The sequence below is a fragment of the Eutrigla gurnardus genome (genome assembly GCF_963514095.1).
Source record: "Eutrigla gurnardus genome assembly, chromosome: 2".
NCBI classification, from domain to species: Eukaryota; Metazoa; Chordata; class Actinopteri; order Perciformes; family Triglidae; genus Eutrigla; species Eutrigla gurnardus.
Window position 1 is genome coordinate 12,609,863 of NC_139916.1, and position 277,834 is coordinate 12,887,696.

Sequence of the window (277,834 nt, forward strand, 5' to 3'; positions counted from 1 at the left end):
CAAATGCACACAGAAATTCACAAATGCACACAGAAATTCACAAATGCACAAAAAAGATTTACAAATGTATTTGGGGATTTGTATATACATGTGACTCAAAACACAAATACATTTTCAATGCACACACAAATATGTTTCATTTCATATGTAAGTAAAAAATATTCACATATAAAAAACAAGATTCATAAACATATTTCCAATGCACACACAGATCTAAAAAAAAATCACAAATACATGAATGTTAAAGTATTTGCAATCTTCATCAAATACGCATTTGGGGCTTGTTACATTCATATATGAACTGTTGGACCTGTATTTACAAAGTGCTTTTAATTTGTAAACCTCCCTGCATTTGTGTGTGAAACTTTTGAGACTCCCCTGACGTGACTCTGATCCACAAATGCGTTTTTTATAAGAGGAGGTTGTCTGTAGCCAATCAGATGTCTCCCTACTTTACAGCCAATCACGTGAGTGCGTTGCGTTGGAGGGATATGGGTGCTAGAGCCAGAATCGACCTTATTTCTGGAGATAATTTCCCTTCTTCCTGTGCTCCCTGTCTTTATGCTGTATAGATTAGGTGTACAGTCATATAAATATCTATTTTTCTTTTATAAAGAAGCATTTTATGGAAGTAATTTATTCCCTCATTCTGGGGAAGATGAACCGGTGCGGGCGGAGTTGTGTTTTAGACTTTTGGGGGAGACACTCACGTGATTGGCTGTAAAGGAGGGAGACATCTGATTGGCTACAGACAACCTCCTCTTATAAAAAACGCATTTGTGGATCAGAGTCACGTCAGGGGAGTCTCAAAAGTTTCACACACAAATGCAGGGAGGTTTACAAATTAAAAGCACTTTGTAAATACAGGTCCAACAGTTCATATATGAATGTAACAAGCCCCAAATGCGTATTTGATGAAGATTGCAAATACTTTAACATTCATGTATTTGTGATTTTTTTTTAGATTTGTGTGTGCATTGGAAATATGTTTATGAATCTTGTTTTTTATATGTGAATATTTTTTACTTACATATGAAATGAAACATATTTGTGTGTGCATTGAAAATGTATTTGTGTTTTGAGTCACATGTATATACAAATCCCCAAATACATTTGTAAATCTTTTTTGTGCATTTGTGAATTTCTGTGTGCATTTGTGAATTTCTGTGTGCATTTGTGAATTATGAGACTGTTCTAGCTCCATATACACATGTATGTATATATATTTGAATATATATACAAAATGTATATATAAATATATATCTATATATAAATATGTATATATATATATATATATATATATATAAATAAATATAAACTTTATTTACAAAGGATTTGATTATTTAGGGTTCTTTATTTAAATGTAAAAATTAATTTATTAATATATATTTATATATATATACAGTATATATATTGTCTTGTTTTATTTAAAACACTGTAGGTGTCAGCTGGGGAAAGAAATCAGGCCTTTGCCAGTTTATGATAAAACGTATTACTTGACATTTATTTCATTTGCAAAAAATGAAGCCCAAAAAAAGTTCACAACATAGAGGGAGGAACACACACGGAGCTCCTCCGCCAGCAGGAAGCTGAAGAATCATCTTTCATTAATGATTTAGTGCTGTGAAATAAGAAAAGGTGAAACTCGACTCCTGTCTGGTACAGTCATTCTTAAAACAGAATATTAAAATACATCCTTCACATTCAATTTTACTATAACTCCCACATAAACTCAAGTCCAATTCAGAAAACGTGTTTATCTGATGGTCTTGATGCAAGAACTGATGGAGCGGATTTAAGTACTTTGCATTTCGCAACATTTCTCGTTCTCAACAGTGAAAATACCAAAAGAGTGAGAGTGTGGAGTGAGAGTGTGTGAGTGTGTGTGTGTGTGTGTGTGTGTGTGTGTGTGTGTGTGTGTGTGTGTGTGTGTGTGTGTGTGTGTGTGTGTGTGTGTGTGTGTGTGTGTGTGTGTGTGTGTGTGTGTGTGTGTGTGTGTGCGTGTGCGTGCGAGAACGAGAGAGAACGAGAGAGAGAGAGAGAGAGAGAGAGAGAGAGAACTCATAAGTCTTTTTAGAGACATTTTTCAAAAGGACAAATGAATGAGCGCCTGTTTCTGTCAAACGTTCTCCATGCTGGCTGGTTTAAACACTGCAGTGTCACTTTCTTCATGCCGACTCAGGAACACGGGTTGCACACACGGATCAGGGGTCAGAGGTCACTTGCGGTGCGTTGCCGAGGGCAGCCGGCGCTCGTTGTCATTGTGGCGCTTCAGTAGAGGATTCAGCTCCGTCTCCAACTCCCTCTGCTTTTGTAGTAAACCCTGGAAACGCACACAGTCTGGTTTGCACACCTACGCTTGTGTTTTCATGCACGTTAGAATCCCTGGTTGTGATCAGGAGGAGCTTAGTCATAAAATAACCTCAATGAAGTCACAGTGATCTTATCGGGGTCATCTCCTCTTTAGTTTGGAGACTACAAATTTGCAACAGAAGGCCTTGTAATGAACTGGACATGTGGAGTTTGAAAGTGCGTTCATGTGCAATTTCTGAGTCAGCAACTCTTATTTACCATAATTCCGATACGATGTGAAGGCAGCATAACACCAAATAAAAAGCAGCCACTTTTACTATATTTTCCAGTAACAAGCTCATAATCAGTTTCTAGTCCTCTCTGCTGACATCCGGCTACATGCTGCAGGTTAAAAGGAATATACAGTACAACCTGACAAATACATCGGTAACAATAGCGATATTTCTTTTCATTGACACCAATTTAACTAATCAGTGATGTGGGGATCAATGCGCTACCTGCCGTAGCTGGGCCAGGCCTCTGAGGATCTCCTGCTGTCGGTGTGTCTGTGTGTTACGAGGCGGTTCAGGGTAGAGGTGTCGATGTGAGGGAGCAGGAGGAGACGCTGAGGAGCTCTGAGGAGCCTCTGACAAGGAGAAAGCATAGTTTAGTTATGGTGATGTAGTGTTCGTCCTAAAGCCTCCCTGTTTGTCTAACCATTATTTTTTAAATGGCTGGAGAGCCCACTCTAAATGTTCACAGCTTTTTTTACAGTATTGTAATATATTATTACATGTGTGTTGGTCTCGAACCTGTGTGTGTGTGTGGTGGGGGGGTGTCAGCAGGCTCCAGTGGATCCAGACGGAAGACTTCGTCGGTCCGGACGTAAGGTACGAACTCCAGGACCGGAAGGGCTGGTGTGGGGACAGAGGAGGGCAGCGTCTGCTGACTCTCACCTCTGTGTCTGACAGCAGGGATGGGAGGAGAGCGCCCCCTGGAGGAGACATCAAAAGGAGAAGTCGTGCTCACAAAATGAGTGCTGCTGACTGGATTCAGTTAAGTTACTTCCTTGTGACTCTCCACAGATCACTGCTGGAGGGGGATCTGGGGTTCAGCACACCTTTCAGTGTTTATGGCTGGTACGATGCCTTGGCCTCTGGAAACGCTCTCCACCTTTAACAACAACAGTCAGTTGTTAGTTTGCATCATGAAATTTAATTAAGACAGAAGCATCTTTTCAGAATCCAGTATGAAAGTCTACAGTGTGAACAGAGTCTGCTGTCGAGAAGCCCCCTACCCTCCTGGTGGGACTGGTACTGGTCCGTGTGGAGCGGAGATGATGCTTCTGGTGCTGAGTAGTTGTAGTAGTAGTAGTAGTAGGAGGAGGGTCAGTCCTGGACAGATGGTTTCTCTCCTGCAGAGCCAGGAGCTCAGCCTGCCTCCTCTGTCGACTCTCCTGTCTGTTTCTCTGCAGAGAGGCCGGGTAACGCTCAGAGGCTGGAACAAACTGATGGCCAGTCCTGGAGGAGACAGGGTACAAGTACATGTACAGGAGGGTCAGAGTAAATACTACTGGAGGAACATGGTACAAGTACAGGTACAGGAGGTTCAGATTAAATACTGCTGGAGGAAAATGGTACAAGTACAGGTACAGGAGGGTCAGAGTAAATACTACTGGAGGAGACTGGGTACAAGTTCAGGTACAGGAGGGTCAGTAAATACTGCTGGAGGAAGATGGTACAAGTACACTGTTTGATCTTCATTCTTCAAGGAAATATAGTGATCAGTATTTTAACATTGGAGAAGAGAAGGATACTGTCTGTCTGTCTGTTGTATTCAGGTGTAGCAACAATCGGGAAACTTCACAGTGACTTGTGTGTTTCTACCTCTGTGTGTTCCACTCCGGCCTCCTCTTTTCCCTCCTGCTCCTATCTGTCTTGGGCAGTGCCTCATGTGGTTCTCCAGCTATTCCAGCTCCTCTTCCTCCTCCTCTTCCTCCTGGCAGACAGACGTTCTCCTTGCCTGTTCTCACCTCTGGGTTCCTGCTCTTTGGAGGAGCAGCAGACAGAGAAGGAGGTGGCTGGTACTGTGCAGAGACCTCGGGAGTCTGAACTCTGATCAGGAGAGAGGAAGGTGCTGCTTCTACACACACACACACACACACACCCACACACACATTCACATTAAGCCATCATTTATTAAACCACATCTCTTTCTGTGACATGAGGCCGAAGTTTGTCTCATCCAAGATTTACGTGAGTCTATCTTAAAACACAGACCCGGCGTTTCCGTATGTTCGGGGAAAAGCTTCTTGCTAAGTGAGGTAAACCTCTCCCGGTCGCAGTCCGAGATTGTGTGACAGTGAAGTAAAGACAACATTCTGTTGCTGTGATCGAATTAGAATAGTAGTAGTGGTAGCTGTAGTAGTAGTAGTACTAATAGTGGCGTTACCTGTCTGTACAGCGATGTCTCTGTATGGGGAGGGTGACTCGCTGACCTCCTGTTCCTCCAAACACTCGCCTTGCTTGGTAACTGCACACACACATGCACACATACAGTATTTAAAAACCGTACAGTACATGGAATTGTGTTTTACACTGTTTCACTGGCATTTCTACCTCAGTAAAGGATGTGTGTTTCATCACCAGCTTTCACACCCTGAGAATGTTTCTGGTGTGAATTTATTCATAGTGCAGTTGTTTGGATGTGTACAGCAGTACTACTGCAGAAGCTGTGCTCACCGATGGGCTCCTGCGCCTCCTGTTCTCCTCCATCGTCGTCATCGTGGCTTTTCTTCGGCGGCTCCGCCTGTTGGCTCAACTGCATACAGAATTCAAACGCTGATACAACTGTGGCTCAAACGATCAGAAAACGCTTTATGCGTGGAGAAAATGACTCCTTTGCGTCCTGACCTTCTGCCTCTCCCTCATCATGTCCAGCTTGTACCGTCTCTCCAGCATCTCCTGCTCCAGCACCACCCTCCTCTCTTCCTCCTCCTCCTCCTCTCTCCTCCTCGCCTCCTCTCGCTCCCTCTGCCACCGACGCTCCTCCACCTGGGCCTCGATCGCTCGCTGGGGGGGGAGGAGATGGGAGAATCGGTTAAAATATTTAGGAAGGTCAGTAATAAAAGCTTTGCCTGTTCTCCTCCTCCCACCTGCTGCTCCAGCTGTTTGAGCCTCCTCCTCTCTCTCTCTTCTATCTGGGTGGGATCCAGCAGGGCAGTCATAGTCCTCAGATAGCTGGACAAAACACAGGACAACAAAGGACACTAAAGAAAGAAATCTGGTTTCCACCCCTCTGAATACATCCTCGATTTGTCGGCTGATGTCTCATTTCTGAATATATTGAATATCATTATTTTGGCCAGGATAATTGTGACATTAAATTGTCTTATCGCCCTGTGTCTACACGTATCCATAAACTGGCAAACGTGTCTTTTCCAGAGCTGTTCATTGACCTGCTACACCTCCCCCTCCCTCCTACCTGGCTCTGGCCGGGTATCCGCTGGTTTTATCTATGCTGGCTCCCCCTACACTCTCTGCTCCACAGCTGCTGGTGGCCTCCCAAACCAGGGACAGGCTGGACGAGGGCTCCCACTCCCCTGGCTCAGAGCTGCTCGACGGGGCTGGAGGTGGAGCTGATGGAGTTGGTGGAGCTACAGTCTGGACGGGAGGCCGTCTCTGTAGAGAGTCAAAGTGTGTGGCCCAGAGCTCGTGGTCCTCCGTCTGCAGAAGAAAGTATGTAAGAAACATCACACGGCTCTACTCTACCCGTCTCTGGTGTCTGCTGGGTCTCTACCCGTCTCTGGTGTCTGCTGGGTCTCTACCCGTCTCTGGTGTCTGCTGGGTCTCTAACCGTCTCTGGTGTCTCCTGTATCTCTACTCTACCTGTCTCTACTCTACTTGGCTCTGGTGTCTCTACTCTACCCGTCTCTGGTGTCTTCTGGGTCTCTACCCGTCTCTGGTGTCTCCTGTATCTCTACTCTACCTGTCTCTACTCTACCTGGCTCTGGTGTCTCTACTCTACCCGTCTCTGGTGTCTGCTGGGTCTCTACCTGTCGCTGGTGTCTCCTGTATCTCTACTCTACCTGTCTCTACTCTACCTGGCTCTGCAGCACTTTCTCTTGTCTCCTGCGTTCACTCGTCTCCTCTCTCTGTCGGTCCAGCTCCTCCAGCCAGCGCCTCCTCTGCTCCTCCCTCCTCTCGACATTCAGCACCTCCTCTATCGGCGTGACTTCCTACACAGACAACACAGTTGTTTCGATGTAACACGTCACCCAGTGTTGCTCATTGATGTGCTTTAATAGTTGCCTTACGATAGCAACCAAAGGCAGAACATTGGCTGCCAATTTCTCAGAGACAAAGACTTTCAGTTCACAGTCCATATTTACCCCGAGTCTGAGGCTGGATCTGATGGCTGAAGGCTGATCTTTGTGGCTGACGGAGCTCAGAGCTGAGAACACACTCTCTGTGTCCTCCTCGGCCTGAAACGCACAACACACACACAGATCTTCAGATAACATTGATTTAGACCAAATCCATCAGAAAAGTGCATTTCTTTTGCTAACATTACCAAGATCTAGATAAGAAATTTGCACAAAATTGACTTATACTATCAATTTCTTGCAAGTTGTTACTAAAAACATTTCAAGGAAATCCAGGGGATTTTTTTTCTTTAATTGTTTCTGACATTTTGGTGGGGTTGAGATCAAACTTATCAGTGCCACATTTCAGTGTGATGAACAGTTTGCTGTTAGGTGTAAACAAAGCTGCATTCTTCTTTTTTTTCCACAGTGACAAAAACAAAGTGACACTATAGATTGAAGGTAAAATATATCTGCCATACCTGGAGTCTGCCAGGAGACGATCGCTGCTGCTGCTTCAGGGCCACTTGCTCATCTAACACACACAAACCTTTAGTTTAATAAAGTTCTGCACCCAACCATTTAAAAAAAAGAATCAATGGTATTTAGTTGTGGAACCCTGGCTTCAAATCAAAGTACTTATCTTTAGCATTCAATGATCATGACTAAGTAAGTAAAGTAAAGTTTGAAAAGCATCTTTGAGAGTTTGATGCTCAAAAGTACAATCAATCAGGACCGTATGGCTGTGGTTTGATTAGACTTGATTGACAGTGAACAACTCATCAACTGTCATCAGATTCTTACTCAAATGCGGCTACATCTTGATTGGTGCACCACCCACTTTAAACGAGTGGGAGGAATGCAGATAAAAATGAATATTTAATGCAAAATTACAAGGTTTTTAACTTTTGTGATTGATGTTTGTGCACTAAATCCAAAACTAGGTGCTTAAATTCTCTGTGCTTCGCCACCGAGAACTTGTGCGCGCATACCAAGTTCTCTCCTCCACTGAGCCTTCTTGGCGTTGATGGCCGCCCTGCTGTCTGACTGCCGCTCCTCCAGCCAGCTGAACGGAAATCCGGACGACCTGAACAACAGCACCAACATTCTGCTTTGAACCATAACCATAATTTGAAAAACAAGCTTGACCTCGCTGATAGGAAAGTTTCCGGGGGTCGTCTAAATGCCTGTTCAAGGGGGCTCCTCACCTGTTGTCTTTATCGTTTGATCTTCCAGTTGTATCTGCTCCTCCTCCTCTGTCTTCCTCCTTCATCTCTTTTCCTTCCTCTCCTCCTCCTCCATCATTCATTGAGGAACCAGAAATTTTGTCAGTTTGATTTCCTAAAAGGGAAAACAACATTGAAAATGACTCTGTGCTGTAGAGGCTATCACTGTTAATACCACCACCACCACTATCAGTACCCTGGGTGCTGGGGTCCTCTGGTGGGTGTTGGCCATTGCTGGAGGTCTGGACTGCCTGGAGGATCCACTGTAACTGCTGGTTGGTCAGACACGCCACGCTGTCCTTCAATGCTGTGTCCCCAGTGGCCAGCGTGCCTTTTGGTCCCTCCTTTTCACTGGCTTGTGTCCCGCTGTTCTGAGGCTGTCCTGTGTTCCCATTGGCTCTCAGGGAGCCAACGGTAGTGTGACGTTTGGGTCTGTCAGACTTCACCTTCAGTACACAAAGAGTTGATAATCACACTGTCAAGTGGGAAGCAAAGTTACTGCACGCAGCCCAATGCTTACCTTGGCTGCAGCTTTGCCGCTGCCGACTTTGAGACGCTCATGTGCTCTGGATGATGTTAGAGCGGCGCTCCTCCTCCCTGTAGTGGTGGTGTTGGGGTTAAAGGAGGCGGCTGCTGCTCCTGCCTTGCTCTTGGTTTCTCCATGCCTCCCCGTCTGCTGCCGGGCTGGACGCTCCTCTCCCTGTGCCTCCTCCACACAGGATGGCTGCCTGGAGCTCAGGATGTTAGCTGCTCTGTGCTTGAAGGACGGCTGCTGGGGTTGAGTTGAATTAAATCAGATCAGACAAAACCAGAGAAGATTTTCTCCTTCCTGCATTATTGTTGATCTTAAACATAAATCTGTGCTGTATACTGTAATATGTGGACAAAAGTGTGCTGAAGCCCAGGGGCTTTGATGAGTGAACCCATAAGAATGAGTCCTACCTTTGCTGGATTCTTCTCAACACCTACAATGGAAGAGAGGTGTGATGGTCAGGAGCCATGAATATCACACACATTCACTCTGTGGGTCTGAAATAAGGCAATGCAAACGTCTTCTGATCCCTCTGGACGTGAATACAAACCATTAAAAAAATTAACAATTTTATAATACTTTACCTGCATTAATATTTTATTATTATGAAATGAAGAAAGGCAAATAAGTGAGTGAATCTGCCTGTAAAACTACAGATTATAAAAGCAAAAAGGTCTCACCATGTCTGAGTAAGATCAACTTGGGTTTTCCATTTTCAAGTTCAAACAGCAGGCCGTCTCTGTTCACAAACGAGGCAAATAAAATAGCTGAATATTAGTAATAGTAATGATGTTTTCGGCTGTCTTGTGTTTTTATCAAAATATGATGATAGTGCTGGACCCAGCAGTAACTGGAAGCTCACATCATACAGTCTTTCAATGGCCGCAATATGTATTCATTTACAACATTTCAGCCAGTTCAACCTTCATCAGATATAAAAATGGCATAACTTATTAAATATGACAGCAAATAAGTATGACGGTGTGTCGGAGATTTGTCATTTTTATTCAAATGGTCCTTTCCGTCGAAGCACCCATCACATTCGAGTATGCAGCAAGTGTTTTTTTTATTTTTTTTTAGGGTTTAGACGATTATTTGAACAACCAAACTATCTCATTGCAGAAAATCCAGAGATGTCAAAAGTGCATACATTCTCTACTCAAGTAGAAGTACAGAAACTCATGTTCAAAAAGACTTCTAAATGGTAGAAGTACTGATTGAACTTCTTCACCCAAGTAAAAAGTATCCCTATGAAGGACATTTATACTGGCTGTTTTGTTTTGCAAGGCTAACTGAAACTCGCGTCATATTAATAAGAAAATCCATAATTCCCCTCAAATGCTTTAAAACTGAAGTAACGAGGCTGTTTTGAAAATGTGAGGAGTATAAAGTACAGATATTTGTTTTGAAATGTAAGGAGTAAAAGTGTCTCACATACTCAAGTAAAGTACAGATACCTGAACATTCTACTTGAGTACAGTAATTAAATATTTATACTTCGTTACTTCCCACCTATAAGCCTTCTATAGACACTCAGGGTGCCTTTGTCATGTATTTGGTTGTTATTGTTGGACTGATTTTGAATCGATCTCTTGTCAATTACAACCACAACGAAGGGGGGGAAGCTCTGCGGATTTAAGTCTGGACCACAGCAACGACTCCTGTTATACAAGTTTGACAGCGCGTCTGTTTGAACCCAAACTATTTAAAAAAAATCCGCTGCATTTCACTGCGACACAATCGTCAACACTTCAGGCTAGCTAGCTAGCTTGGCTAGATGCTAGCTAGCGGCTGATTTTGAGAAACTAACTCACCCGAGGTTCATGTTGACAGAAACCGGCTACCGAGACGGCGGCACGTTTACCGGCAACCCTATTTTTTATGACGACAGAAACGGACTTGTTTCAAACGGGAATGACCGCTATGCCAGTTACCGCTGCTAGTTCCTGGTCTATGAATTGTGTACGCTGGTTGCTGACAACGACAAATAATGACTCGCCCAATTGGCCAATTCTTTTTTCGATGCAAAATGAAAGGCCAATCAAACGTCTCCATTTTAAAGTTTCCGTTGGACGGTGTTGCATTCACGTTGGCTGGGAACACACTGTGATGGAGCCATTTTTCCAAATACTTATATTTTTTTTACATCACATTACATTATTACTACATTATTTATATTGTATTTAATGTATTATATCACTATATTTATATATATATATATGTATTGTAGTATATATGTATTAGATACATGTACAAACACACACACAGTCACAAATAATTTCACAATGTATATTGCAAGTTAATGGTAAAGTAATATACAATGCAAATCATATAGATTGTAATATAATAAAGTAACACCTTTAAAAACAACAGTTTGCAAATTGCTTTTGACAGCAGATATAAATATGGCCAGATACACATTAGCAGAGATAAGATAAGTAAACAATACAAATATAAATAAATAAAATAAAAAAAAGTCAAACGACATCACATAAAAGCAAGTCTATAATTTAAAAAAAAAATGTTGGTTCTTAATTTATTGCTACACAAAATTCAGAAAGCCTCAAATGTGGATAACAAAGTCCCTGAACCGGCTGAAAAAGAGGAGAAATAGGAGGAAGAGGTCGATGAGGACGTCAGAACCAGTAGTAGCCTGTAGGTGGCGTCGAAGCGCCGCAGTCATGTAAATGAACCGAGCCAAACAGGCTGCGTTAGCTTTCCTGTAATGACGTTAGCCTCCTGGATGTTTTTCTTCAGACGTTAAAGAGTTTGGATAGAGAGGAGCGACATCCATGAAGCTTTCCGGTCCTTTTGAAGCGCAACCATCGTGACCTCCGCCGCTCCGTGTCCATCGGCCGATCCTGAAGGTATGTCGTTGTTGTGACAGCTCGGTGCCTTTAACCGGAGAGACTGCGTAACGTCAAAACCGTGATGTTAGCTATTTAGCTCGCGTTAGCATGCAAAGCTACTTAAACGAGAGTCGGACTAACGTCAGCGTTTTCTATCAGTGTCGGGACAACCGAGCGGCGTTTTGACAACAAAAAAGTTATGTTATTGGGGATTATAAAGCGAGATGACACGAAGCCGTGTAAGGTTTTATTTTAAGTTTAAGCTGATTTTGAAGATGAGTCTAGCTGACTTGGCTAGCTAGCTAGCTTAGCGCGCTGTCAGGCTAAGGTCAAGAAGCTGGCCAGTCTTGACAGCTAACGCTAACTAATATGGTCCCCCAAGAGTCTATAAACGTGTAATATGGCAGCTAGCCCCACTGCTACGGTACAAATTCAAAGATATGTATTCTCGTCAATATGCAACACGGGGAACGAAACGTGCCCCCCCCCCCCAATTGAAAATACGATGAAGAAAACAACCAAAACAACAGTGCATTTTCGAAATGTGCATCACCGCAGCGACAAAAACAGTTCTCCGGGCATATAACATGGCATAGCGTTAAAAGTCGACATCGGGCGGAGGGCGTTTGTCAATCGACTTTGCCCGTGTTTGAGCACCGAGCATCATCGCTCTCTGGTCCCACCGCGCTCCGTCCTCTGCGGTCCGCCCGTGAGGTGCAGCCCGATCCGGGGGCAGCCACGGTCGTGGAGCCGGATCTCGGTAAAAGATATGGACACCATGGTCAACAGCGATATGATCCAGGCTGGCACGAGAGTCTGATGGTAACCTGGTTATCGTTTTCCATGATTGAGAGGTGGGTCCATTAAAAAAAAAAAAAAAAAGTTGTATTATTGAAGTTAGCTCTGTGTAAAACGTAGTGAGGGACGGAATGGAGGAGGTTGCACATTGGATTCATTGCCTTGGGTTTGTAGATTGGTATGACTGCATAACATTGTGAGACAGTGGAGGTGTGATGGCTTTTTATTGGGTTTGATTAAGCAGCTTTTGTGTTGTCATACAAATGACCACGATGTTGATAAATAAACTAGACTGCGTTCATCCCTGTCTGGGTTTTACCTACTGTCACAGTAGGAGTGAGTAGCCGCCTTATGGAGGACGTGATGGGCTTTTTTAAAAATTTGATATATATATAGTTTTGGCCTATGTGCCGTGCTAAATATACTGGTGAAATCAACCAGTATTTCCTCTTAGAATCAGAATTGGAAACACATTTATTGCCAAGCAGGATTTTACGCCAATGAGGAATTTGTCTTGGTGACTAATGTGCACTTGAGGACAATAACAATAAACAAACAGTGACTTTATATATACACACACACACACACACACACACAATATAAACAAACAGACATGAAGCAAGGCCATCCCAGTCACCTATGTTCACATGTGATTGATGATGACTGTTTGACAACATTGTCAAGGTTTGAGGGAAGAGTGTCTGAGGGGTATTCCACCAAACTCGCTAATCAAGGCGGCGCTTACCTGGTTAAGCCTGGTTAGAACTAACGCCAACTTCCACTTGCGGCTAAACCCATTCCATTAACGCATTTCAGCCGTGCCTTGTTGAGGCTAATTCAAGCCAGGGTAACGTGTGTTACGCGCGTTCACGGGATATGAAGCCAGACCAGAACCGTGAATGTCGAATCATCGAGAAAATGGCAGAAAAGACCAGAGCAAAAATTATTGATGGAACTGTACGAGGAGTACAAACCCATCATAACCAAAAAAGGGAATACTGTAGTGCTAAATAAAAATCGCGAGGCTGCTTTGGCAAGAATTGCCAAGCGATTAAATACGGAAGTACCGTTAAGAGTAACATGTTCTAATATAACACTGACAACGATTTCTCGAACGTGAGTGTGTTAGAGGAGACTGTGAGATCCCCCACAGGCGCACTGCATTTGGGAAGAATGTGTTGTCTGTTGTAGGGGGGGAAATCTGGAATAGTCTTTCCTCTACAATAAGGGAACGCCCCACATATTCCTCTTTTAAAGGACAACTGAAACAGTGGCTTAAATCAAATCAAAAGTGCGACCACTGACTCGACTTGAATCAAATTACACATTACTTTTTATTTCATTGTTATATCCTGTCTGGGTCTGGTGTCCTTCTGAGTATGTAATGTATTGCGCTGTGTCTTATCTCTTCTATTTGTATTTTATCTATTTTTATTTAGTAGGACTACGGATGCAAATGAGCATCTTTGCTATAATCCAGCATATTTACAGAGATATGTAATTATCGATGCCACGGTTCGATTCCCGACAATGGAAGTTTGTGAAACGTCTTTCTTTGGCCGGAACTCTCTCTCTCTCTCTCTCTCTCTCTCTCTCTCTCTCTCTCTCTCTCTCTCTCTCTCTCTCTCTCTCTCTCTCTCTCTCTCTCTTTATTTCTCTCTCTTTTAGATAGGACTAGTTCAATGAACACATTCAATGAACCTACCTATTAATGAACTCACCTGAAAGGAATTTATGTGGCTGACAATTGCATGCAGCAATGCCTTTGTCATTGGGATCTATAACATGCTATTAATAATAACATATTTATGCCTATCATGTTTTTGCAAGTTATATTTGGGTTCTGGGGAAATTGTATGACATATTTATCATAGTTAAGGTAAAATGTTGGTCTAATTCTCTGATCTAAAGACAATTATACAAGCAAAAAAAAACCACACATGAGATGTCCTCGCCGGGATGCAAACCTGTGATGCCCACATCCGGGGGCAGGAGCATCACCACTCCCCCAACTGGGGGCTTTAGATAAAGATATGGCCAGTCGGTCTTCAACAAAATAAACGATTTATTCATATTTTTTTAATTGCAAGCATGTATTCTTAGACGCTTGATGAAAATATAGTCTGTTTGTACTTCATATACAGTATGTAATTTTGGTAATTTTTGGTCTTTCACGTGACGAAATCACGAAGACTAGGCTTGGCAGAACCTTCTGCTGGTACAGTTGTTTCCGACAGACGGACTTCTCTGAAACCCCCGCTAAAGTAAGCCTGATGGTTAGCCTGCCCCGGAGCAGCCCCAGGGCAGGCTAGTTTGGTCGGATAAATTCCCATGGTTACTTAGCGGAGAGTGCCTCAAGTCACGTTGATGGAACGCAACTCTCGCTAAAGGTAGCGAGGCTTATCGAAATTAGCCCGGCTTTGCGCATAGCGAGTTTGATGGAATACCCCTCAGGTTTCTCTCCATCCTCAAAAGTTTGGTTTGTAAATCACTACAGTTCTGTAGAATTATTGTTGTCTTGATTACAGCAGTCTATATGATAACTACAGAATTAATTACATGATAAATTAGACCCCAGTTTCCTTTCTCCTTTTCAAATCCTCATCTGTCACGCGTTGCCAAAATGCAGCACTTGAAGATTTGTAAATATGCTGAATTTCAATTGTATATTGATTATGATTTAAAAAAAATGTATTGATCCATAGTGAAACCAATATTTGTGCTGATTCAGTGTATTAGATTTTGTACAAAACTGTAAAAAGATATTTTGAGGTAAATTTTCATTTCCCTTAAATCTTTATTCAAGGGACATACTACTTTTATAGCTTCATTATCTCACCTTTTCCAACATTTGAGTTTTTTCAGAACGTAAACAAACCTCAGCCATGCAGGGACGTCTGTTGCCAACCTATAAATAAAGGTCTACGTGTGACAAAGTTCTGTCAGCTTGCTGAAGTATAAATTATGCTTTAGCCTATTACATACCAGTGGTCCATGCTGGTTAGAAAGTAGAGCTTCTAACATGGTTAATTGCATTCGCAGTAATCAATATGACTTCCTGTTGCTTATCAGTGCAGCCCTGAGGAACATGAGGTGACCTGATGAAGAGAGAGTATAATTAAAAAAAGAATGTATCTACGCACATTAGTCACACAGACCTTTCTGCAGTTTATCTACACCGTCAGACGAAATTCTGAGGCTGTTCTATTATAGTCTATTAAAAACTTGATGTCTGTGCCAACATCAAATCTCATTAAATCCAATACAACGGCTCGGTATTTAATATTTCTAATCAATTGCTATATTAAAGCCAAGATCAAATGAAAAATGCATTTGTAACCCCTTAAATCACATCGCCTCACATCCCGTCACTTTGGAATACACACAATGTAGTTGCTGTAACTTTAAAACAGACAACTCTATAGCATCATAACATCATCCCATTTTATTTATATATAATACTTGTTTCTGTTTCCATCTATATGAAGTAGATTTGCTGACTTGCTGCTATTGTCACTTTACCTCGTACCCTTGTTTTTATTGCTCATCTGTACTTCTATTCTTATGATAGTTGCCCTTTTACAGTTTGCAAACAGTGATCAGATGTATGCAAGGATGCACGTGCAGTTTGGCAATTGAAGCTGCTTGTTTTGTTAGGTCATTAACCACCAAAGATTGCAAATGCAACCCGAACAAATGTACTTTCCAGGTCTGTGTGCTGTTCTCAAGTGTGTGTGGAATACATTAGCATGTGGCTCAATATTTAGTGGCCATATACCAACATGTATTTGGTGAAGGAACCTGGCGTGTAACATTACACCAGTGAGATAATAACGTCTGTGGTCATGTGCAGAATGTCAGATACCATGACTCAGAGTTTTGGATTTGATTTTGGATCCCCGTGGTTGCTTGAAGGCACCTGTTGAAAACATGAACAGAACACGTAGGCGTCCTTGTGAAAGGTTTCAATGATTTTTAAATACATTTCATGTGTTTGTTTTCTACGCCAACCATTTACGCAAGTTACTACTAGCATCCCCTAGGGATGTTGTTAATTAACTGTTTTGCTGTTCACAACAATACGAATTTTCAATAATGGAAAAAAAAGATAAAAAAGAAGCATAATAGAGAGTAGCTGTTCCACTTTAAAGCTCAATCCACCTTTAGTGCGCCTAAACCAGAGTTGTTGCTACCTTCAGGGTTGTCCCAGTCGGCAAGTCCGGCGGATCGAGGGCACTCTGTCAGATTAGAATGTTTACAACTCTCACGCTCCTCCCCCACGACCACCGAGCTCCTTCCCCTCGACGTCGTGCCCTTTGAAATCCCTTAGATCATGCCAGCCGCTGTCGATTTTTGCAAAACAAACAACAGGCTCTACCTGCACGTAGAGGCGCTTTTTTTCCTAAAACCGGATGATTTATGTTGTTCTATCAGAGCATAGTGTCGGCTTCAGTGAATATGATAAAAAAAAAATGTTGCCGACTGGGACTTTAACTAGAGCCCGACCAATAAAGGATTTTGAAGGCCGATACAAATGTTTGTTGATTTAAAAATCTGATATTCCGATATATCGGCCGATATTTTTTCTTTAATTTCAGAAACGTGTAACAAAACATTAACAGATTTCCCTAACATTAGTTATTTGTAGTTATTTGAGTCTTCACTAAAATATGATAATGCAGTTTAAAAATATACTTGTTTATTTTATTATCACAATGGAACAGAGGAACATCAAAATGTATTAAAGTTCTGATAAATAAAATGTATAAAAATACAAACTTAAGATATAAAACTTAAAATCCTTTGAACAAAAACACAATAACAACAACAACCAAACACAAAGTTACCAGTATTAAAAGACTTGGTAAGCTTCATAAATATAACTTCGAACAAGACTGGAGACAAATTCTGATAAGTTCTATAAGGGTGTTTCGTCCGTTTTTATTTTATTTTTAAAATATTCATTTATCGGCCATTATAAATGCTGATACCCATAGTTTGGAAAATGCCTAATAATCGGCTGATAATATCTCTAACTTTAACTATACGCATATTATTGAGTTTGCAGTGGCGGTGGACTGGGCTGCAATTTATTGAGGTGTTTCTGCAAAAAAACAAACAAAAAAACAAACAATTATACCAACACAACAATTTTTAGCTTGATTAAATGTGTCTCTCATTGACATGATAGTCTCATCAGCTGTATGACGTGTGGTGAGTTTGGGTTGCTGCGGTAACGACACAGTCTTAGGTTAGTGGTGAGAAAGGCGCCCAGATGGCAGACAAGTGTGGTCTTGATGGTTGTTTTGACTGATCGGAGCCCTTTTTCTCACTCGGACGTTTGTTGATAAGACGGATTGTTCTTGTTCTGCTCTCTGTGTGTGTCTGTGTGTTCGCATGTGTGTGTGCGTGTCGCCCAGCAGCTGTTGAGTTGTGTCAGGGGACATGGGAGGCAGCTGCATGTCTGTTTGTGTGTTTTTTCCCAGTTGTAGTTTGTGATTTTTGGGAGCCGACAGATGTGATTGGGGTTTCTCTCCCACAGGGCTGCATGATACAGCGAAAGAGCTTGTATCTTGTACCTTCACTACTTTCTCCGTTCCTTCCCTGCATCCTTGTGTATCTCATAATTAGTTTTAACTGCTGTTTTCTTTCTTTTCTTTCTTTCCTTCACTTCCTTTGTTCCTTAATAATCTCCTTCTTTCCTTCATTACATCCTCTTTTCCTTCTCCATCTTTTTTAACCTTCAGTTTTCCACCACCTAACTGATTGTCTGTCACACTTGAACCGCGGTCTCTCTTATCTTCTCTTCTTCTTGTCTTGGTGTTTGTGAATTTCAAGTTTGTGTTGTTTGTGTGTGTCAGCAGTAGCTACCTCCATCCCTTATTTAGCATCATTAAGTCTGGTTATGCTACACTTCACGAATGCAACCACTCAGAAATAACACACACACACACACACAAGCTGCTGAGTTAAAGGAAAACACCACCGCATTTCCATACTGAACTATGTTCTGCTCTGATCTTAGACGAGGTGATACATACCTCCCTCTCCTCTGTGCGTGCACTCAATGGCTCTTGCGCGCACTCCGCGCAGCGCTAATTTGCTAGCATGTAGCTTGTCCCAGTATATTCCTTAGGATCCAAAGGGGGGTGAAGTTAGAAGCGACCAAGCACTTCCACGTTGTCCCTATTTAAATACGGTTACGTGAGTAGTTACATGACCCAAGTTTGGTTACACAAAATGAAACATGCCAATTTTTCTAAGCGGATAACAAGGATAACTATATAGTATGGCGGAATAACAACTGGAAGCACTTCGACGTCGGCGCAGTAATATCATCACTCCGCTCCCCCTCTTACTTCCGTCAATAGAACCTACGTGACCTGCACGCCGTCGCCTGCACCAGCTGTAGTAGTTTGTGCACAGTTGAGGAAGCATCAGGTTGTAGTAAGATAGTTTGTGAACAATCAAACATCATGGTTATAACGTGCATCGTACAGGGTTGTGAAAACAAGCAGAAGGTATATAGTCCCGTCATGTTTTGAGTGATGATATTACTGCGCCGACGTGGAAGTACTTCCAGTTGTTATTCCGCCATACTATATAGTTATCCTTGTTATCCGCTTAGAAAAATTACCATGTTTCATTTTGTGTAACCAAACTTGGGTCGTGTAACTACTCACGTAACCGTATTTAAATAGGGACAACGTGGAAGTGCTTGGTCGCTTCTAACTTCACCCCCCTTTGGATCCTAAGGAATATACTGGGACAAGCTACATGCTAGCAAATTAGAGCCATTGAGTGCACGCACAGAGGAGAGGGAGGTATGTATCACCTCGTCTAAGATCAGAGCAGAACATAGTTCAGTATGGAAATGCGGTGGTGTTTTCCTTTAAGATGACGGCGACGATGATGATGATGATGATTTATATTAATATATTATATACTAACAATATAACCTAATGCATATGATGATACATCTTTTAGTTAGATTATTGTAATTCTGTGCTCAGTAAAATGTTGAAATGCACAGACGGGATGACAATGATTTCTTGTTGAATTACTTTATCTGGGAACTAGGGATGGCCAAAACTAAAAATATTTTGACGGACCACCGAGCCCCATTAACCGGTTGAAACGGGTTAACCGATCAGATTAATAAATGTGCACCCCCTTGATTCCGATCCGCGCCTGCTGCTTATGTCTCTCCCGTTCAGTTTCGCCGCCCTTCCACCTGGGTCACTTTTTTAAAAGTCCCAGGGCTCATTTAGGAAAATGACGGTTCCGAGACGCTGCTTGTTTAGTTTGAGGAGAAGTAGTGCTTATAATAATAAAGCAAGATGATTATTATCATTACCTTATCTGTTACCATTGAAAATCCTGAAATGTAGTAATGTCCGAATCCAAGCCCATCCAAGATAAAACAGGCACCTTCGGAATGCGTAAAAGACGCACCGGCCAATGCAGGTCTAACTCACTGTGTGCCTTCTAACAACGGACAGAACAACTCTCTTTTTTGTATAATTATTATTCTTTATTTTTTCACAAAGACAGGTGTCCACTCGAGTGTTTTACTTTCCTTTAACTTTGTTGTGAGATCAGAACCAACCCTCTGTGACCTCGCATGAAATGTACACAAAGAAAGATCTTGTAATGAGATGGCAAACTGTAGTCTTGTAGTCTACTCTAGTCGCGTAGCGTGTAGTCTACTACTGTGTATAATAATTGAGATTGCATTCTCCGCACCTCTGACAGATTATAATCTGAATAGCTCAGGTGATTTCATTGCAGGTGGAAAGGGTCTCTCTGTTGATTGTAAGCACATTTAGTCAACTGTGTGTTTAAAAAAAAAAGATTATATTTTGAAAGGAGATACATCTTTTGCAATCCACTGTGTGAGTCATTGAGCACATCGACAGCTTAATTAGTATGAATTGATTAAATGGATTTAAGTAATTGATGAATCTATCAAGTAAAAAAAAGCATTATACTCGGCATGCTCAGCTCAGCATTTCTCATTAGACTGAATGTGTTATTGACTAAACAAATGGATTAATTGGGGGTAATATTGCCAATACAAGTTAAACTTTTTGGTAACAATTGCTTTTTTTGTTTTGTTTGAGTTTTTTCTGGGGTGGCCATGGGTAACGTGTCTGGCTGCTTGACTGACCAACTCAATATGCTGCAATAAAAATTATTGTGAAGTGAGATGAACTGAGTGAAAACTTAATTTTATTAGATAAAACAGAACATTTTGTTTAGATGCCGTCATAAGATTTGCTTTGGCATATGTCTTCTCTTGCTCTCTCCCTCCAGGCTGGCTTTACAGAAAATACCCAACCATAACTCCAAAAAGAGGTATTTTGTGTATGTTAAACCCCTAGTATTTACCAAAACAAAGTACCGGTAGGCGTGATTAACGATTCATCCAGTACATTGAATGCAACGGACTGCAAAATTCTCTGCTGTGTACTGTTTGAAAAAATGTGTGAAAGAAACTAGTTGGACACATGTTGTCATGCCTTCTTCTTCCTTCAAGATGGCTTTATTTGTAAAATCTCATAGCACAAAGAAAAAAAGAAGAAATTGGTGTTGGAATCTTGCAGCTTCCTCAAAGTCTTCTGACAACCCAGACAGTGATATGCAATCTAAAAGTGACCCTTCCTTCCCTTTTCAAATTAATCTACCAGGGTGACAACGTCTCCCACAAATGATAGATGTGCTGCAAATCCTCGGTAACCCTTTAAATTCGACACAGATGCAACTCACTGCCAAACTACGCACTTCCACCCTTCTCCAGCCATGGAAGTACTTAATTGGCTCCAACTGTGACTTACTGAAGGACGACGAGATTCCCTCGCACATTCAATCAGTCAGAAATAGCAGCTTAATCAGTCTGTTGATGTTGTAGAGCCGTAGTGAGCCCACAGCTTTGTCATAGCGATGGCTGATGATGTAAGAAATGCTCACACAGATCCTCTAAGCTGATTGCCTGGCTGCTCAGGTTATTCACCACACCTGGCAGGACACGGAGGGGGCGATTAGAGATTGGGTTGTTTGTTTGTTTGTACCACGGCCACCTGAAGGGCCTCCTCCAGTTTCATTCAGACAGACATCACATCTACAAAATGTACATCTGTAATGTTGTATATTATGCGTTTGATATTGACATGAAGAAAAAGATGGAAAATCTGGTGATGGAATAAATGGTGTTAGCAATTGGTGATGGAACTATTGATTTCTTATGGCTAATTCTTCATCAGTTTTTCAGCCCACCGCTCACCCCCGTCGCGACTCTAAGATCACAACAGTATATCAATAAAATCAGTAATGAGGATGTGGAATTTTTTTTTCTCCGTATGATCGCCCAGCCCTAGGAGGAAGAAGGATGGTGTGTAGGAGTCAGCAGGGGGAGGCAAGTCGTCCTTGACTTTGCCCTCCACCAGCCTATTCCCAGCCCTCTGCATCACACTGCATACAGGACGCTGCCTGCAACACACCTGTTGTCTGTGTGCCAGGAATTCACCGGAGACACATATAGACCCACTAAGAGAGACAAGACCACTGTACAGAGAGGTTACCCAACACCAGCTGTTGCATTTAATACCCTGATACCTAGCTCTGTGTGACCAGACGCCTTGTGATCCCAGCCAGCAGCCGTGCCGTGTGAGGCTGTACAGTAGGCCTGCAGCGTAAAATGCTGCACCCTGGTGTTCAGCATTAAACGTTCAGCATGAGCGGTGGGAGGGTCAGAAATGTACTTGCTCCTATGCACATTGTTTCATTTATTAGTGGTTGTGAAATGACATCTACCTTGCTCTTTGCAGCAACACATGGTTGGCATTTTTGTCCTCTCCCCCTCCCTTAAGCCACCCAACTGAACTCCTGTTTCCAAGATAATTGAAATGCTCACTTGCACTTCAGCTCATATAAACTTTGCCTTTACCCGGTATCATGCATGTGTAACTCTCAGCAGAGATGAGAAGTTTAGTTTGCGTTATAGAGCAAATTTAAAAACAACTAAATTTGTCCACAGTGGTAAAACAATGGTAAAATATCCCAATATCAGCTCTGAAAAAAAAAGTTTCATTATTTATTTTTTTTGCTGGATTTACTTGCTCGACATTGTCTTTTATTTGCACTGAGTAAGTGGGCAAGCCTTATTGTTGAGCCCTGAACACAATAGATCATAGGCATCGATTTTCAGAACCGGATGCTGCCGCCTGGTTTCAACACAAATCGGTTGGAGGAGAGCGAGTTAACGTGTGCTGTAAACAGCCATGGGCAACACAGTCCTGCTTAGCTAACAGCTAATGCACAGAGGTTTTATTGAGTTACATTGTGATGTCTGATGATTGTCAAGCTCCATTCAGTAAAAATTTGTATTGTCCCGAAGGTAAATTGCAACGTTACCATGATGTGATCAAATGATGTCTTGTAAAATAGCAGCAATATAAAATAGATATTGGCACCAGCACTCGGTATTGGCCAATATGCTAGTTCAGGTATTGGAATCGGTATCAGGAAGGAAATAATGGCATCAAAACATCACTGTATATCATCTTCAGCAACAGAATATTAACCATATCTTGGCACATCCAGACCTCACAGAGACGGTGTGTGTGTGTTCATATTTCTGAGTGTAGGATAGACGGTGTTTGTGTGTATCTGTTGTTGAGTGAAGGGAAATGTGAGAAGTCACGGATCGTCGGGGTGATTTCACTGATCCCTGAACAGATGTGACCTGATGTTTACTGTTTGCTCTTACTTTAGAATTCATAGCTCATGGGAACAGTGTGTGTACTGTGTGTACTGTGTGTGTTGTGTGCGTGCACGCCTGCATCTGGGGCTCAGGCTTGGTCGAGTTTGGATCGTGACCCGAGATCAGAGGGTTAGATGTTGAATTTCCATCGTGGTTGAATGCGTGCCTCGTGCTGTTAGCAGTCGTGATCGTTGCCTGTGATGTGGGCCCAGTGCGAGTTCTGTACGAGGGGGGAACAGTGTATTTTAAGAGCACTTCTTACCTTGATGACAAGTCGGAGGTTTGAGGTCCTCAGTAAGCGTCTAGTCCGTGCCGCTCACTTTTAGCACAGAAAACAATGTCAATAAAAGCCTTGCAGTGGTCTGCAGGAGCAGTCGCTATACGCTTGTTATTGATGCTGGAGACTGAATAGTAGTTTAACTTGTAAGTCTGTTTATGGCCAACATTTCTGTCGTGGTGGTTAAAACAGTGTCTAGTTTTTGCCTCTGCTTTGTGTGGCATTTCATCCCCTTTCTTGTGGATTGTAGCCGCTCAGTCTATTTTGCATGATGTAATTACCTTTCTTCTGAATATAGTTTTCATTGTGACTGCAGTCCATGTTACCCTTGCAAAATGCATTCCATGTCCACACTTGGGCTGCAACTAACAATTATTTTGCAGTAGAGATTTATCTTTTTTAAATGTACATATCACAAAATTGTGAAAAAATGGCCAATGGAGTTCAAAGTAGTATACATTGAAATTGCCATTTTTAGTTGGTCAACAGTATTTAATTCCAAAGATGTTTCATACCTTCAGAAATGGTGAAGAAAGATTGCACATTGTAGAAGCAACTGTTCACTACTCAGCTGATGTGAAATGTGGATTTATTTTCTTTCAATCAGTGCTATAAGAAATGCAATACAAGGCGTATTAACCTTGAAGGGAAAACAAGCCACATATTTAAATGAGGGGTTTGTTTAAAGGCCATGTGGTAACTACATCGATAACAAGATGAAGCGCACCAGGAACTGATTCAGCTCAGCAGGCTTTTGATCAATTGCTGTCACTTCTTGGTAATTAATCGGAGTAGCCAGTCAGAAAAAAATCAAACCTTTTCGGGGTTGTGAAAAGTTGAGACAAACAATCAAATCACTCACAATCAGGTGGAGATGTTCTCAACTGAGCACAATTCAGATGTTGCAGTAAACGGATTTCAAAGATGAGTTTAAAAAGTTGATGTTGATGAAAAAATGTCTTTGTGCATCTGAACTGTTGCGTTCGGAAGCTGTTTGACGTTACTCCGTTATTTTGAGCGCACATCGTGATATCATCAGCTTGTGTCGTGCCTTGCTGCAGCCCTGACGTTGACCAGACGAATCCTTCAGAAACGCACACACACACACAGGCAGGCAGGCCCTGGCGTCATTTACCTTCCAATCCTCTTCTCTTCTTCTCCTTTCGTCTCATATCTTCAGGCAGGAGATGAGTCATTTTGGGGTGTAGCTTTGAGGTGCATGATGGGATAGGAGGATTGGACAAGAGGTGGGGGGGGGGGGGGGTAATAGTACCCACATTGTTATCGTCTCCATCGTCAGTGTTTCAAATGTACATCTTTTATACATTATATTTTACATGTTACTCAGCAAAAGAATAGGCTTTGTTTTCATTCTGCATTGTTAAATATCCTCTCAGATAACGATGATGATTTAAAAGTAAAAATACAGTTGATATTCACGGAGCTGGAGGAGGGATACAAGGGAAACCGTGGACTGCTTCTTAGTTGTTTTGGGGGGGAACGTGTTTTTTTTTTTTTATATATATATATATATTTCTCCAAACTGTATTTGCTTAGTACTCTCTCTTGTTTAGGAGTGGCTGTCCAAACAGAGCTCAAAGAATTAAAGGCAAAAATCCTAACGCAGGCTCTGTTCTAGTTCTATCCACTGTACTGGCCTGCAATTCATCAAATTTGAAGAAAAAATCCTGTACGGGGGGATGTTTTTCTGACCCTAACAGTGCTGCTGCTGCATTGAGCTACATAGACACTCTGCTACATTACATTTTAATGTAAACAACAGTCTGTGGCGACAGGCCCAGAAAACTGAGTGTGTGTTATTTTTCTAAGTGGGTTCAGGACTCCAGACTAACTTCTTACAATGGTTGCACTGGAGAGCGTGCATAGAGAGTGAGTGGTTAAGCCACTATAACTTGTCCAGCAGTTCCAAAATGAATGATGTTACCTCTTCTGATTTTTTAATCCTGGTTCTCAATGAGGCTGTGTTATTGCTTGTGGAGAACTGGGACGTTGTTTCACAACCACATAAACACAGCCCTGCTAAATGTCTGACGTGACCAAAGAATGACAGAATGGTCGCAATGTGGAGCCTTGAAGTGGCTTAAAAACCCTGAATTAACGCAACATGGTGTCATTTCCTTTCTCTACAGGAAGCGGTGACCCTGCCTTCCTGACACCCTGCTTCTCCTGCCATCCCCCCAACTCTGCTCGCCCACCCGCTGCCCTGATTGGGTCTCTGTGCTGCCGGCGGTGGATTGGAGCACTCTGATTGGAGGTTTTGCAAGGTGGTTTTTCGGTCTGGCGCCGCCTCCCCCCGGGGCCGGCGTGCGCTCCCAGCAGCCCGTGGTGCCCTGCGCCCCCCCCTCCCCATCACTGCACACAAGAGCCCATGCCCAAGGTAAGACCAGGAGAAGCCTGATGTGTTGCAGTGGAGATCCCAGTCGTTGGCAATGAAAAGCTTGGATCTCCCAACATTGCTCATAAAATATATATTTAAAAAGAAAGGGCTAAAATATAGGGCTAACATGTTAACCTAATCATTTATAAATCATTCATAAATTAAAGTGATATATATTTGTGATTGACAGAATTGCAGATTAATAAACTAAATGTATATGCATGATGAGATGTAATAAGTGAGGCGTGCACAGAGGTGTAAACATTAAGTAAAGTATATGAAGACTAAGTGATGGGGAAGATGTTGCTCGATGTTGCTCGTTGAATTTATGTGTTGGAGGTTTAATTTTAGCCCCAAACTGCTGTGAACACCTGTCGTTCTTCACCTTTAAAAATAACTGAAATATGTCCACGGCCCTCAGCGTCAAAGGCTTTACTTGATACACCGAGTACCAAAAGCTGACATCAAATGTCTGGTCATATTTGTAATCTTGTTTTCTGAAATCCTTCTCCCCTTCACAGGAGGAGGCGCGGTGCGTCCGCCAGGAGCCATGTGCCTCCCTCACACCAACAACATGGACAACAAGTTACAGGGGGTGGGGCAGGGGGGGGTGGCTGCACTCCGACCACGGGCAGGAGGCGTTCCACTGGAGCCCTTCGTACACCAGGTGGGTAGGAACGGCGTGAGTTTCAGAGGTCAAGGAAGAGACAGCAGAGTCATTGTCAGGACAGCAGAGTCATTTGCCATCTTCCGAAAAAGGCTCAAGACTCACCTGTTCAGACTTCACCTCGACTCTACATAGCATGACCCACTAACACCCTCCCTCGACCCCCCCCCCCCCCCCCCCCCCGCAAAAAAAAAAAAAAAAAAAAACTCGGATCGTAGCACTGTTACTCTTGAAGTACTACTTTACTCAGATGAGGACCTAGCACTTGTTCTATTTTTAGCTCTTACTGCATCGGCAATGATACGTCGTGGTTTCTTTGTTTCCTTCTTTTGACAAATGTACTTATTGTAAGTCGCTTTGGACAAAAGCGTCTGCTAAATGACCTAAATGTAAATGTAAATGTAAGAGAAGATCTTCATATTATAATAGATATTTAAGTTTTTATGTTGCCTGTTTTCGTGTGTGTGCAGGTGGGGGGTCACACCAGTATGATGCGTTATGATGACCACACAGTGTGTAAGCCTCTGATCAGCAGAGAGCAGCGATTCTACGAGTCTCTGCCTCCAGAGATGAAGGAGTTCACTCCAGAGTATAAAGGTCAGTCACAACTCACTGATGTTTATTATAAGTGGAGCCGTGGACTCCTGGGCTGGATTTTGGTGGAGATCTCCATATGCCGACCCTTAATGTCTGACACGGGCCCACAGCCCCGAGATCAGATGGAGCTACAATGTCAGCACAGCCTTCCTCCAATCGATCCGAACCCCATTCAGAAAACAAGCATCTTAAGAGTTGCTCTTACACGCCTTGACTTCAGACATTTTACAAATCTTCATCATTTACAGCTTTAACTGCCCTATGATGCACCTCACATGCAGGTGTGCAGACATCTGCATAATAGATGACAGTAGATGTTACAATTTAATGATTGGTTATTAATCAGCTCTTTGTGACGCCCCCAGACTTGTAGCGTTCAGAGGAGCCCGGGTTTCTGTTGGGGACTCCGGTTACCCCGTAATTCAAACACTGCTCTAAATAATCTTCAATCCTCTGGGCGGATGCAGAGCCAGACAGAGAAAAGAGGAAGACGGAAGTGCGGATGTTTACTGGCAGTGAAGTGGTTTAGCTGCTCTGCTCTTCATCACCGGGCACCTAATGTAGTTGTTTCCACTTGCTTTTGCTGTAGTAGCATAAGCAAACGCACTCTGACAGCCAGCACACACACGCACACGCACACACCATCCTCTCTCCTACATGTATGTGACCTATTTATCATTTTAGCAGACTATGTAAGAGAGGAGACACTGATGAATGGAAGTAGGTTAGGAGTGGAAGAGCAATTTCTGGATGGTGGCGGAAGCAGGTGCAACTAATAACATTGACGGCCCTGTTCCATTTAGGCGTGCCTTTCAGTCACGACGGAGGGCCAACAAACGAAACCACCGGGGCACTGACGCAGACACACTTAATGGAATGCAGCCATTATTATAATACGTTAGCTTCATCTTTCTTTGATGTAAAAACTAGTGCATCGCTCGTTGACTCCAAGAAGTGATTAAAGGTTGGTTGTAATCAGGAGAGACAAGAAAATGAAGACCAGATCAATTATCAATTTATTAATTTATTTGAAAAGGATACTGTGTAACTATATATAACATTATTATTATATATTTATGGCTAGATGGTACTGTTATGTTTTGATGGAAATCCATCCAGAAAACACATTTTTTTTCTCAGAATCTAAGGTTGCGAGAGAAGGAGCAATTTTGGATGGTGGATGGAGCACATCAACTCATAACAGTAATGAGTCGACAGAGGCCCACGGACCCCCAACACTTGCATGCAGCCTTTATTATATACGCTAGTTTCATCTCCTGACTATTAAAATGCTTGTTTTCCGGATGGAGCTTGGATCGATCAGAGCTAGGCGATGCTAATACTGTAGCTACTCCGTCAACCGTCAACGGGTCGCATAGGAAACCAGAATTACTCAATAACGTTGGTATGCAGCCAAGAAGCTGAATTTTTGAGTGTGCTGTGGATGGCCACTGTTGTCCCACAATGCATTGCACAATCAAAATCAAGATGCAACTCATAAAACAGATCTTTACAAAGTGTGGTGAGGAAGTTCTGGGTAAATGTTGGAAGACAGAAATGTAATTAAATCCCCGGAACAGCCTCCTCTTGTGTGTTTTAATGCACATTTTCAATCTGTGTGAAAAAACGAAACACCTTCCTCGAGCACACTTTGTATTCCCAGTACACCGACCTGCAGTTACCAGTATGTCTGTATTCCCAGTTCCCACCAGTTCACCCTGTTGGTGGGTCCCAGTGCCATGACAACAGAGGCCCATAAGGAGTCTATATTTAGCCCTGGATGTCTGCCCACTACCATTGTCCTGCTGATTAAACAGCAGACAGACAGCTGCCAAGGGATGACTTTCTCAATCTGTCAAGGTTGTTTCATCCAGAAAGTGTTTGACATTGTCAGATCGAATATCCGCTTTCCGGGGGGCCAGAGCGCACACTTCAGTTTGGACGTGATCTTGTGGAGCTGATTTTTCCCATTGTTGAGCAAACCGACGGCAAAATTGAATTTGGACAAAATCGGGAGGTTGTTCAGTGCCTCGCCTGGCAGGGTTGAGATGTTCTACTGTGTTTGTGAAGCGGTAACAGTAACAGCTTAATGTTTGAATGAAACTATTCCTATCTGGGTAATTAATCTGTAAACTGTATCTCAATTAAATTTCCAGAACATTTACTAAATATTGATGTACAGATGGACGATGAATGACCGTAAAACCCAACGAGTGTGTCATGCCTCTTTCCCACTGGACAAAAAAACAAACCGCTAACACACACTAACATCTGGCTTTTGTCCTTAGCTGTAAGTCAGCATTTATTCCTGGGATAAATGACTCTGCAGTAGTCATCATCAGTTGTCAGCTCCAGCTCTGATCAGGAAACATGATACCCAATATAACTTATTAACGTACGGTTAATATGCACTTCCCAAAGCCACCAGACTCCAGTTGGACAACAGTAATTTAAAGTAATTTTTTTTAAATTTAAAGTTAAACACACTTTATTGAAACTCAGGGGGGGGGAACCCAACTCATCAAAACCAGTGTTTCCATTGTTGCAACAATCACAACAAATTGGGTCAAATTAAACCCTAAATTCACCAAGTTTGATGTGAAAGAAACAATCATTATAAGCGCTGCTCAAAGCTACCAGACTCCATCAACAGAAACAGGGATTTTTGTCTTGCCGACTCTGGTTTGAGAGTTTGAAAGAGAGACAGAATGAGTAACGTGTATATACAAATATAAATTAAAAAAACACTGTGACATTAACATGTTTTCCGGCACATTTCTGGAAAAAAAATTGGAATGCATTTTTGTATTCTGGAAGTGTCAGAGGTGTCTATTTATCAATTTTTAACTTTTGAAAAGTTGTATTTACAGGTAATAAAGAACTCTTTAGTTTGATCCGTACGGGTCAGGACTTTTGCTGCTACAGCCTGACTTGGTTTGGTATGACCAATAGCTTGTGGTGGCTAGAAATTGAGTTGGACACTGCTGTATAACTGACTTTACACTTTGTTGAGTTGTTGTTTCACTACTCGATTTCACCTTTTTGATTTTACACCTTTCTTTGCCGATTTCCCTCTTTCTCTTTCTTTCTTTTTTTTTTGCTAATAACTATAATTGACACAGCATGCACATATATTTGTATAACTTTTCTTTTCACAGAAAAATGTCATTAAATTTTATATTTATATTAAACATTCAGTTTTAAATACACAATCTGCACCAAGTTACAGGACCTTCTTTCATTCAAATAAATCTCAAAATAAAAGTGCATGCTGTGCGTGTGGCAACGTAAAACCATCATGCATCATGTGTGTGTAAATTTGACTAGTTAAAAATGGATATATGATACTGATCAGCCAGTCAGCAAGTTTAAGGTCACATTTAAATGAAAATGTTTTCTCTGTTTAGGTCCATAAATAGCATGTCTGATGTTTACTGTGGAGCCATTAAGAGGGCTTTTTACAGCAGCAGGTGTAAAAATGATTAGAGGTGATAGGGAGTCTGTTTGGATCCATTCTGCTATTATTAGACTTGTTGACAAACCTGACAACCTGTTGCAACACAATGAGGCACTACACCTCCTGATTAGACTCGAGGTCATTTAGATTTATATATATTTTAACAAATGCATCTGTTATTTTCTAATCATCCTGTCTGTATTTGCACTCCGTCCTGTCAGGTGTGGTGCTGGTTTGTTTCGAAGGCGACTCTGATGGCTACATCAACCTGGTGGCTTACCCCTATGTGGAGAGCAACATGGAGGGAGGCACAGCAGAGCACGAGGAGCGTGATCCCCCAGAGAGGGAGCAGCCGAGGAGGAAGCACTCGCGGCGCAGCCTCCATCGCTCCTCCTCCTCCTCTGATCACAAAGAGGAGCGGCCCGACAGGAGGGAGGGGCACGACACAGACACTTCTGATAAGTAAGATCCTATTAAAGGGAAGAGATTAAAAAAAATAAATGAATAAATAAACCAGTGGTGAAACAGTCAATTATTTTATTCATGAGCTAGATAACTAATTTTCATAGTAATAATTTAGCAGTAAAAACACAGACTTCACAGGACAGTCCAACAGTCAGAGGTGGGAACTTATGAAGTACAAATACTTTGTTACTGTACTTTCAGGTACATTTTCAGCCATCAGTACTTTTTTGACAACATTTTTCTTTTCCTCCCTACATTTTAAGGTGAATAAAGGTACTTTCTATTTCAAAACAGGCTTGTAACTTTAATGATTTGAGGGGAATTATAGTACTCTTTCACTTTTACTTGAGTAAAGAAGTTGAATCAGTGTTTCTATTTTTTGTCTTTTTGTACACAAGTATCTGTCCTCTACTTGAGTGTAGGACGTCTGTACTTTTGACACCTCTGCAGTATAATGCATGTGAATAACACAAACCTTTAAATCAATTGAAGACAATGTTTGAACAGAGTCATCAATGATCCTCTCTCCTCCTCCTCTTCCTCCTCCTCCACCACCACCACCACCTCCTCCCTGCAGCCTTGCAGAGCTGAAGAGTCCCAGGCTCGACCCAAAGATCCACTCGGACGTTCCCTTCCAGATGTTGGACTGGAACAGCGGTTTGAGTTCAGAGAAGATCAGCCACAACCCCTGGAGCCTCCGCTGCCACAAAGAGCAGCTCAGCCGCATGAGGTCTGAATCCAAGGACCGCAAGCTCTTCAGTATCCTTCCTCAACCAATCACATCCGCCGATTCTCAACAGGCTTTTTTCGCTTGACAAAAAAAAAATGGAAATCAAGGTCCACTTACTAGCTGTTTCTACAGCTGTCAAAACTAAAAAAAAAGGAAAGATGCTTCAGGCCCTGTAAAAACACTTTTTCATCAAACATCTGTTTCCAAAGGCCAAAAAACACAGAAATTAAGTTAATATGTATATACAAGCACCGGTGTTTTACAGAGTAAATACCGTAAATCTAGTGATGCTGGCTAAATAATATTATCCGGGAGAAGTCCACAACTGTGATCCGTGGTTTTAGGAGTCGACTGTTTGATTGTTGTGTGTGCAATAACAAGCACTGAATGTAAATGTCAGTGAGACTTTTTGGGAGAGGGTGGGAGATGTTGGATGATATCAGGTCAAAGGCCCTGTTTTGATCTTCAGCTTCAAAGACAGCAGAGTGCAGCTGCCTAGAAATCACAGCGACACACTCTGTCCTCAACAACAGGTCCATCTGTGTCCTGTTGCAGCAGAAGGTCCTCCGGCCTTTTCTATGTCCCAGTTTGTACGTCCTCAATTCCTTTCCTCGTGTCCTAGTCTTGCCTACGGGCAATGTGAGTGGAGGAGTCGAGGAAGGTGTTTTGTTACAATAAAACGTCCTTGCCTCATGAGAAATGCAAATGTGATTCAAGGGTGTCCTTCCACGGCGTATTAGAAATCTCCGGATTCATCAGAGCTCGGAGATGATGTGCTTCACAATCAATGAAATGTGCTCCTTAACAGCATCGTTTGAACCAGAGTTTCTGCTGCTGGAAAACGTGGTTCACCACTTCTCTTACCCCTGCATCCTGGACCTGAAGATGGGCACCAGGCAGCACGGAGACGACGCCTCCGAGGAGAAGGCGGCCAGGCAGATGAAGAAATGTGAACAGAGCACTTCAGCAGCGCTGGGAGTCAGAGTGTGTGGCATGCAGGTACAACAGCCCTGCAGCGTCCGTTCTGAACTAAGGATGGTCGTCTAAGTGTCTGATTGGAAGTAATACAGGCCATTTTATGGAGAAAAGCGCTATATAAATTGGGACCATTTATCATTTGAAAGCACCCTCAAAATATTTGCCACCAAAATGCAGCAAGTATAGTATAAGTATAAAAAAGAAGTATAAAGGAGCATAAAATGGAAGCACTCAAATTAAGAACGGGTATGTCAAAACGGTCATGCTGATATTCAAGCTCCCAAAAAAAGTGAAGTCGGAAATAAATGGTGGCTTCTTGTAACAATGAAAGATGCTGACCAGGTAAAATAGCAGTTGCTCTGATCTGAATCGGTTTCCCTCGTGTCTCTGCAGGTGTACCAGCTGAACACCGGTCACTACCTCTGCAGGAACAAGTACTACGGCCGCGGCCTGTCGATCGAGGGCTTCCGCCAGGCCCTCTACCAGTACATGCACAACGGAAAGGGTCTGAGGCAGGACCTCTTTGAGCCAATCCTGAATAAGCTTCGCAGCCTGAAGGCAGTGCTGGAGAGACAGGCGTCCTATCGCTTCTATTCATCTTCGCTGCTCATCATCTACGAAGGAAAGGTGAGCCTGGACATAAAAATACTAAGCATGATGGATCAGGGCTTCACTCATTCTTTCAGTCTACACCTGTCCAATGACATCACTGTCCTGTTTTGCATCATAGTTCAGGTGGTTTCCAGAAGCAGTTTTGTTTACATTCCACAAAAGTAACCAGCAGCCAGACTGTAAAAAGCCATTCAATCATTTCAATTGGCTGCATTATATGCTTGTACATACCTACCAGTGGCGGCTCCAGAGATTTTCTGTTGCAGGTGCTATGGGGATGCTCAACACTTAAGAGAAGGTGCTTTGAATTTCGGGGCATTTCATTATGGCGGTCGCATCGGACCACCCTGGGTATATACAGCTACACATGCGTACACGCCCGCATTAACTATACTCGTTCCGCGACTATTAGCATAAATGTAAAGGTATTCAACACAAGGGCTATAGATACAACATACATGACATCAAGGACGAAACTTTGATTTCAGAGGTGGGGGGGACACAAGTATTTTTAATAAAACTCTAACTCTTTCAGTTCACTGTGTTTTCTAGTAGTTCTTCTAGTTTTCTATTGCTACTTTTAAGTCTACTGTTCCCTTTTTTGGTTTGACTGGTTGTAAATCATGTAGCAAAACATTATCACCGATTTCTAATCCAATAGTAATAATAACAACAATAATAATAATACATGTTATGTTATTTATCAGATTATTGAGAGCTTTGTAAATGATGAGGAGGATCTTTAAGTGGATATGCTGCTTGATTGGGAGCCAGTGAAGGTGTTGCAGGACGGGTGTAACGCATTTCTTTGAGTAACTTACACTTTGACTTCTAAAGAAGTCTCTTATTTCTTTATTTCTTTTTTTAGACATCCTGGCTGCGTCTAATTACCAAACACACATACGCACGCACGCACATACGCACACGGACACCGATTCAAACGTTAATGTAAATAAAACCTCTGATATTACAATCCTTCTAGCTGACGTCAGGCAGAACAAACTCCCAACGTACAGTAGCGGACTCCTGTAGGACTCCTGACCGCAGACTAGCAGACCGGTCGGTGTGCAAGCAAGATGGAGTGACGGCGGGGACGGCCAATCACACAAGAAACGGCAGAGCCAATCGAGGAGCTTGTGGGCGGTCTAGGGAAACAGGCTTCAGCTTGAGCAGTCGTTTTCCGCTTGGTCCTAGTGCTTGACACGTCTCTGTTTACTATAGCGTAACATTGTTATTGGACGGTAAAAAGTGCAGGGGACCAAAACGGACTTTTGAAAAAGTGCAGGGGACATGTCCCCTGTGCCCCCCCCCCCCCCCCCCCCCAAATTACGTCCGTGCATGACATTAAAATATAAATATAAAAAAATTACAGACATTTCTTGGGGGTGCTATGGCTATTCTAGGGGGAGCTACAGCACCACCTAGCTCCTCCCTGGCGCCGCCACTGCTCCCTACCTGTCTGTGCACATAACTGGACTCTTCCACAAGCTGCCAGCTTGTGTGCGTGTTTGTTAGTAGCTGAGTAGTAACAACTGGCATGTTCATTGTTTCAGTTCATCATGATGATCTTGGAGGAGTTTGGAGTGGATTGGTTGGATCATTTAAAACAAAACAAACGTTTCTCCGTTGTGACCGACCCAAGCTTTAAACCAAACTGAACTGCAGTTCACCACTGTGCCCTGCAGTTCATTACAGGGGTTCCTGATTAAATAATGGTTTTATGATGTTTTCACACTGATCTCAACCGTGTTTAATTCTGTCTGTAGGAACCTGAGGGCCCTTCAGTCTTCAGCTCTGGGCAGCATGCAGCCTTGCACCAGAAGACTCCCGCGCCCCCCACAGAGCTCCACCGTGGCCCAGGCCCCCACGCACCTCCGGGCCCAGGCGCTCCCTGTGAAACGAACCCAGACCCACGTTCGCTGTCCTCTCAGGGACCAGGACTGACGGCTACGCCCTCGTCCTCCCCTTGTCCTCCCCCACAGGCCCCACCCTCCAAGTCAGATCACCACTCCTTCCACCCCCCTATCCCCTCTCCAGACTCCTCCTCCCCTGCTCCGAGCTTGATTTTCTTTTCACCCCCTCCTCCCGCCCCCCAGCCCCAGCAGCCCCCCCTGGTGGACGTACACATGATTGACTTCGCCCACTCCACCTTCAAGGGTTTCCGCGGCGACACAGCCGTCCACGACGGGCCGGACCGGGGCTACGTGTTTGGACTGGAGAGCCTGGTCCAGATCCTGGAGAGTCTGCGGGATGACAACCTGCCATAGCGCCATGCACACAAACACTGTACCACACACACACAAACAAACACACAAACACACACAGCTAGTTGTGAGTCAGTTTGAGTCGTACAATCAGTGGAGGTCGTGCCCTGGCGTTCTCACATACTGAGGCGGTTTGGCTGTAAATATGGAACAAGGTCAGTCAGGATGTCACCATGACAACCAGGGCATTCTACAGACGAATAGTGACTATAGCAACGGCCAGGAGGCGGGACAGTGGAGCCGACATGACTGTAACCTCAAGCTGATGTGGACAACCTATGTCTGTCTGAGGCTCTGCAAAACAAACACATGCACAAATTTTCCACCTCTATATTTGTGAGGACCTGCATTGATGCAGTCTCCAGGCCTGAACCAGAACCATAAAAATCTAACCTTTAAAGTACTCATATGTTACTTTATCTGGATGTTTCACCTTCGTTGTGCAAAGTTTGACAATACATGGATGTTTTCACATTTGTTCTCCTTAAATCTGAGTTTAAATTGTGAACATACCAGAATAATCTTTTGAGAAAAAACAGAAATAACTTCTTTTCAAAGTGGAGTCTTAAAACAAGTCTGGAGGGGATCTTTGAACTCTTAAGGTGAGCACCAGTAAACAAAGTGGAGGAATGTGAAAACAGCCTTGTAGTGTCGAACTCGCATATATAATTCAAACATCCAGGTGACGTGACGACAAAGAGAACACGCTTATGAGTGGACACATTTGAGTGGAGGGGGGTCATTAAACTCAACACCGTGTCAGACTTTGAAGGATGCGAGGACCAGCCAAAAATGTCTTCACTCCCAAATTTCAAAACTCAAATTGGTCCTCACCAAGATAGATGGAAAAAGAACACACACACACACACACACACACGCGCGCACACACACTGAGTCAAACACTCACATCCTGGGAACAGTTGTCCGTGGAACTGTTTGACAGCGAGACAGAGCGTGCTCTCTGAACGACCAATCAGCTGAACCCCAGGGGCTGCCCACTGAAGATGGCCAACACTCACTTTACCCCCAGCCCCCCCACCTCCTCACTCCCTGACTGCCCCCCCTCCCCACCTCCTTCACTCCTGTTCACTCCTCTTCCTCCAACAGAAACCAAACCCGGACAGTTGAACGGACCCTTTTAGCGTTACCTTGAAAACATGCTCAGAAACACATTCAAGCATCTGTTAAAGCAATAGATGGCGATGATAAGACGGCAAATTTTTTCTTCTTTGGCGGTGCAGAGGGCAGCTTCGCCCACGGGAAGAACAGCGATGAAGTGCAACATAGACGTAGGCTTTAAGGAGAGAATATAGGTAATTTCCAAATGATGTGTGTCCGTTTTTGGGGCTTAATTCCAAAACGTTAGTAGTCAGTGTCCTGTGAAATCATCCTCTGGGTTATTGTGTAAAGCGTTAAGTGTCACGTTCCCAAATCTGGTCTGCTCATATTTTTCTTATTGTCAACATATCCCATTTAAAAAAAGAGACTCAAGGTAACAATGAATCGAACTACTAACTAGTGTTGTCTGTGTATCCAGAGCCTGATATGTCTCCTTCCTCGGTGCCGTAGAGCTCCACTGTTGTCCAAAATCTGTTGGGTGACACGCAGTCGAGTTTATTCTGACTCAACCCCACACGCATCGTCCTGCTGCCACAAATACTCACTAGGATTAATCCGCCGCTGAAAAAAGTCCCAAACAAATGCACTATTTCCTCCTGTTTGCTAAAACCTGCAGTGAGCAGCTGTTTTAGGAAATCACTTTTAAATGTGAGATTGTGATTTATTTTATGCATGGAAACTTTGCGGGGGATATTTTCTTTGACAGCTGTCTGTCGAGAGAAGACATAAATCTTTACTTGTTCATGGTTGGCGGCTCGGTGCCTTAACCCCCCTCCGCCGCCTTCGCATCCCTGACTATTTATTCTCGACTTTGGAAACGGCAGTTGACAAAACAATCTTCCCACAACGTCCTTTTAGAAGCTGCTGCAGAACTTTCAATCTTCATTCAAAAGATGCTCAAGACTTTTTTTTTTTTTTTTTTTTTTCTTCCCATGCTGGGTTTTCAAATATCAGAAGCTCCAGAAAAGCTTCTAATTTCTGCTTCCTGTTGCTTTTTTTTTGCTTTTTCCCCCCTAATGTCAAGAGTGAACTTTTAATTCAAGCCAACGTGGGCGAGAAGGCTCGGAAAAATTGAAATAATGGATCACGTGATACAAAATCTTCCACCAAAAAAAAAAACTTCTTAATGGACCTTGTGGTGGGATTTATTTCTGCATCTTTTTAAAGATTTCCATCTTTATTCTGAAAAAAATGGGCTTGATGCTCAGAGCCACAGACAGGAAGTCAGAAAGTGCTGAGAGATACACCAATGTGTTGCTGGTTTTGATCTTTTCATGGGATTTGATGGCAATAACAAAAAATATAGAATTACACCAGCTTTATTCTTTAAGTTTGGGCTGTGTGATACTGTTGAATAACAAGAGTATTTAATAAGAATATTTTTCTTACATATATTATACACAGATATATATATGTGATACAATCACAATACGGCAAACTGTGCAAAATCATACAAGATAATTAAATGAATGTTCATTGCAATTAAATGTGTTCCAGGAAGAAAAAAAACCCCCACTACTTTTCCAGTTTTTTTTTTATTATTATAATTTGCCTTGAACAACAATATATAGTTTTTAAATCATCACAGTCAATTCAAGTCTTTGAATGATTATGTTTAATTATTGTCCAGCCTCAAATGTGGCGCCACACTGGCAGAGAAAATGCAGCTCGTCATCCTGTAGCTGTCAGTGGGACTGGGGCACAATTCATTTGACGATGCCACTGCTCATCTCATCTGATTGGTCCTGATGAGATAGCGTTGGCCAATCGGATTCGTCCATTTTCATGCTTCCTTTACCAAGTGGCCTGGGACGCAACACCGCCCCCTGCTGGACAGACACAGGAACTCACCCCCCCCTGGAGCTGGAATAAGAGAGAGCAAAGATGAATATTTTTTATTTTTGGTTTATCGAGGTGATAATTTATTTTTTTATTGTATCCTTTACCTGTGTGTGTGTGTGTGTGTGTGTATAAATGTTTTGTCTTTTACATGCCCCCACCCCGCCCCACCCTTCACTCACATGTGAAATGCACTGTGTGAATTGTCAGCAGAATTACGCAGTATTATTTGAGCTAAGTCGAGTCTGTTTTATTTGCTGCTGACTCGGCTTCGGTCTCATGCAGATTGGGTGTCAAGAGATGGAAAAAAACAAATTGTGTTTCATGAAGAAAGCTATTGCAGTAAATCCAGACTTCCAGACAGCTCGATGAGCCTGAACGCCTGAAGTGGAGTTGTTGCTCCCGTTGGAAGCTCGTGTGTGTGTGTGTCTCTGTGTGTGTGCGTGTGTTAGAACAGGTAGACGCCATCTTTAGTTTAGTTTGTTTCACATTTTAAGGAGTTGGTAAAGAACTGCATGCACATTGATGTCCTCCTGTTTTGGGTCAGTTTCCACCGCAGCGTCACAAACATTCTTGTTACTGTCATCACAGATTCTAAAAAGCAGCAACGGTCCACGCATCCTCTCAGATTGTGATATCTCATCGTGGATATTAGCCTCAGTGATTGATCAGAGTTATTTAGCAGCATTTTTTTCTGCATCTGACATCACCCTGACTGTCTGTTAGAACAGTGAAAGTAAGTGAGATTAAATCTTTCCAGAAGCTTTTGGACTCGTGTCGTGATTCCCATCTCCAGCTCTTGCTGTGGCGGGTGAATCCTGCTGCAGCAGAAGACTCCTGGGTCGTACGAGACGCTGTCAGCTCTCCTCAGTCGGGTTAATTATCATGTAAACAGGACACAAGTAGCAGCTGGTGCAGAGTCACATGACTTGGTTTGACAGCATTCAGGGAACTGTCACTGAGCTCCAGGGACTAAATGAAAACCTTAAATTTACATGCATGTTTTGGCCACTTGAGGGCAGAGGAAAGCCATTTAGACAACACTGATATGTCATAATCACCTGTTTAGTTGATGTGTTGAACTTGTTGGTTAAAATGCATCTATTAAACTTATTTTAGACATCAAATTGCTCAGTGGGAGAGCAACACGGTCACTCAATGGGAGTGTAATTCCAATATTCACTCCCTTTTTGCTCTGTCTTTGGTCTTTACCATGTCCTGCGAGATTTATCTTGTCTGTTTAGCAGCTAAATTCAAACTACTATTCCATATTTGCAATGGAAATATTTAGTGGAGTAATGGCTAAATAGTATGAAGTAAAATGAAGAAAAACTGAAGCCAGAAGGTTTATGAGCAAAATATACTGTGAAGAAGCAAAAAGTCAACAATCAAAATGCTGTGAACAGACCTTAATTGCTACGGAGGAATCCTCTTTATACAATCCCTATAAATATATTAAATCAATTTATTTAAATGCAGTATAATCAAAGGAATGTTGAATATCCTGTAAACTGACAAAATATTAACTCAAATGCTTTGTAAGACCCCCTGTTTTATTTAAAAACGAAGTGGCTGTCTTTTTAAAATGCTCAGACATGTTTTAAAGTGCTTTTATCAGTGTGCTGCGTGAGTAATGGCTGAGAAGCCCCCCACGCATGCGCACACCTACTTAGAAAAAACGCGCGCACTTTGCGCAGTCTTGAGCTACACGTGCGCAGTGTAACCGGAGCCGCGATGAGGGATTACTGCAGACGGCTTTCGAAAGTAAACGGTGTCGTCTGGATACGCTCGTGCGGCAGTGTTTACTGCGCATGCGCTGTACGGTAACGGTGAAGTCAGTGCATCCTCTCTGCTAGCCATTAGCGGGCGACTCCACCGATTTCAAGTCAATGCTAGCTACACAATTGACTTCAGCAATAAACTGTTAAGTTTACCTGGAATTATGTAAGCTAACTTTGTTAACAGCATAACCAAGTATGGTCACTTCCGTTCACTGGTTGCAAAAAAAAAAAAATCCAAGATGGTGACGGTCAAATTACGAGTCGGGGAACATCTTGATACCCGGGATGACCAGAACCTTTCATGGCGGAAAAGAGGACGGATTCAGATGGATGGTATGTATTCTTTATTTTTAACAGTGTTAGATGTTGTACATGATTTTAATCTGTAATTTATGTCAATATTGTCTCCTGTTGTAATATGTATTTTAATTATAGCACACAATCCTAAATGGAAGTAATTTTAGAATACGTAAGTTAGATATCAACATGACTACACAACTTTACCAAATGTCTTATGTTAGCAGCTGGTACAGTTTAAAGGAATTAAATGGGAAATCCTTAAATTAAAAAAAATATAAAACTATTTTTCATCTTACTTGTGGTGATGTTTACCAATCCGGATTGTTTTCGTGCATGTTGCCTGGTTATGTAGATACAGGCCTTGGTGATGTCTGCCTTCTCTCAGAATGATGACACTATGGCCAAAGACAATACACTTGAAAAACCAACCATTTGTTTTATCCAAAGTCATGACCCGGTTCCTTAAGATCATCCACAGACCTTGTTACGAGCAGAACTCTTTCCTTTTATGAATCTGATATGCAGTATCAGCATTAAAGACAATAAACAGGGTACTTAATAATCATTTATTTCCTTTCAGCAGAAACACATTGTGATGGAGAAAACACGTGGACAAGATGTAGTGCACTTTTGTGTTTTCAAATGTGATAAAAGAATGCTAATACTTATTCATATCTGACATAATCATATGTGAATCAAATGTGAGGCGTTTTTTGTACAAATCTATATTTAATCTGAGATGCTTTTATGTGTTATCAATAAAAAGTAAAACAATAAGAACACAGTCTTTCAGGGAGGTAAAGGACTGAGTTTTCATAGAAAAATATGATAATATCTTTTAAAAAATCAAATCAAAATTAGTCAAAGACAGAAAAAGTGATTTTAATTGTCTGTTATGTTTTACATTTTCATGTGGGTCACCCTGGCGTACTGCTCCGCCGGCCGTGCAGATCGTTCTCCCGGTACAAGATGTAGTCCTTCAGTCGGCCTGGCAACGGCAGGAAGCTCATGAAGACTGGCGATCGCAGGCGGAGGCGGCCGAGACAACCACGAATCCGCAGACGGCAGAGATGCTGCAGGCAGCGTGCGTTTTCTGGTGTAGAGGAGAGATTAATTATAAATGAAACCACCGGTTGTCTTCTCGTTAGCAGGGATTAATGAAGATTATTGAAGGGATTCATTAAATTTAACCTTGCAGCCTGCAGATGTCAGGCCACTGCTGCTGCTCCATCAGAGCCGCCTTCAGCTTGGAGCACAAGGTCACGTGATCCACGTAGTCCAACAGGACGCGGACCAACCGACCCGAGAGCTCCTTCAGCCAGTAGACGGTGATCACCTCGCAGAACTGCACTGACAGAAGTCCAACAGAAGAGTTTACATGTCGGGGTAGGTCAGAGTGAGCTCCACATGCAGGCACGTTACACTTCAATCCACAATACTCCTCACATTTTATTTACCGTAATTACTGGATAAATGACTCATGAATGTGACGGAACAAGGAGGATTTTAACATATGATTTCAGGCAGATTATGGTGGAGAATGTGGTTTAACAGCAAAGTGACAGAAGCTTCAGTTCATGCAGCAATTTAAAAAGAATGAGTTAGGCATTTAGTTTTTTTTTGTCAGACATTCATTGTCTACAGAGGATAAATCTTTAGAGATCATCTGACTTCTCTTTTAGCGCCACCAGCAGGTCAATTTAAACACTTCAGTTCATGACAGGAAACCTCTAAAACTAAATCTACCACAACATCTGACAGTTGGTCATTTTTAGGACATTTAGGGAAGTCAGAACAGTAGGTTTAAGATACTTATAGCTGTAATCTGTATATGTTCATATGAGCTATTATTTATCTCCCAAGTTTTTGTTTTCAGTCCAGTGAACATCAGGTTGGGAGCTCAACCCCTCCGAGCTGTGACCCCTCTGCTAAACTGTTTTCATTACCATGGTGTCTTTGATCACAGTGTCGCTCCATCCCTCGTAGTCATCAGGAATGTGAGGGCCGTTGCCGTAGGGACAGTCAAAGCAGCGCTCCACATCGTAACCATAGTTACACAGCATCCTAAGGACCACCTAGGTACACAACAGGACAGATTCCACAGCTTCCATAAAGAAATAATGCCAGCGAAGTTTGTGAAACTGATTCCAGTAACATCTGTGAATTTAAATAGTTTAATATTAGACTTTTTTTTTTTTTAATAAATATATTTCAGTCATAATAATAAGAGCAGTTTACCTCGTCTTTGAGAGCGTACTGAAGGGCTGACGGGAAGTGTGTTGTGTTTATTCTGCAGTAATAGTTGACGTTGGCTCCAAACCTCAGCAATAGGTTGATCAACTCATAATTGCCAACACGCAGTGAAATCTTAAAAAGTGAAACGCAGTCAGTGTATCAGCAACTGGATTTTCTGCTGTGAACTGAAAACACACTGTGAACGGGTCAAAATTATAAGACAAAAACACGGACAACTCCCAGACCAGATGATGTCATGGTAGCAACCTGTCAATCACAAGGTAGCCTAAAAGCATCAGCTGCTTTATGGTCTATTTCACTCCAAACGGATCACAATTTACTAAATGAACATCATTGAAGAAGGAAGAGTCGCCCCCTGATGGCCAGCAGAGAGAATGAAAATTTAAGGCACTTCACCATTAGGTCTTGAAATGCAGCGTCCAAAGGATAAACACACACACACACACACGGGTACCTGCAGACACTTGATTGGGTCTTGGTTGGTCATGGCTCCGGCCTCCAGCAGCAGTCTGGCTGATGGCACGTCGTTATTTAAGACTGCGAAGAAGAGCGCCGACTTCCTCTCGTCGTCATAGCTACGCTGAGCCCAGGGATGGAGCATGTAGTTAGGGTCATACCCTGCATCCAGCAAGGCCTGATGGGAGTTGAGGAAGGATGCTGTTGAACTGTGTGTGTGTGTGTGTGTGTGTTTAATGGACAAATTCGGAAAAAGTACAAAAAGTATAGATTGAAAGCTAGATTCCACTAAATCCTACAAATTGGACCTTTTTGTCCTATTTTACACACACACACACACACACCTTGATGCAGTGTGGATGTCCTCCTGCAGCAGCAGAGTGTAGAGGACTTAACCCGCTGTCGTTGACATCTCCCTTACAAGTGACTGGAATCAGCAGCTTTAGAGCTCTGAGACACACACACACACAAACACACCTTCATTACATTTATCTGATGCTGTACTTTTTAACTTCTCTGAAAAGAAAACAAAGGACAATCTTGAAATATAATGCAACTTTTAACATTTACTGCAGGTGTCCTCGGTGTGCAACACGGTGGATTGGCATGTGTCCCGTCTGTTTGGCCACGTTGGCATCGGCCCCGTATTCCAGCAACAGACTGATGAGGGCTGGATCTGCAAAAGAAGACGCCTCGTACAAGATGGAGGCCTCATCCTGTGCCTGGGACAGGACATCCGCCCCTGCAGGCCAAATAACAAAAGGAACTTTTTAAAAAAGACGAAATAAGAAGTATGAAGGAGTAATAACTGCAGTTTTTTTTTCTGTTTTCTTTTTGAAAAGTGAAAAATCTCTTTCCCCTCCCTTTTTTTTCAGATTTTTAACTCAAAACAAATAAACAATGCACCGTAATCCTCTTCCATACCTCCCCATCCCATTTATTTTTCATCCAGTTTATATCCTCTTGACACCTCTAACATCAATTAACTGTTCAAACTCAAATCTGCCATTTCTGCTTCAAGTTTAAAAGAGATAACGCTAACATAAATGTGAGTAGTGAGAGTCATGCTACTCATTCACCTCTCTTCAACAGAGTCTCCACCACGTTCAGGTGTCCTGCCTGGGCGGCCAGTGCCAGCGGCGTGAGGCCATAGTGGCTCCGAGGGTCCAGCTGCGCTCCGGCATCCAGCAGCAGAGTCACCAGCGCCGCTTTATCCAGCCTCGCAGCCTCGTGGAGGGGGCGGCGGCCGTGGCAGCCCTCCTGGTTCACCCTGGAGCCCCGCTGGAGAAGCAGCTTCACCAGGTCTGTGTGGCCTGAACGGATGGCTGCGGAGGGAACAAGTCAATATGAGGATACCTGTCACAGAACTGGTGATGAAAAGAAAGTAAAATCCTTTCTAAACAAAACGCAAATTAAAATGTGCCTCGTTCAGAATTTCGGACCAGACTGTGAAAGGAAGGGTATTGTGAAACAGAAGGAGTGAATTGGCTTTGAGGCAGTGAAATGTGGGTCAGCCTACCTACAAGCAGCGGCGAGTCCTGCTCGCAGTCCTGACTGTTCGGCTGGGCTCCGTGTTGAAGGAGGACGGAGACGTTTTCTATCAGACCTCCTTCTGCTGCCAGGAGGAGCGGAGTCTGACCACGGAGAGTACGACTCTCCACAGAGTCTGAGCCTGAAACTGGAGGACGGGAGGATCCAACGTTGGATTCGATAACCTAAATGTATTTCCTGTTACTGTGAAGATGAACAGAGTCGGTGTAAAGTGGACGCAAACCCTTTAATGTGAGCTCCAAGATGGTTTGGTTGCTCTGAGCTGCTGCTTCGTGGAGAGGAGTCCAACCTCGGCTGTCTGTCTGGGTAAAGGTGTCTCTCTGTTGGACGCTAAGATCCTTCAGCAGCTTCTCATTACCTGGGTCAGTGACAGAAATATTTGTACTTATTTCCCTTTTTATATCACCACTATAAATATATCAAAACTATGTTTCCCCCCTCCATACAGAGTACATCCTAAACTCAAGTAGAAGTATAGATACTTGTGTTCAAGACTCTGGTAAAAGTAGAAGTACAGTAGAGTATGTTCTAAAATCTAAACACCTGACGGTTTCATTTGTATTCTTTCAGACAGATCACAACAACCTCACCTTGTCTTATAGCAGTGAAGATCTCGCATTCGTCTTTGGCGCTGTGAGCAAAAGAGATCACTGCATCAAATACAAAGGAAAACTAAATTCTGTGAAACCTCTAGAGAGCTTCACCTGCCGGGAATATCAAAAACGGCAAAGTAACTGCAAAACCAAATTTTAGATCCAGTACAACTTATTTCAACACTGAACGTCCCAGTTTCTAATACTGTCGATTCCAATTATAAAATGTAGTGTAAGTAAATTGATTCACCAGCAGTAAATGGATAAAACGGGATAAATCAGTTTTAGTTGTGTTTGTATTTTAGACCTGTTATTTCCGGAAATCTGGGAGTTCAAAATAAAATAAAAAGAGTGAGAAAGAATAAAATTAATTACTTTACTAACTGATTGGTGTTAAAGGGGGAAAAAAAGCTTTTTTTTAAAGGGATTAGCCTTTAACATGTTGAGCTTTAAATTACTAAATACACTCCATTTTAATTAGTTAACTATCAGTATTGTTAATTGATGAAATCATGTTTTTGACTTGTTTAACAATCTTTTATTGTCTTTTGTCGGGCAAGAAAATACGACTTTAAATCGTAGTTTTTTTTATTTGTGGAAAAAACCGACCTCCTGCCATCTCGCGTCGTTGAGTCTCGATGGGTTTCCCTCCGTTTTCTCTCCAGCAGACTCTGTTGGATCATATACTGAGTCGCCGCGTCTTCATCGTCATCATCCTCCGTTCCAAATCGCTCCATGATGCCCACATAAAGGGCTCTGGTCCTGTTCACAAAGGCATATTTGTCTGAACATGCGTGCTTCTGTAGAACATGCACGGTCAGATTGGGGGAACCCTGAACACTGAAACTTTTCGTTATGGTTGCTTCTATAAAAACCTCCACATGGAACCAGGCTGTGAGGATTTACTCCTGGTAACCACAGAGGGTCAATGAGGTCAATCACTGACGTTCGGCGACGAGGTCTGGCTCACGGTCAGTGATCCCGTTCATGTCAAAGGTGTTTGTGCACCAAACTGGGGAAAATACAGACTTCTCCTAACTTTTTTATACTTTTATTCTGCAAACTGCATCTGTCCTCTCTCATCTATTCAGTTAGAGAAGTGCTGCAGTTTATAACTTCAGTTTGTGAACTGAAACCACCTCCACCTAAAAGTACCCAACTCGCACGCTTGGACACAAATGTTCAGTGCCAAAAAGTAAGAAGCCCTGACAATAACCGTAACAGTTTTACCTAATCTTAAACAAACTGTGGTTTCAACATTTAGATATAATAAACAAAGTTATGATTAAGAGATTGCTTATAATCATAAGTTAATTAACCTATAAATAGATTAATTCAACATGCTATGGTGCTGCTACCATGTAAACTAACATGCTTCAGTTATATAACATCTTTTCTCAATCTTTATAATAATCATTGTGCAGATAATAATTATTTTGAAAAGTCAAAGAAACTACAACTCTAGTCCATATGTCTCTGGCTGAAGGATTTCTGCACCGACGAACCTCACTTGGTTACTTTACCTTGTGGGGTTTTTTTTGGTTTCCCCCTCCTCGAATGTGGAGTCCCAGAAAATTAAAGAGGATCTGATGTTGTTGTTGTTGCTGCTGCTGAAGACGGTCTGAGCAGGAGGGCTCTCTGACCTGTGACTGAAACCAGATCTGTACGTCTGCGTTTGGCTTCCGTCAATGGATCCATGTTTTACAGGGCGTTTAGGCAGTAGAGCACCGCCTGCCTGCAAATACATGCATGATTCATAAACAAGATCAACACATCCGTCTCGGAATACCGTCATTAAAGTGTTTTAATACTGCAGGGAAGAAAAACAACAACTGGAGGTTCATTTGAGCCCCCAACCTCCATGTTTCAGCCGTTTAGCTACAGCAATCGGGCTGAGGAGGGGGGGGGGGGGGGGGGATCAAATACCTGTTACTATATTTACCACATTTATGCAGTGAAGTGATAAGCAGACATTCATGTGTGACACTGCAGGACAGACTGTGGCTGGATTACACTGTGCAATGTATTTATCACTTTTTTTTTTATCTCCCAACTACTTTCATATAAAAATGCGCTACTTTATGACTTGGGCCCCGTTTACACGCAGGGGAAAAACGCAGGTATTTCCACGCGGTTTGGCCTCTCTTTTACACGAAAACCACGTTTTTAATCACAGAAAACAATTATTCCTCAAAACTCCGGCCAAAGTGGAGATTTCTGATAACGGCAGTTATGTGTTGTGTCAACTGGGAGAAACAGGGTTTTAGGTTCTCAAGCGTCACAGGAAGTTGTTTGTTATTCGTTGTTGTTGATTCTGAGGATTCTGATTGGCTTGCATGGCTTTATCCTACCTACACTGCCGTCTATAGGTTTGGCACAGTTATAATGGCGCTCGATGGCGTATTTGTGCGGGTTAATGTAAATTACAGTTTTTGTTATTTTTGAAAAAGGAGGGGGTGAAATATTTGTTTCTCTAAATACCCTGCTACATATAAACATTGCCTTAAGTAGACACCTTTTAACACTTAACTGCAGACAAATATCAGTTGTCGGTCTCCTAGATTGCTATTAATAATAATCTGTATTGGCCCTTGAAAAGCCATATTGGTCGACCCCTAGTAAAATTCATGCTTTAATCTTTACTACAATTTGTATTGGCGTTCAAACGAGGCAATGTGAAAGACACTTTAGATAAAAGTGCTATAATTTCATCACATTTATATTAATGTATTCCATGTAGCGTAACGATAACTTGTGAGCATGGAGCTTTTAGAACTGCGTATCAGGTATCTGATGACCCAAGTAAGCGTTTGGCCACATTTTCATGCTTTTTACATCCTTCAAAACTTAACAATTGTGAGTGACAAATGACATCAAACAACCAGACTGTAATTGAAAATGTGTTTATTTTATTTTCTGCATCGACTGTTTATGACCTTGGTCTCTCCTTCTTGCCTTTGTAGAGAGCCAGCAGGGAGACGTTGGCCACCTTGACCACCTTAAAACGTACTCCGGGAATGTCACCAACGGCGTGACCTTTACGTCCAAATCCAGCCACCAGAACCTCATCGTTCTCCTGCAGGACCAAGATGAGAGGGTCAGTACAGCTGCAAGTCATTTTTAGAATCGGCAGAGACGGTACAGATATATTCTGATTTAAATCTGGTTAATTATACACATTATTGTGTGTGGCCGTTATTTTTAGGATTGGGGGGGGGGGATTCACCTCAATGAAGTTGAGGCAACCGTCGTTGGGGACGAAGGCGGTGATCTTCTTGCCGTTCTTGATGAGCTGAACCCTCACACACTTCCTGATGGCAGAGTTGGGCTGCTTAGCCTCAACGCCACTGCAGACAGGAAACAACACTCTTTAACACACTTAAATGCAACATGATAGTGCAAATTACTGGGAAGGGATTGTTGGGAGTATTAAGATTGAGGCAAAATCTCAATTCAAGGCATAGTACTCACACTTTCTCAAGCACGATGCCCTTGGCGTGGGATGCTCCTCCGAAGGGGTTAGCCTTCAGGGCAGTGCCCAGATGGGCCTTCTTGTACTGTTTATCGTGCCATTTCTGCTCACGGCGGTGGTTACGGAGCTTTCTGGCTGTGCGCAGACCACGACACTTTCCTAGAAGACAAAGTCAGAAAAGAAATAATGTTAGAGCCTCTCAGATTGATGTTGAATTCAACAAAAACATCCTGATTCTTAGTATACGATTTAAATGGTCAGATGTCTTCACACTGCTGCAGCAGAACAAAGACTCTCTTATGATAATTATTAAACAGAAATGTTTCCTCATTTTTTGAACAACTTCTCCACTGATGTTTGATTGTTGAACAATTGACTGCACAAGCAGCCCACAGTAATCCGATTACCTACACATGTTAACGACTTTTAAGACAAGAATGTTATTCAAGTAGCTTTCCCTCCAAGGTTCAGGTAAGTCAGTTTCCACACCTTAACAGTCTGTAAAAACAATATTTTAGCTGTAATTAAAAAAATCCCTCCCCTTAAGATCCTCTGCTCTGTCAGTCATAGGGCTTTGAACCACATTAAACCCAGTTTCCCATGGATCGGGGATACAGATGCTTAGCCCTGCCACTATATCCAAGTATTACTGACTGGAACTGCAGCAATACAAGCAGCATCACCCCCACTTCTGTCACAAACAAACGTTGACTAGAATTTAGACAGAATTACAAACTGACATTAGCAGTCAACAGCCTACGAATGAGTGGACAGAGGTTCAATGTTAGTTAACTTTACAGCAGCCACGGTTGAATATGTATTTGCTGTTCATTAATAATTAATGTGATGTAACAGCCCCTCTGCGCTTTTTCTTAGCGGCATTTTGCACAAAAAACTACCACAATTCTGACAACTGCGCAAATACGGGTTAGCGAAGCTTTACGTTGTTAGCTGCGAGCGGCTAAAAGGTTAATCTTACCGGCAATACGGACACGTACAACCCGAGACTATACACACACGGCAGGATAAGGCGTTAAGTCGTTACGTTATCCTAATTAATTACGTTCTGTAATAGTCAGCAACAGTATAAAGTGTAAAAAAGGGGGTGAGTATGCTAAGCTAACCGTGCTAACACGCAGCTCCAGACATGTTATGGCCGCTCCACGTTGCGGGCAAAGAGAACCGTAAAAACGGTCGGGTTTTCTTAACCAACCGTTGAATTTTCTCTACCGCAAAGAATCCGATACATTTTTTAATGTGTTATTAATCGACATCGATACGAAATAGCAGAGCAGTGAGCGGAATAACCAAGTATTTAGGGTGAAGTTTGAGCCGTACCCATGATTGCAGAAGCGAGCCTGGGAAGGAAAGGAAGGACCCAGCATGCACCGCGGCAAATGTCTAGTCTGAGGACCCCCAGCAAGGAGTGGCGACAGAAAACGCCTGACTGAAATTATTACACTAACGTAAGTAGACGTGTCGAAAGTACAGACAAACTACACTCAAGTAGAAGTACAGACACTTGTCATTCAAAAATACTCTGGTAAAAGTAGGAGTATCGATTCAACTTATATACTCTAGTAAAAGTGAAAAAGTACAGGCTCAAATGTACTCAAAGTAGTAATTAAAAAGTATTGCACCTCTCAAGTGAAGGTATGGCCTCCTTATACACCCATGGGTAAAATTGATGGCTTATATATATTTATTTTTAATACAGAACAACAACAACAAAAAATGAATAATTTGTTACCACATCTTCTCAAGATGTGACTTCTCTCGCAAGTAATCTGCTGTAGCTGCTGCGTGGGACATTTTTTACAGATGATAAATAAACTAGTAGACTCTCCTGCTGTCGTATTCAGATCTTTTACTTAAATATAAAAGTAGCAATACCACAGTGCAGAGTTACAAGTTGTCCATTACATTTGTTTTACTTACTTACTAATTTACAAATGTATTGGCATCAAAATATACAATATCAGTGTTTAATGTTGCAGCTGGTAAAGGTGGAGCTCATTTGAATGTGAAAATATTAATCAATATATATTTGATTCCTATGATAAGACTGATAATAGTAGTGTATTAGTTGATTTGAAATTGGTGGTAATAATCTACTTTAGAATGTAACTAAAGCTGTCGTATGAATGTAGAGCAATAAAAAGTACAATGTGAGGTGAAGTGGAGTTAAGGTATGAAGTAGCATAAAATGGAGTTGTACATGAATACAGTTCTTCCGTAATGCACATTACATTCCAGTGCTATGAGTCTTGTTTCCCTTCATGGTGCAGAACAAAAAGAGTATATATTCTCAATTATCCATCAACACTCTTACTCTAAATCCCAACCTAATGTCTTGTTATTCTTTGCTTTGTGCAGTGTCATACAATAAATGATTAAGTTAATGAGATGTCACCTGTCCATGTCTGACAAATTGTACATTTAAGGCAATTTGAATTATCTTGTATACTATTTGATCATTTTAGCCACGTAAGTACTTTGTTTTGTCGCTGTGATGACCTTTAATCTGCTGAAATGAAAATGTGTTTTGACTGAGCTGATATGAAAATGGGAAAATGTTGGAACAGCAGGGGGCGGGACCTCTCTCAACCCCTCTCTGCATCTGCTCTGTCCTGATTGGCTGATTCATCAGTCTGTCAGGGGGGTGGGCTTAAAGATGGTGGACTGATTAAAGTAGATTACGAGGGGGGAGAGTGTGTGCTGCTGCTAGTGTGTCACACTCTGGTCACCACGGCGATGGCTTCACTATGGAAACGCTGCTGCATCCTCTTCCTCCTCTCTCTCCTTGTGCTCAATCTGCAGACGTCCTCCTGCCTCGACCGACCAGCCGCAGACAGGTGAGCAGAGAGACAGAGATAATGTTTTACCTTGATGCTGGTTGTGTTTGACCTCTCGTGATTCTCTAATCTTTGACTCCTGACACAGTCAGCTCAGAGATTACTGATGCATTTCTACTGCTAGGACCTGAGAGGTAGCTTCATTCATTGTGTTTGTTATTTCAAGTGATTTATTTTTGTATTATTTGGGGGGGAAGAAGGACAATCTGAACACCCAACATCTGACATTTATCTGATATTTATTACCCTACAAAGTAGCTATGGCAAACGGTTTACCGCAGCCGCATTATCATCTCGCCGGAGTCGTGTTTGTGTCCAACAGATGAAGTCATTTTCTATTCAGCTCTGTTTCTGTTTTCTATAGCACACAAAAATGCATCTTTATCAGCTAAATGCTCCACTTTGTTCACATATTGTCTGCTGTGGATTTATCAGAGATGCAAACAGTAAATGTGTCTAAAACGAGGCAAAAAAACTGCAGAGTTGGTGAGAATTTTCATCAACTGGGTTCTGGGTTTGGCTCTTAAATAAATGGATACAAACCAGTATCCCAGTATACAGTTAATGTGTCTGATTTCCATGCAGGTGAATCGGCAGCCATTTATTTTCCACATTCATAAACTTTGTCTTCATATTTGTGCAAAGCAAGAATTGTTCTCAGCATCGTACCTAAGAAATGTGTATGCATGCAGAGTTTTTGTAGAATTCACTATCGGTGTTCTTGTTGATAGCTTTGACACACATGGGATGGTAATGTCTTTCTCTGTCTGCTGGCTGTGCAGGAAGGCAGCCGTTCTGTGGCTGCTTCTCCTGGGAAAGGAGGGAGAAGCTGCAAAATTGCCTTTTGGCTGAGAGCCTGTGTCTGTGTGTGTGTGTGTGTGTGTGTGTATGTGTATGTGTGTGTGTCTGATTGTATGATTATGTAATCGGTACAATCCCACAATCCACAGTCGAAGAGGAGCTAAAAATGTTTTTGTGATTCTCCATGTCTCTTGTTCGAATAAACCCTTAGTCAGTGGCTAGCAGCTAACAACGCTAACAATGGCAGGGGTCATTCCTATGTTCTCCAGGTCCTATGTTCCCCGTTTTTCCCAAAAAGGGTCCTATGTTCCCCGGTGGCAATACATATATTTAGCTTAGTTTATTTAAACTGTCCAAACGTGACAAAAACAAAAGCTAATTTACAGCCTAATCTCTCCTCATCTAGGCCTATTTGGATATGCGCGTCAAACGGCCTCTATGTGCCGTGGAACTCGGCACTGATGGTGGAAAAAATAACAATATAAAGCGGGGAACATGGGTACACTCCCCAATGGCAACAGTGCTGGCCAAGCTAACAGTGTTTACGTGAGTGGGAATAGGAGAGCGGGTGTTAGCTTCCATGATGTCCTATAGATATCGGAATATCGGATTTTTAAATCAACAAACATTTGTATCGGTATCGGCCTTCAAAATCCTTTATTGGTTGGGCTCTATATCAGAGGGTTACTTTCTGGATGACCACTGACTCCTTGTTGATGACCTTTAGTTCACAGTAGACAAGGTCAAGAATGAGCCTTTCAGAGTTCAGCGACGTTTTCATTGAAATGTGTCGACAATTGTGGTGCACTGCGATTAAGGTCCTTAAGTGTAATGCGTCATTATTAGATGCTCAGAGAAAATTCTTCAGGAGTGTGATGACACATGGGAGGATCAAACCAACCTCCAATTCAAGAAAGTACAGCCAAATCTAGGGTGCCTGAAACTGTCATTCTCTCTGCTGGCCATCAGGGGGCGACTCCTCTCTGATTCCATAGAAGTCTTATGAGAAAATGACCCTACTTCTCACTTGACTTATTATCTCAATAAACATTGTAAACATGAGTTTATGGTCTCAATCTCTACTTCCATGTCTTCTTCAATCCAGCATAATGTTCATTTAGTAATTTATGGTCCATTTAGAGTCAAACAGACCAGAAAGCAAGGGATGATTTAGGGCGGGACTACCTTGTGAATGACAGGTCCATGTTTTTGTCCCACAACCTTCACGGTGTGTTTTCTGTTCATGAATATGAGTCATAACATTTTTGGTTGCCTAAAAATTATTATTCAGCATTCAGCTGTAGCCTACTTGTCGCCGCCCTCTCGTCTCACTTCTGGTTTGCACAAACCAAGATGGCGACAGCCAAAGACCGAGTGTCAGTACGTGATGAGCTGGAATGAGAATGTGCTGATTCAGCTGTTTCTAAAATGAAATCCTGGTCCTTTGTTTTTTTCCCACAAGAGTCTTTCTCTGTAATCTGTGTCAGAGTGGGTCCTCTTGGCAACACAACATCTCTGTTCCAGACTGATCACTATATCTGCTTTCTTACCGTAAACACTAATCCACTGGATAGTGTGACTGGGTCACACGGTGCATTCTGGGTAGTCCAAACATCCGCAGGTTCATCTCCTGATCATCCTCCCTCTCTCCTCTATTTCTTTTCTTCTATTCTTTTATGATTTTACTGGTAACTATTAATAGTTCTCGGCTGAATATGCAACGCAGTAGTTATTAATTTGGTTTATGTGAGAAACTTTGTTGTTTTTGTGTCTCAACTGGTTTTTAACTAAGGTTGATTTGTAATTTAACACTTAATCACACAGCCACTATATCTTGTTTTTGTATTTAAAGTTGAATCTTTACCTGAGTACGACCTCTCTTTTGCTGTGATTACAGGTAGCAGTGCTGCATACTAACATGATCATAATTGGATTTAGCCATATTTCTTGTCACATAGGCCTTCAATTAAATTATGATTTATTCGATTTTAAAAACAAGTGATACAAATAAAAATGGAAACCAGAATGGAAACTAATAATGAAACCAATTAATGAGAAATAATGAAAAAAAAAAGTACAAAGACAGCTGACAGACGTTTAGTGCCAACGTTATTTAATGATCCTCCTGTCACTTCTGTTCACAGTGCTGCTGTCACTCCAGTCCATGGTAAGTTCCATCCATTCATACATACATACAGTACATACATACATACATACATCCCTCTCTCTCCAGGATTGACTGCCATGGGGAAAAAACAGTTTAGATAATGTTTCAGTCAAGACATGAGTCAAAGCGAAGGAAAAAAATACAAACACCAGCACCCGCAGAGGGAAAGAACCCACGTTCATGTTTCATAATATTCTTTCAGCAGTATTTTCAACAATCACATGCAAGCATAAAGCTCAGCTGCTAAATGACGTCAGAATAACTACAGTAGTTGGTCAGCTGATGATCGAGTGATAAATGAGACACTCATGGTTGAGTGTGAATAACATTGGCCACTAGGGGGCCTCATAATCAGTTAGTTACTGCCATCATCAGGTGCATCCTTGTGTCTGGAGGGGTCAGCCTTTCAGGAACTGTAAAAAAGGCTTCATTTTTGGCATTCAGTACATTATGAGAGACATTTATTTCCCCTTAAAGTGTAATGTTTCAAATTATTATTTGCTATTTGATGAAATGAGAGTTATTGGCTGTCTGTCCAGATGAAGGGATGGCACAGAGTGATGCAGAGACGAGGACGGAGGAGCTTTTGACGCCTGCAGACCAAACGTTCAGACGACTGCAGGTAAACTCTGAGTGGAGGAGAGAACAACCAGGTTTTAGTCGAGTAGAAGTACTTATTATTTACTACCGGTAAGTAGAGTAAAAAAAAAGAAAAGATTTTCATTCATTGGATCAGTTGAAGGAAGTAGGAATGAAGGGAATATGCTAACTTCCATGTTGCCTTCCACAGCTCTCTATCAGTCAGATGTTTCTCATCAACATTCCTGTGAAGTAATGTGGGAACTGTCGCAAAATGGGATTTATTTATTTAAATATGTTTTCTCTTTTTCTGAACCATCCTCTTCAGTTTCCAGATGTATCACGGAGGAAGTTGCTTCAGATGCCCGGAGCTGCAGTTCCCTTCCCTCCGCTCAAGGTGGCTGTAAACACCAATGTACAGACTAATGGCTGACAAAATTAACAGGGGACTGCTGGCATATAAGCTTAATGCCAATAAATCAAATTTACATAATTCCAGCACCCACCCGTCCATTATCTATACCTGCTTATTATCACATTTGATTGTAAAGAGAAAATCTACAATGTTATTGTTAATTATTTCACAGTCAATTTGGTCTTATTCATTGTTAAGCCTGACTCAAATAAACCATTGAACAGGTGTTGTCCAATAATCAAGTTGTCTCCGTCCGCCAGGTGTTGTCCAATGGGGAGCCGTGCGTCTTGTTCCAGGCCAGGAAGCTGTCTCTCCGCTATGAGAAGCAGAAGCAGCTGGACCTGACGGAGAGAGCATTTTCCCCTCAGAAACCCATCGACACCAGCCAGTCTGTCTGTCACCAGGACAAAGCCACGTACGTAAAAATATATTTATTTATATATATATATATATGTCCAACAGCAAGATTATAGTCAGATTTAGATATAACAAGACCATTAAAGTGTGTCTAAGGAAGGATGTTGATGAAGTTCGTTATGTGATTCCAAGTCCAAAAGATAACAAACGCATAAACTTGGGTCACTTGTGTCTGACCCTCTGTCTGTCTGTCTCTCTGTCTGCCCGTCTGTCGGTCTTCACCAGGCTGATCATGAGGTTTGGAGATGTGGATGATTTGAGAGACCTGTCCATCAGGTCAGTCATACCATCTGTCTGCCAATCTTGTACTAAAATATAACTTTATATATAATGTTCATCAAGACAAATATGTTGTAGCTGCTCCGTCAACACTTAAAATAACGTCATCTAAACATGGTTTCTCCACATAGTCTGGTCTGGTCTCTGAACTAATGTGAGTTTCTATCGTAGACCTCTGGGAGACCACAGACCGCTACCATATGTTTAGTCTCCATTTCTGATTCAGCGATGACAGGAAGAGAATCTCAACATTGATAGGCTTTCATGTCACAGCATCATACGCATTTTTCACTCGAGTTGAAATATTTTGAATTAAAAATTCACCTAATTTTGCGTCGCCCAGTCTGAATCTGCATCAACTTGTGTCTTTGCATTGACTTCGTATGCAATATTGCTACATGAAATATCCACTTGGTGTTTGGTGTGAATGCACTTTAAGTGCATCACCACCTCCTGTAGATCAGTGGAATAACTCAACACCACTGGCACAAGGAAAGAGGGGTCTCTGCTCACAGCGCTTGGCAGGTCAACAACTCCACGTGGAACCTTTGAGACTAAAAGGTTGACCGCCAGCTGAAAAGTTGAACGTTGAGTTGAGACTGAGGGTTTTCTGTCGTTCCTCTGGTGTCAGACTGCAGCTGTCCAACACCTTCTACGAGTCTTCAGGTCGGTGGTGGTTCTCGGTGGACAGCGTGTCTCTGCTCTACAACACCTCTGAAGAGGCTGTGTTCAACACCAGCGACGTGTACGCTCCAGCCTCCTCCTCCTACCACTGCCCCCACGTCAGCAGCTTGCAGCGCTACAGCGCCCTGCTGCTCCCCAGCACTGACTACGCCCGCCGCTGGACCATCACCTTCACCAACTTCCAGGTACCTGGAAGGTGTTTTCAGCTAAACCAAAAACTCTGTTAAACCCCACAACCTGCTCATCACCAACACAGCAGACAGACACATCTCGTGAGCAGCTGGTGAACATAGCGGAGCTTTTAGTAGCCAAAGAGAGAGAGAGATTTCCCTCCTCAGGTTGGATGTAACTGCTCATTATATATTTGATCTCCTTAGTTATCTTCAAGTTGTCTCTGTCCCCTCCTCAGATTCAGGCGTTCAACGTCACCGCCGGTATATTTTCTCCTGCAAGCGTCTGCACCACCTTCATGACGCCGGCCATCCTGATGGGCCTCATCACATCCCTGATCCTGCTATTGGTCCTGGCCTACGCCCTGCATATGGTCATCCACCTGAAACACATTGAGCATGACGACGAACACAAGGCGGATGTCTACTACCCCCAAAGCCCTGAACAGCCTGAACACTGCTGCCTGGAAAACGATGACGATAAAAATGTTCTGTAGAGTAGCCGAGAGGATAATTGGAGACAACTGGCACCAAACCTCTGGTGTGATGGTCTACTTTCAGCTCAGGATTAGATTTTTTTAAATATATATTTCTAATGTTTTTTTTTTATTTGCCTATATGTTGATTTCTGCATGTGTCTTTATAACAAAATTAATTAAAAAAATATAAATAAAATGTGTCTTGTTTTGTTTCCATGTATATTTGTAGTGTATTGTGTTAGAAAATAAAGCATGAATAAATAATAATAATATAATAATATACATATAATAGAAAAGTAGAAAAAATGAAAAAGATTTAAATATATGTCAATGTGTTCAATGTCATGTTGAAGAGCATGGGCCCCATGTAATAACACCGACCGTAGTTCCCATTGTGTCCGGTGGATGGCAGTGCTACACGTCACAAAGAAGCGCTCAAGCAGCCGTATTTTGAGAAGAAGAAGAAGAGCCCGACCACTTCATGGATAGCACTGACTGAAAACGTACCAACTTTTCTGGGGGAAAAAAACGAAAACCTACGCGTTATTTGAATTAGCGGTTTTGTTTCTTACGCTTGTGTGTTGTTTCGCTTTACATCAGACCACCGAGGGGGGTTTATACTTAGTGTTTTGTCGATTTTCTCTTCGGGTTGGCTTTGCTTGTTAGCATTCTGGCTAACTGCTGTGGCTGGCTAGGCAGTTCCACGACCGGGTGACGTCAGGAAGGTGCCATAAATGGGGGACCACGCGCGACTGTCTCTGGCCGTTGACGTTACCGGCGTTGTTACACGTAACGGCTAGTATAGTTTCGCCCCGCTGTCCTCTTCCTGCCACCGGAGACTTCATGCTTAACCGCCTCCCCGCTGCTCTCGCAGTGCTCCCCCGCCGCCTGCTGCTCGCCTCCCGCCCCTCCTCGCTGAGGTCTCTGACCACCAGAGCCTGTCGCCTCCTGGGCAGGATGGAGCCCGCCGTGGTGAGGTGCCTCCCCGGGGAGCCTAAACTCACCATCTCCTTCTGCCTGGACGGCAGCCACAAGCACATGCTGCGCGACCAGGACGAGGCGCTGGGGAAGGTACTGGCCAGGATCTCCAACGGCATAGCCAAAGGCCAGGGGAAGGCGAAGAAGTCGAAGAAGAGCAAAGGGCAGTCGCCGCTGCGCGAACCCCCGGAACCTGCCGTGGTGAAGCTGTACTACGACGGGGAGGAGGTGGCGGACACGGCGCCGAACTCCGAGGCGTGGCGGGACGGAGCCGTGCTGCGGGTCGGTAACGTGGAGTACTCTGTGCAGAGGAACGCTCCCACGTTAACCACCGCCGAGCTCCCGGCGTCCCTGCTGGCCGGCTTCCCCGTCTGTCCCAAGCTGGAGGTCGAGTTCGGGAAACTCCAAGACTGCGAGCTCACGTGGTTTAAAGAGAATGCCCCAAAGTCGAGGTACGTTCAGAATAACATCAGATTTGTTACCAAGAAGGATTTTATACCAACGAGGAATTTGTCTTGGTGAATACGGTGCATACATTGAAGACACAAACAAACAATGACTATAATATATACATTTTAAACAGAGACATAACGTGAGGGATTATTGATAAATAAAAACGGAAGAGCTATAGCTTATTAAAAGTTGTGTTATAAAATATAAAAGTGGTGGGTTTGAGTGCAGGTGGGCAAGAGTCAGTGTTGGTGGGGGACCCGCGACACTGGACAAGTAGGTGTGAGTCAGTGCAGTGTTGCACCATGATTGTAGGGACGGATGGTGTTGCTTTTTACTACAATATAGTTTGCTCATGCATTTAAATGGATACAAAACAATGTTATTTCTACCGTGCTTTCTTTCTTTCTTTGTATTTTGTTTGAATTATTGCACCACATAATGGGTATTAGTAATACATGAGGCACATATATTATAATCAGCTTTAATGTGTAATTATGCACACACACACACACACACAAACACACACACACACACACACACAAGGAAGTTGTACTGTTGCTGTGCAAGTGTCACCAGAGCTGCGTGAACTAAGTTATTTTTCACTCTCTCCCTGTTCTCGTCCCAGCCCTGAAGCTGCCGGTGAACTCCCAGCTCAGGACAGCGGTTGGACAGAGGTAGGAAGTGGGAGAGTCCACGTCCCGTCCAATCAGGACATCGGCTACAGGCTCAAACTGCAGTGCGTACCTAAAGACGGAGGGCGCAGTGGCCCGGCCAAGGAGCTGGTGTCTGTGGGAGCCGTAGAGGCCGGGCCAGGCGTGTGCACCTTCGACAACCGCCACGCGTACACCATCAAGGAGGCGGAGTGGCCGGCTGTGAGGGTGGTGTCCTACAACATCCTCGCTGATGTCTACGCCCAGACTGAACTGTCCAAGACGGTGCTTTACCCGTACTGCGCCCCCTACGCCCTGCAGCTGGACTACAGGCAGAACCTGATCAAGAAGGAGCTGGCTGGATACAACGCTGACATCATCTGCCTGCAGGAGGTCGACAAAGGTAATCGGTGCAGAAACGACTAGCCGCTTAAAAAAAAGTGAGCTTCCATATTTACTGTAAAGAACCGTCCTCTGGTGGAAATGCGAGCCTGCTTCCTGACTTTCTTCATGTTCTCTGGACTCTTCAGGGGTGTTTGCAGACAGCCTGAGTCCGGCTTTGGATGCCTTCGGCCTGGAAGGTGTTTTTAGGATCAAGGAGAAGCAGCATGAAGGTCTTGCCACATTCTTCCGCAGGTCAGTTATGCCAGCAGCCAGACTGTGAAGCCACATATGACGGGGCTGTGTGTCATCGTAACACTGGCTATCAATAAAAATGTTTTGATGCCAAAGCCAAATTTTCTTTATATTTACAAATAACGAATAGCAAAATACTAGATATTAAACACTCAAATGAAATGTTGGACATGAGCAACTGTTAGCTTTTAAATGTCATGCATTTCCTCTTCCAGTCGTCAATGAACTGGACTTGACATGTCTACAGCTGCAGGCCCATAGGGAGCAGGTTGGCTATTAATTATAAAATCGCATCCTTTTTGTCGTTTTAGGTCAAAGTTTCAGCTGCTGAGTCGCCATGACATCGTGCTGAGCGAAGCGTTGACCTCTGACCCCATTCATTCTACGCTGCTGGAGAGGGTTTCTGCTAACAGCGCTTTGAAGGACAAGATACTGCATAGGTCCACTGTCCTGCAGGTGCTGCTGTTCACCTGTTCTACTGACTGGGAATAACACAGGGAAATCGGGTTTAGCTTTTTTTCTGACATAAAATCAGGGTTTATACATAGAGGGAATATGAGAAGTGGAGGTAGTCGTCATTTTCTCATAGACTTCTATACAGTTGACTTCGTTCTAATAGCCACCAGGGGGCGACTCCTCTGCTTGCAAAAATAAGTATAAGACACTTCCGCATTCAGAACCAAAGGTCGCTGTCTGAGTTGACATCAATGGGCACATTACAGTACTGGTCGGCTTTGTGAATCTGACACTTTTTTTCTAGGTTGTTGTGCTTGAGCACCTGAATGAACCCGGCAGGAAGGTCTGTGTGGCCAACACTCACCTGTACTGGCACCCGAAAGGTAGAACGGCTCTCTCCTGTGTGTAAACATGAGTCACTGATACTCCAGAGCAGAATCTCTCATTGATAACATTTTTTTTTTTTTTTAAATAATATACATTAATTTCCATTTTGAAGGAGGGAACACTCGGTTGGTCCAGATGGGCGTGGCTCTGCAACACCTGAGTCATGTGATCAGCGAGGTCGCACCCGGAGCCCCACTGGTCTTCTGTGGTGACTTCAACTCGCCTCCTAACTCGGGTAACTCCACAGCCACAGGGCAAGCCAACAGTAGTGCCAGTCTGTGGCAGGAATGACTTTCACTCACGTTGACTTCAGTTGAAGCTCATATGACTGATTTAAAAAAACAACGCGGAGGAGCGATTGTTTACCTCCTCTTCCTGTGCAGGTGTGTTCCAGCTGGTCAGTGAGGCGCTGGTTCCTCTGCAGCATGCCGACTGGAGCAGCTCGGGGCCGGAGGAGTCCTGCAGTATGGAGCTGCTGTCTGCCTTTCCCCCTCTGCTGAGCGCCTGCAGCCAGCCGGCCTACACCAACTACGTGGGAGGATTTCACGGCTGCCTGGACTACATCTTCATACAGCCAGACAGCATGCAGGTACTCGTACTGATGCTGCTGATACTAATGCTAACACTCCTACTGATGAGACAATTACTGCTACATCTAATATGCTGGTGTGTATGTGTTTGTTTCTGTGCAGGTGGAGCAGGTGATTCCTCTGCCCAGCCACCAGGAGGTCACCACCTACGAGGCTCTGCCCAGCGTCGCTCATCCCTCCGACCACATCGCCCTGATCTGTGACCTGCGCTGGAACCCATGACCTCTGACCTCAAACCACCCAGACAAAAGACACTGGAGAACCAGGCCGTCGGTCGCTCCTTCAAATGCATCGTGACTTTGGATGGTCTCTCTATGCTTGAATGAGGTCTGAGCAGGAAAACCTGCTGCTGCAGTTTTACTAGAGATCAATGAAAGACGAGAGAAACATGGATGAGCAAAGAAATCTCTCAGAACAGATCTGGTCTTAAATAACAATATGACTGATTTAGGATTAAGTCTATATTGTATTATTTACAGTAATATAATAATTTGTATCACTGATATTCAGTGTTGGGGTTGTTAATAGAAAAAATTACTTAAAAATAAGTTTTTTTTCTTAAAACGAATAGTCTGAGTGGTACTCCGGACAGAAAAGAGGTCACAGTCACAGAGCTGCGTGCTTTTAGGTTGATAATTATTGTAAATCAGAGCTCATATAATCCCTGTAAAACACATTTTACTTCACTTTTATTGGTTTCAACATCCAATGACATGGGACATTAAGAAGATATAAGCATGTTAATAAAGGTATTTATCATTACTATGATTTTTGCCAGACAAGTTGCTCAGACTTCTTTTAAGTTTTGAATAAATTGATTTGATTCTTACAGCATAAATGTGATTCTTGGTTCATTCTCAAGAGCTCCTTTTTTTTTAAATATGAGTATTCCAACAACACTCAAAGGCAGCACGAAGAGAGATGAACTGGCAAATGAGGTGCTTCATTCCTGGTGAGTGTTTGAGGGAATTTTAATATGTGGCACATCTCATATGCCATACAGTCAAAATTTAAAAAAAATTAAAGGCAGAAAAAAGTTTACATTATTAAAAAAAATGATTAGCACATTATTTCGACCTCGCAATTAAATAAAAAGAATTTAGCTAAGTACGAAAGTAAGAAAACAATGATGATTGGTCAGAAGTAGGGAAAAGGCGGGACCGAAGTTTTTGGGACATACCATGTGTCGTATATTAGGGGGTAAGGAGAAAAGCTTACGTAAATGATGCGAAATAGGTAGGACAGCAATGATACTTTTTGGTCAAAGAATAACAATAATTAAAAAGAATAAATAACCCCTGTCGTAATTGTGAAAATATTTTGTGAGGTTTGCGTTTTTCAGTTAAGGATCCGGTTGCTATAACACCCCCCGTCAATGACGGTGGAAAAAGGCAGACTGTGAAGTTTGCTAGAGTCGGCCACTCAGACCGGAAACCGAGTGATGTGGTCTTTAAAATAAAAGCATAACACTTCACTTTTCCCTGAAGGTTACAGTTCCAAAGTCACATTGGAATAATATTTAATAAATAATAAAAAATCATATATAAGATATAATATCCTATAAATACCTCAATTTAGGTTGAATCTGTTGATGCTATTATATCAAAACCAGGGACTTTATCTTAAAGTTTATTTTTTTATGATGAATCCTTTCTACTTTCCAGTAAGCATGATAAAGGAGTGTGTCAAAGAGGTTGATTTTAAATCTATAAACTCTATTTATTTTACTTTGGGTGATTTTGTCTTTAATTGAAATGAGATATTGTGGCATTATGTTACATATTACAATATCACTATGCAAGGACATAACCAATTTACAGTATTTGTTCCTAATCCAAAATCCCGTTGCAAAGAATGAACAAATCAAACGAGAAATTAATGTTGAAGTCGATGCACTGGATGGGTGAAATCAAATTTGTTAGAAGAGCCCAGAAGTGATGCTCAGTCACGTCCTGAAGATAAAATAACAGTTTATTTGTTTATGGTCGGGTAAGTTCAATATGTTCATGGATTTCCTTATGGTATGTGTCAAATATATCACTTCCACACCAATAACCTTTAAACAGATTTGATAAATGATGTACATGTTTTATGTATTTCACTGGTAGGTTGTGGATAGAAAGGGAGACTTAATTAATTATTAAAAAAATTACTAAACAGCTGGTGCTTTTATTCTGAAACTGTGGACCGGATGCGTGGTGTATTCCGTTGTCTCGCTTGACGCCGATCGGCTGCAGGGGATGCGAAACTAGGGAATCCGGATTTGAACTGTCTTACGTGTCATTCCCAGGGTTTCAGTCATTCGCAAATCTCCTGGAGACTTTAGCTGAACAAAAATCCCGTAAGTAAGTTTTCATCCTTCTTTCTTTTCACGCGAACTGCAGACAGGAGCAGCATGCTGTCTGTCTGTCGTTAAATGAAGACCTCAGTAAATTAGCTCTCTGAGCTAACACTGGCTAGCTACAATCACTGTATTTACATGTGTGTCAGAAAACATACAACAGTCCGTTTGTTCATCTCTTGGTTCAAAACTCACAGTTTATGATTTAACCATTGTTTTGTATTATTCCCGTGGATAAATAATGTTTTATCACCGTGTGGCTAAAACGGCTAATTTAGCTGTTGGCGATGTAACGAAAATGTACGTTAACTGGTTTAATCTGTGTGCCTTCCCTTTTTATTGTCGCCTCTGTGTTGATGCTATAATGTTGCTATCAACTTTCGAGGAATTAATTAACTCATGTGATCTGATTGCTCAAGTTTCTTTCTGTCATGGGATCACTGTTTGGTTTCGACCATCTGAATGGATTATTACAACTCAACAAACCTGACACCTGTTTTCAAACCGTGAATCCCCCAAAGACTCACCTGTCCCGCCCCCACTGAAACAAAACCCCTTATATATGATGGAGTGCAACTAGAAGATCCAGATTCACTTCTTAAGTGTCCTTTCACTCTGCACTTTTTTGTGTAGAAGTATTTCTATGAAAATGTTTATCACACATTTTATTTTAAGTCTGCCACAGTTCACTGCTACAATAATTCAACAATTAATACATTAGTTGATGAGGGGTCGACCAATATGACTTTTTCAGGGCCGAGACAGATTATCACTGTTCTAGGAGACCTATAACCGGTATTTTAAATCAATATTTGTCTATTTGGCTTTCAACATGACCTTAACAAAAAGGTTCAGGGAGCCATCAGCATAATTATGGAGTTGAAAATGTGGACAAAAAAATGAATTAAATAGTTCCCTGAAGTTTTATAAAGTTAAACTAAATCAAATAATGACACGAGAGTAGTGATTGCAGCCGGATCAGAGCCAACGTAGTGAATTTTAAAATTAGATCATTTTATTCATCTTTAAAAAATGACCAATATCCATAAAAATGATTAATATTGGCGCCGATAATCGGTCGACCCCTAAAAGTAATCCTCAAAAAAAATTATTCAGTAGCAAGTTTGACAATCAAGAAATTCTTCTCTGGTTGCAGCTTCCAATTTGAGGATTTGTTGCTTTATGTAATTTTAAATTGAATTTGTATGGGGTTTCCCCTCTTGAATAATAAGAAATTGTGATAGTTAAAAAGGGGGGAATGCGGCTGAACAAGTTTTACAACATGTAAATCAAACATTTGACACAAACAAGAATGCAAACTTTGCATTATAATATTGATGGGTTACGGATTCAAAGAGAAACCTGAATAAATTACTGGAGAAACTCATTCTCCCCAAAGAATAAACCCTTCCACTTTTAGACTCGCTACAAGCCCGGACTGATGAACCTGTAAGGGGATCCCGGGGCAGAAATCGATCCGTTGAACAACATTGAGTGTAGTGACCTTCCTGACGGTGTGTTGTCACAGTGACTCAGTTTTGGTAACATCTAGTCCCAGTTTGAGCATCTTATTTCTTGAAAAGCAAATACCCAGAGATCAATTAAAACCCGAAGGTTGTTTAACAAATCTGAGCGCTGTTTTGAAGATGTCTCCAAAATCTCTTCAAACCCTCTGGGTGGAAAAACATCCCGTCTTAACATCATATAACTGATAGTAAAATAACAATAAGCTTTGATCACTAGAGTTGAGCAAACAACCAAATAAAATGAGTTCTGTGCAACACTTTTTTTCTTGCAGTTTGTAATTAAGAATTTAGTTTCTGGAGGAAATTAGCACGACTTAAAACGTCGGACGTGATGAATGATCTTTTTACTGTCATATGATGTAACGTTGTCGACGCTCCGTCACTCACCTTGACTCTCTTCCTCCCGTTCAGGCTGGTTGCTGTCTCGCTGGTTGATGAGCCGTGGTCACCCTTGGTAACGGTTGCTAACGGCACAAGCATGAAGGCTTTGATCCTGGTCGGGGGCTACGGGACCCGGTTGCGACCGCTCACCTTGAGCGTCCCCAAACCGCTGGTGGATTTCTGCAACAAACCCATTCTGCTGCACCAGGTGGAGGCTCTGGTCAAGGTGCGGAGCGGGTCGCGTTCAGTGTTTGATGTTTGTGTTCGAGCCCGGCTGCCCTACTGTCCAGTCAGGAGGTTTAAAGTCCGACACACGGGCGGCTTTAACTTTACTGCGGACGCTTCTTTTTGCGTTTATTGAAGGATGTTATTTAATTGCTGTGTGTTTGTGTGTGCGTATGCATGCATGCATGCATGTGTGTGTGTGCAGGCCGGGGTGGACCATGTGATTCTGGCTGTGAGCTACATGTCAGACCTGCTGGAGAGAGAGATGAGAGTCCAGGAGGAGAGAGTACGTACAACAAACCATCTCACACACTGACACACTATGACAGCTCAGTAGATCATATTCTTAGAGAAGTTATTAATATGCCGAGTCTGCAGTATCCTGAATGTTTCACTATTTCCTCTGTAGCTTGGGATTCGTATCTCTCTGTCTCATGAGAAGGAGCCTCTGGGAACCGGTGAGTTTCTCTTCATTACAGACAGGAAACACTGCAAAAAAAACATGTTTGCACCACAAAAAAGTGTGTTTTAAAAGTGTGCAGTGATTGAAATAGTTAAAAAAAAAACTGTAACTGCAATGTAATATTGTTATAACAGGGGAATCCTTAAACACATGTTTATGTATGACCTGAACACAAAAGGTGGTAATAAATAAAATACAGACCAGAGAGTGGTGACTGCGGCTGCATCAGAGCCAAAGCGCATTTTAAAATTAAGAATTTAAAAGTGTAAGATCTATTAGGACAGAAAGCTTGATTTAATTTATAGAAACAACAAATGAACATGTGTGTTTGTGTGCAGCGGGGCCCCTGGCGTTGGCTCGAGACCTGCTCAGCGTCGACAACGAGCCTTTCTTCGTCCTCAACTCGGACGTCATCTGTGATTTTCCGTTCAAAGATCTGCTGCAGTTCCATCACAACCACGGCAAGGAGGGAACCATCGTGGTGAGACGGACGCAGACATTACAAAGTGTCTTTTAAAGTCTGGATTTTGGCAATTGTGAGCTGACTAGAGAATGAGAGTGAGAGAACAGGGTGGAATCTTTGAGAAATGTCCATCAGTGGAGGATTAGAGACCAGTGGCGATGGAGGAGGGTTTTATCTATGTTTAATTACCAGCTAGTGGATTAATTTTGTACTATATGTTAAATTCATTTTAGCCCATTGTGATTAAACATGGACTGATTTTAAAATTTTGTTTTGAATTTTTTCGTTTTGTTTTAACTAATCAATAATAATAATAATTCAGGTTGATTTTCAAATTCTGTTTTGGTGTGTGTCTGAAGGTAACACGGGTGGAGGAGCCCTCTAAATACGGCGTGGTGGTGTTTGAGGCGGACAGCGGAAGGATACATCGCTTTGTGGAGAAACCGCAGGTCTTCGTCTCCAACAAGATCAACGCTGGCATTTACATCTTCAATCCCAGCATGCTCAGCAGGATCCAGGTGACTGACACACACACGCACACACACACACACACACACAGATGTGCAGTGGAGTTTCACCATAAAACTTTGGTATTTATACATTATACTGGCATGTAATTAATTGTGTGTGTGTGTGTGTGTGTGTGTGTGTGTGTGTGTGTGTGTGTGTGTGTGTGTGTGTGTGTGTGTGTGTGTGTGTGTGTGTGTGTGTGTGTGTGTGTGTGTGTGTGTGTGTGTGTGTGTGTGTGTGTAGCTGAGACCAACATCTATAGAGAAAGAGATATTTCCTGTCATGGCAGAGGAGGGGCAGCTGTACACCATGGAGCTCCAAGGTAACATTACTACTACTGCAGTACTACAACACACAGCATTGTCTGAGCGCTCATGTTTTTTGACCAAACTGACTGTTCTAAATCGATTGTGCGCATTAAACAAACAGGATCAAATGTGTTGATGGGTGAGTTTTAGAGGAGCTGGGAGCAGGCTAGCTGTTACGAGAGGGTAATCTCAAAAAGCAGTGTATTTCTATTTCCCCCAAATGTTTTTCTTTCCCTTTTTTTATTTTTTATTTAAGTTTTAGTTAATTTATCATATTAACTTAATACAAAAATACAGATGTGATATAAAATTATTCACTATTAATTAATTATTCTTGGCTTCACACGTGTATGTATATATATATATATATATATATATATATATATATATATATATATATATATATATATATATATATATTATATATAGTTGTACATACACTTCCTGTCCACTAGGACCCCCTCTAAGGTGTAAGCCAGAGAATGTTAACATATTTGGCTAGTTTTGCTCTGGCTGTTACTGCTATTGATGATCTTCATGTACCCAGACATTCATTTTACTTGTACAAGAAAAAACAGTGATAACGTGAAGACTACTTTGTGGGAAGTTGACCCGTGTGCTCGCTCTGGTCTCACAGCTCACAGCTCTACCAGACGTAAGTGTTTGGGCCTTTTTCTTCACACCCCAGCTCGCCTAGTTCTGGAGAGGAAAGCGCTGGTAGAGAAGCACCGATACCGACCAAACATCTGAGACGCCATGTCCGGATGGAGACGGTTTCCAGATTTGTTTATTCAATCTTTATCCACAAAAAAAGGATGGTTCAGATAAATACTATGGTAGACCAGAACCAACCGTGATCCAAGTCTGGAATGGGTGCATCTCTAGATCCTCGTCCCTCTCTGGGAGCGATCAGCTCTGTGAAGCAGTGGAAACTTCTAGCTGAGCAGTTAAACCTCCCTCCCGTCCTGTAGTCCAGCCACGCCGACTGGTCTGAGTCACTGACTCCGGTCCAGGTCCTGCCGGCTTCGTTTCCCTCAGAGAACCTCGTGAATCTGGGGAAACGCTGAGCAGCTCCCAGCTGTTTAAACTTGTGATTTCCTGCAGAGGATTTACTGAAGCAGGTCCAGAGTTTTCAGGTCCTGAAAGCTGCCTTCAAATGTATGTTTATTGGAATCGAAGCTACAAACCTGCAGGCTGGTTCAGATTAAGCAATATTAAGTCAACTTAAGGCAACTTTTCCATTTTCTTTTCAACCAGCAGGTGAAGAGAAATAGTTCCAACTATTAAATTCTCATAATTGTATTTCTGCTTTAATTGTTTTGTTTTGGGTTGTAATTTTAACGTTTGGGCTTGTTATCTTCAGGGTTTTCATATGTATTTCTGGGGTTCCTGTTCTTAGACAGAGGGCAACAGTGAGGTGACAGGAAATGAGAGTGAGAAAGACACTGCAGTTTGTCTTCCACGCCAGAATTATTATAGGTAGCAATTTAAACGCATCATTATTCTGTAGCCGTTACACTCCACAACCAATAATGATGCGTTAAACCGAAGAAATAAATGATCTAATTATTTTATTTACTATGATGGGAAGCAGATGTAAGAAGGAAACGGTATATAAAACTCTGCAGGTTTGGCGTAATGTAAAATATGACCTGATCTTATATAAAAACCCCAGTATGGTTCTTTTAAAGACCGCTCAGTTCCTGCTGATCATGTGACCTTGTGCTTCAGTACCTCATCTGTTACATATCACAAGGCAACCCTTGGTTTTGTGTCTTTGTTTCCATGGTAACTAACTAACTACCATGGCAACACTGTCTGTATCTCTGCATGCTGTTCGTTTTGTCCGTCTGCAGGTTTCTGGATGGACATCGGTCAACCTAAAGACTTCCTGACAGGGATGTGTATGTACCTCCAGTCGCTACGGCAACACACTCCCGAGAGGCTACGCACAGGGCCCGGTTTCCTAGGCAACGTTCTGGTGGTGAGTGCAGCTCGTCGGCGCTACATGTGAAAGAAACCGTGCTCAACGATAATCCTCCGCTATCGCTCTGCAGGACCCGACGGCGCAGATTGGGGAAAACTGCACCATCGGCCCGAATGTCACCATCGGCGCCGGCGTGGTCGTGGAGGACGGCGTGAGGATAAAACGCTGCACGGTACTGAAGGGAGCACGGGTCCGATCGCACTCCTGGCTGGAGAGCTGCATCGTGGGGTGGAGCTCCTCGGTTGGCCAGTGGGTGAGTACAGGACGGAGGTCAACTGTCTGAACGGACCAATCCGGTCGCACCTCTACGTCGATGTTGTTAAAGCAATGAAACCCAGCACTCTTTAATTCCATGATGATCAACGGCCAGTGTTTTAGTTAAACGACGACCAAATGGAGGTGATGTCATTTCAGGGAGCAACATTGTGGCGTTTACTTTCCTTTTGTTTCCAACGTTTACTCTCAGAGCGGCTGATAACAGCAGGGAGGTGCGCCGGCTACACTGTTAGTGACGCGGCATCAGGCTAAAGTCATTTAATGGAAGCTGGTGGCATGAAGCTACAAACTGACGGCAAATGTTTGTCTGGCGTGATGCGCCACGAATCAAAGGTTGAGCTGGTCTCAATTTTTTTCAGAGCAGATTTGATGAGCGTGCCAGGTGTAATAACACTCAATAACCACTGAATAAGTCAAGAAATTATACTTTTATTAGATTGAAATTGAATTGCTTGTCCAAACTGTTAGACCAGGTTTATTATTGTCTTGGTTCAAACAATATTTTGAGCTTCCTGTGATTCTATTGGTCCAGTCCTCTTTCTATTATCAGACACTACCTTGAAATATTACCATTTAATGCTTGTTTTTGTGCATGTCTATCTGTTGCTCTCTCTCTCTCTCTCTCTCTCTGTCTGTCTCTCCCTCTCTCCCTCCCCCCCCTCTCATATTGGATATGTACTGTAGATGCATATTATATCATTTGTGATCATCTCTGGGTGAATCTGTGTCGTCAGGTTCGCATGGAGAACGTGACGGTGTTGGGGGAGGATGTGATCGTGAACGACGAGCTTTACCTGAACGGCGCCAACGTCTTGCCTCACAAATCCATCACCGAGTCGGTCCCGGAGCCAAGGATCATCATGTAGCGGCAAGCGGAGGAGGGAAAGCCCAGCGCCTTATTACATGAACTCGACTAAACACCCAAAACGAACGAACAGACGGGTGGAGGAGAGGGGGGGACGAGAAGTTCTTCTTCTTCTTTTTAATTAATTTGGACTTGTTTTTTTTTTTTTTAGCCCTGCTTGGCTGCAGCATCGATAAACGGCAGATGAATGAATTTTCAAAAAGCGGCCTGGAAGGTTTACACTTCTGTCAGAGCTGCAGGTAAAACGTCCAACGCTAATGTCCTGAATGTGGCTGATGGGGAAATAAGAGAGAGACGGTTGACGTGGGCCGGTTGTCTGTCGGATGGTGGAGGGACTAATGTGAAGTGTATTCAAAGGGAGCGGGTTGGAGAGCACAATGTAAACACTGCTGTTTAGATTCACTATGCATTTACTTTGTCTGGACGGCTACACAGATCAGGCACCGAAGGACCATACTATGCTAAAATCATGAGCTATCTGATCTGACATATTCAAGTCAATGCAGTATTTGTTATATTTAGTTAATGGTTCTAATTAAAGCTGCCTTCATTCGCTTGGGGACAGCAGAACAAGCTGTAAAAACAATGACGAACATCTTATCGCCATACAGTTAATTATTTACACATCCAGCTGACGTGGAGGGAACATTATCGTCATCATTTTGAGTTCCCTTTGTGTCCGGATGAATGCAATTTGATCAATTTTTATACAAAAATGTTGATTAGTGCAGTTTTAATCATTTATAGAGCAGGTGTCAAGTGTGTCTCGTTGCCTTGCCGAACTTGACACGTTTGCCATTGTTTTTAATCGGGAAAACCGTGCGCTTCAATGCCAAACCGGTTACTGGTCTGTGAAAAGTGAACAAAAATGTAGCACTAACTGCAGTGTATTTACAGACATCGGAGTCAGGTTGCATCTGGGACATTCTACCTTGAAATCACATATTTTTTCATTCATGTTTGGTTTGTCATAGAGTACCATACACCCTCTGAAGATCCTGCTGTTAAGTTACTCCTAAGAGACAGTTTATCAGGAAATAAGTAGAATTTGGATCATTTTGATCTCATTGTCCAAAAAAAGATCGTAAGTTTGATCAATCTCGATCGTTAAATGAATTTATAACCGTACATTACACACCAGCAAACAAAATAAAATGTATCCATTGTCCCAAAGGTGGTGCTAGAGTTCTGGTAATGTCCTGGAAATTGTATGCCCTGGTTTGCAGGCCATTTTAGAACATTTCAGCAACGTAGCTCAGCTTTCATCAGTCGTAGCTGAACTTTAAAACCCTGAACTCAGTTAGTTAAAGCTAGCACGTTAACATGCAACTAAGGGATGTTCCTATCCTCTGTTCACTCAAAAATGAACTCTCAATATTGACATTATGGAATCTACGATTCCCCGTCAACGGAGCTTATCCCAACAAACTGCTACTGATAACCCGTGATCTCTGTTGTCTACGTTCATGTCCTTGTTGCTGCAGCAGGTAGAACTGAACCTCGCGCTTCCCTTTTTGTGGACGAAGCTCCTCATTGACAGGTGATGAACGTGCAAACATTAAGCATGTTAGTTTGCCGTTTTAGCATTTATCGGAAGCTGAGACTGTTGGGAATTCAGTCGTTGGTTTTAAAGTCACAAATGGACTTTTTGGAAACTGGAAACTTGATGTCGGTCCAGATACTCAAAACTGATCTCTGAACAGATTGCAGAAGTTCACTGTGTAATGCAGTTGGTGATAACTGACTTTGACTGTGTCTGAATGAATGAAGTCAATCCTTGTAATGAAGTCTTTAAAAAAACAAAAAAAAAAGAGAGAATAATATAATCTACTGACCACATTCACATCTTGTCTCATCTCTTCTTTTTGTGTGTGACTCATTCTACAGATAACGATCCCTTTACTGGTCATGGTTAGATTCACTCTGCCTGAGGAGGAAGGAGTATGCTGTAGAAGCAGATCTTTGACCACAAAATAATTTGTGTTAATTTGTGTCACTCGCCGACAGGGGGAGGGGCTTACCTCCGTGTAGACGCCGACAAGCTTTCATCCATTAAGGCTGAAACAACCACTATTGCTGCTTTGTACGTGTTGTGAATTCCCAGATACGCTGGGAAATCTGATGTTATGAGTTTATGACATCATCCCGAGGTGCTCAGTGAATTTCACTGAGCTGTATTCACTGTGAATAGCGAGACACACATCGGCTGGTTTACTACAGCACTTAAGTTATAATAAAAGATGCCGAAATAACAACGTAATGATGATGATTAGTGAAAAAGTCATGGTTTGTTAGGTCTGTGCAGAACAAGCAAACGACTTTTAAAATGCTTGTTTTCTGAATAGAGTCTGGGTCTATCGGAGGTAGGCTATGTTAAAACTAGCTGCTCCATCAACACTTAAAATAACGTCATGGCAGAAACCTTGTTGTTTGTACTGTAGAAAGTCTCTGGTTTCTCTACATGGAATGATGCAAATTTCACCAGCCCGCTGTTGGCCTCATTTTCTTGAACCAGTGTAACGTTGGCATAGAAGCAATTGGTAAGCTAGCTGGCTAACTAGCCAGCGGCTAAAACAAGTCAAATTTAACAACACAATACTTTGCCAAATAAGTGACAACTTTGCTAGGATCCTTTTCTGTGACAGTGTTGCGTTGAAGCATGGCTAGCTCAGTAGCCTGCCGTCCGCTGGTTGGCTTGCTGGTTCTGCCATGCTTTCATGCTGCACTGGTTACAGAAGCACTGTTAGCTGCTAGTCGCCCCGGCTCAGTCGTCACAATGCTGAGAGCTGTGTGGAGCTCTGAATTCTGTAATGAGCACGTTTAAATTCTCATGCTCAAAAATCACAACACATTTTAACCTGAAACCATTTTTTAAAATTCTTTATTAGATTTATAATCATAATATAATAGTTGAAGACTGAGAAGTGAGAACATAATCAATAATGGACATTTTCATATCACCCCCCCCCCCCCCCAGAAAAAAGACAAAACAAAGGATGTCTATTATATAGATATCTGATATAATTGTATACACACACACACACATTTATATATATATATATATATATATGTGTGTGTGTGTGTGTGTGTGTGTGTGTGTGTGTGTGTGTGTGTATACAATTATATCAGCAAATATTCAGTATTGGATTTATAACAAAAAAACTCATGAAATCGCATAAAGCATTTTTTATTTCACATCAAATGGCAAATATTCAGTGTCAGAGAAGAACCCTAACACTCACAGTACATTTTCTGACATAATTAAGGTTGAGATCGTCCCTGTTCAATCATATTCAGATTTTTGTTTCATATTAAATTCTTGAACATGTTTAATATCACAGGCACTGAGTAGCTTCCTCGACCTTAATATGATACAAAGCATGCTCAGCACATGCATTTAAAAAGTAGGCTGTAAGTCTGTTGATACAGAGAGCTCCATTGGTAATATCTCCAATGGGCTTACATTTGTGGTGCCGAAGAGTGGAAACAATGTTTCAGTGAATTTGTGTGTGAAGGTGTGTATGTGTGTGTTCGTATCAAGATCATAGAATGACAGTTTTCCTTTGTCAAAGTCTAGATGAACTCTGATCCTCTGGAGCTTCTCCGCTGACAGAACTTCATGTGAGGATGGTGGAGAAGTTGCTCCGTACTTTCCATCACGGAGATATATTTGCCAATAAGCAGATAGTATTGGTCCCTTTCGTAAAACAGACTGCTCTACCACACCCAGGCCCCAAATATGATCGTTTCTAACCTTAAAGTCCCAGCTGTGAGTTCCAGAGTTAAATCCCTCAGATCCCAGGACAATAGGAAAGGTATCAAACCTCTCTGGGTTTTCAGGAAGCTTCTGTCTCTCTCCACATCTCACGCTGGTCAGATCTTCAGACAGAATGAGTTCTGGATGAGCAGAGTTAGGATCCAGAATCACAGGAGTGTAGGAGACCACATCCTTCATCTTGGTCCAGATGTTGAAGGTCAGGTTGCCCAGGTGTTTGGCCTGGTCTATCAGAGCTCCTGAGACCAGCTGTGGATCCTCCAGCAGGGGGTGCTGCTGGACTCGTTCCACTGCAGCCTTGGAGTTCTGCAGGAATGAAACATCTTCAGCTCTCAGCTCCTCCTCTGTGGCTCTGATTGTGTCTGAAAGAGCTGCTGTCTCTCTGCTCAGAGCCTCTATCTTCTCCTTCATCATCTGACTCTTCTGCTCCTCTTCCTCCCTCAGAGCAGAGATCCTGGCCTCCTCTTCCTCTTCTAGAAACTGGTGGAGCTTCTTAAACTGCTTCCTAATCAGCCTCTCTGTCTGCTGGGCCTGGACCTTAATGTGTTCTGCTGTTTGATCACAGTTTCCTTCAACTTGTTCAAAGACCTTCAGTTTCTCCTTCAAGGGCTTCAGGGATTTCTGGAGCTCCTCTTTGTGATCCTCTACAGCTTCATCGATGGGTCTGAATCTGTGGTTGTTGTGTGTTTTTGAATCTCTGCAGACGACACAAACAGGCTGCTGATGGTCCAGACAGAAGAGTCTGAGTTTCTCAGAGTGCAGACTGCAGAGAGGCTCTGAAGCTTTCTGGTCTCTCTCCAGTAAGAAGGTCTCACACAGGTTTTTCAAAACCAGGTTACAAGAAGGCGCTTCCTTTGATGATCTTCTCTTACAAATTGGACACTCCTGTATTTGTTTTTCAGTCCACCAGTTCTTCAGACAGACTTTGCAGAAGCTGTGGCTACACGACAGGACGACAGGATCCTTGAAGATGTCGTGGCAGACAGAACAGCAGAGATCCTCCTCTGATCGGGAAGCCATTTGGTGTCAGAGTGAAAGTGAGAGTAGACACAGTTGATCTGTGGTCTGTCTTTCTGTCTGTCTCTCTCTCTGTGTCTCTCTGTCTCTCTCTCTCTCTTTATATGTGGAATCAGCAGCAGATTGAAGTCCCAGTATTCCAGTACTCCAGTAATCCCAGTCTTACTTGTGTTCCCAGTGTGTCGTCCGTTCTCTGACTTCTCTCCGTGGAATTTGATGTGAGGACAAAGTGCAGCAGTGTCATGTGACGTGCATCATGTGATGTCCAAAGGAGTGGGTGTGTCTAGTGCGTGAACACATCTTTAGAGATAGCCTAACTTCTTATTGAGTTGTCGCCATGCAGCAACCACCAGGTCTGAATAGTGAAGCCAGACACAGTTAACATTGTAAACATAAGTTTAAGGTCTCAATCTGTAGTTTAACATCTTCTTCAATCCAGCATGGTGTTTATGTAGTACTTTTTGGTCCAGTTAGAGTCAAACAGACCAGAAAGCAGGGGATGCTTTAGGACGGGGCTACCTTGTGATTGACAGGTTGTTAGCACATTATTATGAATTCCACTGCTTTTCCTGGAAAGACTCTGTGAGACATTCAAGCTCTCGGATGGGGGAGGTTAGAGGAGGTTTAAGCTAAAGTATTAGCAACATTTTCCTCTCTGTCTCTGAAACACGTCGCTGATATTGTAGCTCACTAAGCCTAAAATCACAATCATCATCTCATTTGTATGCAACATCAGTCGTGGCCTCCAACAACACAGCAAGATGAGATTTTTGCTGTGGAGGGTAAACAACGTTAGTTCTGTCAGCACCGTTACTGTTGGTTGGACTGTTCACGCCGTTAGCTGCTAGTCGCCGGCTCAGCCGTCACGATGCTGAGAGCTGTGTGAAGGAAATAGATACACTCTGAGTTCTCTATTAAGCACCTTTAAGTTCTCATGCTCAAAAATAACAACACGTTTTAACCTGAAGCCATTTCACTTTTTTTATTCCTTATTGTAGTAGTAGTAGGACTACTATTCCCAGGATGTTTAGCTCCCACAATGCAATGTGTGTAATGGGCTACGGGGTACACAGTAAACAGAGATACGACTCGAAGCAACACACCGGTGTCCCGTGTTATCATTATTATACATGGTGTCAGAAGTGGTGAACTGTAAGTCTCCGCGGTAGTTTCAGTAAGTGTTAGCTGGCGAATACAAACGTTTCGTGCAGTTTAAACCGGAACTGACCGCTACGAAGACGACGGCAGAGCCCCGAGCGGAGCGGAGCGCTAGCTCGTTAGCACCAGCACACCGAGGAGCGAGTCGAGAGAGACGGCGCACCGAGGTCCCGGACTCCGAAAGTGAAAGGACGAGGGAATCAACGCAGATGGCGACAGCTGTACAAATAACACCCCCAGACCCGTTCGACTTTTCAAGCCCAGCAGAATGGCCGCGGTGGATCCGCAGGTTCGAGAGGTTTCGCATAGCAACGGCTCTCGATGAAAAGGAGGACGAATACCAGGTGAATTCACTCCTGTATGCAATGACTGCGGTCAAGCCAGCCGACACTTAAATCTCCGTTGTCAAGCCAGCCGACACTAAAATGGAAGTGCCCCCATATACTCACATTGACGGTAGACGCATGCAGATTGCCCAGATCGGGAGCGAGCGGCGAACTTTACAAAGTTAGCGGAAGGAACCAACCGCGACAACTTCCGGTTTCAAAATAAAAGCTAAACAAATCGTATATTAAAAGAAGCAAATAACAACTTCCGGTTTCAAAATGAAGCCAAACAAACTGTATAAGAAGCAAATATATTTTTATATATGAATTTGAGTTTTTATTCACATTAACTACAAACATATTGTCTATGTCTCTTCACAGGAAATTGGCACTTCATTGTGAGGAAATTCTTCATTATGTGTGTTGCTGAAAAGATAATTTAACATTTTTCTCAGAAAATGCCTGATAGATTTGTGTTCAGGACATCTCTGACTACATACATACTGGAAATCAAGCATTCTTACTGTACCAATGTGGAGAAATTCAAGTATAAAAGTCCCATATTTATACCTGGAGAATTGCATATTTGCCCATATTTGAGCTTCTGTAAAAACAATTTTCTCAATAATTCCTGGCTATGGGTGGTATATTTGACTTCTACACATAATTGCCTACAAGTATGTTTAATATGAAGCATTTTTACTGAACAAATGTGGAGAAATTCAAGTATAAATGTCCCATATTTATACCTGGAGATTGCATTTTTGCCCATATTTGAGCTACTGTAAAAACACTTTGCTCAATAATTCCTGGCTATGGGTGGTATATTTGACTTCTACACATAGAGGACTACAACTATACTTTAAATCAAGCATTTTTACTGTAGCAATGTGGAGAAATTCAACAACAAAGTCCCATATTTATACCTGGAGATTGCATCTTTGCCCATATTTGAGCTACTGTAAAACGATTTTGCTCAATAATTCCTGGCTATGGGTGGTAAATTTGACTTCTACACATAATTGACTACAAGTATGTTTAATATTAAGCATTTCTACTGTACCAATGTGGAGAAATTCAACAACAAAGTCCCATATTTATACCTGGAGATTGCATTTTTGCCCATATTTGAGCTACTGTAAAAACACTTTGCTCAATAATTCCTGGCTATGGGTGGTATATTTGACTTCTACACATAGAGGACTACAACTATACTTTAAATCAAGCATTTTTACTGTAGCAATGTGGAGAAATTCAAGTATAAAAGTCCCTTAGTTATACCTGGAGAATTGCATATTTGCCCATATTTGAGCTTCTGTAAAAACAATTTTCTCAATAATTCCTGGCTATGGGTGGTATATTTGACTTCTACACATAATTGACTACAAGTATGTTTAATATGAAGCATTTTTACTGAACAAATGTGGAGAAATTCAAGTATAAATGTCCCATATTTATACCTGGAGATTGCATATTTGCCCATATTTGAGCTTCTGTAAAAACAATTTTCTCAATAATTCCTGGCTATGGGTGGTATATTTGACTTCTACACATAGAGGACTACAACTATACTTTAAATCAAGCATTTTTACTGTAGCAATGTGGAGAAATTCAAATATAAAAGTCCCATATTTATACCTGGAGAATTGCATATTTGCCCATATTTGAGCTTCTGTAAAAACAATTTTCTCAATAATTCCTGGCTATGGGTGGTATATTTGACTTCTACACATAGAGGACTACAACTATACTTTAAATCAAGCATTTTTACTGTAGCAATGTGGAGAAATTCAAATATAAATGTCCCATATTTATACCTGAGATTGCATCTTTGCCCATATTTGAGCTACTGTAAAAAGACTTTGCTCAATAATTCCTGGCTATGGGTGGTAAATTTGACTTCTACACATAATTGACTACAAGTATGTTTAATATGAAGCATTTTTACTGTACCAATGTGGAGAAATTCAAGTGTAAATGTCCCATATTTATACCTGAGATAGCATCTTTGACCATATTTGAGCTACTGTAAAAAGATTTTGCTCAATAATTCCTGGCTATGGGTGGTATATTTGACTTCTACACATAGAGGACTACAACTATACTTTAAATCAAGCATTTTTACTGTAGCAATGTGGAGAAATTCAACAACAAAGTCCCATATTTATACCTGGAGATTGCATCTTTGCCCATATTTGAGCTACTGTAAAAACACTTTGCTCAATAATTCCTGGCTATGGGTGGTAAATTGACTTCTACACATAATTGACTACAAGTATGTTTAATATTAAGCATTTCTACTGTACCAATGTGGAGAAATTCAAGTATAAAATTCCCATATTTATACATGCAGATTGCATATTTGACCACATTTGAGCTACTGTAAAAACATTTTGCTCAATAATTCCTGGCTATGGGTGGTATATTTGACTTCTACACATAATTGACTACAAGTATGTTTAATATTAAGCATTTCTACTGTACCAATGTGGAGAAATTCAACAAAGGCCCATATTTATACCTGGAGATTGCATTTTTGCCCATATTTGAGCTACTGTAAAAACATTTTGCTCAATAATTCCTGGCTATGGGTGGTATATTTGACTTCTACACATAGAGGACTACAACTATACTTTAAATCAAGCATTTTTACTGTAGCAATGTGGAGAAATTCAAGTATAAAAGTCCCTTATTTATACCTGGAGAATTGCATATTTGCCCATATTTGAGCTTCTGTAAAAACAATTTTCTCAATAATTCCTGGCTATGGGTGGTATATTTGACTTCTACACATAGAGGACTACAACTATACTTTAAATCAAGCATTTTTACTGTAGCAATGTGGAGAAATTCAACAACAAAGTCCCATATTTATACCTGGAGATTGCATCTTTGCCCATATTTGAGCTACTGTAAAACGATTTTGCTCAATAATTCCTGGCTATGGGTGGTAAATTTGACTTCTACACATAATTGACTACAAGTATGTTTAATATGAAGCATTTTTACTGTACCAATGTGGAGAAATTCAAGTGTAAATGTCCCATATTTATACCTGAGATAGCATCTTTGACCATATTTGAGCTACTGTAAAAAGATTTTGCTCAATAATTCCTGGCTATGGGTGGTATATTTGACTTCTACACATAGAGGACTACAACTATACTTTAAATCAAGCATTTTTACTGTAGCAATGTGGAGAAATTCAAGTATAAAAGTCCCTTATTTATACCTGGAGAATTGCATATTTGCCCATATTTGAGCTACTGTAAAAACACTTTGCTCAATAATTCCTGGCTATGGGTGGTAAATTGACTTCTACACATAATTGACTACAAGTATGTTTAATATTAAGCATTTCTACTGTACCAATGTGGAGAAATTCAAGTATAAAATTCCCATATTTATACATGCAGATTGCATATTTGACCACATTTGAGCTACTGTAAAAACATTTTGCTCAATAATTCCTGGCTATGGGTGGTATATTTGACTTCTACACATAGAGGACTACAACTATACTTTAAATCAAGCATTTTTACTGTAGCAATGTGGAGAAATTCAACAACAAAGTCCCATATTTATACCTGGAGATTGCATCTTTGCCCATATTTGAGCTACTGTAAAACGATTTTGCTCAATAATTCCTGGCTATGGGTGGTAAATTTGACTTCTACACATAATTGACTACAAGTATGTTTAATATGAAGCATTTTTACTGTACCAATGTGGAGAAATTCAAGTGTAAATGTCCCATATTTATACCTGAGATAGCATCTTTGACCATATTTGAGCTACTGTAAAAAGATTTTGCTCAATAATTCCTGGCTATGGGTGGTATATTTGACTTCTACACATAGAGGACTACAACTATACTTTAAATCAAGCATTTTTACTGTAGCAATGTGGAGAAATTCAAGTATAAAAGTCCCTTATTTATACCTGGAGAATTGCATATTTGCCCATATTTGAGCTTCTGTAAAAACAATTTTCTCAATAATTCCTGGCTATGGGTGGTATATTTGACTTCTACACATAGAGGACTACAACTATACTTTAAATCAAGCATTTTTACTGTAGCAATGTGGAGAAATTCAACAACAAAGTCCCATATTTATACCTGGAGAATTGCATATTTGCCCATATTTGAGCTTCTGTAAAAACAATTTTCTCAATAATTCCTGGCTATGGGTGGTATATTTGACTTCTACACATAATTGACTACAAGTATGTTTAATATTAAGCATTTTTACTGTACCAATGTGGAGAAATTCAAGTGTAAATGTCCCATATTTATACCTGAGATAGCATCTTTGCCCATATTTGAGCTACTGTAAAAACAGTTTGCTCAATAATTCCTGGCTATGGGTGGTATATTTGACTTCTACACATAGAGGACTACAACTATACTTTAAATCAAGCATTTTTACTGTAGCAATGTGGAGAAATTCAAGTATAAAAGTCCCTTATTTATACCTGGAGAATTGCATATTTGCCCATATTTGAGCTACTGTAAAAACAATTTTCTCAATAATTCCTGGCTATGGGTGGTATATTTGACTTCTACACATAATTGACTACAAGTATGTTTAATATTAAGCATTTCTACTGTACCAATGTGGAGAAATTCAACAACAAAGGCCCATATTTATACCTGGAGATTGCATCTTTGCCCATATTTGAGCTACTGTAAAAAGACTTTGCTCAATAATTCCTGGCTATGGGTGGTAAATTTGACTTCTACACATAATTGACTACAAGTATGTTTAATATGAAGCATTTTTACCGAACCAATGTGGAGAAATTCAAGTATAAAATTCCCATATTTATACATGCAGATTGCATATTTGACCACATTTGAGCTACTGTAAAAAGATTTTGCTCAATAATTCCAGAATGATACTGATTGATTTGAGTTGAGGACATCTCTGACTACATACATACCAAAAATCAAGCATTTTTACTGTACCAATTAAGAGAAATTACAAAGTAAAAGTCCTACATTTAACGAATAATAGGTAGAGGTATGAATATTTGAGGTGCTATAAAAAATACTTTTCTCAATAATTCCAGAATGACACTGATTGATTTGAGTTGAGGACATCTCTGACTACACACATACTGAAAATCAAGCATTCTTACTGTACCAATTAAGAGAAATTACAAATTAAATGTCCTACATTCACATTGATGAATAGTTTGTATACATTCCAATAATTCCAGAATAAAACTGAATGTGTCAAATTTAATTATCACAAACTGTTCACATAAAATCTTGTTGAAATTCCTTAAAACACGTTTAATTCACAGAATTTCTCAACAAGAATTTGACACAAAAGGTGCAGGGGGCTGTCAGAAGCATTATTATATAGTGAACAAATGAACAAACAAATAAATAAAAACAATAGTTCCCTGCAGTGTTATAAAGTAAAAAATAAGGCCACCACTCCATGTGCATACACAGAAAAAAATCATAGGGGGAAAAAATAGGTTGTACACACTGTTTATTGATTCATTACAGACACAGACAGCAATTCCACTCTGTAGTACTCATATCTGTAACTTGCGCTGGGTCCATCTGCAGGCACTGGACGTGAAACCAACGGGAACAGCTGTCACACTGAATCTGAAAAAGACCAAATTAGAAGTTTCACCACAAAAGCCAGTTTTATACAGTTTTTAGAGTGTTAATACACTTTTAAAACGTTCGATTGCTGTTTTCATAAAGTATCAACTCCTAATATAAACTGCATGTTCTGTAATAATTTAATTGTAAGAAAAGCTCATAATGTAATAATCAGCATACAATTGAAGAAAACAAAGAGAGCATAACATACAAACTGTTGTGCATTATTGAATAAGAATTTTGTCACAAGATGATTCATCAACTTGGGACTGATTGATGAAAATGTACTCAAGACCAAACTGTAACGGTTGTAATTGATATTAACCTGCCAAGGCACTAAGGGCATATGCCAAATGAAGAAGGTACTGAGTGGCATGCTGCTGATAATATCAAGGAGCTACTTTCTGTTGCACGTTATTTCCCATCTCTCTGCCCTCGTTTCATGTTTTCCTTATTGTCTCTCAAAAACAATTTACGAATGCACAAACAAACAATGACAAGAATAAAATTATAACTTACTCAGTTAGTGAAGGCAGGCCCTGGACCCGGTGGTTTTTTTGTTGAACACATGGCACAGTTGTTATCCATGTCAAACACTAACATAAAAATATATATTTTAGATCTTGATTACTACAGTACAATATCACAATATAACTATGAAAAGTTCTTACTCACCTGAGGCTTCAAGTATTTGCAGCGCCAAGCGTTTACGCTGATGTGCCATCTCTTTTTTTGTTGTACCAAATGTCATGTTTGGTATTTTGGGAAAGGCCTCCATCATTGCATTTGCCATCTAAATAATGACATGTGATGTAGTATGGAAAACTATCAAAGTTCAAATTGAAAAAGCTGCAAAATATACTTAAACCCAAAATGCTGAATTGATGCAGATAATTTGAAAAGGTTATTTCAAGAAATAATAATCTTACCATGATTACGAGTACCCCACAGCTATTCCCATCTTGCTGCACTGGGTGTTGCATTACACCTCCTTTCCATTTTTGATCCCAATCAGTCTTGCTGTGGCAGATCCTCCTCATTTTGAAGTACTCACTATTTGAAAGAAATTTATGAAAATATCAATGCTCTACAAGCACATACATACACATATAATGCGTATATGAGAAAAAATAACATTAAGTGTCTTAATAAGTTGTTGACAGAAGACCCTATGATTCTGCAAGCCTCTAACTACTGGACAGTACAACACCATTCTGTCAAAGCATGTCCTGAAATATTGGTCCCAACCAGAAGTGCATGACAGATTTATCTAAAATAATATCCATGGTTTTGAGGGTAGAGTTCGGAATGTGAAGGCCACAGCCATGTCCTTATGTTTTCTCTTGACTTCAATAATTTTTTCCTATTCAGGTGTTGTAGTCTCTTTTTCAGATGAGTCTTCGTTTGGGTATTTCTGGATTGGAGATCACCGAGTTACTTAGTTAGAAATCCTTGCTAGGTCGACTGTATGTTTTTTGCAATGAGAATTAAACTCCTTAAATGCTTCTTTGGCGTCCTGAATCTCACTGCATTTTTAAAACTCAGGGACATGCTGAATTGGAACTTAAGGTCCTGTCCAGGGTGTACCCCAGGTGTACCCCGCCTCCCCCCCGCCCCCCCCCCCCCCCCCCCCGTGACCCTGAATACAGGATATCAAATCAGACTTTATTTATATGGCACTTTTCATACATATAGTAGCACAAAGTGCCTCACAAAAAATAAAAGCAAACAAAACAAAAACAAAACAAGATGTGAGCAACAAAGAACACCACGAAACCAAAACCTCCCACCCCCACAAATATATAGACAGAGATACACAGAGACATACATACCCACACACATAAACATACACACACAAATACACACCCACACACATAAACATACACACACAAATACACACCCACACACAAACACTAACTGTTGCTGAGGAGACATGGCTGGGCATCGAGATCTGATAGACGGTAGACAATGGATGGATGGATGGATGGATGGTCAGGATGCCTGTAGAAATATCTCCTGGTCACTTAGCGTCTGAGCAGTGAGGTTCAGATGCTTCATTTAAAGGGGTAAGATGCAGATAGAAAACATTCTGATTTCTAATGCGGGATGACATGAATTAAAAAAATACTGGCATTGGTAAATGCATGCCTGTTATTATTTTGAATGATAAGTTGATCGAGCTCTCATGCACTCGTCAGAAACAGATGGCGCTTCAAATGACATTCAGGGAATGACATTTCATGTTGAGTAAAAATGTGTTTCCTCAATTGTTTTCTTTGGATCTATTCCTTGCATCTTGAGTTGGAGGGACTAAGAGGAAAGGATATTCCTGTATTTCCACAAGATGATCTCAGACTTTTACGACCTTTCCTGTCATGCAATCTCCACACACACCTGAACTCATACAACCAGTCCTCTGCGATATCACAGATGTTGGGCTCTGTAAATGTGCCTTATACCTGTGTCTATGACCTGCTGCCAATTACAGCAATCCTGTTTCTGACCTTTGCCTCCATAAGAGTTACTTTTACTACCTATAGTACATTTATATCAGAATGACATATATCGCTTGATATGAGGGGATGTATGTATCTAGGCTTAATAGCTGAAGTACCTTAATCTCTTTGCAGCATGGTCTGAGTCGGACAGCTCGGTGGAGATGTGTGCTGGGTCAACCAAATACACAGTGCTTTGTGCTGCACTGATGTACTGGAAATACAGGAAATATCACTCAAAGAATATGCATTAAATCCAGAAAAAAATACAAGCCATTATAATAAATATAAAGAAGTGTATTAATGTAGTCACTACTAACCATGAACTTCCAGTGTGTATTTTGTATGTTTACAAAAGACACAATCGCTTCATAGTTGTCAAAGTTTATCTGCAACACATAAAAGAATGAACAACTTGATGAAAGCATTTTCATATTGATGTTTCTTAATACCTTATTGTTAACAAAATCTATTAAATTCTATCTGTTTTATCAAACTGTACACACAGTCAAACAAACATCAGCTTACATGTTATCAAACAATTATCAAACCTCTGTCTCCCCGACAAAAACACAAGTTACCTTAGACAAACTGTTCCTCCTGACCTCTTCTCTCTTCCCAAACAGGATCACACCAGCCACAAAATGATTGAGGATGTAAATGGTACTCCCAAGATTGAGCTTATTGGCAGTGTGGTGCAAGAGACACTCGATGACCTACAGAGAGTGACAGTCTTTTAAACATCATACATTAATTTACATTTTTGGCAATAACCACTGAATGGGTTACTGTGGCTGTTGACTGGGTCAACATGCTTGACATTTGGAATCACAAAATCAAAATTACATTACTTTTGAAAACATTTCAAATGTAACTGTGGATGCATTTTAACACAGTATGACATGGGTCATCAACGTGCAATGGTGAGATTTATTTCTATTATTAGGACTACATACCTCTCCTGTAAGCCACTCGTGAGGTTTCAGTGTCCGTAGCTCACTGTGGTGGATAATGAAGCTGTTCCCTCTGATTTGAGATGGGACCACAGACACAACCACTTCTGTGTCACTTTTTTTCCACAATTTTTTGAGCTGAAGGCCGTAAAGAAAATAATGTTATTTTTGGGAGTATATAAATAAGTACTATTCGACAGCCGCCAAGAAAAACATCTGCGATTCCATCTTTCTTATGGAATTCTTCCTTACTACCTCAATGTCTGAATTTCTTCCTATTTTACTCTTGGTGTCCTTGTACTTATTTCTCTCCATTTCCTTTCAGTTAAAGTTCTATCAATATTTCATTAATCTTTTTCTTTACCATAATTCTTACTGTACTTTAGGTTCCATTTATAGCATCCTATCTTTTGCAGTACACTTCTTTTGTACTGACATTCTTTGCATTTTAATTATTTGTCATTCTGAGAAACAAATACTTGAACCCAATGAAGAATTAACCAGACAGATACATTTCTTGCATTGAATGTATTGATAACACTTGATGGAGTGATGGACCATCCAGTGTACTTTGAATAATACTTTCCTGTGTATCCTCCTCATGATGGTCTGTCATGTCAGATGTTGATTGGTTTTGTGCTGTGACCTTGTCTGTTGGGTTCTGGATATAGAAATTGTAATATTAATGTTATGCTTTTAAATTATGCTGTTATACCAAGGACATTTAAAATTGGTTTGATAATTTACTTTCATGGCAATTCACAAAATCACACAAGAAAATGCAACAATAAGCTGTTGATTTACAGGAGTTTTACGTTAATGTTTGTTTAGGTTCCTGTCATTGTGTAATCATGCCACAATGGATTACCTGTGATGGAGCATTGTCCTGAGATGGAGCACTTGGTGGATTTTTCTTCTGTGGACTCTGAGAAAAACACAAATGTTCTATATGACCCAACATTTTGATCCATTACATTTTAAGCGATATACACATATGGTATGATAATGATATTCCTAAAAATGTTTACCTTTTTCTTGTGCCGTTTGAAAACAAAAGGTTTGGATATCGCTGACACATAAACTCCTCGCCTCTTCTGCTTTCTCTGTTTCCAGCACTCTACATCCACCCGATGCATCTACAGTTAAGCCAAGAGGGTGGGGGTGGGGGTTATACAACCATACATACATTTTAATTGGATGGATGTTGACACACTGAAAAAAATACAGGATATTTATGGCAGTTACATAATCATATTTAAGTTATAAGTAAAATATTTCTGATCAGATGGATTGACAGACTGTACTAACTGTGCTAGTTTAAGTGACTGAGTAACCTTTTAATGACATTGTAGCATTTTAGAAAAATACTCAACAATCCAAGGAGTTCCACGTGTACCATCAAAGCATTTAAACTTTTTTACCTTCTTCTTCCTTTTGGTAGAGTCATCGTATTCTCTTAAAAGCGCATTCAGGGTGACTCTGTAAGTGTGGACAAAATCGTCCAATCTGGTCAGTCTTCGCCGTTGAAAACGGATCTTCTTCAGGTCCCACTGGCTTTTCTCCATGATTCCCTGTGTTTTATTATCTTGAGTGTAATTCTGGAGTTGAACATATGCAGAACGTTATATAACATACACATTTCTTCATTCATTCACCTGATTAAGATTGAAATATGTAATATCAAGGATGGAGTGATGCAATTTAATTAAATTTCAGCAGCAGGTGTTTGGGTTATTATACCTGTGTGGGTTTACAGGCAGCTTTTTTGAACCTCTGCGCAAGTGTGTCATACACAGGACCTGTTCCGTGGCGTCCAAGGTCACCTGACAAAACATAACACATGTCTTTTCATTTAATTTATTGACATTATTAAAAGAAAAACATAGCAAAGCCCATGTCATAAAAGAGGACTAACCCAAGAGTAAGCCAGTCCACAGAGCAGCCTGAGGTAGAAAGTACTTCAGCATTGTTGCAATGAACGTTGGGCTGAAGTACACGTTGGCATCCCCATGTTTTTCAAGCTCTTGCCGCTGAATCACTTCCTCAAAATGGTGTTGGAATGGTGTTGGTCCAACATCATTCTGGCAAAAAAAAGTTATGTTTTATTCCTTGAATCTTGGAAAAAATGTGTAACTTGTGTCACTACTTAAGGATGGCTGTCCATTGACTTGACTTTTGCAATTAATATGCACGTGAATATAGTCCAACAATTCCTTTATGCTATATGTAAATCCAAGATTTGATTAGATTAGATATTAAATCATAGATAGATACAGACAGACAGACAGACAGACAGACAGGATAGAATAGTTGCAATTTATAGAATGATTAGGCTACATACCTCAAAGTCTTCCTCCAGAATGCTTGTGTCGTCAGTGTCACCAAGTCCAGCGTTTGTCAACAAACTTTGGAGATTGTCGAAATGTTTCTCAACATTATTACCACTGTGGGAACTGGAGAAAACTACAGTGGCACTGATGACAACTTCATTCAACTCGTTGAGTGTTGTGGCCTGTGTCATTAGTCCAAAAACATGCATGGCCAGGTGGTAATGTCTGGAGGCACTGCAACAAAAAGCACGTCAAATTAATATTGCAGAGATTTCACAAGTTATATCAGAAATATGTAGCATAGACAGCGATCACTTACTGTTTTCGGCACAGATCTTTAGCATTTTTCATGACATGACTCAAGCAGCGATGCAAAATTGGTAGCCCCATGGAGTCCTCCTGTCCTTGCCCAGTAACTATGTTGTAATATCTGCAGAGCAGCTCCTGAAGGCTCAATCCACAGAAATTATAGGACAGGGATTGTAGAAGGACAACAGAGCCATCACAAATTAACATCGCTGGCCTTTTCTTGGCTCGTCTTCCGTGGAGTCTTGTCAAAGTAGTGACAAAAGCCCCCAGGAAATACGACACTGATGATGTGGTGTGGTCACTGGTGAGGTATGTGGCTACAGGTACAGGTGAGGATCCTTTTGATGGATGTCTCACCACCATTTCATAAACATAAAATGGTGCAGTTTGTCCCTTCGCTTTATGAACAATGCTTCCAGTTGCATCTAAATAAACAATGTCATCTTTGCATCGCTCATAAAAGAGCTTGACAGTTTTGTCAGACCAAAGCATAACACCTTGAGGGTGCAATATTATTTTTTGGATCATTGCATCCTCAGACCCTTGCTCTTCCTCCAACATCATTTGTAGACTCATCATTTCATTTTTGTGTCGTCTGAGGTTTTTACGCTTATTACACGACAATGTTTTCATGACACCAGTTGTTGGAACCTCATCTCTGCACCCGGATTCTACAACACTGTCTTCCAGCTTATCCAGCTTTTCTAAGTACAGACTTCGGGGCAGTTTGCCGGTGAGGGCATCTGCAATTTCATCCCTCTCAGCAGCACGAACAGGCCGTCTTTTTAATTGTTCACAGTGGTGCCACACTCTGTCTCCACTGAAGGTTACAAATGCCTTGAGTGATGACTCGTCGTCAACTTTTACCTGAACCTGAACAGGGCAATTATCAAAAAGACAATAGCCTGAACAGGTAAATATTGGAGCATCCCGTACGGAACCAATTGTTTGGACATTGTGGTGTTTAAAAGCAAAGCTGCAATATGGATGCACACTGCGTATTCCTTTTGCAATTATAACTGTCCAGTTCAGTGTTTTAAAGCGGCGTTTATGCTGTGTCTTCCTGAGCTTTTTCCATTCTTTTTCAGGAATGAAAAAAAAACAGGGTTGTTTTGGTAGTTCATGTCTGAAGTATTGTTCTTCATTTTCATCTGCTGATGAGGATGTTGAGGAACCATTTTCCGTACTTATAGAAAGAACCTGCAAGACACAAAGAAACAATATCAGAATTAATTAACAAAGTTTAATTGTTGTTGTCACAGGGCATCTTTTTGTGAAATGTACTATGAATGCAAGCATTTTCGTGTTTCATGTTTTACGGTTTCTGATTTATAATTTATTCCAGTGTACATTATATCAATATGTACTCAATGGCATGGCTTACAGGGGATTAATGTTATAATTGGCACCTGTGCCTTTCTTGCTTTAACAAGTGTAATCATCGGCTTGGAGAAAAGGTCTAGTAGTTTAAGCAGAGGTACTCGGTTGTTCAACTTTTGACTGTCTGAAAACACCTGATAAAGCTCTGGGTAGAGAAGGGGCATATGAAAAATGAGCAGGACTATGGTTATCCAGGATTACGACTGGGCAAGTGACCAGAATAACTGACTGTTACTGTTTACTGCTTGGAAACTATAGACGTAGATGTTTTGTACTAATTTAAATTAGTTACATTGTGTGAACAAACAAATACAGTACTCTGCTTCATAACAGTAATGCTATTATTGACCACTGCAATATTTACCTGTGGAATTTCCTCCGGAGATGTTATCATATGGGCATCCGTACCAGTGGACGGTGGTCCTGTTGTCTGGGCATCCGTACCAGTGGACGGTGGTCCTGTTGTATGGGCATCCGTACCAGTGGACGGTGGTCCTGTTGTCTGGGCATCCGTACCAGTGGACGGTGGTCCTGTTGTCTGGACATCCGTACCAGTGGACGGTGGTCCTGTTGTATGGGCATCCGTACCAGTGGACGGTGGTCCTGTTGTATGGGCATCCGTACCAGTGGACGGTGATCCTGTTGTCTGGACATCCGTACCAGTGGACGGTGATCCTGTTGTCTGGGCATCCGTACCAGTGGACGGTGATCCTGTTGTATGGGCATCCGTACCAGTGGACGGTGATCCTGTTGTCTGGACATCCGTACCAGTGGACGGTGATCCTGTTGTCTGGGCATCCGTACCAGTGGACGGTGGTCCTGTTGTCTGGACATCCGTACCAGTGGACGGTGATCCTGTTGTCTGGACATCCGTACCAGTGGACCGTGGTCCTGTTGTCTGGGCATCCGTACCAGTGGACGGTGGTCCTGTTGTATGGGCATCCGTACCAGTGGACGGTGGTCCTGTTGTCTGGGCATCCGTACCAGTGGACGGTGGTCCTGTTGTATGGGCATCCGTACCAGTGGACGGTGATCCTCTTGTCTGGGCATCCGTACCAGTGGACGGTGATCCTGTTGTCTAGGCATCCGTACCAGTGGACGGTGATCCTGTTGTCTGGACATCCGTACCAGTGGACGGTGATCCTCTTGTCTGGGCATCCGTACCAGTGGACGGTGATCCTGTTGTTTCGACATCTAACTGTGGGGGTGTAGGCATTCTCCCTGTCATCTGTGGCGGGCTCACTTTTTTATTGACCATCTGAATTTTCATACACAAGACAGGAAACATTGAAAAGAAAAAATATATCGTTATAGAGGAATTTATGGAGATTATCAGATATAAAATTATATATATATATATAAAAAATATATTAAATGATAAAATTACCTTTTTGTGTCGATCATAGGCATGTTTGAGTCTCTTCCTATTGATTGGGACATTTGGGATCCCAAGATCCTGGCACACCTCACCCCAGAAAGTATCGTCATCCTTACTTCTTTCAGCAAGCTTTTCAATGACTAGAACAATTTCCGCTGCTGTTTTGGAAATAGCCCTGGACTAAAATTGAAATAACAAGTACATTTTATTTGCATCGTATATATTTTTCGCATGTGTAAATTACACGCAGAAATACTTTGAGAATCATAACTACAGTCAAGAAAAAAGCACTCACCTTACCAAAGGTAGAAAAAACAAAGACTCTAAATTGAAGAAAACATACAATTAGTCATAAATAACATCATGATTGTAGATATATTGATGATTTACATTACTTATTTTAAAGTGTATTCACCAAACATTTTAAGATCACCAAGTAAACATTTTGGCAATGTAACTAAGATAGTTTTGGCTGGACATGCTGTCAAAAAAAAGAGAAAATGTGATGTACTAGACATCATTTTAAACAAATGATTAATGATATGACAATAATTATAATATGCATAGACAAAACTTGTGTGAACAATATATACATTATCTGTCTATCTGAACTCTGCCAGGGGCAGAGTACCCCTTATGAAAATTAATTAAAAATGCCCCCTTCAGCATTTTTTAACATGAATGTCAAATCAAATCCCGTAACCCGGAGAGGACCCACGCTTACACGGGGAGAACATGGACAAGGAACCCTAAACAGAAATTAAACACAGGACCTTGCACCCACCCTGCAGCCCTCAAATCACATAAATAAATATCTTGATAAAAGCGCTGCTTAAATGTTATACAACTCTTAATGTAATATCATGAGCAGATAGCATGATACCAGTGTTGAGTTTATGCAATAGGCCTAAGTTATTACATTGTAGCAACACTGTTATGCTCTGTTATAAACCATGCCACAAACATCTTACAATAATACAATAAATTCAGCTAATAATGATGAATGATTAAAACAGCACCAATTAAGGTCTACGGTATGGTTGTAACAATGTTTGGTTAGTATCTACACAAGATAATTATCTATTTATATTATTTATGTTTATTAACCATTTATATGGGAAAATAACAAGCTGTAAAACAGCCAAAATGATAACCAACCAAACACACACACACGCACGCACACACACATTTATATAAAATGAGATGATGATGAAGCTGCTTAAGTTAATTAGGATTTTTTACTCACCCTCGTGAAGCTGGCATTGTGAAGAAAATCCACCTTGAGAGAGTCCAATAAAGTCCAATATTTCACAAATTCAAAATGTTGCCTCACTGTGACATGAAGTCGGACCGATAATGGTACGCAAGAAATACATTGCAGCCAGAGTTGTTGCAGCACAGACACAAGTAACCTGCACCTGGAAGGGTTGATCTCGTACTGAGATCTCGTACGTTTCTTCCCAGCCTTTTATAGCCATCTCTAGGTACAGGGGTGTGAGTTTTATTTGAAATATCTTTTAATAATTATAATAACATCCCAAACATTCATAAATCCACCAGTATGTATGTATGTAGTCAGAGATGTCCTGAACACAAATAAATTAGTATCATTCTGGAATTATTGAGAAAAGTATTTTTATAGCACCTGAAATATTCAGAAATCTACGTATTCGTTAAATGTAGGACTTTTACTTTGTAATTTCTCTTAATTGGTAGAGTAAAAATGCTTGCTTTTCGGAATGTATGTAGTCAGAGATGTCCTCAACACAAATAAATTAGTATCATTCTGGAATTATTGAGAAAAGTATTTTTATAGCACCTGAAATATTCAGGTATCTACGTATTCTTAAATGTAGGACTTTTACTTTGTAATTTCTCTTAATTGGTAGAGTAAAAATGCTTGCTTTTCGGAATGTATGTAGTCAGAGATGTCCTCAACACAAATAAATTAGTATCATTCTGGAATTATTGAGAAAAGTATTTTTATAGCACCTGAAATATTCAGAAATCTACGTATTCGTTAAATGTAGGACTTTTACTTTGTATTTTCTCTTAATTGGTAGAGTAAAAATGCTTGCTTTTCGGAATGTATGTAGTCAGAGATGTCCTCAACACAAATAAATTAGTATCATTCTGGAATTATTGAGAAAAGTATTTTTATAGCACCTGAAATATTCAGAAATCTACGTATTCGTTAAATGTAGGACTTTTACTTTGTATTTTCTCTTAATTGGTAGAGTAAAAATGCTTGCTTTTCGGAATGTATGTAGTCAGAGATGTCCTCAACACAAATAAATTAGTATCATTCTGGAATTATTGAGAAAAGTATTTTTATAGCACCTGAAATATTCAGAAATCTACGTATTCTTAAATGTAGGACTTTTACTTTGTAATTTCTCTTAATTGGTAGAGTAAAAATGCTTGCTTTTCGGAATGTATGTAGTCAGAGATGTCCTCAACACAAATAAATTAGTATCATTCTGGAATTATTGAGAAAAGTATTTTTATAGCACCTGAAATATTCAGGTATCTACGTATTCTTAAATGTAGGACTTTTACTTTGTAATTTCTCTTAATTGGTAGAGTAAAAATGCTTGCTTTTCGGAATGTATGTAGTCAGAGATGTCCTCAACACAAATAAATTAGTATCATTCTGGAATTATTGAGAAAAGTATTTTTATAGCACCTGAAATATTCAGGTATCTACGTATTCTTAAATGTAGGACTTTTACTTTGTAATTTCTCTTAATTGGTAGAGTAAAAATGCTTGCTTTTCGGAATGTATGTAGTCAGAGATGTCCTCAACACAAATAAATTAGTATCATTCTGGAATTATTGAGAAAAGTATTTTTATAGCACCTGAAATATTCAGGTATCTACGTATTCTTAAATGTAGGACTTTTACTTTGTAATTTCTCTTAATTGGTAGAGTAAAAATGCTTGCTTTTCGGAATGTATGTAGTCAGAGATGTCCTCAACACAAATAAATTAGTATCATTCTGGAATTATTGAGAAAAGTATTTTTATAGCACCTGAAATATTCAGAAATCTACGTATTCGTTAAATGTAGGACTTTTACTTTGTATTTTCTCTTAATTGGTAGAGTAAAAATGCTTGCTTTTCGGAATGTATGTAGTCAGAGATGTCCTCAACACAAATAAATTAGTATCATTCTGGAATTATTGAGAAAAGTATTTTTATAGCACCTGAAATATTCAGAAATCTACGTATTCTTAAATGTAGGACTTTTACTTTGTAATTTCTCTTAATTGGTAGAGTAAAAATGCTTGCTTTTCGGAATGTATGTAGTCAGAGATGTCCTCAACACAAATAAATTAGTATCATTCTGGAATTATTGAGAAAAGTATTTTTATAGCACCTGAAATATTCAGGTATCTACGTATTCTTAAATGTAGGACTTTTACTTTGTAATTTCTCTTAATTGGTAGAGTAAAAATGCTTGCTTTTCGGAATGTATGTAGTCAGAGATGTCCTCAACACAAATAAATTAGTATCATTCTGGAATTATTGAGAAAAGTATTTTTATAGCACCTGAAATATTCAGGTATCTAGGTATTCTTAAATGTAGGACTTTTACTTTGTAATTTCTCTTAATTGGTAGAGTAAAAATGCTTGCTTTTCGGAATGTATGTAGTCAGAGATGTCCTCAACACAAATAAATTAGTATCATTCTGGAATTATTGAGAAAAGTATTTTTATAGCACCTGAAATATTCAGGTATCTACGTATTCTTAAATGTAGGACTTTTACTTTGTAATTTCTCTTAATTGGTAGAGTAAAAATGCTTGCTTTTCGGAATGTATGTAGTCAGAGATGTCCTCAACACAAATAAATTAGTATCATTCTGGAATTATTGAGAAAAGTATTTTTATAGCACCTGAAATATTCAGAAATCTACGTATTCGTTAAATGTAGGACTTTTACTTTGTATTTTCTCTTAATTGGTAGAGTAAAAATGCTTGCTTTTCGGAATGTATGTAGTCAGAGATGTCCTCAACACAAATAAATTAGTATCATTCTGGAATTATTGAGAAAAGTATTTTTATAGCACCTGAAATATTCAGAAATCTACGTATTCGTTAAATGTAGGACTTTTACTTTGTATTTTCTCTTAATTGGTAGAGTAAAAATGCTTGCTTTTCGGAATGTATGTAGTCAGAGATGTCCTCAACACAAATAAATTAGTATCATTCTGGAATTATTGAGAAAAGTATTTTTATAGCACCTGAAATATTCAGAAATCTACGTATTCTTAAATGTAGGACTTTTACTTTGTAATTTCTCTTAATTGGTAGAGTAAAAATGCTTGCTTTTCGGAATGTATGTAGTCAGAGATGTCCTCAACACAAATAAATTAGTATCATTCTGGAATTATTGAGAAAAGTATTTTTATAGCACCTGAAATATTCAGGTATCTACGTATTCTTAAATGTAGGACTTTTACTTTGTAATTTCTCTTAATTGGTAGAGTAAAAATGCTTGCTTTTCGGAATGTATGTAGTCAGAGATGTCCTCAACACAAATAAATTAGTATCATTCTGGAATTATTGAGAAAAGTATTTTTTATAGCACCTGAAATATTCAGGTATCTACGTATTCTTAAATGTAGGACTTTTACTTTGTAATTTCTCTTAATTGGTAGAGTAAAAATGCTTGCTTTTCGGAATGTATGTAGTCAGAGATGTCCTCAACACAAATAAATTAGTATCATTCTGGAATTATTGAGAAAAGTATTTTTATAGCACCTGAAATATTCAGAAATCTACGTATTCGTTAAATGTAGGACTTTTACTTTGTATTTTCTCTTAATTGGTAGAGTAAAAATGCTTGCTTTTCGGAATGTATGTAGTCAGAGATGTCCTCAACACAAATAAATTAGTATCATTCTGGAATTATTGAGAAAAGTATTTTTATAGCACCTGAAATATTCAGAAATCTACGTATTCTTAAATGTAGGACTTTTACTTTGTATTTTCTCTTAATTGGTAGAGTAAAAATGCTTGCTTTTCGGAATGTATGTAGTCAGAGATGTCCTGAACACAAATAAATTAGAGTCATTCTGGAATTATTGAGCAAAGTGTTTTTACAGTAGCTCAAATATGGTCAAAGATGCTATCTCAGGTATAAATATGGGACATTTACACTTGAATTTCTCCACATTGGTACAGTAAAAATGCTTCATATTAAACATACTTGTAGTCAATTATGTGTAGAAGTCAAATATACCACCCATAGCCAGGAATTATTGAGCAAAATCGTTTTACAGTAGCTCAAATATGGGCAAAGATGCAATCTCCAGGTATAAATATGGGACTTTGTTGTTGAATTTCTCCACATTGCTACAGTAAAAATGCTTGATTTAAAGTATAGTTGTAGTCCTCTATGTGTAGAAGTCAAATATACCACCCATAGCCAAGAATTATTGAGCAAACTGTTTTTACAGTAGCTCAAATATGGTCAAAGATGCTATCTCAGGTATAAATATGGGACATTTACACTTGAATTTCTCCACATTGCTACAGTAAAAATGCTTCATATTAAACATACTTGTAGTCAATTATGTGTAGAAGTCAAATATACCACCCATAGCCAGGAATTATTGAGCAAAATCGTTTTACAGTAGCTCAAATATGGGCAAAGATGCAATCTCCAGATATAAATATGGGACTTTGTTGTTGAATTTCTCCACATTGCTACAGTAAAAATGCTTGATTTAAAGTATAGTTGTAGTCCTCTATGTGTGGAAGTCAAATATACCACCCATAGCCAGGAATTATTGAGCAAAATGTTTTTACAGTAGCTCAAATATGGTCAAAGATGCTATCTCAGGTATAAATATGGGACATTTATACTTGAATTTCTCCACATTTGTTCAGTAAAAATGCTTCATATTAAACATACTTGCAGTCAATTATGTGTAGAAGTCAAATATACCACCCATAGCCAGGAATTATTGAGAAAATTGTTTTTACAGAAGCTCAAATATGGGCAAATATGCAATTCTCCAGGTATAAATAAGGGACTTTTATACTTGAATTTCTCCACATTGCTACAGTAAAAATGCTTGATTTAAAGTATAGTTGTAGTCCTCTATGTGTAGAAGTCAAATTTACCACCCATAGCCAGGAATTATTGAGCAAAATCGTTTTACAGTAGCTCAAATATGGGCAAAAATGCAATCTCCAGGTATAAATATGGGACTTTGTTGTTGAATTTCTCCACATTGCTACAGTAAAAATGCTTGATTTAAAGTATAGTTGTAGTCCTCTATGTGTAGAAGTCAAATATACCACCCATAGCCAGGAATTATTGAGCAAACTGTTTTTACAGTAGCTCAAATATGGTCAAAGATGCTATCTCAGGTATAAATATGGGACATTTACACTTGAATTTCTCCACATTGGTACAGTAAAAATGCTTCATATTAAACATACTTGTAGTCAATTATGTGTAGAAGTCAAATATACCACCCATAGCCAGGAATTATTGAGCAAAATCGTTTTACAGTAGCTCAAATATGGGCAAAGATGCAATCTCTAGATATAAATATGGGACTTTGTTGTTGAATTTCTCCACATTGCTACAGTAAAAATGCTTGATTTAAAGTATAGTTGTAGTCCTCTATGTGTGGAAGTCAAATATACCACCCATAGCCAGGAATTATTGAGCAAAATGTTTTTACAGTAGCTCAAATGTGGTCAAATATGCAATCTGCATGTATAAATATGGGAATTTTATACTTGAATTCCTCCACATTTGTTCAGTAAAAATGCTTCATATTAAACATACTTGTAGTCAATTATGTGTAGAAGTCAAATTTACCACCCATAGCCAGGAATTATTGAGCAAAGTCTTTTTACAGTAGCTCAAATATGGGCAAAGATGCTATCTCAGGTATAAATATGGGACATTTATATTTGAATTTCTCCACATTGCTACAGTAAAAATGCTTGATTTAAAGTATAGTTGTAGTCCTCTATGTGTAGAAGTCAAATATACCACCCATAGCCAGGAATTATTGAGAAAATTGTTTTTACAGAAGCTCAAATATGGGCAAATATGCAATTCTCCAGGTATAAATATGGGACTTTTATACTTGAAATTCTCCACATTGCTACAGTAAAAATGCTTGATTTAAAGTATAGTTGTAGTCCTCTATGTGTAGAAGTCAAATATACCACCCATAGCCAGGAATTATTGAGAAAATTGTTTTTACAGAAGCTCAAATATGGGCAAATATGCAATTCTCCAGGTATAAATATGGGACATTTATACTTGAATTTCTCCACATTGCTACAGTAATCATGCTTGATTTAAAGTATAGTTGTAGTCCTCTATGTGTAGAAGTCAAATATACCACCCATAGCCAGGAATTATTGAGAAAATTGTTTTTACAGAAGCTCAAATATGGGCAAATATGCAATTCTCCAGGTATAAATATGGGACATTTATACTTGAATTTCTCCACATTGCTACAGTAAAAATGCTTCATATTAAACATACTTGTAGTCAATTATGTGTAGAAGTCAAATTTACCACCCATAGCCAGGAATTATTGAGCAAAATCGTTTTACAGTAGCTCAAATATGGGCAAAGATGCAATCTCCAGGTATAAATATGGGACTTTGTTGTTGAATTTCTCCACATTGCTACAGTAAAAATGCTTGATTTAAAGTATAGTTGTAGTCCTCTATGTGTAGAAGTCACATATACCACCCATAGCCAGGAATTATTGAGCAAAGTGTTTTTACAGTAGCTCAAATATGGGCAAAAATGCAATCTCCAGGTATAAATATGGGACATTTATACTTGAATTTCTCCACATTTGTTCAGTAAAAATGCTTCATATTAAACATACTTGCAGTCAATTATGTGTAGAAGTCAAATATACCACCCATAGCCAGGAATTATTGAGAAAATTGTTTTTACAGAAGCTCAAATATGGGCAAATATGCAATTCTCCAGGTATAAATAAGGGACTTTTATACTTGAATTTCTCCACATTGCTACAGTAAAAATGCTTGATTTAAAGTATAGTTGTAGTCCTCTATGTGTAGAAGTCAAATTTACCACCCATAGCCAGGAATTATTGAGCAAAATGTTTTTACAGTAGCTCAAATATGGTCAAAGATGCTATCTCAGGTATAAATATGGGACATTTATACTTGAATTTCTCCACATTGGTTCAGTAAAAATGCTTAATATTAAACATACTTGTAGTCAATTATGTGTAGAAGTCAAATATACCACCCATAGCTAGGAATTATTGAGCAAAATGTTTTTACAGTAGCTCAAATATGGTCAAAGATGCTATCTCAGGTATAAATATGGGACATTTATACTTGAATTTCTCCACATTGGTACAGTAGAAATGCTTAATATTAAACATACTTGTAGTCAATTATGTGTAGAAGTCAAATTTACCACCCATAGCCAGGAATTATTGAGCAAAGTGTTTTTACAGTAGCTCAAATGTGGTCAAATATGCAATCTGCATGTATAAATATGGGAATTTTATACTTGAATTTCTCCACATTGGTACAGTAGAAATGCTTAATATTAAACATACTTGTAGTCAATTATGTGTAGAAGTCAAATTTACCACCCATAGCCAGGAATTATTGAGCAAAGTGTTTTTACAGTAGCTCAAATATGGGCAAAGATGCAATCTCAGGTATAAATATGGGACATTTGTATTTGAATTTCTCCACATTGCTACAGTAAAAATGCTTGATTTAAAGTATAGTTGTAGTCCTCTATGTGTAGAAGTCAAATATACCACCCATAGCCAGGAATTATTGAGCAAAGTGTTTTTACAGTAGCTCAAATATGGGCAAAAATGCAATCTCCAGGTATAAATATGGGACTTTGTTGTTGAATTTCTCCACATTGCTACAGTAAAAATGCTTGATTTAAAGTATAGTTGTAGTCCTCTATGTGTAGAAGTCAAATATACCACCCATAGCCAGGAATTATTGAGCAAACTGTTTTTACAGTAGCTCAAATATGGTCAAAGATGCTATCTCAGGTATAAATATGGGACATTTACACTTGAATTTCTCCACATTGGTACAGTAAAAATGCTTCATATTAAACATACTTGTAGTCAATTATGTGTAGAAGTCAAATATACCACCCATAGCCAGGAATTATTGAGCAAAATCGTTTTACAGTAGCTCAAATATGGGCAAAGATGCAATCTCTAGATATAAATATGGGACTTTGTTGTTGAATTTCTCCACATTGCTACAGTAAAAATGCTTGATTTAAAGTATAGTTGTAGTCCTCTATGTGTGGAAGTCAAATATACCACCCATAGCCAGGAATTATTGAGCAAAATGTTTTTACAGTAGCTCAAATGTGGTCAAATATGCAATCTGCATGTATAAATATGGGAATTTTATACTTGAATTCCTCCACATTTGTTCAGTAAAAATGCTTCATATTAAACATACTTGTAGTCAATTATGTGTAGAAGTCAAATTTACCACCCATAGCCAGGAATTATTGAGCAAAGTCTTTTTACAGTAGCTCAAATATGGGCAAAGATGCTATCTCAGGTATAAATATGGGACATTTATATTTGAATTTCTCCACATTGCTACAGTAAAAATGCTTGATTTAAAGTATAGTTGTAGTCCTCTATGTGTAGAAGTCAAATATACCACCCATAGCCAGGAATTATTGAGAAAATTGTTTTTACAGAAGCTCAAATATGGGCAAATATGCAATTCTCCAGGTATAAATATGGGACTTTTATACTTGAAATTCTCCACATTGCTACAGTAAAAATGCTTGATTTAAAGTATAGTTGTAGTCCTCTATGTGTAGAAGTCAAATATACCACCCATAGCCAGGAATTATTGAGAAAATTGTTTTTACAGAAGCTCAAATATGGGCAAATATGCAATTCTCCAGGTATAAATATGGGACATTTATACTTGAATTTCTCCACATTGCTACAGTAATCATGCTTGATTTAAAGTATAGTTGTAGTCCTCTATGTGTAGAAGTCAAATATACCACCCATAGCCAGGAATTATTGAGAAAATTGTTTTTACAGAAGCTCAAATATGGGCAAATATGCAATTCTCCAGGTATAAATATGGGACATTTATACTTGAATTTCTCCACATTGCTACAGTAAAAATGCTTCATATTAAACATACTTGTAGTCAATTATGTGTAGAAGTCAAATTTACCACCCATAGCCAGGAATTATTGAGCAAAATCGTTTTACAGTAGCTCAAATATGGGCAAAGATGCAATCTCCAGGTATAAATATGGGACTTTGTTGTTGAATTTCTCCACATTGCTACAGTAAAAATGCTTGATTTAAAGTATAGTTGTAGTCCTCTATGTGTAGAAGTCACATATACCACCCATAGCCAGGAATTATTGAGCAAAGTGTTTTTACAGTAGCTCAAATATGGGCAAAAATGCAATCTCCAGGTATAAATATGGGACATTTATACTTGAATTTCTCCACATTTGTTCAGTAAAAATGCTTCATATTAAACATACTTGCAGTCAATTATGTGTAGAAGTCAAATATACCACCCATAGCCAGGAATTATTGAGAAAATTGTTTTTACAGAAGCTCAAATATGGGCAAATATGCAATTCTCCAGGTATAAATAAGGGACTTTTATACTTGAATTTCTCCACATTGCTACAGTAAAAATGCTTGATTTAAAGTATAGTTGTAGTCCTCTATGTGTAGAAGTCAAATTTACCACCCATAGCCAGGAATTATTGAGCAAAATGTTTTTACAGTAGCTCAAATATGGTCAAAGATGCTATCTCAGGTATAAATATGGGACATTTATACTTGAATTTCTCCACATTGGTTCAGTAAAAATGCTTAATATTAAACATACTTGTAGTCAATTATGTGTAGAAGTCAAATATACCACCCATAGCTAGGAATTATTGAGCAAAATGTTTTTACAGTAGCTCAAATATGGTCAAAGATGCTATCTCAGGTATAAATATGGGACATTTATACTTGAATTTCTCCACATTGGTACAGTAGAAATGCTTAATATTAAACATACTTGTAGTCAATTATGTGTAGAAGTCAAATTTACCACCCATAGCCAGGAATTATTGAGCAAAGTGTTTTTACAGTAGCTCAAATGTGGTCAAATATGCAATCTGCATGTATAAATATGGGAATTTTATACTTGAATTTCTCCACATTGGTACAGTAGAAATGCTTAATATTAAACATACTTGTAGTCAATTATGTGTAGAAGTCAAATTTACCACCCATAGCCAGGAATTATTGAGCAAAGTGTTTTTACAGTAGCTCAAATATGGGCAAAGATGCAATCTCAGGTATAAATATGGGACATTTGTATTTGAATTTCTCCACATTGCTACAGTAAAAATGCTTGATTTAAAGTATAGTTGTAGTCCTCTATGTGTAGAAGTCAAATATACCACCCATAGCCAGGAATTATTGAGCAAAGTGTTTTTACAGTAGCTCAAATATGGGCAAAAATGCAATCTCCAGGTATAAATATGGGACTTTGTTGTTGAATTTCTCCACATTGCTACAGTAAAAATGCTTGATTTAAAATATAGTTGTAGTCCTCTATGTGTAGAAGTCAAATATACCACCCATAGCCAGGAATTATTGAGCAAAGTGTTTTTACAGTAGCTCAAATATGGGCAAAAATGCAATCTCAGGTATAAATATGGGACATTTATACTTGAATTTCTCCACATTTGTTCAGTAAAAATGCTTCATATTAAACATACTTGTAGTCAATTATGTGTAGAAGTCAAATATACCACCCATAGCCAGGAATTATTGAGAAAATTGTTTTTACAGAAGCTCAAATATGGGCAAATATGCAATTCTCCAGGTATAAATATGGGACTTTTATACTTGAAGTTCTCCACATTGGTACAGTAAGAATGCTTGATTTCCAGTATGTATGTAGTCAGAGATGTCCTGAACACAAATCTATCAGGCATTTTCTGAAAAAAATGTTAAATTATCTTTTCAGCAACACACATAATGAAGAATTTCCTCACAATGAAGTGCCAATTTCCTGTGAAGAGACATAGACAATATGTTTGTAGTTAATGTGAATAAAAACTCAAATTCATATATAAAAATATATTTGCTTCTTATACAGTTTGTTTGGCTTCATTTTGAAACCGGAAGTTGTTATTTGCTTCTTTTAATATACGATTTGTTTAGCTTTTATTTTGAAACCGGAAGTTGTCGCGCTTGGTTCCTTCCGCTAACTTTGTAAAGTTCGACGCTCGCTCCCGATCTGGGCAATCTGCATGCGTCTACCGTCAATGTGAGTATATGGGGGCACTTCCATTTTAGTGTCGGCTGGCTTGACAACGGAGATTTAAGTGTCGGCTGGCTTGACCGCAGTATGCAATGGGTGACGCAGCGGATGATGTGCTAGCAGTTTTACCATTGACTGATGAAGATAAAAAGGATTATGAGGCAGTCAAAACAGCATTTGAACAGCACTACATCGGAAAGTACAACATTATATTCGAGAGAGCACAGTTTAATAACAGACGTCAGCATGAAGGAGAGACTGTACAAGCCAGAGAGAGACGGGAAACTACAGGAGCCTAAAAAGAGACTGCTAGGGCCAGGTAGATACCCACTTAAGGTAAAAGGCTGCTTCAAAGCAAACATGGCAGCAAAAGGGCGCAGCACCTCTCAATACATTTACATAGTGTCAGGACTAGAACATGCTCTTCTAAGTAGACCAGCACTGACAGCTTTAAAGCTTGTAGAGAGAGTAGATGCTGTCATGGAAACAGAGACAGACTTTAGAGCAGCCTATCCAGATGTTTTCCAGGGACTAGGCAAATTAAAAGAGCCTTACCATATAGAGCTTGACCAAGGTGCCATACCAGTTGCTCTCTCCGCACCCAGAAGGGTCCCCTTGCCCCTCAGAGACGCAGTGCAGACGGAGTTGAACAGAATGGAAGACATGGGAGTTATTTCTAAGGTCACGGAGCCGACTGAATGGTGTTCAGGAATGGTTCTCGTTCCCAAACCAGGAAAGAAACCACCAAGGATCTGTGTGGATCTCACACCCCTGAATTTAGTCGTGAAAAGAGAGCGTCACATTCTTCCAGCTGTGGACCAAACACTGGCAATGATGAAAAATGCCAAAGTTTTCACCAAACTTGACGCTCCATTTGGATTTTGGCAGATTCCTCTCACACCAGAATCACGGCCCCTCACAACCTTCATCACTCCTTTCGGGAGATACCAATTCAACCGACTCCCTTTTGGTATTGCATCCGCTCCGGAACATTTTCAGAGGAGAATGTCACAGATGTTGGAGGGTTGCGATGGAGTGCTCTGTCATGCGGATGACATCCTCGTGTATGGCAGGGACAGGCAGGAGCACGACCAAAGACTGCACCGCGTGCTTAAGAAGATACGACAGGAGGGTCTCACGCTGAATGAGAAGTGTGAATTTACAAGAGAAGAAGTCATGTTTGTGGGCCACAAGGTCTCTGCAAAAGGCATCGAGCCTGACCCGAATAAAGTCAAGGCTATCCAGCAGTTGCCACAGCCCACATGTGTGGAGGACGTGCGGCACCTTATGGGCATGGCAAATTACCTTGCCAAATTCTTGCCGCAGCTAGCCACAATAACCACACCGCTGAAAGAACTGCAGAAAGAGAGGAACGAATGGATATGGGCAGAGCCCCAGGAAACAGCTTTTCGGAGATTGAAACAGATACTGAGCTCTCCAGATGTGTTAGCCCAGTATTCCAACACTGCGGAGACAAAGGTTGCTGCAGATGCATCGCCATACGGCTTGGGAGCCGTTCTCAACCAGCAACAGACTGACGGCTCATGGCGACCAGTGACATACATTTCTAGAGGACTGACAGACAAAGAGAAGCGCTACGCGCAAATAGAAAAAGAGGCGTTGGCAGCTACATGGGCGTGTGAGAGACTAGCATCTTACCTGTTAGGTCTGCATTTCACACTACAGACAGATCATAAGCCATTAGTTCCACTGTTGAGCACAAGAGGGTTAGACGACCTCCCGCCGCGGATCCTGAGGTTTCGTCTGCGGCTGCTGCGGTTCTCCTACACCATCGTCCATGTTCCAGGGAAGCAACTCATCACAGCAGATGCGCTCTCCAGAGCTCCCCTAGAGGGTCCGCCTACAGCAGGAGATCTACAGCTCGAGAAAGAGGTAGAGGTTTTTGTGGACTGTGTACTGTCTTCTCTCCCAGCTACAGACAAAAGGCTGGAGGAGATCAAGAAGGCACAGAAAGAAGATAAAGTGTGCGCAAAAGTGACAGAACACTGTCTCACAGGGTGGCCAGAGAACTGTGAGGCTGACCCACACATCAACCCATACTGGCGGGACAGAGCGGATCTCCACATCGCTCGCGGCCTCCTTATGAAAGGAGAGAGACTTGTTATTCCACCCCCCTTAAGAGCAGATGTGCTACAGCGGCTGCATGAAGGGCATCAGGGGATCTCAAAAGGCAGAGCAAGAGCAAAAGAATCCGTCTGGTGGCCGGGCATTTCCGCCCAGATAGGACAAATGGTGGAAAGGTGCGAACTATGTCAGAAACACAGATCACAGCTCAAAGAACCACTGGTGCCTACTCCCCTGCCGGACCGCCCCTGGCAGAAAGTTGGTATGGATCTATTTGAGTGGTCCAAGAGAGATTACCTGTTGATCATAGACTATTTCTCAAGATACATTGAGATAGCAGAGCTCAAAAGCACTTCGGCTGAGGTGACAATCAGGGCTATTAAAGAGGTCTTCGCCAGGCACGGGACTGCAGAGTTTGTCATATCAGACAACGGGCCGCAGTTTTCATCATCAGTGTTCAGAGAGTTTGCCAAAGAGAACAATTTCATACACATCACAAGCAGCCCCCGCAACCCTCAAGCAAATGGGGAGGCGGAACGCGCTGTACGGACCATCAAGGACTTGTGGAAAAAAGAAAGTGATTACAGCAGAGCACTGCTGGCCTACAGGTCCACCCCATTGGTGCACGGGTTCTCACCAGCACAGCTGCTGATGGGAAGAAACTTGCGTTCATCTCTACCTCAATCAACGACCAAGCTGGATCCTAAGTGGCCAGACCTGCAGGCCTTTCGCATGAAGGAGGAGAAGGGTAGGCATAGACAGGCCACAAACTACAACCTGAGACACCGCGCAAGACCTCTCCCAGCACTGACTGCTGGTCAAAAGGTCTGGATTACCACTGAGAGAACCACAGGAGCAGTCGTCCGATCAGCCAACACTCCAAGGTCATATATGGTAGAGACTGACAGGGGACTCCTCAGGAGAAACAGAAGTCACCTCCGACCTATAGGGACTGTTACCAGAGTTGGTCGTGTGACAAAGCCGCCTGACAGAATGGACTTGTGAATAATGTTAACAATGACAGTTATGTTCCCATGAAAAGTGATTTGGGATGTTACAGTTCATAAGTTTAAAAAAAAAAAAAAAATACAAAAGTATGCTAAGGTTAAGATGTTGAAAAAAAATGGTATACTGTGTTTCAGTTTTAGGTCATAAGTAAAACACATAGAAGTTGCACAACAGTTTATTTGAATGGAGAAAGAGTTTAGCTATAAGGGGGAGGTGTAGTAGTAGTAGGACTACTATTCCCAGGATGTTTAGCTCCCACAATGCAATGTGTGTAATGGGCTACGGGGTACACAGTAAACAGAGATACGACTCGAAGCAACACATCGGTGTCCCGTGTTATCATTATTATACACTTATTAGTATTTAAATCATCATATAATATTTCAAAACTATCAGGACATAATCAGTAATGGACAGTTTTCATTTACATTGTAACTTATAGTTCAAAATAGTTCAAAATCATGTCTAAATCTAAAGTCTTCACGGATGATTGACAGTGCAGACTTAAATACAAACCATAAAAGCAAAACAATCAATAAGCCTAATATTCTGTATAATGAATTCTTACAATGAGTGATATCATCCTCCCCAGAAATAAGACAAAACAAAAGGTGTTTATATCATTTATACATCTGTACACAATTATATCTGCCAATATATGTCACCCTTATCAGCTAATATTCAGTATCGGATAAATGAAATATTCTCTTCATTTGAGGAGACCCCTAATACTCACAGTGCATTTTCTTACATAATTAAGTCTCAGATCGTCCCTGTTCAATCATATACAGATATTTACACCATATCAAAAACCTACAGACAAAAAATTCTTCAAATTGCATTACATGTTTTTTTTTTGTTTGTTTCAAACAATTTCTTGAATGTGTAAAATATCACTGATATATCACATGACGTTAATATGATGAAACAAGGCATGCTCAGCACATGCATTTAAAGTGTAGACTGTGAGTCTGTTGATACTGAAACCTCCATCGGTAATATCTCCAATAGGTGTATATTCGTGGTGCACTGTGGAAACACTGTTTCAGTAAATTTGTGTGTGAAGGTGTGTATGTGTGTGTCTGTATCAAGATCATAGAATGACAGTTTTCCTTCGTCAAAGTGTAGATAAACTTGATGTGAGGACAAAGTGCAGCAGTGTCATGTGATGTGCATCATGTGATGCCCAAAGCAGTGGGTGCGTCTAGTGCGTGAACACACCTAGCCTAACTTCTTATTGAGTTGTCACCATGCAGCAACCACCGGGTCTGAATAGTGAAGCCGGACACAGTAAACATGAGATTATGGTCTCAATCTGTAGATTCAAATCTTCTTCAATCCAGCATGGTGTTCATTTAGTAATTTATGGTCCATATAGAGTCAGACACACCAGAAAGCAGCGGATGCTTTAGGGCGGGGCTACCTTGTGATAGACAGGTTGTTAGCACATTATTATGAATTCCACTGCTTTTCCTGGAAAGACTCTGTGAGACATTCAAGCTCTCGGATGGGGGAGGTTAGAGGAGGTTTAAGCTAAAGTATTAGCAACATTTTCCTCTCTGTCTCTGAAACACGTCGCTGATATTGTAGCTCACTAAGCCTAAAATCACAATCATCATCTCATTTGTATGCAACATCAGTCGTGGCCTCCAACAACACAGCAAGATGAGATTTTCGCTGTGGAAGGTAAAAAAAGTTAGTTCTGTCAGCACCGTTACTGTTGGTTGGACTGTTCACGGCGTTAGCTGCTAGTCGCCGGCTCAGCCGTCACGATGCTGAGAGCTGTGTGAAGGAAATAGATACACTCTGAGTTCTCTATTAAGCACCTTTAAGTTCTCATGCTCAAAAATAACAACACGTTTTAACCTGAAGCCATTTCACTTTTTTTATTCCTTATTAGTTTATAATCATCATATAATATTTAAAAACTATCAGGACATAATCAGTAATGGACAGTTTTCATTTACATTGTAACTTATAGTTAAAAAGAGTTCAAAATCATGTCTAAATCTAAAGTCTTCACGGATGATTGACAGCGCAGACTTAAATACAAACCATAAAAGCATAATAATCAATTAACCTAATATTCTGTATAATGAATTCTTAGAATGAGTGATATCATCCTCCCCAGAAATAAGACAAAACAAAAGGTGTTTATATCATTTATACATCTGTACACAATTATATCTGCCAATATATGTCACCCTTATCAGCTAATATTCAGTATCGGATAAATTAAATATTCTCTTCATTTGAGGAGACCCCTAATACTCACAGTGCATTTTCTTACATAATTAAGTCTCAGATCGTCCCTGTTCAATATAAAGATATTAACACCATATCAAAAACCTACAGACAAAAAATTCTCCAAATTGCATTACATGTTTTTTTTTTTGTTTCAAACAATTTCTTGAATGTGTAAAATATCACTGATATATCACATGACGTTAATATGATGAAACAAAGCATGCTCAGCACATGCATTTAAAGCGTAGACTGTGAGTCTGTTGATACTGAAACCTCCATCGGTAATATCTCCAATGGGCGTACATTCTTGGTGCCGAAGTGTGGAAACACTGTTTCAGTGAACCTGTGTGTGAAGGTGTGTATGTGTGTGTCTGTATCAAGATCATAGAATGACAGTTTTCCTTTGTCAAAGTCTAGATGAACTCTGATCCTCTGGAGCTTCTCCACTGACAGAACTTTATCTGACCGTTGTGGAGAAGCTGCTCTGTACTTTCCATCATACAGATATATTTCCCAATAAGCTGATGGTAATTGTCCCTCCCGTAAAACAGACTGCTCGGCCACACCCAGGCCCCAAAATTCATCGTTTCTAACCTTAAAGTCCCAGCTGTGAGTTCCAGAGTTAAATCCCTCAGATCCCAGGACAAATTGAAAGGTATCAAACCTCTCTGGGTTTTCAGGAAGCTTCTGTCTCTCTCCACGTCTCATGCTGGTCAGATCTTCAGACAGAATGAGTTCTGGATGAGCAGAGTTAGGATCCAGAATCACAGGAGTGTAGGAGACCACATCCTTCATCTTGGTCCAGATGTTGAAGGTCAGGTTGCCCAGGTGTTTGGCCTGGTCTATCAGAGCTCCTGAGACCAGCTGTGGATCCTCCACCAGGGGGTGCTGCTGGACTCGTTCCACTGCAGCCTTGTAGTTCTGCAGGAATGCGATGTCTTCAGCTCTCAGTTCTTCCTCTGTGACTCTGATTGTGTCTGAAAGAGCTGCTGTCCCTCTGCTCAGAGTCTCTATCTTCTCCTTCATCATCTGACTCTTCTGCTCCTCTTCCTCCCTCAGAGCAGAGATCCTGGCCTCCTCTTCCTCTTCTAGAAACTGGTGGAGCTTCTTGAACTGCTTCCTAATCAGCCTCTCTGTCTGCTGGGCCTGGACCTTAATGTGTTCTGCTGTTTGATCACAGTTTCCTTCAACTTGTTCAAAGAGCTTCAGTTTCTCCTTCAAGGGCTTCAGGGATTTCTGGAGCTCCTCTTTGTGATCCCCTACAGCTTCATCGATGGGTCTGGATCTGTGGTTGTTGTGTGTTTTTGACTCTCTGCAGACGACACAAACAGGCTGCTGATGGTCCAGACAGAAGAGTCTGAGTTTCTCAGAGTGCAGACTGCAGAGAGGCTCTGAAGCTTTCTGGTCTCTCTCCAGTAAGAAGGTCTCACACAGGTTCTTTATCACAAAACTAACCGGCGGTTCGCTCTTCGATGATCTTCTCTTACAAATTGGACACTCCTGTATTTGTTTTTCAGTCCACCAGTTCTTCAGACAGACTTTGCAGAAGCTGTGGCTACACGACAGGACGACAGGATCCTTGAAGATGTCGTGGCAGACAGAACAGCAGAGATCCTCCTCTGATCGAGAAGCCATTTTGTCTCAGAGTGAAAGTGAAAGTAGACACACAGTTGATCTGTGAAGAATGTTTTAAGTCTTATTTTCACTCCTCTAAACTTCTTCTCTCGCACTCTCTCTGTCTCTCTCTCTCTCTCTCTCTCTCTCTTTATATGTGGAATCAGCAGCAGATTGAAGTCCCAGTATTCCAGTACTCCAGTAATCCCAGTCTTACTCGTGTTCCCAGTGTTTCGTCCGTTCTCTGACTTCTCTCCGTGGAATTTGATTTGAGGACAAAGTGCAGCAGTGTCATGTGACGTGCATCATGTGATGCCCAAAGCAGTGCGTGAACACACCTTTAGAGATAACCTAACTTCTTATTGAGTTGTCGCCATGCAGCAACCACCAGGTCTGAATAGTGAAGCCAGACACAGTTAACATTGTAAACATAAGTTTAAGGTCTCAATCTGTAGTTTAAAATCTTCTTCAATCCAGCATGGTGTTTATTTAGTACTTTATGGTCCAGTTAGAGTCAAACAGACCAGAAAGGAGTGGGGATGCTTTAGGGCGGGGCTACCTTGTGATTGACAGGTTGTTAGCACATTATTATGAATTCCACTGCTTTTCCTGGCAAGACTCTGTGAGACATTCAAGCTCTCGGATGGGGGAGGTTAGAGGAGGTTTGAGCTAAAGTATTAGCAACATTTTCCTCTCTGTCTCTGAAACACGTCGCTGATATTGTAGCTCACTGAGCCTAAAATCACAATCATCATCTCATTTGTATGCAACATCAGTCGTTGCCTCCAACAACACAGCAAGATGAGATTTTCTCTGTGGAGGGTAAACAACGTTAGTTCTGTCAGCACCGTTACTGTTGGTTGCACTGTTCACGCCGTTAGCTGCTAGTCGCCGGCTCAGCCGTCACGATGCTGAGAGCTGTGTGAAGGAAATAGATACACTCTGAGTTCTCTATTAAGCACCTTTAAGTTCTCATGCTCAAAAATAACAACACGTTTTAACCTGAAGCCATTTCACTTTTTTTATTCTTTATAAGTATTTAAATCATAATATAATATTTCAAAACTATCAGGACATAATCAGTAATGGACAGTTTTCATTTACATTGTAACTTATAGTTAAAAAGAGTTCAAAATCACGTCTAAATCTAAAGTCTTCACGGATGATTGACAGTGCAGACTTAAATACAAACCATGAAAGCAAAATAATCAATAAGCCTAATATTCTGTGTAATGAATCCTTACAATGAGTGATATCATCCTCCCCAGAAATAAGACAAAACAAAAGGTGTTTATATCATTTATACATCTGTACACAATTATATCTGCCAATATATGTCACCCTTATCAGCTAATATTCAGTATCGGATAAATGAAATATTCTCTTCATTTGAGGAGACCCCTAATACTCACAGTGCATTTTCTTACATAATTAAGTCTCAGATCATCCCTGTTCAATCATATACAGATATTTACACCATATCAAAAACCTACAGACAAAAAATTCTCCAAATTGCATTAAATGTTTTTTTTTTTTTTGTTTCAAACAATTTCTTGAATGTGTAAAATATCACTGATATATCACATGACGTTAATATGATGAAACAAAGCATGCTCAGCACATGCATTTAAATTGTAGACTGTGAGTCTGTTGATACTGAAACCTCCATCGGTAATATCTCCAATAGGTGTATATTCGTGGTGCACTGTGGAAACACTGTTTCAGTGAATTTGTGTGTGAAGGTGTGTATGTGTGTGTTCGTATCAAGATCATAGAATGACAATTTTCCTTTGTCAAAGTCTAGATGAACTCTGATCCTCTGGAGCTTCTCCACTGACAGAACTTCCTCTGACAGTTGTGAAGAAGCTGCTCCGTACTTTCCATCATACAGATATATTTGCCAATAAGCAGATAGTATTGGTCCCTTTCGTAAAACAGACTGCTCTACCACACCCAGGCCCCAAATATGATCGTTTCTAACCTTAAAGTCCCAGCTGTGAGTTCCAGAGTTAAATCCCTCAGATCCCAGGACAGAAAGAAAGGTAACAAACCTCTCTGGGTTTTCAGGAAGCTTCTGTCTCTCTCCACATCTCACGCTGGTCAGATCTTCAGACAGAATGAGTTCTGGATGAGCAGAGTTAGGATCCAGAATCACAGGAGTGTAGGAGACCACATCCTTCATCTTGGTCCAGATGTTGAAGGTCAGGTTGCCCAGGTGTTTGGCCTGGTCTATCAGAGCTCCTGAGATCAGCTGTGGATCCTCCAGCAGAGGGTGCTGCTGGACTCGTTCCACTGCAGCCTTGTAGTTCTGCAGGAATGCAATGTCTTCAGCTCTCAGCTCCTCCTCTGTGGCTCTGATTGTGTCTGAAAGAGCTGCTGTCCCTCTTCTCAGAGCCTCTATCTTCTCCTTCATCATCTGACTCTTCTGCTCCTCTTCCTCCCTCAGAGCAGAGATCCTGGCCTCCTCTTCCTCTTCTAGAAACTGGTGGAGCTTCTTAAACTGCTTCCTAATCAGCCTCTCTGTCTGCTGGGCCTGGACCTTAATGTGTTCTGCTGTTTGATCACAGTTTCCTTCAAGTTGTTCAAAGAGCTTCAGTTTCTCCTTCAAGGGCTTCAGGGATTTCTGGAGCTCCTCTTTGTGATCCTCTACAGCTTCATCGATGGGTCTGAATCTGTGGTTGTTGTGTGTTTTTGAATCTCTGCAGACGACACAAACAGGCTGCTGATGGTCCAGACAGAAGAGTCTGAGTTTCTCAGAGTGCAGACTGCAGAGAGGCTCTGAAGCTTTCTGGACTCTCTCCCGTAAAAAGGTCTCACACAGGTTCTTTATCACCAAACTAACCGGCGGTTCGCTCTTCGATGATCTTCTCTTACAAATTGGACACTCCAGTATTTGTTTTTCAGTCCACCAGTTCTTCAGACAGACTTTGCAGAAGCTGTGGCTACACGACAGGACGACAGGATCCTTGAAGATGTCGTGGCAGACAGAACAGCAGAGATCCTCCTCTGATCGGAAAGCCATTTGGTCTCAGAGTGAAAGTGAGAGTAGACACACAGTTGATCTGTGAAGAATGTTTTAAGTCTTATTTTCACTCCTCTAAACCTCTTCTCTCGCACTCTCTCTCTCTCTCTCTCTCTCTCTCTCTCTCTCTCTCTCTCTCTCTCTTTATATGTGGAATCAGCAGCAGATTGAAGTCCCAGTATTCCAGTACTCCAGTAATCCCAGTCTTACTTGTGTTCTCAGTGTTTCGTCCGTTCTCTGACTTCTCTCCGTGGAATTTGATGTGATGAAAAAGTGCAACAGTGTCATGTGATGTGCATCATGTGATGCCCAAAGGAGTGGGTGTGTCTAGTGCGTGAACACACCTTTAGAGATAGCCTAACTTCTTATTGAGTTGCCGCCATGCAGCAACCACCGGGTCTGAATAGTGAAGCCAGACACAGTTAACATTGTAAACACAAGTTTAAGGTCTCAATCTGTAGTTTAACATCTTCTTCAATCCAGCATGGTGTTTATTTAGTACTTTATGGTCCAGTTAGAGTCAAACAGACCAGAAAGGAGTGGGGATGCTTTAGGGCGGGGCTACCTTGTGATTGACAGGTTGTTAGCACATTATTATGAATTCCACTGCTTTTCCTGGCAAGACTCTGTGAGACATTCAAGCTCTCGGATGGGGGAGGTTAGAGGAGGTTTGAGCTAAAGTATTAGCAACATTTTCCTCTCTGTCTCTGAAACACGTCGCTGATATTGTAGCTCACTAAGCCTAAAATCACAATCATCATCTCATTTGTATGCAACATCAGTCGTGGCCTCCAACAACACAGCAAGATGAGATTTTCGCTGTGGAGGGTAAACAACGTTAGTTCTGTCAGCACCGTTACTGTTGGTTGGACTGTTCACGCCGTTAGCTGCTAGTCGCCGGCTCAGCCGTCACGATGCTGAGAGCTGTGTGAAGGAAATAGATACACTCTGAGTTCTCCATTAAGCACCTTTAAGTTCTCATGCTCAAAAATAACAACACGTTTTAACCTGAAGCCATTTCACTTTTTTTATTCTTTATAAGTATTTAAATCATAATATAATATTTCAAAACTATCAGGACATAATCAGTAATGGACAGTTTTCATTTACATTGTAACTTATAGTTCAAAATAGTTCAAAATCATGTCTAAATCTAAAGTCTTCACGAATGATTGACAGTGCAGACTTAAATACAAACCATGAAAGCAAAATAATCAATAAGCCTAATATTCTGTATAATGAATTCTTACAATGAGTGATATCATCCTCCCCAGAAATAAGACAAAAGAAAAGGTGTTTATATCATTTATACATCTGTACACAATTATATCTGCCAATATATTTCACCCTTATCAGCTAATATTCAGTATCGGATCAATTAAATATTCTCTTCATTTGAGAAGACCCCTAATACTCACAGTGCATTTTCTTACATAATTAAGTCTCAGATCGTCCCTGTTCAATATAAAGATATTAACACCATATCAAAAACCTACAGACAAAAAATTCTCCAAATTGCATTACATGTTTGTTTTTTTGTTTTGTTTTTTTTGTTTCAAACAATTTCTTGAATGTGTAAAATATCACCAATATTCCACATGACCGTAATATGATGAAACAAAGTATGCTCAGCACATGCATTTAAAGCGTAGACTGTAAGTCTGTTGATACTGAGACCACCATTGGTAATATCTCCAATGGGCGTACATTCGTGGTGCACTGTGGAAACACTATTTCAGTGAATTTGTGTGTGAAGGTGTGTATGTGTGTGTTTGTATCAAGATCATAGAATGACAGTTTTCCTTTGTCAAAATCTAGATGAACTCTGATCCTCTGGAGCTTCTCCACTGACAGAACTTCATCTGACAGTTGTGGAGAAGCTGCTTTGTACTTTCCATCATACAGATATATTTGCCAATAAGCTGATGGTAATTGTCCCTCCCGTAAAACAGACTGCTCGGCCACACCCAGGCCCCAAAATTCATCGTTTCTAACCTTAAAGTCCCAGCTGTGAGTCCCAGAGTTAAATCCCTCAGATCCCAGGACAATATGAATGGTATCAAACCTCTCTGGGTTTTCAGGAAGCTTCTGTCTCTTTCCACGTCTCACGCTGGTCAGATCTTCAGACAGAATGAGTTCTGGATGAGCAGAGTTTGGATCCAGAATCACAGGAGTGTAGGAGACCACATCCTTCATCTTGGTCGAGATGTTGAAGGTCAGGTTGCCCAGGTGTTTGGCCTGGTCTATCAGAGCTCCTGAGACCAGCTGTGGATCCTCCACCAGGGGGTGCTGCTGGACTCGTTCCACTGCAGCCTTGTAGTTCTGCAGGAATGCGATGTCTTCAGCTCTCAGTTCTTCCTCTGTGGCTCTGATTGTGTCTGAAAGAGCTGCTGTCTCTCTGCTCAGAGTCTCTATCTTCTCCTTCATCATCTGACTCTTCTGCTCCTCTTCCTCCCTCAGAGCAGAGATCCTGGCCTCCTCTTCCTCTTCTAGAAACTGGTGGAGCTTCTTGAACTGCTTCCTAATCTGCCTCTCTGTCTGCTGGGCCTGGACCTTAATGTGTTCTGCTGTTTGATCACAATTTCCTTCAACTTGTTCAAAGAGCTTCAGTTTCTCCTTCAAGGGCTTCAGGGATTTCTGGAGCTCCTCTTTGTGATCCTCTACAGCTTCATCGATGGGTCTGAATCTGTGGTTGTTGTGTATTTTTGAATCTCTGCAGACGACACAAACCGGCTGCTGATGGTCCAGACAGAAGAGTCTGAGTTTCTCAGAGTGCAGACTGCAGAGAGGCTCTGAATCTTTCTGGACTCTCTCCCGTAAAAAGGTCTCACACAGGTTCTTTATCACCAAACTAACCGGCGGTTCGCTCTTCGATGATCTTCTCTTACAAATTGGACACTCCTGTATTTGTTTTTCAGTCCACCAGTTCTTCAGACAGACTTTGCAGAAGCTGTGGCTACACGACAGGACGACAGGATCCTTGAAGATGTCGTGGCAGACAGAACAGCAGAGATCCTCCTCTGATCGGGAAGCCATTTGGTCTCAGAGTGAAAGTGAGAGTAGACACACAGTTGATCTGTTAAGAATGTTTTAAGTCTTATTTTCACTCCTCTAAACTTCTTCTCTCGCACTCTCTCTCTCTCTCTCTCTCTCTCTCTCTCTCTCTCTCTCTCTCTCTCTGTCTCTCTCTCTCTTTATATGTGGAATCCGCAGCAGATTGAAGTCCCAGTATTCCAGTACTCCAGTAATCCCAGTCTTACTTGTGTTCCCAGTGTGTCGTCCGTTCTCTGACTTCTTTCCGTGGAATTTGATGTGATGAAAAAGTGCAACAGTGTCATGTGATGTGCATCATGTGATGCCCAAAGGAGTGGGTGTGTCTAGTGCGTGAACACACCTTTAGAGATAGCCTAACTTCTTATTGAGATGCCGCCATGCAGCAACCACCAGGTCTGAATAGTGAAGCCAGACACATTTAACATTGTAAACATACGTTTAAGGTCTCAATCTGTAGTTTAAAATCTTCTTCAATCCAGCATGGTGTTTATTTAGTACTTTATGGTCCAGTTAGAGTCAAACAGACCAGAAAGCAGCGGATGCTTTAGGGCGGGGCTACCTTGTGATTGACAGGTTGTTAGCACATTATTATGAATTCCACTGCTTTTCCTGGCAAGACTCTGTGAGACATTCAAGCTCTCGGATGGGGGAGGTTAGAGGAGGTTTAAGCTAAAGTATTAGCAACATTTTCCTCTCTGTCTCTGAAACACGTCACTGATATTGTAGCTCACTAAGCCTAAAATCACAATCATCATCTCATTTGTATGCAACATCAGTCGTTGCCTCCAACAACACAGCAAGATGAGATTTTCTCTGTGGAGGGTAAACAACGTTAGTTCTGTCAGCACCGTTACTGTTGGTTGCACTGTTCACGCCGTTAGCTGCTAGTCGCCGGCTCAGCCGTCACGATGCTGAGAGCTGTGTGAAGGAAATAGATACACTCTGAGTTCTCTATTAAGCACCTTTAAGTTCTCATGCTCAAAAATAACAACACGTTTTAACCTGAAGCCATTTCACTTTTTTTATTCTTTATAAGTATTTAAATCATAATATAATATTTCAAAACTATCAGGACATAATCAGTAATGGACAGTTTTCATTTACATTGTAACTTATAGTTAAAAAGAGTTCAAAATCACGTCTAAATCTAAAGTCTTCACGAATGATTGACAGTGCAGACTTAAATACAAACCATGAAAGCAAAATAATCAATAAGCCTAATATTCTGTGTAATGAATCCTTACAATGAGTGATATCATCCTCCCCAGAAATAAGACAAAACAAAAGGTGTTTATATCATTTATACATCTGTACACAATTATATCTGCCAATATATGTCACCCTTATCAGCTAATATTCAGTATCGGATAAATGAAATATTCTCTTCATTTGAGAAGACCCCTAATACTCACAGTGCATTTTCTTACATAATTAAGTCTCAGATCATCCCTGTTCAATCATATACAGATATTTACACCATATCAAAAACCTACAGACAAAAAATTCTCCAAATTGCATTAAATGTTTTTTTTTTTTTGTTTCAAACAATTTCTTGAATGTGTAAAATATCACTGATATATCACATGACGTTAATATGATGAAACAAAGCATGCTCAGCACATGCATTTAAATTGTAGACTGTGAGTCTGTTGATACTGAAACCTCCATCGGTAATATCTCCAATAGGTGTATATTCGTGGTGCACTGTGGAAACACTGTTTCAGTGAATTTGTGTGTGAAGGTGTGTATGTGTGTGTTCGTATCAAGATCATAGAATGACAATTTTCCTTTGTCAAAGTCTAGATGAACTCTGATCCTCTGGAGCTTCTCCACTGACAGAACTTCCTCTGACAGTTGTGAAGAAGCTGCTCCGTACTTTCCATCATACAGATATATTTGCCAATAAGCAGATAGTATTGGTCCCTTTCGTAAAACAGACTGCTCGGCCACACCCAGGCCCCAAATATGATCGTTTCTAACCTTAAAGTCCCAGCTGTGAGTTCCAGAGTTAAATCCCTCAGATCCCAGGACAGAAAGAAAGGTGACAAACCTCTCTGGGTTTTCAGGAAGCTTCTGTCTCTCTCCACGTCTCACGCTGGTCAGATCTTCAGACAGAATGAGTTCTGGATGAGCAGAGTTTGGATCCAGAATCACAGGAGTGTAGGAGACCACATCCTTCATCTTGGTCCAGATGTTGAAGGTCAGGTTGCCCAGGTGTTTGGCCTGGTCTATCAGAGCTCCTGAGACCAGCTGTGGATCATCCAGCAGGGGGTGCTGCTGGACTCGTTCCACTGCAGCCTTTAAGTTCTGCAGGAATGCGATGTCTTCAGCTCTCAGTTCTTCCTCTGTGGCTCTGATTGTGTCTGAAAGAGCTGCTGTCTCTCTGCTCAGAGCCTCTATCTTCTCCTTCATCATCTGACTCTTCTGCTCCTCTTCCTCCCTCAGAGCAGAGATCCTGGCCTCCTCTTCCTCTTCTAGAAACTGGTGGAGCTTCTTAAACTGCTTCCTAATCAGCCTCTCTGTCTGCTGGGCCTGGACCTTAATGTGTTCTGCTGTTTGATCACAGTTTCCTTCAACTTGTTCAAAGAGCTTCAGTTTCTCCTTCAAGGGCTTCAGGGATTTCTGGAGCTCCTCTTTGTGATCCTCTACAGCTTCATCGATGGGTCTGAATCTGTGGTTGTTGTGTGTTTTTGAATCTCTGCAGACGACACAAACAGGCTGCTGATGGTCCAGACAGAAGAGTCTGAGTTTCTCAGAGTGCAGACTGCAGAGAGGCTCTGAATCTTTCTGGACTCTCTCCCGTAAAAAGGTCTCACACAGGTTCTTTATCACCAAACTAACCGGCGGTTCGCTCTTCGATGATCTTCTCTTACAAATTGGACACTCCAGTATTTGTTTTTCAGTCCACCAGTTCTTCAGACAGACTTTGCAGAAGCTGTGGCTACACGACAGGACGACAGGATCCTTGAAGATGTCGTGGCAGACAGAACAGCAGAGATCCTCCTCTGATCGGAAAGCCATTTGGTCTCAGAGTGAAAGTGAGAGTAGACACACAGTTGATCTGTTAAGAATGTTTTAAGTCTTATTTTCACTCCTCTAAACCTCTTCTCTCGCACTCTCTCTCTCTCTCTCTCTCTCTCTCTCTCTCTCTCTCTCTCTCTCTCTCTCTCTTTATATGTGGAATCAGCAGCAGATTGAAGTCCCAGTATTCCAGTACTCCAGTAATCCCAGTCTTACTTGTGTTCTCAGTGTTTCGTCCGTTCTCTGACTTCTCTCCGTGGAATTTGATGTGATGAAAAAGTGCAACAGTGTCATGTGATGTGCATCATGTGATGCCCAAAGGAGTGGGTGTGTCTAGTGCGTGAACACACCTTTAGAGATAGCCTAACTTCTTATTGAGTTGCCGCCATGCAGCAACCACCGGGTCTGAATAGTGAAGCCAGACACAGTTAACATTGTAAACACAAGTTTAAGGTCTCAATCTGTAGTTTAACATCTTCTTCAATCCAGCATGGTGTTTATTTAGTACTTTATGGTCCAGTTAGAGTCAAACAGACCAGAAAGGAGTGGGGATGCTTTAGGGCGGGGCTACCTTGTGATTGGCAGGTTGTTAGCACATTATTATGAATTCCACTGCTTTTCCTGGCAAGACTCTGTGAGACATTCAAGCTCTCGGATGGGGGAGGTTAGAGGAGGTTTGAGCTAAAGTATTAGCAACATTTTCCTCTCTGTCTCTGAAACACGTCGCTGATATTGTAGCTCACTAAGCCTAAAATCACAATCATCATCTCATTTGTATGCAACATCAGTCGTGGCCTCCAACAACACAGCAAGATGAGATTTTCGCTGTGGAGGGTAAACAACGTTAGTTCTGTCAGCACCGTTACTGTTGGTTGGACTGTTCACGCCGTTAGCTGCTAGTCGCCGGCTCAGCCGTCACGATGCTGAGAGCTGTGTGAAGGAAATAGATACACTCTGACTTCTCTATTAAGCACCTTTAAGTTCTCATGCTCAAAAATAACAACACGTTTTAACCTGAAGCCATTTCACTTTTTTTTATTCTTTATAAGTATTTAAATCATAATATAATATTTCAAAACTATCAGGACATAATCAGTAATGGACAGTTTTCATTTACATTGTAACTTATAGTTCAAAATCATGTCTAAATCTAAAGTCTTCACGAATGATTGACAGTGCAGACTTAAATACAAACCATGAAAGCAAAATAATCAATAAGCCTAATATTCTGTATAATGAATTCTTACAATGAGTGATATCATCCTCCCCAGAAATAAGACAAAAGAAAAGGTGTTTATATCATTTATACATCTGTACACAATTATATCTGCCAATATATTTCACCCTTATCAGCTAATATTCAGTATCGGATCAATTAAATATTCTCTTCATTTGAGAAGACCCCTAATACTCACAGTGCATTTTCTTACATAATTAAGTCTCAGATCGTCCCTGTTCAATATAAAGATATTAACACCATATCAAAAACCTACAGACAAAAAATTCTCCAAATTGCATTACATGTTTGTTTTTTTGTTTTGTTTTTTTTGTTTCAAACAATTTCTTGAATGTGTAAAATATCACCAATATTCCACATGACCGTAATATGATGAAACAAAGTATGCTCAGCACATGCATTTAAAGCGTAGACTGTAAGTCTGTTGATACTGAGACCACCATTGGTAATATCTCCAATGGGCGTACATTCGTGGTGCACTGTGGAAACACTATTTCAGTGAATTTGTGTGTGAAGGTGTGTATGTGTGTGTTTGTATCAAGATCATAGAATGACAGTTTTCCTTTGTCAAAATCTAGATGAACTCTGATCCTCTGGAGCTTCTCCACTGACAGAACTTCATCTGACAGTTGTGGAGAAGCTGCTTTGTACTTTCCATCATACAGATATATTTGCCAATAAGCTGATGGTAATTGTCCCTCCCGTAAAACAGACTGCTCGGCCACACCCAGGCCCCAAAATTCATCGTTTCTAACCTTAAAGTCCCAGCTGTGAGTCCCAGAGTTAAATCCCTCAGATCCCAGGACAATATGAATGGTATCAAACCTCTCTGGGTTTTCAGGAAGCTTCTGTCTCTTTCCACGTCTCACGCTGGTCAGATCTTCAGACAGAATGAGTTCTGGATGAGCAGAGTTTGGATCCAGAATCACAGGAGTGTAGGAGACCACATCCTTCATCTTGGTCGAGATGTTGAAGGTCAGGTTGCCCAGGTGTTTGGCCTGGTCTATCAGAGCTCCTGAGACCAGCTGTGGATCCTCCACCAGGGGGTGCTGCTGGACTCGTTCCACTGCAGCCTTGTAGTTCTGCAGGAATGCGATGTCTTCAGCTCTCAGTTCTTCCTCTGTGGCTCTGATTGTGTCTGAAAGAGCTGCTGTCTCTCTGCTCAGAGTCTCTATCTTCTCCTTCATCATCTGACTCTTCTGCTCCTCTTCCTCCCTCAGAGCAGAGATCCTGGCCTCCTCTTCCTCTTCTAGAAACTGGTGGAGCTTCTTGAACTGCTTCCTAATCTGCCTCTCTGTCTGCTGGGCCTGGACCTTAATGTGTTCTGCTGTTTGATCACAATTTCCTTCAACTTGTTCAAAGAGCTTCAGTTTCTCCTTCAAGGGCTTCAGGGATTTCTGGAGCTCCTCTTTGTGATCCTCTACAGCTTCATCGATGGGTCTGAATCTGTGGTTGTTGTGTATTTTTGAATCTCTGCAGACGACACAAACCGGCTGCTGATGGTCCAGACAGAAGAGTCTGAGTTTCTCAGAGTGCAGACTGCAGAGAGGCTCTGAAGCTTTCTGGACTCTCTCCCGTAAGAAGGTCTCACACAGGTTCTTTATCACAAAACTAACCGGCGGTTCGCTCTTCGATGATCTTCTCTTACAAATTGGACACTCCTGTATTTGTTTTTCAGTCCACCAGTTCTTCAGACAGACTTTGCAGAAGCTGTGGCTACACGACAGGACGACAGGATCCTTGAAGATGTCGTGGCAGACAGAACAGCAGAGATCCTCCTCTGATCGGGAAGCCATTTGGTCTCAGAGTGAAAGTGAGAGTAGACACACAGTTGATCTGTTAAGAATGTTTTAAGTCTTATTTTCACTCCTCTAAACTTCTTCTCTCGCACTCTCTCTCTCTCTCTCTCTCTCTCTGTCTCTCTCTCTCTTTATATGTGGAATCAGCAGCAGATTGAAGTCCCAGTATTCCAGTACTCCAGTAATCCCAGTCTTACTTGTGTTCCCAGTGTGTCGTCCGTTCTCTGACTTCTTTCCGTGGAATTTGATGTGATGAAAAAGTGCAATAGTGTCATGTGATGTGCATCATGTGATGCCCAAAGGAGTGGGTGTGTCTAGTGCGTGAACACACCTTTAGAGATAGCCTAACTTCTTATTGAGATGCCGCCATGCAGCAACCACCAGGTCTGAATAGTGAAGCCAGACACATTTAACATTGTAAACATACGTTTAAGGTCTCAATCTGTAGTTTAAAATCTTCTTCAATCCAGCATGGTGTTTATTTAGTACTTTATGGTCCAGTTAGAGTCAAACAGACCAGAAAGCAGCGGATGCTTTAGGGCGGGGCTACCTTGTGATTGACACGTTGTTAGCACATTATTATGAACTCCACTGCTTTTCCTGGCAAGACTCTGTGAGACATTCAAGCTCTCGGATGGGGGAGGTTAGAGGAGGTTTAAGCTAAAGTATTAGCAACATTTTCCTCTCTGTCTCTGAAACACGTCACTGATATTGTAGCTCACTAAGCCTAAAATCACAATCATCATCTCATTTGTATGCAACATCAGTCGTTGCCTCCAACAACACAGCAAGATGAGATTTTCTCTGTGGAGGGTAAACAACGTTAGTTCTGTCAGCACCGTTACTGTTGGTTGCACTGTTCACGCCGTTAGCTGCTAGTCGCCGGCTCAGCCGTCACGATGCTGAGAGCTGTGTGAAGGAAATAGATACACTCTGAGTTCTCTATTAAGCACCTTTAAGTTCTCATGCTCAAAAATAACAACACGTTTTAACCTGAAGCCATTTCACTTTTTTTATTCTTTATAAGTATTTAAATCATAATATAATATTTCAAAACTATCAGGACATAATCAGTAATGGACAGTTTTCATTTACATTGTAACTTATAGTTAAAAAGAGTTCAAAATCACGTCTAAATCTAAAGTCTTCACGAATGATTGACAGTGCAGACTTAAATACAAACCATGAAAGCAAAATAATCAATAAGCCTAATATTCTGTGTAATGAATCCTTACAATGAGTGATATCATCCTCCCCAGAAATAAGACAAAACAAAAGGTGTTTATATCATTTATACATCTGTACACAATTATATCTGCCAATATATGTCACCCTTATCAGCTAATATTCAGTATCGGATAAATGAAATATTCTCTTCATTTGAGAAGACCCCTAATACTCACAGTGCATTTTCTTACATAATTAAGTCTCAGATCATCCCTGTTCAATCATATACAGATATTTACACCATATCAAAAACCTACAGAAAAAAAATTCTCCAAATTGCATTAAATGTTTTTTTTTTTTTGTTTCAAACAATTTCTTGAATGTGTAAAATATCACTGATATATCACATGACGTTAATATGATGAAACAAAGCATGCTCAGCACATGCATTTAAATTGTAGACTGTGAGTCTGTTGATACTGAAACCTCCATCGGTAATATCTCCAATAGGTGTATATTCGTGGTGCACTGTGGAAACACTGTTTCAGTGAATTTGTGTGTGAAGGTGTGTATGTGTGTGTTCGTATCAAGATCATAGAATGACAATTTTCCTTTGTCAAAGTCTAGATGAACTCTGATCCTCTGGAGCTTCTCCACTGACAGAACTTCCTCTGACAGTTGTGAAGAAGCTGCTCCGTACTTTCCATCATACAGATATATTTGCCAATAAGTAGATAGTATTGGTCCCTTTCGTAAAACAGACTGCTCTACCACACCCAGGCCCCAAATATGATCGTTTCTAACCTTAAAGTCCCAGCTGTGAGTTCCAGAGTTAAATCCCTCAGATCCCAGGACAGAAAGAAAGGTAACAAACCTCTCTGGGTTTTCAGGAAGCTTCTGTCTCTCTCCACGTCTCACGCTGGTCAGATCTTCAGACAGAATGAGTTCTGGATGAGCAGAGTTTGGATCCAGAATCACAGGAGTGTAGGAGACCACATCCTTCATCTTGGTCCAGATGTTGAAGGTCAGGTTGCCCAGGTGTTTGGCCTGGTCTATCAGAGCTCCTGAGACCAGCTGTGGATCATCCAGCAGGGGGTGCTGCTGGACTCGTTCCACTGCAGCCTTGTAGTTCTGCAGGAATGCGATGTCTTCAGCTCTCAGTTCTTCCTCTGTGGCTCTGATTGTGTCTGAAAGAGCTGCTGTCTCTCTGCTCAGAGCCTCTATCTTCTCCTTCATCATCTGACTCTTCTGCTCCTCTTCCTCCCTCAGAGCAGAGATCCTGGCCTCCTCTTCCTCTTCTAGAAACTGGTGGAGCTTCTTAAACTGCTTCCTAATCAGCCTCTCTGTCTGCTGGGCCTGGACCTTAATGTGTTCTGCTGTTTGATCACAGTTTCCTTCAACTTGTTCAAAGAGCTTCAGTTTCTCCTTCAAGGGCTTCAGGGATTTCTGGAGCTCCTCTTTGTGATCCTCTACAGCTTCATCGATGGGTCTGAATCTGTGGTTGTTGTGTGTTTTTGAATCTCTGCAGACGACACAAACCGGCTGCTGATGGTCCAGACAGAAGAGTCTGAGTTTCTCAGAGTGCAGACTGCAGAGAGGCTCTGAATCTTTCTGGACTCTCTCCCGTAAAAAGGTCTCACACAGGTTCTTTATCACCAAACTAACCGGCGGTTCGCTCTTCGATGATCTTCTCTTACAAATTGGACACTCCTGTATTTGTTTTTCAGTCCACCAGTTCTTCAGACAGACTTTGCAGAAGCTGTGGCTACACGACAGGACGACAGGATCCTTGAAGATGTCGTGGCAGACAGAACAGCAGAGATCCTCCTCTGATCGGGAAGCCATTTGGTCTCAGAGTGAAAGTGAGAGTAGACACACAGTTGATCTGTTAAGAATGTTTTAAGTCTTATTTTCACTCCTCTAAACTTCTTCTCTCGCACTCTCTCTCTCTCTCTCTCTCTCTCTCTCTCTCTCTCTCTCTCTCTCTGTCTCTCTCTCTCTTTATATGTGGAATCCGCAGCAGATTGAAGTCCCAGTATTCCAGTACTCCAGTAATCCCAGTCTTACTTGTGTTCCCAGTGTGTCGTCCGTTCTCTGACTTCTTTCCGTGGAATTTGATGTGATGAAAAAGTGCAACAGTGTCATGTGATGTGCATCATGTGATGCCCAAAGGAGTGGGTGTGTCTAGTGCGTGAACACACCTTTAGAGATAGCCTAACTTCTTATTGAGTTGCCGCCATGCAGCAACCACCAGGTCTGAATAGTGAAGCCAGACACAGTTAACATTGTAAACACAAGTTTAAGGTCTCAATCTGTAGTTTAACATCTTCTTCAATCCAGCATGGTGTTTATTTAGTACTTTATGGTCCAGTTAGAGTCAAACAGACCAGAAAGGAGTGGGGATGCTTTAGGGCGGGGCTACCTTGTGATTGGCAGGTTGTTAGCACATTATTATGAATTCCACTGCTTTTCCTGGCAAGACTCTGTGAGACATTCAAGCTCTCGGATGGGGGAGGTTAGAGGAGGTTTGAGCTAAAGTATTAGCAACATTTTCCTCTCTGTCTCTGAAACACGTCGCTGATATTGTAGCTCACTAAGCCTAAAATCACAATCATCATCTCATTTGTATGCAACATCAGTCGTGGCCTCCAACAACACAGCAAGATGAGATTTTCGCTGTGGAGGGTAAACAACGTTAGTTCTGTCAGCACCGTTACTGTTGGTTGGACTGTTCACGCCGTTAGCTGCTAGTCGCCGGCTCAGCCGTCACGATGCTGAGAGCTGTGTGAAGGAAATAGATACACTCTGAGTTCTCTATTAAGCACCTTTAAGTTCTCATGCTCAAAAATAACAACACGTTTTAACCTGAAGCCATTTCACTTTTTTTTATTCTTTATAAGTATTTAAATCATAATATAATATTTCAAAACTATCAGGACATAATCAGTAATGGACAGTTTTCATTTACATTGTAACTTATAGTTCAAAATCATGTCTAAATCTAAAGTCTTCACGAATGATTGACAGTGCAGACTTAAATACAAACCATGAAAGCAAAATAATCAATAAGCCTAATATTCTGTATAATGAATTCTTACAATGAGTGATATCATCCTCCCCAGAAATAAGACAAAAGAAAAGGTGTTTATATCATTTATACATCTGTACACAATTATATCTGCCAATATATTTCACCCTTATCAGCTAATATTCAGTATCGGATCAATTAAATATTCTCTTCATTTGAGAAGACCCCTAATACTCACAGTGCATTTTCTTACATAATTAAGTCTCAGATCGTCCCTCTTCAATCATATACAGATATTTACACCATATCAAAAACCTACAGACAAAAAATTCTCCAAATTGCATTACATGTTTGTTTTTTTGTTTTGTTTTTTTTGTTTCAAACAATTTCTTGAATGTGTAAAATATCACCAATATTCCACATGACCGTAATATGATGAAACAAAGTATGCTCAGCACATGCATTTAAAGCGTAGACTGTAAGTCTGTTGATACTGAGACCACCATTGGTAATATCTCCAATGGGCGTACATTCGTGGTGCACTGTGGAAACACTATTTCAGTGAATTTGTGTGTGAAGGTGTGTATGTGTGTGTTTGTATCAAGATCATAGAATGACAGTTTTCCTTTGTCAAAATCTAGATGAACTCTGATCCTCTGGAGCTTCTCCACTGACAGAACTTCATCTGACAGTTGTGGAGAAGCTGCTTTGTACTTTCCATCATACAGATATATTTGCCAATAAGCTGATGGTAATTGTCCCTCCCGTAAAACAGACTGCTCGGCCACACCCAGGCCCCAAAATTCATCGTTTCTAACCTTAAAGTCCCAGCTGTGAGTCCCAGAGTTAAATCCCTCAGATCCCAGGACATAAGGAAAGGTATCAAACCTCTCTGGGTTTTCAGGAAGCTTCTGTCTCTTTCCACGTCTCACGCTGGTCAGATCTTCAGACAGAATGAGTTCTGGATGAGCAGAGTTTGGATCCAGAATCACAGGAGTGTAGGAGACCACATCCTTCATCTTGGTCCAGATGTTGAAGGTCAGGTTGCCCAGGTGTTTGGCCTGGTCTATCAGAGCTCCTGAGACCAGCTGTGGATCCTCCACCAGGGGGTGCTGCTGGACTCGTTCCACTGCAGCCTTGTAGTTCTGCAGGAATGCAATGTCTTCAGCTCTCAGTTCTTCCTCTGTGGCTCTGATTGTGTCTGAAAGAGCTGCTGTCTCTCTGCTCAGAGTCTCTATCTTCTCCTTCATCATCTGACTCTTCTGCTCCTCTTCCTCCCTCAGAGCAGAGATCCTGGCCTCCTCTTCCTCTTCTAGAAACTGGTGGAGCTTCTTAAACTGCTTCCTAATCTGCCTCTCTGTCTGCTGGGCCTGGACCTTAATGTGTTTTGCTGTTTGATCACAATTTCCTTCAACTTGTTCAAAGAGCTTCAGTTTCTCCTTCAAGGGCTTCAGGGATTTCTGGAGCTCCTCTTTGTGATCCTCTACAGCTTCATCGATGGGTCTGAATCTGTGGTTGTTGTGTATTTTTGAATCTCTGCAGACGACACAAACCGGCTGCTGATGGTCCAGACAGAAGAGTCTGAGTTTCTCAGAGTGCAGACTGCAGAGAGGCTCTGAAGCTTTCTGGACTCTCTCCCGTAAGAAGGTCTCACACAGGTTCTTTATCACCAAACTAACCGGCGGTTCGCTCTTCGATGATCTTCTCTTACAAATTGGACACTCCTGTATTTGTTTTTCAGTCCACCAGTTCTTCAGACAGACTTTGCAGAAGCTGTGGCTACACGACAGGACGACAGGATCCTTGAAGATGTCGTGGCAGACAGAACAGCAGAGATCCTCCTCTGATCGGGAAGCCATTTGGTCTCAGAGTGAAAGTGAAAGTAGACACACAGTTGATCTGTTAAGAATGTTTTAAGTCTTATTTTCACTCCTCTAAACTTCTTCTCTCGCACTCTCTCTCTCTCTCTCTCTCTCTCTCTCTCTCTCTCTCTCTCTCTCTCTCTCTCTCTCTCTCTTTATATGTGGAATCAGCAGCAGATTGAAGTCCCAGTATTCCAGTACTCCAGTAATCCCAGTCTTACTTGTGTTCTCAGTGTTTCGTCCGTTCTCTGACTTCTCTCCGTGGAATTTGATGTGATGAAAAAGTGCAACAGTGTCATGTGATGTGCATCATGTGATGTCCAAAGCAGTGCGTGTGTCTAGTGCGTGAACACACCTTTAGAGATAGCCTAACTTCTTATTGAGTTGCCGCCATGCAGCAACCACCAGGTCTGAATAGTGAAGCCAGACACAGTAAACATTGTAAACACAAGTTTAAGGTCTCAATCTGTAGTTTAACATCTTCTTCAATCCAGCATGGTGTTTATTTAGTACTTTATGGTCCAGTTAGAGTCAAACAGACCAGAAAGCAGAGAATGCTTTAGGGCGGGGCTACCTTGTGATTGACAGGTTGTTAGCACATTATTATGAATTCCACTGCTTTTCCTGGCAAGACTCTGTGAGACATTCAAGCTCTCGGATGGGGGAGGTTAGAGGAGGTTTGAGCTAAAGTATTAGCAACATTTTCCTCTCTGTCTCTGAAACACGTCGCTGATATTGTAGCTCACTAAGCCTAAAATCACAATCATCATCTCATTTGTATGCAACATCAGTCGTGGCCTCCAACAACACAGCAAGATGAGATTTTCGCTGTGGAGGGTAAACAACGTTAGTTCTGTCAGCACCGTTACTGTTGGTTGGACTGTTCACGCCGTTAGCTGCTAGTCGCCGGCTCAGCCGTCACGATGCTGAGAGCTGTGTGAAGGAAATAGATACACTCTGAGTTCTCCATTAAGCACCTTTAAGTTCTCATGCTCAAAAATAACAACACGTTTTAACCTGAAGCCATTTCACTTTTTTTATTCTTTATAAGTATTTAAATCATAATATAATATTTCAAAACTATCAGGACATAATCAGTAATGGACAGTTTTCATTTACATTGTAACTTATAGTTCAAAATCATGTCTAAATCTAAAGTCTTCACGAATGATTGACAGTGCAGACTTAAATACAAACCATGAAAGCAAAATAATCAATAAGCCTAATATTCTGTATAATGAATTCTTACAATGAGTGATATCATCCTCCCCAGAAATAAGACAAAAGAAAAGGTGTTTATATCATTTATACATCTGTACACAATTATATCTGCCAATATATTTCACCCTTATCAGCTAATATTCAGTATCGGATCAATTAAATATTCTCTTCATTTGAGAAGACCCCTAATACTCACAGTGCATTTTCTTACATAATTAAGTCTCAGATCGTCCCTCTTCAATCATATACAGATATTTACACCATATCAAAAACCTACAGACAAAAAATTCTCCAAATTGCATTACATGTTTGTTTTTTTGTTTTGTTTTTTTTGTTTCAAACAATTTCTTGAATGTGTAAAATATCACCAATATTCCACATGACCGTAATATGATGAAACAAAGTATGCTCAGCACATGCATTTAAAGCGTAGACTGTAAGTCTGTTGATACTGAGACCACCATTGGTAATATCTCCAATGGGCGTACATTCGTGGTGCACTGTGGAAACACTATTTCAGTGAATTTGTGTGTGAAGGTGTGTATGTGTGTGTTTGTATCAAGATCATAGAATGACAGTTTTCCTTTGTCAAAATCTAGATGAACTCTGATCCTCTGGAGCTTCTCCACTGACAGAACTTCATCTGACAGTTGTGGAGAAGCTGCTTTGTACTTTCCATCATACAGATATATTTGCCAATAAGCTGATGGTAATTGTCCCTCCCGTAAAACAGACTGCTCGGCCACACCCAGGCCCCAAAATTCATCGTTTCTAACCTTAAAGTCCCAGCTGTGAGTCCCAGAGTTAAATCCCTCAGATCCCAGGACATAAGGAAAGGTATCAAACCTCTCTGGGTTTTCAGGAAGCTTCTGTCTCTTTCCACGTCTCACGCTGGTCAGATCTTCAGACAGAATGAGTTCTGGATGAGCAGAGTTTGGATCCAGAATCACAGGAGTGTAGGAGACCACATCCTTCATCTTGGTCCAGATGTTGAAGGTCAGGTTGCCCAGGTGTTTGGCCTGGTCTATCAGAGCTCCTGAGACCAGCTGTGGATCCTCCACCAGGGGGTGCTGCTGGACTCGTTCCACTGCAGCCTTGTAGTTCTGCAGGAATGCAATGTCTTCAGCTCTCAGTTCTTCCTCTGTGGCTCTGATTGTGTCTGAAAGAGCTGCTGTCTCTCTGCTCAGAGTCTCTATCTTCTCCTTCATCATCTGACTCTTCTGCTCCTCTTCCTCCCTCAGAGCAGAGATCCTGGCCTCCTCTTCCTCTTCTAGAAACTGGTGGAGCTTCTTAAACTGCTTCCTAATCTGCCTCTCTGTCTGCTGGGCCTGGACCTTAATGTGTTTTGCTGTTTGATCACAATTTCCTTCAACTTGTTCAAAGAGCTTCAGTTTCTCCTTCAAGGGCTTCAGGGATTTCTGGAGCTCCTCTTTGTGATCCTCTACAGCTTCATCGATGGGTCTGAATCTGTGGTTGTTGTGTATTTTTGAATCTCTGCAGACGACACAAACCGGCTGCTGATGGTCCAGACAGAAGAGTCTGAGTTTCTCAGAGTGCAGACTGCAGAGAGGCTCTGAAGCTTTCTGGACTCTCTCCCGTAAGAAGGTCTCACACAGGTTCTTTATCACCAAACTAACCGGCGGTTCGCTCTTCGATGATCTTCTCTTACAAATTGGACACTCCTGTATTTGTTTTTCAGTCCACCAGTTCTTCAGACAGACTTTGCAGAAGCTGTGGCTACACGACAGGACGACAGGATCCTTGAAGATGTCGTGGCAGACAGAACAGCAGAGATCCTCCTCTGATCGGGAAGCCATTTGGTCTCAGAGTGAAAGTGAAAGTAGACACACAGTTGATCTGTTAAGAATGTTTTAAGTCTTATTTTCACTCCTCTAAACTTCTTCTCTCGCACTCTCTCTCTCTCTCTCTCTCTCTCTCTCTCTCTCTCTCTCTCTCTCTCTCTCTCTCTTTATATGTGGAATCAGCAGCAGATTGAAGTCCCAGTATTCCAGTACTCCAGTAATCCCAGTCTTACTTGTGTTCTCAGTGTTTCGTCCGTTCTCTGACTTCTCTCCGTGGAATTTGATGTGATGAAAAAGTGCAACAGTGTCATGTGATGTGCATCATGTGATGTCCAAAGCAGTGCGTGTGTCTAGTGCGTGAACACACCTTTAGAGATAGCCTAACTTCTTATTGAGTTGCCGCCATGCAGCAACCACCAGGTCTGAATAGTGAAGCCAGACACAGTAAACATTGTAAACACAAGTTTAAGGTCTCAATCTGTAGTTTAACATCTTCTTCAATCCAGCATGGTGTTTATTTAGTACTTTATGGTCCAGTTAGAGTCAAACAGACCAGAAAGCAGAGAATGCTTTAGGGCGGGGCTACCTTGTGATTGACAGGTTGTTAGCACATTATTATGAATTCCACTGCTTTTCCTGGCAAGACTCTGTGAGACATTCAAGCTCTCGGATGGGGGAGGTTAGAGGAGGTTTGAGCTAAAGTATTAGCAACATTTTCCTCTCTGTCTCTGAAACACGTCGCTGATATTGTAGCTCACTAAGCCTAAAATCACAATCATCATCTCATTTGTATGCAACATCAGTCGTGGCCTCCAACAACACAGCAAGATGAGATTTTCGCTGTGGAGGGTAAACAACGTTAGTTCTGTCAGCACCGTTACTGTTGGTTGGACTGTTCACGACGTTAGCTGCTAGTCGCCGGCTCAGCCGTCACGATGCTGGGAGCTGTGTGAAGGAAATAGATACACTCTGAGTTCTCTATTAAGCACCTTTAAGTTCTCATGCTCAAAAATAACACGTTTTAACCTGAAGCCATTTCACATTTTTTATTCTTTATAAGTATTTAAATCATAATATAATATTTCAAAACTATCAGGACATAATCAGTAATGGACAGTTTTCATTTACATTGTAACTTATAGTTCAAAATAGTTCAAAATCATGTCTAAATCTAAAGTCTTCACGAATGATTGACAGTGCAGACTTAAATACAAACCATGAAAGCAAAATAATCAATAAGCCTAATATTCTGTGTAATGAATCCTTACAATGAGTGATATCATCCTCCCCAGAAATAAGACAAAACAAAAGGTGTTTATATCATTTATACATCTGTACACAATTATATCTGCCAATATATGTCACCCTTATCAGCTAATATTCAGTATCGGATAAATGAAATATTCTCTTCATTTGAGAAGACCCCTAATACTCACAGTGCATTTTCTTACATAATTAAGTCTCAGATCGTCCCTCTTCAATCATATACAGATATTTACACCATATCAAAAACCTACAGACAAAAAATTCTCCAAATTGCATTACATGTTTTTTTTTTGTGTTTTTTGTTTTTGTTTCAAACAATTTCTTGAATGTGTAAAATATCACTGATATATCACATGACGTTAATATGATGAAACAAAGCATGCTCAGCACATGCATTTAAAGCGTAGACTGTAAGTCTGTTGATACTGAAACCTCCATTGGTAATATCTCCAATGGGCGTACATTCTTGGTGCCGAAGTATGGAAACACTGTTTCAGTGAATTTGTGTTTGAAATTGTGTATGTGTGTGTTCATATCAAGATCATAGAATGACAGTTTTCCTTTGTCAAAGTCTAGATGAACTCTGATCCTCTGGAGCTTCTCCACTGACAGAACTTTATCTGACCGTTGTGCAGAAGCTGCCATGTACTTTCCATCATACAGACATATTTCCCAATAAGCTGATGGTAATTGTCGATCCCGTAAAACAGACTGCTCGGCCACACCCAGGCCCCAAAATTCATCGTTTCTAACCTTAAAGTCCCAGCTGTGAGTTCCAGAGTTAAATCCCTCAGATCCCAGGACAATATGAATGGTATCAAACCTCTCTGGGTTTTCAGGAAGCTTCTGTCTCTCTCCACGTCTCACGCTGGTCAGATCTTCAGACAGAATGAGTTCTGGATGAGCAGAGTTTGGATCCAGAATCACAGGAGTGTAGGAGACCACATCCTTCATCTGGGTCCAGATGTTGAAGGTCAGGTTGCCCAGGTGTTTGGCCTGGTCTATCAGAGCTCCTGAGACCAGCTGTGGACCCTCCACCAGGGGGTGCTGCTGAACTCGTTCCACTGCAGCCTTGTAGTTCTGCAGGAATGCAATGTCTTCAGCTCTCAGCTCCTCCTCTGTGGCTCTGATTGTGTCTGAAAGAGCTGCTGTCTCTCTGCTCAGAGCCTCTATCTTCTCCTTCATCATCTGACTCTTCTGCTCCTCTTCCTCCCTCAGAGCAGAGATCCTGGCCTCCTCTTCCTCTTCTAGAAACTGGTGGAGCTTCTTGAACTGCTTCCTAATCAGCCTCTCTGTTTGCTGGGCCTGGACCTTAATGTGTTCTGCTGTTTGATCACAGTTTCTTTCAACTTGTTCAAAGAGCTTCAGTTTCTCCTTCAAGGGCTTCAGGGATTTCTGGAGCTCCTCTTTGTGATCCTCTACAGCTTCATCGATGGGTCTGAATCTGTGGTTGTTGTGTGTTTTTGAATCTCTGCAGACGACACAAACAGGCTGCTGATGGTCCAGACAGAAGAATCTGAGTTTCTCAGAGTGCAGACTGCAGAGAGGCTCTGAAGCTTTCTGGACTCTCTCCCGTAAAAAGGTCTCACACAGGTTCTTTATCACCAAACTAACCGGCGGTTCGCTCTTCGATGATCTTCTCTTACAAATTGGACACTCCTGTATTTGTTTTATAGTCCACCAGTTCTTCAGACAGACTTTGCAGAAGCTGTGGCTACACGACAGGACGACAGGATCCTTGAAGATGTCGTGGCAGACAGAACAGCAGAGATCCTCCTCTGATCGGGAAGCCATTTGGTGTCAGAGTGGAAGTGAAAGTAGACACACAGTTGATCTGTTAAGAATGTTTTAAGTCTTATTTTCACTCCTCTAAACCTCTTCTCTCGCACTCTCTCTGTCTCTCTCTCTCTTTATATGTGGAATCAGCAGCAGATTGAAGTCCCAGTATTCCAGTACTCCAGTAATCCCAGTCTTACTTGTGTTCTCAGTGTTTCGTCCGTTCTCTGATTTCTTTCCGTGGAATTTGATGTGAGGAAATAGTGCAGCCGTGTCATGTGATGTGCATCATGTGATGCCCAAAGGAGTGGGTGCGTCTAGTGCGTGAACACACCTTTAGAGATAGCCTAACTTCTTATTGAGTTGTCGCCATGCAGCAACCACCGGGTCTGAATAGTGAAGCCAGACACAGTAAACATTGTAAACACAAGTTTAAGGTCTCAATCTGTAGTTTAAAATCTTCTTCAATCCAGCATGGTGTTTATTTAGTACTTTATGGTCCAGTTAGAGTCAAACAGACCAGAAAGCAGAGAATGCTTTAGGGCGGGGCTACCTTGTGATTGACAGGTTGTTAGCACATTATTATGAACTCCACTGCTTTTCCTGGCAAGACTCTGTGAGACATTCAAGCTCTCGGATGGGGGAGGTTAGAGGAGGTTTAACTTAAAGTATTAACATTTTCCTCTCTGTCTCTGAAACACGTCGCTGATATTGTAGCTCACTAAGCCTAAAATCACAATCATCATCTCATTTGTATGCAACATCAGTCGTGGCCTCCAACAACACAGCAATATGAGATTTTCGCCGTGGAGGGTAAACAACGTTAGTTCTGTCAGCACCGTTACTTTTGGTTGGACTGTTCACGCCGTTAGCTGCTAGTCGCCGGCTCAGCCGTCACGATGCTGGGAGCTGTGTGAAGGAAATAGATACACTCTGAGTTCTCTATTAAGCACCTTTAAGTTCTCATGCTCAAAAATAACAACACGTTTTAACCTGAAGCCATTTCACTTTTTTTATTCCTTATTAGTTTATAATCATCATATAATATTTCAAAACTATCAGGACATAATCAGTAATGGACAGTTTTCATTTACATTGTAACTTATAGTTCAAAAGAGTTCAAAATCACGTCTAAATCTAAAGTCTTCACGGATGATTGACAGTGCAGACTTAAATACAAACCATAAAAGCAAAATAATCAATAAGCCTAATATTCTGTGTAATGAATCCTTACAATGAGTGATATCATCCTCCCCAGAAATAAGACAAAAGAAAAGGTGTTTATATCATTTATACATCTGTACACAATTATATCTGCCAATATATTTCACCCTTATCAGCTAATATTCAGTATCGGATAAATTAAATATTCTCTTCATTTGAGGAGACCCCTAATACTCACAGTGCATTTTCTTACATAATTAAGTCTCAGATCATCCCTGTTCAATCATATACAGATATTTACACCATATCAAAAACCTACAGACAAAAAATTCTCCAAATTGCATTACATGTTTTTTTTTTTTTACTGTTTCAAACAATTTCTTGAATGTGTAAAATATCACTGATATTCCACATGACCGTAATATGATGAAACAAAGCATGCTCAGCACATGCATTTAAAGCATAGGCTGTAAGTCTGTTGATACTGAAACCTCCATTGGTAATATCTCCAATGGGCGTATAGTCGTGGTGCACTGTGGAAACACTGTTTCAGTGAATCTGTGTGTGAAGGTGTGTATGTGTGTGTTTGTATCAAGATCATAGAATGACAGTTTTCCTTTGTCAAAGTCTAGATGAACTCTGATCCTCTGGAGCTTCTCCACTGACAGAACTTCATCTGACAGTTGTGGAGAAGCTGCTTTGTACTTTCCATCATACAGATATATTTCCCAATAAGCTGATGGTAATTGTCCATCCCGTAAAACAGACTGCTCGGCCACACCCAGGCCCCAAAATGCATCGTTTCTAACCTTAAAGTCCCAGCTGTGAGTCCCAGAGTTAAATCCCTCAGATCCCAGGACATAAGAAAAGGTATCAAACCTCTCTGGGTTTTCAGGAAGCTTCTGTCTCTTTCCACGTCTCACGCTGGTCAGATCTTCAGACAGAATGAGGTCTGGATAAGCAGAGTTTGGATCCAGAATCACAGGAGTGTAGGAGACCACATCCTTCATCTTGGTCCAGATGTTGAAGGTCAGGTTGCCCAGGTGTTTGGCCTGGTCTATCAGAGCTCCTGAGACCAGCTGTGGATCCTCCACCAGGGGGTGCTGCTGGACTCGTTCCACTGCAGCCTTGTAGTTCTGCAGGAATGCAATGTCTTCAGCTCTCAGCTCCTCCTCTGTGGCTCTGATTGTGTCTGAAAGAGCTGCTGTCCCTCTGCTCAGAGTCTCTATCTTCTCCTTCATCATCTGACTCTTCTGCTCCTCTTCCTCCTTCAGAGCAGAGATCCTGGCCTCCTCTTCCTCTTCTAGAAACTGGTGGAGCTTCTTAAACTGCTTCCTAATCAGCCTCTCTGTCTGCTGGGCCTGGACCTTAATGTGTTCTGCTATTTGATCACAGTTTCCTTCAACTTGTTCAAAGAGCTTCAGTTTCTCCTTCAAGGGCTTCAGGGATTTCTGGAGCTCCTCTTTGTGATCCTCTACAGCTTCATCGATGGGTCTGAATCTGTGGTTGTTGTGTGTTTTTGAATCTCTGCAGACGACACAAACAGGCTGCTGATGGTCCAGACAGAAGAGTCTGAGTTTCTCAGAGTGCAGACTGCAGAGAGGCTCTGAAACTTTCTGGACTCTCTCCCGTAAAAAGGTCTCACACAGGTTCTTTATCACCAAACTAACCGGCGGTTCGCTCTTCGATGATCTTCTCTTACAAATTGGACACTCCTGTATTTGTTTTATAGTCCACCAGTTCTTCAGACAGACTTTGCAGAAGCTGTGGCTACACGACAGGACGACAGGATCCTTGAAGATGTCGTGGCAGACAGAACAGCAGAGATCCTCCTCTGATCGGGAAGCCATTTGGTCTCAGAGTGAAAGTGAAAGTAGACACAGTTGATCTGTGAAGAATGTTTTAAGTCTTATTTTCACTCCTCTAGACTTCTTCTCTCACACTCTCTCTGTCTCTCTGTCTCTGTCTCTCTCTTTATATGTGGAATCAGCAGCAGATTGAAGTCCCAGTATTCCAGTACTCCAGTAATCCCAGTCTTACTTGTGTTCTCAGTGTTTCGTCCGTTCTCTGACTTCTTTCCGTGGAATTTGATGTGAGGAAATAGTGCAGCCGTGTCATGTGATGTGCATCATGTGATGCCCAAAGGAGTGGGTGTGTCTAGTGCGTGAACACACCTTTAGAGATAGCCTAACTTCTTATTGAGTTGTCGCCATGCAGCAACCACCAGGTCTGAATAGTGAAGCCAGACACAGTTAACATTGTAAACATAAATTTAAGGTCTCAATCTGTAGTTTAAAATCTTCTTCAATCCAGCATGGTGTTTATTTAGTACTTTATGGTCCAGTTAGAGTCAAACACACCAGAAAGCAGCGGATGCTTTAGGGCGGGGCTACCTTGTGATTGACAGGTTGTTAGCACATTATTATGAACTCCACTGCTTTTCCTGGCAAGACTCTGTGAGACATTCAAGCTCTCGGATGGGGGAGGTTAGAGGAGGTTTAAGCTAAAGTATTAACATTTTCCTCTCTGTCTCTGAAACACGTCGCTGATATTGTAGCTCACTAAGCCTAAAATCACAATCATCATCTCATTTGTATGCAACATCAGTCGTGGCCTCCAACAACACAGCAATATGAGATTTTCGCTGTGGAGGGTAAACAACGTTAGTTCTGTCAGCACCGTTACTGTTGGTTGGACTGTTCACGCCGTTAGCTGCTAGTCGCCGGCTCAGCCGTCACGATGCTGAGAGCTGTGTGAAGGAAATAGATACACTCTGAGTTCTCTATTAAGCACCTTTAAGTTCTCATGCTCAAAAATAACAACACGTTTTAACCTGAAGCCATTTCACTTTTTTTATTCTTTATAAGTATTTAAATCATAATATAATATTTCAAAACTATCAGGACATAATCAGTAATGGACAGTTTTCATTTACATTGTAACTTATAGTTCAAAAGAGTTCAAAATCACGTCTAAATCTAAAGTCTTCACGGATGATTGACAGTGCAGACTTAAATACAAACCATAAAAGCAAAATAATCAATAAGCCTAATATTCTGTGTAATGAATCCTTACAATGAGTGATATCATCCTCCCCAGAAATAAGACAAAACAAAAGGTGTTTATATCATTTATACATCTGTACACAATTATATCTGCCAATATATGTCACCCTTATCAGCTAATATTCAGTATCGGATAAATTAAATATTCTCTTCATTTGAGAAGACCCCTAATACTCACAGTGCATTTTCTTACATAATTAAGTCTCAGATCGTCCCTCTTCAATCATATACAGATATTTACACCATATCAAAAACCTACAGACAAAAAATTCTCCAAATTGCATTACATGTTTGTTTTTTTGTTTTGTTTTTTTTGTTTCAAACAATTTCTTGAATGTGTAAAATATCACCAATATTCCACATGACCGTAATATGATGAAACAAAGTATGCTCAGCACATGCATTTAAAGCGTAGACTGTAAGTCTGTTGATACTGAGACCACCATTGGTAATATCTCCAATGGGCGTACATTCGTGGTGCACTGTGGAAACACTGTTTCAGTGAATTTGTGTTTGAAATTGTGTATGTGTGTGTTCATATCAAGATTATAGAATGACAGTTTTCCTTTGTCAAAGTCTAGATGAACTCTGATCCTCTGGAGCTTCTCCACTGACAGAACTTTATCTGACCGTTGTGCAGAAGCTGCCATGTACTTTCCATCATACAGACATATTTCCCAATAAGCTGATGGTAATTGTCGATCCCGTAAAACAGACTGCTCGGCCACACCCAGGCCCCAAAATTCATCGTTTCTAACCTTAAAGTCCCAGCTGTGAGTTCCAGAGTTAAATCCCTCAGATCCCAGGACAATATGAATGGTATCAAACCTCTCTGGGTTTTCAGGAAGCTTCTGTCTCTCTCCACGTCTCACGCTGGTCAGATCTTCAGACAGAATGAGTTCTAGATGAGCAGAGTTTGGATCCAGAATCACAGGAGTGTAGGAGACCACATCCTTCATCTTGGTCCAGATGTTGAAGGTCAGGTTGCCCAGGTGTTTGGCCTGGTCTATCAGAGCTCCTGAGACCAGCTGTGGACCCTCCACCAGGGGGTGCTGCTGAACTCGTTCCACTGCAGCCTTGTAGTTCTGCAGGAATGCAATGTCTTCAGCTCTCAGCTCCTCCTCTGTGGCTCTGATTGTGTCTGAAAGAGCTGCTGTCTCTCTGCTCAGACCCTCTATCTTCTCCTTCATCATCTGACTCTTCTGCTCCTCTTCCTCCCTCAGAGCAGAGATCCTGGCCTCCTCTTCCTCTTCTAGAAACTGGTGGAGCTTCTTAAACTGCTTCCTAATCTGCCTCTCTGTCTGCTGGGCCTGGACCTTAATGTGTTCTGCTGTTTGATCACAGTTTCTTTCAACTTGTTCAAAGAGCTTCAGTTTCTCCTTCAAGGGCTTCAGGGATTTCTGGAGCTCCTCTTTGTGATCCTCTACAGCTTCATCGATGGGTCTGAATCTGTGGTTGTTGTGTGTTTTTGAATCTCTGCAGACGACACAAACAGGCTGCTGATGGTCCAGACAGAAGAATCTGAGTTTCTCAGAGTGCAGACTGCAGAGAGGCTCTGAAGCTTTCTGGACTCTCTCCCGTAAAAAGGTCTCACACAGGTTCTTTATCACCAAACTAACCGGCGGTTCGCTCTTCGATGATCTTCTCTTACAAATTGGACACTCCTGTATTTGTTTTATAGTCCACCAGTTCTTCAGACAGACTTTGCAGAAGCTGTGGCTACACGACAGGACGACAGGATCCTTGAAGATGTCGTGGCAGACAGAACAGCAGAGATCCTCCTCTGATCGAGAAGCCATTTGGTGTCAGAGTGGAAGTGAAAGTAGACACACAGTTGATCTGTTAAGAATGTTTTAAGTCTTATTTTCACTCCTCTAAACCTCTTCTCTCGCACTCTCTCTGTCTCTCTCTCTCTTTATATGTGGAATCAGCAGCAGATTGAAGTCCCAGTATTCCAGTACTCCAGTAATCCCAGTCTTACTTGTGTTCCCAGTGTTTCGTCCGTTCTCTGACTTCTCTCCGTGGAATTTGATGTGAGGACAAAGTGCAGCAGTGTCATGTGACGTGCATCATGTGATGCCCAAAGCAGTGGGTGTGTCTAGTGCGTGAACACACCTTTAGAGATAGCCTAACTTCTTATTGAGTTGTCGCCATGCAGCAACCACCAGGTCTGAATAGTGAAGCCAGACACAGTTAACATTGTAAACATACGTTTAAGGTCTCAATCTGTAGTTTAAAATCTTCTTCAATCCAGCATGGTGTTTATTTAGTACTTTATGGTCCAGTTAGAGTCAAACAGACCAGAAAGCAGGGGATGTTTTAGGACGGGGCTACCTTGTGATAGACAGGTTGTTATGCTGGGCCTGGACCTTAATGTGTTTTGCTGTTTGATCACAATTTCCTTCAACCTGTTCAAAGACCTTCAGTTTCTCCTTCAAGGGCTTCAGGGATTTCTGGAGCTCCTCTTTGTGATCCTCTACAGCTTCATCGATGGGTCTGAATCTGTGGTTGTTGTGTGTTTTTGAGTCTCTGCAGACGACACAAACAGGCTGCTGATGGTCCAGACAGAAGAGTCTGAGTTTCTCAGAGTGCAGACTGCAGAGAGGCTCTGAAGCTTTCTGGTCTCTCTCCAGTAAGAAGGTCTCACACAGGTTCTTTATCACCAAACTAACCGGCGGTTCGCTCTTCGATGATCTTCTCTTACAAATTGGACACTCCAGTATTTGTTTTTCAGTCCACCAGTTCTTCAGACAGACTTTGCAGAAGCTGTGGCTACACGACAGGACGACAGGATCCTTGAAGATGTCGTGGCAGACAGAACAGCAGAGATCCTCCTCTGATCGGGAAGCCATTTGGTCTCAGAGTGAAAGTAAAAGTAGACACACAGTTGATCTGTTAAGAATGTTTTAAGTCTTATTTTCACTCCTCTAAACCTCTTCTCTCGCACTCTCTCTGTCTCTCTCTGTCTCTCTCTCTCTGTCTCTCTGTCTCTTTATATGTGGAATCAGCAGCAGATTGAAGTCCCAGTATTCCAGTACTCCAGTAATCCCAGTGTTACTTGTGTTCCCAGTGTGTCGTCCGTTCTCTGACTTCTCTCCGTGGAATTTGATGTGAGGACAAAGTGCAGCAGTGTCATGTGACGTGCATCATGTGATGTCCAAAGCAGTGGGTGCGTCTAGTGCGTGAACACACCTTTAGAGATAGCCTAACTTCTTATTGAGTTGCCGCCATGCAGCAACCACCAGGTCTGAATAGTGAAGCCAGACATAGTAAACATTGTAAACATAAGTTTAAGGTCTCAATCTGTAGTTTAAAATCTTCTTCAATCCAGCATGGGGTTTATTTAGTACTGTATGGTCCAGTTAGAGTCAAACAGACCAGAAAGCAGAGAATGCTTTAGGGCGGGGCTACCTTGTGATTGACAGGCTGTTAGCACATTATTATGAATTCCACTGCTTTTCCTGGCAAGACTCTGTGAGACATTCAAGCTCTCGGATGGGGGAGGTTAGAGGAGGTTTAAGCTAAAGTATTAGCAACATTTTCCTCTCTGTCTCTGAAACACGTCGCTGATATTGTAGCTCACTAAGCCTAAAATCACAATCATCATCTCATTTGTATGCAACATCAGTCGTGGCCTCCAACAACACAGCAAGATGAGATTTTCGCTTGGAAGGTAAACGTTAGTTCTGTCAGCACCGTTACTGTTGGTTGGACTGTTCACGCCGTTAGCTGCTAGTCGCCGGCTCAGCCGTCACGATGCTGAGAGCTGTGTGAAGGAAATAGATACACTCTGAGTTCTCTATTAAGCACCTTTAAGTTCTCATGCTCAAAAATAACAACACGTTTTAACCTGAAGCCATTTCACTTTTTTTATTCTTTATAAGTATTTCAATCATAATATAATATTTCAAAACTATCAGGACATAATCAGTAATGGACAGTTTTCATTTACATTGTAACTTATAGTTAAAAAGAGTTCAAAATCACGTCTAAATCTAAAGTCTTCACGGATGATTGACAGTGCAGACTTAAATACAAACCATAAAAGCAAAATAATCAATAAGCCTAATATTCTGTGTAATGAATCCTTACAATGAGTGATATCATCCTCCCCAGAAATAAGACAAAAGAAAAGGTGTTTATATAATTTATACATCTGTACACAATTATATCTGCCAATATATGTCACCCTTATCAGCTAATATTCAATATCGGATAAATGAAATATTCTCTTCATTTGAGAAGACCCCTAATACTCACAGTGCATTTTCTTACATAATTAAGTCTCAGATCATCCCTGTTCAATCATATACAGACATTTACACCATATCAAAAACCTACAGACAAAAAATGCATTACATGCATTACATGTTTTTTTGTTGTTGTTTGTTTCAAACAATTTCTTGAATGTGTAAAATAACACCAATATTCCACATGACATATGATGAAACAAAGCATGCTCAGCACATGCATTTAAAGCGTAGACTGTGAGTCTGTTGATACTGAAACCTCCATCGGTAATATCTCCAATGGGCGTACATTCTTGGTGCCGAAGTGTGGAAACACTGTTTCAGTGAATTTGTGTGTGAAGGTGTGTATGTGTGTGTTCGTATCAAGATCATAGAATGACAGTTTTCCTTTGTCAAAGTCTAGATGAACTCTGATCCTCTGGAGCTTCTCCACTGACAGAACTTCATGTGGGGATGGTTGAGAAGCTGCCATGTACTTTCCATCATACAGATATATTTCCCAATAAGCTGATGGTAATTGTCGTTTCTAACCTTAAAGTCCCAGCTGTGAGTTCCAGAGTTAAATCCCTCAGATCCCAGGACAATAGGAATGGTATCAAACCTCTCTGGGTTTTCAGGAAGCTTCTGTCTCTCTCCACATCTCACGCTGGTCAGATCTTCAGACAGAATGAGTTTTGGATGAGCAGAGTTTGGATCCAGAATCACAGGAGTGTAGGAGACCACATCCTTCATCTTGGTCCAGATGTTGAAGGTCAGGTTGCCCAGGTGTTTGGCCTGGTCTATCAGAGCTCCTGAGACCAGCTGTGGATCCTCCAGCAGGGGGTGCTGCCGGACTCGTTCCACTGCAGCCTTGTAGTTCTGCAGGAATGCGATGTCTTCAGCTCTCAGTTCTTCCTCTGTGGCTCTGATTGTGTCTGAAAGAGCTGCTGTCTCTCTGCTCAGAGCCTCTATCTTCTCCTTCATCATCTGACTCTTCTGCTCCTCTTCCTCCCTCAGAGCAGAGATCCTGGCCTCCTCTTCCTCTTCTAGAAACTGGTGGAGCTTCTTGAACTGCTTCCTAATCTGCCTCTCTGTCTGCTGGGCCTGGACCTTAATGTGTTTTGCTGTTTGATCACAATTTCCTTCAACTTGTTCAAAGACCTTCAGTTTCTCCTTCAAGGGCTTCAGGGATTTCTGGAGCTCCTCTTTGTGATCCTCTACAGCTTCATCGATGGGTCTGAATCTGTGGTTGTTGTGTATTTTTGAATCTCTGCAGACGACACAAACCGGCTGCTGATGGTCCAGACAGAAGAGTCTGAGTTTCTCAGAGTGCAGACTGCAGAGAGGCTCTGAAGCTTTCTGGACTCTCTCCAGTAAGAAGGTCTCACACAGGTTCTTTATCACCAAACTAACTGGCGGTTCGCTCTTCGATGATCTTCTCTTACAAATTGGACACTCCTGTATTTGTTTTTCAGTCCACCAGTTCTTCAGACAGACTTTGCAGAAGCTGTGGCTACACGACAGGACGACAGGATCCTTGAAGATGTCGTGGCAGACAGAACAGCAGAGATCCTCCTCTGATCGGGAAGCCATTTGGTCTCAGAGTGAAAGTGAAAGTAGACACACAGTTGATCTGTTAAGAATGTTTTAAGTCTTATTTTCACTCCTCTAAACTTCTTCTCTCGCACTCTCTCTGTCTCTCTGTCTCTCTCTCTCTCTCTTTATATGTGGAATCAGCAGCAGATTGAAGTCCCAGTATTCCAGTACTCCAGTAATCCCAGTCTTACTTGTGTTCTCAGTGTGTCGTCCGTTCTCTGACTTCTCTCCGTGGAATTTGATGTGATGAAAAAGTGCAACAGTGTCATGTGATGTGCATCATGTGATGTCCAAAGCAGTGGGTGTGTCTAGTGCGTGAACACACCTTTAGAGATAGCCTAACTTCTTATTGAGTTGCCGCCATGCAGCAACCACCGGGTCTGAATAGTGAAGCCAGACACAGTAAACATTGTAAACATAAGTTTAAGGTCTCAATCTGTAGTTTAACATCTTCTTCAATCCAGCATGGTGTTTATTTAGTACTTTATGGTCCAGTTAGAGTCAAACAGACCAGAAAGCAGGGGATGCTTTAGGGCGGGGCTACCTTGTGATTGACACGTTGAGAGCATTATTATGCTTGGTGAGACATTGAAGCTCTAGAATCAGCCAGGCATCCATGTGGTCTGCAGTTCCTCCCACTTTTGGCGTCTGGCTTTGATTGACCCCAGGTGTCCTTCCTGCCTCTGTTTAGAATGATCTATTTGACCTTGTCTCTAAGTCCCTGTTGGTCCTGCCTGGCTCTGTACGGCTCTGCCTTAAATCACATTATTCCTCTTTTAGACCTGCCTGCATCTGTGGAGTCCAGTTGGTCCTGCTAGCTTTGTTTAACCTCTATATGCTGCCTGGCTATGTTTGACGCTACCCTGCTTGGCTCTGTTTGGCCTAGTTTGGCCCCGCTCAGCTCTGCGGTCTACATTCTTCTGAGCTTCACACTAAAAATCTGCATAGTGAGGAGGAGGAGGAGGAGGAGGAGGAGGAGGAATCCCTGGCGTTCCTATTGGCCGAGGAGTTTTTCAGGCTCACTCTGGTTGGCTGGCAGAGTGTGAGCAGGGAATCCCACAGGGCTCTCTCAGGTCTTTGTTTCAGATTAAAAGCACAAACAGTCCAGCTAGGCCTCTGCACCAGGTAGTCCTTCAGCCTGCTGGAGACCTGGTAGTCCTTCAGCCTGCTGGAGACCTGGACTGGTCTGCTGCAGAAAGCCAACAGTGCAGCTACTGTTTATAAGAACACAAATAATCTCCCTGCTTACTGTCCATCTACACCTTTTACATAAGAGGAAAAAGCGTGTTGAATTCACTGCTCCACACAGTAAAAAAGAGGTGAGCGAGGGAAGCTGCTGTTTCACTGTGAGGCGGAAAGTGTTGGGAGACAAACCTGCTGTGTTCATGTTACAGAGGGTGGAGAAGGAGAGCAACGGGACGAATCAGGACTGGGGGAGGAAAAGGCAGGAGTCCACAGCTGAGGAGGAGAAAGGTGAGGAAAAAATGTGGAACCAAGTAAAGAAGTAAAGAGGTGAGCTGATGTTTTTTTTCTCCGCAGGAATGAGATGAACGTCTAGACGGTTAAATTGCAAGTGGGCTGTGGGGAGCTGGCGGAGCAGAGCGGCAGCAGGAGCGATTGTGGGCGTGGAGAGAGAGGAAGTGTGGTCGACAGGAGAGGAATTTAAGCCCCATTGTTCTGGAAGAGCGGAGACAGAGAGAGGCGAGGAGTTGACGGCTGGACGACATGGACGTGAGCTCGGCGCTGGAGAAGGTAGGGACAGAAACATTTACATACAGACTTCCTGATTGAGGAGCGAGGAGGTCAAGGGTCAGAAGGTCAGCTCGTCTGAGTGACGCGACATCAATTTTCAATTGGTCAACCTTGCGGGTCACATAGATTTGTGTCATGTTTTGAGCTCGGAGTTATTATTCCAAAATGTTGGTTTTTTGATGCATCTTCTAGGCTTGGATATATTATAAGAACCAAAAAGTTTTTGGCTTCGTATTTTGCTTTCGCGTTTTGCACAGTCAACTGTATTACGTTACATTATGTTACATTACGTTACATCACGTAACGTTGCAGCTTTTTCTGGGTTTTTGTTTTACAATTTTAAGCAGTTATCCCGCCTACTACCCTCTGATTGGTCCTTTTGTCTTTCTAATTGGGGCATCAATTAGTTCAACACCAGACCAGTTTGGAATCACTGAGAAAATCTGTACTTTAGTCAGCAAATCAGAGGTCTTAACCAGGTTGCATTAATGTTTTTTTCATAATATCAAACCACATTATTGCTGTTTATTTTTCCCCCCACACTAATAACCGTTCAATATACTTTAATTCAACAGCAAAAGTTTCTCCTCTCCATTGAAAGCAACTTCAAAGAAACAGAAACATTCATACCCATCTTGACCCAAAGAACTCAGAAATAAGGGAATTCACTTTCACGTCTCAGCGGAACAGTTTTTCCAAAAATATTTTGCTGTGCACAAAAAAAAAACAATAAAGAAACAAAAATATCTATTTAATAAATTAATTGGTCTGAAGAAAAGTAATGTATTACTGACGGAAAAAGGTACAACAGGTACAAAAAAGTAAATCTGAGCGATGGAGTGTTGGAGTGGTTAGTGGACCACGACACAAAAAGTTGACCTCTTGCTCACATGCTAAACTTGGCTTGGATTAAACTTTTGGGCTTGAACGAACCCAGAACAGCTGGAGATTTCCTACAATCCACGATCACAAGCACCTGATCCCCCATGCTGGCTCGGTTCTGGCGACCGTAATTCATCCCCGTTGTCCGTCCAGAGGTCACATCAGTCCGAGGCAGATAACCTGATGGATCAGTATCACCTGTCGGGGGTTTGTTCCCCCCCACCCCTTATTTATACACAGGAGCTGGAAAAACTGCCATCACCAGGATGGAAATAACCCCCAACACGCATGCACACACACACACACACACACACACACACACACACACACACACATGCGTACACACACAATGGGTGTCAAGATTGTTGGGAGGCATCTTTGTAACCGAAATACAGAACAAATACTCTCAGAATAGGTAAAAATCAAGAGACAGAAACTAACGATTCATCTGCCGGTTACTTCCTTGATTAATCCATGGATCATTTTGTCTCTCAAGTGCCAGAAGTCAGTATAAACAATGTCTGCACGTTTCCTGGGAGCAGAAGGATAATTATTATTATTATCAAAAATAGATGTACTATTATGACTAATATTTTATGTATTTATTTATTTAACAGGGACTATGCACAAAGATTTACACGTGATAATGATTCTTTATAAATGGCAACATATTTGCGGCATGTTTCCTAATTTTGTTTTAAATGGAGAGCAACAGGAAATATCCAGGATGCCAATGTGACAAAGTTCTGGAATTAAACTTGCCACCTCTCTGACCTCCAGCTTCTTATCTCGCAGCGTTTCCTGCAGTTTAATCGTCACGTAGCCCAGATGTTTAGAATTTCTCAGCGAGGCTCGCCCGGGTCTGATCCACCTACGACATACCCGCCTTATCTGACTCCCTAAATATAGAACTGCCACTCGTTTCCTTCTTTCTGAGAGAAAGAATGAAAACATTCTAGTTTGGCTCATACGTATCATTTGGGCCTGACGCCAGTATTCAGAGCAGCTAATCGTTCTGTACTTGTGGTCAAGAGTTCTCCATCAGACCAGGTGAAGGTTGATGATCGCATGAGAACGAAGGAGCTGCTGAACTCAAAATCATCATTCAGTCGCTCAGATTTCCATCACAAATGTCACAGAACAGTTATGTTGCTGTTATTTGTGCCTCCTGGTGGTGTCAGCTCAGTGACATAATAACAAACACTGTCACTATTCCTCAGGGATGTAACAAAGTCTTGTTCTTCTTCAGCTGTTTCTGTTGCAGCCGTCATCGCTGCAACCTTTTCAACACGGGCCGATCAACGGCCTGTTCACGCCTCTAAATACACTCGTCTGTCCTCTAATGACTGCCGCGACTCCAACAAAGGGAAATCTCAAAGGAATATTTCCACATTCTTGAAAACAGGCTCATGTTTAGAGGCAGCTAACTTAGCTTAGCACAAAGACTGGAAACGGGGGGGAAACTGTTAGCTTGGCACTGTAACAAAATCATCCTTTCAGCACCTCTTAGCCTTGTTTGTTTAGTCTGTACAAAAAGTAATGAGAAAGATACGATAATTCAACTTTTTTTTCTTCTCCCCAAGACAATTTTATTACACATACAAACAATCCTTTGGTCGACATGTTAGACAGCAGTGTTCTTCCAGCTTTGTGGATGGCTCAGACACATCCGCTCAACTCCACGTGTCCACGCCCTTTATTATGCATAACGAAGAGCATTAGTTAAAATGGGTTAGTATTATTTGGGGAAATTAGTTATATTTGCACCAGGTTGTAAACATGTTTATTTCTGCTGTAAAGTTGGGCATTTTAACAAGAAGATCTGTGGGTCGTTGACTCACTTCTGTAGTCAGCCTCGAGTGGCCATTTGAGGAACTGCAGTTTTGCCACTTCATTTTTCCGCCTCGGAGGTTGTTGCTCGGTTTCAACACGACAGTGCCCGGGTTCGTAAAGAAATGGTTTTCCGGGTTCAAACATCTCAAAAGAGTTGAGGCTGTTAAAGCAGCAGCTTATTTTGTACATCGTTGTCTTTGGAAGAGCCTCTCCGTCTATATTTAGAGTATATTACGTGTATTAATGTGTCCCTGTGGAGAGATGGGCTCGCTAATACCTGGTGACAGGCTGACAGGTTGAGCTGCAGCTGCAGGTTGTTTTAGCAGAACAGTCCTCACATTTCCTGCCAGAGACTTGAAGCAACAGTCACTCATCCATATGTACACACACACACACACACACACACACACACACACACACACACACACACACACACAATCAAGCAACGTCCACTCGCTGATGAAGACCGAGAGATGTGGTCAAAAGCTCAGGAGAATGAGCTTTTACTGTCAGTGGAATAACATTTTTGAGAATGTTGGTTAAAGGCCAACCACTAGTGACAATCTGATCACAAGACATTGTTTATTACTCTGTTGTGACACATATTAAAATAGTATACGTTGAGGAAGAGGATTGTGGGAATGTTCTTTTCTTTTTGTGAATGAAAGGGGGAAAAATAAATGAAGCAGTGAGGATAGGATAGGAGGAGAAACAAAGAAGAGGAGTGAATAATACACAGCAAGTCGGTTCAAAGAGACAAAAGAGGATATATGATTTATATGTAGCTGAGGAGGAGGAGCAGGAGGAGGAAAATACAGGGACTAATATGTACTGAGATGATGATGATGTCACTGGGTGGATCAATGAGATCATCTGTCCTGTGTGTGTGTGTGTGTGTGTGCGGGGGAAAGAACCAGAAAAAGTGCTACAAGATTATTTTGTCAAACTAGTACAAAGTGAAGAATGAGAAATCAGAAATCTTTAACACTCACTGTGTCTCATTGCTATGTTTTTATCTCCTCTCAGATGTCTGTGAAGCCCGGTGCAGGAGGTGCAGGAGGTGCAGCGGTGTGTCACATATGTGAGGAGAGCTGCTCCGGATTTCAGCCACATTCTTGGAGGTAAGACACTGTTTTTTAAAATTGTATTTAAGACCTTGTTGTTTGAACCCTCAACCCGACGTCACCCAGCACAAATTTGCATCTTTGACTTTGTGCGCATTAGCTTGACGTTTTGTGTGACCACAACTTCAGAGGAGCGGGTGGATTCAATGGAACATACCCTCATGAAACCATCATGATGGCACAAAAAGCTTCCCAATTACCAGAAAACTGCTAAATCTGGCAGCACAGGCTTTAATTCTTCCACATTGTCTAAAGCAGAGGTCTTCAATGTTTTTCAGTGTTGTAGCTTATAGTGCCAGGTATAAAAGGACTTTAAAAGTATGTATGTTTATTATGCTAAGCCATTAAATTTTATATGGTTGACATATTCATATATTTACAGAGCATATTTTAATTCTATATTGGCATTTCTACATCACAATTTCACCTCATTACATTGAATAAATCGGAAGATTTATACTTGCTTATTATAGGTTGTATTCATGTTAATGTGTATTTTTGGACATAATTACATTTTTGAAGAAATACATTTTGGGATCCAATAATTTCGGGTGCCCCCTGCAGTAACTCTTCGGACCCCCTTGGGGTCACGGTCCCCCTGTTGAAGATCTCTGGTCTAAAGGCTCCAGTGACACATCTTCTTCTTGACCTTCCCGTGCAGGAAAGCCTGCATCACCTGCGGCTGCAGCGTCGTCGACCACGCTCCCGGAGGCAACGTCGAAGATGACCAGCGAATGGGACGCCTGCTCGCAGACTCGCCCTGCTCCCATTTGACAGCGAAGGTCAAAGGAGGCGGCGGCCTGCGCACGTACAAGAGGAACCGCATGATCGTGACCAATCCGGTAGTGTCACGTAAAGACCCGACCTTCAACACCACGACGTATGAGTGGGCGCCAGCCGCCCTCAACCAGACGCTGGTGAGGATCAGTAGTTTGCAAAATTAGTTGTGGACAGACAGACGGACTTACACAGAGGTGTGCACACACACACGGCTGAACGCTAGTTACAACCCAAATCATAGATTTTACTTTCTGTGTTAGTTTGATGTGTTTGTGTTTTTAAACGTGACTATGTTGAACATTTGATAGACACTTTATGAAACGAATAATCATAAGTAATATGTTTAAAAAAGGGAGGATCATGCTCAAAGAGAATGTGAGCGTTTATCTCACAGTGCACGCCTAAAATATGACGCATTGTGAAGGACGTGCAACAGCCTTAGTTCACTTTAGTCCGGTTTAGTTCCTGCAGCCTCCCTCATGTCGAACAGTCCAGACCATCTGGTTTCCATTAAAAGCAAGCATGTTTCAGGTTTTTACGACCTCTAATTATGAGGATGACGGTGATTATGGAGCGTTGCGGTGTGGTGGTGGACGTTACCGCGGCTGAGCTTGTAGAGACAAATCCAAGATCCAAGTGGGGCCGCTCTCCAGATCTCCTCTCACGTAGAGTCTCCTGGTGCACCATTAGTCACCATGTTGCTCTGGTGCAGACGGAGCACAGATGTGTCACGGACAGCAGCTGCACGGAGCGGTGACGGGGTAGGCACGGACGTCATCGGGCCGTGTTCGCGAGACCAGTGTTCTCTGATTTATTCACCTCAGTGACAAGCTCAGAAAAAAACTATCATCGCACTTTATAAAGGAGCACGATAAACACATGTAAATTAATTTAAAATGTGTTTTAAAATCAGTTCAAACTGTCAAGCTAGGCTCACAGACTTTCTCATTTCACAGCTGAATGGTTCATGAAGAAATGACAGAAACCAACAGTAACAGAATCTTGATTCGTGTTTGATGAGTTTGACAGTTTGCAAGCTTCTCACTGCTCATGTCGGAGAATTCTCAGCTCTGAAGCACAAAATTGAGGAAGAGGCACCAGATTTTTTTCCCCCAACACATTATCTGTCTCACATTCTACTGTCAGGATTAGAGTTCAGTTTGGGGGGAGGGGGGGGATTCATTTTTATTACAGTTACAACTTTAAAGACTGTGGAGACATTCATTTAATAAATGGTAGCATAAATGTTAACACATTACAAAAGTCTTGACTTACTATTAACACATAGCAAAAATAAATGCGTCAGCACTGAAGTCTGCTTTTTCTTTAATTTGTGAGTTGGAACTGGTGAGGTCGAGGCTCGCTGCGTGTTCCCATTTTATTCTATTCTTTTAAAATGTGTGTTTATTTGTCGAAATTGGGGGTTCCGGTTCTAATTCTCATAAGAATCTGCAGCTTGATGAATGCAACTCAGTGAGTTACAAGTTCACTAAGACAGTTCAACATGATTAATGCTGTGAAAACATCAAATTGCTGTCAAAGAAGTAAATCCTTATCCCCCATCAGGCCTTGCAGTACATGGAGCTCATCCCGGAGAGTCAGCGTCCCATCTCGGGGACACGCGGAGCGTCGGAGCGACGCAGGCAGCTCTTCGGTCAGCTCCCCGCCCACGATCAGGACCCCATGAGGTGCCAGTGCCTGGCCAGCGAGGAGGAGGTACGGTGCTCAGAGAGGACCAAAATGCTATTCATTCAGTTTTAAACTGATCTCTTACTTCCTTTATATGTCCTCCTGCAGATTTCCTCCATGCTGCTGTTTGTGAAGAGCTACAAACAGGAGGTGCTGGGAGTCGGGGAGGTGGCCTTACCTGGCGAGGGCGGCGCTCTGACAGAAGCAGCCACTCAGAGGATGGCGAAGGAGGTCAAGGACCGCAGCAACAGTGACAAGAAGGAGGGTCTGGAGCACCAGGACCACGACTCCACCAACAGCAGCGCCGTCTCCGACACCGGCTCCACCAACGGAACAGGTGACGCCACCAAGACCGGATATGTGAGTAAATAAGACGTCTCTGAACTTTATAAATCCTGGTTATGTTTTGCTCTGGAAAAAAAACCCAGACAGACTCCATTCTGGTTCAGTTATTTTGGAGGATGAACTCTCTCATAGCAGAGAGACAAAGTCCCGCCCCTTCTGCAAAAATGTGTACGGCAATCGATGAGTCAAATAATTGTTTGATATAATGTTTGTCAATTTTAAAGATAAGTCAAAAGTTAGAGTCAAATTGAGGGGATGCTTTAGGGGCGGGGGTACCTTGTGTTTGACAGGTCGCTATTCAGCTTTCATCCCCTGGTTTCACTTTTGGTTACAAAAAATCAAGATGGTTTAAATCCTACATACTGGTCCTTTTAAGTACAATCTTAATTTCAGAAGTACCTAGCTTTTAAATAAATGTAGTGAGGTGAAAATTACTCTTTGTGAGATGTCGTAGAAAGTAAAGGAGCTGAAAATGGGAATGGGCTACTGACGTTATGATGATGTTTGGTTTTTCTGGTGCTGAGGCTTCACAACATGTATGAAGCAGTGATGCTGGTTATTCCAGCCGTGATGGCTGAAACGTTGGTGTCTCCTCTCACTTTCACGTTCTGTCCTCCTAGCGATGCACCGGTTGCCACGGTGAGGTTGCCAAGGAGAGTCCAGCCGTTTACGCTGAGCGTGCAGGTTATCGTGGCGCCCTGTGGCATCCCACCTGCTTCCAATGTTCAGAGTGTGGCCAGGGATTGGTGGACCTGGTCTACTTCTGGTCCAATCAGAAGCTGTTCTGCGGACGACACTACTGTCAGACGGTCTGGCCGCGATGCTCGGGCTGCGATGAGGTGAGACCTTTTTTGTTGTCTGTTTTCCCCTCAAACATTATTAGAACTTCAAGTATGCAAACATAAGTGGCACGTTACAGCGATAATCTCTTTAAACTTAAAACTGCATCAAAGAAGCATCGGTCAGCAGTCACATACCAAACAGAAGGGAAACTGAAATAAGTCAAATAAACATCAAGCAATCTTCTTCTTCTCTATAATGTCAGTTATAAGAAATAGTGACAAAGCTTTGGTTGTGTTGTCAGAGATTTATTCTTATCAAAGAAGAATTATCCAAGAATAATGAGTACATACATTTTTAGGTGGCGTGAACCATCTTTCATAACTTCATCAAAAATCACGTTTTATTTGCTCGGTTCAGAGGAATTGTCAAACTTGGGGGAAAATAGCCCTCAAAGGTATAAACAAACTTAGATTAATAAAATAAATGTTCCGTTGTTTCAATTTGCTCTTCACAGAATGAGCGATGGTTACTGAATTAGAGTTAAAGGATGATCTTTGGTGCAATTGGAAACGTAAAGTTAATAAATGTGGTTCTTAATGTCTCCCCTCTGCTTTGCCTCCTTCCTCAGCTGATCTTCAGTCCGTCTATTCACACGGCGAAAGATGGACGGACATGGCATCGCCAGCATTATTGCTGCTGGAAATGCGGCCAAAGCCTGGATTCACCCTGCCGGCACTGAGGTGCTTGCACAACGCAGGGTTCAACACAATGTGGTGGTTTTTAAGAAGTTTTAGAACAAGACAACAAAACAGTAAATCTAACTCGCGTAAAATAAAAGAAATAAGTAAAGGATAAATAATACCTACAAGTAGAGCTTAAAGTCTTTAAATGTGATGTTTATTTGACGTTAAGTATTTAGCCTATTGTATCCCTCGAGTCCAGTTGATGTACGGCTGTTTAAAATACTTAAAACATATCACAGGCACTGAAGTACTCAAAGACTTGCTCAGTTGAGCCTACTGGTGTTTCGAGTACTTAAGGAAATGTTTAGTTGACGTAAAAGTGTTTAAAGTGCTTAAAGAAACATGTGGTGGATTTATTGGCACTCGGAGTCCTGACGGAGACTGGAGCCAGATGTTTCAGATACAAACAGCAGCTGACGGGAACGGAGCGCCAGACCTGAACGTTTAGAAAGCAAATGAGAAATAGAAAAAAAAATGATTATGAAACTGCAGACGTTCAAAGTTTTTTATTCCCCGTCCTGTTCGACACAGGATTTGAGCTTGAAAGTTCAATATTGACTTTCACGAAGAGCAACGGCCTCAACTCAATGCCGACTTGCTAACTTTGGATCGGATCGGGGGAAAAGTTTGAACACTGACAAATAATAAGCAAACATCTGCTGAGCAAACAATTACATTTGAATTATTTTGTCCTGTAACAAAGTGGGAAAATCCTACGTTGTGGCATTGAATTAATGTCATAATATCTACACAAATATTTGGAGCGCTTGTCATGCATTTGCATACACGCATAAATATAAATTCAACTTGACGACAACTAAACTGTAGGGATCACGAAAATATTTACGCTTATTTCAAAACCAAAAACCCTGATTTTATCCTTTCTGCTTCATGTTGTCATAGATTGTTTATTGAAGGGGCATGTGACATAGGATCTCTTTTTTTGTGTGTGTGTGCTGGTGCAGTGAGAATTTTTCAACATTATTCCAATAGAAATCAACTTATGTTTGAAGATTTAACTATTATGTTTTAATTAAGTTAGTACTGAGAACTGGAAAGGCAAATAACTAATTAGTGATCATAATATTCTGCTGGAGTGATTTTCTTCCACAAGAATATGTTTCTGCCTTTTTAATAACCATTGAAGCTGGATCGTGTGTTTGTCGTATAAATAGAAAGTATGGATTTTACGTTTTAATGTGTAATATGACGTGTTGTGTCACATAATTTTAGCATTTAAACCTCTTTCATGAACACGGATCCCTGCTGCTGCTGCTGAACGCTTCATTTCGTGTAAAGTTTTTGTATTTTACTGACACTTTATTTTTATAATAGAGAGTAAGAAGTAAGAAGTTCTGGCTGCAAAGTTAGTATTTTTTGTAATGTGCTAAAGTCAAGGTAGCCAGAAAGGAAATGAGCTTTTGTTGTTTCCGTGAAATTAAAGTCATCAACACAAGCAGCGAACATAACATCGGTTTATATGCTTTTTTAAAAATGTTCATCCTTCGATTAGGTTTTGACTCGATCGCTTCTTGTCAAAATGCAATTTTTTTTTAAAAACGAGGACAATATTTACTGAGCAATATTGTTTGATGTGATTGGCTTGAATACGTAGCATACAGACGATGTAGTGTACATACGATGTAGCATACAGACGATATAGCATACATACGATGTAGCATACAGACGATGTGGCATACATACAATGTAGCATACAGACGATGTAGCACACAGACGATGTAGCATACAGATGATGTGGCTTACAGACGATGTAGCATGCATACGATGTGCCATACAGACGATGTAGCATACATACGATGTGGATTACAGACGATGTAGCATACAAACAATGTAGCATACAGATGATATCCACATATTGAGCAACGAGAGCGATCGGTGCGTTGCAGTGTGACAAAACTTTCCGGTTTGATTTCGGAAAATCTTGGTTTGGATTTAAATACAGATTTTACAAATTTGACATGGTGGCCAAACAGTGGAATTGCAACGTCTGGGTCCATCACGATGCTGTTGGGACCAAAAAAGAAATGTTCCTATAGGCTTGCATTGCTTCGGGTACTAAAAGTTGTAATAAGCACAAGATAGCCGAAACTAGAGTTACTTTGAAAAACTGGAAGCGGAGGGCAGACTGCTAGCCTAGCCTCCCATCAGTCCACTATGTTATTGAACATGTTTGATATACGAACATGACAAGAAAATCATCTTTCTCAGTTTAAGACGATAAACAACTATTTCTAATAAATCTGCTTTGTGAAAGACATTGAGGTTTTCGGCAGACAATCGGGACCTTCATCAGCAACCGCTATGAAAAAACTGTCATTGTTCAGGATTCACAATAAGGAATTCCCACTTAAAATTTAAACTGATTGCTGTCGTCATGGACACGGACGGTTGTTCAGTGCTTCGACATTGATACAAACTCCTGAATTCCAACGTGAATAGTGAATGATATTAAGTCAGATTTCAGATCAGATCTTACATCAAAAGTGATGGTGTTAAAGAGATTTTTTCAGTGCGGATTGTGTTTTGAGTGCTGATTGATTTGAATTAAAGTCACTTTTGATGAACAGCCGGTCCTCTCTGTCATCTCTTTTGGAGAGAGTTTCTTCTGTAAATCACATCGCCGTGAACTGAGACTTCACAGTGAACTTATCAGGAAAAAAAACAATCTTTATTGTCATCAGTTAAGCTTTTGTAATAAATTATGACACAATTCTTTTTTATCAAAACAAGGAAGAAGAAGTACTATACTCTTAATTGAATACATAAGTTGAATTCATGATTGAACACAAACATTAAAAAAAGCATTTAATTAGCAGCTTTTTGCTATTTTTCTTATTGTGACAAAGATGCAACATTATAAAAATCCTCATCATCAATGTTCAGATAGCTTCAACTTAAGGTCACAGAGTAACCTTGAAACATTTAAGTTAATTCTGGAGTTACAATTCCAACCAAAGATTGAGATTAAAAAAAAACTAAATTCATGAATTCTAAATTTAAAACCTGTAGTTTTCATAATAAATATTTTTTTAAATCAGATCAGTTTGAGATGTTTCAACAGTCCATCATACATTCGTGTGCATGTGTGTGTGTGTGTGTGTGTTTTGACCTACTCCCAGCAGGAATGTCAAGTATTCCAGTGGTTTCCCGGCCTGCGTTCCTGTGCCGTTGCATCACCCAGCGGACTGTCTGACATCCGTCTCCTGAACCATGAAAACGAAAAAAGCCAGAAAAGGATATTTTTAGTCCCAAACTGAGACAATCTGTTTGGATTACAGAGTTTTATGGCCTTAAATAGAACCGTGCGTCATCGGAGTCGGTTTATAGAGGATTTTTGTGTTCAGCCGTTCCTGTGATTCGACTCGCAGATTATCCAAACAGACAAACACTAAGCTTCATAACTTTATCATATTTACATATTATTTTACAATGTATATGTATCATTGCTGATAAAGTAAGAGCTAAAAATAGAACAAGTGTTAGGTCCTCATCTGAGTAAAGTAGTACCTTAACCCTCGGGGCACTTTAAAAATGTACGCACACTCACTACCTTCGGGCCTGTTTGGGCCACGCCAATACAAGTGTCATAAAAAAGAAAAAAAAAAACTTTTTTTTTTCACTTTCACTGCATAAACCTTTTCAACAACTTCAGACCTAACCTTAGATATAAAGTTTGTTATTAGTTTTTAACTTTTTTTCTGTTTTTAAGCCTTTTTCTCACTCGAACATTGTGTACTTTTTATGCGAAAAACAGAAAATATACAATATTTTCCAAAAATGAGGTGCAAAGAGGATTATTTGAGATGAAGTTATTACAGCCTTGACTAGGTCAAAAATTGATAACATCATTGTTTTTGATGCATTATTATTTTTGGAGACATTAGAGTTTTTTCAAAAAACTTACACCTGTTACTTTCGGGCCCAAATGGGGTCCCTCTCATAAAAGTGTCATAAAAAATGAATGAATGAATTTTTTTTTTCACTTTCACTGCATCAACCTTTTCAACAACTTCAGACCTAACAATAGATATAAAGCTTATTATAATAATTATTATTATTTTATGTTTTAGGCCCTTTTTTCATACAAAAAATGTGTAATTTCAATGCAAAAAACACAAAATATGCAATATTTTCCAAAAATGAGGTGCAAAGAGGATTATTGGGGATTAAGTTATTACAGCCTTGACTAGGTCAAAAATTGATAACATCATTGTTTTTGATGCATTATTATTTTTGGAGACATTAGAGGTTTTTCCAAAAAACGTACACCTGTTACTTTCATCAAATCGCACCTTTCAGGTCACATGGAATAGCTCGATGTCCAAACCCTGTTCTCTGGACCCTAACCCTTACCCTCAAGGCTCAGTATTAGGACCGCTTCTGTTCTCACTATACACCAGATCACTAGGTTCTGTTATCACATCACATGGATTCTCCTACCATTGCTAGGCAGATGACACCCAGCTGTTCCTCTCTTTTCCCCCGTCCTCTGACACTCACATTGCAACTCGCATCTCGGACTGTCTGGCTGACATCTCTGTCTGGACAACTGCACATCACCTCAAGCTTAACCTGAATAAAACCGAACTCCTCTTCATCCCAGGGAAAGACTGCCCTCGCATGGACCTGTCGGTCACTGTCGAGGGCATCTCAGTATTACCTTCCTCAACTGCGAGGAACCTGGGTGTAATCCTAGATGACCAACTATCCTGCACCCCCAACATCACTGCTGTGGCCCGATCCTGCAGATTTGCCCTCTACAATATCCGCAGGATTCTGACCTTCCTCACAAAGGATGCAACACAACTCCTGGTCCAAGCACTGGTCATCTCCCGCCTTGACTACTGCAACTCTCTCCTGGCCGGACTCCCGACCTCTGCAACTAAACCATTGCAGCGTATCCAGAATGCTGCAGCACGCCTTATCTTCAATCTACCCAAATTCTCCCATGTGACCCCCCTCCTCCGTGACCTCCACTGGCTCCCTGTTGCAGCACGCATCCAATTCAAGACGATGGCACTTGGCCTTCAAGGCCATCAATTGAACGGCACCCATCTACCTCCAAACACGCTTTGGAGAAAAGCGCTATATAAATGAGGCCATTTACACTGGTCAAACCTCACGCCCTGAGGTGAGCACTTCGCTCCTCTACTTCAGCTGGCCGGCTGGTACCACCATCGCTGAAATCAAACAAATGTTGCTCAACAAAGTCCAGACTCTTCTCTGTTATGGTCCTCAGTGGTGACTATTTTTTAGCTCTTACTTTATCGGCAATGATACGTTGTGGTTTCTTTGTTTCTTTCTTTTGACAAATGTACTTATTGTAAGTCGCTTTGGACAAAAGCTAAATGACCTAAATGTAAATGTAAAACCACACAGCCAATACATTCCTTGGAGACGTTTCAGAAAAGTAGGCGTTAAACTGACAGAGATATTGATACTCAAAAATCAAAAGTACCCAAACGGTCCCCCAAAGTGCCCCGAGGGTTAAGAGCAACAGTGCTATGATCAGAGTGCTATAGGTAAGGTTTTTTTTGGGGGGGGGGGGGGGGGATGTTAGTGGGTCATGCTATGTAGAGTCGAGGTGAAGTCTGAACAGGTGAGTCTTGAGCCTTTTTCGGAAGATGGCAAATTACTCTGCTGTCCTGACATTGGTCAAAGTACAGATAATAATAATAATAATAATAATAATAATAATAATAATAATAATAATAATAATAATAATAATAATAATAATACATAGGCTTTTTTAGGTACCCAAAGACGCTTGATGCAGATATGTTTTAAAATGTAGGGAGTAAAAGTAAAAAGTTGTCAGAAAAATAAATATGCTACTCAAGTAAAGTACAATTTCAGTAAATCTGAATCTGTAAACAAGTCATTGGTAACTAAAGCTAAATGTAGTGCAACAGAAGGTGCAGTATTATATCTTGAGTAGCGGGGTAGAAGTACAAAGGAGCATAAAACAAAAGTAAAGTGGTAAAACTAATCTTAAAACTGAGTAAAAATGCACTGCAGGATGCGAACTGTCACCTAAATGCGAAGCTGCGTGGAGACCTGAGGAGGTGGCGCCCTCGTATGGAGGCGCTGCACATTTCACAGAGACGGCGCGACGTTGCTTGCTGTTTCCGACGGTCCCTGAACGCTTTTTGCTGCTCCTTTCCCTTTAAACTCAGATGAAAGGCTGTGGCGTAATCTGGGTGAAAGAGGAGGAGGAGGAGCGGACCGGATGAAAGACAGTTCGCCTTGACTGATCGAGGAGGACTCGGAACTCGGACAGGTACGGTGTCACTTCTCAACAGGTGATTATTATAAACATGTTATAATGATAATTCATGTGTCTGCGACTGCGTTAGTATTTTAATTATATTGATGTATGTTTTCGTGTGTTCAGCGATCCTATTTGAGATACGCTGTTTGAATATGCTCGAGTCGCAACCACGCGTGTCTCAAACATGTATTCGTATCTTTATTGCTCGTTCACAAGGCTGATCTATCCTCTCAAACAAACCGGGGGAACCGGGGGAGATCTGGTTAAAGGGTACTTCCGTTTCTACTTCCCGGAGCTTTTGACCTGGTCTTCAGCAGTGGAGTGTTGAAAGTGTTAGTTCAGTAGTAGTAGTAATATGTTCAGTCTTGATTTCAGGCAATTTGGCAGAACATTCCCTACCTCAACATCCACATTCCTGCATTATGTTTGTACATATTTATCCAACGTGTTAATATATACGTTTTTTTTTTTTAATCATGATATTGATGCAGTAATTTTACACACAGGCAAACTGATTACGTTTTTTTTTTATCAGTTTATACCTGAAAACCGACTATAAATCGTAAATGCTCTTATTGTGAAAGTGTGGACTGTAGCCGGATGGAAGCCTAGTTAAAGGGGTAGTCCAGTGATTTAGTGCCACACTTTCTTCATGTCTGTGAAAGACGGATTAATCGCCACAAGGTGAGATATCCTGACTTTTATTCTCCCAATGAGAGTTAAACAACAAACACTGATCCCTACTTCCCCCATAATGCAGCTTGATAGTAGCTTTGCCTGGTAAACACAGGCTTTCTGTTCTGTCATTTCATGTGCAAACACCAATCAAAGTCAAGGCAAAGATGTGAATAAACGCAAAATGACATAACCCAAACCCTGATCTGTTCCTAACTTTAACTAAGTAGTTTTGTTTAACTTACCACGTTTAAAAAGAGAGTGTGCGTCTGTGACGAGATGGTGGAGTGTAAACTTGGTGCCCGTGAAATCCTTCTTTAATAAATGCAACAGTAATTCTTTAAATATTTTTGAAATGTATTGTGAAATTTAACCTGTTAATGTAGAAGAAGTAATTTGTGAAAATTCATGATTAACAAAAAATTATAATGGATTAGCCATTTTAGAAGGAAACAAATGCACCATAATTGACTGGTGAGACTTTAAAATGTAAAATGTATTAAAGTTTTCCTTTTGCTTCCAGTCATTGTGCTTAGCTAGGCTTAAAACACTGATAATTCATCTTCTCATCTGACACAGAGTGTGTTTTTATATAATGTATATACAAACGTCTGTCCATGTGTTTTATTTTTGAAAGGCGTGTGCAGCGATGGATAGATGGATAATGATATCAGGAGGTGTTCTGGGTCTCCCTGTCATCGCCTTCATCGCCTCCTTCCTGTTCTGGCCTGGAGTCCTCCTTAAGGCCTACAACTGGTAATCACACACACACACACACACACACACACACACTGGTTGATTACCAGCTCTAAAAAGTACTTTTATTGTGAAGGAGCAGGGCTGTGTGTGACCTGGCCAAGTGGACTTTGTCTAAGCTGTAAAAGAAAAAAAAAAAGAAACCCAACATGAAGGTTATTGTTGCTCTCCACACTCAGACTGCTGAGTTCCTGTGATGTAATTGTGGTTTGTCAGCAGTTTTCTGACTGAAAATTGATTCGAGCCCACGTCAAGCTCTTGTCGTTTTCCATGCAATCTGTATTTGTCATCATAATAGTTGTAGTCCGTGAAAGGTCATGCGGTAGCGGAAGTATTGAGGCGACAACACATTAAAGTCGGTGACGCTGCTGTAATGCTCCTCAGGTTCTGGCGTCGCAGGCTGGGGCTGGTGGTCCGCTACGCTCACAGTGGAAGTTACCGCTTCTGCTATTGCAGCCGAGGGACGCCAGGGGGCGCCACGCCGTCGCTTCTGCTGCTGCACGGCTTCTCCGCCAACAAGGACATGTGGCTTCCTGTCGTCAAGGTAACGCACACATGCAGGGGGCACAGTTTATTCACAAATGTAAAAAGAAGAATATGGTTTATCGTCCTGTCACTCTTTAAGTCTTGGGTGTGTTTGTTTTCTCCTCCAGTATCTCCCCAGAAACCAGCATGTGGTGTGTGTGGACATGCCGGGACACGAGGGGACAAGTCGGACCGGCGCCGAGGACTACAGCATTCAGGGCCAGGTCGGCCGGATCCACGAGGTGTGTGTGTGTGTGTGTGTGTGTGTGTGTGTGTGTGTGTGTGTGTGTGTGTGTGTGTGTGTGTGTGTGTGTGTGTGTGTGTGTGTGTGTGTGTGTGTGTGTGTGTGTGTGTGTGTGTGTGTGTGTGTGTGTGTGTGTGTGTCACGCTGCATGTCAACATGTAATCCAAACATTCACTTCGTGGGTGTTACTTCAAATGAATCCCGTGCAGCAAATGCAAGAATTTGTTTTTACCCAGATCTCCCGGCGATCTTCTGCAATCCATGGGGCCCACAACTGGCGTTTCCTTTAACCCCGTCTCCCAGTCCTCAGGCTCATTCGGGAGAATAACGCTTTATTCGGCTGCTAAAGCAGATAATAAGAGAAATAAGAGCGATTCAAGTGTTCATCTGGGTTGATTAAAAAAATAAATAAAAAATCAGCTGATACACAGACATCTACATGACAGACCTGAGTAAGGGGTTTTCAGGGGTATCTGGGCCAAATGGCGTCACTTGTAAATGTAATTGAAATTCCACAGTTTTTCCACTTGTCACATTTACTCCCCCGGGGGGAAGTCGGTGCAAACTCCTGATCGGCAACGAAGACACACAGACATCTCAGCATCGCCCTGCTGACTGAGAGTTGTGTGCTTTTAGGGGAAGTTATGTGCTGGAACTGTTTGATGTTGTCGTTATGTGTGTTCAGTTTCCTCTCTTCTCGTAATCACAGTGAGGTTGCACTATATGCATATCTGGCAACCGTCGTTTACAAGCACACATCTCTCTCTCTCTCTCTCCGTCTCTCTCTGTCTCTCTCTCTCTCTCTATCTCTTTGTCTGTCTCTCTCTCCTTGCAGTTTGTGAAGACCATTGGTCTGGACAGAAGACGTTTCCACCTGGTCGGGGCATCGATGGGCGGGAACGTGGCCGGAGTTTATGCTGCCCGTTACCCAGCTCACCTGTCCAGCGTCACCTTGATCTGTCCGGCAGGTAAACTCAGCTCCCTTTTTGTGGTGATTCAGCGTTTCCTGTGCGATGAAGCAGAAATAACGGAGCCGCTGGTCTGTCCTCCAGGTCTGGTTTATCCGACAGAGTCTAAGTTCATCAGTAACCTGAGGGAGCTGGAGAAGACCCAGCTGGACGGCCCGATCCCTCTGATCCCCTCCACCCCTCTGGAGCTGGAGGAAATGTTGAAACTCTGCTGCCATACCCCCCCCAACCTCCCCCGACAGGTAAAGAGCGGCGCTACTGCTTTAAGATCTAGATATAGACATTTTTAAAGGGACAGTTCAGCACACAAATTTATATACATATTTGTATATATATAAATATATATATATATATATACAAAATAAAAAAAAATAAAAAAAAATATATATATATACAAAATAAAAAAATATATATAAAAGTGTGTGTGCATGTGCATGCGTGCGTGCGTGTGTGTGTGTGTGTGTTTGTGTTGCCAGGTCCTGCGGGGTCTCCTTGACAACAGGATCCCCAACAACAGTTTCTACAAAGAAGGTCAGTCTGATCATTTCATCACCAACACTTCCTCCTCCTCCTCTGCTTCATACATCACTCCTCAAAACAGCCCCAGATTAAAGAGCCAAATCCTTTTGATCACTAGACTTGTTTTAATTTGTCGTGATTGCAAACTAAACGCTCTTCCCATGTTCACCTGCTGTCTTGATGAATCAGTGTGATGTATACGTTTCCTCAGCTGTAAGTCAAAAACTTCACTTTATCCCACTAATCCTGTTTTAATTCACTTATTCATTCCACTTTTTTTATGTCTATTGTGCTACTTACAGTTGCTATTGAGATGAAATGTAACACTTCCTGCAGTGGTGTTTAAAATTGAAAGCCCTTCAGCAGCTCAGAGCTCATGTGAAGACTAGAGAGCACTTGTGTGGACGCTAATGGGGATACAAACAGTTTATGCATTAGAAAACATTTGTGTTGGTGCCGGCCACATTAGGAAAAAAAACTATTTTGTGCAATTTTATTTTCCAGGATTTTATTTTTTCTCTTTTTTTATGTCTTTAATAACTGTGTGTGTGTGTGTGTGTGTGTGTGTGTGTGTGCGCGTGTGTGTGTGGGGGGGGGGGGGTTCAGTGTTCATGGAGATCCTCAGGGAAGAGTCTCGTCACTCGCTGCAGGAGAACTTGCATCTGATCACATCCCCCGTTCAGGTCATCTGGGGGACGGAGGACCAGGTATGAAAGAGATCTATTTAGCATTAAGGAGACATAATGCTTTCCGAGTTCTTCGTCTTAATTTAGCGTGTTAGCATGCCCACGTTTGAGGTTGTAAGGTTGCAATGTCACTATTTTTTAAATATTTGGTCCATAAACCACATTTTGACCTGATTGTGGCTTCAAAATAGAAAATAAATGCATCCCCGAGGCTATTACAGCAGGGAAACATGGTAATCCATCAGGATGTATCCTCCTGGACCGAGGTGGGAAGTAACAAACTATTTACTTTAACCTACATGTTAAAACAAATATCTTTAGGGCCTACCCTGCTCCTCACATTTTCACAACAGGCTTGTTATTTAAGTTTTAATACATTTGAGAGGAATTATCGGTTATTTTTCTTATTAATATGATACAATGGGCTGCACGGTGGTGTAGTGGGTAGCACTGTCGCCTCACAGCGAGAGGGTCGCGGGTTCGATCCACAGCAGTGCCTGCAGGTCGCAACTGTTACAAGTCATGGCCCTCATCCACAAACAGGACGAGCCGCTAACAAACCTGTCTTCTCTCTCAGGTGGTGGACGTCTCAGGGGCGGCGGTGCTGCAGGCAGCGCTGCCAAACTGCCAGGTGGCGCTGTTGGACAACTGTGGTCACTCCGTGTCGTTAGAGCGTCCCAGGAAAGCCGCCAAGCTCATCGTGGACTTCCTGTCGGTGCAGGAAGTCAGCAGTGAAAACACTAAGAAATGTTCTTGAAGAAAAACCGAATGACCACATGGTGAATGATGAAGGCAAGGAGAATGAAGGCTATGATGAAGTGGTATTGACATTTGATAATGATGAAGATGATGATCTTGATGATGCTCTTTTAAAGTTTGATATAAGGGTTTTACTTTTGTTAAAAAAACAAATAAATGCACAAAAGTGGGGCAAGTCAAATCTCCCTGAAGTTGTCAGACACAGCATCGTGTAGGCGGCCGTCGTCTTTTAGATGTTAATGTTGAATGAAAACATTCCATGATGGCATTTTGCACATTTGTCTTTCATAAAAACTGTATTTCACTTTCTTGTTTCTGTGAACCGGCTGCATATTTAACGATTCAGTAATATAACAACACATGCACATAGAGGAGCTCCAGACTACAGAAATGAATCATGTGCAGGAAAATAAAATAAAAAAGTTGCATTGTTGAATGAAACAGATACACAGCTTTATCAAGAATGCACAGAACAGATCATTTACTCAAGATGTACTATTCCACAGCAGGAAACGGTCTGATGTTTAAATTATAATCATTATTTATGAGCAATAGAAAAGTAACTTGATCATTTCGCAAAAATTGTTTTTAATTGTCATTGATTGTTTTCAAATACTTGGGCTTAGTGTTATTAGGGCCCGAGCGCCGACAACGTCGGGCTGCGAAGCCCTATTGAAACCTTACGGATTTTTCTTCTTTTTATTTCGCAAGTTCGACGGCCTTTTTGGGGGCCTTAGCATCAAAATTAGCTTAAAAGAATTGGTGTGCACATGGGGACTGGCGAAAAATTTGATATTTTAAAGGTTTCATAGTCGGCCACAAAAAGGTGGCTCTCTAGCGCCACCTAACGCGTGTTAGGCCAGCCCCAGCACACCGTAACTCTAATTGACACAAAATTCGCCACACATGTGCAGGCAAGTGTGCTCTACAAAAAATCCTCTTGGAGTACTAAAGTCCGCCTACCGAAATTTTCCGCCATTTTGAATTTTGTGAAAAACACGTTTTTGCTAATTTATCCAAAACCGTAGATCCGATTCTCACCAAATGTGGTGTGCGTCATCATTAGACCACGGTGGGCAAATGCCATCAAAAGCTTTTTAAAATGTCGTTGCGTTCACAAGTTATAAGCCAATGAACATCAGAGGGGCGGGGCTCTAGCAATCAATAGATATAACTCCACAATATTTAACCCAATCGTCACGAAACTTGCAGGATATGTTGAGATAACTCCCTGGAACATATCCTGAAAGTTTTATTAAAATGGACCACTCGGGGGCGCTACAGTAAATCAGCCATTTTGGGCCATTTTTGGTCATTTTAGCCAATTGTAGGTTTTGTATTTTAACGAACTCCTCTTACAGCGTTGATCCTATTCATGCCAAACTCGCTGAGACTGTTCTAGAGGCCTCAACGATGCAAAATCATCGAAAGGTCTTACAAAAGTCTAAGGGCGTGGCCAGGACGGCGTCCTGAACTTGGACAAATTTCATGCTTCGACCACAAAAATCTAAACTGTTATAACTTCAATGTACATTGTCTGATATGATCAAAACTTCACATGTTTGTCGAGAGTACCACCCTGAACACATGAGCATTGCAATATTGACTCATATTCAGAGCGCCACCTACTGGCGATAGAAAGTGTTAAATATTATACTTCAGCGAACTCTTCCTAGCAGCTTTATCAGATTAACGTCAAACTTGGTCATCATGTACTCAAGACTTCAATGATGAAAAATCATCGAAAGGTCTTATATAAGTCAAAGGGCGTGGCCAGGGCTTGCGTTTTGGCCAGTGTACAGGAAGTTGTTGTAACTTCAGGATACAATGTCCAATCTGCTCAAAACTTGACATGTTTGATAAGAGTCTCACCCTGAACACGTATGCACTGTGATATTGACCTTAGGTCAGAGCGCCACCTGATGGTACCTGGAAATATCATGTTTTTACACTTTTACGGCTCCTTTTTGGATATTGAACACCTTTAACTTTCACGTACCTGCATGAAACTTTGTAGGTACATAGAACATGTAGAGATGTACAAAAAAGCATCTTGGACCCATGTCCTAAACCCAACAGTAAGTCAGCCATGTTGCATTTAATGTGAAATTTTAAGCGATTTTTCGCCTCTTTCATGCAGTATATTTTAACGAACTCCTCCTAAAGGGTTGTTCCGATTCCTGCCAAACTCGCTGAGACTGTACTAGAGGCTTCAACGATGCAAAATCATCGAAAGGTCTTACATAAGTCCAAGCGCGTGGCCAGGACAACGCCACAAACATGGACGAATTTCATGCTTCACAACACTCTAAGCTGTTATAACTTCAGTGTCCATTGTCCGATCCGGTTCAAAATTCTCACGTTCGATGAGAGTCCCACCCTGAACACGTCTGCACTGCAATATTGACTCATAATCAGAGCGCCACCTATTGGCGACATAAAATGTCATGTTTTTACACCCGTATAAGGTCCCAGTGTCGTGGAACTTTGCACCCCAGTCTAGCAGGACAACTTCAATCGTCTGATACGGTGATCGACGCCACGATTCAGGCAAGGGACGACCGGCTGCGTGGCAATGGCCGAGGACGACGCGCGCCGTGCGGGGGCCGGGGATGACCCGCGCCTTGGCGATGGCCGGGGACGACAGGCGCCAGCCGTGGCGGTGGCCGGTGACGACCCGCGCCGTGGCGATGGCCGGGGACGACAGGCGCCAGCCGTGGCGGTGGCCGGGGACGACCCGCCCCGTGGCGGTGGCCAGGCCAGGCGGTCCGACACGTCAGGCGGCCGTAGCACTAACCGAGTTACGTGCCACGCGAGGGCCCGTTATCACTGCTCGCAGTTTTCATTTAAATTGAATTTATTGTTTTCGTTTCATTATGGAAGGAAATAGCAAAAACCGTAAGAATGTTAGGTGTTATAAAAATAAAATTAACTTGTGCAAAGTAGTCATTTTGAGACAGCGAGTCCCTGAACGCAGCACGGGGTGGGGGTGGGGGGGGGGGGGGGGGAGGCGGGGGTAGTTATAATCGCAGATGAAAGGCTCTTGTGTATTTTGGGGAGGAGGAGGAGGACGAGGAGGAGGAGTGGACCAGATGGAACACAGTTCACCTTGTCAGATCGAGGAGGACTCGGACAGGTACAGTGTCACTTCTGCACAGGCGTTAAACTTGTTCTAATGATAATTCATGTGTCTAACTACGATAGTCTCTCAGAATTTTACATATATATATATATATATATATATATATATATATATATATATATAATTTATTTTTTAAGTATAAAGATGCATGAGGATTCACGTGTGTCTCAAACCTGTATTAGTATTTATTGCTCGTTCATAAGGCACATTAAAAAAAAATTATAATAATGGATTGCAGTATCCATTTTAGAAGGACACATAAATGCACCATAATTTACTGAGTGTTTGATCCATCTAAACCTGCTCGGGCGCTTCTAGTTTGACTTTGCTACCAGCTATTGTGCAAACGGCTAACAACTGATAATTCACTTTCTCATCTGACACAGCAAACATTGTTTTGTATAGTCCAAGTATATAATAAATGTATATGTATAATATATATCCCTCACTGATCTGTCACTAGCAGAAGTGGCTGATGGGATTCTGGGTCAACGTCAACAAACGACGAACGTCTGTCCATGTGTTTTATTTTGAAAGGCGTGTGCAGCGATGGATAACTGGATAATGATATCAGGAGGTGTTCTGGGTCTCCCTGTTGTCGCCTCCATCGCCTTCTTCCAGTTCTGGCCTGGAGTCCTCCTTAAGGCCTTCGACTGGTAAACACACACACACACACACACACACACACACACACACACATACGCACACATACGCACACATACAAACACAGAGACATGTTTATTACCAGTGAAGCTATACAATGTTTGCAAACACATTGGATTCTGTATGTTTAATTTCTGTATTCATTAGGACGAAAACAATTAAACATTTTTAATCAGATTAATCACAATTAATCACCATTTGTAAAAAAAAAATACCCATGGAAAAAATCCCATTTTCTCTATTGTTGTGGGAACGGAAAGATAAATTACAGAAGGCAAGCGTACAATGATATTACAAAGACAAATAGGCCTACGATGTATTGACAAAGAGGTGTGACACTCTTTGCGCAAAAAAATTGGTAAACTTTCAAGTTAAGGCGCAGACTTCTTGTCCCCCTCAAGCTGTAACCGTAATAAGTGTTTGTAGCTTGAGCACAAATAATTTGAAGCCTCAACAAATAGGGATGCAGCGATTCCACCACAAGTACTTACATTTCAGTACTTGCCAATACTGAGTACTGAAGCGAGTAATTAATAATAGCATTACTGTTCAACTTTAATAATAATATACTTATAACAATTCTTCAATAATTAACTGTTATACCGTGCTATCGGTTACACAGTTAAAATACATATTAAATATTCAAAAGCTAAGAGGCTCAGAGGAGCAGCTTGTCACTGAAAGGAGAATAGTGCTGGTCCACCTTAAATGTCAGCCCACCTTAAGTGCCTCCCTTTAATTATCAGCTAGCTGAAAACAAGACAGGAAGTGCCTGGCGCATGCGTTCTGTGAACAAACATATTTTGAGTAGTTGATGATAATAATAATTCTAATTAAAACTGTAAGCAGTATCGTGACGGGCCCTCACTCATGTGGTCGTGGAGTGCCTGCGGTCACATGGCAGCGTCACTGTCGCCTACCTGTGCTGCGGCCGCCTCCTCGTCGCCCAAGTTTAGACACAAGCTATCGACATTCAAAGCCATCATTCTCCCTGACAGCTGTCAGAGGTGTGCGGAGTGTGGAGCAGATCAGACAATGAATAAAATCATTAGCAGGTGTGGAAATTTTCATAGTGTTGATCTGGTGTTAGACAGTGACAGAGGTCACATCTCCTCCATGCCTTCCTGACATCTCTCTGAGTCCCCTGAGTGTTTCTCCTTCCCCTCCCTCACTATTTACAGTCACAGAGCTGATACCCAGGTGGTTAAAACATTTTTTTGCCCACTTCCTGTTGATTTTAGGCGGTGGTTCCAAGAGGCTTTTTTGTACATCTCCACATGGCCTATCTAGGAAAAAATGTTTTGTGTGTGTACGCCCAACCTAAAGGGGGACTGTTACTCAGAAAAAGGGCATAAAATCAGTCACATTTCATGTCGCCATTAGGTGGCGCTCTGACTGTGAGTCAATATCGCAGTGCAGATGCGTTCAGGATGGGACTCTTATCAAGTACACATTTTTTGGAGCGGATCGGAGAAAAAATGCTGAAGTTATAACAGCTTTAATGCCTTTGCCAAAGGTTCAAAATAGTAGCGCAATCATGGCGTCGCCCTGGCCACGCCACTAACTATTCTGGACATCTTTTGATACATTTTTGTCCTTAAGGCCTTTCCAACCATATATCCTATTTTGGTGTCAATCGGATCAACGGTATAGCCGATTATAGATCAAGTACAACCCCTGTGAATGGCCAAAAACTGCCAAAAATAGCAATTTTTGGAATTTTTTGGAAGCGCCCCCCATTACTCGATTTTGATGAAGATTAACATGTATATTCTTTGATGCTATGTCAACATTTCGTGATGATTGGCCCAAAGGTTATGGAGTTATGCTAATTGCGTTTTGGTGGCACAACCCTCTTATGTTCATTGGCCAATATCTTCTGAATAAAACCATATTTTCAAAAACCTTTGGTTTGAAACCATGGTCCAAAAACCTTTTGGACCATGACCCCAGCTAGGTCCAACAAGTACGCACACCAAATTTCGTCCAAATCGGATCAAGGGTGTTGGAGAAATGCGCAACATCCGTTTTTTCATAAAATCCAAGATGGCGGAACATTTTGGTAGGGGGACTTTGGTACTCCAAGAGGATTTTTTGTAGAGGACACTTGTCTGCACATGAGTGCAAAAATTCATGTCGATCGGAGTTGCATTGGGGCTGGCGAATTGCCATGGTAGGTGGCGCTAGCGAGCGACTTTTCCGCGGCAGAATGCAAAACCACCAAATTCTCAAATTTTTCACCAGGCCGCATGTGCACACCAAATTTGGTTTGTTTTTTTTAAACTAAATTCTTGCACATCAAACCCGTGTAAGAATAACAAACCGTACAGTAACATTAAGGCTTCGCAGCCCGACGTTGTCGGTGCTCGGGCCCTAATAATGCAACAAGGTGTCGATGCTAGCGGGACTTTCAACGTTTTCACTTCTGAGGTTGTAGTCCATGAAACATCACACGGTAGCGGACGTATTGAGACGACGACACATTAAAGTCGGTGACGCTGCTGTAATGCTCCTCAGGTTCTGGCGTCGCAGGCTGGGGCTGGTGGTCCGCTACGCTCACAGCGGAAGTTACCGCTTCTGCTATTGCAGCCGAGGGACGCCAGGGGACGGCACGCCGTCGCTTCTGCTGCTGCACGGCTTCTCCGCCGACAAGGACATGTGGCTGCCTGTCGTCAAGGTAACGCACACATGCAGGGGGCACAGTTTATTCACAAATGTAAAAAGAAGAATATGTTTTTTCGTCTTGTCGCTCTAAAGTCTTGGGTGTGTTTGTTTTCTTCTCCAGTATCTCCCCAGAAACCAGCATGTGGTGTGTGTGGACATGCCGGGACACGAGGGGACAAGTCGGACCGGCGCCAAGGACTACAGCATTCAGGGCCAGGTCGGCCGGATCCACGAGGTGTGTGTGTGTGTGTGTGTGTGTGTGTGTGTGTGTGTGTGTGTGTGTGTTAAACAAAACACTACACTATAGGTTGTGTGTTCAGCTTCCTCAGTTTTCGTAATCACAGTGAGATTGCACTATATGCATATCTGTTGACCGTTGTTTAGAAGCACTGAGTGGAAGGACGACACCTCTCTCTCTCTCTCTCTCTCTCTCTCTCTCTCTCGCTATCCCTCTCTGTCTCTCTCTCCTTGCAGTTTGTGAAGAGCATTGGTCTGGACAGAAGACGCTTCCACCTGGTCGGGTTATCGATGGGCGGGAACGTGGCCGGAGTTTACGCTGCCCGTTACCCAGCTCACGTGTCCAGCGTCACCTTGATCTGTCCGGCAGGTAAACTCAGCTCCCCTTTATGGTGTTTCGGCGTTTCCTGTGTGATGAAGCAGAAATAACTGAGCCGCCGGTCTGTCCTCCAGGTCTGGATTATCCCAAGGAATCTAAGCTTATGAGTAACCTGAGGGAGCTGGAGAAGACCCAGCTGGACGGCCCGAACCCTCTGATCCCCTCCACCCCTCTGGAGCTGGAGGAAATATTGAAACTCTCCTGCCACACCCCCCCCAACCTCCCCCGACAGGTAAAGAGCGGCGCTACTGCTTTAAGATCTAGATATGGTCATTTTTAAAGGGACATTTCAGCACCGAATCTATATTGCTATTCGTCAATCTAGGTAGTTTTGGCGTGAGTTTCCATAAAGATGTCTGTCTGTCAAATATTTTGCATTTAATACAAAAAGATATTAAATACAATACAATTGTCAAAATAATAATAAATAAAGTGTGTCTGTGTGTGGGCAGATCCTGCGGGGTATTCTTGACAACAGCACCCCCAACAATGTTTTCTACAAAGAAGGTCAGTCTGCTCATTTTCATCACCAACACTTCCTCCTCCAAGTGTTGTATGTATGTATTGACTAGTAAATGAAAATAGTTTTTGCATTATAAAACATTTGTGTTGATGCTGGCCACATTAGAAAAAACATTTTGTGCAATTTAATTTTCCAGGATTGTTTATTTTTTCTCTCTTTTTTTATGTCTCTAATAACTGTGTGTGTGTGTGTGTCTTTGTGTGTGTGTGTGTGTGTGTGTGTGTGTGTGTGTGTGTGTGTGTGTGTGTGTGTGTGTGTGTGTGTGTGTGTGTGTGTTCAGTGTTTAAGGAGATCATCGGGGAAGAGTCTCGTTACTCGCTGCAGGAAAACTTGCATCTGATCACATCCCCCGTTCAGGTCATCTGGGGGAAGGAGGACCAGGTATTAAAGAGATCTACATTTTAAAACAAATATCTGTACTTTCTACTGCTCACATTTTCAAAACAGGCCTATTACTTTAGTTTTAATGCATTTGAGGGGAAGTACCGACAAACCTGTCTTCCTTCTTAGGTGTTGGACGTCTCGGGGGCGGCGGTGTTGCAAGCAGCTCTGCCAAACTGCCAGGTGGCGCTGTTGGACAATTGTGGTCACGCCGTGCAGGAGGAGCATCCCAGGAAAGCCGCCAAGCTCATCATAGACTTCGTGTCGGCGCAGGAAAACAGCAGTGAAAACACTAAGAAATGTTCCTGAAGAAAAACCGAATGACCGCATGGTGAATGTTAGGTGTGACAAAAGTAAAATAAACTTGTTCAAAATAAACATCTTGACACAGTGAACTTTTCATCTGTCATTTTATTTTGGTAGAAAATGAAGTGTCTCAAAAAAAAAACACTCACACAAACAATGGCAAACTACCAGACAGCTTTAAGTCTGACTCTTGCCCTTTCAAATTGAAAACTACATGACAGAACAAACTGGGTCTACTTTCTAATTTCAGAAAAATGTAGCGGACCGTTGGCGTCAACAAATTCAGATTCATGAGGGTTGCTTAAAATGTATTATTGCTGTTGCACCATGAAAACTACGGAAAAGAAATAGGCTACAGAAAGAAAGGAAGAGATTAGACAAAACACAAACAATCACAAGCATCACAAAGAATTCACTAAAAACATAAAATAAAAGTATGACAGAGGATATGAATTGTAGAGAAGAGGTGGGATTAAATAAGTGTACTTCTCCCACTCCTTTTCAGACATGTAGAAAAAAAATGTCTATGCTTTCTAGTGCGTGTAGGCGCGGCGCTACTATTGGGCCTGGTGGGCCTGGGCCCACCCATTTTAGGCCTGGGCCCGCCCATTTTGACTCATGCCTACTGATTAGTGAGTGATTTTCTTTCTAGCTGTTCATCCAATAAGCAGCCTGAGGAAAGCTTTGAGTGAAAGCTTCTCAGCCAATCAGCGGCTTCTACCCCGTGTGGACTACTAAGCCCGCCCACAGGCTGCATCGTCACCAGCAAGTGATCCAATAAAATGAATGACTTTGGCGCGCAAGCTTTGAGATGAGAAATCAGACAGAACAGACAGACCATGATCCATGAGATAGACACAGACGGTAGCTATTAAATAGACCCTCCAAAGATATAATTCCGTTTCAGTCTTGTTGTATGAACGTTCAAAAGAGATAAATGAAGTCAGGCTTACTGCCAAGGTCTTTGTCCGCTTCAGCACTGAGCTGAGGACAGCGACACAAGAGCCACACAGGTAGGCTACTGAGTCGCTGTCCTCAGTGCTGAAACAGAGATGAAGGGGAACCCCGTTTTTTTTTTTTTTTTTTTGGCTTATTTTAATTGGCCCATCCACTTTTCTTGTGGCCCACCCACAATCAAAATCCTGGCGCCGCTATAGTGTAATATTGTATTTTTGTACTTTCTGTATTCATTATGACATGTTTGAAATAAAAATCAAAAGAAAAGAAAAATAATGTACAATGTTGACGTACTTTAAATTTACTTGAGTATTTCCATTTCATGTAATGTCTACACTACATGTAGTGGCCGTTTGTCCAGAAATCAATTTAACTTATAACTGATCAAATCAAAGAGGGCCACTTCGTGCACCACGGGGGTGAATCGTACGCAGGCAAGAAGTCACTGTCCATTCAAAGTTCTTGGTTTCCTTTAGATGATTTATTTATCCCAAAAAACAAGCAAGCAAAACAATAAAACAAACAAATCCTGTTTTGTGTTTGCCTCTCTTGCGCTGGTAAAAAACCATGTGCCCACCCAGGTGCATTCTGGTCCTCCACCTGCGTTCATACCTATATAATTTCCGGTGCCCAGTGCTACCCAATTTACAAAGAAAACAAAAAACTAAATTAGCGAAACAAACCAATAATATTTACCTTAAATTACTAATAATAGAAAATAATGTCACAAATTGAATCAAAATGAAACTATACTAATCAAACATTATCAATAACAAACAAACAACCAAATAGCTCCAACACTACATTTTGGAGGCAAATATTTTACTCCACCACATTTATTTGACAGAATGTAGTTACATTGCAGAGCAGAGATTAGTGCAAAAATAACATAACTAATATTCAACAACGATGAACTGATTTAGGGTTATGATGCCCCATTATGGATTAGGCTACCAGCAGTGAAGCAACTAATATTAGCTCCAGCATCACCAGCTGGATTAGTGATTTTTGCAAACTGATGTCATTAATTATTCTGAAATGGGCCATTCTGCATTATGGATACTTTTACTTCTGATATTTTAAGTTTATATTTTTTTATACTAGTTGTACTTTTATGCTTTTTGCATAAGTAAAATGTTGATTTGATTAATTTATTGATGAATTAGGGTACCAGCTTATACAGTAGTATGTCTCTGTAGAGGGCTGGAAACAGAAACAGTAGGAACAGTAGGAGAAAATAGATAGGAAAAACAGGCACCCCTACTATCATTTGTTATTGATCATTTTTCACTTATTTGTTTACTTATATTCATTCATTTCTGCATTCACTGACACTTGCACTTATATACTGCTGTGACACACCCATCCCGCTAGGTGGCGCATCACGCGTGTGGTAGGATAGGATTTTCATGTCAAGAGGAAGAATAAATCCTGCTGCCGTGAAGTTAACACCAGCACAACGTGCATCTCCTTTATTCTTACCACAGGTCAGTAAACATACATTTAAACGGGTGTACATGATGTGTGTGAAGATTTAAACATGCGACTCGAGGATTAATTGTGTACATATGAGCCAAAGTGACGAGTTTTAGAGAGATGTTGATGTGAATAGAGCGACGGCGATGTATGCTAACTGGCTAATGCTAAGCGGACCTGCATAGTAGTGTTAAGAAGCGACTCAGAGCAACGGGGAAATACCTGTAAAATCATTTAACGTATTCAGCACTTTATTAGTGAGTCTGTTCTCAGACAACACATGATTATCTGGTTTTATCTGTAGCCAAAGGGATAATTGTGGGTCATGGTCAAAACCAGGTAGCGCTATTCTGAGGTTGAAGTGCAGCGCCATTGCTCAAGTGAATGTATGTAAGAATATAGTTGTAGAAAATGTGTTTATACAAAGAGTGTAATGTTGATTCATGATTGATTTAGAATAACATGGATTAAAGTAGATGATAGCTTACACGTTAAAAAGGTAATTTCATAATATATAGGAAACTGTGTTGGTTAAAAATTGGTTAAAAACTGGTTAAAAACAAATGCATTATTTCATGATGATAAACAATAGTATAGATTAGAGAACATGATAAAATGTCGGATTAATGGGTTAAAATGTATTTGTTCAAAGTGTCTGAGAGTTGAACAGTTGAGTGTTGTAAAGCAGATGAACATGTGAATAATTTGTTATGGTTACAATGATAAAGAGAAGGCCATTATGATTCTATAGAAATGTTGACACCTGAAGTTAGTTTTCCATGTCAAGAGGAAGAATAAATCCTGCTGCCGTGAAGTTAACACCAGCACAACGTGCATCTCCTTTATTCTTACCACAGACTACGATCTCCCTGGCTATCCAGCTAGGGAGGCAACAAATTTGGGGGCTCGTCCGGGATTAGCGCTCTTGACTGATGGGTGCTAATCAACCAAGAACTGCGGGATCCTGATTTCCTGTTTCCTGAGAGAGAGAGAGCGAGAGACAATCGAGCAACAGACTTCAGGTGTCCAGAGATGACTGTGCTACGAGATCTGCGGTGGGAGATTCAGCAACAGCTTCATCAGTTGACCAGCGCTGACGACACAAACCTGCTCTGCGAGCTTGCAGCGTCATGCAAAGATGAGACGGAAGAAGAGTGGCCAGGCGAGGAGGCAACTAACGTGGAACTCTTTGACTTCATTGTTGACTTTATCAGAAGTGAACAACTGAGGAACCTCGAGGACCAAGGAATGGCTCGCCTACTCATCCTTCGTGACCTCATTGATGAACTGCAATTGCCACGGGCAACGGCGGAAGACGGTCCAGCATCTGATGAAGAGTACGCTGACCCACTGGCAGAGACTGAACCAGTAGTCGTAGCAACAATGAGTAAGAAAGCACCCACAACTGTGGCTGCTGATCAGGTAACTGGGTTGGTAAAGCTAACAGATGTTGCAGCATTCCTACCTCGTAGAGAGTACAAAATCCATGGGGGTCAAATCTCTGATTCTGACTCTGATTTGAGTTTCAGTAACCTGTGTAAACAAATTGATGAAGGGTTAACTGAAGGTTTTACAGAGAATGAGGTAATCAGGACAGTGCTCAAGGTCATTAAACCTGGTACATTCAAAGACATGCTCATTACCAAAGATAGTTTGACTGTAAATGAGTTGAAGCGTTTTCTCAGAGCACACCTTAGGGATAAAAGCAGTACAGAGTTATTCCAGGAACTGAGTAACGCAAAACAAAATGACAGAGAAAGCCCGCAACAGTTTATGTACAGATTAATGGGGTTGAAACAACGTGTACTTTTTGCTTCTAAACAGAGTACAGGGTTTCAGTATGACAGCAAACTGGTGCAGGGAGTGTTCCTACACTCACTTTACCAGGGAATGCACGAGAAATACTCATTCCTTAGACGAGATATCAAACCACACATCTCGAACATGAGTATTACTGATGACTTCTATTTAGAGCTGATAACACGGTCAGTTAGCGAGGACACAGAGAGACAGAACCGTTTAGGTCAGACACACAAACAGAAAGCAATCAGTGTCAATGCAGCACAACAAGACAGACAGAATACTGTTCAGATGCAGGCAGAAGTCCAAGCTAATCGCACTGCCATACATGAGCTGACATTACAGGTGTCATCCTTAACCAAGAGTCTAGAGAAAGTCCTCACGCCGGCAGTGACACCAGGGAACACCTGTGCCACTCCACCACACCCAAAACAGTCAACCAGGCCAGAAGCCAAAGGTAAATGCCAGCAGTGTGTTGCACAAGGAAAGGACGGCTGCACCCATTGTTTTCGATGTGGACAAGAGGGGCATAGAGCTATCGGTTGCCTTCTGAAAAACAACTTGTCGGGAAACCGAGTGAGGTCACTGGGGAGGGACCACCAGTGACTGTAGCAAGAGATGGGTCCCCTGTGACTGTAAATTCACTCCCTCCAGATGTAAACTCACCAGCCACCCAGTCCTGCAAACTGCCCAATACAGCAAAGGGGAAGCGTGTAGCTAAACTGATTGGTGGAAGATGTATGCTTAGCTGTCAGCTAAATGGGGTTAGAGTACAAATGTTACTTGATAGCGGGGCACAAGTTAGTATGGTAGGGGAGTCTTGGTTAGAACAAACTTTGCCAAATGTCAAAATCCAACCCCTCAACAGCCTACTTCCAGACTTCCCGCTTGACATCACAGCCGCAAATGGAACAGCTGTACCGTTTGATGGGTGGGTTGAAGTTCTTTTGGAAGTGATAAGTCAAAAACATGGGAAAGTAGCAATACGAGTACCGCTGCTAGTGAGCAGAAGCTGTGTGACTAGCCCACTGCTGGGTTTTAACGTGATCGAGGAAATAATCATGGAAAATGAACAACATCCAAATTCTCTCGGGTTACTGGATTTACTGTCGGAGGCAATGAGTGTCCGGAGGCACACTGTTGAAACTCTTGTCTCTGTTCTAAATGAAATGTCATTGCAGGAAGAACCAGTCAAAAATGTGGTGAAAGTTGGGAAGAAAGGACTCACCATTAAAAGGGGCCAGATCTGTGAAGTGAAGTGTCGCCTGAGAACATTGCCAGAGGGAGGAGCTGCAATGTTTGAGCCGGCTGTTGAGAGCAGTTTACCTGATGGGTTGGAGCTTTTTCCCGCTCTGGTTGATGTACCTGCTGGTGCTTCAAAAATTGTGAGAATCCCCATCCAGAATCCTACACAGCACGACATATTCCTACCCCTAATAAAACAGTTCTGGGCTTCACTGAAGAAATTATGGGCCTCCAGTCGGTGATTATCCACCCAAACTCCCAGACACCAACCAAACAAACTAAAGACACTCTCCTGTGCTCAACCCAAGTACACGATCATGGTCACCATGAAAATCATCAGAATGGGAGCAAAACAGCCCACAGAGCACCTTGTCCTCAAAACAAATGGCACCCCCCAGTAAATTTAGATCATCTTACAGAGAGTGAGCAGGAAGTGGTTCGCCAAAAGCTTTTTGAAGAGTCTGACGTGTTCATAAAAGAGGACGGGGACATTGGTTGTATTCCTGACTTACAGTTAAAAATCAACACAGTAGACGACAATCCTGTCCAGAAATGTTACAACTCTATTCCAAAACCCCTATATACAGAGGTAAAAGACTACGTTCAAAATCTTCTTGACAGAGGTTGGGTTAGGAAATCTGTGTCAGCTAACTCTTCTCCCGTTGTATGTGTGCGCAAGAAAGATCACAGCCTCCGTCTATGCGTTGACTTTCGTGAACTAAACCGTAAGACCATACCCGACCGTCATCCGTTGCCACGGGTACAGGATCTGTTAGACAGCCTGGGAGGGAATATGTGGTTTTCTATATTAGATCAGGGCAGCGCATACCATCAGGGTTTTGTGAGCGAAGAATCGAGGCATTTGACAGCATTTAGCACCCCCTGGGGACTGTATGAATGGGTCCGCATTCCATTTGGGTTGACAAATGCACCCGCTGCATTTCAACGATGCATGGAGGGAGTGTTAGAGGGCATTAGAGATGAGTGTTGTGTGCCGTATTTAGACGATGTCCTCTGCTACTCTAAAACCTTTGATGAACACGTGAACCACCTCAAACAAGTGCTCTGCCGGATGAGACAACATGGCATAAAGCTCCGTCCAACAAAATGTGAATTCTTTAAGAAGAAAATACGTTACATTGGCCGTATGGTGTCAGGGGAAGGGATCCACATTGACCCAAAAGATTTGGAAGCGGTGATTGCTCTGAAGGAGAGAAAACCTCGCACAGTCGGAGAGCTCCGAACACTGTTTGGATTCCTGAGTTATTATCGGTCCTTTATCCAAGATTTCTCCCGACTCGCAAGGCCCCTGTTCGAACTCCTTCAGAACCCAGCTGAAGGGAGTGATGTCACAAAACCCCCTACCAGCAAGGGTAAAAACCAAGTGAAAAAGGGAGATAAGGGACAGCTCTCCTCCCGCACACCCATTACTTGGACAATTGAACACCAGAATGTTGTGTCAAAGTTTGTGGAGATGCTAACTAACCCTCCCATACTAGGATACCCAGACTTCGATCTTCCATTTATATTGCACACAGATGCGTCAAATGACGGACTGGGAGCAGTATTATACCAACAGCAAGACAACAAACTGCGTGTCATTGGGTATGGGTCCAGAACATTAACACCTGCTGAGAGAAACTATCACCTACACTCTGGCAAACTCGAGTTCCTGGCACTCAAATGGGCTATCTGCGACAAATTTCGTGACTACCTGTATTACGCTCCAACCTTCACGGTCTATACAGATAACAACCCATTAACTTATGTCCTAAGCACTGCTAGGTTAAACGCTGTGGGACATAGGTGGGTCGGGGAGTTAGCAGATTTCCACTTTGATATAAAGTACCGGCCAGGGAAAATGAATGCAGATGCGGATATGTTGTCCAGATACCCTGTGGGTCTCCAACATCAAATGAGTGAGCATACAGAGTCAGTTTCACCGGAGGTAGTGTCGGCAGTGTGGCAAGGAACTAAAGCAGTCCACGACAATGATGTGCCCTGGATGGCTGTGTTACAACTTAACCAGGAAGATGAAAGTGTTGTACTGACAGATAGCATTTCAAGTGTCACGTCTGAGAACATCAGAGCTGCACAACAAGAAGATCCAGCAATCAAAGAAGTTGTCTAATTGAAACTAAACGCATGGACTCCTAATGAAAAAGAGAAAAGAGCCATGGGAAGACAGACCAGAAGGCTTCTTTTTGAGTGGAACAAGTTAGAAGTGGACAATGGAGTACTCTACAGGAAGACTGAGCAACACAGACAGCTGGTCCTTCCAGAAAAGCTCAAATCTGTGGTGTTGAGGAGCTTGCATAACGAGATGGGACATGTAGGTGCTGATAAGGTGATACATCTCGCCCGTGAAAGATTTTACTGGCCCTACATGCAGCAAGACATTGAGGACTATGTAACAAAGAGATGTCTGCATCAAGCAAAAGAGGCCTAATGTTCCACAAGTGCACCCTTTGAGCTGGTCTCGATTGACTACTTACATCTGGAGCCAAGTAAGGGAGGATATGAGTATATTCTTGTCCTCATAGACCATTTCACGCGCTTTGCGCAGGCGTACCCAACAAGGAATAAATCTGGAAAGACAGCGGCTGAAAAGATATTTCAGGACTTTATCCCTCGTTTCGGGTACCCAGAGAAACTTCATCATGATCAAGGACGTGAGTTTGAGAATAGCTTGTTTCAAAGATTACAACAGCTGTCAGGAATTGCTCATTCTCGAACCACGCCTTACCATCCACAATGCAACCCAGTGGAACGACTAAACCGCACACTTCTTCAAATGCTGCGCACTCTGCAAGAGGAGCAGAAAGGTGACTGGAAAGAGCACCTGCCACATATCGTGCATGCCTACAACTGCACGAGGCATGAGGCGACAGGTTACTCCCCGTTTTTCCTCTTGTATGGCAGGACTCCACGGTTACCGATTGATTTGCTTTTTCATCCCAGGACAGAGACTGAGACGCGGAACCATCAAACCTTTGCACAGCAATGGGCGGATAGGATGCGGGCAGCTTATCAAATCGCTGCTGAGAACAGTCAGAAGTCCTCATCCAAAGGCAAGAAACAGTACGACAGGGGAGTGAGAGGTGTTACGCTTAAGCCAGGTGACCGGGTACTAGTGAAAAATCTCTCAGAGAGAGGGGGTCCAGGGAAACTGCGTGCTTACTGGGAGAAAGTAGTGCACCGCGTAGTGGAAAGAATGGGAGATGGACCAGTCTATAAAGTACAGCCTGAGAGAGGTAGCAAGTCCCTGCGTGTACTTCACAGAAACCTGCTGTTGCCAGTAAACGACTTACCTCTTGAAGAAGAACTCCCTGTAGAGGAAAAGAAGAGACAGAAAAAACAGATACAACCTAAAAAAAACAGTGATAGCCTGGTGACAGATAGTTCTGATGAGGAGGAGTATACTTACCATCATCAGTGTTTCCCCCAGAAAATGTGTTAGTTAAGGTGGTGTCTGTCAGGGGGGGGATGATGAGCATCATATTAATAGCTACAGATACTGTAAAACACTCCAACGACATATGAGTGCATGTCTTATTTTATGAAGTAAAATATAAGTTATGGGTTTACTCAACAGCTTAATAGTTCATAGAAATTCAGGTAGAAATAGGTTAACTCAGAGTTCCACAGCTTATCAAAAACAATCCTCCCCCCACAGGGGGTGTCTCCCCCCCATGTAAATGATTATTGATTCATGAATGAATTGATAGGTGGCTTATTTTTGGCATATATTAATTTCTTTTTGGCCTGGAGGCAAGGGTGTAACTTTGAGTTGAACATTGGGGGGGTTGAGATTTCCGCCTGTGAAGCAGGTGTATATATATATATCTTTGGAGACTATGGTGGGGGGATTGCGATCCTGTAGGGGGGTCCGGGGGCATGCCCCCCCGGGAGAAAATTTTAAATAATTTCATTTTAATGCATCAATTTGGTGAATTCTGAGAAACAAAATATGACATATCAATTACTGACCAATTTCTTACAAACTGCTGGTACTGATACAAATGTTGACATACTAAATGGGGTTGATGAGTTTAAGCATTCAAGAAAAGATGAAAACAAAAATGACTAAAACACAATTTGTTTATTATTATTATTATTATTATTATTATTATTATTATTATTATTATTATTATTATTATTATAATAATAATAATAATATAAGTGGGTGACTATTCCTCAGCCTTCCTTGGTGTTTTGGTTTTGACTAAAAGTTTTGACTAACTTTCTGCGATGTGAGTGAAGCGAGTACCAATCACAATGTAGAATAGAGATGATCGACAGTTGACGTCAACAGAGAGTTCCACAGATAGTTGCCGTTTGAAGTCGCCGGCGGCAGTGAATTTTTTTTTGCCAGCGAGTAGAATTCAGCGAGAAAGCGAGTGGCGAGTAGTGGCGTATGTGAACGGGGCTATACGCACACGCACTGTCGAACTCGCCGGCTGGGGGGGGGGGGGGGACAAACTAACTTTTGTTCAGTAACATGATTTGACTCGTGAGAGGTGGCACTGGAGCCCTAGCAGTAGCTACCTCCTGTTGGGAAGATACTTTTATTCTTTTGCTTTTTTTCGCGTGCTTTCTTCATACCACCGCTGATGCGGGGAGAGACCGGAGAGACAGTAGAGAAGCGCAGGTCCGGCAAGGTGGGCGAAACCAAATCTCAGAGCGGGAGGGGGCACAGACAAACGTCACTATTTTTTACTGGTAAATTGAGAAAATCTACCACACTGTTGTGATTATAATGCTTAACATTCAATATCAATAATTATGATATCAAATTGGGTGGGTTGTGGTGGCTGGTTTGGATTATTGGGTGGGTTGCAACCCACCCATCCCCCCCATAAATTACGCCTATGCCTGGAGGCCCTGCCCGGCCTGTACAATGGTAGGGGAAACACTGCGGCGAATAATGCTAGTATATGGATTTTTTTTTTTTTCTTCTTTTTTTTTTAAGACGTTAGTTTAGGCGGCAGCCCTTTGTTGTTAAGGCGGCCGCCTTAACAGGAAAGCGCTGCGGGAAACCCTGATCATGATCTCCGAAGCAGAATCCCATGCTATAGACTTGTAAGGCCCCAGCAGCAAGCATGTGTAGAGCCACAACAGGACCAACAAGAGCAGTCTAGGCTTCGTGCAACCTCCAGAGAATTCTGTCCTCCTGTCAGACAGGAAGCTGAGAGAACTCAGGACAGGGAGGAGGAACAGGAGGAGCCAGAGGTTGCCATGGAAGGGTCTGGACCAGTGGAAGAGATAGAGGATGGAAGTGTGGGAGAAAGAGAAGAACTCAGAAGATCACAGCGGAAAGGAAGACCAAAAGAACGGTTCACATATGACACTCTGGGTCATCCATCATGTCGGTCTTGGAGTGCAGATGTGAACACACTCTTTTCCAACCAACTACTTGCAGTGACTCCAAGCTTGGTCCCTTTTCCCTATCCCATTCAGCCACACCAGCACTACTACAATTACCCTACTTTGACACCCTAGATACGGACACAGAAAGATGACAATGTCAGGAGACATTCTTTCAAGTGGGGGAGAGTGTAGAGGGCTGGAAACAGAAACAGTAGGAACAGTAGGAGAAAATAGATAGGAAAAACAGGCACCCCTACTATCATTTGTTATTGATCATTTTTCACTTATTTGTTTACTTATATTCATTCATTTCTGCATTCACTGGCACTTGCACTTATATACTGCTGTGACACACCCAGGCCGCTAGGTGGCGCATCACGCGTGTGGTAGGATAGGATTTTCATGTCAAGAGGAAGAATAAATCCTGCTGCCGTGAAGTTAACACCAGCACAACGTGCATCTCCTTTATTCTTACCACAGGTCAGTAAACATACATTTAAACGGGTGTACATGATGTGTGTGAAGAGTTAAACATGCGACTCGAGGATTAATTGTGTACATATGAGCCAAAGTGACGAGTTTTAGAGAGATGTTGTAGTGCTGGGCGGTATGACCAAAAATTGATATCACGGTATTTTTCAAAATTATATCGGTTTCACGGTATTTGACGGTATTTTTTTTTTCAAGCACGACTGGGTGTTAACCTCATTTTCTAATAATTTAGAGAATAATTATTGCAGTAAATTGGCTTGGAATGACGTACTTTACTGTCATGAGGAGTGAATATTGTAGAAAAACATTAATGTCCACACTAGTATTAATGATGTGAAGGAATCAGAATGCATGACTGTTGCAGTCAAAATACAGAACCCTTTATTGTGGAAGTTTTGCAACGTGAAAAAATCTTTTGTGAACCAACTGGCTACACAATGTAAACAATACGTCTCCTGTAAATGAAGACTTCTTTATCCACTGAACATAAATCAAAGCAACATCCATAAATAATATTGAAACAAATAAATAGAAAGGGTGTGCAGCTTGCATTAATATATTGCTTCAAGCCCAACCAGGTAGTATTCAAGTATTAAAAATATAAATGTTTAACTTGAAGACTTAAACAACTAAACTTTCACTAAGGCAACTTGCATCCAAATGGACTTTGCTTCAAGATGAGGTATACTGGTACACACATTTAAACAAATAACTAGTAAACTAAAACTTTTCAAGTATGCAACTTGCATTAGTAATACTATTGCTCAAGCCCAGACACGGTAAGTATAAAAAAAAAGTGCAACTTGGCTTGCAGGATTATCCTGTAGCATAGAAACAATATTCACACATTTCAACTTTATGGACAAGCTCCATAAATTTGGCATCTCAGCTATTACAAATTTTGAGCAAGGAACACCAGACGGTCCACAGCATCTGGTTTGAGTGCAGCTCTGTGGCACGTGACAATATTGCCCCCAGTGCTGAACACTCTTTCAGATGGAGCACTGGTGGCAGGTATGCATAAATACCGTTGAGCTAGTTTTGCAACACGGGGGAAAATTGCCTGATGGCATCTCCACCACTCCAAAGGGTCTGCATCACTCTCAACCTCTGTGGTCTGCAAGTAGGCTCTCAGCTCCATCTTGATGCTTTCCTCGTCGGAAAGCGTTTCTCCGCTGCAGCCCATGCTGCGGGTGCTCTGCTTTTTGAAAAAGCTGGACAAGGTCTTTTTTCTTTTTTCCTCAGGTGGAGCAACAGGCCCTGCTGCTGCTGCACCAGAAGGCCCTGCTGCTGCTACACCAGAAGGCCCTGAGAGAGGGTCTTGCTGTTGATCCTTTAGTGACTTAATTTCTTCGACTGCTCTAGAAATGACATGTTCCACCTTTTCTTTCGTCGTGTAGGTGGTTCTGAATCGTGGATCAAGGAAAGATGCGATATCGAGCAGGTCATCTGTGACCGGATCTGAGTATTTCTCGTTCAAGTAGGCTAGAATCTTTCTCTTCACATCCTTGGTCAGTTCAGTATTGTTGTCTTCCTCAGCAAGAATGCTGGTGTTGAACAGATGAAGTACTGGCTTGACGTAGGACACGCTGACGTACTGCTCTCCAGACAAGGCATCAGTGAAGTCCTGGAGTGGGCTCAACACCTGACAGACAGACAGAGAGAGATTTATTATTGTTATTTATTTCCATAACAATGAAATTAAAGTGCATCCATTGCAGATTAGAAAAGGAATAGAAAAAAAGAGAGCACATAATAAAAGAAAAAACATCCACACACCTTGTTGACAGCCTCCAGGACATCCATATCTTGCCAACTGATGACCAAGTGCCTTGATTTTCTGTCAGCTTTTAGAACCTGACTGATGGCTCTCTCCTGCTCAAGTACTCTTTGTATCATCATCTGACGTGATCCCCACCTGGTGGGCGTCTCAGTTGTGAGCATGTGCTTTGGAAGACCCAGCTCATCCTGAGCCATGGCCAGGTCCCTCCTTTTCTTCCAAGAATATGAAAAGGCTGCGACAATTTTTTTGCAGACTCCAACTGCGCGTTGTATGCGGTCATCTTTCACAGCTCTCTCTGTAAAAACAACAAAGAAAGAATGTAAGTTTGCTAATACTAATGTTAAATTAATTAGTACAGATTAATTAATATATAGCCCCAAAATACCACCACACACAAATTATTCCAATAAACCCACACATGGTAAATTGAAGATAAATATCAAATCATGACAAGTCATAATAATATAATAACTACTGCTTACCAATGGCTAGGTGAAGCCTGTGACCGAAGCATTGGAGTCTTGTCCAGTTATTCAGCTCGACAGCCTTAATGATGTTGGCTCCACTGTCTGTTGTTATGGCCACAAGTCTCTGCTCAGAAAGCCCCCAGGAATCAAGTGCCTCTTGCAAGCCTGCTGCGAGTAACTCGCCGGTGTGGTCATCGGGGAAATAGCTTGTTTGCAGACAATGACTACGCAACACCCAGTCCTCACTTATAAAATGAACAGTCAGGCTTAGGTATGGTTCCATGCTGCGACTAGACCACAAATCAGTCGTTGCTGAGAAGTGGGGAACTGTAGCCACGTCTGCTTCTAGCTTGGCTCTGTGCTTTTGGTACAAGTTGGGGATTGCTGTTTTGCTGAAGTATTTTCGACTTGGTAAAACATATCTGGGATCCAGTATTTTAATCATGTCCTTGAAGCCTTCTTTCTCAACAGTACTAAGTGGTACCATGTCTTTGGCTATGTGGATGGTGATGGCGTTTGTAATGTCGTTCCACCGTTTGCTTTTGTTTTCGTAGGCAGTCCCCCTAGCAAACGCGTCTTTGAGTGACATTTGACTCTTTTCTACCGCAGTGCCAACTTTACCTGCAGACGCGGAGGACGCAGATCGTAATTTCATGCATTCTTGATATTCCAGGACATGCTTGTGGCTGAGGTGATGAAGCAAATTGCTTGTGTTGCCTCCTGCGGCTACAACTTTAGCCCGACAGCATTTACAGACTATTGTCGTTTGTCCGACGTCGGATTTTTTAAAGCCGAAGAATCGCCAAACGACAGACACGGCTCCTCTTTTCGGCACAAGTTCTTCTACCGCATTGTTTGCTCGTTCTGAAACTTCAGTTTCCGAACTTTCGCCGTGTTTATCCATTTTTCACCGCTCAACGACGTCTGTGCCCTCACATGCTGCTTGTTTTGGTGCAGCTGCTAAACAGCCCCCTCTCAAACAATGTCCGGCGGCGCAACGTTCCGCCGCTCTGCGTTCCCAACGTTCCTACGCTACACACTCACCGGTATTGGGGTATATGAAAAATTCATATCATGAAAAAAAAACCCACCGGTATCCGGTATGAACCGGTATACCGCCCAGCACTAAGATGTTGATGTGAATAGAGCGACGGCGATGTATGCTAACTGGCTAATGCTAAGCGGACCTGCATAGTAGTGTGAAGAAGCGACTCAGAGCAACGGGGAAATACCTGTAAAATCATTTAACGTATTCAGCACTTTATTAGTGAGTCTGTTCTCAGACAACACATGATTATCTGGTTTTATCTGTAGCCAAAGGGATAATTGTGGGTCATGGTCAAAACCAGGTAGCGCTATTCTGAGGTTGAAGTGCAGCGCCATTGCTCAAGTGAATGTATGTAAGAATATAGTTGTAGAAAATGTGTTTATACAAAGAGTGTAATGTTGATTCATGATTGATTTAGAATAACATGGATAAAAGTAGACGATAGCTTACACGTTAAAAAGGTAATTTCATAATATATAGGAAACTGTGTTGGTTAAAAATTGGTTAAAAACTGGTTAAAAACAAATGCATTATTTCATGATGATAAACAATAGTATAGATTAGAGAACATGATAAAATGTCGGATTAATGGGTTAAAATGTATTTGTTCAAAGTGTCTGAGAGTTGAACAGTTGAGTGTTGTAAAGCAGATGAACATGTGAATAATTTGTTATGGTTACAATGATAAAGAGAAGGCCATTATGATTCTATAGAAATGTTGACACCTGAAGTTAGTTTTCCATGTCAAGAGGAAGAATAAATCCTGCTGCCGTGAAGTTAACACCAGCACAACGTGCATCTCCTTTATTCTTACCACAGACTACGATCTCCCTGGCTATCCAGCTAGGGAGGCAACATCTCAAATGAATTGATCTTTCTATCACAAATTGAAAATCGTATCTTATTCTATATTTTTCTTATTTCAATGTCCGAAACAAACTGTTCGTCCGTCCCTCAATAATTAATGACTTTTCCTATTTGTGATATAAATCATCTTTTTTTTTTTTTTTAAACAAACTCATGAATTTTCCTAAACAGCCTGTCAGCGTAGTTTTGTTACTAAATTACTCAAACAGCAAGAAATAGTGCATTTGGGGGACTATTTTCAGCAGAGGGTTAATCCACATTTGGTGTTCTAGTTCTTTGGAGCAGGTCGGTCTATGTAGGATTGAGTCAAACTCAAGAATATTGACTGTTGTCTGTTTAACCTTCAGTGGTTTGTGTTTTTTAAGCCTGAAGTCAGCTGATCGACCTGCTGCTCGTCACCCGTTGGAGTCCGAGTCACTGATGCTTTAATAGAATGAGACGTGCCAACAAGAAGAACGACTCGGCAGTTTACCAACGGGTCGTGTTGAAGAACGCCTCACCGTACCACTATATGAAGGTCTGCCTGTAAGTCACTGACTCTTTATTAATTATGATTTTTTTTTTTAATTATCTCTCATATTTATTTGTAGTTCTTATGTCTAAAAAAAAAAACAATATCTATGAATTGATAATATTTGCACATTCATGATATTTCTGTGTGCGTCTAGCGTGCTGGATGACGAGTCTACCAGACTGAGTGCAGTTGAACTGAAGCAGTTCATCGTCACGGGTCTGAACACTCTGTATGGAGAGGTGAGACCACCAACATGGCTGGGTGTCGACGGTTTAGATAACCTCAGTGGATCTGTATTGGATTGTCTCATGATTTTAACTTGAACAACCAAATGAATCGATTAGTTCTAGAAAAACACTCCTTCCTTGCTTTGTTCCAGCTCCGAGGGTTTTCTATTTCAGATTTTTGTTGTCTCATGTAATCGTAAACTAACCAACAAAAAACTTGACTTCATGCTTCAGGAAATTTGAATTTTCACCATTTAACAACATTTTATACACAAAACATGATTTAAAAAAAATGTTTTTTGTGGGTTTGAAGAGGTCATATTTTTTTTTTCTGTAGAATATCTCCAAAACTACTTGAACTGATATGAATTTGTACTGCGAGTTTCAGATCTTTTATTAAAAATAGTAAAAAGTACTGCATTCAAAGTCTTACTTTAGTAAGAATACAAATTAGCATCAGAATATACTTAAGTATTCATTATGCAGAATGACCCATTTCAGAATTTTATATATATATATATATAATATCATTTTATTATAATTATTGATGCATTTATGTGTTCATCACTTCAATGTTGCAGCAGCTGGTAACGGTGGAGTTTTAATTACTGTATATACTGCTGGGTAGCTTTGTAAAGTTACCAGTGACACATGTTGCCAAATGAATGTAGTGCATTTAAAAGTGCAATATTGGCTTCCAAAATGTAATAGAAGCGTAAAGTAGGAGGAAATGGAAATTGCCTCAAGATTGTACTTGTGTATATGTGTTCCAGGTGGGAGCAGCACTAACCTTTGACCTGTTGAAGTACGATGAGGACGCCCTCACCGCTCTTCTGCGTGTTTATAGCAGGCAAGTTCAGCAGCAGCAGGATGGGAAGAGATTTTCACTCCTCCATGTATTTTTTTATTTTATTTTGTTCATATGTTATATGTTGTTTGTGTTTCCAGGGGTTTGGTGAAGCTGTGGAGCTCCCTGACTCTACTGGGTTCCTACCAGAACCAGGCCTGTGCCTTCAGAGTCCTGCAGGTCAGCAGAATTACCATCTCTATGTGTCTGTGTCAGCTGCTGGGCTGGGCGACTAGTATATTGGCACTGCCCTCATATTACATACATATTTTATTGACTGCTATGTGTGTATTATCACTCTCCTGTATCTTTGACATAAATGTCATAAAAAAAAATTGAATGGTACAGGGTATTGGATATGGCATTTTCAAACCTGAAAAAGAAAACATAAATCACTGCTTTCAGTGCTTTGAAAGAGAAATGTTTCTCTTCTCTCTGCTCGATTTCATTATTACTTACATGCTCTATTGCAAAGGAGAAAACCGCAATTCAGTTTCACGCTGACATTTGTAATTACTAAAAATAAATATGTGGCACTGAAATAACCCTATTAAGCAACATGTCGTGAGATCCACATTTGTCTTGATATGTCCGACAAATAATTCCAACTCAAATGTTTCTATTGATGTCAGTGCTCTGAATAGTTCGCTGTGTGTAACTGATTGGGATCATTTACATGTTAAGCAACAGGAGGCCGGCGATTTGTGTGGCACAAAAAAGGTCTGTGGCATTGCCATGACTGAATGAGCCCAGCAGAAACACTTAACTCGTATGACATTAACTAATAAAACGGCATTAAGTGTGGATCCCCAGATCTGCTTGATGAGGTCAGCGTTGATGCCGGCCACATTAGGAAAAAAAACTATTTTGTGCAATTTTATTTTCCAGGATTTTTATGTCTTTAATAACTGTGTGTGTGTGTGTGTGTGTGTGTGTGTGTGTGTGTGTGTGTGTGTGTGTGTGTGTGTGTGTGTGTGTGTGTGTGTGTGTGTGTGTGTGTGTGTGTGTGGTTTAGTGTTCATGGAGATCCTCAGGGAAGAGTCTCGTCACCTGCTGCAGGAGAACTTGCATCTGATCACATCCACGGGGGATGTGATCATTTGGGGGACGGAGGACCAGGTATGAAAGCATTAAGGAGACATAATGCTTTCCAAGTTTTTCGTCTTAATTTAGCGTGTTAGCATGCCCACGTTTGAGGTTGTAAGGTTGCAATGTCACTATTTTTTAAATATTTGGTCGATAAACACATTTTGATCTGATTGTGGCTTCAAATTAGAAAATAAATGCATCCCCGAGGCTATTACAGCAGGGAAACATGGTAATCCATCAGGATGTATCCTCCTGGACCGAGGTGGGAAGTAACAAACTATTTACTTTAACCTACATGTTAAAACAAATATCTTTAGGGCCTACCCTGCTCCTCACATTTTCACAACAGGCTTGTTATTTAAGTTTTAATACATTTGAGAGGAATTATCGGTTATTTTTCTTATTAATATGATACAATGGGCTGCACGGTGGTGTAGTGGGTAGCACTGTCGCCTCACAGCGAGAGGGTCGCGGGTTCGATCCACAGCAGTGCCTGCAGGTCGCAACTGTTACAAGTCATGGCCCTCATCCACAAACAGGACGAGCCGCTAACAAACCGGTCTCCTCTCTCAGGTGGTGGACGTCTCGGGGGCGGCGGTGCTGCAGGCAGCGCTGCCAAACTGCCAGGTGGCGCTGTTGGACAACTGTGGTCACTCCGTGTCGTTAGAGCGTCCCAGGAAAGCCGCCAAGCTCATCGTGGACTTCCTGTCGGCGCAGGAAGTCGGCAGTGAAAACACTAAGAAATGTTCTTGAAGAAAAACCGAATGACCACATGGTGAATGATGAAGGCAAGGAGAATGAAGGCTATGATGAAGTGGTATTGACATTTGATAATGATGATAACAATAATGTTGATGATGCTCTTTTAAAGTTTGATATAAGGGTTTTACTTTTGTTAAAAAAACAAATAAATGCACAAAAGTGGGGCAAGTCAAATCTCCCTGAAGTTGTCAGACACAGCATCGTGTAGGCGGCTGTCGTCTTTTAGATGTTAATGTTGAATGAAAACATTCCATGATGGCATTTTGCACATTTGTCTTTCATAAAAACTGTATTTCACTTTCTTGTTTCTGTGAACCGGCTGCATATTTAACGATTCAGTAATATAACAACACATGCACATAGAGGAGCTCCAGACTACAGAAATGAATCATGTGCAGGAAAATAAAATAAAAAAATTGTATTGTTGAATGAAACAGATACACAGCTTTATCAAGAATGCACAGAACAGATAATTTACTCAAGATGTACTATTCCACAGCAGGAAACGGTCTGATGTTTAAATTATAATCATTATTTATGAGCAATAGAAAAGTAACTTGATCATTTCGCAAAAATTGTTTTTAATTGTCATTGATTGTTTTCAAATACTTGGGCTTAGTGTTATTTAAATTGAATTTATTGTTTTCGTTTCATTGTGGAAGGAAATAGCAAAAACCGTAAGAATGTTAGGTGTTATGAAAATAAAATAAACTTGTGCAAAGTAGTCATTTTGAGACAGCGAGTCCCTGAACGCAGCACGGGGGGGGGGGGGGGGGGGGGGGTAGTTATAATCGCAGATGAAAGGCTCTTGTGTATTTTGGGTGAAAGAGGAGGAGGAGGAGGAGGAGGAGTGGACCAGATGAAACACAGTTCACCTTGTCAGATCGAGGAGGACTCGGACAGGTACTGTGTCACTTCTCCACAGGCGTTATAAACATGTTCTAGTGATAATTCATGTGTCTAACTACGTTAGTCTCTCAGAATTTTACATATATATATATATAGATATAGATATCTATATCTATAGATATATATAGATGCATGAGGATTCACGTGTGTCTCAAACCTGTATTAGTATTTATTGCTCGTTCATAAGGCACATTAAAAAATAAATAAATAATGGATTGCAGTATCCATTTTAGAAGGACACATAAATGCACCATAATTTACTGAGTGTTTTATTCCTTTAAACCTGCTCGGGCGCTTCTAGTTTGACTTTGCTTCCAGCTATTGTGCAAACGGCTAACAACTGATAATTCACCTTCTCATCTGACACAGCAAACATTGTTTCGTATAGTCCAAGTATATAATAAATGTATATGTATAATATATATCCCTCACTGATCTGTCACTAGGAGAAGTGGCTGATGGGATTCTGGGTCAACGTGAACAAACGACGAACGTCTGTCCATGTGTTTTATTTTGAAAGGCGTGTGCAGCGATGGATAAATGGATAATGATATCAGGAGGTGTTCTGGGTCTCCCTGTTGTCGCCTCCATCGCTTCCTTCCAGTTCTGGCCTGGAGTCCTCCTTAAGGCCTGCGCCTGGTAAACACACACACACACGCACACGTACAAATACACAGAGACTGGTTTAGTGAAGCTATACAATGTTTGCCAACACACTGGATTCTGTATGTTTAATAAAAAAAATTGGCAAACTTTCAAGTTAAGGCGCGGACTTCTTATCCCCCTCAAGCTGTAACCGTAATAAGTGTTTGTAGCTTGAGCACAAATAATTTGAAGCCTCAACAAATAGGGATGCAGCGATCGACATTCAAAGCCATCATTCTCCCTGACAGCTGTCAGAGGTGTGCGGAGTGTGGAGCAGATCAGACAATGAATAAAATCATTAGCAGGTGTGGAAAGTTTCATAGTGTTGATCTGGTGTTAAACAGTGACAGAGGTCACATCTCCTCCATGCCTTCCTGACATCTCTCCGTGTCCCCTGAGCGACATTACACGTGCACCTGGCAGTAACCATAACACAGCACCTCTATAGAGCAACCATGTCTAACCACTGCAGACACTCAAAAGCAACTCCTGCCGGTGTACACAGCAAACCACCCCCCCCAGGCCACTCGGTCTAAGGCAGGCTGAGCACACGTGGGGATTTAAAGCAGACTGCTTAACCTGATCAATTGTTGGGAGAGTGGTTGAAAACAAACAAAAACAAACAACAAAAAATAAAATGACAGCTCAGAGGGGTATTCCATCAAACTCGCTAAGCGCAAAGCCGGGCTAATTTCGATAAGCGAGAGTTGCGTTCCATCAACGTGACTTAAGGCACTCTCCGCTAAGTAACCATGGGAATTTATCCAACCAAACTAGCCTGCTCCGGGGCAGGCTAACCATCAGGCTTACTTTAGCGGGGGTTTCAGAGAAGTCCGTCTGTCGGAAACAACTGTACCAGCAGAAGGTTCCGCCAAGCCTAGTCCTCGTGATTTCGTCACGTGAAAGACCAAAAATGACCAAAATTACATATATCAAGTACAAACAGACTATATTTTCATCAAGCGTCTAAGAATACATGCTTGCAATTAAAAAAAAATATGAATAAATCGTTTATTTCCTGAACACCGACTGGCCATATTATCTAAATACATATGTCTTTCTCATGTTCTCATCCCCCACTTGGGTGAGTGGTGATGCACCTGCCCCCAGATGCGGGCAACCCGGTTTCACATCCCGGCGAGGATGTCTTATGTGGGTTTTTTTTGCTTGTATAATTGTCTTTAGATCAGAGAATTAGACCAACATTTTACTTTAACTATGATAAATATGTCATACAATTTCCACAGAACCCAAATATAACTTGCAAAAACATGATAGGCATAAAGATGTTATTATTAATAGCATGTTATAGATCCCAATGACAAAGGCATTGCTGCATGCAATTTTCAGCCACATGAATTCCTTTCAGGTGAGTTCATTAATAAGTTCATGGAATTGTTGAGATAAATGTGTTGGTCAATGTAGATGCATTTACTAGGCCTATCTAAAAAAAAGAGAGAAAGATGGAGAGAGAGGGAGAGGGAGAGAGAGAGAGAGAGAGAGAGAGAGAGAGAGAGAGAGAGAGAGAGAGAGAGAGAGAGAGAGAGAGGGAGTGGGACATTTTCCTTACTTAACTTACGGTAAGTAAACTTAATTAGCGAGTTTGGTGTAATACCCCTCAGCTGAACACCTCCGCTCCGTGTATATCAACACCAAGCCATACAAAGGAGCGCGATCCCGCTCAGTGGTGGCTGCTCAGCTGAACACGTCAACTGAACACAAACGAGGAAGAGGAAAAGGAACAGCAGTCAGGCCATGCACCGCCGTCCCTCATGCACCATAGGACTGTCACAGGGTGCCCATACTGACACTCGTCGGCTCGTTTCCCCCCTGCAACTGTTTCAGTGACAACAAACATACAATATGGTCAGCGTTATGCACACACTCACACATGACGAGGACACTTGTCTGCACATGAGTGCAAAAATTCATGTCGATCGGAGTTGCCTTGGGGCTGGTGAATTGCCATGGTAGGTGGCGCTAGCGAGCGACTTTTTCGTGGCAGAATGCAAAACCACCAAATTCTCAAATTTTTCACCAGGCCGCATGTGCACACCAAATTTGGTTTTTTTTTTTTTAAACTAAATTCTTGCACGTCAAACCCGTGTAAGAATAACAAACCGTACAATAACAATAGTGCTTCGCAGCCCGACGTTGTCTGTGCTCGGGCCCTAAAACGGATTTAAGTATGGGCATATTGCGGGGCAGAATACCGGGGGGTGTGGCCATTCTGTGGCATAAGAAATATGACCCACTGATCTCTGTGATTCGGCTTGAGGTTGATTGGGCAATTGCAGTTAAAGTTGCACATGAGAGGAACACCTTTATTATTCTAAATGTTTATACTCCCTATGAATCTTACCAGAATGAAAATGAATATCTTAACAGACTAGCTTTCATTAGCTCTTTTATTAAAGACAGTGAATGTACATGTGTTTTTGTCATGGGTGATATGAATGCCGATGTGTCTGATGATAAGTCCCTATTCGGGCAGCATTTGACTGAGTTTTGTCATGACTGTAAATTAATGCTTTCTAGTAAAATCTTGCTACCAACAGACAGCTATACATATATTAGTGAAGCCTGGCATACAACATCTTGGCTCGATCACTGTATATGCACAGCTGACGCGCACAATTGCTTAGTGGAAGCTGAGATTTTGTACAAGCTAACTGTAGCAGACCATATCCCAGTCTCCATAACACTAGATCTGGAGAGTTTACCAGAGCTGACCAGCTCTGATAAGCAGGACTGTGGAAAAATAGACTGGGCAAAGCTCTCAGAATATGATCTTTGGAAATACAACTGTCAAACTGACATAAGTCTCAGTAATATTGATGTTCCTTGTGAAGCCATAATATGCAAAGATATAAAATGTAAGAATGTGGAGCATCACAGTAATATTCTTAAAATGTATGAGAGTATGGTCACCAGCCTAATTAATGTCAGTAAATTATTTGCTCAAGAGAAAAGAAAGCATAAAACCATGCCAGGATGGAGTAATCATGTGTCTGAGTTATATGCAGATGCTAAAGAAGCTTTCCATAGTTGGGTACTAGCTGGAAAAGTCAGACATGGGCCTGAGTTTGAACACAGGAAAAAAACGAATGCTAAATTTAAATATGCCATACGTTATATTAAAAAGAATGAACAGATGATGAGAGCTAATTCCATGGCAAGGAAACTCCAACATAATGATGTCAATGCTTTCTGGAAGGAGGTTAAAGTCATAAACAACAGTAAAATACCCCTATCTTCCAATATTGATGGTGTGTCTGGTGATGAAAATATTGCTGAGTTATGGGGAAAACATTATAGTATGCTTTTTAATTGTGTTGAGAGCGCTGAGTTTAATGTTGGTAATGTTGTTGACAGTCATGGTATGGGGATTAAACCAGATGAAGTGTACACAGCTATTGAGAAACTGTCAGTAAACAAATCATGTGGTCCTGATTTGATAACAACTGAACACCTTAGGTATGCGAGCTACAGACTATGCATCCTACTTGCTATTTGTTTCTCTGGACTGTTGGCACATGGCATATTGCCTGATACAATGTTATCTGTACTATTAGTGCCAGTCATTAAAGATAAAACATGTAAAGCATCAAGTCTAGATAATTATAGACCTATTGCTCTGGCAAGTACCCTTTCTAAAGTACTAGAGCAGATTTTATTAAGCAGACTCCAAGAATATGTAACAACGACTGATAATCAATTTGGTTTCAAAAGTGAGCATGGCACAGATCTGTGTGTGTATGCACTAAAAGAAGTAGTGTCTAAATACAAGAGGCACAATACAACAGTGTTTATGTGTTTTCTAGATGCAACTAAAGCTTTTGACCGTATCAACCACGGCAAGTTATTCACTGTGTTACAAGAGCGAGGGGTCCCCCCCTATTTGATACGTATTTTGTACTATTGGTACACCAAACAAACCATGAAGGTCAGATGGGGCAAGGCGGTGTCACCCAGCTTTCCTGTCACCAATGGAGTTAGACAGGGGGGGATATTGTCACCGGTCCTTTTTAATCTGTATATGGATGGTCTGTCACAGAGACTACAAAAATGCAAGACTGGATGTATGGTGGGGAATCGGCTCATCAATCATTTGATGTATGCGGACGACTTAGTCGTTCTGTCACCCTATAGTGCTGGTTTACAGAAACTATTGAGAGTGTGTACTGAATATGGTGTGCAATACGATATCAAATTTAATCCCAAAAAGAGTGTGGTTATGATAGCTAGAACTAAGGAGGACCAAAAGCGAAAGTTTCCCTCTTTTTGTCTGTCTGAGCAGTCACTCAATGTTGTCACCAAGATTAAATACCTGGGACATATTATTCGAGATGATCTCTGTGATGATGATGATGTGCAACGGCAATGCTGTAAACTGTATGCGCAAGCAAACATGATCGCTCGTAAATTTCACATGTGCTCAAAGGATGTTAAAATTGCTCTCTTTAGAGCCTATTGTACACCATTATATACAGCACACCTCTGGTGCAATTATAGTAAAGGTAAGATGAACAAGATCAAGGTTGCGTATAATGACGCCCTTCGTATCTTGCTAAAGTTTCCACGGTGGGAAAGTGCCAGCCATTTGTTTGTGTCCAGTAATGTCCCCACATTCAATGCTTTGTTAAGAAATTTTATTTATAAATTTATCTGCAGACTGTATCGATCAAAAAATGGAATTATAATGTCTATGACTGACCCAACTCAGAGTGACACGAAATACAATTCCATGTTTTGGAAATACTGGTCTAAACAACTGTACTGTTTTTAGTTTGTGTGTGGACAGAATGTGTGCTGTCTATATTGTTTGTCTATGTTTTCTTGTTTGTGTCAATTGTTGGACTTGGAGTCTGTGAAATAAAGTTATAATTATAATAATAATTGCCTAATAATGCAACAAGGCGTCGATGCTAGCGGGACTTTCAACGTTTTCACTTCTGAGGTTGTAGTCCATGAAACATCACACGGTAGCGGACGTATTGAGACGACGACACATTAAAGTCGGTGACGCTGCTGTAATGCTCCTCAGGTTCTCGCGTCGCAGGCTGGGGCTGGTGGTCCGCTACGCTCACAGCGGAAGTTACCGCTTCTGCTATTGCAGCCGAGGGACGCCAGGGGGCGGCACGCCGTCGCTTCTGCTTCTGCACGGCTTCTCCGGCGACAAGGACATGTGGCTGCCTGTCGTCAAGGTAACGCACACTTGCAGGGGATGGACGCAGTTTATTCACAAATGTAAAAAGAAGAATATGGTTTTTCGTCTTGTCGCTCTAAAGTCTTGGGTGTGTTTGTTTTCTTCCCCAGTATCTCCCCAGAAACCAGCATGTGGTGTGTGTGGACATGCCGGAACACGAGGGGACAAGTCGGACCGGCGCCGAGGACTACAGCATTCAGGCCCAGGTCGGCCGGATCCATGAGGTGTGTGTGTGTGTGTGTGTGTGTGTGTGTGTGTGTGTGTGTGTGTGTGTGTGTGTAAAACAATACACTACACTATAGGTTGTGTGTTCAGCTTCCTCAGTTTTTGTAATCAAAGTGAGCAGGGCTGCCCCTGACCAACATGGGGCCCTAAGCGAAAACATTTCTTCGCCTTCTTCCTGTTTTACATTATTGGACCAATTGATTAATTAATCCAGGTGTGTCTGACCTCACAACAATGGTCAGGCACACCTGGATTAATCAGTTTTACAAAGTTTTACATATTTACTAGTGCTGGGCCGTTAACACCATTAACAGCGTTAACGGACATCAACGGTGGTTAATTAACGGCGTTAACGGCGCCGTTAATGTCCGTTAATGTCCGTTAACACCATTAACAGCGTTACCGGCGATAACGGCGCCGTTAATACGGCCCAGCACTAACTTCAACAAACCTTCGAGAGAAGCACGAGTTTCCTCTTGTTTTGCTTTTTTCCCCTCTTGCTCGCGCCTGACTCGTAGGTTGTTTTCGAAGCCATCACGTCTTCACCTGCAGCTGCTTGACAAGTGCCTGCAGCGTATGTGCATCTGACCAGTGATTGGTCAGATCGATTGCTGTCAATCATTGCAGTGACGGCGCGTGCGGTGTCAGATTACAAAAAAAAAGGTCTCTTCTTCTCTCTCTTCTCCTGCAAAACGGGGCCCTTATTGGATCGCGGGGCCCTACGCACTGTGCGTGTTCTGCGTGTAGGCAGGGGCGGCCCTGACAGTGAGATTGCACTATATGCATATCTGGTGACCGTTGTTTAGAAGCACTGAGTGGAAGGACGACACCCCTCTCTCTCTCTCTCTCTCTCTCTCTCTCTCTCTCTCTCTCTCTCTCTCTCTCTCTCTCTCTCTCTCTCTCGCTATCCCTCTCTGTCTCTCTCTCCTTGCAGTTTGTGAAGAGCATTGGTCTCGACAGAAGACGCTTCCACCTGGTCGGGGGATCGATGGGCGGGAACGTGGCCGGAGTTTACGCTGCCCGTTACCCAGCTCACCTGTCCAGCGTCACCTTGATCTGTCCGGCAGGTAAACTCAGCTCCCCTTTATGGTGTTTCGGCGTTTCCTGTGCGACGAAGCAGAAATAACTGAGCCGCCGGTCTGTCCTCCAGGTCTGGATTATCCCAAGGATTCTAAATTCATCAGTAACCTGAGGGAGCTGGAGAAGACCAAGCTGGACGGCCCGAACCCTCTGATCCCCTCCACTCCACTGGAGCTGGAGGAAATGTTGAAACTCTATTTCCACACACCCCCCAACCTCACCCGACAGGTAAAGAGCGGCGCTACCTGCTTTAAAATCTAGATATGGTCATTTTTAAAGGGACATTTCAGCACCGAATCTATATTGCTATTCGTCAATCTAGGTAGTTTTGTTTCCATAGTGATGTCTGTCTGTCAAATATTTTGCATTAAATACAAAAAGAAATGAAATACAATACAATTGTCAAAATAATAATAAATAAAGTGTGTGTGTGTGTGTGTGTGTGTGTGTGTGTGTGTGTGTGTGTGTGTGTGTGTGTGTGTGTGTTGGGGGGGGTTGGCAGATCCTGCAGGGTATTCTTGACAACAGGATCCCCAACAATGTTTTCTACAAAGAAGGTCAGTCTGCTCATTTTCATCACCAACACTTCCTCCTCCAAACGTTGTATGCAGGGCCGGCTCTACCTAATTTTGTGCCCTAGGCGAGATTGCTCTCCGGTGCCCCCCCCCCCCCCCCCCACACACACACACACACACACACACGAATTACACCAGCCAAATGAACAATCACACATGTTTAATTTGAACAACAGCAAACAGCAAAAAATGAGGGCGACTGGGAATAGAAAATCATTTTTATTTTCATTGTTTTAATTTTTTTTTTTTGCTGTAGGGGCGCCGCGACAGCAGATGGCGCTCTAGGCGACCGCCTATATCGCCTATGCCAAGAGCCGGCCCTGGTTGTATGTATTGACTAGTAAATGAAAATAGTTTTTGCATTATAAAACATTTGTGTTGATGCTGGCCACATTAGAAAAAAACATTTTGTGCAATTTAATTTTCCAGGATTGTTTATTTATTTTTTTATTTTTTTATGTCTCTAATAACTGTGTGTGTGTGTGTGTGTGTGTGTGTGTGTGTTTCAGTGTTTAAGGAGATCTTCGGGGAAGAGTCTCGTTACTCGCTGCAGGAAAACTTGCATCTGATCACATCCCCCGTTCAGGTCATCTGGGGGAAGGAGGACCAGGTATTAAAGAGATCTACATTTTGAAACAAATATCTGTACTTTCTACTGCTCACATTTTCAAAACAGGCTCATTACTTTAGTTTTAATGCATTTGAGGGGAAGTACCGACAAACCTGTCTTCCTTCTTAGGTGTTGGACGTCTCGGGGGCGGCGGTGTTGCAAGCAGCTCTGCCAAACTGCCAGGTGGCGCTGTTGGACAATTGTGGTCACGCCCTGCCGGAGGAGCATCCCAGGAAAGCCGCCAAGCTCATCGTGGACTTTGTGTCGGCGCAGGAAAACAGCAGTGAAAACACTAAGAAATGTTCCTGAAGAAAAACCGAATGACCGCATGGTGAATGTTAGGTGTGACAAAAGTAAAATAAACTTGTGCAAAATAAACATCTTGACACAGTGAACTTTTCATCTGTCATTTTATTTTGGTAGAAAATGAAGTGTCTTTAAAAAAAAAAACTCACACACAAATAATGGCAAACTACCAGACAGCTTTAAGTCTGACTCTTGCCGTTTCAAATTGAAAACTACATGACAGAACAAACTGGGTCTACTTTCTAATTTCAGAAAAATGTAGCGGACCGTTGGCGTCAACAAATTCAGATTCATGATGGGTGCTTAAAATGTATTATTGCTGTTGCACCATGAAAACTACGGAAAAGAAATAGGCTACAGAAAGAAAGGAAGAGATTAGACAAAACACAAACATTTCACTCACAACTTCCACCCACTTTTAATATAAAAATAAAAGATAGGCCTACATTCATTGAAAAACATTCCATTATTAACTCCAGAATAAAATAAAAGCCCAAATACGAGTTACACATACCTCGTTCCACTAAACCAAGGGAGCTAATAGTTTTTAAGGTGCCTTCTGGAGAACCATATTCCCGTAATGACAATAAAACAAACTTAGAACAGACTTAGAACAGATCGCAGCAACCTAAACAACATAAAGATGGTAGTGATTACATTAAATAAGGGCCTCGGCAGCACAGACCCAGCCAACCCAGCGGGACCAAAGGAGATGGTGATGGGAATGCGCACAGGTGACCTTATAGGACTCATATTCTCCTCCCTTTTATAACCTGCCACCCTTGCCAAGACTGGCCACTAGATGGCAGTACAAAGCCATCCACTGGCTCAAACAGACAGCACAAAAAGAGGACGAGGTGACAACTCAAAACAATCTACTGCTCTTTACACAATATAATTGCTGTTCTACAGAATCTTCACAACAGGCTTGTTATTTAAGTTTTAATACATTTGAGAGGAATTATCGGTTATTTTTCTTATTAATATGATACAATAGGCTGCACGGTGGTGTAGTGGGTAGCACTGTCGCCTCACAGCGAGAGGGTCGCGGGTTCGATCCACAGCAGTGCCTGCAGGTCGCAAATGTTACAAGTCAGCTATAAACGCAGATGAAAGGCTCTTGTGTATTTTGGGGAGGAGGAGGAGGACGAGGAGGAGGAGTGGACCAGATGGAACACAGTTCACCTTGTCAGATCGAGGAGGACTCGGACAGGTACAGTGTCACTTCTGCACAGGCGTTAAACTTGTTCTAATGATAATTCATGTGTCTAACTACGATAGTCTCTCAGAATTTTACATATATATATAGGGCTGCACGGTGGTGTAGTGGGTAGCACTCTCGCCTCACAGCAAGAGGGTCCCGGGTTCGATTCCCGGGTCGGCCCGGGCTCCTTCTGTGTGGAGTTTGCATGTTCTCCCCGTGTAAGCGTGGGTTCTCTCCGTATTCTCCGGCTTCCTCCCACAGTCCAAAAGACATGCAGGATGGGGATAGGTTAATTGATGACTCTAAATTGCCCGTAGGTGTGAATGTGAGCGTGAATGGTTGTTTGTCTCTACATGTCGGCCCTGTGATAGACTGGCGTCCTGTCCAGGGTGTACCCTGCCTTCGCCCAATGACAGCTGGGATTGGCTCCAGCCCCCCCGTGACCCTGAATACAGGTTAAGCGGTAGAAAATGGATGGATGGATGGATGGATGGATATATATATATATAATTTATTTTTTAAGTATAAAGATGCATGAGGATTCACGTGTGTCTCAAACCTGTATTAGTATTTATTGCTCGTTCATAAGGCACATTAAAAAAAAATTAAATAATGGATTGCAGTATCCATTTTAGAAGGACACATAAATGCACCATAATTTACTGAGTGTTTGATCCATCTAAACCTGCTCGGGCGCTTCTAGTTTGACTTTGCTTCCAGCTATTGTGCAAACGGCTAACAACTGATAATTCACCTTCTCATCTGACACAGCAAACATTGTTTTGTATAGTCCAAGTATATAATAAATGTATATGTATAATATATATCCCTCACTGATCTGTCAGTAGCAGAAGTGGCTGATGGGATTCTGGGTCAACGTCAACAAACGACGAACGTCTGTCCATGTGTTTTATTTTGAAAGGCGTGTGCAGCGATGGATAACTGGATAATGATATCAGGAGGTGTTCTGGGTCTCCCTGTTGTCGCCTCCATCGCCTTCTTCCAGTTCTGGCCTGGAGTCCTCCTTAAGGCCTTCGACTGGTAAACACACACACACAAACACACACGCACACACACACATACGCACACATACGCACACATACGCACACATACAAACACAGAGACATGTTTATTACCAGTGAAGCTATCCAATGTTTGCCAACACATTGGATTCTGTATGTTTAATTTCTGTATTCATTAGGACGAAAACAATTAAACATTTTTAATCAGATTAATCACAATTAATCACCATTTGTAAAAAAAAAAATACCCATGGAAAAAATCCCATTTTCTCTATTGTTGTGGGAACGGAAAGATAAATGACAGAAGGCAAGCGTACAATGATATTACAAAGACAAATAGGCCTACGATGTATTGACAAAGAGGTGTGACACTCTTTGCGCATAAAAATTGGTAAACTTTCAAGTTAAGGCGCAGACTTCTTGTCCCCCTCAAGCTGTAACCGTAATAAGTGTTTGTAGCTTGAGCACAAATAATTTGAAGCCTCAACAAATAGGGATGCAGCGATTCCACCACAAGTACTTACATTTCAGTACTTGCCAATACTGAGTACTGAAGCGAGTAATTAATAATATCATTACTGTTCAACTTTAATAATAATACACTTATAACAATTCTTCAATAATGAACTGTTATACCGTGCTATCGGTTACACAGTTAAAATACATATTAAATATTCAAAAGCTAAGAGGCTCAGAGGAGCAGCTTGTCACTGAAAGGAGAATAGTGCTGGTCCAGCTTAAATGTCAGCCCACCTTAAGTGCCTCCCTTTAATTATCAGCTAGCTGAAAACAAGACAGGAAGTGCCTGGCGCATGCGTTCTGTGAACAAACATATTTTGAGTAGTTGATGATAATAATAATTCTAATTAAAACTGTAAGCAGTATCGTGACGGGCCCTCACTCATGTGGTCGTGGAGTGCCTGCGGTCACATGGCAGCGTCACTGTCGCCTACCTGTGCTGCGGCCGCCTCCTCGTCGCCCAAGTTTAGACACAAGCTATCGACATTCAAAGCCATCATTCTCCCTGACAGCTGTCAGAGGTGTGCGGAGTGTGGAGCAGATCAGACAATGAATAAAATCATTAGCAGGTGTGGAAAGTTTCATAGTGTTGATCTGGTGTTAGACAGTGACAGAGGTCACATCTCCTCCATGCCTTCCTGACATCTCTCTGAGTCCCCTGAGTGTTTCTCCTTCCCCTCCCTCACTATTTACAGTCACAGAGCTGATACCCAGGTGGTTAAAACATTTTTTTGCCCACTTCCTGTTGATTTTAGGCGGTGGTTCCAAGAGGCTTTTTTGTACATCTCCACATGGCCTATCTAGGAAAAAATGTTTTGTGTGTGTACGCCCAACCTAAAGGGGGACTGTTACTCAGAAAAAGGGCATAAAATCAGTCACATTTCATGTCGCCATTAGGTGGCGCTCTGACTGTGAGTCAATATCGCAGTGCAGATGCGTTCAGGATAGGACTCTTATCAAGTACACATTTTTTGGAGCGGATCGGAGAAAAAATGCTGAAGTTATAACAGCTTTAATGCCTTTGCCAAAGGTTCAAAATAGTAGCGCAATCATGGCGTCGCCCTGGCCACGCCACTAACTATTCTGGACATCTTTTGATACATTTTTGTCCTTAAGGCCTTTCCAACCATATATCCTATTTTGGTGTCAATCGGATCAACGGTATAGCCGATTATAGATCAAGTACAACCCCTGTGAATGGCCAAAAACTGCCAAAAATAGCAATTTTTGGAATTTTTTGGAAGCGCCCCCCATTACTCGATTTTGATGAAGATTAACATGTATATTCTTTGATGCTATGTCAACATAGGTTTGAAGTTTCGTGATGATTGGCCCAAAGGTTATGGAGTTATGCTAATTGCGTTTTGGTGGCACAACCCTCTTATGTTCATTGGCCAATATCTTCTGAATAAAACCATATTTTCAAAAACCTTTGGTTTGAAACCATGGTCCAAAAACCTTTTGGACCATGACCCCAGCTAGGTCCAACAAGTACGCACACCAAATTTCGTCCAAATCGGATCAAGGGTGTTGGAGAAATGCGCAACATCCGTTTTTTCATAAAATCCAAGATGGCGGAACATTTTGGTAGGGGGACTTTGGTACTCCAAGAGGATTTTTTGTAGAGGACACTTGTCTGCACATGAGTGCAAAAATTCATGTCGATCGGAGTTGCGTTGGGGCTGGCGAATTGCCATGGTAGGTGGCGCTAGCGAGCGACTTTTCCGCGGCAGAATGCAAAACCACCAAATTCTCAAATTTTTCACCAGGCCGCATGTGCACACCAAATTTGGTTTGTTTTTTTTAAACTAAATTCTTGCACATCAAACCCGTGTAAGAATAACAAACCGTACAGTAACATTAAGGCTTCGCAGCCCGACGTTGTCGGTGCTCGGGCCCTAATAATGCAACAAGGTGTCGATGCTAGCGGGACTTTCAACGTTTTCACTTCTGAGGTTGTAGTCCATGAAACATCACACGGTAGCGGACGTATTGAGACGACGACACATTAAAGTCGGTGACGCTGCTGTAATGCTCCTCAGGTTCTGGCGTCGCAGGCTGGGGCTGGTGGTCCGCTACGCTCACAGCGGAAGTTACCGCTTCTGCTATTGCAGCCGAGGGACGCCAGGGGACGGCACGCCGTCGCTTCTGCTGCTGCACGGCTTCTCCGCCGACAAGGACATGTGGCTGCCTGTCGTCAAGGTAACGCACACTTGCAGGGGGCACAGTTTATTCACAAATGTAAAAAGAAGAATATGTTTTTTCGTCTTGTCGCTCTAAAGTCTTGGGTGTGTTTGTTTTCTTCTCCAGTATCTCCCCAGAAACCAGCATGTGGTGTGTGTGGACATGCCGGGACACGAGGGGACAAGTCGGACCGGCGCCAAGGACTACAGCATTCAGGGCCAGGTCGGCCGGATCCACGAGGTGTGTGTGTGTGTGTGTGTGTGTGTGTGTGTGTGTGTGTGTGTGTGTGTGTGTGTGTGTGTGTGTGTGTGTGTTAAACAAAACACTACACTATAGGTTGTGTGTTCAGCTTCCTCAGTTTTCGTAATCACAGTGAGATTGCACTATATGCATATCTGTTGACCGTTGTTTAGAAGCACTGAGTGGAAGGACGACACCTCTCTCTCTCTCTCTCTCTCTCTCTCTCTCTCTCTCTCTCTCTCTCTCTCTCTCTCTCTCTCTCTCTCTCTCTCTCTCTCGCTATCCCTCTCTGTCTCTCTCTCCTTGCAGTTTGTGGAGAGCATTGGTCTGGACAGAAGACGCTTCCACCTGGTCGGGTTATCGATGGGCGGGAACGTGGCCGGAGTTTACGCTGCCCGTTACCCAGCTCACGTGTCCAGCGTCACCTTGATCTGTCCGGCAGGTAAACTCAGCTCCCCTTTATGGTGTTTCGGCGTTTCCTGTGTGATGAAGCAGAAATAACTGAGCCGCCGGTCTGTCCTCCAGGTCTGGATTATCCCAAGGAATCTAAGCTTATGAGTAACCTGAGGGAGCTGGAGAAGACCCAGCTGGACGGCCCGAACCCTCTGATCCCCTCCACCCCTCTGGAGCTGGAGGAAATATTGAAACTCTCCTGCCACACCCCCCCCAACCTCCCCCGACAGGTAAAGAGCGGCGCTACTGCTTTAAGATCTAGATATGGTCATTTTTAAAGGGACATTTCAGCACCGAATCTATATTGCTATTCGTCAGTCACGGTTTCCATAGAGATGTCTGTCTGTCAAATATTTTGCAATGATACGTCGTGGTTTCTTTGTTTCCTTCTTTTGACAAATGTACTTATTGTAAGTCGCTTTGGACAAAAGCGTCTGCTAAATGACCTAAATGTAAATGTAAATGTAAATATGGTCATTTTTAAAGGGACATTTCAGCACCGAATCTATATTGCTATTCGTCAATCTAGGTAGTTTTGGCGTGAGTTTCCATAAAGATGTCTGTCTGTCAAATATTTTGCATTTAATACAAAAAGATATTAAATACAATACAATTGTCAAAATAATAATAAATAAAGTGTGTCTGTGTGTGGGCAGATCCTGCGGGGTATTCTTGACAACAGGATCCCCAACAATGTTTTCTACAAAGAAGGTCAGTCTGCTCATTTTCATCACCAACACTTCCTCCTCCAAGTGTTGTATGTATGTATTGACTAGTAAATGAAAATAGTTTTTGCATTATAAAACATTTGTGTTGATGCTGGCCACATTAGAAAAAACATTTTGTGCAATTTAATTTTCCAGGATTGTTTATTTTTTCTCTCTTTTTTTATGTCTCTAATAACTGTGTGTGTGTGTGTGTGTGTGTGTGTGTGTGTGTGTGTGTGTGTGTGTGTGTGTGTGTGTGTGTGTGTTTCAGTGTTTAAGGAGATCATCGGGGAAGAGTCTCGTTACTCGCTGCAGGAAAACTTGCATCTGATCACATCCCCCGTTCAGGTTATCTGGGGGAAGGAGGACCAGGTATTAAAGAGATCTACATTTTAAAACAAATATCTGTACTTTCTACTGCTCACATTTTCAAAACAGGCCTATTACTTTAGTTTTAATGCATTTGAGGGGAAGTACCGACAAACCTGTCTTCCTTCTTAGGTGTTTGACGTCTCGGGGGCGGCGGTGTTGCAAGCAGCTCTGCCAAACTGCCAGGTGGCGCTGTTGGACAATTGTGGTCACGCCGTGCAGGAGGAGCATCCCAGGAAAGCCGCCAAGCTCATCATGGACTTCGTGTCGGCGCAGGAAAACAGCAGTGAAAACACTAAGAAATGTTCCTGAAGAAAAACCGAATGACCGCATGGTGAATGTTAGGTGTGACAAAAGTAAAATAAACTTGTTCAAAATAAACATCTTGACACAGTGAACTTTTCATCTGTCATTTTATTTTGGTAGAAAATGAAGTGTCTCAAAAAAAAAACACTCACACAAACAATGGCAAACTACCAGACAGCTTTAAGTCTGACTCTTGCCCTTTCAAATTGAAAACTACATGACAGAACAAACTGGGTCTACTTTCTAATTTCAGAAAAATGTAGCGGACCGTTGGCGTCAACAAATTCAGATTCATGAGGGTTGCTTAAAATGTATTATTGCTGTTGCACCATGAAAACTACGGAAAAGAAATAGGCTACAGAAAGAAAGGAAGAGATTAGACAAAACACAAACAATCACAAGCATCACAAAGAATTCACTAAAAACATAAAATAAAAGTATGACAGAGGATATGAATTGTAGAGAAGAGGTGGGATTAAATAAGTGTACTTCTCCCACTCCTTTTCAGACATGTAGAAAAAAAATGTCTATGCTTTCTAGTGCGTGTAGGCGCGGCGCTACTATTGGGCCTGGTGGGCCTGGGCCCACCCATTTTAGGCCTGGGCCCGCCCATTTTGACTCATGCCTACTGATTAGTGAGTGATTTTCTTTCTAGCTGTTCATCCAATAAGCAGCCTGAGGAAAGCTTTGAGTGAAAGCTTCTCAGCCAATCAGCGGCTTCTACCCCGTGTGGACTACTAAGCCCGCCCACAGGCTGCATCGTCACCAGCAAGTGATCCAATAAAATGAATGACTTTGGCGCGCAAGCTTTGAGATGAGAAATCAGACAGAACAGACAGACCATGATCCATGAGATAGACACAGACGGTAGCTATTAAATAGACCCTCCAAAGATATAATTCCGTTTCAGTCTTGTTGTATGAACGTTCAAAAGAGATAAATGAAGTCAGGCTTACTGCCAAGGTCTTTGTCCGCTTCAGCACTGAGCTGAGGACAGCGACACAACAGCCACACAGGTAGGCTACTGAGTCGCTGTCCTCAGTGCTGAAACAGAGATGAAGGGGAACCCCGTTTTTTTTTTTTGGCTTATTTTAATTGGCCCATCCACTTTTCTTGTGGCCCACCCACAATCAAAATCCTGGCGCCGCTATAGTGTAATATTGTATTTTTGTACTTTCTGTATTCATTATGACATGTTTGAAATAAAAATCAAAAGAAAAGAAAAATAATGTACAATGTTGACGTACTTTAAATTTACTTGAGTATTTCCATTTCATGTAATGTCTACACTACATGTAGTGGCCGTTTGTCCAGAAATCAATTTAACTTATAACTGATCAAATCAAAGAGGGCCACTTCGTGCACCACGGGGGTGAATCGTACGCAGGCAAGAAGTCACTGTCCATTCAAAGTTCTTGGTTTCCTTTAGATGATTTATTTATCCCAAAAAACAAGCAAGCAAAACAATAAAACAAACAAATCCTGTTTTGTGTTTGCCTCTCTTGCGCTGGTAAAAAACCATGTGCCCACCCAGGTGCATTCTGGTCCTCCACCTGCGTTCATACCTATATAATTTCCGGTGCCCAGTGCTACCCAATTTACAAAGAAAACAAAAAACTAAATTAGCGAAACAAACCAATAATATTTACCTTAAATTACTAATAATAGAAAATAATGTCACAAATTGAATCAAAATGAAACTATACTAATCAAACATTATCAATAACAAACAAACAACCAAATAGCTCCAACACTACATTTTGGAGGCAAATATTTTACTCCACCACATTTATTTGACAGAATGTAGTTACATTGCAGAGCAGAGATTAGTGCAAAAATAACATAACTAATATTCAACAACGATGAACTGATTTAGGGTTATGATGCCCCATTATGGATTAGGCTACCAGCAGTGAAGCAACTAATATTAGCTCCAGCATCACCAGCTGGATTAGTGATTTTTGCAAACTGATGTCATTAATTATTCTGAAATGGGCCATTCTGCATTATGGATACTTTTACTTCTGATATTTTAAGTTTATATTTTTTTATACTAGTTGTACTTTTATGCTTTTTGCATAAGTAAAATGTTGATTTGATTAATTTATTGATGAATTAGGGTACCAGCTTATACAGTAGTATGTCTCTGTAGAGGGCTGGAAACAGAAACAGTAGGAACAGTAGGAGAAAATAGATAGGAAAAACAGGCACCCCTACTATCATTTGTTATTGATCATTTTTCACTTATTTGTTTACTTATATTCATTCATTTCTGCATTCACTGGCACTTGCACTTATATACTGCTGTGACACACCCAGGCCGCTAGGTGGCGCATCACGCGTGTGGTAGGATAGGATTTTCATGTCAAGAGGAAGAATAAATCCTGCTGCCGTGAAGTTAACACCAGCACAACGTGCATCTCCTTTATTCTTACCACAGGTCAGTAAACATACATTTAAACGGGTGTACATGATGTGTGTGAAGAGTTAAACATGCGACTCGAGGATTAATTGTGTACATATGAGCCAAAGTGACGAGTTTTAGAGAGATGTTGATGTGAATAGAGCGACGGCGATGTATGCTAACTGGCTAATGCTAAGCGGACCTGCATAGTAGTGTGAAGAAGCGACTCAGAGCAACAGGGAAATACCTGTAAAATCATTTAACGTATTCAGCACTTTATTAGTGAGTCTGTTCTCAGACAACACATGATTATCTGGTTTTATCTGTAGCCAAAGGGATAATTGTGGGTCATGGTCAAAACCAGGTAGCGCTATTCTGAGGTTGAAGTGCAGCGCCATTGCTCAAGTGAATGTATGTAAGAATATAGTTGTAGAAAATGTGTTTATACAAAGAGTGTAATGTTGATTCATGATTGATTTAGAATAACATGGATAAAAGTAGACGATAGCTTACACGTTAAAAAGGTAATTTCATAATATATAGGAAACTGTGTTGGTTAAAAATTGGTTAAAAACTGGTTAAAAACAAATGCATTATTTCATGATGATAAACAATAGTATAGATTAGAGAACATGATAAAATGTCGGATTAATGGGTTAAAATGTATTTGTTCAAAGTGTCTGAGAGTTGAACAGTTGAGTGTTGTAAAGCAGATGAACATGTGAATAATTTGTTATGGTTACAATGATAAAGAGAAGGCCATTATGATTCTATAGAAATGTTGACACCTGAAGTTAGTTTTCCATGTCAAGAGGAAGAATAAATCCTGCTGCCGTGAAGTTAACACCAGCACAACGTGCATCTCCTTTATTCTTACCACAGACTACGATCTCCCTGGCTATCCAGCTAGGGAGGCAACATCTCAAATGAATTGATCTTTCTATCACAAATTGAAAATCGTATCTTATTCTATATTTTTCTTATTTCAATGTCCGAAACAAACTGTTCGTCCGTCCCTCAATAATTAATGACTTTTCCTATTTGTGATATAAATCATCTTTTTTTTTTTTTTTTAAACAAACTCATTAATTTTCCTAAACAGCCTGTCAGCGTAGTTTTGTTACTAAATTACTCAAACAGCAAGAAATAGTGCATTTGTAGGGGACTATTTTCAGCAGAGGGTTAATCCACATTTGGTGTTCTAGTTCTTTGGAGCAGGTCGGTCTATGTAGGATTGAGTCAAACTCAAGAATATTGACTGTTGTCTGTTTAACCTTCAGTGGTTTGTGTTTTTTAAGCCTGAAGTCAGCTGATCGACCTGCTGCTCGTCACCAGTTAGAGTCCTAGTCACTGATGCTTTAATAGAATGAGACGTGCCAACAAGAAGAACGACTCGGCAGTTTACCAACGGGTCGTGTTGAAGAACGCCTCACCGTACCACTATATGAAGGTCTGCCTGTAAGTCACTGACTCTTTATTAATTATGATTTTTTTTTAATTATCTCTCATATTTATTTGTAGTTCTTATGTCTAAAAAAACCCCCCAATATCTATGAATTGATAATATTTGCACATTCATGATATTTCTGTGTGCGTCTAGCGTGCTGGATGACGAGTCTACCAAACTGAGTGCAGTTGAACTGAAGCAGTTCATCGTCACGGGTCTGAACACTCTGTATGGAGAGGTGAGACCACCAACATGGCTGGGTGTCGACGGTTTAGATAACCTCAGTGGATCTGTATTGGATTGTCTCATGATTTTAACTTGAACAACCAAATTAATCAATTAGTTCTAGAAAAACACTCCTTCCTTGCTTTGTTCCAGCTCCGAGGGTTTTCGATTTCAGATTTTTGTTGTCTCATGTAATCGTAAACTAACCAACAAAAAACTTGACTTCATGCTTCAGGAAATTTGAATTTTCACCATTTAACAACATTTTATACACAAAACATGATGTAAAAAAAATGTTTTTTGTGGGTTTGAAGAGGTCATATTTTTTTTTGTCTGTAGAATATCTCCAAAACTACTTGAACTGATATGAATTTGTACTGCGAGTTTCAGATCTTTTATTAAAAATAGTAAAAAGTACTGCATTCAAAGTCTTACTTTAGTAAGAATACAAATTAGCATCAGAATATACTTAAGTATTCATTATGCAGAATGACCCATTTCAGAATTTTATATATATATATATATAATATCATTTTATTATAATTATTGATGCATTTATGTGTTCATCACTTCAATGTTGCAGCAGCTGGTAACGGTGGAGTTTTAATTACTGTATATACTGCTGGGTAGCTTTGTAAAGTTACCAGTGACACATGTTGCCAAATGAATGTAGTGCATTTAAAAGTGCAATATTGGCTTCCAAAATGTAATAGAAGCGTAAAGTAGGAGGAAATGGAAAGTGCCTCAAGATTGTTCTTGTGTACATGTGTTCCAGGTGGGAGCAGCGCTAACCTTTGACCTGTTGAAGTACGATGAGGACGCCCTCACCGCTCTTCTGCGTGTTTATAGCAGGCAAGTTCAGCAGCAGCAGGATGGGAAGAGATTTTCACTCCTCCATGGAGGATTTTGTTCATATGTTATATGTTGTTTGTGTTTCCAGGGGTTTGGTGAAGCTGTGGAGCTCCCTGACTCTACTGGGTTCCTACCAGAACCAGGCCTGTGCCTTCAGAGTCCTGCAGGTCAGCAGAATTACCATCTCTATGTGTCTGTGTCAGCTGCTGGGCTGGGCGACTAGTATATTGGCACTGCCCTCATATTACATACATATTTTATTGACTGCTATGTGTGTATTATCACTCTCCTGTATCTTTGACATAAATGTCGTAAAAAAAAATTGAATGGTACAGGGTATTGGATATGGCATTTTCAAACCTGAAAAAGAAAACATAAATCACTGCTTTCAGTGCTTTGAAAGAGAAATGTTTCTCTTCTCTCTGCTCGATTTCATTATTACTTACATGCTCTATTGCAAAGGAGAAAACCGCAATTCAGTTTCACGCTGACGTTTGTAATTACTAAAAAGAAATATGTGGCACTGAAATAACCCTGTTAAGCAACATGTCGTGAGATCCACATTTGTCTTGATATATCCGACAAATAATTCCAACTCAAATGTTTTTATTGATGTCAGTGCTCTGAATAGTTCGCTGTGTGTAACTGATTGGGATCATTTACATATTAAGCAACAGGAGGCCGGCGATTTGTGTGGCACTAAAAAGGTCTGTGGCATTGCCATGACTGAATGAGCCCAGCAGAAACACTTAACTCGTATGACATTAACTAATAAAATGGCATTAAGTGTGGATCCCCAGATCTGCTTGATGAGGTCAGCGTTGATGCTGGCCACATTAGGAAAAAAAACTATTTTGTGCAATTTTATTTTCCAGGATTTTTTTTTTTTTTTTTTTTTTATGTCTTTAATAACTGTGTGTGTGTGTGTGTGTGTGTGTGTGTGTGTGTGTGTGTGTGTGTGTGTGTGTGGTTTAGTGTTCATGGAGATCCTCAGGGAAGAGTCTCGTCACCTGCTGCAGGAGAACTTGCATCTGATCACATCCACGGGGGATGTGATCATTTGGGGGACGGAGGACCAGGTATGAAAGCATTAAGGAAACATAATGCTTTCCGAGTTTTTCGTCTTAATTTAGCGTGTTAGCATGCCCACGTTTGAGGTTGTAAGGTTGCAATGTCACTATTTTTTAAATATTTGGTCCATAAACCACATTTTGACCTGATTGTGGCTTCAAATTAGAAAATAAATGCATCCCCGAGGCTATTACAGCAGGGAAACATGGTAATCCATCAGGATGTATCCTCCTGGACCGAGGTGGGAAGTAACAAACTATTTACTTTAACCTACATGTTAAAACAAATATCTTTAGGGCCTACCCTGCTCCTCACATTTTCACAACAGGCTTGTTATTTAAGTTTTAATACATTTGAGAGGAATTATCGGTTATTTTTCTTATTAATATGATACAATGGGCTGCACGGTGGTGTAGTGGGTAGCACTGTCGCCTCACAGCAAGAGGGTCGCGGGTTCGATCCACAGCAGTGCCTGCAGGTCGCAGATGTTACAAGTCATGGCCCTCATCCACAAACAGGACGAGCTGCTAACAAACCTGTCTTCTCTCTCAGGTGGTGGACGTCTCAGGGGCGGCGGTGCTGCAGGCAGCGCTGCCAAACTGCCAGGTGGCGCTGTTGGACAACTGTGGTCACTCCGTGTCGTTAGAGCGTCCCAGGAAAGCCGCCAAGCTCATCGTGGACTTCCTGTCGGCGCAGGAAGTCGGCAGTGAAAACACTAAGAAATGTTCTTGAAGAAAAACCGAATGACCACATGGTGAATGATGAAGGCAAGGAGAATGAAGGCTATGATGAAGTGGTATTGACATTTGATAATTATGATGACGATGATGTTCTCCTCTCCACTCTGGCTGAACTTGGCATAACCGACTCTGCTCTCACCTGGTTTACATCATACCTGACAAACCGCACCTTTCAGGTCACATGGAATGGCTCTATGTCCAAACCCTGCTCTCTGGACACGGGTGTCCCTCAAGGCTCAGTATTAGGACCGCTTCTGTTCTCACTATACACCAGATCACTAGGTTCTGTTATCACATCGCATGGATTCTCCTACCATTGCTACGCTGATGACACCCAGCTGTTCCTCTCTTTTCCCCCGTCCTCTGACGCTCACATTGCAACTCGCATCTCGGACTGTCTGGCTGACATCTCTGTCTGGACAACTGCACATCACCTCAAGCTTAACCTGAATAAAACCGAACTCCTCTTCATCCCAGGGAAAGACTGCCCTCACATGGACCTGTTGGTCACTGTTGAGGGCATCACAGTATTTCCTTCCTCAACTGCGAGGAACCTGGGTGTAATCCTCGATGACCAACTATCCTGCACCCCCAACATCACTGCTGTGGCCCGATCCTGCAGATTTGCCCTCTACAATATCCGCAGGATTCGGACCTTCCTCACAAAGGATGCAACGCAGCTCTTGGTCCAAGCACTGGTCATCTCCCGCCTTGACTACTGCAACTCTCTCCTGGCCGGACTCCCGGCCTATGCGATTAAACCATTGCAGCGTATCCAGAACGCTGCAGCACACCTTATCTTCAATCAACCCAAATTCTCCCACGTGACCCCCCTCCTCCGTGACCTCCACTGGCTCCCTGTTGCAGCACGCATCCAATTCAAGACGATGACACTGGCCTTCAGGGCCATCAATGGAACGGCACCTGCCTACCTTCAAACACTGGTCAAACCTCATGCCCCGAAGCGAGCACTCCGCTCCTCTACTTCAGCTGGCCGGCTGGTACCACCATCGCTGAAATCAAACAAATGTCGCTCAGCAAAGTCCAGACTCTTCTCTGTTCTGGCGCCTCAGTGGTGGAACGAACTCCCGACCAATATCAGGACAGCAGAGTCATTTGCCATCTTCCGAAAAAGGCTCAAGACTCACCTGTTCAGACTTCACCTCGACTCTACATAGCATGACCCACTAACACCCTCCCTCGACCCCCCCCCCCCCCCCCCCCCGCAAAAAAAAAAAAAAAAAAAAAAAAAAAAAAAAAAAAAAAAACTCGGATCGTAGCACTGTTACTCTTGAAGTACTACTTTACTCAGATGAGGACCTAACACTTGTTCTATTTTTAGCTCTTACTGCACCGGCAATGATACGTCGTGGTTTCTCTGTTTCCTTCTTTTGACAAATGTACTTATTGTAAGTCGCTTTGGACAAAAGCGTCTGCTAAATGACCTAAATGTAAATGTAAATGTAATGTTGATGATGCTCTTTTAAAGTTTGATATAAGGGTTTTACTTTTGTTAAAAAAACAAATAAATGCACAAAAGTGGGGCAAGTCAAATCTCCCTGAAGTTGTCAGACACAGCATCGTGTAGGCGGCCGTCGTCTTTTAGATGTTAATGTTGAATGAAAACATTCCATGATGGCATTTTGCACATTTGTCTTTCATAAAAACTGTATTACTCTTTCTTGTTTCTGTGAACCGGCTGCATATTTAACGATTCAGTAATATAACAACACATGCACATAGAGGAGCTCCAGACTACAGAAATGAATCATGTGCAGGAAAATAAAATAAAAAAGTTGTATTGTTGAATGAAACAGATACACAGCTTTATCAAGAATGCACAGAACAGATAATTTACTCAAGATGTACTATTCCACAGCAGGAAACGGTCTGATGTTTAAATTATAATCATTATTTATGAGCAATAGAAAAGTAACTTGATCATTAAGCAAAAATTGTTTTTAATTGTCATTGATTGTTTTCAAATACTTGGGCTTAGTGTTATTTAAATTTAATTTATTGTTTTCGTTTCATTGTGGAAGGAAATAGCAAAAACCGTAAGAATGTTAGGTGTTATAAAAATAAAATTAACTTGTGCAAAGTAGTCATTTTGAGACAGCGAGTCCCTGAACGCAGCACGGGGGGGGGATGGTAATGGTAATTTGAGGAGGAGGAGGAGTGGACCAGATGAAACACAGTTCACCTTGTCAGATCGAGGAGGACTCGGACAGGTACAGTGTCACTTCTCCACAGGCGTTAAACTTGTTCTAATGATAATTCATGTGTCTAACTACGTTAGTCTCTCAGAATTTTACATATATATATATATATATATATATATATATATATATATATATATAGATATAGATATAGATATCTATAGATATATAGATATATATAGATGCATGAGGATTCACGTGTGTCTCAAACCTGTATTCGTATTTATTGCTCGTTCATAAGGCACATTAAAAAAAATTAATAATGGATTGCAGTATCCATTTTAGAAGGACACATAAATGCACCATAATTTACTTGGTGTTTGATCTATCTAAACCTGCTCGGTTTGACTTTGCTTCCAGCTATTGTGCAAACATCCATCCATCCATCCATCCATTTTCTTCCGCTTATCCGGTACCGGGTCGCGGGGGCAGTTGCCTGAGCAGGGACGCCCAGACTTCCCTCTCCCCGGACACTTCCCCTAGCTCCTCCGGGAGGACCCCAAGGCGTTCCCAGGCCAGCCGGGTGACATAGTCACTCCAGCGTGTCCTGGGTCTTCCTCGGGGTCTCCTCCCGGTGGGGCATGCCTGGAACACCTCCCGAGGGAGGCGTCCAGGGGGCATCCGATGCAGATGCCCGAGCCACCTCAACTGGCTCCTCTCGATGTGGAGGAGCAGCGGCTCTACTCCGAGCTCCCCCCGTGTGACGGAGCTCCTCACCCTATCTCTAAGGGAGCGCCCCGCCACCCTGCGGAGGAAGCTCATTTCGGCCGCTTGTATCCGGGATCTTATTCTTTCGGTCATGACCCAAAGTTCATGACCATAGGTGAGGGTAGGAACGTAGATTGACCGGTAAACCGAGAGCTTCGCCTTTCGGCTTAGCTCTCTCTTTACCACGACGGACCGATACAGCGACCGCATTACTGCAGCCGCTGCACCGATCCGCCTGTCAATCTCGCGTTCCATCCTTCCCTCACTCGTGAACAAGACCCCAAGATACTTAAACTCCTCCACTTGAGGCAGGAACTCCCCCTCAACCTGGAGGGAGTATTGTGCAAACATAGGCTTAAAACTGATAATTCACCTTCTCATCTGACACAGCAAACATTGATTCGTATAGTCCAAGAAAATAATATATGTATAATATATATCTCTCACTAATCATTCAGTGGCAGAAGTGGCTGATGGGATTCTGGGTCAACGTCAACAAACGACGAACGTCTGTCCATGTGTTTTATTTTGAAAGGCGTGTGCAGCGATGGATAAATGGATAATGATATCAGGAGGTGTTCTGGGTCTCCCTGTTGTCGCCTCCATCGCTTCCTTCCAGTTCTGGCCTGGAGTCCTCCTTAAGGCCTTCGACTGGTAAACACACACACACACACACACACACACACACACACACACACACGCACACACACGCACACACACGCACACATACAAATACACAGAGACTGGTTTATTACCATTGAAGCTATACAACGTTTGCCAACACATTGGATTCTGTATGTTTCATTTCTGTATTCATTAGGACGAAAACGATTAAACATTTTTAATCAGATTAATCCCAATTAATCACCATTTGTAAAAAAAAAAAATAACCATGGAAAAAAATCCCATTTTCTCTATTGTTGTGGGAACGGAAAGATAAATGACAGAAGGCAAGCGTACAATGATATTACAAAGACAAATAGGCCTACGATGTATTGACAAAGAGGTGTGACACTCTTCGCGCAAAAAAAATTGGCAAACTTTCCAGTTAAGGCGCGGACTTCTTATCCCCCTCAAGCTGTAACCGTAATAAGTGTTTGTAGCTTGAGCACAAATAATTTGAAGCCTCAACAAATAGGGATGCAGCGATCGACATTCAAAGCCATCATTCTCCCTGACAGCTGTCAGAGGTGTGCGGAGTGTGGAGCAGATCAGACAATTAATAAAATCATTAGCAGGTGTGGAAAGTTTCATAGTGTTGATCTGGTGTTAAACAGTGACAGAGGTCACATCTCCTCCATGCCTTCCTGACATCTCTCCGAGTCCCCTGAGCGACATTACACGTGCACCTGGCAGTAACCATAACACAGCACCTCTATAGAGCAACCATGTCTAACCACTGCAGACACTCAAAAGCAACTCCTGCCGGTGTACACATGTCGAATCATCGAGAAAATGGCAGAAAAGACCAGAGCAAAAATTATTGATGGAACTGTATGAGGAGTACAAACCCATCATAACCAATAAAGGGAATACTGTAGTGATAAATAAAAATCACGAGGCTGCTTGGGCAAGAATTGCCGAGCGATTTAATACGGAAGTACCGTTAAGAGTAACATGTTCTAATATAACACTGACTACGATTTCTCTAACGTGAGGATAGTGTAGAGGTAATGCGCCGGCTTTACATGCGGCCGGCCAGGGTTCAATTCCTCTCTCTCTCTTTTTTTAGATAGGCCTAGTAAATGCATCTACATTGACCAACTCATTTATCTCAACAATTTAATGAATACATTCAATGAACCTATTAATTTCACCTGAAAGGAATTTATGTGGCTGACAATTGCATGCAGCAATGCCTTTGTCATTGGGATCTATAACATGCTATTAATAATAACATCTTTATATCTATCATGTTTTTGCAAGTTATATTTGGGTTCGGGGGAAATTGTATGACATATTTATCATAGTTAAGGTAAAATGTTGGTCTAGTTCTCTGATCTAAAGACAATTATACAGGCAAAAAAAAAGAAAAAAACACATGAGATGTCCTCACCGGGATGTGAACCTGGGATGCCCACATTCAAGGGCAGGTGCATCACCACTCACCCAACTGGAGGCTTTAGATAATGATATGGCCAGCCGGTGTTAAACAAAATAAACGATTTATTCATATTTTTTAATTGCAAGCATGTATTTTTAGACGCTTGATGAAAATATAGTCTGTTTGTACTTCATATATGTAATTTTGGTAATCTTTGGTCTTTCACGTGACGAAATCACGAGGACTAGGCTTGGCGGAACCTTCTGCTGGTACAGTTGTTTCCGACAGACGGACTTCTCTGAAAACCCCGCTAAAGTAAGCCTGATGGTTAGCCTGCCCCAGGGCAGCCACAGGGCAGGCTAGTTTGGTCGGATAAATTCCCATGGTTACTTAGCGGAGAGTGCCTCAAGTCACGTTGATGGAACGCAACTCTCGCTAAAGGTAGCGAGGCTTATCGAAATTAGCCCGGCTTTGCGCTTAGCGAGTTTGATGGAATACCCCTCTGATTAATTGTTGGGAGAGTGGTTGAAAACAAACAAAAACAAACAACAAAAAATAAAATGACAGCTCAGAGGGGTATTCCATCAAACTCGCTAAGCGCAAAGCCGGGCTAATTTCGATAAGCCTCGCTACCTTTAGCGAGAGTTGCGTTCCATCAACGTGACTAAAGGCACTCTCCGCTAAGTAACCATGGGAATTTATCCGACCAAACTAGCTTGCTCCGGGGCAGGCTAACCATCAGGCTTACTTTAGCGGGGGTTTCAGAGAAGTCCGTCTGTTGGAAACAACTGTACCAGCAGAAGGTTCCGCCAAGCCTAGTCCTCGTGATTTCGTCACGTGAAAGACCAAAGATTACCAAAATTACATATATCAAGTACAAACAGACTATATTTTCATCAAGCGTCTAAGAATACATGCTTGCAATTAAAAAAAATATGAATAAATCGTTTATTTCCTGAACACCGACTGGCCATATTATCTAAATACATATGTCTTTCACATGTTGTTCATCCCCCACTTGGGTGAGTGGTGATGCACCTGCCCCCAGATGCGGGCAACCCGGGTTCACATCCCGGCGAGGATGTCTTATGTGGGGTTTTTTTGCTTTAAATATGATAAATATGTCATACAATTTCCACAGAACCCAAATATAACTTGCAAAAACATGATAGGCATAAAGATGTTATTATTAATAGCATGTTATAGATCCCAATGACAAAGGCATTGCTGCATGCAATTTTCAGCCACATGAATTCCTTTCAGGTGAGTTCATTAATAAGTTCATGGAATTGTTGAGATAAATGTGTTGGTCAATGTAGATGCATTTACTAGGCCTATCTAAAAAAAAGAGAGAAAGATGGAGAGAGAGGGAGAGGGAGAGAGAGAGAGAGAGAGAGAGAGAGAGAGAGAGAGAGAGAGAGAGAGAGATTTGATTTTTCAAATCATCTTTATTTTCGCTGTGTGAGTCATATCAGTTCACATCAGTGCAATGACATACATAAGAAATACAAGCAAAAATAAAATCTGAGCTAATAGATCAAACCAGCTGATCTGAGAACAAAAGTTCATTCTCCTGAACGGAGCACAGTACACCACCATGAGTCCATGTCATTTTAAAACGCTCTAGATCCTGCATTTCCCTGTAATAATTAAAGTCAATCAGGATCCTCACTTTTATCATTCTGCTTAGCAGCAGAACAATGTCAGAGTCCACATTGTCCTCCACCTTCCTCTTCCTACTTACATATACCGCCATCTTTGATTGACCTAGAATAAAGTTCATCATCTGGCATTTGTCCTTTTGAGTCTTCTTGTAGCGTAAGCCAAGAATGAAGGTTCTAAGAGAAAAAAATTCTCCTGTCTTTCTGAACAAACAACCCAACATTGAGAAGAGAGGAATAAGACGAGGACACTCTGCAAAACAGTGAAAGACAGTTTCTACTGCCACACAAAAAGGACAAATGTTTGGGACAGCAGAGTTCAGGATGGATATAAAAGCATTGACAGCTAGAATCCCGTGCAGGAGTCTCCACTGGAGGTCCGCCACCCTCTTGGAGAGTGGAGGTTTGTAGAGACTCCTCCATTCGGGACGGACCTCCTTGCCCAAGACCAGATGAGCTCTCCACGGTAGCTTCGGCTGGTGCTGCAACTTCTGTCTGTTCAGACACCTCACCATCAGAGCAGACAGTGCTTTGCCCTTGTCCTCCTTCAGGCTCACCTCACAATGTTGGTCCGAACTGGGGCAAATGATGAGGGAGGGGAACGGATCAACAGAACAAGAGGCAGCTTGACCACGACTGTACTCTCCCAATAGGTGCCGCTCCTGTCCCGTCAGACAAGTTCTCCAGTGGCTCAGCAGTCGGCCGACGATCCTCTGCGATCTCCATCCCAGTCCAGCTGCCAAACCTGCTGTCTCGTGTAGATCTGGCCCAGTGTACTCCAACATGGCCCCAAGAGTTGAAATCCCTGCTGTTCTAAAAGCCTCTGTGACTGTTGCTCCAACCCAGGCGGGGGGGCTCAGGATGCTTCCATGACCCAGTGGTTCCTGCAGCAGCCAAAAAACAGATTCATGCCGAACCCTCTGCCTCCACAACAGCTTCCACACACTAAAAAGTCCACGATAAAACACAGGGAGGGAGGTAAAAATCACAGTCTTAAAATCCATTAAAAAAACAGACTCCTGTAATCCAAAACCTCCAACGCTCTGCAGGATCAGCTTAGCCAGCGGTCTCCACACCAGGTCTTGTGGTCCGTACAGCAGCCTCTGAATAAACTGCAGCCGGAAGGCCGCACATCTGCTGGCTAGGTGCACCAGCCCTTGTCCTCCCTCTTCCTTGGGGAGAAACAGCACCGCCTGTGGAAGCCAGTGAAGTTTGTCCCAAAAGAAATCCACTAAAATAGCTTGAATCCGTGAGAGCAGACTAGAGGGGGGGTCCACAACCGCTAGCCTGTGCCAAAGAGAGGAAGACACTAGGTTGTTAATAATAAGAGTCCTACCTCTAAAGGACATACAGGGCAACAACCACCTCCACCTCTTCAGTCTGCCCTCAATGGACTCCAAAACTCCCTCCCAGTTTTTCTTTAGGCACAGTTCATCCCCTAAAAAAACCCCAAGGTACTTTAAACCCCCTGCCTTCCAAACCAACCCCCCTGGTAAAACCAGTTTGTTGAGCAAATCCTTCTTCGTTGCAAAGGCTTCACTCTTGTTCCAGTTGACCTTGGATGATGACAGTTTATTAAAAAGTTCCACACTTCCTTCTAAAACCTTTATGTCCGCCTGTGTATTTAAAACCACAATGACATCATCAGCATAGGCGGAAAGTTTCACAGCTGCCGGACATCCAGGAAAACACACACCGGACAGTTCCTTTCTTAGCTTGTGCAGCAGGGGCTCAATGGCTATAGAGTACAGCATGCCTGACAGTGAGCATCCCTGTCGCACTCCTCTTTGAACAGCAAAAGGCGCAGCCAGACCACCATTAATTTTCAGTATACTCGCAACGTCACTGTACAAAACCCGGATCCTAGCAATAAAACCTGGGCTGAACCCAAACGCAGCAAGTGTCTTCCACAGGTATTGGTGTTCAACCCGGTCGAAAGCTTTTTCCTGATCTATGGAAATAAGACCAGTCCCAATGCCCAAAGAGTCAGAGACGTCCAAAACATGCCGAATTAAAACGATGTTATCGCTAATTAACCTGCCGGGCACACAGTAGGTCTGGTCAACATGAACTATTTCTGCCATCACATCTCTGAGTCTCAACGCCAGAGCCTTCGACAGGACCTTGTAGTCCCCGCAGAGCAAAGAGACTGGCCTCCAGTTCTTTAGGTCCTGGAGGTCTCCTTTCTTTGGGAGCAGAGTTATCACAGCCCTCCTACAGCTCTGAGGTAAAAGTTCACTCCTGAAACTTTCCTGGAACACCTCCAACATGTCCTCACCCACCACCGGCCAGAAAGTTTTAAAAAAGTCAACCGGGATCCCATCGATGCCTGGAGCCTTGCCATTAGCCAGGCTCATGAGGGCCACATGAAGTTCATCCAGAGTTAGGTCAGCTGACAATAAAGAACCAGATGATTCCCCAACTTGAGGCAAATCGGACAGAAAGGTTGCTTCCAGCTCTCGGTCCTCCACTAACTCAGACTTAAAAAGGTCTCTATAAAAACGTGTGGCGTGCCTTCGGATCTCAGTAACTTCGGTAAGTGAAGACCCATTGTCCAAACGCAGGCAGTGGATAACCTTCCTCTGGCCATTCTTGCTTTCCAGGTCGAAAAAGAACTTGGAAGGGGCGTCCATCATGGAGGCGTTCATAAAGCGTGACCGAACCAAAGCTCCCTGTGCTGTGGTGCCCAACAGGTTGGCTATAGCAGCCTTTTTACTTTTAAGGGCTTCAATATGCCTTTGTTCTCCTGTACAGCCCAGTAAGTGCTGTACCTCAGTCTCTAGGTCCTGAAGGGACCTGGTGATTTGCTTGGTGACGTTGCGATTATACTGTTGACAAAATTGTTTTATGACAGTTTTTCCGAAGTCCCACCACCTCTGCACTGACGTGAACGTGAACTTCTTCTGCCTATGTGAAAGCCATAAAAACCTAAAAGCCTCTCTAAAAGAACGGTCTTCTAAAAGAGCTGTGTTAAGGTGCCAGTAGGCACTAGATGTCTTTACATTCTGGATAAAAAGACTGCATTGAACCAAGGAGTGATCCGACACACCCACCGGGACAATACGGCAGCTTTTAAAAACACTAAAATGATGTTTAAAACAATAAATGTGATCTAGTCTGGCCAGAGACACTGTGTTGTCTCTGCAGTGAGACCATGTATACTGTCTATTCCTGCCATTAAAACCCCTCCACACGTCTTTCAAATCATGTGTCTCAATGAGACGCTTGAGCCGAGCAGATGAGGCAGGATGGGGCTCCATGTGATTCCTGTCTAGCGCCGTATCCGCAGTGCAGTTAAAATCACCCCCCAGGAATAAATATTCATCAGATATACCACTTATAATGTCACATAACTCATTTAACAAAGTCATTCTGTTCATTGTTACCACTGGAGCATATACACAAAGGAAGGCCATTTTAACCTTTTCATAATGTGCTTTAACCATGAGAGCATGTCCAGCCATGATGTGGTGCAGCTCCACATTCTCAGGACTGAAAGCTCTGGAGAAAAGTATTGCCACCCCAGCACTGTTGGACTGTTTGTGACTGAGGAAAACCTGCCCTGGCCATTCCTTCCTCCAGTCCCCCTCATTTTTATCGTCACTGTGAGTCTCCTGGACAAACAACACATCCAGCTTCTTCAGTTCACACAGTTTAAACAGAGAAGCTCTCTTTGCTTCATTGCGTGCCCCATTAATATTAATGGTCCCAATATTAATGTTCGCCATGACACAAAAACAGACAGCAAATACAGTGACAGAGAGTAAAATGTACATCTTCATGAAGTTTATCATCATTTCCAACCAAAATTACTTTTGCCTTTGTCACCAGCTTCTTGAGTCTGAAAATCTCCAGATTGCTGAAAACATCATCTTTTCTAAGTTGATTCACAGATCTGATGAAACCAATTAGATCAGGGAAGAATTGCTCTATCTGCACTGCTCTATGACCTTTAGTCTCTGCTAAAAACCTCCTGATCTTCTCCACCGAATAGGGAGTGACTCTTTCCTCCTGAGAAACAGTCAGATCAGCCTCCTCTTCCTCATCAGAGAAGCTCAGCAGAGTCTTCCTGGCTTTACCTCCACCCTGCCCTTTATCATCTGATTTCTTTCTTTTGCTTACGTTTAAGCTGAGACACTGTTCATCAAACACGTCTTCCATTGACACATCATTCACCAATTTATCTTCGCTGCTGCCCTCTGTGTTTTCTGCTTCCCCCCCGTCCATTTTTTTCACTGAACTGATACCATGTCCATTTACTACCGTATCCGAAACCGAGGCACCTAGGTCCTCCTCCGGCAGCTCCGCGCCCGCGGCAGCGGCGTCCTCCGCCGGCCGCTCCGCGCCCGAGGCACCGGCGGCCCCCGCCGGCCGCCCCGCGCCCGAGGCACCGGCGACCTCCGCCGGCCGCCCCGCGCCCGAGGCACCGGCGACCTCCTCCGGCCGCCCCGCGCCCGAGGCAACGGCGACCTCCGCCGGCCGCCCCGCGCCCGAGGCACCGGCGCCCTCCGCCGGTCGCTCCGCGCCCGCAGCTCCGGTGCCCCCCGCCTGCGGCCCCGCGCCCGAGACGCCGGCGTCCCCCGCCGGCCGCTCTGCGCACGAGGCACCGGCGTTCTCCCTCCTGGCCTCGGGACAAGCCCGGATCAGATGCCCCTCGGCCCCACAACCAAAACACTTCATGGTATCAGAAGAGACAAACACAACGTAATTGAAACCATCGATCTTGAAATTGAGGGTCAGGTTGATGTGACTATCAGCGTCTTTGGGGACCATATAAACTTGTCGTCTGTGACAGACCACATGCTTCAACTTGGGAGACTTGCATCCCAACAGCACCATTTTTATGGGGGACACTATTTGTCCATACCTGGACAGAGCTTTACACAAATCATCATTTTTAATGAATGGTGGGGCGTTTGAAATGGTGATCTTTTTTGACGCGTTCACAAGCGGAAACACCGGAGTGAACGTGTCTCTGAGGACGATGCCAGCCTCGACCACCTGCTCCACTTTACGCACTTCATCTAAAAAAATCACCACAGCACTGTTCATACGCGACGCTGACTTAACGCTGTCAAATCCCACTACTTCTCCTAGGGCATAGCCGACCTCCTCCACTGAAACGCCGGCCTGCGGTAAAACCTTCACCGCGTGTCGGCGAGTGAGCTTCTCCAGCTCTTCCTGCCTGCCCACAACGGGCATAATGCCCGACTACCCCCCCACCACCACCACCACCACCACCCCGAAAAAAAAACACTGAACAAGCCACAAACTAACTAACAAAAACAAAACACTAAATCGATCACATACAAGTATCGAGAAAAGTTAGAAATCACAGTCACTCACTCACCGCGCTCACACCGCGCTCACACCACGCTCACGCATGCGCAGAGAGAGAGAGAGAGAGAGAGAGAGTGGGACATTTTCCTTACTTAACTTAAGTAAACTTAATTAGCGAGTTTGGTGGAATACCCCTCAGCTGAACACCTCCGCTCCGTGTATATCAACACCAAGCCATACAAAGGAGCGCGATCCCGCTCAGCGGTGGCTGCTCAGCTGAACACGTCAACTGAACACAAACGAGGAAGAGGAAAAGGAACAGCAGTCAGGCCATGCACCGCCGTCCCTCATGCACCATAGGACTGTCACAGGGTGCCCATACTGACACTCGTCGGCTCGTTTCCCCCCTGCAACTGTTTCAGTGACAACAAACATACAATATGGTCAGCGTTATGCACACACTCACACAACATGCCGAGTGAACAGTGGACACTCTTTAACCATAGAGATAACATACCTCCTGGAACAGCTCCTAACAGCGTCGGCAGTGCCCTCACAATCCTCCTCACCAGCCTGCAGCAAATTAGCTGGTGAGGACTCCAAACAGTCAGCTGCCTATCTGCCTGATTAGGGCCACCTTAAATATGTCTGTCCTAATTTATAACCCCGCCTTCCTCTGGCGGCTACACATATTTTCAAAACCTTTTGGACCATGACCTCAGCTAGGTCTAACAAGTACGCACACCAAATTCCGTCCAAATCGGATCGAGGGTGTTGGAGTAATGCAACATCCGTTTTTTCATCAAATCCAAGATGGCGGAAAATTTTGGTAGGGGGACTTTGGTACTGAGGATTTTTTGTAGAGGACACTTGTCTGCACATGAGTGCAAAGATTCATGTCGATCGGAGTTGCGTTGGGGCTGGCGAATTGCCATGGTAGGTGGCGCTAGCGAGCGACTTTTTCGTGGCAGAATGCAAAACCACCAAATTCTCAAATTTTTCACCAGGCCTCATGTGCACACCAAATTTGGTTTGTTTTTTTTAAACTAAATTCTTGCACGTCAAACCCGTGTAAGAATAACAAACCGTACAATAACAATAGGGCTTCGCAGCCCGACGAATTGTCGGTGCTCGGGCCCTAATAATGCAACAAGGCGTCGATGCTAGCGGGACTTTCAACGTTTTCACTTCTGAGGTTGTAGTCCATGAAACATCACACGGTAGCGGACGTATTGAGATGACGACACATTAAAGTCGGTGACGCTGCTGTAATGCTCCTCAGGTTCTCGCGTCGCAGGCTAGGGCTGGTGGTCCGCTACGCTCACAGCGGAAGTTACCGCTTCTGCTATTGCAGCCGAGGGACGCCAGGGGGCGGCACGCCGTCGCTTCTGCTTCTGCACGGCTTCTCCGGCAACAAGGACATGTGGCTGCCTGTCGTCAAGGTAACGCACACATGCAGGGGATGGACACAGTTTATTCACAAATGTAAAAAGAAGAATATGGTTTTTCGTCTTGTCGCTCTAATGTCTTGGGTGTGTTTGTTTTCTTCTCCAGTATCTCCCCAGAAACCAGCATGTGGTGTGTGTGGACATGCCGGGACACGAGGGGACGAGTCGGACCGGCGCCGAGGACTACAGCATTCAGGGCCAGGTCGGCCGGATCCACGAGGTGTGTTTGTGAGTGTGTGTGTTAGTGTGTGTGTGTGTGTGTGTGTGTGTGTGTGTGTGTGTGTGTTAAACAAAACACTACACTATAGGTTGTGTGTTCAGCTTCCTCAGTTTTCGTAATCACAGTGAGGTTGCACTATATGCATATCTGGTGACCGTTGTTTAGAAGCACTGAGTGGAAGGACGACACCTCTCTCTCTCTCTCTCTCTCTCTCTCTCTCTCTCTCTCTCTCTCTCTCTCTCTCTCTCTCTCTCTCTCTCTCTCTCTCTCTCTCTCTCTCGCTATCCCTCTCTGTCTCTCTCTCCTTGCAGTTTGTGGAGAGCATTGGTCTGGACAGAAGACGCTTCCACCTGGTCGGGGGATCGATGGGCGGGAACGTGGCCGGAGTTTACGCTGCCCGTTACCCAGCTCACGTGTCCAGCGTCACCTTGATCTGTCCGGCAGGTAAACTCAGCTCCCCTTTATGGTGTTTCGGCGTTTCCTGTGTGATGAAGCAGAAATAACTGAGCCGCCGGTCTGTCCTCCAGGTCTGGATTATCCCAAGGATTCTAAGTTCAACAGTAACCTGAGGGAGATGGAGAAGACCCAGCTGGACGGCCCGAACCCTCTGATCCCCTCCACCCCTCTGCAGCTGGAGGAAATGTTGAAACTCTCCTGCCACACCCCCCCCAACCTCCCCCGACAGGTAAAGAGCGGCGCTCCTGCTTTAAGATCTAGATATGGTCATTTTTAAAGGGACATTTCAGCACCGAATCTATATTGCTATTCGTCAGTCACGGTTTCCATAGAGATGTCTGTCTGTCAAATATTTTGCATTTAATACAAAAAGAAAGGAAATACAATACAATTGTCAAAATAATAATAAATAAAGTGTGTCTGTGTGTGGGCAGATCCTGCGGGGTATTCTTGACAACAGGATCCCCAACAATGTTTTCTACAAAGAAGGTCAGTCTGCTCATTTTCATCACCAACACTTCCTCCTCCAAGTGTTGTATGTATGTATTGACTAGTAAATGAAAATAGTTTTTGCATTTTAAAACATTTGTGTTGATGCTGGCCACATTAGAAAAAAACATTTTGTGCAATTTAATTTTCCAGGATTGTTTATTTTTTCTCTCTTTTTGTATGTCTCTAATAACTCTGTGTGTGTGTGTGTGTGTGTGTGTGTGTGTGTGTGTGTGTGTGTGTGTGTGTGTGTGTGTGTGTGTTTCAGTGTTTAAGGAGATCAGCGGGGAAGAGTCTCGTTACTCGCTGCAGGAAAACTTGCATCTGATCACATCCCCCGTTCAGGTTATCTGGGGGAAGGAGGACCAGGTATTAAAGAGATCTACATTTTAAAACAAATATCTGTACTTTCTACTGCTCACATTTTCAAAACAGGCTTATTACTTTAGTTTTAATGCATTTGAGGGGAAGTACCGACAAACCTGTCTTCCTTCTTAGGTGTTGGACGTCTCGGGGGCGGCTGTGTTGCAAGCAGCTCTTCCAAACTGCCAGGTGGCGCTGTTGGACAATTGTGGTCACGCCCTGCCGGACGAGCATCCCAGGAAAGCCGCCAAGCTCATCGTGGACTTCGTGTCGGCGCAGGAAAACAGCAGTGAAAACACTAAGAAATGTTCCTGAAGAAAAACCGAATGACCGCATGGTGAATGTTAGGTGTGACAAAAGTAAAATAAACTTGTTCAAAATAAACATCTTGACACAGTGAACTTTTCATCTGTCATTTTATTTTGGTAGAAAATGAAGTGTCTCAAAAAAAAAAAAAAAAAAAAAACACACACACAAAATGGCAAACTACCAGACAGCTTTAAGTCTGACTCTTGTCGTTTCAAATTGAAAACTACATGACAGAACAAACTGGGTCTACTTTCTAATTTCAGAAAAATGTAGCGGACCGTTGGCGTCAACAAATTCAGATTCATGATGGGTGCTTAAAATGTATTATTGCTGTTGCACCATGAAAACTACGGAAAAGAAATAGGCTACAGAAAGAAAGGAAGAGATTAGACAAAACACAAACATTTCACTCACAACTTCCACCCACTTTTAATATAAAAATAAAAGATAGGCCTACATTCATTGAAAAACATTCCATTATTAACTCCAGAATAAAATAAAAGCCCAAATACGAGTTACACATACCTCGTTCCACTAAACCAAGGGAGCTAATAGTTTTTAAGGTGCCTTCTGGAGAACCATATTCCCCTAATGACAATAAAACAAACTTAGAACAGACTTAGAACAGATCGCAGCAACCTAAACAACATAAAGATGGAAGTGATTACATTAAATAAGGGCCTCGGCAGCACAGACCCAGCCAACCCAGCGGGACCAAAGGAGATGGTGATGGGAATGCGCACAGGTGACCTTATAGGACTCATATTCTCCTCCCTTTTATAACCTGCCACCCTTGCCAAGACTGGCCACTAGATGGCAGTACAAAGCCATCCACTGGCTCAAACAGACAGCACAAAAAGAGGACGAGGTGACAACTCAAAACAATCTACTGTTCTTTACAGAATATAATTGCTGTTCTACAGAATCTTTTTTTTTTTTGTGTCGTATAAACTTTTTTTTTCTCAATGTATTTAACTTTTATCAATCTATCTTTTTGTACTTATTTCTGTACTTGTACCTTTATTTTATCTTACCTTCGTTCGTGATTCCTGGATGTTGTGCCAGAGTGATACATCGCATCATTTTACACCTCTGACATAGCTGGGGGTGATGACTGACTGCGCATGCGCTGATGCTGGTTCGCGTGTGCACGGTTGCTAAGTGTTTGTTGTTTTTCACAACGCGGCTCTAACTATAAATCCTGACGTAGTTGGTGAGTTCAGTGCTCCAAAATTCATTTTAAAAGAATAATATTTTAACGATAACAAATGACGGTTAATTTAGTGTTAGCTGTGTTCAGCTGTCAGTGTAGCAGCTACGAGCTAGCCCAGCTTCAGTTAGCTAGTTCGCCTCAGTTAGCTAGCTACTGTCTGACCTTCTGTTAGTTTCAGGATGTGTTGGTCATCGTGTGTTTGATAATAAGTTAGTCCCTCATATGTGCCGAGTCTGTAAATTACAAGATTCATTTGTTGATGTGGTACTCACAACAAGTTGCAAGGTGCGGCCTTGTTAGCAGGGTATCTTGTTAGCTAAGTTATTGGTCTGTCATAAACATAATTGCATTAAGATTTTATTGCATAAAATGTTTATTGTGTTGTTAACGAAAGTCATCACATCCTGAAACAGTTTGCATTGACAGCAAGTTTGTATTCATCGAATTATTATCTACATGTTGTATTTGATGCTGTCCACCTCGTGTGTCCCCTCTGTTAAAATATAGAAATACCCAAGACTTCACTTCTAAACAGTTGTGGAACATACAAACAATACTTAAGTTTAAAAAAAAAACAGTATGAAAGATACATGTTAAGTAAAGTAAAAAAAAAAAGAGAGAGACAGAGAGAAAAAGTTATTGCTTGAGTTTGAAAAAAAAATCTAATGCTAAAGAATTCACTAAAAACATAAAATAAAAGTATGACAGAGGATATGGATTGTAGAGAAGGGGTGGGATTAAATAAGTGTACTTCTCCCACTCCTTTTCAGACATGTAGAAAAAAAATGTCTATGCTTTCTAGTGCGTGTAATATTGTATTTTTGTACTTTCTGTATTCATTATGACATGTTTGAAATAAAAATCAAAAGAAAAGAATAGAATAGACAGAATGTAGTTACATTGCAGAGCCAGAGATTAGTGCAAAAATAACATAACTATTATTCAACAACGATGAACTGATTTAGGGTTATGATGCCCCATTATGGATTAGGCTACCAGCAGTGAAGAAACTAATATTAGCTCCAGCATCACCAGCTGGATTAGTGATTTTTGCAAACTGATGTTTTTCCTAAACAGCCTGTCAGCGTAGTTTTGTTACTAAATTACTCAAACAGCAAGAAATAGTGCATTTGTAGGGGACTATTTTCAGCAGAGGGTTAATCCACATTTGGTGTTCTAGTTCTTTGGAGCAGGTCGGTCTATGTAGGATTGAGTCAAACTCAAGAATATTGACTGTTGTCTGTTTAACCTTCAGTGGTTTGTGTTTTTTAAGCCTGAAGTCAGCTGATCGACCTGCTGCTCGTCACCCGTTGGAGTCCGAGTCACTGATGCTTTAATAGAATGAGACGTGCCGATAAGAAGAACGACTCAGCAGTTTACCAACGGGTCGTGTTGAAGAACGCCTCACCGTACCACTATATGAAGGTCTGCCTGTAAGTCACTGACTCTTTATTAATTATGTTTTTTTTTTTAATTATCTCTCATATTTATTTGTAGTTCTTATGTCTAAAAAAAACCCCAATATCTATGAATTGATAATATTTGCACATTCATGATATTTCTGTGTGCGTCTAGCGTGCTGGATGACGAGTCTACCAGACTGAGTGCAGTTGAACTGAAGCAGTTCATCGTCACGGGTCTGAACACTCTGTATGGAGAGGTGAGACCACCAACATGGCTGGGTGTCGACGGTTTAGATAACCTCAGTGGATCTGTATTGGATTGTCTCATGATTTTAACTTGAACAACCAAATTAATCGAAAAACACTCCTTCCTTGCTTTGTTCCAGCTCCGAGGGTTTTCTATTTCAGATTTTTCTTGTCTCATGTAATCGTAAACTAACCAACAAAAAACTTGACTTCATGCTTCAGGAAATTAGAATTTTCACCATTTAACAACATTTTATAGACAAAACATGATTTAAAAAAAAAAAATTTGTGGGTTTGAAGAGGTTATATTTTTTTTGTCTGTAGAATATCTCCAAAACTACATGAACTGATATGAATTTGTACTGCGAGTTTCAGATCTTTTATTAAAAATAGTCAAAAGTACTGCATTCAAAGTCTTACTTTAGCATCAGAATATACTTAAGTATTCATTATGCAGAATGACCCATTTCATAATTTTATATATATATATATAATATCATTTTATTATAATTATTGATGCATTTATGTGTTCATCACTTCAATGTTGCAGCAGCTGGTAACGGTGGAGTTTTAATTACTGTATATACTGCTGGGTAGCTTTGTAAAGTTACCAGTGACACATGTTGCCAAATGAATGTAGTGCATTTAAAAGTGCAATATTGGCTTCCAAAATGTAATAGAAGCGTAAAGTAGGAGGAAATGGAAATTGCCTCAAGATTGTACTTGTGTATATGTGTTCCAGGTGGGAGCAGCACTAACCTTTGACCTGTTGAAGTACGATGAGGACGCCCTCACCGCTCTTCTGCGTGTTTATAGCAGGCAAGTTCAGCAGCAGCAGGATGGGAAGAGATTTTCACTCCTCCATGTATTTTTTTATTTTATTTTGTTCATATGTTATATGTTGTTTGTGTTTCCAGGGGTTTGGTGAAGCTGTGGAGCTCCCTGACTCTACTGGGTTCCTACCAGAACCAGGCCTGTGCCTTCAGAGTCCTGCAGGTCAGCAGAATTACCATCTCTATGTGTCTGTGTCAGCTGCTGGGCTGGGCGACTAGTATATTGGCACTGCCCTCACAATTCGATTACGATTCACGAGGCAACGATTCGGTTCAATTAGATTCTGCGATGCATCAAAATTCTACTGCACACAACAAGGCACATTTTTCATCAGTCATGAGGCAATACAAGCAGTCAGATATTGAACAACATATTTTATTGACTGCTATGTGTGTATTATCACTCTCCTGTATCTTTGACATAAATGTCATAAAATAAAATTGAATGGTACAGGGTATTGGATATGGCATTTTCAAACCTGAAAAAGAAAACATAAATCACTGCTTTCAGTGCTTTGAATGAGAAATGTTTCTCTTCTCTCTGCTTTAGAACCATTTGAAATAAATGGAGCAATAACAGCCAACTTTTTCCAGCAGTGACCATAAGTGTTTGATCTTAGTGTGGTAGGTTTGACACACTGCGTAAGTCTTGTCTAGTTTCCCATTAACTTCGGAGAATCAGAAATGTGTCCAGATGTCCGCTTTCTAAGCATTGGGTGTGTTTTTAAAGTTGCAGTCAGCAACATTTGTTTGATCATATTAACTGAAGCCGACACTATGCTCCGATAGAACAACATAAATCATCCGGTTTTAGAAAAAAAAAGAAGCGCCTCTACGTGCACCTACAGCTTGTTGTGTGTTTTCCAAAAATCCACTGCGCCCATATCATCCTGTCCCCTCAGTGCAGTTCACAGTTTGTGCACACGCCACAGATCCCACCTCCCCCCTCACACATGTTACTCACAAGCTCAAGCTAGGCATATGCTAAATGACGTTAGCAGTTGCTATCTATGAGTAAGTTAGCCACCCTACCTCTGTGTAGCGTGTACTCCATGCCGTTTATCGATGAGCGACGATACGGCGTGTTCACAGAATCTCACAGAATCTGGTTCACAGGACAACACTCGCGGCCAGAAAATAAACAGTGACATAATTGATTATGGCACGTTGCCGCATCGATGCTGAATCGTGCATGCCCTGCATTGCGATGCATCGCTGAATCGATTATTGTTGACACCACTAGCGACTTGTCAGTTAAGGAATATTTCATTAAACTGCAACTGCACTCAGCACTCTGGTGAAGAGCTGTTGAACTGGGTCGTGTTTGTAGAGTCGATGCAAACTAATTTTTCTTTCCTTTTACTTTTTAACCCAGCTTTTGAAATATGGTTACAAAAAACTCTTTTTTGTTTTTGTGAAAAGATCTTGCTCCGTCACGTAATAACAATTGATCACATAAAGGAGGGACATTGGGACCACTGTACTGTACAGTTTCGCTTTGAGCGTCTTGGGTGGATCTGGGAGCATTTATCTGATTCCTGTTTGACCACTGAAGTTAAACTAAAACTCCCTGTGAGACAATAAAGACTGTCCTTCCTTTCCTTTCCCTTTTCAGGTGTCTCCTTTCCTGCTCGCGCTGACAGGAAACAGTCGAGAGCTGCAGCTTGTCTGAAGGAGGCGGAGACACGTTTTCTTCAGGATGAGTTTTCTGTGGAGTGGCGTTCTTTACAAACCACGGCTGTGTCTCTCCCCCTGCTCCCGCCGCTTTCTCCACGTCGGCCAGCGAGCCTCCCTCATTAAAGCGTTTTCCTCTCGCGACGTCGAGCTGTTCGCTGAGCTGACGGGCGACAACAACCCCCTCCACCTGGACCCGGTCTACGCCAGCACCACCTCCTTCGAGGCGCCCATCGTCCACGGCGTCCTCATCAACGGCCTGATCTCGGCTGTGCTCGGCACCAGGATGCCCGGCCGCGGCTGCGTCTTCTTGTATCAGGAAATCCGCTTCCCAGCGCCGCTTTACATTGGCGAGGAGGTGCTGGCCGAAGCCGAGGTCCGCAAGATCAAGATGTCGTTCGCTTTCATTGCTGTGACATGCTCCGTCATGGACAAGGTGGTGATGGAGGGGGAGGTGATGGTGATGATGCCCGAGGAGCAGCAGAAGAAGAAGGAGTGAGAGGAGGAGGAGATCAGAGGCCACAGCAGCGTGATGTGACAGTTGCAGTGATTTAAAAATAGCTTCTGCAGCTCGGCACACCCAAGAATATTCGGTCGCAGACGTTTTTCCACTGGATGGAATTAAATCCATTATGGATTAATTTTTTTTTGTGTGTGTAAATCATTTACCTGAATGCTGGAAATACATCTGGAAAGAAACGGCTACCAGAGTCACTCATTTGATTTATCGTTTGGATTAATTAATTTGTCATCTGTCATCTGATCTGTATTTAGTTTAATGTGCAAAATATTGTGTGTTGAATAAAAAAAATATTTATTTTATTTGAAGGGCTGTTAATCGGTATGTGAATCAGTCCCAGGTACACAATCTGCCCTGGGGAAACTTGCAGCATAATATCTACACAAGAATCTGAACAATCCTGTCCCAGAACTTTTTATTTTTATACATGACCCGAAAATATGCAAGTGATTGGTATTCAGCTGCTTACACTGTCCCCAGCATTGCTCTATGCAACTAATCGATTAATTGCTTGTTCAAGTTGAAAACGCAAGATTTTTTTGTCTCATGTCACATCACCATGGGCCTCAGGAAATTATTATTTTCACCATTTACTAGCATTTTATAGACAAGATGATTTATTTCATAATACATATATTGTGTTTGAAGAGGTTATGTTTTATTTGACTGTAGAATATCTCCAAAACTACCTGAAATGTAAAGTTCAGTTTTGATGTGCATTTGTACTGTGTTGGAAGCAGTTTCAGATATTTTACAAAAAATAGTAATAAACAAGTACTGCATTCAAAGTCTTTCTTTAGTAAGAATACAAATATAGTAGCATCAATAATATACTTAAAATGTAAAAGTATTCACTCATTGTTTTTTATTTGAGCCTGGAGGTCTGACGAATTAACTTTTGTTTTCAAAGTTCAAAACTATGGCTGACACCTTTAAAAGCAGATTTTTTAAATTCTCAAACTGGTTTGTTTTCTTGACTTTGTCCGTTTGGCAATAGTTATTGGTAACTTGTCTATTTCATCATTTGACGTTTGCGGTTCCTCCTCCGGAGCAGCAGGGGGCGCTCACGCACCGTTGTGCTGTGATCGACACAGCGCATCCTGGTTACGGTAAAGCTAACGCTACCAGCTAGCGGGTCGGCAGTTCGCTTCTGTCGGGCAGTTGGTGTGTTGCTCCACAGTTCGGCGGGGGCTCCGCCTCGGCGTTTTCCCGGCAGTTTCGGTCAGTAACAGACGGACGTTTCAGGCTCGCCTCTCCACCATGTCTTTCCTGGAGAAGCCGAGTCCCGGCAGGCTGCTGCTGGACGACACCGTCCCCCTGACAGCGGTGATCGAAACCAGTCAGAACCTGCAGTCCCACACGGTGAGTGTTTACTGGAGACACACGTCAACGACCCGTAAGCTAAACGTTAAAAAAAAATCTTCCCCATCTCTAACGGCTCGTCGCGCGCGGATAGACGCCTCGCTGCCGGTTTCACAAGTTTGAGTCGCTTGCTGCGTCACCATTTCCATTATCGGACATCGATGTGGCAGCTACATTTCGTCTCTTTTTTTATTGTGAATTGCGACATTAACCTCAAGCCACACTTTTACCGCCGGAGTCGTAGTAAAACCATCGCTGTCATCCCGCGAATCAGCTGACAGTCTCGTTTTACGCGTCGGAGTTGTACCGTGACTCCATTATCGGACAGGCAGGCAGCTGATTCCCCACCCCCCGGCTCCATTGCGCTGTCACTGATTAAGCAATTTCCTGGAAGCTCCTCTATAAACTGTTGATATAAAGGGGTTTAGATCGGAGCATTGACTCCGATTGACTGAAGGGTCGATATATGCCTGTAAAGCCCCGAGAACAGTGGCTCATCTATTGCGCCAACATTATGAGCAACCAGTTATATGTTTTTTGTGTCTAATCGATTCCTCTTAAACACTGACAAACCGATACGCCCTCTAAAACCAAAACGTAAGGTACGTTTTTAGCCTGTCATGGTCTGTTTTCGGCACACATCCCCCTCCACTAAATACGTGTTATAAAACACAATTTCTACTATTCCCCCTAAAATGGACGGCTTTGCGCTGCGTGTTAGAAATGTTGAGATTTAATTGGAGTGACCGCTGATTTCTGTATGTTATCTATGCCGAATCGGAGAGATAGTTGATCTCTGTGTGTGTATATAAGTGTGAACGTATGGTTACAAGTAATACGAGTCTGCTGAAATCCATAAAAAGATCAAATAGTCGGATTGCCTAACGGAGTTTGGCAACATTGGAACTCGTCGGAGTTGTTTTAAGCGTTACTTTGCACTGAAATGTGTGTCTCTCTGGACCGCGTGTGTCCAGTAGGAAAAGTCACGTTGTAGGAATAACAAAGCAGGACATGTGTAGTCTGTCCGATAATGGAAGCATCTACGGTGGGTTTGTTGTTGACAGTCCGACCGGGATCAGCTGAGCTAGCCCGTTAGCTCTAGCATGCTAATGCCAGGAAATCGACCACTGTTGATGTTGATGCATCTGTAAAAAGCACAACATCACAAGAGAGACTAATGCTGCTGACAGATATAACTTTTATATTTCTATGTGTTTCTGTGAACCCATTGCATTTGTCCGCATTGGTAGTTTTATGTAGAGGATTGCTGTTTTATTTTTATTTACCTCTATTAGTCCACCCAAAACAGCATTTTTTTCATTGAATTCCTGCAAAATTGACTTTGCAATTGTATCCTCATATGAGTCTCTCCACGTGTTTCTCTCCATTAATAGTTGAATGAATAATGTTGATTACATCATTACTTACATGCTCTATTGCAAAGGAAGAAAACCGCAATTCAGTTTCACGCTGACGTTTGTGATTACTAAAAAGAAATATGTGGCACTGAAATAACCCTGTTAAGCAACATGTCGTGAGATCCACATTTGTCTTGATATGTGACAAATAATGTCCAACTCAGATGTTTCTATTGATGTCAGTGCTCTTAATAGTTTGCTGTGTGTAACTGATTGGGATCATTTACATGTTAAGCAACAGGAGGCCGGCGATTTGTGTGGCACTAAAAAGGTCTGTGGCATTGCCATGACTGAATGAGCCCAGCAGAAACACTTAACTGGTATGACATTAACTAATAAAACGGCATTAAGTGTGGATCCCCAGATCTGCTTGATGAGGTCAGCGTTGATGCTGATTGATGTGTTTGTATTGCACGGCTTCCTGCAAGCCCAGAGACTGTGCTGCAGATTAAAGGTCAGCAGCAGCGTGACAGCCTCAGGTGGAGAGCTGGACGGAGGGCAAGTTAATTTGCGCCACACCTTTCAACAACAACAGGGGAGCTCAAATGTATGAACGAAGCACATACAAAGATGGAACGGATGGAAGTTTACAGCTATAATGTTGGGAAGATGACATCAGACGAGACGGTCGACCGATTATCGGCCCTGCTGTATTTTATCCCATCACCCATTTTAATTTCCCAATAAATACAGAAAAGTAGCGCTGCAAGCAGAGACTTCTGGGGACTATTTCATTTATTTGTCCATTAGTTCAACTTCATAATAAATCTGCTGATAGTAGTTCCCTGAACTTTTTGTGTTTGAAAGGTTCTGTGAATTAAACAGATGCTTTAAGTCATTGCATTTTCTCCCGGATCACATTTGTTTTTGAGGTATTTGTTTCTAATCATAGTCTGCAAAAGTCTGCGTCAGGAGATGGATGTGTGGATCAAACAAACACACGACTTTCACCCAGGAGACTGCCGCTTGGGTCCCGTGTGAAACCAAAAGTCAACATTGACTTGTTTTACTTTATGTAACCTAAATAACATTACAGACGGACTTCAAGACAAATCACAATCTTTTACTCAACCCAAACCTCGAAGTTTGATTGCGAGTGCATTTTCGTTGAAAGGGGCTGCACGGTGGTGTAGTGGGTAGCACTAACACCTCACAGCGAGAGGCACCCGGGTTCGATTCCTTCTGTGTGGAGTTTGCATGTTCTCCCCGTGTAAGCGTGGGTTCTCTCCGGGTTGTCCGGCTTCCTCCCACAGTCCAAAGACATGCAGGATGGGGATAGGCTGATTGATGACTCTAAATTGCCCGTAGGTGTGAATGTGTGCATGAATGGTGGTCTGTCTCTACATGTCGGCGTCCTGTCCAGGGTGTACCCTGCCTTCGCCCAATGATAGCTGGGATCGGCTCCAGCCCCCCCGCGACCCTGAATACAGGATAAGCGGTAGACAATGGATGGATGATTTATTGGAGAAAAAAAGGAAATACATGTTTTGATGGCCGTGTTCCCTCTTGTTTCTCAGGAGTACATCGTCCGAATCCAGAGGGGCGTCTCTTCAGAGAATAGCTGGCAGGTAAATGCACCATCAGGAAAACGTCTGGGCCAATTAATCGACCAATCACAGCCGTTTTGTCAGTAACTGATCTGTGTGTTTGTGTGTGTGTCTTGCAGGTGATTCGGCGCTACAGTGACTTCGATGTTCTTAACAGCAGCCTGATGGTGAGTTTCACACATCGACATCTGATCTTACAGATGGATAACAGAGAAGCGTGTCATTCGTAACTGATATGAACTCAAGCTGCCGTTGAAGAATGAAACTACAAACTCGGCTCTGTCAAAGACATAATCAATACAATAAACAATATACAATATCGGATTTTATTGTACATCATGACAAAAAACGCACATTAATCAATTATTGGGGATAATCATAAGTATCTCCATGAGTGACTTGGAAATATCTATCGAGCTCACCATCATGAGCCTGATTTTAAAAATACGGGACACAAAAATACATTGTTATGAATGTATTCATCATTTATTTTTGTTTTAAGCACATTTTGATCATTATCTGGATAATCAATGTGACATTTTCATATCGTCATTTGTTAAATGCCCTCAATTTCTCCTGAACGTGGTCCACATGCAACTCTTACATACAAATGTATGGTGCTGCTAAGTGCATCGTATGTTATTGACTACATCTTTAAACAACAGCATCCTGGTAACTTAAAATATCCGTCTGTAAGTCCACATTCACACACACAAACACACACTCTGCCACCACACAAATGCCGATTAGCCAATCTCCTTCCTGTTTGGGGGGCGCTGAGTGGCGGTTCGTTACGACATGCTGCAGGCGTTGCTGTCGTGTCAATGATTTCCCAGAAGCCTCAGCTGGTGCCGAGAGAGGCGTCTGTGTACTGATCAGCTGTTAGAGGTAGGCCTGTTTTGACCAGGGGCCCCCCAGAGACATTCAGGAAGTAATTTATACCTGTTGCTTTGAAGTTTATTTGACATTGTTGATGGTGTCATGTTGATGGCTATGCTGGTGTTGATGTCATATTCTGGTACAGTCGCAATGATTTTCACTCTATTTATTATGCTGCTGTACTAGAATCTGTTGAGATTTAGCTCTATTAGACTATTAGACGGACCATCATCAAGTCATCGATCGGAGAGCACGAATGCCAAGACAACATTTCGTCGCAGTCTTTATATTTGTAAGAGAAACTTTCTGTCCGTACCAAAGCAGTGAACTCACTGATTGAAGTTGTCGTGGCAACAAAAGCAGTCAGTTGTCATGAGCACTTTTTACGCTCTGTCTGCTCCAGTGGTACCACTATGCCTGTGTAAAAGGAGACACTGTTGTGCCGCAAACCAAAGTTGGGGGTTTTGCACTTCCTGTTCCGTTTTGCTGTTGTACTTTTAAAACTTTTGGTGACTGGACATTCTGACTAGTTTTAAGATGAAGAAAATCACTAAGTGCATTTTGTTTAATAAGTTGACATAAATTTAACAGGGCGTCTTTGCAGTGTGCTTTACTTTGGGTCGTATACTAGATAAGGTCTAAAACATCAAAAACCTTCAGAATCAGTTCAGGTCAGAATCTTCCCACTGAGGCACTTTGTTATATTTATCTTTAGTAAATCTATAATCAGTGGAGCTGCATTGGACCAGGCCGGAGTGGAGCTGACTTTGAGGTTTTTGAAAGATTGTGCTGGTCGTCACTCGGCTTATGTTCAGGTCAATTTGTTCCTGGATAACAGGAAGTGAACGGTTTTTCTGCTGAGGTTTTGCATGCTCGTTTCCTTAAGTATGTGTCCCACTGACCCAGAACCCACCCGCCAGCCCCTGATCTTCAGTCAACATGCAGCAGAACTGTTGGAAACCCGTTGTTAGTCTCCATGTGTCCCTTTTACAAATCGCAGTAACGTGGAGAAACGAACAACATTCGTTAAGATGCATTTAAGAAAACAAAACGTTTTGGTTACGCTCTCTCTCTCTCTCTCTCTCTCTCTCTCTCTCTCTCTCTCTCTCTCTCTCTCTCTCTCTCTCTCTCTCTCTCTCTCTCTCTCTCTCTCTCTCTCTCTCTCTCTCTCTCTCTCTCTCCAGGTTTGTGGCATCACTCTCCCTCTTCCTCCCAAGAAGCTCATTGGAAACATGGACAGGGAGTTCATAGCAGAAAGGCAGAGAGGACTGCAAGCCTTTCTGGACTCAATTACCCAGCATCCCCTCCTTTCCAGCTCCCTGACAGTCAAGAAGTTCCTGGACCCCAACAACTACTCTGCCAACTATACAGGTGCGTTCTCTCTCAGCGCCATTTGCAGGCCCATAAATAAATAATGAATAAACACAATAGATTGTTTTGTATTTGAAAAACAATGGCTTTGGTGTCCCCTAGTGGTAGTTTCACATAGTAACGATGGCATGTGTCGCATTTGGACCCTAAAAAGCTGTATGTTTATGAAAAAGTGTAAACTTTGACTGTGTTTGCTTAAATATTTTAATGAGTTATGTGAACATCAATATTTGAAGAATGTTTTGACTGCTAATTGTTTTAAATCATTATCATCCAAAATGAAATTACATAATTTATATAACCTTTCCATCTGAATGCCTGTCTGACTGTCTGCCTGTCTGTCTTTCAGAGATCGCCCTGCAGCAAGTCTCCATGTTCTTCAGGTCGGATCTAAAGTGGGAGGTCCTGGAGCCTCTGAAAGAAAACGGTAAGATTCTGATATAGTATACTAATTTTCTCTTTTCTTTTTTTTAAACACACAGTTTGAAGTTAGTTCACAAGAAGAAGACTGTTTTCTGTACATGACGCAGGCATCAGTCACTCTGAATACGATCTCAACCGCACTATTGATTTTATAATCAAGTGATTGACGAACACTGTTTTCTACTCTCCACTTAAGATGAATTTGAGGAACGTGTTGTTGTGAAACCTGCATCATTCTCACCATTAAGCCAATGCAACGATCTTGGAAAAAAAAGCAGAAAAACCCAGCAAATTAAACCATAAATAAGCTGATGGAGAAGAGTCAGTGTAAATGTTGTGGCACTTTTATGTGTTTAAGTTTATGCGATAATGCTGACCAATCATAAAACAGTCTGGAAGCGCGTGACGTTTAGGGTCTTTTCGTTTGAGTTTGTCCCGATTGGAGTCTGAACACAAATCCAAAATGTCCACCAGTCAGACCAGACTGTAGCCTTAAATTTGAAATGGTGCTTTTTATTGCATGTTTGCTTGTGACAAGAAATAATGTGTTCCTCTTTTCTCAAAAGGTACAAAGTGTGGTTTTATTCATGCGGTATATATAAATAAATGTTACATCCTCTGGTTACAAATGAAGCGACATGCTGTTTGTTTTTCAGGCTGGAGGATCAGGAAGAAATACTTTTTAATTAAAAACAAAGAGCAACCCAAAGAGAGGTATCTGCTGAGCTGGGTGAGTACAGTGAAAATTTGTTTGACTTCAACTTTCTGTGATTTTTAAATAAAAATAATAGGTTGAATGAAAATATCCAGCATATTTAGTCAGAAATGTAACGCGTCAGACTTTTTAATCCGGGTCTTTAAGTAGAGATCAATAGTTCTCCTCACTTTTTATTTTTTTTGTCACTGAAGACGTTTGATGAACGGAAACCAGACAGACGGCCTTGAAATGCAATTAGAGGTTTTTTGGATTATGTCATCCAAACAAGTTCAACACAAGGACAATATGAAAAACATTGTCAAATACATGTGTAACACATTGGCTGGAGCCGACCTACATACATCACATGTGGTGTCCACGTCGGCTTTAATCCTAGAGCGTCTGCCTTCAGACCAGTACAGTTTGGTGTTTTTATCGAAGATCCCTCGCAAAATGTTAAATCCGAATCTGTTTTTTGTTCGTTTTGTTTTAAGGGCGTCTGTGTTCGGTAGTTGGTGAATTATTGTCTGTTTTGTGACTGATTTACTGTTAAACATGGAGTCTAACACAGATGTGGAGGAGAGTGATGGAAAGACTTTGAAGCTACAAAATACCTGTAAAAGTGCGATCTGGGAATATTTTAAATCCGATTTGTGTGGGACTTAAATTACATTTGAAGAATCAGAAAGAAATTTAATACAATTGTCAAAATAACAATAAATAAAGTGTGTGTGTTTTCTAGGTGGACCTGGGTCCTGATAAGTTCTTGTCTGACAAAGATCTGCAGTCAGCCATGAAGCTGCTGACCAGCCTCTCTGTACGTACACACAAACACCAAGATCTGTTTTAACAGTATATGCAAGACTACTGTAAATAACCACACTCTTCTTCGTCATCCTCCCCTCCAGACTCCATATCTCTGTCCGCTGTTGTTCTCCAGTACCAGTGAGTCGTCGGCTCTGCTCATCCGGCCGTTCAGTGAGAGAGGCTCTCTGAGAGACCACATCTATAAGGTACATCATTACTATTATGAATTATTAGAAAAAATATATATTATTGTTATTTGAATCCTATATTACACAACTTTAGAAAAACATATTGTGCATGTGTGTGAACCAAAAAAATGTATAGGAAGTAGTTCTGCCACCTCTGTGGACACTGACATTTACAGAAGAAAAACTAGTTAAACCACAGTTTAGAAATAGTCCTGCATTCAAAACTTTACTGAAGTGCAGAAGTCCTCACGATGCAGAAAGGTTTATTTCCGAAACATGTATATTATTGAATTATCATGTTCATCATTTTAATGTTGCAGTTGGTAAAAGTGGAGCTCATATTACTTTATTATTATTATTACCATAGTTATATCCCACCGCTGTCGTTTGGTGGAAAGTCCCGGTGAATAGTGTTGACTCTCCTCCAGGCGAAGCCCAGAGAAAGTTACCTGAAGAAGTACTGTAACCTGAAGAAGAGTCAAGGTCTCGAACTGCAGCACATCAAACTGTACGGCCGTCAAATCCTGGAGGTACACGGACACACACACACACACACACACACACACACACACACACACACACACCATAAAGTCTTACTGTAATCCTGACAGTCTGTGTGTATTCCCCTTCAGGGCCTTAAGCTCCTTCATGATGGTGGCATTTTTTTCGGTCACCTGCATGCGTCAAACGTAATCGTGGATGACGGCGTGTGTCGACTGATGGACGTGGAGAACGGCATGCTGGGAGTTCCCTCTGCACTGCGACCCGCCTTCACCCAGCTCAGGAAGATCAACGTATGTAAAAACACTGACAATATGGCTTGTTGTTTTTTTAAAGAAAACGTTACATTAAAAAAAAAAAAAACCCTGTTATTTGTCCTACTTATGTTTTTCATGTTATTTCTTAATTTAATTAACATTTTTATTGTGTTTATATTTGTCTCGGTTATGTTTAAATAATTACAAAAATGTGTCGAATGACTTTATTTGTTGTATCTGCAGAGCACAGAGAGCATCGACGTCCTCTGCTTTGGACATTTACTGTATGAGATGGCGTACGGCCAACCGCCAGACAGCATCCCCGTCGATCAATACCCTGCTGTCCCCTACACCACCGTGGGTCAGTATGTTACCACATACACACACACACACACACACACACACACATGCACACACACGATCAGGTGTCCTTTCATACCTGCAGATGTTTTGACATCTGAAACATTAAGTTAACTTGTGTGTGTGTGTGTGTGTGTCTTGTGTGTGTGTTTTCAGTGTCAGTGCTGCAGTCCATTTTGTCCACAGAAGCCTGTAAGAGCGGCATGCCAACTGTTTCGGAGCTCATCCAGACACCGTGAGTTAAAAATTCCTTAAAACCACACACACATCGAACCGTTTCTCTTCGTTGTAGCTTTCTATCCAAAACAAAAAGGCTCAAATTTATACGCAAATATAATGTAATCTGCCCAAGTTGCATTGAATACAAGAAAATACATTGTATCGATTTTTTTCAGACTGTTCAGCGACGTCCTCCTTCAACACTCAGAAAAACTCCAAATCAAGGTGAGAGGCTCGGTTTGATCTCAGAGAGAGAATACAACAAAGGAACAACTAAGATGAAGATGAAGCAGATCTCCCTCCTCTCCTCCAGGTTCCCAGCAGGCTAAAGGAGGCGCTGAAGACGGCAAAAGAGAGTCTGGAGAAGAGGCTGCAGGAGGAGCAAAGACTGGTAGGTCTTATTATTTATTGTTCTCTCTGTTTGATGCTGCTGAGTGGCTCCACTGGAGACACTCGGCAGAGGTCGCGTCCCGTCTTCGAGGCTCCATCAACAATTTCACAGAAATATCTGTATTTTAAATCGGTGACCGTCTGCGGATGCAGATGGAATTTGAGCTGGCTCCTCCTGCCTCATAAAAGACATAATTTCCCACAACCTTTTCATGTTGTAAAAACACTTTGTGCTGACGTCAGCGCATTTGAAGCGTATCTCTTCCTGTAATGGCCGCTGGATGTTGACTCCAGGAACAGGCTGCACTGGAACCCCACGTTTCATATTTTCTCACGTCTTCAAAATGACGTATTTGGGGAAATGAATTCTTCATTTGCGGCTCCCTCAGGCTGTCACGCCTGTCACAGTCCTTCTGTGGCGGTTGGGTTTTACCAGGTGAGCTACTCTCGTGGTGTTTTCCACCAGAAATTAAGTCACACTGGAATTCTGTGCAAAAATGTTTAAGTGGGCGACTGCAACATGTGGTTTTGTGGTAATTTGATAAAATACCACATTTATTTGGGGAATTTTCAGCACTTACAGGAAAAAGATGCACGCCCACATTTCTTAGGTCGGTGTGTCGGAGGGGAGCACACTTTCTTTCTTTTCAATGTATAGTATAGTATAACTCACTGATTTCATATATGATTACTGCATCTTTTTTCTGCTCTTTAGCACTTTTCAATGCAGGATTTCGTGCAACTGTTTGGTTACGCAGCTTGTTAATGTCGTGTCTTAATGTTTGATTGAAGCTCCACCAGCACAGGAGGTTGACAAGAGCTCAGTCCCACCACGGCTCAGAGGAGGAGAAGAAGAGGAGGAAGAACCTGGCGAGGAAGGTAGGAGTCTCCCACGCACTCAACAATGCAGATCTGAACATAAACATGAACGACTCGGATGCCACTGTTGCTAAGATTTGTGTTTTGTCTTTGTTCAGAAACAAGTTTGAACTGTTTAGAAAGACTGAAATGAAACACAAGCATTAATGCACATTAACAAGAAGTAGTGTGTTTTTGTCTCAGCAAAATTATGCATGTTAGCTTAAATTAATTTTTTTTTGTATTTGCAGAAGTCCAGACAGTCGGCCTATGAAAATGAAGAAGACGTCTCCGTCAGGAACAACAATAACTCTGGTGAGTCACTGCTGTTACTAGCCTCCACAAACACTTGTCGTTTAGTTAGCTAGCTAGTTAGTTGGTGAGCTAGTTTGTTAGCTAGTCAGTTAGCGACCTAGTTAGTTAGCTAGTTAGTTAGTTAGCAACCTAGTTAGTGAGCTTGTTAGTAAGTTAGTTAGCTAGCTAGCCAGCTAGTTAGAAAGCGAGCTACTTAGCTAGTCAGTTAGTGAGCTAGTTAGTTAGCTGGTTAGTTAGTTAGCAACCTAGTTAGTGAGCTTGTTAGTTAGTTAGTTAGTTAGCTAGCTAGCCAGTTAGTTAGTTAGCAACCTAGTTAGTGAGATAGTTAGCTAGCGAGCTAGTTATATAGTTAGTTAGCTAGTAAGCTAGCAAGCTACTTTGCAAATTAACTAGCTAGCTTACCAGAACTACAACTAGCTAAATACTACTTGTTCTTACAAACTACCTAAAGCTAACTAATGGGGTGGTTAGCCTGGTAGGTATTGTTTTAGTTTATATTTATTTATGAGTTTGACAAAACTAATGATTAGCTAATCAGTTTCTGAGCATGTGAGCTAGCTAGACGTCTAGTTGGTCATTTATGTGGTCATTTAGCCAAGTAGATAGTCGCCTCAGTTAGCTTAGCTATGTAAGGCAGTTAGCCCATTTACCATCCGCACAATGTGTTCAAACGTAATTGTGTTTTTTCTCTGAGTCTTTCACATTAGATACAGTAGATTAGAATAGAAAGCGTTGATAGTGGGCTATATAAATATTCTTATGTTTTTCTGTCCGTCTCCAGGTTCTGGAGCCAGTTCACCTCCCACATGCCCCTCCTCCCCCACCCCCCCATCCACCACAGGTAGGCCTGGCTGTCTCGCTGTCTGGCTGTCTGTCTGCCTATCTGTCTGTCCGTCTGTCTGTTTGGGAAAGCATCGGATAGACTGCAGTGAGAAGCTGCTGGAGCAATTGTTAATAACAGCATCTTTATCATTAACCCTGAATTTCTGCCCCCTCGGTTTTCATCTGAAAGTTGCTTGTGTGAGTAAAAAGACGAATCATTATTTGACATGAACTGTCTGTCACATGATAACCTGGTTCCAGTGAGTTTTGTTCAGTGTTCTGTTTCCAGCCAGCTGAATGCAGGGTGGGAAACGCTGATGTCTGACATTTATATTTCAAAGCATAAGTCTGGTGGTGATCCTTGTTTTTCTTATTGACTGCAAATCCAATGAAAAGACCTGAACCAACAGTATGTTTGTTCGTCATTTAGTGTGTTGACTGTCCTTCTCCATCTGTGGCTCTAAGAATGTACAGCTGGACTCCGTAGTTATTAGAAACTGTTACTAAAACAGGAGGAAACAGTGCATTTTAAGGGGGACTATTTTCAGCAGTGGATTAATACACATGCTGCTCTAGTATTTCCACCAGCAGGTTTAATTGCTGTCAATGACGGTGTTTTGAGCTCTAATACCAGTCGTGGCACCAAGTACATTTGTTCAAGTACTTCACTTGAGCACAATTTTAAATTACTTGTTCTTTACTCAAGTATTTTCATGAACTCCACTACATTTTGGAGTCAAATATTGAACTTTTTAATTTAATATTCATTGAAATCACCTTATACATTATATATTATAGAGAAAGCTACACAAGCTCTATATAACATAATCAAAATAAGCTCCACCTTTACCAGCTTCAGCGTTAAAGTGACAAAATCATTAATGCACCAATGATTATAAATCAGTGATAATAAATATTATTCTGAAATTATGATAATCAGTACTTAATCAAAGTACTTTTTTGTACTTTTGCGCAATTAAAGTTTTGAATGGAAGACTGTAACTCATTTTGCTAAAGTAACAGAGGTGAGGACTTCTTCCTCTCTTCCTGTAAGAAAAAGAGGAACAATAGACTTATAGACAGTTATTTGTTGGTGTTTGGTCTTGGGATTTACCGACAATACAAAAAAATTCAGAAAATCGCCACACTTTCACAACACAAACAACACAAACACAAACGTCTGTTTCCTTCCCTGATATTAATGTGTGTCTCCTCCTCTTCTCTCCTCTTTGTCCCGGTGATACTGTGTCAATGCTGATTGATCCACTGAACAGATAATTGTCATCTCCCTCTCTCTCTCTTTCCTGTGCCGTCTCCACCATAGAGCATGCTCCATTCTGACCGTGTCACTGGTAAAGTAAAAGATTTATAATGATGATGGTTATGATGATGAAGGTCACTGGTGGTTTTTAAAGCTGTTGTACACCCTGTTCCCCCAGCAAGCTCCTGGTCAGAGAGATCTACCTCACGTTTCTATTCTCATGTAATTAAAAAAAGTAGACTTTAAATTTAATTTAAATGCCTCTGTGAAGCTTTATGTGATCTAACGTCTCCGTCAATGGGCTGAACGCTGATCTCCAGTGAGTTCCTCAGATCTGTTGACGAAACTTGCGTAATTATTCATGTTGTAATGGTAAACAACATTCACGGTTCGATAGGTCTTTGGTACATACGGGAAAACAAAGAAAATGCATTCATTTTGAAGATTACTAACATTCAACAGTTGCTCATTAGCCATGCATTTTCTTTTACAAGGTATGTTCTTTAGTGCCCTCTGGTGGACAAACTATGTAAGAGAGCCACTAAGCGGCCGCATTTGAACAACGAGGGTCATCCCATTTCAAAGCCTCCTTCAAAGGCAGCCGAGAAATCCTGCCTTCTTTTTGCCCGGGTTCAGAGGATCCAACTGATGGATCCTTGATGGTCTAACTTATCCCAAGATTTACTGCAGGCCAATGACTATTGGATTTCAATCAACGTGGATTCTATTAACAGCAGAAGATGCGAGATGCGTCAGAATCCACTCTCTCAGGCTGAAATATATCATGAACTAAATCCATCCATCATATATAAAATAAAATTAATAAAATATTATATCTGGCTCGAATTTATTCAGATAATGTTAGTTATCCGCAGCTGGTTGCTGAGCGACGGGAGCAGCAAAGGGTGGGGGTGGGAACAGCTGGTGATGTAAACAGGGAATCCTCTGTAGACCAGACTGCCTCGATTCGACCTTTATGTTCTTCAGGACCCATGTAGACCGCGAAGGAAGCAGCTGCTGACTCGTGACTCAACTGCCGCTTTACTTCCATAATTAACCATCTGGACCTTTAAGTGACTATTAAGGAGATTCAAAGCGTTGGAATCTTGTTGACCAGCATCGCTTCTTAAAAGCAGTCGGGTGGGAAGAGGCCTGAGGATATCCGAGGTGACGCATCATCGGGTCGCTGCTTGCCTGGAGCAGGGTGTGTGCACATCTTTAAAAACACCCTCACAATCTGCAATGATGTCCAAGCCTCCCAGACAGTCCAACGCCTCCCTGGTTCAGACCCGGTGTTCTCATTGGAGATTGTGACGTCTGTGTGTCTGTTCTGGTCAGCATGCCCATTCGTCTGTCTCCTTGTTGTTTGTTACGTCTGCTTGTGTGTCTGTGTTCGGGACGCGGGTATCACAGTGAAGACGGTGACAAGGATCTTTGAATGTTTTTTTGCTCAAATGTTTTTAACTGATAACGCTCATCCACTGCTATTAGCTGTGGAATGTCGGTTTATTTTGCCCCTGTAGGTTCTCTCTCTCTCTCTCTCTCTCTCTCTCTCTCTCTCTCTCTCTCTCTCTCTCTCTCTCTCTCTCTCTCTCTCTCTCTCTCTCTGCAATGCGAAGCAAAGTCCTTCAGTGAATCTTTTCAGGGTTTTCATTTCTTTTGTTTAATATTCAGATAATACTTTAGTCCATAAACATCTTGAAAGAACCAGATTTAACGTTGCCCTCATTTTGTATTTTTACACTGGTAGGGTTGAATTTTTAGGCACAATAGTTACAAATCATTGTTGACCATTTTGGAGATCTGGGCCCATATTTATGAAGCCTCTCAGATTAGGAAATCAGTCCTAAAATGACCAAATAGTAAATTAATTTAATGTCTATTGTAGAATTCTGGGAGACCACAGACCGCTTTGATTTGTCTACATTTCTGATTCAGTGATAATAGGATGAGAATCTAAAAGCTGATTGGCTTTCCCATCACAGCGTCATGCAAATTTTCCATTCAATTTGAAATATATTCACAAATAACTTGGACTTTGGACAGATACTGAAAGTATACTTTGTGTACTTCCAATAGCACCGCAGAAATATTTGCATTGTTTGGTGTGAACACACCTTTAGATATGCGATCCATGTGTATTCTTACAAGTACAAGTGGCTTGATAGTAAAGTTAAAAATACATTTAAAAACTTAGTGACTTGGTTTTGCCTTAACGCAAAACACAGATGGTTTCGCTTCTCTTTACAACTTCCTACAATGCGCTACAATCAACTCTTGTTTTTGTCCAAGTTTAACTTTCAGCACAACTTCTAGTGATTCTTTTTTAGATTGATTTCCTTCCTTCCAGACTGCCACTGGTTTCAGTCATTTTACATGAACCTGCAGGGACTTCAAAACATGCAGCAGATCATTTATCACACTGCACATTTATTTGTATGGTCTGGACCATTGTTGAGCTTTGGACACATCACTAACTGAGCAACGATTTTCACCTTTTTAATTAATTAAACGTGGACACAGCTGGGCTCCGATCTGACACATCTGAATGCAAAAGTCTTGCTGGGAGTGTAATTGTGGACGTGACTGAAGGGTCATCTGAATATTACATGGAAACAACAGTAAAGGTCACTGGGGCTGCTCAATGTGATGAAAGTCGGTTTGTTCCACAGCCCTCCCTGGAGATAGTCGGTCACATCTGCAGCCGCCGTTAAATCATTAAAATCCCATTTCTTGTGTTTTCGCTGTTCACCACAGCCCAAAAAAGAAACCAGTTGTTCTGCTGAATCATCATCTCTCCTGCAGTGACATGTTTCTCCAGGTGTGGCGGACTGACTGACGTCTTTTCATCACGTTGCAAATGGTTCACTGTGTAGTCAAACGGGAGGTGGAGTTCTCAGCTTCTGGCCTTTTTTTTTACTCCATTGTTTTGCTTCTCTGCATTTATTCAGTCAGGGGATGCAAAATGGTACAACTGGAATGGGGATGTGCCAGGTTTCGGTTCAATTTACCATCAGTTCGCTCTGTGTAAAATGGACTTAAAACACTTTAGTACATGACGACTAGGAATGTAAAGCCACAAAAACTTTGAGAGGAACAACTACAAGTCCCAGAAGCCATTGCTGTAAGAATCATCCAATAAGAGCGCTTCAGGTTCTGTTAAACATACCATAAAACAGACGAAACCAATGATTGCGTCACTTTAACTTCCCCACATGTATTTGCTTTAGGAACCACTGAGTCTTTTGACGTCTCATATTCTTAAAGGCTTTTTAGTGACGGACCAACCTGCGTCTTTAGGAACAAAAACTCTCCAGAACCTGAACTAAAAGTTTTGTCGACACTGATGGTAGATTGATTTCAGCTTTGATCCGGATCTGCAGCCGCTGGTTTCACCAAAAAATTCTTACTTTGTAAAACCCACAGAACACAATAAACTATTTGTCTCTTTATAAAGGTTAATTGATTAATAGCTAGCAATAAAAAGAAGACATAAAATGTCTTTGTTAGCACTATTATTAGTAACAGCGTATGAGCATTTAACCGCAGATGACATGATAACTTTTGCTGTGGCTCATTAAAAAAAGAAAAGTAATTTTAAAGACATTATATTAATGACTAGCCTGATAACCCAAACGTGGTTATTATTAATGGCTTATAACTGAACTATAAAGCATGAATAAATGGTCTTTTAACTATTGATTCATAAATGTCTACCAATGTTATAGTCTATAATAAAAACGAATGACAGTAAATCATGACATCAGTGTTGGACAGAAAACAAGATGACTCATGTTTGATCAGCCAACGTTGCTGTGGCGTTAAGTCGCCTCTATTGGTCAAGTTTCTTGACTCGTTTTCCCGCCCTCTGTGAGTGTTTGAATTAAAGTAACGGAGTTAAATGTGACTCCTTAGTTCTCGTGAAATTAGTTTGAGAGTAAAACGAACGTGGAACCAGCTCCTGGAGATTCTCAAAGCAACCAGAAACCAGTGATGTTGTTTTCTAACACTCTTTCCTTTCGTTCTCTCTTCTGTCCAGGAGCCCTGACTGCTCCTCCTCCCCCACCTCCTCCCCCTCCCCCTCCACCTCCCCCTCCTACACTGGACTTTTCCTCCTGTCCTCCTCCTCTCTCCTCCTCTGACGGAGCGGGACGAGGTCGCACCGCCTTGCTGAGCTCCATCCAGGCCTTCAGTAAGGGCAAGCTGAAGAAGTCAAAGGTGGTCGACCGCAGCAAACCCATCATCTGACCCCGCCCACCGCCGTCGCCGCGACCCGTCCTCGACCAGGATACCGTCACTTTGGTGACACGACCGACCTGTTGGTTCTGCACTGTGGTCTGGACCGGTTCACGTTGTCGTTCCCTGAGATGTGAAAAGGAATCACTAATGGAAAAAAAACATCCCAAGTACCATTTTAGTTTTTATGGCTATTCCTGCTTCTTCTTATTTTTGCTTTAAATTTTTAAAATCTGTTGCTGTGGTTGCAAAAAGGAGAGGACGGGGGGTGGGAGGCCGCCTCAGTCTGCCCTTTGAAAAACTGGACAATCTGAGGCACTTAAGGTTTGTCCTCTCTGACTGCTTTGTCACAGGAAGACAGGCGGACAACCGGCTTCCTTCCTGCTTGTCAAAGTGTTGCTTGAATGTTTGAAAGGTTTTGGAGCCACTACGGACGCTCCTTTCTGCTGGATCACGAAGTTGAATTACCTGGATTCTAAAAACTCTTAACATCCACTGCTTCGTTCTTGAAGGTTCCCCTCTTTGCAATTATTTCATTTCCTGAAGCCTGCGGGCTCCACGTAGACCAATTCACTGCAGGACGTTGGTGAACTCCAGGAAATCAGTAGAGCTGCACTGCAAAAGAAAAAAACCCACCATCCTCAAGTCATTTCTGTCTATAATTATGACCCAAAAACATATTTTTCTTAAACCGAGTGAGGAAACGCCGATGCAGAATAGTAGAAATCAACATCTCTGTTTTTCCTCTTGAAATAACAAAAATAAGGCAGAGCTTCAGACCTGTTGTTACTTGCAGGTTTATTTCCACACGTTTTTAAGAAAATTCCAGGCAGGAATGACTCGATCAGAAGGTGGGAGCTCACCTGCTGTTCTTCTTGTTTTGGTCCGAATCAGAGAATATTTCGGACTTTGCTGCATTTTGTGCGAATAGTCCTGAAGTGGATCCTCCGTGTAATTCGTCCCAGATAAGAACCTGTAAAGAAAAGTCCACCACGTTCTGTTGAGCTCTGTCAGCACGAGGCCTCCTGATTGGTCGGTCGCAGATTCATTCTGAACCGACATCACTGCTGTTTCAGACCAAACATGCGAGAGCAAAGTTTGCACAAGGTGGCGCGCGAAAAATCAAGCGCGGCACGTAATCGTACAAAGCAGCTAACCACGATGCTCCGAACTACAAAAGTTTGTTTCCGTCGACCTGATTTTTTAATTTTTTTAAATTTTTTGGCTTGCATTAATTCTGCTTTAGTTTAATGGCACCAAAATTGTGAATTAGTGTCACCAGCTGTTATTATGATGCACTTAATATTCGCATCATGCTATTGGATGGAGACGCACATTAATTAGCATTTTCTTTTGCTGTTTTTTTTGGGGGGGGGAGTTAAAATTAAATTTGCGCTACATTTGGATGAAAACTTAAATAAATCTTCTAATTTCCTTCATTGTCACAGATTACAGCAGGGAAGATTACAAACAGAAGTTTTCCGCCGTTCTTCTCCTTTTGTTGTTGAATTCATCGTCAATGAGACTTTAGCTGCCAAACGCTGCAGCAAGTAAAGGTAGCGTGGGCCGCTGCTCTATGTGATGTCACACTTGCACTTTTTGGTGTGAAAGCCTGTCAGACAGAGATGCTGGTCTACACTGTCCCAGATCGACTCAACGTGGATCCACAGGGGGGCGAGCCACTCAGCTCTGATTGTAATGTAGGGTCTGAAATTAATCTGACATTTTTTTCCTCCACCAGCATCATTATCAATATGTAAGAATTTTTTTTTTTTGTATGATTTTTGCTTCTTTGCACCACAATAAATTTTTATTATTACACTTGATGCATACTGCTACTTTTGCATGTTCTGGCCTGTTAACTGCACATCATTTTCCAAATTATCCCTCACGTGTTTGGATTTCCTTTCTTTCAGACAACTGCTGGTTTCAGTCTTTTCTCTGAAAATCATACTTGTCCATCGCAGTCTAGTCGCCTTTAGTTTTACTTCATTGCTCTATAGTCCTGTGGTTTTGTTTAAATTTGCTTGCAGGGTTTCTATTGAACAGTCGTCGTAGGCAGACCAGAGACCAGAAACTTTCTGTGAACAAATCTTTAGTTTCACCTTTCCACAGCATCTTTTTTTTGGATTTGGATTTGTGATATCGATCTGTAATTTGGTCTGCATCTTTTATAAACCTGAGTGAGTCTTTTCCTCAGGATGACCGGGAACATAAACTTTATTTCTCATGGTGTGGAAATCTGATGAGTTCTGTAGTGTAACTGGGGCCTTGAATAATCTAATGTTATTTACAATTTATGGTCAAATCTATCATTGAAAACACATAATGAGTATTTTTTAAAAAACAAAAACATCTCCAGATAAGAAAAAACATGCAGGGACTTTAAGCACATGACAAAATAAAATAAAGCTGTAGTTTCTCTCATCTTCTACTCGGACATATTAGATGCGTGTATATCATATTTTACTTGCTTTTACATTTATTAAAAGCAATAAATGGATCTTTGTGCGGCAAGTTTGACTATCTTCATAGAAATCACCCAAAGGAAGGAAATCGGTGTTCAACATCACTGGTGACTTTAACTTTGTTATCCTCCACTGAGCTCAGTTAACCTTTTGACGTCCATTGAGGGTTAATTTCAGACCCTTGTGCCGATTCCTGTTATTTTTAAGTGTTTTGCATTTGTTTTAAATCTCTTGTATTTTAGGTTTTTTAGTTGTTTTTTGTTTTGTTTTGTTTTCATGCTGAGATTATATTATTTTATTGTGCCATATGGATCCTCGTGCCTATGGAAATATGAATGTTTTTTTTGTTAAAATATTATATATGATATATAATATCATAAATGCCAGATAATCTGTATGTATAAAGCTCTGTCTGAGGACATTAACGCTTTAGTTCACAGGATGTGATCATGTGATTATTTGGCGTTGCAGTTTGGGCAGATCAGAGAAAAGTCCCTAAAACGCAACTTTTTTTTAAATTAGTATTTCGTGTCAAAAATGTCAGAAAATAGTGAACATTTTTGGAAAAACTGGTGGTGTCTTCACCTGCCGACAGTCCAGAACCTGAAGATATTCAGTTTCAGTGACGTAAAATGGAGTAAAAAAGAAACTCCTCACTTGTTTGGCATTTTTCCTTAAACAGTTGATTTGTTCAAATTGGAAGAAAAAGCTAGCCTGGTTCAGCCTGAAGAGAACCTAATCTGCGTACCAGCATCTTTAAATTTACTAATCTTAGTACAGATTAAACAAATAAGTTAAAACGTATGAATTTGTTAGTTTGAGCTGCTCCTGGTGGTCTTTACTATAGATGCAGGCGAACTGCTTCCCCTGTTTCCAGTCTTAGTGCTAAGCTAACTTCATATTTAACAAACGTGTTTTTGTTCATCTTCTCATCTATCTCTACCAAAACAAACAAATGAGCACACAAATGTCAAATTATTCCTTTCAAAGTGAGTTTGACTGGGTAGAAAATAGGCCGCCAGGATCTACTTTACTTGTCAATCTCAGCAGAAGTAGAAGCAGCAGTGAACTGTGATTGGATTGACAGAACACTCTTCCCATAGGAGGCCTGCTTGGGTCTCAGCCCTCATTATTTTTGCCTTTTTACCTGCGATCACCTGACATACCCGTGTGCTAAAGCGTTAGCCTGTAGCAGAGCTGCTATAATGATTCGGGCGGGTCCTGCAGCCTGATGTCACTGCAATTCAAGTTTCAGCACTCCAGGCGTTTGTTTTAAATGATGCTCTGTGCCGAACTGGTCTTTGTGATTCAGAATCCGGTCCGGTCTTAATGTCATTAAATGGAATCAGTATGCGTCTCTGCAGCACTTTACCCATGAGGGGTGGAAGACAAGTCCAGAGGTGTGTTTGTGACAAACAGTTAAATTCAGAGTCCCAGAGAATTATAAGTAAAATTGAGAGAAAAAAAAGTCACCACACACGACATGCATCAACATGTTTGTATAAAATGATCTCTTCTACATATAATGCAGCTGCAAAATGATCCTTCTCATCGTCTATTTTCAAATAAGAAAAGAAATCTAGCCTGCTGTGATGAAATAATAACTGTATCAACCGTATGAATATTTGATTAAAAAATGGTTTGGAAAAAAATTGAAAGTAAGTAATTTTTTCAACATTCTTCAACATTCTATTTTAGCTCCACTGGAAAACATCTGTCTCTTTAGCTGCTAAACGCTGAACTCTCTTCACCAGCTTGTGTGTAATGGTGTCCGCTGCATGTCATGTGTTTGCTGCTGAGCAGGAGTACCAAGGGTTTTTTCAATGCGTACTTTCTAAAAAATAAAAAATAAATTAAGCTGTTGGCGTGAACCAGAAAGTTAAAGTAGAAGCAACTCAAGGACAAGCTGAAACTCGCTATAAAGCAGGGTTTCAAACTCAGCTGATAATTATCTAGGTTCATCACTTCGAGCGACGCCTTTCACATTGTGCATTGTTGTTTTCATGTTATCACTTAACTGTATTTAGAGTCTCTGTAAAGACGCCCACACCTGAGGGGAAAACAATCCATCAGTCTCCATTGACTTAAACAGGTGAAGGTGCCTCCTTGTCACATTGCTCTGCTGGCAAACAATAGGGGAAAAAATACCTAACAAACCTGAACAGAAGTCAGGAACCACATTATTCAGGTCAATCGGCAAGTCAGGAGCCTCTTGGAGACGTCTGGCCCTTTGGCTCCTGTTTACCTAGTGGGAGGATGTTTTTTCTACTAGCTTGGGAATGTTTGTGTATGTTGAGATTTAGGGCTCAGGCGCCGTCCTTGAGTGAGTACAAACGTCAGAAGAGAGGCAAGATGTTCCCACCATGGTCAAAGCAGGCACATTAAGTTCTCAGATGTTCAGAGTCATGACCTCGGCTGCTTCTCCTTTCATGACTACGTCCCTGACCAACCATTGACCCCCTAGCTTGGGATCAATAGGTGAAGAGAAGAAGGGGAGGAACAACTCCCCAACAGCTTTAAATCACGTTTCAGCCCTCGAGGGCATTTTTCAGTGCTGATTTTTTTCTCCAAATCTTATGGCTCTATAAGGTCAAAGGTCATCACAGCAACTTCCTTGTCTGTGTCAGAGACAGCTCAGAACCACAGACTGCATACAAGAAGTGGACGTGGTCATGGTGATGTCCCCCATTGGTTTGTAGACTACGGTTTTGAAGCCTAGAGTTTGGCATTTTGGCCGTTGCAATCTTGGATTTTTTTGGAAGGCAAGTGACGATATCTGATGAACACACCATCTGGATTCTCGTGTGAAGCTGCTAACAAAGTTCATAATTCAAAGTCAACCCCACTGTTAAGTGTTAAAGTCATCTTAGTAGCTAACATTGCATTGGTAGCAACTTGTCAATCACAATGTAGACCCGCCTCTAAAGCATTCCCTGCTTTCTGGTCTGTTTGACTCTAAATGGACCATAATGTACTAAATGAACATCATGTTGGATTGAAGAAGACTTAAAACTAGACACTGAGACCATAGACTCATGTTTACAATGTTTATTGTGATAATAAATCAAGAGAGAATTTCCGCCCCCTGATGGCCAGCAAAGAGAATGCAAGTTTTGCAACGCCTTATTTCTTATTTGGTTGTAAACCAAATGACATGACTGGTGATGAAACACTGTCTCAATATTGACATTTATTTTCCAAATTGATAAAAATCTTTATTTCATCGGTTGAAATTGGCTCAACACGCAATCTATTGAACCTTGTAGGCCAAACCCTGATGTAGAGTCAGCCGGCTGGGAATAATCTGTCTGGAACTGTATCTAAAAATAGACTGTTTATGCTCACTGAGCAACTCCTGCTTCAGACATCCACCCCATCCATGCTCTCTCCTCACAGCCCACTTTTGTGTTTAATAACCGGTGAACGTAAGGTCCATGTACATTTAGATAGTTTGTTTACTGGATTAAATCCAGAGTGGCAGAAACAACCTGCACTTTGGTGTCGATGATGGTTCCAAAAGAAAGTCTGCAGCAGTCACAACGAGCATTGTGTTCTTTGGTGGTGGGAGGAAACCCTACGGGAACATGCAAACTCCATGCAGAAAGACCTTTTTGCTGTGAGACTACGCTGCTAACCAATGCAAAAATGTAGATCCAGAACCTGGTATGTAAAAATTACAGATCTTTTTTTAAATTTTTGCCCAATGTGTATTGGGCTCAGGAGTTTGTTCTACAGTGGCTCTGAAGTTCAAAACAGGCCCCCCCCCCCCCCCCCCCCCCCTAAAAAAAATAATAATCAAAGATCCAAAAACGGAACAAATATATAGAAACCACAAAACTGAAAAGTGCAAATATTTCTGTTTCTTTGCAGATGAAATAAGATATCACAAGTTTATGGTATTATTATTAGTTAGAGCTAAAGTCAGGCTAGCTTTTCCCCTGCTTCCAGTCTTGATGCTATGCTAACTACTCCAGCTTCACTATCACCAACTTGAGGTTGATATGGATCTTATTATGAATTAGATAGATGTTATGATCTACCAAATCAGTTTATTTTATTGAATGTAACCAAGCAAAAAATATTACCACCTCAACTCCATTAAATTTCAAAGGGAAATATACATGTATATATTATGTTGACAACATCCATCCATCCATCCATTTTCTACCGCTTATCCAGTATTCAGGGTCGCGGGGGGGCTGGAGCCGATCCCAGCTGTCATTGGGCGAAGGCAGGGTACACCCTGGACAGGACGCCAGTCTATCGCAGGGCCGACATGTAGAGACAAACAACCATTCACACTCACATTCACACCTACGGGCAATTTAGAGTCACCAATTTACCTATCCCCATCCTGCATGTCTTTGGACTGTGGGAGGAAGCCGGAGAACCCGGAGAGAACCCACGCTTACACGGGGAGAACATGCAAACTCCACACAGAAGGAACCCGGGCCGACCCGGGGATCGAACCCGGGACCCTCTTGCTGTGAGGCGAGAGTGCTAACCACTACACCACCCTCATGTTGACAACATGTAATGTTATTTCATTTTCAGATTATCTTTAAAAACTTGTTGTATTTTGTTTAGAAATAAGTGTTTTGGCATGCCTGGCACTATATGTTGGCATATTAATTTCCCATATAACCTTTTTTTTTATGTGTGTGGCTGCATCTCCCCATTTGTCCACATAAGGAGAGGACAAGGACATTGATGACATACTTATAAAATAAACATTTGAATATTCCATAGTAGTTAAATCCAAGGCCCACTGTGGTTTGTGGTTTATTTTAATGAATGACTAAATTATTATTATTTTTTAATGTATTTATCGTGGCAGGATTGGTCTTCCATACATAATGACAGCACAGTGTCCTTGGATTTTTTCCCCCGACTCAACGTTTCTCCCGCCCTCTTCTCAGCTGAGCCGCTGTGATTGGTCCGTTATCGTGACAGCTTCCGCTCGACACACAAACCGCCGCTCTGATTGGTTGAGAATTTCTGACCTACGTAGAGCCACCGCCTTCTCTCCGGCAGAGGACAGGTTGATCATGGCGGCGTCCGTTAGGTGCTTTCTCCGCTCCGGAAAGGTTTGGAGATTAATTCACACACATACGTTTATTCTACGTTTGTTTAACGTTCGTGTCAGTAATGGCGCCCCTCTGTCTCTTCCACAGAATGCCTTGTCGGCCGTGGGGTCGCGGGGATTTCACAAGAGTGCCCCGGCCGCTGTGCAGGTCAGTACTAGCAGCTTGCAGGCTAACATTAGCTAGCACTCGGAACTGTTGTTGGTTTACGCTTTAATGACAACATTCTGCTGACAGTTGTTGATGTCAGTGGTTCACATAGTCGGACTAGGTCTGAGTTCAACGGTGCCCGCTGCTGTCAGGTCGCTGAGCTGTGTATCTGTGTTGCTGTCCTTGTGCTGCTTTAACAACCGGAATAACCCTCAAAGCATCAACACAGACGTTAACGCGGCCGAATCTAAAACAGATGGATTAGTTACTCAGCTGCAAATGTTGGTAACATTTAGACAGTTTGAAAAGTGCTTCAGTCTTTTGTTGAAACGGATGTGGAGGTGATGGAGGCTGTACTTTTTGGTGCTGGTGAGTTGTATTGTGTAATGCTATGGGTAGGCCACATACTGCAAAAAAAACAAGTACACCTTCAAATTCAGTGACTAAAGTCCAGGCTTAAAATGCTCTGTTTTGTCCGTCCAACAGCCCACAAAACAAATGAATGTGGTTTACAGTGATTCCTCACTAGGTAATCGATGATATTAAAATGTCTCATCATGATTATTCTGGCCCAAAAATAATTGCGATTCACAATATGTTACTGATAATGATCAAAATGTGCCTAAAACTCTTAAAATGCCACTAAAACCAACTGGGGGTACTTTGCATTTAGTTAAGATTCAAGTATTTGTATTGCATAATGCACAAGACACAACTTTTATTAGTAAAGATACCTTTTAGAGAAAAACAAAGGATAATTCAATTTTTTTCAAGTATTTTTGTAACCTGATTTTTTTTTTTAAATCACCCTATTGTGACGATATTCCCAATTATCCCGTGAGTGTTTTTTATCACAATGCATGATTAAATCCCAACCCTCACATTGAATTTAGTTGCAGCCCTACATAAAATACACATGAGTATTTAAAGTGTTATAATAATACTCATGAGAATATTAATCCTGTCATTACCAGAGCCTGAGGCCTTTGTTGCACTATACTACTATCCATTTATTTATCTGTACTGTATACATATGAAATGTACAGTAACGGCACAAAGAAAAGCACTGCTGTTGTAGTACAGCATACAAGTAACAAAGTAGTAAAAAAAAAAAAAAACACGACCGCTTTTTATAACTTTAGTTAGTGTTTCTGAAGAATCGTCTTTCTAGATGGTTTTAATTAATTCTGTACAAACTGGAAATCAAGTGCTTGACCCGTGAAAGACAGAAGTATGAACTCTGGTTGACTGTAGTGCGTCTGCCCTGACTGCGGTGCTGTTGTGTTCTTTTTGTGGTTTTGTCAGATGATGGTCCGCGATGCCCTGAACCAGGCGATGGACGAGGAGCTGGAGAGGGACGAGCGCGTCTTCCTGCTGGGTGAGGAGGTCGCCCAGTATGACGGAGCCTACAAGGTGAGAACCTTTCCTCATTTCTACGTACATTAACACTGTTTCCACTGTAATGACAATAATTTATTTAAAACTATTATAATTTTTTTATTTATTTTTTTATTGCAGTTTTAGCCTATATTAGACAACTGGAGAAGTAAATAAAACCCAATTTTCCACATGGCAGCACTCAAATGTGTGTATATTCTGTTCTTACCTAAGAACAAACCTCAAATAAGAAAATATAAATGTGATATATCTTTGTGAAAACTGTGTAAGCTGGTTTTAAGAAGAAAAATAGTATTTGTGAATGAAATTCAATGTTTACTGTAAAATGAATGGGGATCGCGCAATGTGTGTATACATGAGGAATAAATGGCTTTTTGCCTGGCTTGTGTGTGTGTAGGTGAGTAGGGGTCTGTGGAAGAAGTACGGAGACAAACGTATCATCGACACTCCGATCACAGAGGTGAGACTCTCCAACGTCACACATGTTCTGTTGTTCATTAAACAGAATCAGCTCAGTGTTTCTCAGCTTTTTGATCAAAACGCTGCTTTAGAGGAACAGCTGGTTAACATCTCTCTCCCCCATGCTCTGATGTAGATGGGCTTTACCGGCATCGCAGTAGGTGCCGCCATGGTGAGTTTCTTTTCATCCACATGGCAACACAATGGACAATAGAATAACTAATCAATCATAGAAATGTCTGTATTGTAAATGTAACTTCATCAAAACATCCTGAACTGGGCTAGAAAGACTACAATCCACATGTGAAGGCTCGTTGTAGCAGCTCAAACACTTTGAACTCATGCTTTAATTCTCAATGGAGTGAGGTTGTTACTTTCCTTTGAATGCTCCCAGCAGCTCTGACTGATATTTAACTGCTGTCCCCCCCCTGCAGGCTGGCCTGAGACCCATCTGTGAGTTCATGACCTTTAACTTCTCCATGCAAGCCATCGACCAGGTCATCAACTCCGCGGCGAAGACCTACTACATGTCAGCTGGTCTGCAGTCGGTGCCCATCGTCTTCAGAGGCCCCAACGGCGCATCCGCAGGCGTCGCTGCCCAGCACTCGCAGTGTTTCGCTGCATGGTGTGTTCACTTACACCTGATACGGTTACTGTTGGTGTGGTCACTCGGCTCTTATTAGTGTACAAAGTTCTTTATAGTAGCTTTATTACAACTTGTGCTCATCATTTTATCAGCAATAATACAAGTTAACATGTCAGTGTCAAACAGACAAAACGGTGAAAGTGAGTCCTCTGAAGGTGGTCAGCCTGGTTGTTTTTGTGACTACAGGTACGCTCACTGTCCAGGTCTGAAGGTTGTGAGTCCCTGGAACTCAGAAGATGCCAAAGGTCTCCTGAAATCAGCCATCAGAGACGACAACCCTGGTGAGACACCATAGGCGACGGGGACAACGACTAATCTCTTAATAATTAATAATCTAATATTAGCTGCCATGAAAAGGGACACAGCCTGTGCCACAGCACTTCCTGGTTACTGAAGACTAAGCTTAAGTATTCATCTTGGAAACGGATGCATTTACACCTTTTTTTTCTCCTTCTAAGGCTGTGTTCACACCGCATCACAGTGTCATGCAAATTTCTTGCTCAAGTCGAAATATTTCAACTAACGTGAATAAGTGAATCATGTGTATTTCACGTATTTGCCGCCTGGTGCAAATGTGTGCATTTTTTCTTTGCATTGACTTTGTATGCAACACAACACCGTGTGAAAAATTCCCATCTGCCCAAGTTCACTGACTCAATGTGTGCGTGTGTGTGTGTGTGTGTGTGTTGCAGTGGTGTTCCTGGAGAACGAGCTGATGTACGGTGTTCCCTTTGAAATGTCAGAGGAGTCCCAATCCAAAGACTTCACCATTCCCATCGGCAAGGCCAAGGTGGAGAGACAAGGTGAGACGTGAGGGCTGTTCCTCAAAATGTTGAGCTATTCCTTTAAGTTACAGAAATGCAACAGTTGGTAATTCTGTTAAAAAAGAAAACTAGAAAATTTGCATTTAGTTGTCACAATGTTGATGATATTTGGGGTCAAATGGGAGGTTTGTGAGTGTTGTTGTGTTAGGTGTCCTGGACGTCTGAGATATGTGTCTCTGTTGTGTTTCAGGGACTCATGTCAGTTTGGTCAGTCACTCTCGGTACGTCAGCCACTGCCTGGACGCCGCTGTTGTCCTCGCCAAGGAGGGAATCGAGTGCGAGGTAGGGGAAGGAACACACCTTCTTGTTGCTGTTGTTGTTATCTGACACAATGACCGTTACCCAGCCGCCAGTTACATACTCCCTGACGTTCTTTTGCCAGGTGATTAACCTGAGGACCATCCGTCCGTTGGATGTGGAGTGCATTGAGGCCAGCGTGATGAAGACCAACCACCTGGTGACTGTGGAGGGCGGGTGGCCTCAGTTTGGGGTTGGAGCTGAAATCTGCGCCAGGATCATGGAAGGTGAGAGGTGTCCAGACCTGGGGGACGTGACTTGGATGACGTGGTTCTGTTCGTTCTGTCAGAACCTTATTCATTTAAAAATATCCACGATGAGGGCTTAAAATTTAAATAAAAATCTGACCGTATTTTTTCAGGTCCTGCCTTCAACTACCTGGATGCTCCGGCTACTAGGGTGACGGGCGTCGACATCCCCATGCCGTACGCCAAAATCCTGGAGGACAACAGCCTTCCCCAGATCAAAGACATCATCTTCTCTGTCAAAAAGACCCTCAATGTCTGAAACGCACACACTGAATCCACCTGAATCCTCTTTGTCTTGTGGAAACACCGTCTGGTCAAACAGAACCATGTGTAAATACAGCCAAACGGTTCCTTTAAAAAAAAAAACGCTCCAGATTGTAATGTTTTCCGCCAGAGTTTGGCCAGTTAAGTGCACAGCTGTCTGTCTGCACCCAGAGCTGTGGACATACCGGGTTCAGCCAAGTCGGTTACAAACTTGACCGAACTCCGTGTGTGGTTCTGGCTGCTCTCGCCACTTCCTCCCCTTAAAAAAAAGTTTCTCTATCCTGTAGGCTTTTTTGTGTTTTTGAGCAAGTTTGTTAACAACAAAACTGCTGAGTTAATTCCTGCGTGCTCTCAAATTAAGGCTTGCAGACAGTTGTGTTGTTGCTTAAAAAACTCCACGTTTCTAACCACCAAAATATATTTAAATCAGACTATTAACTTAATTCCTCGCCACAACTCGGGTTAGTCTCTAAAAAAGCAGCAGTGAAGAAGAAAGACCCAGCCTGAGTGCTGGAGGTGGGTTGTGGTCAGAAATATTTATTATAGCTGCAGCAGCTCTGTGGATGTTTTTGTTGCTGTAAATGACTCACTGTTACAGAAATAAAAACCTTTAAGTCCATCATGCTGCTTCGTTCTTTCACAAACACATGGTTGTTTCTGTTAATTTTCTTTAATCTCAGGACAGGAGTCCATCCTGTACCTGTCTTCGAAGGTATTTTCATGATCTCATGGGTGATCACAATCTGCCTAAATCCAGTGTCTCTCCAGCCTGTGGATGCAACGGACAGCGAAGGAGAAAACACAATTTGCAGTGTGGATGAGAACTGGACACAGCAACCTGTGAAAAGACTAGGTTTAAATGTCGGTTTTGCTGCCTGGTGAAGACGACCTCATCGCAAAATACCTGTGAAGATGCAAACTGGACAACGGGTAAGAAATGTTTGTATTTTCCCCTTAATCTTTACACTGCGAGGTCTCACATAATAGACCTAACTTAATGCTTGAGGTGGAAGAGGTATTTACTTAAAGTAGTTTAACCTAGAAAAGATCATAATTTGTGTTTATTTACACTGCTCAAAAAATAAAGGGAACACCTAAACACCACATGCTAGTTCTCAATGAATAACATATTCAGCTGGCCTGATGCTGGAAACACCACATTGTAGCTCCACCTGCCCGCTGTGTGACTGCTCAACTACTCCTGCTTTCTGGTCTACGGCGACGTGGTTGGGATGGATCCATCTCAGCATGGCTGTGCCTGCTGCCATGGACTACTACTGTTGATTCTATTGCTTCTGTTGATGCCACCACTACTGTTAATGCTACTACTACCATACTACCAACACCAAATGCAGTTGGAACCCAGGGGCCTGGGCTGCACGAGATTTCTGCCTAAAAGCCTATTAAGGCAGTTTTTTCTCGCCACTGTCGCTGTAACGCTTGCCCCTGGGTGATGTTGGGAATTTGAAATGATGTTGACTCTTGAAATTTTGAGCGTATTCTAGTCCTGCTCAATGTGTTAAGTGTCCTGAGATGACTTCTGTTGTGATATGACACTATAAATAAAATTGAATTGAATTGAATTCCAGTTGGAAATCTTTATTCATTACAAAGGGCAATGCGTTGACAACAAAACAACTTGAAGGATGATTAATGAAATCAAAATCCTCATCTTATGGAGGTCTCGATTCAAAATTATACGGAAAATCAAAGTGGAAAATCAGATCGCAGGCTGATCCAACTTTTGTGGAGATGTTCAAATGGTCCTCAGAAGTGCGTGTGGCCTCCATGTGGCTGTATGCACTTCTTACAACGCCTGGGCATGCTCCTGATGAGACGAGGGATGGTCTCCTGAGGGATCTCCTCCAAGACCAGGACCAGAGCAGCAGTCAACTCCTGGACAGTCTGTGGTGCCACATGGTGTTGGTGGATGGAACGAGACACGATGTCCCAGATGTGCTCAATAGGATTCAGGTCTTGGGAACGGGCAGGCCAGTCCATAACATCAATGCCTTCATCATGCAGGAACTGCTGACACACTCCAGCCACATGAGGCCTAGCATTGTCATGCATTAGGAGGAACCCAGGGCCAACTGCACCAGCATATGGTCTCACAATGGATGATGTTGCAGGGAGCAGAACGTTCTCCGCGGCGTCGCCAGACCCTGTCACGTCGGTTACATGTGCTCAGGGTGAACCTGCTCTCATCCATGAAGAGCACAGGGCGCCAATGGCCAATCTGCCAATCTCTGTGATCTCTAGCACAGGCCCTATTTGTGGATGTCGGGCCCTCAAACCACCCTCATGGAGTCGATTTGGACCGCTTGAGTTGAAACTTAAACATCAGTGACAGGCTGGAGGTCATTTTGTAGGGCTCTGGCAGTGCTCCTTCTGTTCGGTCCTGCTGTTGGGTTGTTGTCCTTCAGCCCCCCTCCACGTCTCCTGGAATCTCCTCCATGTTCTTGACACTGTGCTGGGGGACACAGCAAACCTTCTTGCCACAGTGTGCATCGATGTGCCATCCTGGATGAGTTGCACTAACTGGGCAACTTCTGTGGGTTGGAGAAACCGCCTCATGCTACCTCTAGTGGTTCAAACACTGCCAAAATTCAAAAAAGGAAAAAAAATCTGCCAGAAAGGCCGAGAACAGAGTGGTCACCACCTGCAGAACCATTCCTTTAGAGCAGAGGTGCCCAACTCCGGTCCTGGAGAGCCACTGTCCTGCATGTTTCAGGTTTCTCCCTGCTCTAACACACCTGATTCTAGTGATGTGCTCATTATCAAGCAACTGAAGCTTGTCAAAGGTTTGAAAATTGTTTGAATCGGGTATGGGTTACCAAACAAAACATTCTTAATAGAAAATCATTATAACGTGAAATAAAAGGCTGGATTCACTCTGAAACCCCCCAAATCACAAGTCCGCTGAAGCCTTAAACACTTTTTATTGGCAAACTTACAGTAAGTTCTGCATCAGACTTTAAAAAAGAACAAATCAAACTATATTACAGAATCTCCTGCTTCAAAAACCTTTGGTTTCTGAGTAGGAGAGAAAAGTTCAGCCGTAGTTTTACAAAGCTGTGGCATTATTCTGTGAACGCAACAAAAGATGATGAAGAATTAACGCTTTATTTCATGGGCTCTTAATTTCCTAATAATGTCCTTTGATTAATTATGTAATCTGGCACCATTTCTGGGAAAAGACATTGTAGATGTTCTCAGTATGTCTCAAAACAAATTTCATTTCTGAGAACCAACTGAACATTTTCACAAAAATGTGTGCCACATTCACCTTCACTGAGAGGAAATCGTGAACAATAAATTAAAGTATTAAAAAGACAAACAAAAAAAGGAAAAAATGAATTCTTAAGACCCAGTTTTGAAGTCTGAAGAACGTCTGAATTCTAAGATCCACCCCCCCCCCCCCTCCCCCCTTCAACATTGCTCTAATGCTGCATTCATGTCATGTTGGAAATACCAGTTGTACAACCTGTGAACAACTAGAACTATTTTCTGAAAGCTCGGATATAATAATAAAACTAGGTACTGAAACCAATATGTGGACGCCTGCCGTTGAGTTATTTTTGGTTATAGTACAATGCCATCAATGGACAGTATTTTTAACCCTCACACGACCAACTCTGTAACCAATCTACCCAACTTCAATCTACCCAAATTCTCCCATGTGACCCCCCTCCTCCGTGACCTCCACTGGCTCCCTGTTGCAGCACGCATCCAATTCAAGACGATGACACTGGCCTTCAGGGCCAACAATGGAACGGCACCCATCTACCTTCAAACACTGGTCAAACCTCATGCCCCGAAGCGAGCACTTCGCTCCTCTACTTCAGCTGGCCGGCTGGTACCACCATCGCTGAAATCAAACAAATGTCGCTCAGCAAAGTCCAGACTCTTCTCTGTTCTGGCGCCTCACAAAAAAACCCTTACCTATAGCACTCTGATCGTAGCACTGTTGCTCTTAAGGTACTACTTTACTCAGATGAGGTTCTATTTTTAGCTCTTACTTTATCAGCAATGATACGTTGTGGTTTCTTTGTTTCCATCTTTTGACAAATGTACTTATTGTAAGTCGCTTTGGACAAAAGTGTCTGCTAAATGACCTTAATGTAAATGTAACCATACAACCAACTGGAGTTGTCAGATGATGATGATAGCCTGATGTGCCGTAAAGGCCTCGGCACGCTTCAAACGAGCACCTCAAAGCCTCCCTTCTGTTCTGACGGGTTCACTGCAGCCGACAAAAAGGAAAGAGAGAAAAATAAAGCAATAAATTCCAGTTTATTTTCTCCGTTGGACATCCGCTCGGCTCGCGATGACCAATTCAAACAAATGCTTTGGTCTCTAAACAGAAACAGGCTCAACAGTTTCGGATATCCAGAGTTCAAACCGTTTTCTGTTCTTCTGAGTTCATAAACTTCACTTCGAGTCCTGCTGATGAAGTCCAAACAGAGAGTTGCAGGATTAAAAAATAGAACACTTTTTTTTAAACTTCCAGGTTACTTCACCTACTATTTAAACATTTACAGGGATGTGTTGGTGGCTGATGGCTTTTTTCCAAGGCATTTTTGAGGGGTTGTTCAGCTTCCCTCGAATGCAAAAAAATTATCCTTTTCTTCCTCTGATCCCGTTCACTCAGTGGTCGTGTTTTTCCTCATCAGATAGTGTCTTGTGGAAAAAAATCCCTGCAGGCAATTTAGTACTAATTATATGGAAGTATTTTGAGATTAAGAAGATAATTAGCCACTTGCTAGTTGTTGCACGTTTTCTTGAAGAATTGCAAATAAAGTTATGGCATCACTTTCATAATGAGTCTTTCTTCTTGTTCCAAATTACCATTTGGACTAGTAAATCACACGTCCAAACAATTAGTACCAAATTATCTCGTAGTCCTGTCCACAAAACCTAAGACTTAAACGTTTTCCAGTAAATTCCAGGAGGCTATAGGACCTGGAAAACAAAATTTTACCAAACTGGAAGCTGCTGCCATCGTCAGGAAGTCTGGGTTTGAACAAGGCGGATAATCGTGTGAGTTGTCGTCTCAGATGTTTTTCTGGGTTTAAATTGTTTAATTTATGCCTCGTCTTCATTTTTTTAATTCATTTTTTTTATTAATGTCAAAATTAAGTTTTAAAGTAAAGCTCTATAGTTTCTGACCACCTGACTATTCCCAGAATAGCTTTCAACACCACCCAGGGAGGAGGGCGGGGCCTCCCTGTCCTGTTCTCTGATTGGAAGTGGGGCCTGTTGAGTAGACAGTCTTAAGGAGCTGATAGGTCGGATCGTCCCACTTCCGAGTGCCCCTTCAGCAGGCCGAGCCTCACCACCACCACCCGCTTCTTCTTCTGTTCAGACCCTTCATCTTCATCCTCCTCCTCCACCACCTCCCCCCTCTCCTTCACCTTTCGTTTCCCTCTCTCCTTCCTCTTCTCCTCCTTCCTCTGCTTCTTTGCCCTCTTCCTCCTCTTCTTTTCCTGCTCTGCCTTTTCCTCAACCACTTCCTCCTCCTCTTCCTCCTCTTGCACGCCGTCCTGTACAGTTTCCGCTTCCATTTCCAACTGCTCCACCCCCATTTCCATTTCCTCCTCTTCTTCCTCCTCCTCTTCTTCCTCCTCCTCCTCTTCCTCTCCTTCCTCCTCTTCCTCCTCCTCTCCTTCCTCCTCCTCTTCTTCCTCCTCCTCCTCCCCCTCTTCTTCCTCCTCCTCTTCGATATCCCCTTCCTCCACATTCGTCATCGATTCTCCTTTTATATGCCCGTCTTTAATCTTCATCCTCTGTCGTCCATTCTCTGTTGACTGACAGCAATGGAGCATAGTGTTAAGAAACGTTCCCTGAGTAAACATTGTATACTTCCCGTCCCTTAGATGTTTATTTTACATGTATTTGCGACTGTTTTGTCCACGTGGTGTTTCTGAGATACTTGCATCTGAAAATGTAGTGTTTGGGCGATAATGTTTCTAAATCCCCACTCTTTATTTACTCATTGTGATGCTCGAATTGTGCAGACTCAAAAATGCGAAGTTGTCAGATACTTACTGCGTTCTTGCCGTTTTGGAGCCTCTGCAGCAGTAACCTGACGGTGTCTTTGTTCTGACACAGTCCCATGGTGTTGAGGGTGTCGAGAGCAGAGCTCGAGCAGCCCTGCAGGCGCAGCTCCGCCCCCAGAGCGGCCTGCAGGAAGTTGTTCTTCCAGACGTTCCTGGTGAAGAGCGGGACGGAGAGCGCCACCACGGTGCGGCGCATCAGCAGTGTCTGGGCTTGGTCCTCCGACATCTGGCTGCCAGACAAACAAACAGAAAAGAAGCTTAACCTTCCTGACCAAGGACCCATGTTGAATCTCCATGGACCATATTGACCCCAATGCCGATGTCTCCTGGCTCGGACTTACTGGCTGCTTTTGGAGAGTGCGTTGATGTTGGGGAACAGTGAGGTGATGCAGGCGGTGACGAGCGGCGCTTTGTCCTGGACCCAGCTAAGACAGCTCTGCCAGGGGAAGGACGCCAACGGCTTCCGGTCCGACACCTTTTGATGGAAAGGATTGTCCACCTGCCGTGTGAGCGCCTTCATCTGCAACGTCACCAGTAAAAATAATCTAGCTACAATTACTTCACGTTATAAGTCCCGATCAATGGGTGCATCAACCAGGAAGAACTTTTTGTCCTCACCTCGTCTTTCAACTGTTTGCTCCAGAACTCCATCATGGGCTTCCGGGCACCTTTGGCAGACCAGAGCATTTTGAAAGCGGCTTTGTAGCAGGACTTGCTCACCAGCAACGCTGCTTTGCTCTTCTTCCCCATCCTGTGGCCTTTCTTCTTCTTGTCCCTCATATTTGACTGCAGTCACCAAATCAAAACATAAAAACTTACTGCATCGCAAGAGATCAGTGGTTTTGCAAATTGTTCATCCCACTGATTACAGATCACAATATTATACTGTAGTATACGTTTTCGTAATTCTGGCTTTAGCTGGACCAATACTAGATGCTTGAGACAGACAAAAAATGTCATGTCACGATTATCCCAACCAAAATAATTGTGATTCACAATATTATCCTGACAATCATCGAAATGTGCTTAAAACTCGTGTTAAATCTCTGTGTCTTTAAGCAATGCATCACCTAGCAATGTGACTCGAGTTTATTAATTGTAAGCTGGAGAGACAATCATCATATCATATCGTGAAAGTAGCAGCACCCCACACACCTGTTTGTTATGAGGCGGTTTAACCCACAGAATCCGCTTCCCGCTCTGCTTGCGTTTGCACTGGCTCCTGATGAGCTGAGCGCAGGCCTCGCACAGGAACGACTTGTCGTGGACTGTGGCGTCCGGGAAGACCCACTGCACGGTATCCGGGACGGTGAAGGTGTACACCGCCCTCCGGTTGAAGCTGCGGCCTTGCCGCTCGAACTCAGACTTGCAGCCGGAGCAGTACCTTTCCTCCAGCCGCTTGGAGGGACGCCGCCGCTCACTTCGCATAGCTGGGGTGGAGTCGGTGGTGGTGGCGGCGGCAGAAGCGAGCTGTGTGGCTTCCGTCTTCTGGGGGTCCTCTTCGGTGTGCAGCGGACAAGACGCCTCCGCATCGTTCGCACCGGTGCAGTCCACCTCCGCTCCCACGGTCGGTTCTGGAAGATCCACCTGCGGGGTCGGCTGCGGTTGTGTCGTAAAACTTCCCCGCGTGGCGACTCTGCCGTCAGTCGCCGGTGTGTTACCCAAGGTTGACGACGCCTCTCCGGGGGTTACGTTGTTCGCCGCGGCGTGGGCATAGTCGTGCTCGGACTGGAGGCCGGCTTCCTCGTCGGTCCCCGCGTTGGTCTTGGTGTTTCCACTCGCCATCGTGAACGGAGACTCTTCCCGTTTTCAGTCGTCAGTCGAGATACGCAGAAAGAAAAATACTCATCGCTGTTCGCGGAGCAGCGAGCTAACGGTTCGAGCTAACACCGGAGCCCGGAAAAAAACAGAACTTCGAGGCGGACGTTTCAAAGTAGAACTCTCCTGCGCGCTTTACGCAACGTGTGTGAAGTTTGTTGAGTAATACAAAGCAACGGAAACCAAATGAATTTTTAGCAGGAACAGATTCTAAAGAAGACGGAAAACAGAGCTGTGACAAACCGGATGTAGCCACTAATAAACATTATGGTTCCCTGTGTTTCTGTTGGCCGACAGGCCGCTGGCGCCCCCAGGTGGCAGGAGGTAGAGACATGTCTCGACTGTGTATATTGAATAGATGGACGAACTATTTTTGAAGCAATTATGCAGCAATTATGCAAGATACTTTTACAATGTGATGAATCTCTTTCTTAAACAGAAAAGGATCCAACTAACTCAATAACTCAACAACCGTCAATATAGTAGTAATGCAGTAGTAAAATATTACACATTCAGTCTATACTTGGTACACAATGAAATCAGATTTCTCCGGACCTGGGTGCTGACAGACACGTCATAATAATTATACACTACAACAAGAGCTATTCTACCTACAACTAAGACAAAAGCAACAGATAACAATATCCAAGAGATGCAACAACACTATACTATTTTAAAGCTGCTTTACAGAATAGTGTGTAATATAATTGTACATTTTTAAAGTAGGCCAGTTACACTGTTAATTATGAATTAACATAGGGTACGTTATAGTATATAATTTCTACAGAAAATGATCTACCGTATCACTTGTACTTACTACTCAGTTAACCACATTCCAGCACTGACACCAACGAGTCTTATTTTGACAGGTCGTACCGGAAGTGCGCTCACATTCGGTGTGTAACTTTGCGGATATGTAACTTGACTAACTGTAACGTTAGCTGATGGACGGAAACGTTAACGTTAGCTAGTTAGGATGTATTTCCCTACACCCGTGTGTCGTTTTTAAGCAGCGGTGGAGCGGTTATCGGTAAGACCGGACGGCCTTTTAAAAAATGTGTATATTTAACCTGTCAAAGTGACGATATAACGTCTTGCGTAGGCATCATGCTAACTAGCTAGCAAGCTAACTGCCGTTAACGGCAGCGAGACCCTCCGATTTATCTTTATTCAAACGGAAGCTAATTATCACACGATAGGTTAAGTGTTTGTGATATACGCCTTCATCTTCACAAATTGTCCCAATTTTTATCAAAATGTATAATGTATCAGTTCATTATATTTTTTTTTATGAATCCGCAGTGTAACGAAACCCCTTAAGTAAATATAGCGTGGTTAAAAAGAAAGTGTAAAGTAGCAGAACATGTAATAATTTAAATAACCTTAAAACTGTATTACAGTACTTGAGTAAATGTACTTACCGGTAGTAACATTAACCACTGAATCTGATATGCGTCGCAGTGTTTTCATTTTACTTCTTTGGATTGTACAGGGCTACCTTAAAAATAGTTAGTGTAAGGGCAGCATTGAAATGTATGACAATTATGGTAAAAAAAAAAGATTAAAAAAAAGGATAAAGTTCAAACGCATGTTTTCCCAACCATCAGTCCAAACCAAAAGATAAAATATTCAGCGAACAAATGCAGAAAATCATCACAACTGACAATTTGGAAATTAATTATCTGTCAGTCAGATAATCAATTATGATAATATCTGATAAACAGTTTCTACTAATGTGTTACTAATGAGGGCTGCAAATAAATAATATTGGAAAAAAAGTTAATTTACATTTTTTTCTGTTCAACTGTTTTGTCTGTAAAATTGTGTGAAAAAGATGGGGTTGATTGGAGTCATATTTCTTAGGAAAGCACTTGCACATCATTTCCAGTTATTGGGGCCAAGT

General features: G+C 41.9%; 30 protein-coding genes and 3 long non-coding RNA genes across 49 annotated transcripts in view; 16 read left to right on the top strand and 17 right to left on the bottom strand.

Moving 5' to 3' along the window:
* Positions 1-1,571: 1,571 nt before the first annotated feature.
* ccdc66 (coiled-coil domain containing 66) lies at positions 1,572-10,372 on the bottom strand. 3 transcript variants are annotated; one of them, XM_084023030.1, is made up of 21 exons: positions 10,228-10,372; positions 9,094-9,152; positions 8,824-8,846; positions 8,402-8,650; positions 8,078-8,327; positions 7,864-7,996; positions 7,648-7,742; positions 7,138-7,190; positions 6,683-6,775; positions 6,395-6,529; positions 5,776-6,017; positions 5,447-5,531; positions 5,205-5,363; positions 5,034-5,112; positions 4,744-4,824; positions 4,179-4,434; positions 3,590-3,812; positions 3,413-3,465; positions 3,105-3,286; positions 2,811-2,938; positions 1,572-2,323 (listed from the first exon to the last, which is right to left on the bottom strand). In XM_084023030.1, exons 1-21 carry the CDS (start codon positions 10,236-10,238, stop codon positions 2,219-2,221), a joined length of 2,694 nt encoding a protein of 897 aa, XP_083879156.1. In that variant the 5' UTR covers positions 10,239-10,372; the 3' UTR covers positions 1,572-2,218. The 3 variants fall into 3 exon arrangements, with proteins under 3 accessions (XP_083879156.1, XP_083879157.1, XP_083879155.1); XM_084023031.1 differs by having other exon boundaries at positions 4,179-4,428; positions 8,402-8,653; XM_084023029.1 differs by having other exon boundaries at positions 8,402-8,653.
* Positions 10,373-11,084: 712 nt separating this feature from the next.
* ip6k1 (inositol hexakisphosphate kinase 1) lies at positions 11,085-38,990 on the top strand. The gene is made up of 9 exons (XM_084020888.1): positions 11,085-11,280; positions 25,250-25,497; positions 26,019-26,164; positions 26,635-26,761; positions 30,440-30,680; positions 31,261-31,442; positions 32,237-32,412; positions 32,785-33,018; positions 34,770-38,990. Exons 3-9 carry the CDS (start codon positions 26,048-26,050, stop codon positions 35,268-35,270), a joined length of 1,578 nt encoding a protein of 525 aa, XP_083877014.1. The 5' UTR covers positions 11,085-11,280; positions 25,250-25,497; positions 26,019-26,047; the 3' UTR covers positions 35,271-38,990.
* A 1,649-nt stretch (positions 38,991-40,639) lies between these two features.
* On the bottom strand, positions 40,640-46,899 carry asb14a (ankyrin repeat and SOCS box containing 14a). 2 transcript variants are annotated; one of them, XM_084038017.1, is made up of 13 exons: positions 46,686-46,899; positions 45,772-45,924; positions 45,160-45,200; positions 44,793-44,927; positions 44,538-44,696; positions 44,098-44,343; positions 43,589-43,760; positions 43,363-43,468; positions 43,017-43,196; positions 42,545-42,673; positions 42,253-42,381; positions 41,498-41,651; positions 40,640-41,399 (listed from the first exon to the last, which is right to left on the bottom strand). In XM_084038017.1, the coding sequence occupies exons 2-13, from the start codon at positions 45,897-45,899 to the stop codon at positions 41,224-41,226; spliced, it is 1,755 nt and encodes a 584-aa protein (XP_083894143.1). In that variant the 5' UTR covers positions 45,900-45,924; positions 46,686-46,899; the 3' UTR covers positions 40,640-41,223. The 2 variants fall into 2 exon arrangements, with proteins under 2 accessions (XP_083894143.1, XP_083894144.1); XM_084038018.1 differs by lacking the exon at positions 40,640-41,399 and having other exon boundaries at positions 41,509-41,656.
* A 1,150-nt stretch (positions 46,900-48,049) lies between these two features.
* Positions 48,050-50,075, bottom strand: rps23 (ribosomal protein S23). The gene is made up of 4 exons (XM_084038036.1): positions 49,973-50,075; positions 48,634-48,793; positions 48,389-48,509; positions 48,050-48,238 (listed from the first exon to the last, which is right to left on the bottom strand). The coding sequence occupies exons 1-4, from the start codon at positions 49,974-49,976 to the stop codon at positions 48,092-48,094; spliced, it is 432 nt and encodes a 143-aa protein (XP_083894162.1). The 5' UTR covers positions 49,977-50,075; the 3' UTR covers positions 48,050-48,091.
* A 1,260-nt stretch (positions 50,076-51,335) lies between these two features.
* atp6ap1la (ATPase H+ transporting accessory protein 1 like a) lies at positions 51,336-57,630 on the top strand. The gene is made up of 8 exons (XM_084038025.1): positions 51,336-51,489; positions 54,435-54,457; positions 54,997-55,079; positions 55,365-55,433; positions 55,712-55,866; positions 56,094-56,144; positions 56,779-57,016; positions 57,241-57,630. Exons 1-8 carry the CDS (start codon positions 51,389-51,391, stop codon positions 57,496-57,498), a joined length of 978 nt encoding a protein of 325 aa, XP_083894151.1. The 5' UTR covers positions 51,336-51,388; the 3' UTR covers positions 57,499-57,630.
* A 550-nt stretch (positions 57,631-58,180) lies between these two features.
* pde12 (phosphodiesterase 12) lies at positions 58,181-62,461 on the top strand. Its single transcript, XM_084037987.1, has 8 exons — positions 58,181-58,910; positions 59,537-59,964; positions 60,092-60,197; positions 60,509-60,653; positions 60,958-61,036; positions 61,153-61,275; positions 61,424-61,629; positions 61,733-62,461. The coding sequence occupies exons 1-8, from the start codon at positions 58,324-58,326 to the stop codon at positions 61,850-61,852; spliced, it is 1,794 nt and encodes a 597-aa protein (XP_083894113.1). The 5' UTR covers positions 58,181-58,323; the 3' UTR covers positions 61,853-62,461.
* Positions 62,462-63,845: 1,384 nt separating this feature from the next.
* Positions 63,846-72,762, top strand: gmppb (GDP-mannose pyrophosphorylase B). 2 transcript variants are annotated; one of them, XM_084038281.1, is made up of 10 exons: positions 63,846-63,971; positions 65,909-66,104; positions 66,309-66,389; positions 66,513-66,561; positions 66,905-67,047; positions 67,389-67,547; positions 67,783-67,861; positions 69,704-69,831; positions 69,905-70,087; positions 70,845-72,762. In XM_084038281.1, the coding sequence occupies exons 2-10, from the start codon at positions 65,976-65,978 to the stop codon at positions 70,974-70,976; spliced, it is 1,083 nt and encodes a 360-aa protein (XP_083894407.1). In that variant the 5' UTR covers positions 63,846-63,971; positions 65,909-65,975; the 3' UTR covers positions 70,977-72,762. The 2 variants fall into 2 exon arrangements, with proteins under 2 accessions (XP_083894407.1, XP_083894408.1); XM_084038282.1 differs by having other exon boundaries at positions 63,874-63,975.
* A 1,416-nt stretch (positions 72,763-74,178) lies between these two features.
* On the bottom strand, positions 74,179-76,120 carry LOC311025074 (nuclear factor 7, ovary-like). Its single transcript, XM_084027774.1, has one exon. The coding sequence runs from the start codon at positions 75,768-75,770 to the stop codon at positions 74,373-74,375; it is 1,398 nt and encodes a 465-aa protein (XP_083883900.1). The 5' UTR covers positions 75,771-76,120; the 3' UTR covers positions 74,179-74,372.
* A 6,697-nt stretch (positions 76,121-82,817) lies between these two features.
* Positions 82,818-83,904, bottom strand: LOC311025263. Its single transcript, XR_014598367.1, has 4 exons — positions 83,807-83,904; positions 83,553-83,670; positions 83,397-83,473; positions 82,818-82,877 (listed from the first exon to the last, which is right to left on the bottom strand). It is a non-coding gene; the product is annotated as an uncharacterized lncRNA (long non-coding RNA).
* A 1,571-nt stretch (positions 83,905-85,475) lies between these two features.
* LOC311027490 (uncharacterized protein) lies at positions 85,476-90,142 on the bottom strand (the record flags this gene model as incomplete). Its single annotated transcript, XM_084031512.1, has 13 exons — positions 85,476-85,586; positions 85,693-85,761; positions 85,954-86,088; positions 86,329-86,396; positions 86,908-86,986; positions 87,194-87,250; positions 87,354-87,461; positions 87,747-87,923; positions 88,066-88,148; positions 88,241-88,406; positions 88,667-88,889; positions 88,975-89,837; positions 90,068-90,142. The coding sequence occupies 13 exons, from the start codon at positions 90,140-90,142 to the stop codon at positions 85,476-85,478; spliced, it is 2,214 nt and encodes a 737-aa protein (XP_083887638.1).
* An 18,956-nt stretch (positions 90,143-109,098) lies between these two features.
* LOC311027502 (uncharacterized protein) lies at positions 109,099-114,267 on the bottom strand. Its single transcript, XM_084031524.1, has 2 exons — positions 112,641-114,267; positions 109,099-111,037 (listed from the first exon to the last, which is right to left on the bottom strand). The coding sequence occupies exons 1-2, from the start codon at positions 114,031-114,033 to the stop codon at positions 109,635-109,637; spliced, it is 2,796 nt and encodes a 931-aa protein (XP_083887650.1). The 5' UTR covers positions 114,034-114,267; the 3' UTR covers positions 109,099-109,634.
* LOC311025079 (E3 ubiquitin-protein ligase TRIM35-like) lies at positions 112,173-117,315 on the bottom strand. Its single transcript, XM_084027785.1, has 2 exons — positions 115,526-117,315; positions 112,173-112,500 (listed from the first exon to the last, which is right to left on the bottom strand). The coding sequence occupies exon 1, from the start codon at positions 117,067-117,069 to the stop codon at positions 115,675-115,677; it is 1,395 nt and encodes a 464-aa protein (XP_083883911.1). The 5' UTR covers positions 117,070-117,315; the 3' UTR covers positions 112,173-112,500; positions 115,526-115,674.
* A 920-nt stretch (positions 117,316-118,235) lies between these two features.
* On the bottom strand, positions 118,236-120,312 carry LOC311025087 (nuclear factor 7, ovary-like). Its single transcript, XM_084027798.1, has one exon. The coding sequence runs from the start codon at positions 120,106-120,108 to the stop codon at positions 118,714-118,716; it is 1,395 nt and encodes a 464-aa protein (XP_083883924.1). The 5' UTR covers positions 120,109-120,312; the 3' UTR covers positions 118,236-118,713.
* Positions 120,313-121,597: 1,285 nt separating this feature from the next.
* Positions 121,598-126,398, bottom strand: LOC311027510 (uncharacterized protein). The gene is made up of 3 exons (XM_084031536.1): positions 124,775-126,398; positions 123,526-123,530; positions 121,598-123,146 (listed from the first exon to the last, which is right to left on the bottom strand). Exons 1-3 carry the CDS (start codon positions 126,154-126,156, stop codon positions 121,747-121,749), a joined length of 2,787 nt encoding a protein of 928 aa, XP_083887662.1. The 5' UTR covers positions 126,157-126,398; the 3' UTR covers positions 121,598-121,746.
* Positions 126,399-127,375: 977 nt separating this feature from the next.
* On the bottom strand, positions 127,376-129,427 carry LOC311025096 (nuclear factor 7, ovary-like). Its single transcript, XM_084027810.1, has one exon. It carries the CDS (start codon positions 129,196-129,198, stop codon positions 127,804-127,806), a length of 1,395 nt encoding a protein of 464 aa, XP_083883936.1. The 5' UTR covers positions 129,199-129,427; the 3' UTR covers positions 127,376-127,803.
* A 989-nt stretch (positions 129,428-130,416) lies between these two features.
* On the bottom strand, positions 130,417-132,379 carry LOC311025103 (nuclear factor 7, ovary-like). The gene has a single exon (XM_084027827.1). The coding sequence runs from the start codon at positions 132,237-132,239 to the stop codon at positions 130,845-130,847; it is 1,395 nt and encodes a 464-aa protein (XP_083883953.1). The 5' UTR covers positions 132,240-132,379; the 3' UTR covers positions 130,417-130,844.
* Positions 132,380-133,306: 927 nt separating this feature from the next.
* On the bottom strand, positions 133,307-138,494 carry LOC311027517 (E3 ubiquitin-protein ligase TRIM69-like). The gene is made up of 2 exons (XM_084031548.1): positions 136,893-138,494; positions 133,307-135,285 (listed from the first exon to the last, which is right to left on the bottom strand). Exons 1-2 carry the CDS (start codon positions 138,278-138,280, stop codon positions 133,887-133,889), a joined length of 2,787 nt encoding a protein of 928 aa, XP_083887674.1. The 5' UTR covers positions 138,281-138,494; the 3' UTR covers positions 133,307-133,886.
* A 1,053-nt stretch (positions 138,495-139,547) lies between these two features.
* On the bottom strand, positions 139,548-142,486 carry LOC311027528 (E3 ubiquitin-protein ligase TRIM35-like). Its single transcript, XM_084031559.1, has 2 exons — positions 141,830-142,486; positions 139,548-141,295 (listed from the first exon to the last, which is right to left on the bottom strand). Exons 1-2 carry the CDS (start codon positions 142,345-142,347, stop codon positions 139,900-139,902), a joined length of 1,914 nt encoding a protein of 637 aa, XP_083887685.1. The 5' UTR covers positions 142,348-142,486; the 3' UTR covers positions 139,548-139,899.
* Positions 142,487-144,011: 1,525 nt separating this feature from the next.
* Positions 144,012-145,534, bottom strand: LOC311025122 (E3 ubiquitin-protein ligase TRIM35-like). The gene has a single exon (XM_084027857.1). The coding sequence runs from the start codon at positions 145,315-145,317 to the stop codon at positions 144,145-144,147; it is 1,173 nt and encodes a 390-aa protein (XP_083883983.1). The 5' UTR covers positions 145,318-145,534; the 3' UTR covers positions 144,012-144,144.
* lmcd1 (LIM and cysteine-rich domains 1) lies at positions 145,320-161,467 on the top strand. Of its 5 annotated transcripts, none has more exons than XM_084027873.1 (10): positions 146,620-146,639; positions 146,715-146,793; positions 146,860-147,072; positions 150,814-150,908; positions 151,573-151,828; positions 153,258-153,407; positions 153,489-153,740; positions 154,346-154,564; positions 155,137-155,248; positions 161,449-161,467. In XM_084027873.1, exons 3-9 carry the CDS (start codon positions 147,046-147,048, stop codon positions 155,245-155,247), a joined length of 1,110 nt encoding a protein of 369 aa, XP_083883999.1. In that variant the 5' UTR covers positions 146,620-146,639; positions 146,715-146,793; positions 146,860-147,045; the 3' UTR covers position 155,248; positions 161,449-161,467. The 5 variants fall into 5 exon arrangements, with proteins under 5 accessions (XP_083883996.1, XP_083883999.1, XP_083883997.1 ...); XM_084027871.1 differs by lacking the exon at positions 161,449-161,467 and adding an exon at positions 158,392-158,691; XM_084027872.1 differs by lacking the exon at positions 161,449-161,467 and adding an exon at positions 158,395-158,691.
* Positions 161,452-167,146, top strand: LOC311025181 (monoacylglycerol lipase abhd6-A-like). Of its 2 annotated transcripts, none has more exons than XM_084027956.1 (9): positions 161,452-161,552; positions 162,856-162,974; positions 163,359-163,518; positions 163,628-163,741; positions 164,579-164,711; positions 164,796-164,953; positions 165,188-165,242; positions 165,837-165,937; positions 166,494-167,146. In XM_084027956.1, the coding sequence occupies exons 2-9, from the start codon at positions 162,868-162,870 to the stop codon at positions 166,671-166,673; spliced, it is 1,008 nt and encodes a 335-aa protein (XP_083884082.1). In that variant the 5' UTR covers positions 161,452-161,552; positions 162,856-162,867; the 3' UTR covers positions 166,674-167,146. The 2 variants fall into 2 exon arrangements, with proteins under 2 accessions (XP_083884082.1, XP_083884081.1); XM_084027955.1 differs by having other exon boundaries at positions 161,479-161,574.
* Positions 167,147-169,745: 2,599 nt separating this feature from the next.
* LOC311025249 (monoacylglycerol lipase abhd6-A-like) lies at positions 169,746-194,588 on the top strand. The gene is made up of 9 exons (XM_084028087.1): positions 169,746-169,811; positions 170,355-170,473; positions 172,998-173,157; positions 173,266-173,379; positions 173,619-173,751; positions 173,835-173,992; positions 174,213-174,267; positions 174,564-174,664; positions 193,726-194,588. Exons 2-9 carry the CDS (start codon positions 170,367-170,369, stop codon positions 193,903-193,905), a joined length of 1,008 nt encoding a protein of 335 aa, XP_083884213.1. The 5' UTR covers positions 169,746-169,811; positions 170,355-170,366; the 3' UTR covers positions 193,906-194,588.
* Positions 190,852-192,037, top strand: LOC311025269. Its single transcript, XR_014598368.1, has 3 exons — positions 190,852-190,992; positions 191,144-191,228; positions 191,990-192,037. It is a non-coding gene; the product is annotated as an uncharacterized lncRNA (long non-coding RNA).
* A 159-nt stretch (positions 194,589-194,747) lies between the features above and the next one.
* On the top strand, positions 194,748-203,547 carry LOC311025194 (monoacylglycerol lipase abhd6-A-like). The gene is made up of 9 exons (XM_084027978.1): positions 194,748-194,817; positions 195,344-195,462; positions 200,516-200,675; positions 200,788-200,901; positions 201,837-201,969; positions 202,053-202,210; positions 202,485-202,539; positions 203,067-203,167; positions 203,297-203,547. Exons 2-9 carry the CDS (start codon positions 195,356-195,358, stop codon positions 203,474-203,476), a joined length of 1,008 nt encoding a protein of 335 aa, XP_083884104.1. The 5' UTR covers positions 194,748-194,817; positions 195,344-195,355; the 3' UTR covers positions 203,477-203,547.
* Positions 203,548-205,208: 1,661 nt separating this feature from the next.
* LOC311025201 (monoacylglycerol lipase abhd6-A-like) lies at positions 205,209-214,222 on the top strand. 2 transcript variants are annotated; one of them, XM_084027990.1, is made up of 9 exons: positions 205,209-205,718; positions 208,261-208,420; positions 208,529-208,642; positions 208,952-209,084; positions 209,168-209,325; positions 209,752-209,806; positions 210,074-210,174; positions 210,304-210,516; positions 214,180-214,222. In XM_084027990.1, exons 1-8 carry the CDS (start codon positions 205,612-205,614, stop codon positions 210,481-210,483), a joined length of 1,008 nt encoding a protein of 335 aa, XP_083884116.1. In that variant the 5' UTR covers positions 205,209-205,611; the 3' UTR covers positions 210,484-210,516; positions 214,180-214,222. The 2 variants fall into 2 exon arrangements, with proteins under 2 accessions (XP_083884116.1, XP_083884115.1); XM_084027989.1 differs by lacking the exon at positions 214,180-214,222 and having other exon boundaries at positions 210,304-210,569.
* LOC311025242 (ribonuclease P protein subunit p14-like) lies at positions 214,185-217,170 on the top strand. The gene is made up of 6 exons (XM_084028076.1): positions 214,185-214,339; positions 214,482-214,566; positions 215,329-215,405; positions 215,494-215,572; positions 216,381-216,484; positions 217,029-217,170. The coding sequence occupies exons 1-5, from the start codon at positions 214,248-214,250 to the stop codon at positions 216,438-216,440; spliced, it is 393 nt and encodes a 130-aa protein (XP_083884202.1). The 5' UTR covers positions 214,185-214,247; the 3' UTR covers positions 216,441-216,484; positions 217,029-217,170.
* Positions 217,171-220,690: 3,520 nt separating this feature from the next.
* Positions 220,691-232,516, top strand: LOC311027536 (monoacylglycerol lipase abhd6-A-like; the record flags this gene model as incomplete). Its single annotated transcript, XM_084031572.1, has 8 exons — positions 220,691-220,797; positions 230,411-230,570; positions 230,683-230,796; positions 231,108-231,240; positions 231,324-231,481; positions 231,687-231,741; positions 232,010-232,110; positions 232,240-232,516. The coding sequence occupies 8 exons, from the start codon at positions 220,691-220,693 to the stop codon at positions 232,417-232,419; spliced, it is 1,008 nt and encodes a 335-aa protein (XP_083887698.1). The 3' UTR covers positions 232,420-232,516.
* A 978-nt stretch (positions 232,517-233,494) lies between these two features.
* Positions 233,495-238,604, top strand: LOC311025225 (ribonuclease P protein subunit p14-like). Of its 3 annotated transcripts, none has more exons than XM_084028049.1 (6): positions 233,495-233,626; positions 234,900-235,059; positions 235,202-235,286; positions 236,018-236,094; positions 236,193-236,271; positions 237,724-237,915. In XM_084028049.1, exons 2-6 carry the CDS (start codon positions 234,968-234,970, stop codon positions 237,778-237,780), a joined length of 390 nt encoding a protein of 129 aa, XP_083884175.1. In that variant the 5' UTR covers positions 233,495-233,626; positions 234,900-234,967; the 3' UTR covers positions 237,781-237,915. The 3 variants fall into 3 exon arrangements, with proteins under 3 accessions (XP_083884175.1, XP_083884176.1, XP_083884174.1); XM_084028050.1 differs by having other exon boundaries at positions 233,513-233,626; positions 234,882-235,059; XM_084028048.1 differs by lacking the exons at positions 233,495-233,626; positions 234,900-235,059; positions 235,202-235,286; positions 236,018-236,094 and having other exon boundaries at positions 237,724-238,604.
* Positions 238,605-239,355: 751 nt separating this feature from the next.
* pxk (PX domain containing serine/threonine kinase) lies at positions 239,356-260,333 on the top strand. 4 transcript variants are annotated; one of them, XR_014598707.1, is made up of 19 exons: positions 239,356-239,664; positions 242,600-242,650; positions 242,749-242,796; positions 244,693-244,879; positions 245,229-245,306; positions 245,959-246,032; positions 246,742-246,816; positions 246,908-247,012; positions 247,423-247,524; positions 247,627-247,788; positions 247,996-248,113; positions 248,269-248,347; positions 248,508-248,556; positions 248,645-248,722; positions 249,514-249,600; positions 249,831-249,894; positions 250,676-250,735; positions 256,017-258,261; positions 258,329-260,333. XR_014598707.1 is itself a non-coding variant. In XM_084032768.1 (19 exons), the coding sequence occupies exons 1-18, from the start codon at positions 239,563-239,565 to the stop codon at positions 252,055-252,057; spliced, it is 1,536 nt and encodes a 511-aa protein (XP_083888894.1). In that variant the 5' UTR covers positions 239,360-239,562; the 3' UTR covers positions 252,058-252,068; positions 256,017-256,107. The 4 variants fall into 4 exon arrangements, 3 of the variants coding, with proteins under 3 accessions (XP_083888892.1, XP_083888894.1, XP_083888893.1); XM_084032768.1 differs by lacking the exon at positions 258,329-260,333 and adding an exon at positions 252,041-252,068 and having other exon boundaries at positions 239,360-239,664; positions 256,017-256,107; XM_084032766.1 differs by having other exon boundaries at positions 256,017-260,333.
* A 3,339-nt stretch (positions 260,334-263,672) lies between these two features.
* Positions 263,673-268,510, top strand: pdhb (pyruvate dehydrogenase E1 subunit beta). Its single transcript, XM_084027930.1, has 11 exons — positions 263,673-263,768; positions 263,856-263,915; positions 265,221-265,328; positions 265,711-265,773; positions 265,909-265,944; positions 266,207-266,397; positions 266,605-266,699; positions 267,111-267,221; positions 267,433-267,524; positions 267,625-267,766; positions 267,901-268,510. Exons 1-11 carry the CDS (start codon positions 263,730-263,732, stop codon positions 268,044-268,046), a joined length of 1,083 nt encoding a protein of 360 aa, XP_083884056.1. The 5' UTR covers positions 263,673-263,729; the 3' UTR covers positions 268,047-268,510.
* Positions 268,511-272,328: 3,818 nt separating this feature from the next.
* On the bottom strand, positions 272,329-276,156 carry LOC311025052 (uncharacterized protein). The gene is made up of 5 exons (XM_084027733.1): positions 275,269-276,156; positions 274,732-274,899; positions 274,455-274,633; positions 274,103-274,343; positions 272,329-273,861 (listed from the first exon to the last, which is right to left on the bottom strand). The coding sequence occupies exons 1-5, from the start codon at positions 275,896-275,898 to the stop codon at positions 273,328-273,330; spliced, it is 1,752 nt and encodes a 583-aa protein (XP_083883859.1). The 5' UTR covers positions 275,899-276,156; the 3' UTR covers positions 272,329-273,327.
* The window catches only part of LOC311025255, a 131,786-nt gene continuing 126,280 nt past the window's right edge, over positions 272,329-277,834 (bottom strand). Inside the window, exon 2 of the long non-coding RNA XR_014598366.1 lies at positions 272,329-272,812. This is a non-coding gene — a long non-coding RNA (uncharacterized lncRNA). The remainder of the gene's footprint in view (positions 272,813-277,834) is intronic.
* kctd6a (potassium channel tetramerization domain containing 6a) overlaps positions 276,837-277,834 on the top strand; it is a 9,504-nt gene continuing 8,506 nt past the window's right edge. The window contains exon 1 of one of the 2 annotated variants that reach the window (XM_084028015.1): positions 276,837-276,961. The gene's annotated coding sequence lies outside the window, so the exon portion shown is untranslated. The remainder of the gene's footprint in view (positions 276,962-277,834) is intronic. The other variant, XM_084028014.1, reaches the window with a different exon arrangement.

What these genes read in the sequence shown, in the direction of transcription:
- LOC311027510 (XM_084031536.1), bottom strand. Translation starts at nt 126,156, where the DNA reads ATGGCTTCCCGATCAGAGGAGGATCTCTGCTGTTCTGTCTGCCACGAC.
- asb14a (XM_084038017.1), bottom strand. Translation starts at nt 45,899, where the DNA reads ATGGAGCGATTTGGAACGGAGGATGATGACGATGAAGACGCGGCGACT. An exon ending in GACATCCACACTGCATCAAG is followed by an intron (nt 43,197 to 43,362) that starts GTGTGTGTGTGT and finishes AACTCCCATCAG; the next exon opens with GCCTTGCTGGATGCAGGGTA. An exon ending in ACCCAATCAAGTGTCTGCAG is followed by an intron (nt 42,674 to 43,016) that starts GTACCCGTGTGT and finishes TCACTTTTTAAG; the next exon opens with ATTTCACTGCGTGTTGGCAA.
- LOC311025096 (XM_084027810.1), bottom strand. Translation starts at nt 129,198, where the DNA reads ATGGCTTCCCGATCAGAGGAGGATCTCTGCTGTTCTGTCTGCCACGAC.
- LOC311025103 (XM_084027827.1), bottom strand. Translation starts at nt 132,239, where the DNA reads ATGGCTTCCCGATCAGAGGAGGATCTCTGCTGTTCTGTCTGCCACGAC.
- atp6ap1la (XM_084038025.1), top strand. Translation starts at nt 51,389, where the DNA reads ATGGCTTCACTATGGAAACGCTGCTGCATCCTCTTCCTCCTCTCTCTC. An exon ending in TTCCCTTCCCTCCGCTCAAG is followed by an intron (nt 55,434 to 55,711) that starts GTGGCTGTAAAC and finishes TCCGTCCGCCAG; the next exon opens with GTGTTGTCCAATGGGGAGCC. An exon ending in TGTCACCAGGACAAAGCCAC is followed by an intron (nt 55,867 to 56,093) that starts GTACGTAAAAAT and finishes GGTCTTCACCAG; the next exon opens with GCTGATCATGAGGTTTGGAG.
- LOC311027502 (XM_084031524.1), bottom strand. Translation starts at nt 114,033, where the DNA reads ATGGCTTTCCGATCAGAGGAGGATCTCTGCTGTTCTGTCTGCCACGAC. An exon ending in AGACTCACAGTCTACAATTT is followed by an intron (nt 111,038 to 112,640) that starts AAATGCATGTGC and finishes TTTCACTCTGAG; the next exon opens with ACAAAATGGCTTCTCGATCA.
- LOC311025074 (XM_084027774.1), bottom strand. Translation starts at nt 75,770, where the DNA reads ATGGCTTCCCGATCAGAGGAGGATCTCTGCTGTTCTGTCTGCCACGAC.
- pxk (XM_084032766.1), top strand. Translation starts at nt 239,563, where the DNA reads ATGTCTTTCCTGGAGAAGCCGAGTCCCGGCAGGCTGCTGCTGGACGAC. An exon ending in ACGGCCGTCAAATCCTGGAG is followed by an intron (nt 247,525 to 247,626) that starts GTACACGGACAC and finishes ATTCCCCTTCAG; the next exon opens with GGCCTTAAGCTCCTTCATGA. An exon ending in CAGAAAAACTCCAAATCAAG is followed by an intron (nt 248,557 to 248,644) that starts GTGAGAGGCTCG and finishes CCTCTCCTCCAG; the next exon opens with GTTCCCAGCAGGCTAAAGGA.
- LOC311025181 (XM_084027956.1), top strand. Translation starts at nt 162,868, where the DNA reads ATGGATAGATGGATAATGATATCAGGAGGTGTTCTGGGTCTCCCTGTC. An exon ending in TGTGGCTTCCTGTCGTCAAG is followed by an intron (nt 163,519 to 163,627) that starts GTAACGCACACA and finishes TTTCTCCTCCAG; the next exon opens with TATCTCCCCAGAAACCAGCA. An exon ending in TCTGGGGGACGGAGGACCAG is followed by an intron (nt 165,938 to 166,493) that starts GTATGAAAGAGA and finishes CTTCTCTCTCAG; the next exon opens with GTGGTGGACGTCTCAGGGGC.
- LOC311025122 (XM_084027857.1), bottom strand. Translation starts at nt 145,317, where the DNA reads ATGGCTTCCCGATCAGAGGAGGATCTCTGCTGTTCTGTCTGCCACGAC.
- LOC311025242 (XM_084028076.1), top strand. Translation starts at nt 214,248, where the DNA reads ATGAGACGTGCCAACAAGAAGAACGACTCGGCAGTTTACCAACGGGTC. An exon ending in CACTATATGAAGGTCTGCCT is followed by an intron (nt 214,340 to 214,481) that starts GTAAGTCACTGA and finishes GTGTGCGTCTAG; the next exon opens with CGTGCTGGATGACGAGTCTA. An exon ending in CTTCTGCGTGTTTATAGCAG is followed by an intron (nt 215,406 to 215,493) that starts GCAAGTTCAGCA and finishes TTGTGTTTCCAG; the next exon opens with GGGTTTGGTGAAGCTGTGGA.
- LOC311025249 (XM_084028087.1), top strand. Translation starts at nt 170,367, where the DNA reads ATGGATAACTGGATAATGATATCAGGAGGTGTTCTGGGTCTCCCTGTT. An exon ending in TGTGGCTGCCTGTCGTCAAG is followed by an intron (nt 173,158 to 173,265) that starts GTAACGCACACA and finishes TTTCTTCTCCAG; the next exon opens with TATCTCCCCAGAAACCAGCA. An exon ending in CAATGTTTTCTACAAAGAAG is followed by an intron (nt 174,268 to 174,563) that starts GTCAGTCTGCTC and finishes GTGTGTGTTCAG; the next exon opens with TGTTTAAGGAGATCATCGGG.
- ccdc66 (XM_084023029.1), bottom strand. An exon ending in GATCCAGCCTCAGACTCGGG is followed by an intron (nt 6,530 to 6,682) that starts GTAAATATGGAC and finishes TTGTCTGTGTAG; the next exon opens with GAAGTCACGCCGATAGAGGA. An exon ending in GTACCAGTCCCACCAGGAGG is followed by an intron (nt 3,466 to 3,589) that starts GTAGGGGGCTTC and finishes TTGTTGTTAAAG; the next exon opens with GTGGAGAGCGTTTCCAGAGG.
- rps23 (XM_084038036.1), bottom strand. An exon ending in GGCATCGTGCTTGAGAAAGT is followed by an intron (nt 48,510 to 48,633) that starts GTGAGTACTATG and finishes TCCTGTCTGCAG; the next exon opens with TGGCGTTGAGGCTAAGCAGC. An exon ending in GTTGCCTCAACTTCATTGAG is followed by an intron (nt 48,239 to 48,388) that starts GTGAATCCCCCC and finishes TTGGTCCTGCAG; the next exon opens with GAGAACGATGAGGTTCTGGT.
- LOC311025201 (XM_084027990.1), top strand. Translation starts at nt 205,612, where the DNA reads ATGGATAACTGGATAATGATATCAGGAGGTGTTCTGGGTCTCCCTGTT. An exon ending in CACCTTGATCTGTCCGGCAG is followed by an intron (nt 209,085 to 209,167) that starts GTAAACTCAGCT and finishes TCTGTCCTCCAG; the next exon opens with GTCTGGATTATCCCAAGGAA. An exon ending in TCTGGGGGAAGGAGGACCAG is followed by an intron (nt 210,175 to 210,303) that starts GTATTAAAGAGA and finishes CTTCCTTCTTAG; the next exon opens with GTGTTTGACGTCTCGGGGGC.
- LOC311025194 (XM_084027978.1), top strand. Translation starts at nt 195,356, where the DNA reads ATGGATAAATGGATAATGATATCAGGAGGTGTTCTGGGTCTCCCTGTT. An exon ending in CTCCTTAAGGCCTGCGCCTG is followed by an intron (nt 195,463 to 200,515) that starts GTAAACACACAC and finishes AATGCTCCTCAG; the next exon opens with GTTCTCGCGTCGCAGGCTGG. An exon ending in CAATGTTTTCTACAAAGAAG is followed by an intron (nt 202,540 to 203,066) that starts GTCAGTCTGCTC and finishes TGTGTGTTTCAG; the next exon opens with TGTTTAAGGAGATCTTCGGG.
- LOC311025079 (XM_084027785.1), bottom strand. Translation starts at nt 117,069, where the DNA reads ATGGCTTCCCGATCAGAGGAGGATCTCTGCTGTTCTGTCTGCCACGAC.
- pde12 (XM_084037987.1), top strand. Translation starts at nt 58,324, where the DNA reads ATGCTTAACCGCCTCCCCGCTGCTCTCGCAGTGCTCCCCCGCCGCCTG. An exon ending in CCTGCAGGAGGTCGACAAAG is followed by an intron (nt 59,965 to 60,091) that starts GTAATCGGTGCA and finishes TGGACTCTTCAG; the next exon opens with GGGTGTTTGCAGACAGCCTG. An exon ending in ATAGGTCCACTGTCCTGCAG is followed by an intron (nt 60,654 to 60,957) that starts GTGCTGCTGTTC and finishes CTTTTTTTCTAG; the next exon opens with GTTGTTGTGCTTGAGCACCT.
- LOC311027528 (XM_084031559.1), bottom strand. Translation starts at nt 142,347, where the DNA reads ATGGCTTCCCGATCAGAGGAGGATCTCTGCTGTTCTGTCTGCCACGAC. An exon ending in AACAACCTGTCTATCACAAG is followed by an intron (nt 141,296 to 141,829) that starts GTAGCCCCGTCC and finishes ACTCTGACACCA; the next exon opens with AATGGCTTCTCGATCAGAGG.
- LOC311025225 (XM_084028048.1), top strand. Translation starts at nt 237,808, where the DNA reads ATGAGTTTTCTGTGGAGTGGCGTTCTTTACAAACCACGGCTGTGTCTC.
- LOC311025087 (XM_084027798.1), bottom strand. Translation starts at nt 120,108, where the DNA reads ATGGCTTTCCGATCAGAGGAGGATCTCTGCTGTTCTGTCTGCCACGAC.
- ip6k1 (XM_084020888.1), top strand. Translation starts at nt 26,048, where the DNA reads ATGTGCCTCCCTCACACCAACAACATGGACAACAAGTTACAGGGGGTG. An exon ending in GTTCACTCCAGAGTATAAAG is followed by an intron (nt 26,762 to 30,439) that starts GTCAGTCACAAC and finishes CCGTCCTGTCAG; the next exon opens with GTGTGGTGCTGGTTTGTTTC. An exon ending in TCAGAGTGTGTGGCATGCAG is followed by an intron (nt 32,413 to 32,784) that starts GTACAACAGCCC and finishes GTGTCTCTGCAG; the next exon opens with GTGTACCAGCTGAACACCGG.
- pdhb (XM_084027930.1), top strand. Translation starts at nt 263,730, where the DNA reads ATGGCGGCGTCCGTTAGGTGCTTTCTCCGCTCCGGAAAG. An exon ending in GGCCAAGGTGGAGAGACAAG is followed by an intron (nt 267,222 to 267,432) that starts GTGAGACGTGAG and finishes GTTGTGTTTCAG; the next exon opens with GGACTCATGTCAGTTTGGTC. An exon ending in CTGCGCCAGGATCATGGAAG is followed by an intron (nt 267,767 to 267,900) that starts GTGAGAGGTGTC and finishes GTATTTTTTCAG; the next exon opens with GTCCTGCCTTCAACTACCTG.
- LOC311027517 (XM_084031548.1), bottom strand. Translation starts at nt 138,280, where the DNA reads ATGGCTTCCCGATCAGAGGAGGATCTCTGCTGTTCTGTCTGCCACGAC. An exon ending in TCAACAGACTTACAGCCTAT is followed by an intron (nt 135,286 to 136,892) that starts GCTTTAAATGCA and finishes ACTCTGACACCA; the next exon opens with AATGGCTTCCCGATCAGAGG.
- gmppb (XM_084038281.1), top strand. Translation starts at nt 65,976, where the DNA reads ATGAAGGCTTTGATCCTGGTCGGGGGCTACGGGACCCGGTTGCGACCG. An exon ending in TGAGAGTCCAGGAGGAGAGA is followed by an intron (nt 66,390 to 66,512) that starts GTACGTACAACA and finishes TTTCCTCTGTAG; the next exon opens with CTTGGGATTCGTATCTCTCT. An exon ending in GCTCCTCGGTTGGCCAGTGG is followed by an intron (nt 70,088 to 70,844) that starts GTGAGTACAGGA and finishes CTGTGTCGTCAG; the next exon opens with GTTCGCATGGAGAACGTGAC.
- LOC311025052 (XM_084027733.1), bottom strand. Translation starts at nt 275,898, where the DNA reads ATGGCGAGTGGAAACACCAAGACCAACGCGGGGACCGACGAGGAAGCC. An exon ending in GCAAACAGTTGAAAGACGAG is followed by an intron (nt 274,634 to 274,731) that starts GTGAGGACAAAA and finishes GTGACGTTGCAG; the next exon opens with ATGAAGGCGCTCACACGGCA. An exon ending in GCACTCTCCAAAAGCAGCCA is followed by an intron (nt 274,344 to 274,454) that starts GTAAGTCCGAGC and finishes TTTGTCTGGCAG; the next exon opens with CCAGATGTCGGAGGACCAAG.
- lmcd1 (XM_084027870.1), top strand. Translation starts at nt 147,046, where the DNA reads ATGGACGTGAGCTCGGCGCTGGAGAAG. An exon ending in TGAGCTCGGCGCTGGAGAAG is followed by an intron (nt 147,073 to 150,813) that starts GTAGGGACAGAA and finishes ATCTCCTCTCAG; the next exon opens with ATGTCTGTGAAGCCCGGTGC. An exon ending in GCCTGGCCAGCGAGGAGGAG is followed by an intron (nt 153,408 to 153,488) that starts GTACGGTGCTCA and finishes GTCCTCCTGCAG; the next exon opens with ATTTCCTCCATGCTGCTGTT.